Source organism: Hyperoodon ampullatus (genome assembly GCF_949752795.1).
Source record: "Hyperoodon ampullatus genome assembly, chromosome: 11".
NCBI lineage: Eukaryota > Metazoa > Chordata > Mammalia > Artiodactyla > Ziphiidae > Hyperoodon > Hyperoodon ampullatus.
This window is the reverse complement of record NC_136924.1, coordinates 76,709,718-76,998,075: the sequence shown is the minus strand read 5'-3', so window position 1 is coordinate 76,998,075 and position 288,358 is coordinate 76,709,718. Positions and strand designations below refer to the sequence as shown.

The 288,358-nt window shown below is 40.4% G+C and overlaps 1 protein-coding gene across 2 annotated transcripts; it reads right to left on the bottom strand.

Annotated features, from left to right (window-relative positions):
* Nucleotides 1-53,709: 53,709 nt before the first annotated feature.
* On the bottom strand, nucleotides 53,710-268,983 carry DENND5B (DENN domain containing 5B; the record flags this gene model as incomplete). Of its 2 annotated transcripts, XM_079716014.1 has the most annotated exons (22): nucleotides 53,710-53,893; nucleotides 55,395-55,569; nucleotides 56,316-56,442; nucleotides 56,657-56,739; nucleotides 60,810-60,997; nucleotides 61,840-61,958; nucleotides 63,807-63,952; nucleotides 66,670-66,791; nucleotides 68,577-68,705; nucleotides 82,600-82,681; nucleotides 89,947-90,025; nucleotides 90,898-91,050; nucleotides 92,329-92,460; nucleotides 97,203-97,296; nucleotides 105,477-105,627; nucleotides 110,002-110,233; nucleotides 112,906-113,442; nucleotides 118,650-118,837; nucleotides 161,186-161,852; nucleotides 169,643-169,752; nucleotides 172,628-172,693; nucleotides 268,857-268,983. In XM_079716014.1, the coding sequence occupies 22 exons, from the start codon at nucleotides 268,981-268,983 to the stop codon at nucleotides 53,710-53,712; spliced, it is 3,891 nt and encodes a 1,296-aa protein (XP_079572140.1). The 2 variants fall into 2 exon arrangements, with proteins under 2 accessions (XP_079572140.1, XP_079572141.1); XM_079716015.1 differs by lacking the exon at nucleotides 172,628-172,693.
* Nucleotides 268,984-288,358: the final 19,375 nt, after the last annotated feature.

Here is a 288,358-nt window from a genome sequence, read left to right as displayed (position 1 = left end):
CCCCGGGACTCCGGGGCTAGTCCCGCCGTCCTCCCCTAGCAGCAGGCCCATTTAATCGAAGTTTTGCAATGTCCTTGATAAGAAACGCCCGGATTCCCCGCCCCGCACCGGCCGAGAGTTGGCGACTTTCACTCTGCTTTTTAAACTGGCAAGACGCCATCATCAGCAAGTCACATTGTCCTGCCGACCGGCCCCGACAGCGCCCGCATCTCCCGGCTGACCGCGAGCCGGACGCTCAGCCGGACCCCCGACCAAACCCGGGTCGCAGCCCCAGCACGTGGTCTGTCACGCTCGGCACAAAAAGCAGTGCCCTCCGGAGTTCCCGCACTCCTCCGGCTCAGTCAACGCCGCTGCCTCCATCCCGGAGTCAACTCGGCTCCGACTGGCCATCTTAAGCCGCGCACGGTCGCCCTAGAGAGCGCCGCGGCGCCCACATCTACGCTACAGGTGAATAAATTGCGAACCAAAGTTGAGGCTCCACAGACACCCCGGACGCCCGCGCTGACTGGGCGCGGCCCGGGGAGAGGCGTCTGCTAGCCGGGGCCGCTTCCGAGCAGCCGCGTGTTGCTCATTGTCGCATCCGCATCCCTCCGGAGTTGGGCGGACAACGCCACCCGCGTGCACTCGGGCCACGCCGGCACCGACCCGAAAGGCCGATTTAAACGCCCTCCGCCCGCCAGCTCGCAAGTAGGCGGCAACTTAGTTTTCGAGCGAGGGGCGTTCATTGTCCGCCCTCATCACAACACGCGCGGGGGCCGCAAGAAACTAAAGCACGAGGTCCAACAACGGCGGCCGGCCACTCCCGGGCGCGCGCCCACGCGGGTGCACCGACCCGGGGCCCCTCCGCAATCGCCAGCAACTCCTTTTCGCTCGGGCCTTTCAGCCACCGAACTCCTTGTCGCCAGCGAACACTGCGGCTGAGAAAAGTCATTGTCACCTTCAACGTGGATCCCTCACCTCTGGCGATTCCTCACTCCTTTCCAGGCTCCACTCACTTCCCCCACCTCAAGACTTTCGGTTTGCCTCAGATACGCTCCTCAATTGAAAAGGACACACTAAACATGCAGATACAAAAGAATCTGAGGTCTGAAGATCACGAAAACAGCGCTCCCAGCAATGCCATCTCCAAGACAAAACTTCCTGTGTGTATATAAATGTGTGCGTGTGTGTCTGTGTAAGGAAGGGGGAGGTGGTGAGGTTCGGTGAAAAGAGAAAAAAAAAGCCACTCTCAAATCAATGCCTCGTGAGACAGTTTTCCACCACAGTAATGGTTCGAGTCACTCACCTGCCAAAAGCAGACGTTCCACGCGCAATAACGTTCCCGAGGTGCGGAGTGCACGCCAAGCCAAGCCCACCTCCCAATCGCTCCCTCCTCCTCAACTGCCTTGTCTAGAAAGATTGTCTCCTGCAGTTCTGCAGTTGCTACCGCTGGCGCGGAAGGTGTAGATTCCGCTTTCCCTCTGCGCACGCGCGGCTGCTGGTACAAAATTCTCCTGAATCGAACTTATTTGCATACGGGCGCGCGCGCGTCGATGGCTGGGAGGGGAGAAGGCCCGGCGGGCGCGCGCGCTCCCGAGGCCTCTATTGTCCTTTTAAGGGGAGAAGCGCCGCGGCGCGGGAAACGCGGCGGCCAGAGAGAAACGGGGGCGGGGACTGCTTACTACAGCTGACGTCACGTAAACAAACGCCCCCTGGCTGGAGGCGGCGGCCAAGGGGGAGTGGAGGGATGGGAAAGGCGGAAAGGTTAGCAACCCAGAGAGAACACTAGACTTCGTGAAGTGCTTTCCACTCTGAAGCTCTTCAGGCGCACCGTTTCGCGTTGAAAAATAGTTTTGAAAGCTGTTTTTGCAAAATGCTCACACCTGTGCCCGGTTTCTGGCCTGAAGTGACAGGAGAGGTGGTCTTGCAAGCATCCACACTGAGTTTATACCTTTCCCACATTTGCTAAATTTTGTTTGAAAATGGGTTTTTGAATCTTTTTTCTTTTTTAATTTTCTGGGGCCAGAAGAGGTTTGTCTTTAATGAGTCTTTTAGTAAAGTCCCATTTTGACACTCTTCATTCATTAACTCCTGTCTGCCCTCCTCAAACAGTAACCCAACCCATAACAATCCAATTTTCTTCTCCACTTCGGCCTTAAGATTTCAAGCCTGAGTTGAACGGTTGTTAATTTCCGTGGGAACAGTGTCGCTTTCCTAAAAGACTAGTTAGTGGAAAGCCAGTAGTCTAGGGACGTGCATACCATCTCCAGCTGCTGGTAATGTGTGTTCCACTCACCCAGAAATACTACTACCAACTGGTGGTCTTGGGAATTGAAAAAGTAGCCATGCTTCTTGCCTCAGGAGGGGAAAAAAACTGAAAACCTGAAATAAATCTTCTCAAATTGGTAAGTGAAAAATGAAAAATGACTGTGATACACCTTTATTCCCAGAACACATCTAACACCAACAGGCTGAGACCCTGACTTAATGTTAGAGGGACATGGGGAGAGAGGAAGGATGTTTTTCCCAGAAACTTGATATTGGTCCCAGGATACAAAAGTGTGGACATCAACCATAAAACTTAATCATCTGCTGACAAGTTTCACTGCTTTCACTGTAGTGTCAACAATATGGATTTAAATAGATACTTCTGAAATGCTAATTTAATAGGACAGCCAATTCCTAGTACATACAAGACAAATCCACTTCTGAATTCTTCAACTAATGCTTCTTTTTTTCTTTAAGCTCTGTAGCATACTATTTCTGTAACTGTATATGGAAACGATATATTAAATACCTGCAAAGGAGAAAAAAACTGACACCTCTCACTAAAATGTGAGCTCCCTAAGGGCAAGAATTTAATGTTGTATTCATTTTTGTACTCTAGTGCCTAAAACAGTGCACAGTACATAATAAACTCTGACTAATTGCTTGTAAGTAATAAATCAGTGGACATTTTCAAATTTATTATAGACTTATCTCACATAAAAACAGTTTTAGTTTAGAATTTTTGTGTTCAACTTAAAATGAGTTTGGAAGTTACAGTGATCACCTTGATTGATATAATGCCTGTCCTTATCATAAGTAAAGCAGAATAGGCTTAATAACCATTTCTGGGCCTTGGTGGCAAAATGGACTCTAAGCATAAACTTCTACCTTCTTTTTGAAGAGGATTTTTTAAGTTTGGCCCCAGTTGTCTCAAGTACTTATATGGTTTATGACAGATACTCCAAAAATAATTTCACATTAGTATATGCTTCTGAAAGTATGGAAATTGCAAATATAGTAATATTTTTCAAACTTCAATTATTGCTTATAGGATATATCTATATATTTAATATAAATATAAAATATATATTTATATAAAATATAAATACGCACCTTGAATGCCTTTTCTCTTGAAAGTTTATGTAAAGAATATATATTGTAAGCCATTGTTTTATAATAACTTTAAACAGAGTATAATATAAAAATATTGAATCACTATCTTATATACCTGACATTAATATATTGTAAATCAACTATATACCTCAATACAAAAAAAAAAGAATGTATATTGTAATCCAGGGATGAAATAGGTCCAAATGTGCAAAGAATGCAGGAATTACACTATTTTGGATATACTATGCTACTGAGCTAATACCATACAGTAAGACTTCCTCTACACTCAAAGTAGGGGTCAAGAAGCAATCTGGGTAATTTTTGTAGGAAAGGTAGCAACAAAATCCTTAAAGAGAAATTTGAGTTCCTTAGAATCTTAAAAAAAAAAAAAGCACCTGCTATTTTTGAACAACCAGGTGCATTCCACAGGTTCTTTTGTTCATTTCATTGCTTGAGCGTCTTGTTATATCTGGCTCTATCCAGGGCCAATAGCTTCATTTATGAGCTACTTTAAAATACTATTTCCTGAATAGCCTAAGTGACTTTTTCATAAGGAAGGAAGGAGGGAAATAGGAAGGAAGGGAGGGAGGGAGGAAGGAATTTATAATATGTAAATTTGGATTATAGGAGATGGAATTACACCATGTTAGGAAAATATTTGAGTATTTTTAATGACTATAGAGCTATTTTGAAGTCATACTGAGTTATCAAAAATATTGAAATTGAAAATGTAGTAAAAATTGAAATTGAAAATAAGTTACCAGATACTCTGGTTAAGCCAACTACCTTGCTTATAATTTGTTGTCCCCGCTGTAGAATTATGCCTATTGCTCAAATGTTTTTGTTCATTTAGCAGACATTTAATGATCATAACTGCCAGATAGTAAAACCATTTCAGAAGTAGGGAGGCTCAAGCCCCTCTTACCTCATCTAATTTATTTCTATATAATTCTATTTTACTTGCTACTTTTTCTTCTGTAGCTTTTGTTGTCTTCTTTTGAGGATTAACTACTGTCAGCAATTTTACAATTTATTATAATCTTGGAATGGAGGAAAAATTATATATAAAGGACTGAAAAGGACAATTCGTGCTTGGTAATGAAGGATAGTATCAGCAATTTAGTAAGGTTTGTAATGACAACTCAAACTAATGATTGTTTTTTAAATGAAGGCTGATACCCTCATCAGAGACTGGTACAAACCACATCAAAACATTTTTGTTGAGCCCAGGAAAGAGCTGATTATTATTAGTAAACATTGGGTTTGGTTCCTTAGCAGGTAATAGCTATAAGACTAAATGTTTTCCTCACGCCTAAACAAGCACAGTATTTTGTTACTTATTTGTTTAAATCCTTTTGAAATTCAACTAGCAAGTGGTCAGAGCAAGTCAGATAATTTTAAACTATAAGTATGGAATTGGTTATGTGATCTAAGCAATCCTCCAGCAACTGTTGACAGCTGCCAGAAAGAGGTATCTATTACTTAATCAAAATTAACTTTTCAAATTTCTGAAATTAAAGACTTAAAGAATTGTCACAAGTTTACTCTTAGAAAGAGCATCCTCTGAATTTATAGAAATTTTAAGTCTTATGACATTTGAATAGCATACTTTAAAAAATAAAATTACCGGTAACAAAAGTAATTTTATTTTAAGAAGGACATTGACAAACTAGAATGAGTTCACAGGAGAGGAAATCAGGATGATGAAAGAGTCTGGAAACCACAGCATAAATGCAATAATTGAAGGAAGGACTATGTTTTGATTGAGCAGGAGAGCAATCTTTGACTATCTGAAGGACCATCATTAGAAAAGCCAGGGACTTCCCTGGTGGCACAGTGATTGAGAATCCGCCTGCCAATGCAGGGGACACGGGTTCGAGCCCTGGTTAGGGAAGATCCCACATGCCGCAGAGCAAGTAGGCCTGTGCGGCACAACTACTGAGTCTGCGCTCTAGAGCCCGAGAGCCACAACTACGGAGACGGTGTGCCACAACTACTGAAGCCCGTGCGCCTAGAGCCAGTGCTCCTCAACAAGAGAAGCCACCGCAATGAGACGTATCGAAGAGTAGCCCCCACTCACCGAAATTAGAGAAAGCCCAAGAGCAACAACGAAGACCCAGCGCAGCCAAAGAAAAAGGAAAAGAAAAGCCAATGGGCTTATTTTTTTACACTTAGGAACCAAGTTAGTCTTGAAAATCACAAGAATGTCTTGCTAAATATCAGAAATATTTCTAAGCATATGAATAGTCCAAGGATGGTTCAGGATACTTCAGAAGGCAACTCCCCAGCATTAATGATGGTATTCACAAAAATAAAACCAAGACTTTTATTTCAATGAGTTACATTATTTACAATAGAAACCTTGCTATCTGTAAACTCCTATTGAATTCTGTGAATCTATCAGTATGATTCCATGGGATAAATGAGTGGTATCAACAGTAGGAGCCTTAAGGAAACTTCCCTGGTGGTCCAGTAGATAAGACTCCGAGCTCCCAATGCAGGGAGTCCAGGTTGAATCCCTGGGTGGGGAACTAGATCCCGCATGCATGCCGCAACTAAGAGTCCACATGTCGCGACTAAAGATCCTGCATGCTGCAACGAAGTTCCCACGTGCCACAACTAAGACCCGGCACAGCCAAAATAAATAAATAAATATTAAAAACAAAAAACAATAGGAGCCTTAAGTTCAGGAAAGGGATTTGTCTATCACTGTGGCTGGAGAGGTTAGGAATGTTGTTTTGGAGAGTATGAGATTTGAGTTTGGACATGAATTTATTCATTCATTCATTCAACAAATACTTATTGAGTATCTACTAATTGACAGGCTCTAACAATAAAATGAGGAGCAATGCAGAAACAGTTTTCTCATGGAATGCAGTAGGCAGGCATTCCAAATAACCAAACAAATATAATTACAAACTGTGAGAAATAAAAGGGGAAAAGTACTGTGAGCCTAACCATGTATAGCAAGGGGATCTGATGTAATCTGGAGGTAAGAGAAAGCATCTTTGAAGAGGTGACGTTGAATTATCAGCAGGATTAGATGAAGGATTGGAGGGTGAAAAGAATGTTGAACCAATGGCAACTTCAGGAACAAAGTTCTTAGAGACAGCCAGGTACTTGGGGTGGTGGGGAAAGACATGACTAGAAGCATCATGACTTTGAATAAAAGTCACACATGAATCTTGTTCGAGTGAAAAGATCATGTCAGGTATTGGAATCTAAGAGAAATCAGAATGTAATGTAAGCCCTCTGGATTTGGTACCTACACTGAGTTGGAAGTAGTTGCACCGCAAAAGTGCAGAGACTCTAGAGACAAACACCTGTGATTAGACTACAGTTGGTCTAATCAATATATATTTCTTCTGCAAAAGTTTATTTTTCTAAATGTCAATAAGAAATTGATCCGCCAGCCATAGAATCCACTTCCTGGAAGAACCCTTGTTCTAATTATTCAAATCATTACTGAAGGCAAGCATAGTACATCACCAACAGATAAACAAGTGAGGAAGCAGACACAATACAGAAAAGTAAAAGAAACATGCTGGGTTGCCATTTCTAAGAACTTTGGGAATAAAATATCTAGGAATCTAGAAAAATTTAATATTTTGCTCACAGTTAATTTTTTTAACTTTTTTAATATATATTTTGAAGAATTTGAATTTTTGTACTTGAATTTTAAAAACTAGAATGCAATCTTATAGCTTAGGTCAACAAATAAGAGACATTGGTTTCAAGGTTTCAGATGATATAAGCATTAATAGTTTATCTAGATATATTGTTAATTTGGCAGTGCTTTAGTGTTCCAGAAATGGAAATACAAGGCAGAGCAGTTGAAACAGAGGTACCATATTGCATCTGTGGCAATGGTTAGAGAAGATGGTATCAGAGGAGAATAAAACATTGCATACTGTTTTGCTAACAGGCAAGGTCTAGTGTATGAATATAATTTAAATTTCTTTACAGGAATAGAATTAAAACATCCTCAGGCTTGCTGAAAATAGGGAAGGGTGTTAGTACTCAGTTGTTGACAACTAAAACACTACTGTAATGCCAATAATGTAATCTAAACTTAGATTAATAATTTACAAAATAAGACTTTGTGGAAGGGAATCCCAGATCTTTGAAACTATTTCTGAAAAAATGCATTCTTTAAAATTTTACCTCTGACACTTCTTCAAAGCAGAACAGTTGCCAGTAGCACTAGAATAAATTTCGTATTTTTTAAATAAATTTATTTATTTTTATTTATTTATTTTTGGCTGCGTTGGGTCTTCGTTGCTGTGTGCAGGCTTTCTCTAGTTGCGGTGAGCGGGGGCTACTCTTCGTTGCATTGCAAGGGCTTCTCATTGCAGTTCTTGTTGAGGAGCACGGGCTCTAGGTGCGCGAGCTTCAGTAGTTGTGGCATGCCGGCTCAGTAGTTGTGGCTCGTGGGCACAGTAGTTGTGGCCCGTGGGCTCTAGAGTGCAGGCTCGGTAGTTGTGGTGCACAGGCTTAGTTGCTCCATGGCATGTGGGATCTTCCCGGATCAGGGCTCGAACCCGTGTCCCCTGCATTGGCAGGTGAATTCTTAACCACTGTGCCACCAGGGAAGCCTCCATATTTTAAATAATTAGGTATTTTTGTCCAAATTCTTGATTTGGAAAACTGAATATAAACAAAACATATTCCTGTTAACTTTTACTGTAATTGATGCAATATAATCAAAAGATAAAATTTATAAACTTTTCCCTATTTTTGTCATATCATGAATATTATTTTTTTTAATGTTGCAATTAAATGTTGGAATTTAAAACATATATCAAATAATTTTTTAATCCTGGAGTGAGGGAACTCAAAAGACTTGAAAGATTAATAAATTTAACTACATAAAAGTTAAACATTTGTACATGGGTAAAAATATGATAGTATCAATGAAAAAAAGTCAAACTGAAGAATTCTTGCAAAATAAAGATAATTTCTTAATAGAGTAAGAATATAAAAAAGTTAATTCACCCAAAAATATATAAATGGAAATAAACATGTGGAAAGATGCCGAACTTTAGTCATACTTATGACAAGATTTTTATTTATAAATTTTATAATTTTATTAATAATTTTAATGTAAGGAAAATCAACCACTTTTATCTAAATTTGATTATAAATAAATTTGTTTGATAATATCCAGGGTTGATGAACATGTAGGAAAACAGAAACTCTCATATTCTTTTATTGGGAGTATAAATTATTCATTCCATTAAGATACCAATTTAACATTATCTATTGAAATGTGAAAATTTTGTTTGGTTCCACTCTGGGAATTTCCCCTAAGATATATTTATACAGAGCACACAGGTCCATCCAAAGATACTCATTCCAGCATTATTCATAATGGAAATAATGCAAATGCTCATCAATAGGTAACTGATTGAAGAAATGATGAAACATACATAAAATGGAATCTTATGCTGCTATTTCAAAGAATGGGGTTGCTTTATATATACTGACATAGGAAGATATTAGCACTCTAAAGTGGATAAAAAGCAGTTTCCTGAACAGTAGGTAAATTATTATTTCATTTGAGGGGCCAAAAGGAATATATATATAATGTGGTTGTATGTACATAAAAAGTGATTTTAAGTAGACATACCACAGTCTTAATCACAGTTATCTCTGAGGAAGATAGAATTGAGAAAGTGGGAGGAGTAATTTTTATTTTATATAATTTTTTCCTCTTCGAGCTTTTATGAACATCAGTTACTTCTAAAATATTTTAAGGTAGAAAGACACCTATTAAAACGCATGTAGCCCATTAAGAATACAAGCAACATTAAAAAAGAAAAAGTGTCTGTATTAGTTTAATGAATGAATTACTAAGGTAACTGTTAGCTTCTTGAACCAAAGATCCATATCTGGTTTGGCTTCAAAGGTTCCAAAAATGTTTTGTATGGTACATGTATGTAAATAGCCATAAAACCATGCAGCCCATAAAAGCTCTTCTTTCTTTCTTCTACCTAGAATTACTTTCCCTCTCATCTCTGAATGTTTAAATCTTATCCATCCTTCAAGCCCTGACTCAAATGCCAGCTCAGGTTCAGACATAATTATCATTTATTGATTGTCAGCTCTAGATCTAGCATTACTCTCTGTGCTTCCACGTGTTTTTATCTCTCTTTATTGTTTAAAGTCTTCACAATAATTCTGCGACAGATGTGAATCTTTCTCACAGTTATGAGGCTTATTCAGTGCCTCATGTGTCATGGTAAGAGGTGGAGGTGAAAGAGGAAACCACGTCTCTTAGGTCCAAATTCTGTGTTCATTCCACTTTAGTCCTCCATGGACTTGGCCCTGATTCCTCAAACAGCAAGTACTATTTTCCTCCTCTGAACTCTTCTAGCACTTTGTCAGTATATCTTAAGGCACACATCAATTTCTGCTTTATATTTCAGTTACTCTGATGTCTCTATATGACAACGAGACTAAATCTAATAGTTTCAACCTGTGGAGGGCATGAAAATCACCAATGAACTTTTTTTTCAATTTTTTTTAATGTGCTAAAATACACATAACAAAATGTATTGTCTTAACCATTTAAAATATACAGTTCAGTGGTATTAAATACATTCATAATGTGCAACCATCATCACCATCCATCTCCGTAATTCTTTTCATCTTGTAAAACTGAAAGTATAGTAAAACTATACTCCTTAAACAGTAACTCTCCATTCTTCCTTCCCCACAGCTCCTGGCAACCACCATTCTATATACTTCCTGTGTATGATTTTGACTACTGTAAGTATCTCATATAAGTGGAATCATTCAGTATTTGTCTTTTTGTGACTGGCTTATTTCACTTAGCATAATGTGCTTAAGGTTCATTCACCTTGTAGCATGTGTCAGAATATTCTTCTTTCTAAGGCTGAATGATATTCCATTATACGTATATACCACATGTTGCTTATCCATTCATCCATCAGTGGACACTTGGGTTGCTTCCATGTTTTAGCAATTGTGAATCATGCTGCCATGAACATGTACATACAAATATCTCTTCAAGACCCTCTTTTCAATTCTTTTGGGTATATATCCAGAAGTAGAATTGTTGAATCATATGGTAATTCTATTTTTAATTTCTTTTAGAAAACACCACACTGTTTTCCACAGGAGTTACACCATTTTGCATCCCCACCAACAGTGCACAAGGGTTCTCCACATCCTCACCAATAATTGTTATTTTCTGCCTTTTTGATAGTAGCTATCCTAACATGTATGAGGTGGTATCTCATTGTAGTTTTTGTTTTTTTTGTTTGTTTGTTTTTGTTTTGCAGTGCGCGGGCCTCTCACTGTTGTGGCCTCTCCTGTTGCGGAGTACAGGCTCCGGATGTGCAGGCTCAGCGGCCATGGCTCACAGGCCTAGCTGCTCCGTGGCATGTGGGACCTTCCCAGACTGGGGCACGAACCCGTGTCCCCTGCATCGGGAGGCGGACCCTCAACCACTGCGCCAACAGGGAAGCCCTCATTGTAGTTTTGATTTGCATTTCCCTGAAGATTGGTGATGCTGAGCATCTTTTCATATGCTTATTGGCCATTTGTATATCTTTTTTTTTTAAATAAATTTATTTTATTTTTTTATTTTTGGCTGCGTTGGGTCTTCATTGCTGCACGCGGGCTTTCTCTAGTTGTGGCGAGCAGGGGCTTCTCTTGTTGCAGAGCAAGGGCTCTAGAAGTGTGGTCTTCAGTAGTTGTGGCACGTGGGCTCCAGTGTGCAGGCTCAGTAGTTGTGGCGCACGGGCTTACTTGCTCCGCAGCATGTGGGATCTTCCTGGACCACGGCTCCAGCCTGTGTCCCCTGCATTGGCAGGCGGATTCTTAACCACTGTGCCACCAGAGAAGCCCCATTTGTATATCTTCTTTGGAAAAATGACTATTTAAGTTCTTTGCCCATTTTTGAATCAGGTTGTTTTGTTGTTGTTGAGTTTTAGTAGTTCTCTTTATATACTGAATATTAATCCCTTATATATGGTATGCAAATATTTTCTCCCATTCTTTGGGTTGCCTTTTTACTTTGTTGATATTGTCTTTTGATGCAGAAAATGCTTTAATTTTTATGAAGTGCAATTTAGCTATTTTTTCTTTTGTTGCCTGTGCTTTTGGTGTCCTATCCAAGAATTCACTGCTAAATCCAGTGTCATGAAGCTTTTGCCCTATGTTTCATCTAAGAGGTTTTTTTGATGGCCATTTTTGTTTAGGGGGCTGCATGCAGCTTGCAGGGTCTTAGTTCCCCAGCCAGGTATTGAACCCAGGCCATGGCAGTGAAAGTGCCGAGTCCTAACCACTGGACCACCAGGGAATTCTCTCATCTAAGAGTTTTATAGTTTTAGGTATTATGTTTTAGATATTACAGTCTTTGATCCCTTTTGAGTTAATTTTTGTATGTGGTGTTAAGTAAGTTCCAACTTCATTCTTTTGCTTGTGGAAAACTGTGGGTGCAGTTTTCCCAGCACCATTTGTTGCAAAGATTGTCCTTTCCCTATTGAATGGTCTTGGCACTCTTGTCAAAAGTCATTTAACCATATATGCATGGGTTTATTTTTGGGCTCTCAGTTCTATTTCATTGGTCTATATGTCTCTCTTTATGCCAGTACCACACTGTTTTGACTACTGTAGTTTTGTAGTAAGTTCTGAAATCAGGAAGTATGAGTCCTCCAGCTTTGTTCTTTTTCAAGATTATTTGACTATTCAGGACCCTTTATGATTTCACATAAATTTGGGGATGGGTTTTTCTACTTCAGAAAAAAACATCATTGGGATTTTTATAAGGATTGCATTGAATTTGTAGATCACTTTGGGTAGAATTGACATCTTAACAATATTAAGTCTTCCAATCCATAAACATGGGATACATTTCAATTTATTTATATCTTCTTTAATTTCCTTCAACAACTTTTTGCAGTTTTCATTGTATAAGCTTTCCTTCACTGGTTAATTCCTAAGTATTTTATTCTTTTTGATGCTATTGTAAATTGAATCATTTTCATAATTTCCTTTTCAGATTGTTTATTGTTAGTGTATAGAAATGCAGCTGATTTTTGTGGGTTAATTTTGTATGCTGCTACTTTGCTGAACTCATTTATTAGTACTAACAGTTCTTTTTGTGAAATCTTTAGGGTTTTCTTCATATAAGATCATATCATCTGTGGTGATATTCAAGACATGCTACCCCATAATATGGCACCTTACTATGTTGGATATTTTAAGCTAAAGACGTTTGAGAAAAATGGCAGAAACAGGAAAATCATTTTGACCTTCCCCCCAACCCTTCTCCCCTGAAGCAAGTCCTGTTGTTTCATCAAGTTTCATCTCATGTGAGAGATGCCCTGCCTTTACCCAGAGAAAAGGAGCATCCTTATCTCCAACAATAAAGGGTCACCAAGGAAAGTCCAATCAAACAGGCCTTGATAAGTTTCCCTCAGTTTACTACCCTTCCCTCATATTCTGACCTATTGTTTTTTTTCACAACTGTCTACACTTTATCAAATCTGGCATAAAAATATTTAGGTTTTAACTGTTTTTTCAGGTCTTTATTTCCTTACGAAAGCTCTCATGTCATGTAAAACAAACAAATCTGTATGCTTTTCTCCTGTTAATCTGTCTTTGTCCATTTACTTTTCAGACGCAGCCAGGGATAAGAGTGTTCAGGAAAATCTTTTCCTTCCTTACATCTGCAAACAGAGATAATTTTACTTCTTCCTTTCCAATTTGGATGTCTTTTATTTGGTTTTCTTGCCTATTTGATCTGGATAGAACCTCCAGTGCTATGTTGAATGGAAGTGGCATAAGTGCGCATTTTTGTGTTGTTCCTAATCTTAGAGAGAAAGCTTTCAATCTTTCATCATTGAGTATGATGTTAACTGTGGGTTTTTTCACACATGGATTTTATTATGTTGAGGCAGTTTCCTCCTACTCCTAGTTTGTTGAGTGTTTTTAATCATACAAGAGTGTTGAATTTTACCAAATGCTTTTTCTGCATCAATTGAGATAATCATATAAGTGGTTTGGTTTTTTTTGTTTTTTGGGGTTTTTTTTGTTTTTTTGGTATGTTGAACCATTCTTGCATTCCAGGAATAAATCCCACTTGGTCATGGTATGTACTTTTAATATGCTACTGAATTTGTTTTGCTAGAATTTTGTTGGGAATTTTTGCATCAACATTCACAAGGAATGTTGGTCTGCAGTTTTCTTTTCTTTCAGTGTCTTTGTCTGATTTTGGTATCAACAGAAGTGTTAACTTTTAAAATGTATTAGGCCACAAACCAATGGAATCAGAATTTCTGCAGTTGATGCCTGCATTTTTTTTTTTTTTTTTTTTTTTGCGGTACGCGGGCCTCTCACTGTTGTGGCCTCTCCCGTTGCGGAGCACAGGCTCCGGACTTGCAGGCTCAGCGGCCATGGCTACGGGCCCAGCCGCTCCGCGGCATGTGGGATCTTCCCAGACTGGGGCACGAACCCGTGTCCCCTGCATCGGCAGGCGGACTCTCAACCACTGCACCACCAGGGAAGCCCTTGATGCCTGCATATTAAAAAAAAAAAAAAAAAAAAAAAAAAAAAAAAAAACCTGCATAGGTCATTCTGATGCATACCAAGGGTCAAGGACTGCTAAGATCATCCACACCTGATTTGTCTGTGAATTTCCTTAGTGCCTTGTGAAAAGCAGTTGCTTAAGAATATTTGTTAAGCTACTCATAATCATTAATAATTTTTGTAAATTCAAATGTAGAATCAGAGATACCTCTATAGGAAGAAAAGCCCAAGTGATTGGGTGATACAAACACTGTGAAGATCAAGTGGCGTAAGCTCTAGGGAAGTAGTGGACAATGAGGTTAAGAGGTAAAACAATTGGTGCTCAAACACACCTTAAGTATTAACAAGGAAATAGCCGTAAGGAGTAAGGAGAACAGGCTTCTTAGGTCATTCCCTCAGCCTACATGCTGCCCTTTTATAATGGCTATGTTCTTTGAAAGGTATCCTAATTTTATCCAGATCACACTTGCATAAAAATGTTTATGCTATATTGGAAGAATAAAGAGTTTGCCTTCGTTGCTCTCCTGGTCCCACGGATCTGTCTCTTGCTTCAACAGTATTTGGACAGAAGAGGCCCAGGGACGCCCTTTCTTCTAGCCTCCTATCACCCTCCACCCTCTTTTCCAGTCACAACCTTCAGAATCAACCACTCAGCCATGCTCAACCTCTGGGACCAGCCAACAGTATGGAGCTTAGCTCCTTACTGCTGATCAACCATGAACTCCCAGATTCATCAGAAGTGTGAGTATCTCTTGAGAATGCAAAACCTACACGGTGGCTGAGTCCTCTTCCAAGACAAGTAGAAGCACTCCCAAGATGAGTGGGGAAACCCAGGACGCTAGGAAAGCCACCATCTCATGAACCAGCCTTTTGGATCTGCATGCCCTGGGTTCTGCCCATGCAGACCCCCATCTCTGTGACTTCCTGGAGAGCCACTTCCTAGATGAAAAGGTGAAACTCATCAAGAAATGGCCACCACCTAACTAAGCTCCACAGGCTGCAGGCCCCCACGCTGGGCTGGGTGAGGATCTCTTCAAAAGGGCTTACCCTCAAGCACGTCTAGGAGCCTCCAGAACAGAGCCTGGTGGCCTGTGAGGAGCCCCTCTGGCATCTGCCTTGTGTCAGGCCTTTGGCCTGAAGACTCTCTCTGCAACCACTAGGCAACTCTTTAAAAAAATTAAAAAAAAAAAAAAATTTTTATTTTATTGAAGTACAGTAGATTTACAATGTGTTAATTTCTGATGTACAGCAAAGTGATTCAGTTATACATATATATACATTCTTTTTTTTTTCTTTGCGGTACGCGGGCCTCTCACTGTTGTGGCCTCTCCCGTTGCGGAGCACAGGCTCCGGACGCGCAGGCTCAGCGGCCATGGCTCACGGGCCCAGCTGCTCCGCGGCATGTAGGATCCTCCCAGACCGGGGCACGAACCCACGTCCCCTGCATCGGCAGGTGGACTCTCAACCACTGCGCCACCAGGGAAGCCCTATACATTCTTTTTCATATTCTTTTCCATTATGATTTATCACAGGATACTGAATATAGTTCCCTATGCCATACAAGTAGGACCTTATTGTTTACCCATTCTATAATAGTTTGCATCTGCTAACCCCAAACTTCTAATCCATCCCTCCCCCATCTCCCCTCCCCCTTGGCAACCACAAGTCTGTTCTCTATGTCTGTGAGTCTGTTTCTTTTTCACAGATAAGTTCATTTGTGTCATAGTTTAGATTTTACATATGTGATATCATATGGTATTTGTCTTTCTCTTTCTGACTTCACTTAGTATGATAATCTCTAGGTCCATCCGTGTTGCTGCAAATGGCATTATTTCATTCTTTTTAATGGCTGAGTCGTATTCCATTGTATATATGTACCACATCTTCTTTATCCATTTATCTGTTGATGGACATTTAGGTTCTCTCCATGTCTTGGCTATTATAAATAGTGCTGCTATGAATATTGGGGTGCATGTATCTCTTCGAGTTATAGTTTTGTCTGGATATATGCCCAGGGGTGGGATTGCTGGATCACCTGGCAACTCTATTTTTAATTTTTTGAGGAACCTCCATACTGTTTTCCATAGTGGCTGCACCAATTTACATTCCTACCAACAGTGTGGGAGAGTTCCTTTTTCTCCACACCCTCTCAGCATTTGTTATTTGTAGGTTTTTAAATGATAGCCACTCTGACCCGTGTGAGGTGGTACCTCACTGTAGTTTTGATTTGCATTTCTCTTATGATTAGCAATGTTGAGCATCTTTTCATATGCACTAGGCAGCTTTTTAACCACCCTGGAGCCCTCTCCCAAGCAGTGGGCCAAGTGGAAATAATAAATATTTTTACAGAAAAAAATGTTTGCCTTGACTCTCCCAAATTCCCTTGAAACTGTAAGAAAGGAAAAGAGGACTAGATCATTCTGACAGTGCTTTGAAAAAAGGTGAATTTATCTGGGGTGGGGAAGGAGACTTAAAGGTATCACAGCAAGAATGTGGTTGAACAGGACTGCCTACATATGCAGTGTAAAATATGGTGTTCCTTACCTAAGGAATTATCTATTAAGGCAGCCAAATTTTGTTGATATCTCTGTCTGTTAGCTGGATACTTTTACAATAACAAAAAAAAATTTGTGTGTATGTGTAATATTAACTGACACTTCACTCCTCTCAATGTTTTATATTAACTATCAGTATAAGAATTTAGAAAACTTGTTGGAATTTGTTGTAATTAGATTTTACCTGAAATGGACTTCTCTTATTATGTAGGAATGATAGAGCTAACCCACAAGTAGTAGAGTATAAACTTGAGTTGTTTTTCATAATATTCACAATAATAATCGTTAATTAATATCTTTATGAACATTTGCTATTTGGTAAGGATGCACAAGGTTATAAAATATACTTCCTATCCTTAATGGGCTTCCAGCCTCACAAGGGAGACATAACAGTTACATAAAAAGTAATTACCCAAATACTCAAAGTAATACAAGCTCTGTATTAAATCAAACATACTCCCCATTACTGCTGTATGAGTTCACATTGTCTGTGCCCTTAAGGAGCTTGTAAGGATCCCAGATAGGTAAATAGATAATTTCAGCATAACATGATAAAGCATGCATAAGGTACTAAGGAAACACAAAGTTAGAATATTTAGCACAGCCTGGTGTTCAGAGAAGCCTTGGAGAAAATGCTGCTTGAGTGGATCTGGAAGGATGAATGTGAGGTTGACAGGTGAACAAACATGGGTATGGCTTCCCAAGTTGCAGTAACAGCATAAACAAAAGCTCTTAAGTGGGAAAATGCATGCCATATTGAAGGAACATGCAGAATTATTACAGTGTCAAGTGCATGATTGGTATTAATGGGGGATAAGTTTGGTCAGGTCATGAAGGGCCTGTGAGCCATGTTAATAAAGAGCTTGGACTTAAGCTGTAAGAAATGGGAGCCATTAAAAGCACTTAAGCAGGGGAATGACATAATTAGATTCATGTTTTTTTTTAATTTAATTTAATTTTTTTAAATTTATTTACTTTATTTTTGGCTGCGTTGGGTCTTCAGTTGCTGCACGCGGGCTTTCCCTAGTTGCGGCGAGCGGGGGCTACTCTTCATTGCAGTGCACTGGCTTCTCACTGCGGTGGCTTCTCTTGTGGTGGAGCACAGGCTCTAGGCACGCGAGCTTCAGTAGTTGCGGTGCACAGGCTCAGTAGTTGTGGTGCGTGGGCTCTAGAGCACAGGCTCAGTAGTTGTGGCACACGGGCTTAGTTGCTCCACTGCATGTGGGATCTTCCTGGACCAGGGCTCGAACCCATGTCCCCTGCACTGGCAGGCGGATTCTTAACCACTGTGCCACGAGGGAAGTCCCAGATTCATGTTTTTAACTATCTAATTCTAGGTGCAGTGTGGACAGATTAAAAGGGAATCAGACTGGAGGCAGGCTGATCACTTAAGATTATAGTGCTATAGTTTAGGCAATATATCATTAAGGGTGGGGCTCCCCTGGTGGCGCAGTGGTTAAGAATCCGCCTGCCAATGCAGGGAACACAGGCCCAAGCCCTGGTCAGGGAAGATCCCACATGCCACGGGGCAACTAAGCCTGTGCACCACAACTACTGAGCCTGCGCTCTAGAGCCCGTGATCCACAGCTACTGAGCCTGTGTGCCAACACTACTGCAGCTCATGTGCCTAGAGCCTGTGCTCTGCAATAAAGAGAAGCCACCACAATGAGAAGCCCGCACACCACAACAGAGAGTAGCCCCTGCTCGCTGCAACTAGAGAAAGCCTGCGCACAGCAACAAAGACCCAACGCAGCCAAAAAAATTTTTTTAACTTAAAAAATATATATCATTAAGGTCCATAATTGGATATAAATGAACTAACTGAAGAGGACAGATTGGGAGATTTCAAGGAGGGAAATAAGGTGGACTTGGTTTTTACTAAATGTATATGAAGGAGAGGGTAGAGTCTAGAATAAGTGTTTTTTTTCTAATTTGGATAATGGTCACATGAAGTGAGATTGAGAAAACTGGGAAATCAACATGTTCAGAGGAATAGATGAACAGATCTGATTTGAGGAAGGGAAGGAGAGAGCAGAAGCTAGAGAGGAATGAAAGTTCAAGGGAGGTTTTCTGTTTATATGTTTTGTTATGTTTTAGTGTGTGAATAACTTGATCATGCTTGTAGGCTGAGACCCAGCATTGCATTTTATGCTGCATTGTAGGTACTCAATAAATATTTGTTGAAAGAAATGAAAAGAATGAGTTGAAAGGAAGACATTGGAGATAAAGAGAGAGTATGTCTGATAAAGCAAGGTCCTGGGAAAAGAATACAGAGAAGACTCAAGGACAGAAGTAGCTGAGTTGGTCTGGAGCAATAGAAGGATATCTCATCCTCTGAGACCCATGGGAAGGATGTAGCCATGGTGGAAAATGAAGCCACATTTCTAGGAGTGGGAGAAGCTCAGATATCTTTTGCTTGATGACCTTGATTTTGTCAGTGAAATGGAAGTAAGTTTAGTCAGTTTAAGACGGAAAGTCCCGTGCTTGAGTGGATTGAGAAGAATCCTGAGGGAACCGTTGCTAAGTGGAATGGGAGAGAGTGCTTTCAAAGGATAAATGAAAGTGTTGTCAAGGGATTTTAGGGGTTTAGCTGAGATTGGACATCATGAATTCGCAGTGGTGCTGATCTGTACTTGCCTAAGTCCTAGAAGGACTCAGGAGTTCTAGAGACAATGGCTTTCTGGATAGGTGGGAGAGAAGACATGAATACAAAGAAGTAGAGGGTGTTGGAGAGAGTGCTTTAAACAATTAACCGTGCTGGTTGGAGTTAAGGAAGTAAGAAAGATGGGGCAGTGTGGTAGGCTGAATAATGGACCCCATAGATATTCTAATCCACAGAACCTATGAATGTTACCTTGTATGGCAAAAGGGAGGTTGTAGATGAAATTAAATTAAGAATTTTGAGATGGGGAGATTATCCTGGATTATCTGGGTGGGGCCTAAATATCATCACTAGTGTCCTTATGAGAGGGAGGCAGAAGGAAATTTTACTATAAGAGAGAGAGAGAAAGCCATTTGACAACGACAGGTGTAGAGATTGAAGTGATGTACTTTGAATATGAAGGGACCATAAGCCAAGGAATACCGGTGCCTGCTAGAAACTGAAAAAGGCAAGTTAATAGATTCCCCCTCCAGAAGAAACCAGCTCTGCTGACATCTTGACCTTAGCCTAATGAAACTGATTGTTGACTTCTGACTTCCAGAACTATAAGAGAATAAATATGTGTTGTTTTCAGCTACTACGTTTGTGATAATTTGTTACAGTAGAAATAAGAAACTAATACAAGCAGCGAAAGACTTGTCAGAAAAGCTAGACCTTGGAGGAATGGTAGGACATGTATAAACAAAGACAAGGGAATGGAGAAATGGGTGATAAAAAATGCAGATAGCGAGATGCTGACAATGCCCACAGCATACTCAGGAACTGGAGACTAGAAGAAAAAGAGTGCTGGAAAATAAGGCTGAATCAGTGGAGTCTGCCAAGTGCTGAGGGCATAGACTGCCTCCTTAATGAGTTGAACTAGTTGAGCTAGTTGCTCCTGTAGGCTTGGGGGAGCAACCAAGGAAAAATAAACTTAAAGTTGATGTATAGGACTTCCCTGGTGGCACGGTGGTTAAGAATCCACCTGCCAAGGCAGGGGACATGGGTTTCATCCCTGGTCCGGGAAGATCCCACATGCCGCAGAGCAACTAAGCCCGTGTGCCACAACTACTGAGCCTGCGCTCTAGAGCCCGTGAGCCACAACTACTGAAGCCCACGTGCCTGGAGCCCGTGCTCCAGAACAAGAGAAGTCACCACAGTGAGAAGCCCACGCACCGCAACAAAGAGTAGCCCCCGCTCTCCGCAACTAAAGAAAGCCCACGAGCAGCAACAAAGACCCAATGCAGCCAAAAGAAAAAAAAAAAAGTTGATGTATAAGATTTTGGAGCAGAGAAACACTTCAAATAGGAAGACTAGTTAAGTTTCCAATAGAACGAATATTAGATAAGGTCCTTCATTAGGGATAGTGGCACTGTATATCTCTCAGAGTTCTCCAGAGAAACAGCCTATGTATTACATATGTATATATAAAGAGATTTATTTTAAGGAATTGGCTTAATCATTGTGGGGGCTGACAAGACTGAAACGTGTAGGGGAGACAGCGGGCTGGAGACTTAGAACTCAGGCAGAAGTTGAGACTGCAGTCTTGAGGCAAAATTACTTCCTCTCTGGGAAACTTCAATTTTTGCTCCTAAAGCCTTTTGTGGGAACCCACTCAGAATCCTATATTGGTATAAAGATTATTTTAAGGTGAAGATACTTGAAATTCAACAGATAGAGAAAAAAATCCTTCTCAGAGCTCCCCTTATCTGACTAAAAGCAGCAACTTCTGGGAAATTAGGCTGCCATAAATTCCTCTTCAAGGCAGATCTATTCCCAGAAAGGAAAATGTGAAAAAGAGCTACCCCTTCCACAGAGGAGGTTTTTTTTATGGCCCTGAAGGAGCCCGAAAGACTACTCATACCTGTACAGACAAACATTATCACCAACTTTCTTATCTGCTGTTTGTTCTCCTGAAAACCCATTTATCTTTACAAAGATAAATGTTTTCCCATAAGTGCCTTTCTCCATCTTCCGTTCACCTAGTATTAAGATGGTATATAAGCCCCAAATTCTAACCATTCCTTTGAGTTCTCACAGAGTTCTGCTGCTATATGCATATTGCATAAATAAACTCCATTTTCTCTTCCTGTTAATCGGTCTTTTGTCACTTTAATTTGCAGCTCCCATTTGCTCAACCTAAAAGAGTAGAGAAAAAGCTTGGTTGTATGAGGCCCACCCACATTAACAAGATAATCTCCTTTACTTAAAGTCAATTGACTGAAGATATTAACCACATCTATAAAATACCTTCAAAGTAACCCACACTTAGATTAGTGTTTGATTAAATAATTGGGTAGAATAGCCTAGCCAAGTTGACATATAAAACAAACCACCACACAAAGGAAAGAAAGGATGGATAATGTCCCCCCACCAAAAAAAAAAAAAAAAAAATTGAGAAAACACTAGGAGGATTTGGTGATTGGCTGGAATGTGGGGGTAAAGAGAAAGGAGGTCCAAGGTTTTAGCCCTGGACACAATGGTTTGCAACTATCCTTCTCACATCTGTCCTACCCTTAACTTCCATCTCACTCTTGTCCTACCCTGAACAATGGCATATACGTTTCTAACAACTGATTGGGGTTAGGGACACAGTGTGTGGCAATGTAACAGAGTTCTGTATAGGGATCATCCATGACCTTGGCCCTTTAGGGGTAATGCTTTAGGTAAAAGTAATCCCAATGGAAGTATTACCATGGCTGTTATAGAAAGAGCATTCTGTTACCTAAGAATTGAATAATCAGTCAGAGGAGAAGAAAAAAAGAGCAAGAAATTATGTGAGAAAATTTTCTGAAATAATTCTCTCGAATTGCCACTTTCCTCTGGGCAGTGACATACTAACTGGTTAATGTACCTGCTTTCATCGAAATTTAAGCAATCAGTGTAACCTTGAGCACGGTTTACAAGCTTTCTGCATTTGACATAAGATTCATTTATCTGGGTTGGTGTTTTCCTGAGTTTCATTTCTATTTTTAGGTCTGAGTTTCTTTCTATGTGACACACAGTTACTACTTGTAAATTATAAGCTTGGCGTTTTGGCAACTCTAATAATGAAAACCTGAAGCATGGAGATTAAAAGCCCTGCCTGGCCAGGTTTTAAATTGAGTCTGGATGCACTTCACTTACTCTGTTAGACTGGTAACTTGTTGCCAACAGAAACCTAAAGAAGCACATTCTGCAATTAATATGTTAACTATCATTAATGGCTTTGTTTTCTCCAGACAAGCCAACAACATAGGCATTAGTCTTTAGTCTTGATAAACTGGTTCTGAGAAATGAAAATCACATGAGTTCGGGAAAGAGAATACAACCAAGCAGTGAATCTGCAGCAAAATGCTTTTTACCCTCCAGGGTGAATTATAAAACCTCCAATTTAGAAGCCAATATGACAGACTTTATTTAATGTGTCAGAAATGACAAAGCTTTATAACATCCAGTCCAAATCTGACTAAGCCAGCAGACCACTTTCTACAGCCCCCAGGGCACCCAAACTCCTGCACACCCACCTCCCACTTCTCCAGACCGGCACTTCCTCCACTCTGGAGCAACTGTTCTCCAAACCTCACTTGATTCCTTATACTTTCCTCAGGGCGTCTACAAGCCCACCTTCCTACATTTCAGCTACAGACCAATGGCTAGAACACAAAGCACCAGGCACTTTACCGACATTATCTGGTTGGTCACTTTATCTCTTTACTTCACACTGCCGCTGTGAACTAAGCATTATTATTAGACCCATTTTATCGCTGAGCAAAATGAGCTTGAGAGAAATGAACATCTCACATCTTAGAAGTGATAGAAATGGGATTGTACCCTGGTTCTTCTGAATCCAAAGAGTGCACCTATCATTTTACCTTCTTAGTTTATATAGGATAATTTTCTGAAAAAGGGATGGCTTTTCTCAGTTTGTCTATCACTAAGTGTGTGGGGGGTGTCCTACAGCTTAACGACATGGTGAACATTTCCCAAAACCTTTGCTTACTTAGCATAAACACGAAAGAATCGATCTGGGCTTCTGAACTGTCCTTACAGCTTCTAAAGGACACTCCATCTTCCATTTTTAATCTCTTTGGTGTGATGGAAGAGCAATGGGCCATTCAATAAATGGAGCACTACAGTTGGGGGATGCAGGGGAGGTGCGGTAGCCTCCATCGCCTCCTGGTAGGAGGTAGGGTCATTGGCTCACAAGGCCCTGAGCTCTGGGATAATACCGTGAGCTGCCAATTCCCTTCCACCACCACCAATAATGCATCACACAGCAATGTGGCAGTACCTTTTTCAAGAGATTTCATATCCCTTATCTCATCCCAACTTCAAACACCATTCTCAGGAAATTAAGTTGTGGGAAAACTTTATTCTACCCTCCACTTTGTGTGCTGAAACAAGAGTAACAATATAAGCCTCCTCCAGGTTAATTGCAGTTAATACATGCATGGTTCCAGTCTGATTGTCCACAGGAACCAGATTACTTCTCAGTTTCATTTTAACTTGTGAGGACATGAGCTGAATTCTGTGGAATGACAGTTATCTGTGAAAGATACCCACATGATGGGTTCAGGGCAGTCACGAGGCATTTTCAGAGCTGAACGTCAAATCTGTGCTTTTCTGCTTCTACTCTGGCTCCCTGCCCCTTGTTCTTAGAGGCTGACAGCTGGGGAGCGTTGTCAGAATATCTGTGATTATTTCATCATCTATATCAACCTCAAGAGCAATGAAACTACATGTGCAAAGATCCAACTAGAGCTTTTCTTGAAATTTTGGGTTTAGACTACCCAGGATCTGCCATTTATTAGCTCTGTAACCTTGCAAATCTCTTAACTTCTCCTGGTCTCAGTTTCTTCTTTTCCAAGTGGAGATAATGAAAACTACCTCACAGAATTCTTTTAAAATAGATAACTAATAAGAACCTGCTATGTAGCACAGGGAACTCTACTCAGTACTCCGTAATGGCCTATGTGGGAAAAGAATCTAAAAAAAGAATGGATAGGGCTTCCCTGGTGGCGCAGTAGTTGAGAGTCCGCCTGCCGATGCAGGGGACACGGGTTCGTGCCCCGGTCCGGGAAGATCCCACATGCCGCGGAGCGGCTGGACCCGTGAGCCATGGCCGCTGAGCCTGCGTGTCCGGAGCCTGTGCTCCACAACGGGAGAGGCCACAACAGTGAGAGGCCCGCGTACCGCAAAAAAAAAAGAATGGATATATGTATATGTATAACTGATTCACTTTGCTATACACCTGAAACTAACACAACATTCTAAATTAACTATACTCTGATAAAAATTTAGGAAAAAAGAAGAAAGGAGGGAATTCCCTGGCAGTCCAGTGGTTAGGGCTCCGCACTCTCACTGCTGAGGGCCAGAGTTCAATCCCTGGTTGGGGAACTAAGATCCCACAAGCCGTGTGGTGCAGCCAAAAAAAAACCTCAAAAAACAAAACAAGACAAAAGACCAAGATGAAAGGAGGTAACATCTGTGAAATTAGGATGCTCATTAAAGGTAACTCCTATACTTAATTATTATTAGTTCTTACTAAAGGATACTTTGGGGCAAGGATAAATTTTACTAGGTGTTCCAATCACACCACCTAGGCTACGCTGGGACAGAAAATGTCTCATCAGTATAGTATCTAAGAAAGATGAAAATTCTTCCCAAAGAACTAAACTATAAAATCAAAACACAGCGGAATGAACACAAAGATGTACTGTCACCTTTAAAGACTCTGACTCACAGTTAAATGAAGAAAGTGAAAAATATTCATGAAAATGAAGCATTCTTAGGTCAACCAGAAGGAATGGGATGAGGAGGGAAGGTCATCAACAAAAGCAGAGCAAAGCTGGAGGCAGGTGTTACCCTGTCCGGAGGAGAGTGCATCCTCTCAAGCTACTTCCTGGTTTCCATCTAGTACCTCCTCTGTGTCTTTATCCTCCTGGTTGGTTGGAATGATTCCCATTTGCATTCCAATATGCTCTAGTATCTTTCATATTTAAATCCTACCCCTCTTGACCCCCCATTTCCTCTTTGGTCACTGTACCATTTCTCTGCTCCAATGGTTAGGACTCCGAGGTATTAGAGGATTTTGTCGTTGATATCGTTGTTATTTGGCCATGCAGCTTGTGGGATCTTAGTTCCCTGACCAGGGATTGAACCTGGTAGTGGAAACGCAGAGTCCTAACCACTGGACTGCCAGGGAATTCCCTAAATAGAGGTTTTGAAAGCACTGTCTACACTTCTCCCTGACTCCACTGCCCACCTCCCATTGACCCTTCCACCCGTTCCATCTAGCTTATGCCCCCACCACTCCATTGAGGAAGCTCTTGATGAGGCCACCGAATTCAGTAAACACCTTTCAGTCCTCATCCTACTGGACTTCTCAGCAGTTGATACATGTGACGAGTGGCTCCTCATAACACTCTCCATTTGGAATCTGTGACACTACCTTCTCTTGGTTCTTCTGCCACCTGCCTGGTTGTACCTTTTCAGTCCCCTTTGTTAACACATTGGCTTGTACCCAACAACTCAGTGCAAGGAGTTCCTGTCCGTCCCCAGGCTCTCCTCTTCTCTTGTTCTATACTCTGTTCTTAGGCAGTCTCAACTATTCTGATTGCTTTTTTACAGTGATTCACAGATTTCTACCACCAGCCCAGATCTTTCCTATATCATGAGACTCACATATCCAACTAGTATTTACTATCTCCACCTGGAAGTCCTCCAGGAATCTTAGACCGAACATGTTAAAACTGAAATCCCTCTTTGATCTTGCTTGCCTGTTTCCTTGCGACATCCTTCTTCATTATTTCTCAGTTCAGTTAATGGCACTACCAACCACCAAAAGTTCAAGCCAGTAACCTGAAAGTCATTCTCAGTGCCTCCCTCTTGTCACCTACCATATCCACACCAGGCCCACGCCATCAATTCTACCGTCAGCAAGTGTCTCCAATGCAGACGTCTCTGTCATCACCCAGCCCAAACCATCGTCTTCTCTCTTCTCAACTATTGCAAACAGCCTCCTAATTGGTCTCTCTTTTCTCTCTGTTCTTCTTCGATCATTTCTCTTTCTTAAAAGGTGCCTTGGAACATTAATTAAAATTCTTCAGTGGCTTTCCATTGCAGTTGGGATAGACTCTAGAATCCTTACATTGGGCCTTTGCCCATCTCTCTAGGCTCTTCTCAAGCCACTCTCTGCCCACCCTAGTTACTCTTCAGCCATGCCTCTCTTTCATTTCTCGTCAAGCTCTTTCTGGCCACAGGGCCTTTGCATACACTGTTTCCTTCACGTGGATTCTCCTGCCGTCTCCTGCCTTGCCTCACCACCCCCTCCCCCATACCGTTGCCTGGCTAACTTCTACTCACCTTCAAGTCTTAATAGTCTCTCTTCAGAGACGCCTTTCTTGACCTTCCGATCTAAAATAGGTTCCTCATAATTCTTATAACTTTTCCTTCACATTTACTACCATTTGTAATTATACATTTAGTAGTATATTTATTCATTAAATATCTTTTTTCTCCATAGACTGAAAGCTCCATGGGAGGGGAAATCACATGTCTTTTGTGTATCAGTATATACTCATTCTTACTGAAGTGCCTGGGACATCATAGGCTCTTAATAAATATTTGTTGAATAATGAATAAATTAATAGACTTCTGATAGGCATGTTCTATTGTAAAAACAGACATTGGAGCCTGATGCTAGTAAACAGTTAAGTCATACAGCTCGTGTCAATACCTCTTGCTAGGATTCTAGGCTTGCCAACCAATCTTTTGATAACTTGCCTTCTCATTTCTAATTTAAATATCTTCAGGTCCCTCCCACAGGGTCATAACTGAGTCCAGCTGAGCTTTAACACCAACATTTCTGATTTGGTGGCTCCCCTGTAGAGCCACATACCTCAGCCCCCAAAGTGTCCCCGAGTGTTTCTCAGGGTCCCCTTCTCTTCTCCAGCCAGCCCCTCTGCCCCTCTGGGGGGTGTTATCCTTCCCAAGGGGCTCTCCCCAGGGCTTCCCCAAATGGCACAGCCCTCAAAGATCCACTTAATGCTCTGTGTCTTTTGTCTTCTCTATGCTACATGTTTTTCCTGGGACTCTTTTCCTTCCAAGTGATAGATCCCAACTCAAACTAGTTTGAGCACAGAGAAGGCCTGATTCGTTCTCATGACCCTGGAAGGGCCAGGGCTGAGCCTGGAGAAAGCTGGGAACAGGAACCTCCAAGCTCTGGTTCTCTGCCCCTCTTCTCATCTTCTCTCCTCTGGTGGCTTCATTTGCTCATACTGCAGACAAATTCTCCCCACTTATTTGGGGACACAGCACAGCAGGTCTAGGGTTTCATGCCCAATTCCCACATCCCAGGGGGAAGAGCTTTCCCCCACCAACTCTACTTAGAGAAATCTGAGGGAAGGGTTTTAGTTGACTGGCCACATGCTCTGCTTGGGTGACATCTCAGTCCTGTGTGGCCAGGGGTGTGGAATCCCAGGTTTGGAGTGGTGGAAAAGTCTCCCTGGAGACAGGAGGAGGGAGGTGCCCTAGCAGGAGAAGGAATAAGAGTGTGGAAGGCAACATCAGAGTGTCCACTATGTTGTGTTTCAGGCAGAAATAGTGAGGCTGCCTGTTATAGGCTGAACTGTATTCTCCAAAAGACATGTTGAAGCCCTAAATCCCGGCCCCTCAGATGTGAGGTGGTCATTGCAGTTGTGATTACAGTTGACCCTTGAACAGAGGAGGTGGGGTGGGGTGGGGGTAGGAGCATTGACTTTCAGCTGAAAATCTGCGTATAACTTTTCAGTTTGCTTTCCGTATGCTCGGTTCCACATCTGTGGATTCAGTCAACTGCAGATCATATAGTATTGTGGTAGTGTAAGTGAACCCATGCAGTTCGAACCCGTGTTGTTTAAGGTGCAACTGTAGTTAAGATGGTATCACACTGGAGTAGTGTGAGTCATTAATCTAACTTGTGTCCTTATAAGAAAAGTTATTCACAACACATTAAAAAATGATGAGGGAGATTTTATTCAGGGTACCATCATGGTAGGTGTAGGGACCACTCCAATGGGGTTTTGCAGTGTGGAAGAGAGCTTGGGCTCGACTTTAAACACAACAAGGGGGCTTCCCTGGTGGCGCAGTGGTTGGGAGTCCGCCTGCCGATGCAGGGGACACGGGTTCGTGCCCCGGTCTGGGGGGATCCCGCATGCCGCGGAGCGGCTTGGCCCATGAGCCATGGCCATTGAGCCTGCGTGTCCGGAGCCTGTGCTCCGCAGCGGGAGAGGCCACAGCAGTGAGAGGCCCACATACCGCAAAAAAAAAAAAAAAAACACAACAAGGAAAAGTGAAAATTTATAGCCAGAGAGCAGGGTGGGGGTGGGGGGTCAGTGGATGGAAAATCACTAAGAGGAAACAGCAGGGCTAAGGGGGGATTTCTTGCTTAAGGAAACTAACAGGATTCTTGCTGAAGTCAGGCCAGGGTGATCAGACATTACCTGGGGGATGGAACAGGATGACAAACGAAACCACATATCAAGTGTGATCCGGTATCAACAGTGGGGCATTCTGGCTAAAACTGGGTGATACAAAGAATGTCACAGAACTCCAAAAGTCGAGGTCCCGTTGAGAAGAGGCTTCAGAGGAGCCTGACTAGAGTTGGGTCAAGGGGAGAATCTTTATCAAGGAGAACCCCTTGCGGAGATGGAGGCAGAGATTGGAGTGATGTGTCCACAAGCCAAGGAATGCCAAGGATTGCCAGCTGTCACCAGATGCTAGGAAAGAGGCAGGGAACAGATTCTCCCACAGTGCCTCAGAAGGAACCAACCCTGCTGATGCCTTGATTTCAAAATTTTAGCCTCCAGGGCTTCCCTGGTGGCGCAGTGGTTGAGAATCTGCCTGCTAATGCAGGGGACACAGGTTCGAGCCCTGGTCTGGGAGGATCCCACATGCCACGGAGCAACTAGGCCCGTGAGCCACAACTACTGAGCCTGCGCGTCTGGAGCCTGTGCTCTGCAACAAGAGAGGCCGCCATAGTGAGAGGCCCGCGCACCATGATGAAGAGTGGCCCCCGCTTGCCACAACTGGAGAAAGCCCTCGCACAGAAACGAAGACACAACACAGCAGAAATAAATAAATTAATTAATAAACTCCTACCCCCAACATCTTAAAAAAAAAAAAATTTTAGCCTCCAGAGTTGTGAGAGAATACATTCCTGTTGTTTTAAGTTTGTGGTACTTTGTTACAGAAGCCCTAGAAAACTGATATACAGCCCCTTTCCCAACTCTGAATGGTTTTTTGTCTACTGGGCTCAGAATCAAATACAGTTTCTCATGAAACCTCCCTATACCTTCTGACCAGCTTCTGACTATACCTCACTCCCTGTGGGTGTTCAAAACCTGGTGCACGAGTTTGGAAGGAGAAACTGATGCCATTCCCACTGTATCTGCTCCACTCTGCCCATTTCTCTCCATCCACCTTGCAACCATGGTCCCCCTATGCACTCACCCAGTGTGCCCTTTTTGGTTAACACAGGAACACACTGCTATGGGCCTCTCTTACTGACCAGGAGAGAGGTCTTTGATTAGGTTGACTCAGTAACTGTTAAGTTGAGCCATTGTATTTCTCATTGGAAATGAATAATTTGGCATTCTATTTTATACATTCCTGTCTTTGGGCTTTGTTAGTGAATTAGTTATCTGCATCCTTTTAACTTGGGGCTGCTAATTAAAGATTCCTAATTAGCAAAAGTGGAAGACAAACCTCTTGGGCCTGTCTGGAGGGGCTATCAGAAGGCCAGGTGATACCTGTCTCCATGACACTACCTTGTTCCTTTCCATTGAAATGTCCTCGTGGATAAAATGGACTCTGCTCCTAGCACTCTTTCCGGCCCATGGACACCGCCCTCAGTCCTAATTGAGGATTAGAACTAAATGTGGCTGTTTTTCCACTTTATCTCCAAAAGCTGCTCTGATTTTATCTCTAATTTATTCTTGTCCTATAAAAAGTAAAACGCTCCCAACTGATTAACTCTACTGTAATTTAGTGGTTGCATCAAATTCCCAAGAGTATTTGTCCTTGGGCATAATTTTTATACGACTAAGTAGTTATGAGTGTCTGTGTGCGTGCATGGTTGCTTGGCTTCCAATGAGATGCTTTTACAATGTGATAACCTTGTGCCATATGTTGGGCAAATATCTTGGCTGTAATTCACAGGCAACTGACACATTAATAGATCCTCTGCCATTCTTATTGTGGAGACTCTGTGCTAGTGGCCTTTGTCTACCATGGATATGACAGAGGGGCAGGATTAGCTCACTGATGCTCGGAACACAGTTGACAAGGGATTTCATGAAAACAAAGCCAAACAAACAAGGCAGCTTCCACAGGCACCTGGCTGAAAATATTAAAGTTGATTGAATCCTCTATTACAGTGGTAGAAAAGGAGGTAAAATATGCCTTTCCCAATGAGTTTCTTTACAATCATTAACTGTTTAAGACTTGCTCCTCCAGGAAAGCAGCAACTTTGCAAGACACCTTCTACTGGGTCTGGGCCCCAGAGGTATTGTTCACACTTCTGGCAAGCAGAGTCAGTGGACAACATTGCTTCCAAGCCAGTGCTGGCAAAGAACCCAACACTCTCTTCCCCTTGGCCTGCCCTGGCTACTGAGTGGCCACAGGGGGATGGACTCAGTGCGGGAGAAATTAAATGTGCCCAGAAAGAAAAAAACTGAATTAAAGTAACAGTCTAAAAAGGACCATGAAAATAGACAAAATAAGTACAGATTCTATGTGAAAGAAGAAAAAAAAAAATAGCACCAAGGTTTACTAATAAACTTGGCATAAATAAATACTGTACCATCGGATTTAACATTATTTAGGGATCTTTCATTTGCTATGAGTTGGCAATACCAGCAAGCATGAGGCGCTCAAATGCAAAAGTACACAGGAAAAGCCATTTTCACTTTGTAAAAATGAGCACATACAAGATTACACAAGTGCCCTGTGAAACGGTGAAAAGTCTGCATAGTGTGGTTTTAATGGTCACACCTGTCCAAACAGAAATCCCCATCAACCTGCCATTGTGCTCACCTCCACTGAGAATGTCCACCAACAGTGTCCCTCAACAAAGACAGCAATGTCAGTTCCAGACAAATAGGGTTAAAATACACTGGGATTTAAATATTACCTGGGGCTGAAAGGAGTAACTAAGGTTAGCTTTTCCCCATTAGTACACTGTGGTTGGCCAGAGAATTAGCTACTCCTCTTGGTAGTTATGGGATTGATGTTTGATTTCTGTGTGGTATCAGGGTGCCCACCCCAAACAGGAAGTGACCAAGGGTCAGAGAGAATAGCATAAACAAAGCATGTGAAATAGCAAAAGCGGTTCAGAGAGGCAGCGTGCATGGTAAGAATACTCACGCAACAAGCTCCAGAAAACTGTTATTACTGCCACTTCCTAAACTGTACAATTGTTCAGCAAACTACCTACATTTTGTGGGCCTCAGTTTCCTCATCTGTAAAACTGGGGTCATAATACCACTGTCATAGGACCGTTGTCAAAATTAAACTAGATATATGTGTAAACACAAACATATGAGACACAGTGTGGGGCTTCCCTGGTGGCGCAGTGGTTGAGAGTCCGCCTGCCGATACAGGGGACACGGGTTCGTGCCCCGGTCCGGGAAGATCCCACATGCCGCAGAGCGGCTGGGCCCGTGAGCCATGGCCACTGAGCCTGCGCGTCCAGAGCCTGTGCTCCGCAACGGGAGAGGCCACAACAGTGAGAGGCCCATGTACCGCCAAAAAAAAAAAAAAAAAAAAAGAGACACAGTGTGCCCTTGAAAATACAAACTTCCCAACTACTTCGCTACAGGATAAGCTGAAATGGTGAAGGGGGTCAGGGTAGGGCGACCAGTGGAGCATGCAAAGAGCTTCTGAAGCGCGGCCAAAGTCGGAGGCCACGGCTTGAACTGATTAATACTAGACTTCTTTGATGTAACTATTAGAATCAGTGCTAGACCTCAACAGCGGCTTTTGGCAAACTTTTTCTGTAAAGGGTCAGAGAGTAAATATTTTAAGCTTTGCAGCTCATGCTCTGTCTTAACTACTCATCCCAGCAGAGCAGAAAGGCATCCACAGACAATACAAAAAAGAATGAGTTTTACAGTGTTCCAATAAAACTTTATTTTTGGACACATATTTGAATTTCATGTAATTTTCACGTGTCATGAAATACTATTCTCCTTTTTTAAAAATAAATTTTATTTATTTATTTTTTGGCTGCGTTGGGTCTTCGTTGCCGCACGTGGGCTTTCTCTAGTTGCAGCGAGCAGGGGCTACTCTCCATTGCGGTGCGTGGGCTTCTCATTGTGGTGGCTTGTCTTGTTGCAGAGCACGGGCTCTAGGCGTGCAGGCTTCAGTAGTTGTGGCGCACGGGCTTAGTTGCTCCGCGGCATGTGGGATCCTCCCAGACCAGGGATCGAGCCTGTGTCCCTTGCATTGGCAGGCGGATTCTTAACCACTGCGCCACCCGGGAAGTCCCACTATTCTCCTTTCGATTTGATTTTTTCCAACTATTTAAAACTATGAAAACAATTCTTAGCTCATGGGTCATACAAATCCAGGTGACAGGGCTGGATTTGGCCTGTGGGCTGAAGTTTGCTAACCCCTGTTCTGGACACTGGATTATTTTCTTTGTATTCGTTATCTCCTTTAATTCAAATATCAATCTGATGAGCTAATGTTAGGGAGGGAACTTATTTTATGGAAAAGAAAATTGACCTCCGGATCAGCTGGGTGACCTTGGCAATTTTCTTAACGTTTCTCTACCTCAGCTTCCTCATCTACCTTGTAAGCTTGGTACAGAATTAAATGAGTTCTGACACATGATGCACTCAGAACGGTGCCTAACACATGGTAAGCACCTCATAAATATTAACTGTTACTTCCTCAAGCATTAAAAACTCTTCTCCAACATGATATTTAATGACGGCATAGCATTCCATGTAGATTTTCATGATTTACTTACCAAAGTCTCTCATGTTGGACTTTTAATTTGTCCTTTATTTTGTTTCCTCAAAATGAACTCATAATTACTTTGTAGAAAAAATTGAAGTGGAGATAAGGGGACTTCCCTGGCGGTCCAGTGGCTAAGACTCTGTGCTCCCAATGCAGGGTGCCTGGGTTCGATCCCTAGTTGGGGAACTAAGATCCCACAAACTGCAACTAAGCCTGCGCGCTGAAACTACTGAGCCCACATGTTCCAGAGTCCTCGCGCTGCAACTAGAGAAGCCGGCGTGCAGCAACAAAGACCCAACGCAGCCAAAATACATACATAAATAAAGTGGAGATAAGAAAAATAAAAATTGCTCGTATTCCATTATGCAGAGATTATAACTGTTATTATAATGTTATGATGTATGTTTTTCCAGGTTTATTTTTATCTTCAAACAAAGCTGGAGGAATTCCCTGGTGGTCCAGTGGTTAGGACTCCGTGCTTTCACTGCCAAGGGCCCGGGTTAGACCCCTGGTTGCGGAACTAAGATCCCACAAGCCTCGCAGCCAATGAACAAAGAAACAAACAGACAAACAAAGCTGGGGTTACACTGTACATACTGTTTTATAACATGAATTTTCACTTATCATGATAGTGAAGGGCTTCATGACCTCTAAGATCCTGATCTTGAACTCCTGGACTCTGATTTCTATTATCCTAGTTTAACATGTGCCTTCCCACTTCTCACACCTATTCCCGTAAGGGAGACTGGGCTGACCATCTGGTCTTCTTGGCATTATACTTCTTACTGTGAAACTACAAATTGGCAGCTGGTTTTACACATCAGTCTCTTAGGAGTTTAGTTACTGTTAGCTCCCACTGTGATCCTGAGTGATTACCTCCAAAATAGCAAAATAGGGAGTTTGGGGATCTTCAAAGCTGAGAACCTTGGGCATTTTGACCTAAATAAAGCCACGCAGTCCTGTCTGAGCAGCCAGTTGCCTCCTTCCCTGACATCTTTATTTTGCTTTCTTTAAGTGCCTTACCAGTGATTATACATGATGACTAGTATTTATCATTTTAAATGGCAAACAACTCTAAGTGGCTCTGGTGGAGAGCAAGTTCAGACATAGTTGCTAGAGACTAGCTGAAAGTAGATGCCCCTTTGGAGTATTATTTGAAATGCTCACTTTAAACAAAAATGCCAAATTACCTCTCCCACTGTTAAAATATCTTGTTATACGTCTCCTTCCTGTTTATGTTATCAAGGAAGTAAGTATGTAGACTTCAGAACTCAAATTTTGATCTGTTTTTGACTAAACCTAGGTTTACCACACTATGGTAATTTTTCACATTGTTGAGAGAAAGTTGAATTGTTACAGTGAATTTTCTGTGGGTATGGAAGCTTCTACAGTTGATTTAAATATCTAAAACTCTCAACACAATGTGTCTTCTGATCACGCATGAAGTCAGGCACTGGCACACACTAGACCATGAACTGGACTGATTTGAAAAGACTACTGACTTGCTATCTTACCCCCTGTGTCTACTCTGGGCAATGAAAAGAAAGTCGGATGCATTTAATTTTTGAAGTCAAGTGTTTATTGATCTGGCAAGTGAGTCTGTATACCTGCTGCTGATGGCACAGTGTAGGCAGCACGCGAGTCACTGTGTTTTGTGTGCTCTGAGTGATGTGGGCACTTCCCTTTCACCTGTGACAGGGCGAAAGCAGAGGCACAGAGGCCTGAATACAAACACGAGAAACACCTTACCACCTGGGAGGCGGCGGCAGGTTCAGGCACATCCTTTCTTCAGGCATTTGAGCAGCTGTTTCTACAGCATTGCCCCAAACGGCAGATGGAAGAGTCAGATTAAAAACCAGTGAAACAGTGGTCCCCTAACCTCTTAACCTTCTCCGACTCCATCTCCTGACAAAAAACCAAACAAAAAACCTAAAGAGGCACTTTGTCGGCTAGACATCAACCATCTTCTTTAGCTTTATATATTTCCAAGGAAAAATTACAAGGCTTGTTAAAGTCATTTTAAAACACACAAGAAGCAACTATTGAACACTTACTACTACAATGCCATGCATTGTCATATTCGTGTTTTTTTTTTTTTTTTCTTCGGTATGCGGGCCTCTCACTGTTGTGGTTTCTTCCGTTGCGGAGCACAGGCTCCGGACGCGCAGGCTCAGCGGCCACGGCTCACGGGCCCAGCCGCTCCGCGGCATGTGGGATCTTCCCGGGCCGGGGCACGAACCCGTATCCCCTGCATCGGCAGGCGGACTCTCAACCACTGCGCCACCAGGGAAGCCCCCGTGGTTTTTTCAAATTAATCTCAGAACAGGGGAAACAGCTTATTAGCAGACCCCGCCCCCCGCCAGAGGATGAGGCCTAGATAGCCGGTAACACGAGCAGGGTAAATATCATAAAGGGCAGAACTCAGATTTGAAAGCAGATCTGCGCCCTCAAACCCACGTCCTTCCCACGATCACACTACCACACATCTAGAGCAGAAACTTCTTAGCCACGGAGAGCAGCTAGCAGAAAGCCACTGCAGGAGGAAGGGCCCAGAGGAAAACTGCTGGGAGTGTCCAGTGGGGCGGGGGTCAGAAGCACACGCCATGCGTGCAGTGTTATTTCGAAGCTTGCTTTCTTAAGTAGACAGAGGTATGTTCATACCCGGGCATGTCTCTCAAACATTCATTCATCCGGCCTGGGCTCAGTTGGGATGCTGGCAGATTGGCAGCGGGGGTTCGTGGTACAGCCAGCACAGGGTAACAGGGGCTCCCCACCCCCGGGGAAGACAATCTAGCCAAGGGCGGGAGCCCAAAGGACAGTGTGATACCTGCGCCGAGGCGGGTGCTGGGCTCCAGGAACCGTACTGAGAGCTCAGGGTTAGGTCTGAGATAGTGAGTGAACTGTGGGTTGGATCACCAGAAAATGAAAGCAGCAGGAGTACTTTGGGCTAGTGAGTTTTTTGTTTCGTTTTGTTTTGTTTCGCTTTTTGCGGGGACTCCCCACGATGTGCTGGAACAAACAGTGTGACAGTTGGGTTGGCTGGAGGAACTGGGTGGCTCTCCCTCCCCACCTGCCATTCAGAAACCCCGCAAAAGTGTAGCCTGAGGGTGTGTGTGAAGAAGCAAGGAGTGACTCCACTCCCCCGCCCCCCCCAGGAGAGGGCAGTGCACCCACAGTGGCCGGGTGTGTGCGCCCCGGTCGGGGAGGGCGGCAGGCTTGGCTCTGGCTGCCTGAGCCTCTTCCTGGAGCTGCAGCTCTGCTTGGGGGCGATTGCTGTCATACTGTAGGTGTGCAAAGGTGTGGCCAGAGCAGGGCGGGATTCAGTCTTGAGAAGGTGAAAGGGACTTTTTCTTTCTTTCTTTCTTTTTATAAATTTATTTATTTTTGGCTGCGTTGGGTCTTCATTACTGCGCGCGGGCTTTCTCTAGTTGCGGTAAGCGGGGGCTACTCTTCGTTGCTGTGCGCGGGCTTCTCATTGCGGTAGCTTCTCTTGTTGCGGAGCATGGGCTCCAGACGCGCAGGCTCAGTAGTTGTGGCGCACGGGCTTAGTTGCTCCGTGGCATGTGAGATCTTCCCAGACCAGGGCTCGAACCCGGGTCCCCGGAGCTGGCAGGTGGATTCTTAACCACTGCGCCACCAGGGAAGTCCCTGGGCTTTTTTTTCTTTTCCCCAAAGAGCCTGCAGTCTGGGGGCAGAGATCTGGACAAATCCCCAATTCTACGACTAAGGGCTAAGCACTGAGCATGACTGGTGGAAATCGGAAGTCAGGAGGACCCTGAAGTCGGTGTGGAGGGGCAGGGGTCCAGAGGTGGTACTGGTTATCTATTTCTGCGTAACAAATCAACAAAAAGGTGGAGCTGCTTAAACCAACAGACGGTGATTATCTCACAGTTTCTTTGGGTCAGAAATCAAGGTGTGGCTTAGCTGGGCGCCTCCAGGCTGAAGGGCTTTCACGGGGTGGCAGTTTTGCCATTAGCCGAGGCTGCCCTCCCATCTGAACGCTCAACTCCGGTGGAGGGCCCGGTTCCGAGCTCGCTCCTGCGGTTGCTGACAGGAGTCGGTTCCTCACAGGCTGCTGGCTGCAGGCCTCCCCTCTGTTCCTGGTCACGTGGTCCCATCCCCGGGCGTTCACAACAGGGCAGCTGGCTTCCTGCGGAGCAGGTGAGTGGGGGAAGGGCCCCCAGAAAGGAGCCACAGTCTCTGCGGAGCGGATGGCACTCCTGCCATACATACTCTGTTCTCCAGAATCACATCAGGAAACACACTCAAGGGCATGAACACCAGGCGGCGGGGATCAGCGGGGCCATCTTAAAGGCTGCCTGTCAGAGTGTCCAAGCTGAGACCTGAGGAGTGAGAAGGAGTTGGCTGGGCACAAGGGGAGGGGGCGGGAGGGAGAGTCTGGCGGGTTGGGCTGCGGCTGTAACTCTGTGGCTGTGCAGAGAGCGGCTCCCGTGGGTGGAGAAGGTGGAGACGCACGCTAGAGAGACCAGCAGGGCCTAGAGGGCAGAGGGCAGACCTTTTAAACCCAGATTTGTGAAGGTGGACTTTACCCTGGAGGGATGGAGAGCTTCAAGCTGGAGGCTAAAATTTAAGATCTGACCTTAGAAAGATGACGGTGCTGTGGGGAGAACGGATTAGAGGGAGTAAGAGAGAAAGAGGAAGGCCACTGGGGGATTTTGAACTAAGGTAGTGACTGAAGGAGTCTAGAGGTACGAAGGAGTTGGACTGACAGTCACCACCTTCTAGAACACAAGTTCAGCAGAGTCTCTGGTATCCCCAACCTTCTGGCTTGAATAACTTGGGAGAACCTTTCTCTGAGATATGAAACACAGAGGACAAACATGGCTAGGAACTCAATATTCGAGAAATAGTGGGTCTGAGGTGCTTCGTGGGACATCCAAGAGTAGACGCTCTGTAGGCAGTTGAAATGAGGGCATCTGCAGAGCTTCCCACAGAAATAGTGAGAGATGCAGATTAGAGAACAGTAAACACCCAGGCGCCGATCGTGAGGGTGGATAATACGGCCACCAGAGCTTCCAGGACACCCTGAGCAGCAACAGTGCTTTGAAAGACAGTACAAGAAGAGAGGCCAATTGTCATGCACGAAAGAAAGCGCAAACTACGCTGCCAGGGAGGAAAACCAGGAGTCACGGGAACCAGAGAGAACACGGGTAGTAAGAGTGTCAAGTAAGGACTGCAGAGCCCAGTGAGCTGAAGCCTGGAGCACGTGGGGAGAGAGGTGAAAAGGAATGTTTTCCAGAAATGCAAAGTATTATTTAATATTTTAGAAGTTAAAGCTGCCACTTCCAAATTCCATGAAAAGACAAACAAAATCGATAAGCATTTAGACAGCAGTTCCCCAAAGTTGGTCTTTGTAGCGGCAACTTGAAAAAATCACCCAGGAGGCTTTTCAAAAATACTAGTTCCAGGGTATGTCCCAACCCTATAAAATTAGTCTCCCAAAAAGGAGGCAGGGGCAACTGAAAATTTTTTTAAAGCAGCCAAGTGATTTTTGAAGTGTGACAGGCTTTGAAATCACTTACTTAAACCTCTAAGAACTACTGGTTCATAGTTGGCTTAAGCCCTATTCAGAAGAATTAAAGTGACAGAAAAATTCATAGTTCGCTGAGCTGTGAGAGGCTGATTGTTAAATTTAAGGCTTTAATAGGAAATTTAAAGCAATCAGGAAAATAAACTCCCCCATGAAGTTAAAAAACAACAGCAACTAAAAAACACATCTTGTATGTTTATTATCAAGAAAATGCTAATGACAGCAATTAGGACTATAAATTTAGTTGAGAGTAAATGAGAGCTAGGTGAATAAATAAAACTGTCTGTAAACATTTCTAAAATAGTTATCCTCCTTGGTGTGCTTTGTAAAAGAACCCAGGGGATACCTGAAGAGCTGGGGACCAGTTCCTGGCTCTGATTGAGTGGGAAGTCCTCATTGTTTCATAAACCAAGAAAAGTCCCCCAGCTCACAGTTGCCTCTTCTCTGGGAAAAGCCCGAAGCTCTCTTCTCAGCACTCCTGGAGCAGCCTGGGCTGCACCCCGGCCTCCTTCCGCCTTCCTTTGCCCCTTGGCAGTTTACCTGGGAGCCTCAGAAGTCCATTAAAAGCCCTTTCCGGGTCCTCGGGGACCCCTGGCCTTGTAAACTCCACGACCAAACAGCAGCCTGTCACATACAAAGTCTCCAGAGTGCCCCCTCGGGCCCCTCCAGGCTGGCAGCAGACCCCCAGGGACTTACCTCCCTTCCTCTGGAAATATGTTTCAAAGGTCACCGCTCACCCCTCCCCTTTTCCAGGACTTTTAAGTTGAAATAGTTTTCCCATTTCTACTTTCTCTTGCTGTCCTTAATGAAAAACCTTATACTGGTTTTTCATTTGTTTTATACCATTAACTCCTCATCAGGAAATGAAAGTAACAAACAGAGGGAGGCTAGTAAATTGCAGCTCCCCCTCCCTGGTTCAGGGGAAGCCTCTCTAGAAAGGCTCAGATGTTTACATCTTCAGGACAAATTGCTCCAAACAATAGGTGCCCTTAGGTTTCCCCTCACTGGGCAGAATGTGCCTAATTTCACTGGTCTCCTAACCCCACACAGGATTTCTCTGGGCTCCTTAGAATGTTTCTTTAAAATTAGTTGAATCTCAAACTTATTAGTCCACAAAGAAATGCAAATAAAATATTATTTTTGTTCTATCAAGATGGCAACAAAAAAAATGAAGCTTGATAATACCCAGTTTGAGCCAGCGTGCTGGGAAGCTGACTCATTCTTGCACCGCTGGAGGGGTTCAGAATCGAGAGCCTTAAATGTGGGCGTACCCTTCACAGTAATCCCGCTTTTAGGAAAATATCCTAAGGAAATAATCAAGAGATGCAGTCAAGGATTTAGGAACAAAGAATATGCATGGCAAAGCCATCATTGAGAAAAACTGGAAAGGACTTACGTGCCTCCCAGGTGGGGCTATTTCCACAAATCCTCCTGCATCTCTATGGTGGATGGGGTGCATCCAGCCATGCGGTCGTCCAGGTGGCAAATGTTTATTAGGTACCTACTTTGCATTAGGCACTTGCCTGGGTAAACAAAACAGGAACGTTCCTAGCCGCCCCCGCCGGAAGATGGACTCACTAAAATGCATAATCTCGTACAACAAGTCTAAGATCGTTCACATTATGCTTTTTGAGAGGAAGCAGCTTACACTCTATCACCCCCCCACTCTCTCATCCCCTGCCATAAGCAGTTACCAAATCCGAATATTTTTTCCTTCAGTGGCTCTCCCTAGACGACCTCTTCATTTCTTTTCAAAAGCAGATCCTAAGGCTCGGAGGTAACCTGATAATCGCGGAAAGAACACCCACATGGAAGTCTTCCGATTGGTTTCGAATTCCAGGAAGTTGCCGACTTTGGGCAAATCACATCACCTCCGGACTGTTTCTAATCGGAATAAAGAAAGAAAGGGCTGGACCCATCTTTCAGGTTCTCTGAGTCCAATAATTTCTGACTCTGTGACAGAAACATCCGTAGATGAGGGAGTCTTACTCCGCGGCTAGAGGGAGGGGAAGGTGGTGACCCCCTTGAGGATCTGCGCCTCTCAGTCTGCAGGTTCCAGAACAGAGAAAAGGCAAGGGGCCGTGTAGCTAGAAGGAGGGCAACAGTACAGAAGCTGACGGGCCTGTGGCTGGTGGGGAGGCCGGGCAGTGGCACAGGCTCAGCCCCGGGCCAGCTCCCTACACGCGGCCCTCCTTCCCCCGGGCCGACTCCAGGCCCACCGCGTTGGTAAGCAGGCCACGTCCTTCTTTCGAGTTGCTACTTCATAGTAATAAATAACAGCTAATAATTATTGGGTGCTTCCAGGTGCAAGACAGTGTGTAGCCGATTTAGTTACCTCACAGCAAAAGTATGAGGTTCATTCTGCTGTTCCTGTTCTTCTTAGAGCAAAACACAGGCTTGGGAAGCTTACAGAACTTACAGGAAGTCGCTCGGCTGGTCGCCAGGTCCAGGGCTCTTCACCTGCATACTGGCCCGTCTTCCCCTTTTCCTGAAAACGCAGTGGGACAGTCTCCCATTGTACCCCCTCTTTCCTGCTGCAGAAGACAGGAACTCGGGTCATTATGGTGGTAGGGGTTTATTGATTGCCAGCTGGGAGACAAATAAACAAACGGGGTTGCCGAAGTTTACGGGTGGTCTTAGAATCTACTGGGGCCTCCTGTTTCCATTTAGAGGCCCCTTCCTCCAGCCCTCGTCCTCCACAGCTTCTTCCCTGTCAGGTTCAGGGTGAAGGGTCAGCTCTGAAGAGGCAGTCAGGAAGGAACAATCCTCGTCCTTTCCTCAAAGGGAGGGAAAAATTTGCAACTCAGAGGAGCTCAGATCTTGACACCCAGTTTGGACTTTGATCCCTGCAGCTAAGATCTGCTCTGAGAAATTTCCTGTGACCTGTTGAGGTTTGCTGCTACAAAGCAATAAGGTGTTTTGACATTAAGGTCTACTTCATTCAGGAATCTAAAAAGGAGGTTTAGGGTCAGGGTCCAATGAGCTCCTTGAAACTGTACAGGTGTGTATGTGCACAGGTGCATTTTTCTGGGGAGAGTGTACATAGCTCTCCTTGGATTCTCAGAGGGGCTTACAGCTGCCCATAGGTTAAGAATTCCAAGTGACAAGCGGGTGTTGCTAAGCGGGGGTGGGGGGGCAGTGGGCAAATCTGGTGGGAGTGGAAAAGGGAGCAGGGAAGGTGGGGGAGGGGTGTTCAGGTAAGACTTCACAAAGAGGCAGGATTCTGGGATTGGGGGTTGGGGGAGCTAACATTTCTTGTGCTCTTACTGTGTGCCAGGCATTGTTCTAGACTAAAATTTACAAGGATTAGTTCATTCTTATAACAACCTTATGAGGTAAATAAGATTATTGTTCTGGCTTTGTAAATTCATTCATTTAATAAATATTTACTGAGCACTATGTATCAGGCACTGTTCCCAGAGCTGGGGCTACAGCAGTTAACAAAACAGTCAAAAATGCCTCCTTTGCGGAGCTTACATTCCTGTGGGGAGACAGATGAGGAAACCAGGTTCCCAGACACTTAAGTGACAAAACAAGGGTCTTCAGATAGTTAAGCAGTAGAGATTTGAACCCAGGCAGTATGGCACCAGAAGCTGTTTTGTTTTGTTTTGTTTTGTTTAAGGAATGTATAATAACCTTAAACAATTGGAAAACTTAAATTTTCTGTGCAACAAAAAATACCAAAAATTAAAAGGAAAGTGAGAAAATATTGATATCGTATAGAGCAAAGAATAGCTCAAAAATTTTTTTTTTAGTTTCTGCTTTATAACAAAGTGAATCGGTTATACATATACATATGTTCCCATATCTCCTCCCTCTTGCGTCTCCCTCCCTCCCACCCATCCAGGTGGTCACAAAGCACCGAGCTAATCTCCCTGTGCTATGCGGGTGCTTCCCACGATCAAAAATGTTTTTAAACTATAAATCAAAGCCAAAACAGACATTAAAAATGAATGGGCAAAGATTACTAAAATAACTCAGAAGAGGAAGTATACACGATCAATAATGTTAAATACTGGCTTCCTGAATTAACATCGAAACATTCTGTTTATTGCTTGGGCAGTAAGGAAGAGCTTTACCTTGACAGAGTCTTAGTAACCTGTCAGAGGGTAAAGGGCGGAGTCTGGATATTTACTAAGGTTTTGGAGGCTGGTCTAAGGCAGACCTTTGCATGGGGAAAGGGGGCTTGGTTAGGTTTGGGTAGGACCATGATCTAATAGTTTGGGATTAACTGACACAGCCATGCAAGGGTTTTAAGGAAAGGAGTTTAAAGAATCACAATAGCATGCCAGGTAGAAACTTAGAAGCAAAAATGCAAGTTGGCTTTCTTTGAAGTAGTGTATAACTGTGACTGCAGTCGTGTGCCTGCAGTTCTTCATGCTACGCACTTGTTGGGTTTAATCTAGATTTACCGGACCTGCTTCCGATCTTTAGCATAGATGTCTTTAGTGCTTGTGGATAAACAGGTCATGGTACTAAGAAGCCCATAGAATGAGGTAGAAGGGAATGATTGGTAAATCCAGTTATTGGGTTTTCCCTTTTTTTTAAACCCATTTAAATTACAGTGTGTGTATTCTCAACTTTTCAGTTAGATTTTTAAAAATCCTTGAGGTGTTACTGACATTCAACAAATTTCACTTACTTAAACTATGCAGTTTTGTTAAGTTTTGACATGAGTATGTACTCGTGAAACTATCACCACAATTAAAATTATGAATATATCTGTTACTTCCAAAGTTTCCCTGGGCCTCTGTCAAACTCCCCTCAGCCCCCATTTCCAAGCAGCAACTGATTTGTCTTCTGTCACTATAGATTATTTGCATTTTTGGTTTGATTTTACACACATGGAACCCTGTAGTATGCATTCATTTTTTGCCTGGCTTTTTTTATTCAGAATAATTGTTTTTAGATGCATTTATGTTGCTTCATATATTAATAGCTTACTCCTTTTCATTGCTGAATAGTATTCCATTGTATGGATATATCACAAATTATTTATCCACTCATCTGTCGATGCCAATTGGTTGATTCCAGTTTTTGGCTATTACAAATAAAACTGTGATTAATGTTCATGTGTAAGTATTTGTGTAGACATATACATATGCTTTTATTTCCCTTCAGTATTTAATTACCTAAAGAATGGCTGGATCATGTGGTAGGTATATGTCAAAGTTATTATTATTATTATTTTTTGGCCACAGCTTGCAGGATCTTACTTCCCCAACCAGGGATCGAACCTGTGCCCCCTGCAGTGGAAGTGCGGACTCAACCACTGGACCGCCAGAGAAGTCCCACAAAGAGTGTACATTTGGGCAGAGACTACTTAGTCTGGGGCCTGGCAGATTTGTTCTCGTCTCCTTTCAGGCCAAAGGCCTTTGCCACAAATATGTTCCACTAGATCCTTGGTTAGGCCAAGAAGCATACAAGCTTGATTTCTTTCTTCGTATTTATTGGAGCCGGAGGTACTGGAGCAGCACTGTATGTCTTGTATCTGGCATTGCTCAGTCATTTGGAACAGAAAGAATAACCCAGAACCCAGAAGAAATTGAATCCCAGTGATCAATATATGTTCTACTCAGTAAATGTGGATTACAACAAACTGAAGAAAGAAGGTCCAGACTTCTAAATGAAATGTTTGACTATAAAGCTGCTTAGAATGAAGGTCTTCCAGAAGTTATCTGTAAAATTTTCTATTTAACCAGGAAATATTTCCCCTCTACATACATGAAATCACGTTGGTGTATTGTGTTGGAATTTACACTGATTAATAAACGTCAGAAACTTGAAAAAACAAAAGCATACATACATTCTTTTTTTTTTTTTTTTTTGGCGGTACGCAGGCCTCGCACTGTTGTGGCCTCTCCCGTTGCAGAGCACAGGCTCCGGACGCGCAGGCCCAGCGGCCATGGCTCACGGGCCTAGCTGCTCCACGGCACGTGGGATCCTCCCGGACCGGGGCACGAACCCGTGTCCCCTGCATCGGCAGGCGGACTCTCAACCACTGTGCCACCAGGGAAGCCCCTTAATTTTTGTTGTCTAATTTATCAATTTTTAAAATATTTATTTATTATTATTTTTTTAAAATTTTTGGCTGCATTGGGTCTTAGTTGCAGCACACGGGATCTTCATTGTAGCATGCAGGATCTTGCGCTGTGGTGCATGGGCTTCTCTCTAGTTGTGGTGCACAGACTTTTCTCTAGTTGTGGCCTATAGGTTTTCTCTCTCTAGTTGTGATGCGCGGGCTCCAGAGTGTGTGGGCTCTGTAGTTGTGGTACGTGACCTCCAGAGCGTGTAGGCTCTGTAGTTTGTGGCATGTGGGCTCTCTAGCTGAGGCGCATGGGCTCAGAAGTTGTGGCAGGTGGGCTTAGTTGCCCTGCGGCATGTGGGATCTTAGTTCCCCGACCAGGGATTGAACCGGCGTCCCCTGCATTGAAAGGCAGATTCTTTACCACTGGACCGCCAGGGAAGTCTCGATCAATGTTTTCTAAGGACTGTATCTTTTTTCATATCTAAGAAATCTTTGCCTAACCCAAGGTCATTTACCATGTGTTTTCTTTCAAAGTTTTTTAATTTTAGGATTTTCATTTACATCTATGATCCATTTTGAGTTGATTTTTGTATATGGTGGGAGGTGTGGATCAAACTTCATTTCTTTTACATGTAGCTGTTCAACTGTCCCAGGACCATTCACTGAAAAGACTATCCTCTTTGTCACTTAATAACCCTTGAACTTTGTTGAGTAATTGACCATATATGTTTGGGTCTATTACCAGGCTCTTTGTTCTGTTCAGTTGATCTATTTGTCTGACTTTACCTCAATTTCCCCACACTGTATTTATTAATCACTGTAGCTTTAGTGTAAGTATTGAAATCAGGTAATATAAGTCCTCCAAGTTTGTTTATCTTTTTCCAAGTTATTTAGGCTCTTCTAGGGCTTTTGCATTTCTACATTAATTTTAGGATCAGTTTGTTAAGTTCTACGAAAAAGACTGCTGGGAGTTTGAATGGGATTGCATTGACTCTATAGATCAATTTGGGGAGAACTGACATCTTAATAATATTGAATCTTCTGACCTAGGACCACACTATATTTCTCCATGGATTTAGGACTTCTTTAGTTTCCCTCAGTAGTTTTCAGTGAGCAAGTCTTACACATTTTTTGTCAAACTTATCCCCAAATATTTCAGATTTGCACTGTAATGCTACTGCATATAGAAATACAACTGATTTTTGTAGATTGACTCTATATCCTGCAACCTTGATAAGCTCACTTATTAGCATCAGTAACTTTTTAGTAAATTCCATAGGATTTTCTACACGGACCATCATGTCATCTGTGAATAAAGACAGTTTTACTTTCTTTTCAAACTTTATGCCTTTTTTTTCTTGTCTTGTTGCACTGACTAGAAACTATAGTACAATGTTGAATAGAAGTATTAAGAGTGGATATCCATGCCTTGTTCTTGATCTTATGGGGGAAGCACTCAGCATTTCCCCATAAAGGATGATGTTAGCTGTAGGTTTTTTGCAGATGACTTTCAGTATTTTCTGATCCATGAACACAGTATATCTGAAGTGAGGAAGTCCACTGAGTTTTGGGTTTTTTTTTTCTAAACCATGAATGAACATTAGAATTTGTCAAAAATTTTTTGTGTTTATTGGGATGAGCATATAAATTGCTTTTATTTTTTAATCTGTAACTGTGGTGAATTATATTGCTTGACTGAATGCTAAACCAACCTTGCTCTCCTTGATAGACCCCAATTAGTCATGACATACCATTTTTATCACTGGATTTGAATTACTAACACTTTGTTAAGAATTTTTACATCTACATTCATGAGAGTTCTTGGTCTGTATTTTTCTTTTCTTGTAATTTCTTTGTCTGCTATAGGTATCAGGGTAATGCTGGTTCATGGGATGAGTTGGGAAGTATTACCTTGTTGTGGGCTGAGTTGTGTCCTCTCAGAATTCATATGTTGAAGTCCTAACCCCCAATACCTCAGAATGTGACTGTATTTGGAGGTAGGGTATTTAAAGAGCTAAGTTAAAAAGAAGTCATTAGGGTTGACCCTCATCCAATATGACTGGTGTCCTTATAAGAAGAAGAAATTAGGACCCAGACATGCACTGAGAGAAGACCATATAAAGACAGAGGTAAGACGGCCATCTATAAGCCAAGGGAAAGGCCTCAGAAGAAACAAATCCTGCTGACACCTTCATCTCAGACTTCTAGCCTTCAGAATAGTGAGAGAATAGATTTCTGTGGTTTAAACCAACCAGTCTTTGTTACAGCAGCTCTAGCAAACTAACACATACTTCATCCATTTTCTGGAAGACTTTGATTAGAATTTTCATTATTTCTTCCTTAAATTTTTGATAGAATTCACCAGTGGACGGCTTCCCTGGCACCCTCTCCAGTGGTTTCCCAGCAAGTTCTGGGCTATGCCACCTCTCCATGGATGTTTCCCCGGTGCCTGACAGCAGATTCCAAACAAGTGGCACTGGTACAGCATCTCAGTAAACTTCTTTACCATCCAGTGGGCCATGGCTGTGCCCTCTTAATAAAGTCTGACTCTCAGCCTAAGGGGGAGGGGGCTTTTTTAGGTTTGCCTTGCCTCAGCCCTACGGTTGGTGACTGCTTTCTATATATGCTATTCTTGTATTCTTTAGAGTTCTTTTCATTGCTTAATAGCAAATAGTCCATAATTGCAATTTCTTATTACAGCAGTCTGTGATGGTTAATTTTATGTGTCAACTTGGCTGGGCCATGGAGCCCAGATATTTATCAAACATTATTCTGGATGTTTCTGTGAAGGTGTTTTTTGGATAAGACTAACATTTACATTGGTGGACTTTGAGTAAACCAGATTACCCTCCATAATGTATCCTATCAGTTAAAGACCTTAGTAGAGCAAGAAGGCATTCTGCCAGTCAACCCTCTTTGAACTTGAACTACAACTCTTTCCCTGGGTCTCCAGCCCACCAGCCTACCCTGCAGATTTTGGATTTACCAAGGCTCTACAATTGTGTGAGCCAATTCCTTAAAATAAATCTCTCTATATATACATATACATACACACACACATCCTGTCGGTTCTGTTTCTCTGGAGAATTCTAACATAGTTCTATACATTAAACTACCCCTCTTCAAATTGCTGTGTGATTTCTGTTTCTTGATTTGGACCCCGACAAACACACCATTACTTTCCCCTGAACTCCGAATCCGTATGTGCAACTGTCTATCAGCATCTTTACTTGGATGTCTATGAGGCATGCCAAACTTACTGCCAAAAGTAAGCTCTTGATGTTCCTCCTGTAAACGTGTTTCTCTTATGCTTTTTCCAATTTCTGCTAAAGACAACTCCATTTTCAGTGAGGCTTTCCCTGGCTAACCCATTTACAATTGCAGTCCATCTCTAAGCAGTCCCAACTATACTTTCAATCCTTCTTCTTTGCTTGTTGTTATTATCTAACTACTATATGTATTACCTAGTTGTCATGTTTATTGTGTAACTCCTCCATTGGAATATAAATTCCATGACAGCAGGAATTTGATGTATGTGTATGTTTAAACTGCTTTATGTCCTTAACCTAAAGTAATGCTTAACATATAGTGGGTAATCAATGAATCTCTGCCTTTCATTTTTGCTACGGACTAAAAAGCTAGTTATTTTTGAGTGTTTTGTTTAAATACTACCCTTTCCCAAGTTCATAAATACATTCTACATTTTCTTCAAAAATTTTTGTTTTGCCTTTTACATTTAGGTTGTTAAGCCAAGAATTAATTGATCTTTCTGTATGGTGTGAGGTAGCGTTCTTTTTTTTTTTTTTTTTTTAACCCCTTTAGATAACCAGTTGCCCAGCAGGCTATATTTCTACTACATAATGGTTTTATGTAGTTTTATCTCTCATAATGGTTTTATCTCTCTACTTTCTGGACTCACTTGCCCGTGAACTGCTCAGTATTAAGGTTCTATAAAAATGAAGCAAAACAAACTATCAACCCCACAGTTTTATTTGTAAAGAATGAAGCATGAAAAGTCATATTTAAATGTACTCCAAAACCTGAAAAACCCACATCAGTTTCTCTGATACATATGTTAAAGTGCTTGATATCACAATACTCTTTAAATTTTAAGTATGCTCAGATGAGAAAAAAAATCCAGTTCTGGTGCATTTTGTTAACAATACAAAGAAAACAATATAATTTAAATGCAGAAATGCTCATTTAAAAAAAAGATACACGGTACATTTATACATGGTTCAAGTGTAACATAGAGAATTCTTTTTATAAGTTTAACACCCTCATTTGATTGACAACAGGAACTCTTACCATATCTCTCTACTTTTAACAAGATCTATCTAGTGTTTGGAATAAAGGCTGGGCCACATGTAAATACATTTAGGTAATTGGGTCAAGCGTGATTCCCTCCCACATAACCCAAGGATACCCTGGATTCCTTCAAATGAGGAGAGTGTTTTTGACGATTTTTTTCCACTCTGGTATTAACTGCTCAATGCGATAACTTTCTGGAGCCAATCTTTATTTTGTCCTTGAGAGGACAATCAGGTCTAGTAAGATCTCAAAGGATGAGGTTCTCCTTGGATTACTCTGATCTCACTCCATCGGTACCCTCTTCAAAAAGCTTGGAAATCAGTTTGATTCAAGAGATTTATAAATGTATTTTAATAGGAATAAGGGACCTAGTAGCTTATTATTTGTTTCTGCCTCCTTTTACACTAAAAGGTAATGTAATAAATACTTATATAAGAAACATGGACTTCAAATGACACGGATGACTTGGAAATAGGATTGATTCACTTTACAAAAGTAGAGAAGATCTCAAGACTCCATTCTCAATCAGTGAAGGTGTGTTAATACTGAAATGTAAATAGCTACGGTTCAGACTGTCTTTTCGAATGGTGAAAAAGATAGACTAGTTTCTGTAAACCTTACAGAGAAAATACTCACAGTTCTCAAAATGAAAATCTACTGAAAAAATCATAATTCTTAGCAGAAAGAAGCTATTTCATCATTAAGAGTTACACTTCCAATGCTGTCAAATAAATATTTCCCTGGGGAATCTGAGGTCCTTGTCTGTTGCCTCAAGTTTCAAAATATCTCAGAGGTGTCAACATTTACTACACATTAACTGTTATGTATAGCCTCTATCCCTCTTTTACTTACATATACATACTACAGTGCTTTATTGCCAAAAAAAGGAAATATGAGCAATTCAGTATTTCCCCTGTATCATTCATATAGTGTGACAGAAGTTCATTAAAATGATTTCTTAAAAAGCCATGTTAAAGTAAATACCATAGTGTTACAAAAGGTACAAAATGTGTGAAATATTTAAAATAAATTTTAGAGGGAAATCATAAACTTTTGCAAGCTTTAGGTTCTTCTATCAAATTCTTGTCCCCAGTGGGAAAGAGGATGGAGAAGGTTGGGAGGCCTTCCTTTTGTTCTCAGTAGCCCGTTTTTCTCCACTGAGAACCCTACTTTATACTACTCCACACTGAGCCTCAGTCATTTTTAAGGCGCTGGTAAGCCCCCAGACAGGGTACAGCTTCAGGGTCTCACACATAATACCAATGTCGGTGTAATGCCACTATGTCACCAAGGTTGATGATATTAGGAGTTTTGAAAAACACTTGGAAGATAAATGTTTCAAGAGATAATATTTTTGGCAATTTAATTTTAAAACAATTTCTTCTTAACCTATTATTATGTGAAAATACTAATTATGATTCCAGGCATTACTTTTAATTTATTTTGAGGAAAAAAAAGTCAATTACAAAATAGATTTTTATGTACTTTAACTTTGAAGTGTGATGACAAAGCAATATACTAATTTAAAGTATTAACAGGAAAAAAAAATAAAGTGTTAACAGAGCAGAAAGTATACCTCTGAATGACCTTCAAAAGTCAGCTTAGAAGGCTATGTACACTTATTCTAAGGATTCTGCTACTGTCCCACTCAAAATATTTTGATATTGGCTCAGAGACAGTTATAAGCCATGTAAGAACTAAGTCTTATTTCTTTAGAATTGAGTTTCTTATGTGACCCCAAACTTTGCTTAAGTATCCTTTTCATTCATCAACTTGTAACCTAAGGACTTTTTGTTGTTTCAAATTTTAAATTTGTTTTGAAGGGCCACCATTTCCCATCACTGGCAGTATTCAAAAGAATGGACTGTAGGTCATTCAGGCAGCTCATAAGGAGGTCCCCCAGGTGTCTGGAGCACTGGCTTTATCATTGGCATACATATATGGACTCCCAAGGTGACCACTCTAAAGGGCCTAGCATTCTAGAGGATGTGTCAGTTCTGATGTGATTCCTTCTTTTGAAATTGGTCATCTCACTACTATAGTCAGACAATAGAAAGTGGGATGAAACTTTAGGTATAACTCTTTGGGGAAGATAAAGTAATGGTTTTATTCACAGGTCCGAAATCCAATTTTGCTCCTAGTTTTTTTTTTTTTTTTTTTGGTTGCGCCGTGAGGCTTGTGGGATCTTAGTTCCCTGACCAGGGATCAAACCCGGGCCCTTGGCGGCGAGAGCATGGAGTCCTAACCACTGGACCGCCAGAGAATTCCTGCTCCTACTTTTTTTTTTTTTTTTTTTTTTTGCGGTAGGCGGGCCTCTCACTGTTGTGGCCTCTCCCCTTGCGGAGCACAGGCTCCGGAGCACAGGCTCAGTGGCCATGGCTCACGGGCCCAGCCGCTCCGCGGCATGTGGGATCTTCCCAGACCGGGGCACGAACCCGTGTCCCCTGCATCGGCAGGCGGACTCCCAACCACTGCGCCACCAGGGAAGCCCCCTACTTTTTATAATAGGTGTAATTCTCTATAACTTAAGGACAATTTGTTAAAATGAATATTAATCCCTGTGCTACCTGTATAGGTAGATGAATAAACAACCAAGGGTAGAAAGACTATTAATATGAATGCCTCAGAGGCCAGTCTCGTGCAGCCCGGTGTAATAAAAAACATGAATTCTAGACTCTGTGTTGTCGCTGTCCAGGTGTGCGGGTAAGTCTTTAATCTCTCTGACCCTTAAGTGTTCCCATCTGGAAAATGAGAAGGCTAGACTAGACGACTCAGTTCTAGCCTGCTAACCTAAGCCATCTCTCTGTTTGCCCAGCATGTGTCAGAAGCACGGCCTGTGGAAAAGGTAACAAGGACAAAATCCGGGATCGGATCACGCTATGGTTTCTCGTCATTGGAACAGTAAGTGTCTAGTGTGAAACAGGTTCCGGATGTCTCCCATAACAGACTTTCCATGTCCCTGGAACAGCCACACCACTGTGGACAAACGTTAGCTGTAGGCAAACCAATTTCTGGTCTACCCAGGTCACCCAGAACCATCTTCTTAAACCCTTTCCATGGGTTTCTAAATGCTGCCTTCAACTCTCTCTACCCTCCTCAAGGACTCAGTCACGTAGTAAAAGGGCGTGTGCCTTGGCTGAATACAGTGTTTGATAAAGGGAGAGTGAGGCACTTGTTTCATTAGTTTCTTCTTCCAGGAAAAAAGGTAAACAACGCTCTTGGCTAAAAAGCCTGGACCCTCAGATTACACAAGGGTCCTGAGAGGCCATGGCTTTGCTTCTCAGCCACAACTGGGAATAAAATCTGGAGCTCTGCTGAGGCAATTTCCCTGCTAACAACATGCAAATGCCTAATTAGACTTAAAGGACTCACCATAAGATGAAGACTTAAGGTAACGAGCTAATACCAAATTTATTTAACTTCCTTAAAAAACACCAAACTGGAAAGTTACTCACAATGTTTGGTCTCCTAAAATTGTTGCCTCTTGTTTTGCCTTCCATTTTGTCAGTACTGGCCTCTACCTTCTCCGGGCCAGTTGTTTTACATTTTCACCCCTGCTTACAAAAGAACATAAAGCTTGCCCTGAAACACCCAGAAAGGGTTCATTCTGTCTCTCTTCTTCTGTTATTTGCATTATCATGGTCAACAAATACTTTCACAAAAACATTCCAAGCCACACAGGGCCCTCCTCCTCCTTAAACATTCTTCCCACTTCCTGAGGGGGGATGTGCACCCGGAGAGGGGAGGCGGGTGATTGGAACCAAACAAAGACCGTGTTTGTGGTTATCCTTAAGAGGTAAGGGACCACTGCAGGGCTGAGATGGCCAAATTAAAAGTACAGAATCCAACTGCTGTCTGCAGTTCTTAAGACCATGAGGCCAACACTCTGAAATTCACATCTCCCCAAAGTACCTCAAATCACAAGAATAAAAATGCCAAGAATGAAGTTAGTCTAGGCTAATCTTTCCAAAGTGTAAAGAAGTTATAATCCCACAAGTTAACACACTTCTCGGGGCTTTGTGTGTTCTCTTTCCAGTTTAGCCAAGCTCCTGGGGTACAGTATTTAAAATATTTGAATCATATCTTGTGCTGATGGAAAAAATTTTCCGAAGGACTGGAAAAGTGGCTCAATTCAAACGTATGAAACCATGTGAAACTTAACAGCTATAAGTGAGGGCTACTATCCCCTACAGTAGGTAAAGCTGTTTACATTCACAATACAAAGGATCAGACACCAGGATGGCTGGCTACGACACAGCAATGCATTCTGAGTTCCTTTGTGATGCCTGGAGGACAAAAGAAGCCCCACTGGGTTGCACTGCATTTACATGTTTACTGGCTTCTTCCTGACTGGCACCACTTCTCCTCCCCACCCCCCCAACTCCCAATACTTCTAAGCTACGTATTTTAAGTCACAGGAATATTCAATCTAAGAAAAGTTATCTTATTAGAGTAATATAATTTCTCAAAGAAGAGAGCATATTTACACACATCTAACACATGAAAATACTCTATTTTATACTAAATTCCAGGTTCAAATGAACTACAATACAGCACTTTACCTTGTCTGTAGTGTCAGGATTGTTCAAATTGGGGGATACGGTGTGTTGCCCCCTGCAGTGACTCACTACCTCGTCAGACAAGTCCAAATCGGTCCCCATCGTTGGGGAAGGTTCAGGAACAAGGGGTCTGGACTGAGAGTTTCTAGCTAATTGGGTTACACATCCACTCCTTTGATGAGTGAGCCTTCTAAGACTATGGTGAAGTCCTGGATGGTCTGCAGAATGCGGATGAGGGAGTTGACGGTCATGCGATCTCGCAGGAGGGCACTCTCCTCATACATTCGGGTGATGGCAGGACACTCAGCTAACAGCGGAATCCACTGTGGGAGCAGGCGATCCCTACAGACCCAAACAGAAACAAGTCCTGAGCACTGCTGCCCTCGCTGCAGAACAAGGCACACACTGGAGCTTTTGACAGGAAGGTGTGGGTGTGGGACTGGATGGGGGAAAAATCTAGCCAAGCTCTGAGGTCACCAAAGACAAAACCAAAGTCAAGTAGCTGGATAATGACTGGTTAAAAAGATAAGGTAATGAGACAGTGTAAGCTAACGAGGAAACCCATCAGATTCTAAAAGTGGGTCTGCACAAGTTGGCCATAAGGACTTAGATGTATTCAAGAAATTCTCTATTCTGATTCTACCACTTTAAAAAAAGGCAGAATGCCATTCTGTGTTCTTTTTTACAGGGATGTTAATCAGACATCTGTGGCAAGGCATGCCAAAGTATAGTGACCTTTTGGGAAGAAAGTCTCCATTTAATTGTAGGGACTAGCGCTTTTTAAAAAAATTTACACAACATTACAAGGTAAGGAACAAAATCAAAGCAGAAAAACATTAAGTAGATTTTATAAACCGAAAGAGGGGTTGCGCTGGTCTAATAAATCAGAACAGTAAAGAGATAAAAGGAGATAAGGATCATACTCAAAAGGAACGTTAAAAAACACAGCTGAAATTGGGCAGCTTTTATTAAGAAGAAATACAGAACTTAGCTCAGGAGGACAGGATCTCAATCTTCAGCGTTTCCTGATTAAGCTGACATTAGCTATCTGTCACTATCTGTCACTAAGTAGCTAAGACATCTTCACTGAGCACCTCTCACTACGCTTTCATGACCAGGCAGCTAGGCCATCCTGCACCTCTTGCTGGGGCTTCTAGGGGTTTAGAAGAAAACAAACATTGCACAGATAAAAAATCTTCTAAAGATCTATGTGGTTCATTTCTTACCATTCTGAGAGCCGTTTTAAAATTAACGGAGTGCACAGCTCCTATGTGTCATTTTAAAAAAAGAAAGGGGTAGGAAATTGTCTTAAAGAGAAGACTCTCCATAGTAAGAACCACTTAGGTAGTAAGAATTCCACAATGTATTAAAATTAAAGCAACATGGTAGCACATACACACTACACAAGCTCTAGACAGGAAATATATATGTGTGAACGTGCTGGTGTGTCTAATTATCTTCCAATCTACCTATTACTTATCCACCCACCTCTGGTGCAGTACTGTGTAACGGTTCAGAGCTTTGGGCTCTGGAGTGCGACTAGGTGTAAATCTTGGCTTTGCCTCTTTCTAGCTGTGTGAGCTTGGGAAAGTTTGTTAACTTATCCGTGCCTCTTCTGCTTTCTATTTTCTCATCTATACAGTGGGGATATCGCTTGCTACTTCATGCAGTGGAGCACACTGCCCAACACATAGCAAGCACCCAATAAACAGGAGTTTCATAAAATTTGGTACGAAAGAAACCCACGGGAGAGCTTTGGAAGGGGCATGATATGGTATAATCTTTTCTAAATTCTTGCTCAACATGTGACAAAGATAGGGAAAGTCAAGAACTGGCTTAATACCGTGTTCCAAGGCAAACTAAAATCTGGAATTTGCCGTCCTTCCCAATGTTCCTGGGTGCAGTATTAATAGCATTTACATAGTGGCAGAAGGTTTTGCAGGATGATTTCTGAATGAGGACATCATCTTCATTGTCTAGAATCTGGTCAGTTGTTTCAAAATAAGCAACTGCTCTCTCTGGAGAAGGAAGTCAGAGTCATATCACAATACACATACTTCAAATAAAAAAAGATGAATCACTTGGTTTATTCTGGAAATACTAACGACACTTTGCATTATAGCCAGTCCTAAAACCAAAACCATTACTTTATCACTGGTTTCACAATAAATTCTAGAGGCCCATGTTTCACGGTAGAACAATATGCTCCCAGGAGTTTATTTTCTAATCTAGACTGCATTCCAGAAGGTTGGAAAGTTTACTCTCTTTAGAATACCTTCAAGAAATGGCAACTGACAGCAAAGAAAAAAAAACCCATGAACTTGTCTGTTAAGACTGGAGCCTTCTAAGAGTAAGTAGCAAAGACATGGTAGCCATTGAGGTGGCGCCCTTTGTTCTAGTTATAGAATGGCTGGCTAACACTGTGCAACAAAATCCTTGAAATGGAACTGCTTCAGTAAATCTGAGGAAGAGGGACTTCCCTGGTGATGCAGTGGTTAAGAATCCGTCTGCCAATGCAGGGGACACAGGTTCAAGCCCTGGTCCGGGAAGATCCCACATGCCATGGAGCAACTAAGCCCATGCACCACAACTACTGAGCCTGCGCTCTAGAGCCCGTGAGCCACAACTACTGAACCCATGTGCTACAACTACTGAAGCCCGTGCGCCTAGAGCCCGTGCTCCGCAACAAAGAGAAGCCACGGCAATGAGTTTTCTAAGAAACACTTTGATGAACTTATAACAACACACACCAGCTTTAATTTACCTATGAAGTCCCAGATGAAGACGTTCTTGTGAAAGATGCGAGCAGATCTGAAGCCATGGTGGAAAACTTGCTCAAGCGCTGCGACTAAGCCACTCTCTCCACACAGCAACACAGTGAGGCTTCCTCTCTGTGGAGGGCAACACACAGTGCCGGAGAATAAGCTCCTGCTCGATGTTTAAGAAAAATACTAGAGGAACATGTGCTGAGAGTAGCTATGAAGCATTTTTTTGCAGCTATTAGAAAGCTTACAAATGAAAATTAAAGCACCTTTTATTGCCTTATGTATCATGTATAAAGCAGCTTTAAAATCCTACCATATTAAGTTTTATAGCCCATCATACCTCTTTTTCAGGTTTGTGAAAATGTTTCACAATATTGTTCACAGCTTCTCCAATTCCTTCTTGGATCTGTCCAGCATTGGGTTCTAAAAAATAATCAATAATGGCTGAATTCTCATGCAAGGGAAATAAACCAAAGTACTACAGGACATCAACTGTGCCTGCCTGTGGTGGAAACACTTCACCAGAGCAGGCTGGCTTGTCAGGGTCCCATGAAAACTGTCTTGGCCAGTTTGGCCAAGGGAGAGGCATATTGGCACAATGGAGTAGAAACCAAGAGACCCCCAAGACCCCCAAGCCTCAAATCCCACTTGCAAGCCATAACCTTGGTCAAATTGTCTAACTTCCTCTGAGTTTGAGTTTCTTCAATCTAAAACAGGGAAATACACACCTCTTGGGTCACAGGGAAAAGTGAATGAGATATTAGGTGTAAATCATCTGGCATGGTGCCTGTCACAAAGTGCTAGCTAGTCCTCAGATCTAAGGAGAGAGGTGGGAAAGACCCACAGCATCATTCCTCAGGTACCCCTTATCCCACCTACCTCCGAGTCCTTAGTAGGCACAGGCTAAGGCTTCTGGAGCTCTGAATGTCTAATTTGGATCTTGTGCTTTGCTGTTGTCTTAAAAGTAAAGGGTATATGTTTAAAGATGCCAGGTACATGGGGACACCCTGCCTTGAAGCCCAGAACTGTTTCTTTCTGGCCACTTAGTCCATCTGGGCACTGCTTCATTCTCTCAGCCAGTACTTGCGTACCTAGGCCCCCTTCCTGAGGGAGAGCTTGGTGGGTTGCTTGAATGGAATCTAAAGCACCTTTGCCTCCCAAACCCCAAGAATGATTAAAAAAAGAAAAAGGAAAAAAGGACGGAAAAGAAAAAAAGGTGGTAAACAGGTTTCATACATGGATAGAAGTAAGTAACAAGAGAAAAATTAAATAATTGGTCTCTTCTTGTAGTGATTAACTCTTAAATCAATCTCACATATCACACTATAAATGACATGCTATACAGTCTAGAATTTAAGAATCTTTAAATTCATACTGCTGGAGGATTTCCTGCATAAGACATTTTCCAGGTAAGACTCAAGTAAGTTTTTTCTATACCAACGCAAAAAAATTGTTAAAATGGAAACCTCTTATAACTGAAGGACTGATACTGTGTCATCTCCAGCTCCTAGTAATTCTTTTACTTGTACCTTTCTCTTTTAAACATGAAGATCTATGTTGAAAGCTTTTATTCATTTCGAATGAACCCTGTGCTGATCAGCATTACTTTGAAACCAATTTAAAACGTTTAGTTCTCTAAATATCACCTTGCACACACTGTGAAAAAAACACCACGGTACCCATCTCTGAGTTTCACGTTATTTAAATTTTTCTGCTTATTGAGAAAGAAAATATGACCAGAAGTGGGGGGATAAGGCCTCTGAAAACATTAATACCCCATAAAATTGGACTGATTCACAAATTGTAATAATTTGGAAGGACTGAACTGAAATCCACTTTTTAATTTTAAATCAGCATAGTTGAGGTATTACATACAATAAATTCACCAATTTTAAGTGTGTAATTTGATGAGTTTTGACACATGTATAGACATATAACCATCACCACAAACATAATATAGAAAATTTCCATCAACCCAAAAAGTTCCCCCATTCCCCTTTTCAGTCAATCCCCTTCCCCAGCTCATAACCCCTGTCAACTGCTGATCTGCTTTTCATTGTTATTATATTGCTGTTTCTAGAATTTAATACAAATGGAATCATATAGTGTCTGGTCCTTTGTGTCTTGTTTCTCTCACCTGGCATAATAGTTTTGATTCATCCGTGATGTTAGATATATCCACAGTATTTCTGAATAGTATCCCATTGACTAGATATACCACTCACTATCTGCTTCTCCATTCACCAGCTGGTGGACACTGGGGTTGTTTCCATTTTGGCTATTATGAATAAAGCTGCTAGCAGCATTTGAGTACAAGTCTTGGTGTAGATATATGTATTCATTTCTTTTGGGTATATATCTAGAGTGGGACTGCTGGGTCAAGTGTATGGTTAGTATATGTATATCTTTAAAAGAAATTGCCAGGGCTTCCCTGGTGGCGCAGTGGTTGAGAGTCTGCCTGCTGATGCAGGGGACGCGGGTTCGTGCCCCGGTCCGGGAAGATCCCACATGCCACGGAGTGGCTGGGCCTGTGAGCCATGGCCGCTGAGCCTGCACGTCTGGAGCCTGTGCTCCGTGGCGGGAGAGGTCACAACAGTGAGAGGCCCGCGTACCGCAAAAAAAAAAAAAAAAAAGAAATTGCCAAATGGTTTTTCCTTTTGCATTCCCACTGGTAATATATGAATAAGGGAGATTTTTAGACTGTATCATTCTAATAGTTAATATATTTCTATGTACTAAGAAATGGATATGGAATAATAATATCTAAGGAAGCTGCTTTGTTAGTTAACTAAGGACCTCTTAGGTACCTCTTATTCTACTCATGGTTATTGTCTATAAACTGAAATAAAACCACTTCACTGATAAACTTCTGTGATTTTTCACTAAATCATACTGCCTCTTCATTAGTTTTCTGTGGTTCTGGTACTAGGTTACCACAAATTTGGTAACGTAAAAAAGCAGAAATTTATTCTCCCACAATTCCAAAGGCAGAAGTCAGAGATCAGTATCACCAGGCAGAAATCAAGGTGTGGACAGGGCTGCACTTCCTCTGGAGGCTCAGTGGAAGAAGCTGCTCCTTGCCTCTTCAAGCTCTGGTGGCTCTGGCATTCCTTGGCTTGTGGCCGCATCACTTCAATTTCTGCCTCCATCTTTCTATTGTCTTCTCCTCTGTGTGCGTCTAATTTCCTTTTGCCTCCCTCTTACAAGAATACATGTGATTGCATTTAGGGCCTACCTGGATAATCCAGGATAACCTCCCCATCTCAAGTTCCTTAACTTAATTATATTTGCAAAGACCCTTTTTCTAAATAAAGTAACATTTACAGATCCCAGGGATTAAAATCTGATACCCCTGGGAGACATTATTCAGCCTATTAAAGACATTAGTATAAATTAGAAGTTTATTATACTATTCAAAATGGCATATGAACATAGTATCCTATCCACAGAATTCACTTTTTTATAGTATTTTGTTTTATCACTTCTACAGGAAGTTGGGGGTGGGGTAGGGAGAGGAATTTTTAGAATTCCTCTTAGAAAAAGGGGCTCTGGATAACTAGATGTGGGAGTACTGTAACATGTAACTGTCCTTATTCCTCCTTTAAGTTTCAGGCAAGATATTATTTATTCATACTTCCAAAGCTTAATTAAAACAGAAGCATGCAGTTTTTGTTGGATTTTAACATCTAAATTCTTCAGGCTTTTCAATTATTTGTTAATGTCCTGCTTTATTTATTTATTTATATATATTTTTGGCAGTACGCGGGCCTCTCACTGCTGTGGCCTCTCCCGTTGCGGAGCACAGGCTCCGGATGCGCAGGCTCAGCGGCCATGGCTCATGGGCCCAGCCGCTCCGCGGCACGTGGGATCTTCCCGGACCGGGGCACGAACCCGTGTCCCCTGCATCGGCAGGGGGACCCTCAACCACTGCGCCACCAGGGAAGCCCTCCTGCTTTATTTTTCCCCCTTTCTTCTCTCCCCATTCTTTTTTTTTTTTTTTTAAATTAATTTATTTTATTTTATTGGCCTCGTTGGGTCTTTGTTGCTGTGCATGGGCTTTCTCTAGTTGTGGTGAGCGGGGGCTACTCTTCATTGCGGTGCACAGGCTTCTCTTGTTGCAGAGCACGGGCTTCAGCAGTTGTGGTGTGTGGACTTCAGTAGTTGCGGCACGTGGGCTCAACAGTTGTGGCTCGCAGGCTCTAGAGCGTAGGCTAGGTAGCTGTGGCGCACGGTCTTAGTTGCTCTGTGGCTTGTGGGATCTTCCCTAGCCAGGGCTCAAACCCGTGTCCCCTGCATTGGCAGGTGGATTCTTAACCACTGCACCACCAGGGAAGCCCTCTCTCCCCACTCTTAAAGCCTTTCTCTCAAATTAATTTTCCTCAGCTTTTTTCTTTTCAATCTCCTTACTGTAATTCATTAATACAACAGTTTTCTATGAAATGGCTACATGATGCCTGCAACATGACACACTGGAAAATAAAAAATCTATTTACTGGTAGTTTTTCCTGTCAGTGAAGTGATGCTTAGTCTCCTGGCCATGGTGGGTGATTTCTGCTGGGGTGGAGTCCGACACTGCTTCACTAGATCCTCATCTGCTGCTGATGTCATCAATTCTCCAATGAGAATTCTCTCCAGGCTTCCATCATCAATGCCTTTCCCCAGCCACCGCCCGCATGGGAACCTGGTAGGACAGAAACAAACTTCAGAATCACCAATATCTTAGTAGCTTTAATTAGAATTTTTAAATGGCACCATGGGTGAGGCCCATCATTTTAGTGCCTGTGGGTTGCTTTTTTCATTATGAAAAGTTTCAAACACATAAAAAAGTAGAAAAGATAAGAGACACCCTGGGTGTCTTATGACTTAAACATAACATTTTGCCATATGCTTCATTTTTATTTTTTGTTAGAAGTATTTTAGAGTAAATTACAAACAACAGGACATTTTACTCCCAAGCACTTTAGTATGAGTCTCTGAAAACTAAAGATATTCTCTCTTATATAAAGAGAATAAATTGTTATCATCAAATTAAAATAATTCTTTAATATTTTCTCATACCTTGTCTGTATTAAAATTCTGGGGTTAGTTTCAACAACAATATCTTCAAACTAGATGTTAATGTGGGAGTTAAGTTACAGGAGAAAAGAGGAGAATGTTCTCAAAGAAGAGTGCTGGCTTTGCCCAGGAGCATCTGAACAAGCCTTTCCTCTTACTGACATTATTTTAAGCTTCTTTTTTCTTTCCTTTTTTAATCAGACTTCCACCAATCTTTTTCAACATTTGTGGACTAATAAGCATTAGCAGCAAACACAATCAGTTTCTTAAAAGTATCTTGGGGACAATTTTGTATTTGGAACAAAATAACACAATTTTGTTATGACATAAACAGAAACAAAACAACCCAAAAAACTAAACTAAAATTCAGAAGGCAGCAGAAAAGCTTTGGAATGAAAACAATTCTCAAACCTTTTCTTGTCTAAAGAGTCTTAAAGGAAGTCTGAGCTCCCAAGGACATTTACTTACCTGTACGTATGTCCTGTGATTTCGTTTCTGACCATGACACAATCCACTAGCCATTTGGCTAACAGTCCTGAGTTATCGTGACCAATCTGAACAGTAGTCAGCTTCCCCAGGTTCTGGCACTGCAGGGACAGGACCACAGGTTACTCAGTACCTGATCTCTTCCTGCTACCTCTCAGCTTTAGCAGCGGTGCCATGGTTCCATCCAATTTAATAACTGCAGAGGACCCACTCTGCGTAATGTGTTCTGCTGTGCACTAGAGAAAAATATTCACATCTAATAGATCCCTTCTAATGAGACAGGAGACATAGGAACATGAACTATCAAATGAGAGGGACTGCACAATGCCCTAGAGTAGAGATGTAAACAGGTACTTGAAGAACACTGGGGAAAGAACAATGATTTCTAAGTGGAGAACCCAGAAACATCACAGAGTCAGTGATTTGTGCCTATGAAGGATGAGAAGAATCTCAAGAAGTGGGAAAAGGATGCTGTTTAGATTTAGTTGCAGAGAGGTCAGAGAAACGATTATAGATACAAAAAACTACCAACATGACTATTTTTCTGCTTCTAATAAAATACTAAGGCAGAACTGACTTCAAACCTCACCTAGAAGTCTTTGAAGCTATTGTTAAAAAGCAAACAAAAAAAAGCATAGTTATCAGTGTCCTTCCTGACCCTTTGTGGACAAGTACAAAAGAAAGCAATGATAATAGGAATGGTGAAAATAAATGTCAACTAAATTCTGACTTTTAAATTCTGATAAAAGATCACAGACCCCAACTGACTATGTATGGTTGGGAACATCAGAGCTATGAGTTCTCAAAGCCCTTGACATCTTTGAATCACGGCGATCTAGGTGAGGGAGGATGGCATCTTGAAGTAGTTGTGGCAGCAGAGGTGGAAAGAAGTAGGCAGATGTGAGAGTCTAGAAACAGCAATGATGGGACTTATAATGCAGTTTATGTTCCGTACTTGGTAGTCAAGGAAAAGCCAAGGATTTTAATCTTTTTTTTTTTTTTTTTTTTGGATTTTAATCTTTTATATACAGATGGCTGTGACCCCACTAGATAGATAGTGTCAAAATAAGCTCTTGGGCAGCGTTATGGCTCTGAGTGGAAACTGCTATTCCTCGACTCCAAGGAACATGAGAACAGGACATTTTAGTTAGCACCACTTCCCTCCTGAACCAAGAACAGCTGTTTGTCTTCTTCCTGCGTGCCAGGATCAACCAGCATGTGGGCTCAAAAGTATGGGAATACTTCACCAGGTAAGACCTGAAAACTGACTACCATAGTGAAAGGTACAGTTTTGCAAAATCACTTTATAAATATCACCACGTGGTCTAAAAACCAAAAGCATGGAGAGCAGCTCCCCTGTCCCTCTGTCTAGGTTCAGGCAGGGTGAATTTACAGTTTGGAAGAGAACCACTGTGGGGAAAGCATGTACTTGTATGTTCTCTACTTGCCAGGTTCCGTGCTAGGCACTGGGAATTATGGAATAGGACCTGGCAAAGCCCCAAAGTGCACCATTATGAGTGGAAAAATAGAGCTTAACAATTAAAATAACAGTAAAAATACAAAAATTCACGTGTTCAAGACAACTTTAGGTATATAATCCCAAAAATGATCCTGCATGCTTAATTACTCCTTTATATTATTTGACTCAAGGAAAAATGAAAAAGTGAAACTGGCATCGTTGTATAGAACTATGTATGACACTTTGTGCTAAGAAAGGTATTAGCTGGGCTTCCCTGGTGGCGCAGTGGTTGAGAGTCCGCCTGCCGATGCAGGGGACACGGGTTCGTGCCCCGGTCCGGGAGGATCCCACATGCCACGGCGTGGCTGGGCTCGTGAGCCATGGCCGCTGGGCCTGCACATCCGGAGCCTGTGCTTCGCGACGGGAGAGGCCACAACAGTGAGAGGCCTGCATACCGCAAAAAAAAGAGAAAGGTATTAGCTGAACTTACTTCAAAAGTCATTTCGAGGAGATTTTTGGGAATCTGCATTACTCCCGTGTCTCCTAGTTCTCCTGATACACAGATCCAAGGGTTCGATGTGATGATCGCATTGCTCAGCTTTTTGATGGGAATGATCACTGACCTATATGGAATCACTGAAAGAAAAATGCTGAAATTAATACAAAATTACAATAAAATTCTCCTGATAACAAAACATTAAGAACTCGGCTGGGCTTTCACAGATAATTTGCTTTTTAATGATCTATCAAGATGTACTTAAACAAAAAGCTAGATCATAACCTCCCCCAGTCTAGAAAGATGAGGTTTGGTTTATAAGCCAAAAGTCCCAATATTTGTGGTTTCCACACATATACATCACCATGTGTACATGACATGCTTATCATTACCACTACATTTATAAACAATGTCAGGCATTAGCACCAGAATCTCTGAGGACATAAACAGTGACTGTGCTATATAGTATTTTCATTCTTTTAATGTTTTTATTAATTTTGTTCCAGAATCGAGTAAAAATGAGCACAGTTACTGGTATGGTTTCATATGAAAAAAGGTGGTACATGACTTCTTGGATAGTATCCTCTTGTTGCTGATTTTCTTGGCCAACCCTTAAAAGCACTGCACTTCAGAACTTTCCCATCCCAGTTTTACAGTCCAATATGCAAAGCCAAGAATAATAAACAACAGCACCTCCATTCTGGACATAATATGAAGTCTATAAACTACAACTTGGAAAGGTGACTCATGTGCAAGAGGTGCCCCAGGGAAAGAATCAGGATATGGAAAGGGATCTGTAAGAAATCTTTCCCCTCTGAAGGCTCTTCAAAAGGCACACCACTAGATGTCACTGTCCTATCACTGTCCTTTGCTCAAATGTGGAAATCACACGGGCATTACACATACCTCCATTTCCTTTAAAAAATGGGGATGGCTCAAACACATTAGCATATTTTTATCCCTCAGAGCCATATATATATATTTTTAAAGCAGGGTAGAATCAATATTTTGGTTGGTATTCTCAGGATTCCTGTTCATTCAGCCACAAGACAGCTAACAGAAAGCCCTCCTTGAAAGAACTACACGTAGAATTTAAAACATTTACTGGACAACAGGCTCAGATACAGCCTCACAATAGGAGCTCATGCTTCAATGTGCTCTTAGATGAGCAAAATGAATGGGATAAATGGTTCATTTCCCTAACTTTACATAGACGACTTTCTGTTGGGAGAATAACCTCCCTTTCTGTCCTTTTATTTTGGCTGAAGGAAAGGAAAATGTCAAAGGGAAGGCCATACTTTCATGGTTTAGTAATCATGAGACTCAAATGATTTTTGAAACTGAAAGCAGAAGAGGTTAGTGCAAGATGTTATTTTAGGGCCCAGAGGCTACTTTCATTTCTTTCACTGACAGGATTAGAAAAGCTACCAAAAAAAAAAAAAAAAAAGAAAAGCTACCGAAAAAGCCCTGTTTAAGGTCAGCAGTTCTGTGGCTGCAAAGGGCTCACAGATGCACAACAATGATTTCATAAAGTAGAAAAAGAGCAATATTATTAAACTCAGAATATTTATTTCATGAAGTATTTCGATTCCCCTAATTGAAAGAGTTCCTCAGATGAAGAGAAATCTGCATATATGGGGAGGAACTTAGGATCCTAACTCTCTCCGCTATTTCTTCTCTTTCAAAACTGTATATAACACCTTAGTTTCTAGTAAACTAATAGTAGCTTGAAAGATAATACAGGTTGGCCCAATAACCATTCCAACTCCATTTTCCCCTTGTCTGCCTCTACCAGAGACTTTGAAGGCCAAAACCTACACAATTGTGCCCAGTGAAATATTGGTGATATTTATTGAGATTTCTTAGAAAACTATGTTTTTCTGGCACAGATTCTAACCCCTCTTCCTTGGCACTCCTTCCCTCTTTGGGCTGGAGGGTAGACTGAGAAGAGTCATCGCTGGAGGCGATTAGCACGCACTGGTAACTGTCAAAGAGCCTGGGTCCGTGATAGCACTGTGGACTGCCTACCCCAAGACTTAGCACTGTGTAAGAAAATTAAAACAGCCGATTTCTTTAAACCACTATTTTCCAAGCTTCTGATACTTGCAGCTGAATAAAACTGCTGATACAAGTAAAAATTCTCCAAAGTAGGGAAGGGGATCCACTGCAACAGAATAAATGCTGTAATTCAATTTATAAAAAACACGTCTCCAATCATCATTTCCTCCCTCTATAGACCTACAACACCCAGCAAGATTCTGAAGTCTTTCTGAATCTTCAAAGTTTAATGATGTTCAGTTATATAAGTTTATTATCATATACTGATTCTTTGAATTTATGTGTTTCAGGTAAGATATTGGAATATTTGTTTAATAAAACATTTTTCTTTACATCCATCCCAATTCCTACTGCAGATTGGGTTTCCTGGGAAGTAGACTCTGAGTCAGAAATTAGGATGCAGAATGTGAGGAAGAAAGCAGGATGGGCTGAGAAAGAAACTGAGCTCTGATGCTGTGAGTGCTCAGCTGGTCCCACAGTGAGTTCTGGGACAGCCCATGGATCAGGCAGGGATGCTGGCCAGCTCTGGTAGGAGGGATAGCTTCAGGTAAGGTAGTTTTCTTTGGTGAGACACTCCCCACAGGAGCTGACAGCTGAGGGTGGTCTTCCAGCAGCATCTCCGGCTGCTGGGGCATAACCTTCGTTCATAAATGGAGATGGGGTAGGGCGGGGGGTGGGTGGGTGGATATCACAGTGTCTGACTCACTGTACTGTGATGTCTCGTTTTAAAAAATATAAACTCTTATTCCATTAGTCATCTGAGCAACTCTTCACTTAACAGTCAATTCTCCAGACTTACTGATAGTGGTGAACACACTGGTGAAGCAGAAATAGTCCACAGCATTGAGGGAAAGAAGATGGTAAAGAAACTGCTCTCTTTCTTCTTCACAACGTAGAAAAGCATAACGTTTATAAAGCTTCCTAGGAAAGGGTATAAGACAAGCACAAAATAACAGTATAGTATATTTTTCATTATGTCTTCCACTAAAAATAAACACCTCCACTTAGACAAACTATGGGTAGAAACTTTAAGCTAGAAAGAACAGACAATTCACAAAAATGAACACAAATACAGTTAATAATACATTTAAATCTATTTAGTAATTAAAGAAACAACCTGCCGTGAATCCATTGTCTCTCAAAGTAATAAAGATTGAAAAGTGATGACTACTGCTGATGGGGGGTGGGGGGTGGCAGTGAATAATAGAAAGTGGAACTGAAATTTTCAGAAAAGCAATTTGTTGGTAATAATTATTTTGAACCAATCATATTCTTTGACTCATTCGTTTTACTTTAAGGACTCAGTCCTAGGGATATAATATGAAATGTGGGCAAAGATTTTCTCACAAATGTCCACTTGAATATTATTTGTAAAAGTAAAAATATATCATTGTATACCCATTAAAAATAAAGTTTAGGAAGAGCTTTAACAAAAACAAAACTACTACTCCCCAAAATAATAAATAACTTTTTATTAAGCACTTACATTTAAGCATTTTCCAAGTATTTTTAAATTATTAATATATTTAATTCTCGTGACCACGAGAGGTAAGTCTATTAGCATTCTCTTTTTATAGATGAGGAAAACAGAGATACAGTGAAGTTAAGTATCTTGTCTAAGGCCATTCAAATAGTGAATAGTAAAGGTAGTATTTGAACACAGGCATTCAGATTTCAGAGGCTAAATCCTTATGATATAGAAAATGTTATGGTATAATATTAAGCCAAAAAAAGATGATGCTGAATTGCAAATATAGTATAATCTTAACTAAGAGAACATGTACATAAGTACAGTAGAAAACATGTGAAATACTTAGTAGTCACCTTTATGTAGTAAGATTTTAAATGATCGTCATTTTCTTCTTTGTACTTTGGCCACAAAGGGCAAGTGACTTATGGGTGGGGATAAGGTGTGGGGAGAGTAATCAGTTTTAACAGAACAAGGTCAGGTTCACAGACTGTACTTCACATCACGCACTCTTTATCAAACCTATTCTTTGGACATTAAGACTCATCCTAAAATGCTCCAGAGAGTAACTTAACCCAACAGTGATATGTACAAATGCAAAATCACAAAAAGAATTGGGTTTTGGTGGCATTCCAGCACTGTCACGTTTGAGGTCTCTGTTGAATTCTTTGCATACCTTTGGTCTAGAGAACTCAAAGTCCTCAACCTTCAAATTAGTTCTACTATACATATTAGCTGGATGATGCATTTCATCCAAGGTTTCATGATGGGGTAAAGGGAAACTATCAAAACAGTTAACAATTAACTAATATGCACTTGATTGGTTTCCTGGCTCTAAACTACTAAATGTAAGCATTAGCAAGACTCTCAGAGAAGCCTTTTCCTGTGGACCTTTTTAGTTTTTTACCACTCCTGGTTTTGTTGTGATCTTTACAATATGATATACGGTTTACATAAATTCAACCCATTTTTTTGGATGGTACTATCAGCTGTGGGACTATTAGCTTTTGTTCTGAACAGAGGAGCACAATCTGCCCCTTTGCTTTGAAATCTGTACCCTCCCAGATATAATCAAATAGGAGGTCAACAGTTTCTGAAGCATGTGCGTGTTAGAAAGGAATTCATGTGCAGAGGAGTCAGCAACTCAGCCTGAAGAAGCCAGCTTGTCAGCCTATGCAATTTATTTTGTAAGCACACAGGTCACAGAAACAGAAATGCCTCAAGAGGCCATCTCTTACTTTGTGAGCAGTTGGTTAGAGAGCAACTGCTTGAGATGCTGGGACAAGAGCTTCTTTTCTAGAGACAATCTTATCCATGCTCGAGCTCGTCCGACATCAGTCTTGATCTCACTCATGTTTTGAATATGCCTAAAGAATAGTAAAACAGCAAAGATGTAAATCCTAAGGCTAACCTTGAACTGGAAAAGAACTGAAGAGTTACAGCACCTTGCACAGAAAAGCTATTTTGTACTTAGAGGAAGCAACAGGCAACACGCAATTTATGTTGATTAAACTTCAAGGGTTCCACCTGAATCACGAAATTAGTCCAACATCAGAATTACCATTACAACACGAGCACACAGGCAATATCCTAAGATAAAGCATTTAACACTCATTCACTCTTTCAGGTTTTATTTATTCTTGTTTCAGGCTCATAGATACCTATAAACTGGCACTTGGTTATTCATGACACTCAGAAAAATAAAAGCAGTAAAACAGGCTGAATATTCAAGTTCTTATTCAAAATAATTGTTCTACAGTTGTAGTATCTGCTACAACTTTAATCCACTGAATCATTTTTCAAATTGCCCTGACAACATATGGAAAATATGAAATTGTATTTTCTATGGTATTAGAATACAAGCTGTACTATACTAATAAATTAAAAATTCTTAAAAATTTGAGACTTAGGAAATTGTGTGGCCAAAAACAAACTGTGTGATCAACCCCCAAATGAATGTTACATATATGTATATATTAGTATTCTGTGTAGAAGTTGATGCCATACCCAGCAGGACTGAATTTATCTTCCTAATGATTCTCCTCCTAAGGAGAAAGAAGGATTGAGCAGGAAGGATAAGCCTAAGGGACAGGATAATTATAGAACCAGTACAATGACTCACTGAAAAGTCTTTGTGATTGTGACCCACCATCCCTTCCTTTTTTTTTTTTTAAAGGAATTTTGCCATTCATTCATTCATTCATTCATTCATTTATTTATTTATTTATGGCTGGCTGGCTGGCTGGCTGGCTGTGTTGCGTCTTCGTTTCTGTGCGAGGGCTTTCTCTAGTCGCGGCAAGTGGGGGCCACTCCTCATCGCGGTGCACGGGCCTCTCACTATCGCGGCCTCTCTTGTTGCAGAGCACAGGCTCCAGACGCACAGGCTCAGTAATTGTGGCTCACGGGGCTAGTTGCTCCGTGGCATGTGGGATCTTCCCGGACCGGGGCACGAACCCGTGTCCCCTGCATTGGCAGGCAGATTCTCAACCACTGTGCCACCAGGGAAGCCCGATTTGATTTTTTTTTTTTCTTTAATGTACAGAATGACTCATCTCAGCTGTTATAAATATTGCAACAGGGCTTCCCTGGTGGCGCAGTGGTTGAGAGTCCACCTGCCGATGCAGGGGACACGGGTTTGTGCCCCGGTCTGGGAAGATCCCACATGCTATTTGATGAATAGCTCGCTCCACTTGCGTGTATTGGCCACTGTGAGGTGGGAGAGGGCGTAGCCCATGATGAAGGTATCTTCTGGCAGAAGGCCATCCCAGAACAGCCACCAGATGGTGGCGTAGATCTTCCTCTTGGCCAGGTTGCTGGATGCGCCCATGATGATGAAGATTATGTGTATCATACTGGTGGAAGGAATCACTTTGGTACAGCTCTTCCCGTAGTATCCCACACACCTGGGTCTGGTTCAGAGCCACCTGCTCTGCCATGATGCTCTCTGCGCCGGGCCGCGGGTCACCTGTGGTCCCCAGCGCTGCTGTTCCATGTCCTGGATGCCTCGTGAGTGCCCGTGTATCTCCATACTGTTCCCGCAGGTCCACATCCCCGACCCACCCCGCCCCTGCAACTTGGCTTTCTTGCCAGCCCTGGGCGGAAGGGCTCCACTTCTGCAGTGTGGTCACGCCCCTCGACCCCATTTGTAGGCGGGCCTTCTGCAGCCCCACCCCCTCACCTCCTCGCCCCTGGCCATTGGTCACCTGCTCAGGTCAAACCAGCCCCATTAGGCAGCCTCGTTGTGGCTCCTCCCCCAGCAGGGGCAGGGTGGCTCGGCTGGCTGCTCAGGCTTCCCGTCTGGGGCAGCCTCCCTTGCGTCTGATCAAACACTCTTGATAAAATGTAAAGCATTATCCCATCACACAAGTGAGGCTTAAAGAGATGGCTTAAAAACAAGTCAGAATGAGGAAATAAAAGAAAATTCTGTTGCCGTTTCGTTAACCAACCTAAGCTCTAAGAACTTTTTTCAGAAATTATGACAGACTTAATTTATCTTTAAAGGGCTAATATCATTACACACGGTCGTGAACGGAGAAAGATGGTGTCAGGCAAGTCCCGCTTAGACCCTGGTTCTGGTGGTGGCGGCAGTGGTAGGCGCTGGACGACCCACACGGGCACCTCCAAAATGAGCCTAGGAAACAGCACTGGCTGTTCCTCAACTACTGACATTGTCCAAATGATGACACAGTTGACTAAAAGCAATAAGGGGGAAATGCTCAGGTATTTACCACTTAAAGTTCCACAGTATGTACAAGGTCGCCCCCCCCCATGAGCACAGTGCCAGGTTAAAGCTCACATGATCCAGGAATACCAAGTTGATCAAAGTGTATCTACTAGAAATGAATCTATATGAGGTTTGGTAAGTACGTATGTTGTATAATCTTTCCCTAAGTATTCTTCCTACTCTAAAACAGTAAAGTCTACTGAAATTAGTTTCATGCTGGTCTTAAGTATCTGGAGACATGATAGGTGAAGAATGTCAAAATGGGAAATAATTATTTGAAAAACAATGTTATGTTAAAGGAAAATGGGAAGGATTGGAATACATAAAGTGAAACCTCTTTTATTTAGGTGGCTATCAGCACTCCCATCATAAAAATGTTTGCACTAATTTTTGTTTATTTGTTTGTTTTTTTGTATTCTTTTTAGCAGGAAGCATGGGAATCAGGAGATGAGGCCACCAGATTCTTCTCCTCAAGCCCCTTGTTCACTGGCACCAGGGAAATTACTCTGCCTAAAAGATTGCCTCCTAATATAATTCCTTTGTCCCAGAATATTCAAAAGCTCACGGGATATAGCCTGAACTGCTCAGGCTTGCATTCAAGGCCCATTATCACTTGGCCTCAACATATTTTCCTATTTAAAAAATTCTATTCCAAGCAATTAACTTATAAGACTCTGTATTTTATTACCTGAAGTACTTACTCTCTTCTAGCTTCCTTATTTGATTCTATTCATGTTTGAAATCCCAGCTTCTTCTAGAAAGCTTTCCTTGACCATGGCAGCCTTCAATGACCTCTCTAATTTATGGAATTCTATAGTCTGATTTGCATTTATTGTGCACTACTACTTTTATCATTTTCTCTTGGTATACATTTTTCTCAGCTTGACAAAAGCTCCCTGAGAATGAGGAACCCAATACTTCTTACTAGCTTTGGATCCTTCTTTGCTCCCTCTAGGGCCTAGTGTATATAAAAAGCTAAAAAAAATTCTGTTGCTTTGTAAATCTATATCTAATTTTATGCTTTAAAACAATTTATATGTGTTGTGTTATTAAACTTTAAATCTATTAAAATTTTTTGTGTAGTTATACCATTTGAATCTTTTTAATTGGAATAATTTATTATAGGTAATTACAGTGATACTCAGCATAATATTATACAAGTATTACTTCTAAAATAGATCCTGGGGACTTCCCTGGTGGCGCAGTGGTTGGGAGTCCACCTGCCGACGCAGGGGACACGGGTTTGATCCCTGGTCTGGGAGGGTCCCACATGCCGTGGAGCAACTGGGCCCGTGTGCCACAACTACTGAGCCTGTACTCTACAGCCCACAAGCCACAACTACTGAGCCTGCATGCCACAACTACTGAGGCCATGCGCCACAACTACTGAGGCTATGCGCCTCAACTATTGAGGTGCACGTGCTCTAGGGCCTGCATGCTGCAACTATTGAGCCCGCATGCTGCAACTACTGAAGCCTGTGTGCCTAGAGCCCATGCTCCGCAATAAGAGAAGCCACTGCAATGAGAAGCCCACGCACTGCAATGAAGAGTAGACCCCACTCGGTGCAACTAGAGAAAGCCCGTGCACAGCAACGAAGACCCAATGCAGCCAAAAATAAAAATTAAAATAAAATAGATCCTGGTAATTCACAGAAAAGCAAACATGGTGTGGTTTAAATAGCTTATTTATTTGATTTGTTTCCAACCCTGGTACAAAGCTTTCTAATTTTTATGTATTCTGTCTTATCTGATTGTCACAATAACTAGTGAGTGGGAGACCATCATTATTTCACTTCAAAAATGAGAAAACTGAGATTCATCAAGACTAAGTGACCCACCCAAGGTCACAGAAATAGTACATATTCTAGAGATGCCACCCATTTTTTACCAATCATTTCTTCCTGGTACTCACATTCTTGGAGAAGCTCTCCTTCTACAGACCCAGAAGAACCAGAAGCAACAACTTCAGGTACCACCATGACGGATGCTCCTTATCCTTCAGCTAGAACTGAATGGATAAGCAGCATCTGCCTGATCTAAGCTGAGCCAATCAGGTTTTCTCTCAGAAACTGGAAATTAGTACACTGAAAAACCAAGTTAGTTTTTGTTGAATGCTTAAATAAGGGATGTTAAGGCCAGGGCTTGGGAGAGCATGTTCACAGTAAAGCAGAAAAGGAGGGCAAGGGACACAGGGGAGGAGAAGCAGCAGAAGTGGAGGGAAAAGCAGGGACAATTTGCTTCTCCTGAGATGGAGAGTAGTAACCTTGGACAAAACTGTTTCCAATCCAGCCACAGTTCTTGTGCTTGGATTCTGGAAAATACCCTCATGTATCTCCCATAAAATTCTCCTTTCTGCTGAAGCTAGTTTGAACGGGCTTCTGTTCCCTAAAACGGAATGATTCCTAAGAGTGGCAGCAACTAAATTTGAAGCCACATTTCCTGAGTCCAAAACTGGTGCTTATTTCACTGTATCACCAATGAAACACAATAATATTTATTAGAGAGATTAAGGAATTAGCCAATTTGAGTGTGAGCCCACATTCTGTATAGTCATAAAAATTCCTCAAATATTCCTTCTGAGGGTAACAAAATCAATCGTGACTATTTAACTTTAGTGTAGAATAAAGCCAGATGCTCACAGCTCATATGTACACGTTATTTATAAAAAGATAAAGTGAGTAGCCAATTTACCCTCAAGTAATTTATTCCCATCGTAAACCAGATATTTCTAGGATTTACTCAGATATCCTGTTCATTTGTTTACGTATTCAGAATATCTATACTTGGATTATAGTACTCACAATCTCCTCAATCATGTAATGTTCTACTATGCCCCTCATTATTAATTGCATTTTGTCATTAAGAATAAAAGTTGGAAAAAAAAAAAAAAAGAATAAAAGTTGGGGGACTTCCCTGGTGGCGCAGTGGTTAGGAATCCGCCTGCCAATTCAGGGGACACGGGTTCGAGCCCTGGTCTGGGAAGATCCCACATGCCGCGGAGCAACTAAGCCTGTGTGCCACAACTACTGAGCCTGCACTCTGGAGCCCGAGAGCCACAACTACTGAGTCCGTGTGCCTAGAACCTGTGCTCCGCAACAAGAGAAGCCACTGCAATGAGAAGCCCGCGCACCACAATGAAGAGTAGCCCCTGCTCACGGCAACTAGAGAAAGCCCGTGCTAGTTTGAACGGCTAGATGATATATGCGCAGCTACTCTGGAAAGAAATTGGTAACAATGGTAACGGCATGGTAATACTCCTCTTTTATAAGTAGACAACAACTTGTACAATTATTAATATTTACTGTCCCAAGCCTTTCTCTTTGGAAGAAAAGAATCATTCTATAACTGACAGTATGGTGATACCTGGCATCTATGAAGGTCCTGGGGAGTTGTCAGAGATAACAGGGGATAGCCTGTAGACATGTCTGGACTCATGCCAGCTGCTAAGCAATCTGGTACCAAGACACTTGACAACTATGAGGACTCAAAGTCTCTACACTGCCAATGTCTTTGCTTCAAGAGAGAAATGTGGGAAACAGGAGGTACTGTCAGGGAATGTGCCCCACAGAAAGCGTGAACTCAGATATCTTTGCTACCTAATCTTTAAAAAAACAAGTGTTTAAGTGTCCAGAGTGAAAGAAACCAAAGTTTAGAATATTACTTGGGTGTTTCTCTTTAAGGAAAAGCATCTACATCAACTATCACGCTAGCAACTAGGGATTACAATGAAGTACTTGCCAAGAACTTGGAAACGGAAATAAGCCCGTGCACTGAGAGTTAAAGTAAACATATCAAGAATAAGAACAACAATATATATAACGTTATCTTAAAGAGGCAGAATGAAGCAGAGAAAAGGGAGAGAGAACCACGGGCAGTGTTTCTGCAGGGTCTTTCTGAGATGACATCAGTCCCCTTAGTATGAGGATCGGTGGCATGGAGCTGGGTGATCAGGCATCCATATCTCTGCTCCTGAGGACAGCAAGTAGACTTCAGATTTTGATCTAGCTTCCAGGCAGAGCCTATCCTTATCAATGAAAGAATATCAAGTCCTCTGGTTAAGGAAATAATAAATTGGTTTAACTGGCTTTCTGTGACCATGCCCTTACCTGGTCATAGATGACTGGACAAGAGTGGACAGATAGCCTATTATTTTTCCATCTCTCTTAGGTATCTGAGGTAAGTCTCTTGGTTAGTAGGAGTATCTTAGAGTCTGATTACATTTTGGGTTACTAATGATTTGGTTTCTGATCTCGTAAAGCTGAAGACTTTAGCACAAGGTCTATGAAGACCTTATGGCTACGCATGCCATAAGAAACTGGAAGGTCTCACATATTAGGATGGCTACTGTCAAAAAGAACAGAAAGTAAAAGATGTTGGTAAGGATGTGGAGAAATTGGAACAGTTGTGCAGTACTTGTGGGAATGTCAAATGGTGGCAGCCACTGTGGAAAACAGTATGTTGGTTTCTCAAAAAATTAAACATAAAATTACTGTATGATCAAGCGATTCCATTTTTGGGTACACACCCAAAAGAACTAAAAGCAGGAACTCAAACACATATTTGTACTCTCACATTCATAGCAGCACTACTCACAACAGCCAAAAGGTGGAAACAACCCAAATGCCCATCGATGAATGAGTGGACTAACAAAATGTGGTATATACATACACCGGAATACTATTCAGCCTTAAAAAGTAAGGAAGTTCTGATACATGCTGTAACATGGATGAACCACAAAACTACTATGCTAAGTGAAATGAACTAGACACAGAAAGCATGATTCCACTTATATGAGGTACCTAGAACAGTCAAATTCACAGTGACAGGAAATAGAACAGTGGTTACCAGGGGCTTGAGGAGCTATTGTTTAATGGGTACAGAGTTTCAGTTTACAATGACAATAAGTTCTGGAGAGGGACAGTGGTAACGGTTGTACTACTGCAAATGTACTTAATGCCACTGACTATACACATAAAAATGGTTAAAATGGTAAATTTTATAATATATATATTTTACCCCATTTTTTAAAAAAGCCATAGAAAAATGTTAGTGGTAGAATCTAGGTTGTGGGTATATGGATGCATTCACTATAAAGTCTTTTGACTTTGCTGTATGTTTAAAATTTTTAATAATAAAATCTTAGGGGAAAACCCTAGGAAGTCAGCTAGTCTTTTCTCGGCAATGCCTTTCTACCTTACTAGACACCTTTTGAAAGCAATCAACCAGTTAAGTTTTATTAAAAGTATCTATCATTTGGCTAAAACATCACTTTAGGGTACCCAGGGGTCTCTTTCAGGCAAAGTCTGAAAATTAAAAGCCAAAGTAACCCTTAAGTGAGAAGTCATAGGAAATCAACTTTTTGTTGAGTATCCTGAACAAATATAGACTATTCAAGGTTATGCTAAATTATATTTCGGGTGATGTGTACCCATACACTACTGCCAACTTGTTTGTGCCTAGTCACACCTGGCATTTTTTCTGATGACAAGGCAAAGGCCGAGAACTTGAATCTAGTTAGAAAGAGACATGAACTGTGTCAGGAAACCTTAGTTCTAGTTCCATTTCTGCTGTTAGTTGCCTATATATATGGTCTTAGACTTTATCTGCCTGTGCCTGAGTTTCCATATATATAAAAGGAAGAAGCTAAGCAATATGACTTCTCAAGTTTCTTCTATATTCTAAATTTTAAATTGATTAGTAAAAAGTACCTCAGCAATCACCACCTTTCTAAATCTTCAAAACTGTAACCAATGTAATTCAGTAACAGTTTGGCTATAAGGAGATATATATATATATATGTATATATATGCACACATATATATGTTAGATAAACACACACACACACACACACACACACCAACACACTGACACATTCTCTTACCCACACTCAAAGAGATTAAAATATGGCAAATCCTTCATTTAACAAATATTAATTGAGCACCAATTATGTGCCACTCTGTTAACACTAACTTGCAATTCAACAGTTTCACATGTCAGATAGATTCCCTTCTCTCATGAAGTTCATAAGTAGTATTAGAAAAACAAACAAGCAAATAAGTGCTATTATGCAAAGAATTAAAATAAGGGAATTTGAGAGCCTGCATGCCGCAACTAAGGAGACAGTGAGCCACAACTAAGGAGCCAGACTGCCACAACTAAGGAGCCCAGCTGCTGCAACTAAGACCCAGCGCAACCAAATAAAGAAATAAATATTTTTTTTAAAAATAGGGGAATTTGAAAGAGAGTGACTGGGTTGCTACTGTAGACCAGGTGGTCAGGGATGGCTAGTGGGAGGAAGTGACATTTGAACCAAGATGCAAATGACAAGAAGGAGCCTTAGCTGTGGAGATTCTATGGGGGTAGGACTCAGGGAAAAGCTATCAGGTGAAGGGAACGGGTAAAGAAGGCCCCAGGGCAGGAAACAAGTTTGGCATGCTGGAGGAAATAAAGAAGATAGAGTGATAGGAAATAATATTGCAGTCAGACAGGCGTCAGATCAAGTAGGGCCCTGCCAGTCAGGATAGGTGATTTGCACTTTATTCTAGGATCACCATATTAGCAGTGAGGAGGATGAATCATAGTAGGGTGAACACTGAAACATGCGGACCATGATGTAATCCAGGAGACAAATTTTAGGGGCTTAGACTAGAGAGGTCACAGCTCACTGATCTAACATTCGAGAGAAGAGGTGAGCAGCAGTTGTACCAAGAATTATACCCCTGGATAATAAGCTATCTACTCCTGGGACTTCCCTGGTGGTTCAGTGGCTAAGACTCTGTGCTCCCAGTGCAGGGGGGCCGGGTTCAATCCTTGGTCAGGGAACTAGATCCCATATGCCAGAACTAAGACTCTGCATGCCACAACTAAAAATCCCACGTGCCACAACTAAAGATCCCACATGACACAACGAAGATCACTGGTGCCTCAACTAAGACCTGACACAGTCAAATAAATTAAAAAAAAACAATAACAGGGACTTCCCTGGTGGCGCAGTGGTTAAGAATTCTCCTGCCAACGCAGGGGACATGGGTTTGAGCCCCGGTCCAGGAAGATCCCACATGCTGCGGAGCAACTAAGCCCGTGCGCCACAACTAATGAGCCTGCGCTCTAGACACTGCGAGCCACAACTACTGAAGTCCCCACGCCTAGAGCCCGTGCTCCACAACAAGAGAAGCCACCGCAATGAGAAGCCCATGCACCACAACGAAGAGGAGCTCCCGCTCGCCGCAACTAGAGAAAGCCCACGCGCAGCAACAAAGACCCAATGCAGCCAAAAACAAATTAATTAAAATAAATAAATTTTAAAAAGAACAAAAAAAACAACCCCCAGAAAACAGTATTAAAAAAAATAAGCTGTCTATTCCATAGCTATAATAACAGCCCTTAGACATTTACCTTGTACCAGGCCTGGTTTAAAAAAAAATACGTGGCTTCCCTGGTGGCGCAGTGGTTGAGAATCTGCCTGCCAATGCAGGGGACACGGGTTCGAGCCCTGGTTTGGGAAGATCCCACATACAGCGGAGCAACTAGGCCCGTGAGCCACAACTACTGAGCCTGCGCGTCTGGAGCCTGTGCTCTGCAACGAGAGGCCCGCGCACCGCGATGAAGAGTGGCCCCCGCTCGCTGCAACTAGTGAAAGCCCTCGTACAGAAACGAAGACCCAACACACCCAAAAGTAAATAAATAAATAAATAAATTTATTAAAAAAAAAAAAACAAACAACCCCCCCCCACATTTTTTGGAAATAATTTGATTTACAAAAATGTTCTAAAAGTAGTACACCATATGCTAACACATATATATGGAATCTTAGAAAAAAACAAAAAGGTCATAAAGAACCTAGGGGTAAGATGGGAATAAAGACACAGACCTACTGAGAGAATGGACTTGAGGATATGGGGAGGGGGAAGGGTAAGCTGTGACAAAGTGAGACAGTGGCATGGACATATATACACTACCAAATGTAAAACAGATAGCTAGTGGGAAGCAGCCGCATAGCACAGGGAGATCAGCTCGGTGCTCTGTGACCACCTAGACGGGTGGGATAGGGAGGGTGGGAGGGAGGGAGACGCAAGAGGGAAGAGATATGGGAACATGTGTATGTATAACTGATTCACTTTGTTATAAAGCAGAAACTAACACACCACTGTAAAGCAATTATACTCCAATAAAGATGTTAAAAATAATAATAATAATAAATTAAAATAAAAGTAGTACAGAGTTCCTGTATACCCAGCTTCCCTTAATGTTAACATCTTACATAACCAAACTAAGACATTCACATTGGTACAACACTATTAATTGAACTACAGACTGATTTCACCAGTTTTTCCACTTATGTTCTTTTCCTGTTCTAGGATCTAATCCAGCAACCCTGTTGCACTTGGTTGTCACCTCCTTAATCTCCTCCAGTCCATGATATTTCCTCAGCCTTTTCATGTCTTTATGACTTTTGATACTTTTGAAAAGTACTAGCCAACTATTTTGTAGAACAACCCCCAATTTGGATTTTTCTCATGTTTTCTCATAGTTATATTGAGCTTATGCATTTATGGTAGGAATACTGCAGAAGTGATGTTCTCTTCTTGGTGTATCATATTGGGGGTACATTACTAGTTTTGTCTTATTACTGGTGATGTTAACCTTGATCACTTGCTTAAAGAGATGTCTGCTGGGTTTCTCCACTGTAAACTTACTATTTTTTCCTCTGTAATTAATAAATTCTTGGGGGAGGATACTTTGAGACTATGCAGATATGCTGGTTTCACCTTAGACCCTTCAACCACTAATTTTTCTACTTCATTCTTCTACGTTTATTAATTGGAATGCTTCTGTAAAAAAGAGCTGTCCCATTGCTTTCATCTATTTATTTAACTAGAACAGGCTCTTGGATATTTATTTTATGGGTTATGCTCTATTACTACTGTTATCTATTTTGTTGCTCAAATTGTTTCAGCTTTGGCCATTTGGAGCTCTTTCAGGCTGGCTCCTATGTTTTTATTTATTTATTTATTTATTTCTATTTTTTGGCCATGCCATGTGGCATGTGGGATCTTAGTTTCCCAACCAGGCATCGAACCTACTCCCCCTGCAATGGAAGCTCAGTGTCTTAACCACTAGACCGCCAGGGATGTCCCTCCTATGTCTTTATTGCCTGATCCTATACTTTCTGAGCACTTCCTTACTTTCTGGCCTTACCAAAGATGCACTAAGTTCATCCTATATTTTCCCTTCCTTAGTCCTGGAATCAATCACTTCTCTAGAGAGCCATGGTTCCTTTCATTGGAGAATGGTACTGGGAAACCAGTATGTGGGCACTAGTTGTGCTCTTTGTTACTGGGGCATTACTACTTCGAGGCCCTCTCAGTGGAATGAGCTTGGAATTATACCAGTTGATTGCCAACAGTAGGAAACTGGGAGAGATGCTGATGCGAAACGAGTGATGGAACTGTTCTGTATCATGATCGTGTGTTTATGAAAACACATAGAACTACACACCAAGAGAGGATGAATTCTACTGTATATAAATTTAACCAAAACCCAAAACAAAAACCACTAGGATGTGGAGGGAACCCCAAACGGAATACAAGCTAACAAATAACCCTAACACTATTACAAATGAATAATACAACCACACTGAAGGGACTGGAGAAAAAAGAACTAAACTAAGTTTTGGAAAACAGTATTTTGACTGGATACTGAAAGGCTAATGACAAAGAAAACTGGAGCTGTGCACAGCACTGAGCTTAGCTAGTAACCTTGCTCCTTACAGGGGCTGGGGTAGCAATTCCGAAAATACAGGTTGCACAAATAAGTGAATATGTTGCAGATAACGAGAGCCAGGTGTCTCATAGTTGGAGAAAAAAATTACGAATAAGGGAGAAGGCTAGAATGGTCCCTGTGGTACTGAACTGGAATCAGAGATATCATTATGAATTTATGGTCTTAAAAAAATTAACTGTGTGTATGTGTGTGTAAAAATACATATACACACATATAAATAAATATAGAAACAGAAATAAATATAGATGTATGTGTATGCGTGAGTTCATAAACACAGATTTATTTCCAGGCCTATTTTGAGTGCTTTACATTTATTAACTCACTGAATATTTACACCAAAATTTTAAGAGAAACACTGTTATTTTACAGGTGAGATAACTGGGAATATAAGGAACTACCCTTGGCTACACAGCCTAGTGAGTGGCAGAGCTAAAACAGCAACCTTTACAGGCTGGTTCCATAGCCTGAGGTCTTAACCAGCACGCTAGACTGCCTCTTATAAAGTGAAGGGAGTTTATTGAAGCCGGACATCCCTCCCCACAAAAAACCAACAACATGAAGCAGATAAAAGTAAATAAGCAGGAAACTGGAAGGAGCGGGGCGGCCTTATGTGACGTCACCATCTCCTAATTAGGTTTCAGAAGTTTGGCCCTGAGGTCACCACTGCAAAGCTTTTGACAATCATCCCCTTAAAGTGATGGCTACTGTGAAATCACTGCAGAACAGATGTGGTTTTATGCTTCCATTAAGAGAGCTGGAGTGCATTTTCCCCTCAAAGTTCCAACTATTCATCTCATGCTGGCCATCAAGAGGAATCATAAGCCACATGAGGACAACTACATTTCATCTATCAAGGAATAAGGGCATTTAAGATACAAACATAGGAATTGACTCAGATAACAAAATCCAACATTTACTGAACTCTCAGGATGACCCGAGTACTTCTTGAAACTTTTTAGTATAATGGACTAACTTAGTTTAATTCTTATGAGCTAGATAACTGTTTTCATCTCTATTTGAGAGAAGGAAAAACTGAGGCAAAGAGAAGTTACAAAAAGTGCCTAGGATCACACAGCTAGTGTGAAGCCAGGATGTGTCACCACTGTACTATGATGCCACTCATAAAAGTTAGGCTTTTCACGTGTAAGCCTCTGACAAATCAAATAAACATCAATAGTTAATATTAAAGCACACCACAAAAGAAAAATTTCAAGCGTTATAACATTCACTTTAGACCCACATATTTTAAAAGCTGACTAAAATGTACCCAAAATGTTTAAAAGAAAAAAGCCTCTGCCTTCCTCATTCAATAAATCTATTTTAGGTATGTTGATGCCTTCTAATGATTTCTAAAGCCAGTAACTGCGTGTGATAATTCTCACATTTGCATTTGCTTCAAAGAAAATCTACCTGTCAGTGATTTTTCTGCTAAGTAACCTGTCATTATTTGCAGATTTTTTGGTTTATATTTGGGGGCAGAAGGAATTTAAGGAGATTAAAAAAAGAAAAGAACAAAAGAAATTGTAAAATAATTTAGGGCTATTTTAAAATTCTTCTCAGTTGCATTTTGCCTTTGGATTTAATGTCAGGAAAACACATAATAGTATAAAAGTAAAATAAATAAGATTATAAAAAATGTTTTCTTCAGAATACATAAGCAAAAAAATACCATAGCCACAGTTATTTGAGCAATTTAAATGAAAGCCATAAATATTTCAAAGTTATCACCATATGCTAGCACATATATCAAATACCTCATGTCTTGGATAAGAGAGACCCTGAGTGTTGGCAACATAACTCCTGAGTCAGATTTTCTTCTTTCTGGTCCAAGGGCAACTATGTAGAAAAATATCAGCAAAGTATTAGAAAAATAACAGTAAAGACTTAAAAAAACTACATGGTTCACATTCCATAAATAAATACTTTGAAATTATTTTGATGTGAACAAATTTTAAAGACAACAGAAAAGTTCAAATTTGTTTACCTGAATGTTCCTACTTTATTAATACAGTAAACTAGTTATTTTCTTTCTAGTTAATATGGGGCTGTATTTGAAAATTTTAAATGAAGCATAAAAGCCCACTTAGCAAATAGACAATGTGTGCACATTTTGGCCAGAAGGGCCAGTCACTTTCTAAAGTTATCATTCTAATAGCTCCAAATAATTACAGGAAAGTATTGTCTGTAAATTAACCTACTAAGTACGTGAACTATCTCTGGGCTTGTGAACTACAATCATACAAGTCCCCTTTTTTTTTTTTCTTTTGCTGTACGTGGGCCTCTCACTGTTGTGGCCTCTCCCGTTGCGGAGCACAGGCTCTGGATGTGCAGGCTCAGCTGCCATGGCTCACAGGCCCAGCCACTCCGCGGCATGTGGGATCCCCCCGGACCGGGGCACGAACCCGTGTCCCCTCCATCGGCAGGCAGACTCCCAACCACTGCGCCACCAGGGAAGCCCCACAAGTCCCCTTTTGAAAGAGTGTTTAAAAAGAAAAACCTAAGAGTTTGGATTCTTTAGTCTGATATAAATTTCTATTTCAAAGTTCAGAATCCAAACTACAGTATGTTTATCATGCAAAGTGAGTAATCTTAATGGAGAGTTAGAAGTATAATGTCTATGAGCCATTCTCCTATGAAGTCTGAAGAGCTAACGTTTATAAAAGGAAAGATTATTCTCTTATATAGCAATGGCTAAACAATCAATTATTGGTTAATATGTTGTAGTTGGAGTGCTCAATCTCACTTTAAGTGAGATGCTGTGGCGTTTTGTCCCCTTTCTTTATTTCCATTTTCCCACCTGTAAATGAAAAGTAAATTGCAACATCACACTTGGCAAACACATTGATAAAATCAGAATTTAGGATGTGGGTTTTCGTTGTAGATTAAACTTACATTTTCTCAGTTTTTAGATCCATTCTATTTTGGGGGGCTAGAATACAATATCAGAACACATAAATATACATGAAGCTGGCACTGAAGGAAGATAGGGAACATTTTGGTGGATTAGGATCTGCAAGTTTTTGGCACTTGGTGAAAGAAGCTGGGCTGATACTTGGCAGGTATAAATGAGCACTGATGGGGTTGCCAAGACAAAGAGAATGTGGCCAGACCAACCCAAAGGCAGTCCTTTTGAGGGCCTTCCCTACCAAGCAGGTAACAAATAGGGCATTTGTCTTGGCAGTTTAGGGAGGGAGTTTTCAATGGGTCACTGAAAACACTGGCTCATCTTGATACCCAAGAGGTAACAGACACCGAAGACACTGTTCCAGAGACTTGCAGGGAATGTGCTGGTTGTCTTCCTGTCTGAGACTATCATCACTTAAGTGTGGTAATTAATGAAAGCACATCCCTCTTTTGGGGGAGAAAGTGAAATACCTCAGAGAATGCCTCTACACCCCAGATGATTAGACAGCATGAAAGATGGCCACACAACTAGTAAGAAATGGGTTGAGGGACTTCCCTGGTGGGGCAGTGGTTAAGAATCCACCTGCCAATGCAGGGGACATGGGTATGATCCCTGGTCCGGGAAGATCTCACATGCTGCAGAGCAAACAAGCCCGTGTGCCACAACTACTGAGCCTGCGCTCTAGGGCCCGTGAGCCACAATTACTGAGCCCATGCGCCCACAACGACTGAAGCCCGCACACCTAGAGCCTGTGCTCCGCAACAAGAGAAGCCACAGCAATGAGAAGCACACACACAGCAATGAAGAGTAGAGAAAGCCCGTGCATAGCAACGATGACCCAACAGACCAAAAACAGATAAATAAATGAATTAATTTTAAAAAAATGAAATGGGTTGAGAAGAGAAAAAGAAAAGATCATGAGGTAGGAGAAAGGAGCTGAGACCATAATCTGGCAACTTGGCCAGAGGAAGACATGACAATACAAGGAATCATGCCTCAGGGAGCAGAGAACAGGTGAGAGACTTAATAAAAGAGGAGTCTGACATTTACAGAAGCAGTAGCAACCACAATAAGAGCATTCACAGGCCTAACCATGTTCTGGGAATCCTGTTTTGGAATCCTGTATTCTAGCCACCCTTCACTGATCAATATTCCTTAAACATGTGATATACTTTTTCATGTCTCCATGCAATTCGTTAAAGTCTCTGGTTCATCCTTTAGTGATTCTGTATCTTTCTCCTTGTTTATAGCTTATTTATCACTTCAGATTGAGAGCAGTATAGCTTAATGGTTAAGAACATGGCTTTCTCAAGCTCTACAGAGAATTTAATAGCTCGCTGACCTTGGGTTGGTCGTTTAACCCCTCTATGGTCTGTTTCCTCATTGGCAAACTGGGGACAGTCACAATACCTACCATATTCAAATAGATGTAAAGCACTTATAATAGTGCCTGGCATAAAGTAAGTTCTCAAAAAAAAAAAAAAAAAGAAATTTTGCTTTAATTTTGCCTCTGTGTGAAATCTTTCCTGAATATTCTCTTTCCCCTAGGAACACTGTTGGATAAGTCATTCCCTCTCTCTCATGGGACTTGTAAAACTGAACCTCTATCACAAACTTACCACAAGTTAACATGTCCGTTACTCCTATTAAATTATACGCCTCTTGAGGCTTGGTCATATCCTATTCTGAGACTATCCAGAGGGCCCCTCAAAATGCTCAGCAAATACTCACTGAGGAAGATGAGATTATTTAGGGCCAGATGGCAGAACCTTAAATGACAAGTTAGACATTTACAGAAATCCTAGGGAGGGGAAAGAAATTTTGAAAAGAAATGATATGCTTCTCAGTGCTTTTTGGTTAGTTAACTAGAGTGATAGTGTGATGGTATAATGGCTATAAGGGAGATGAGCTAGAAGTTGTTCCAAAGGCCAGCCTGTGGATGAACTAAGACAGTGTCAGCCAATGAGAACAAAGAGGAGAAATATGCAGTGGACTTAAATGACTGGATTTAGGGTAAGCAAGACTCAAGAGTCACAAACAATATTAAGTATGAATATAAACTGTATTAATATATACTATCCCATAGTTAAAACTTTCCTTAAAATTTTTTAACCTTAATTTTGCAAATGAAGAAACGGAGGCTCAAAGAGGTTAAGAAACCTGCCCAATCATATCCATTAATTAAAAGGGGCAGAGTGTTCTGATGTCATGTCCAGTGGGCTGTTACATTAAGGATGACTTTCTGGCTTATAGTTTGACTGAGAAGAGGGTGCTGATGTCATTAAGCGAAATGGAGAGAAGGGAGAAAGCCTGACTGGGACAGGAGGGAGAGGTGCTAAGATAATGAGTTTGCTTCAGGATGTGTTGAGTTTGAGGTCCTAGTGGGCTATGGACGTCTAGAAACTAGGGATGGAGATAGAGATTTATGAAAAATCTGCTGATGGGATAGTTGGATGATAACATCGGATTAACTGTCAACCAAAAAATGCTGAAGTCCTAATGCCCAGTACCTCTACCATAAATGCCTGTTGTTTAAGCCACCCAGTTTATGGTCCTGTATAATGGTAGCCCCAGGAAATTAATACAGTACTTTATTAGTAACTTTGGAGGAAAGTTTAGAAGCCTGTGAACAAAAATGCAGATTAGGAATAAAGGAGTAAGGCCATACTTTTCATCTAGAAATCTAAAATCTAAGAAGTTTCCATGAAGTCTACTCTAGCCAGAAGAGAAATTTATGAACTATTTAAAAATGTGTATTTCTATTAGTGTATATATATATATATATATATATATATATATATATATATATATATATATATTTTTTTTTTTTTTGGCCACACTGCATGGCTTGCAGGATCTCAGTTCCCCAACCAGGGATTGAACCTGGGCCACAGCAGGGAAAGCCCTGAATCCTAACCACTAGGCCACCAGGGAACTCTCTCTATTAGTATTTCTTAATTCACTATACTCAAATGCAATAGGTTACTTTCTCCTTCAATATAAACACTCATGGATTTAATACTTAGCCACAGGAATTCCTTTGTATTCTGCCTGAATCCATGTTACTGCATAGACAGCAAGTTTGTAGAGTGCAGATTGCATATATTATTTTTATAGAGCCATTTATAGTCTACAGGCAGGTAAGTAACTAAAGGAAACTTTTGATGAAGATAAGACGTTTAAAGAGTGACTCCAAATTCTTGGCTAGATCCAGAATAACTGTTTAAGATGGTATTTCCACTCCCTTCTGCATCTTACCCCACCCTCTATGTCTAAGCTGGTTAACATTCTTAAAGGTAGAAACTTTGGGGTGATATGTCAAGAACAGTCCTCTCTCTAGAATCAATTGCATTCTGAGATCTTTTCTCTAAAATAGGACTTTTAACTACTAGGTACAGTGACTTGGTCAAAATTTGACTAGGTCAAAATTAAGACAGTTTTAAAAGACGTGGAGGAAACTTAAATGCATATTACTAAGTGAAAGAAGCCAATCTGAAAATGCCTCATCCTATATGACTTCAACTATATGACATTCTGGATAAGGCAAGACTATGGAGACAGTTAAAAAGGTCAGTGGATGACAGGGGTTAGAGGAGAGGGAGGGATAAATAGGAGGAACACACCAGTATTAGGACAGTGAAGGTACTCTATATGATACCACAGTGGTAGGTCCATGTCATTAACATGTATGTGTCTAAACCCACAGTCGGCATAGCACACCAAGAGTGAATCCTAATGTAAATAGACTATGGGCTTAGGGTGACTATATGTCAATGTATGTTCATCAACTGTAAGCAACGTACTACTCTGGTGGAGGATGAGGGAGGCTCTGCATGTGTAGGGGCAGAGGCTACAGGGGAAATCTCTGAACCATGTCTTGAATATTGCCATGAATCTAAAACTGCTATAAAAATAAAATATATTAAAAAAATTTCAAGACAGTCTACCCTGCTATGGTCCTCTTACTAAGACAGATCTTTTCCATTCTTCTGCAACGCTTAAAATGTCTGATTCCTGTTTAGTGCTGCTTCTGAAAGAACAGTAATGATCTATCACCTAATCTCATCCTGGCTTGATGCTAATAAGAGCTGTCTTCAAACCCACTGTGAATCTCTAAAGACTTGGAGGATCTTTCCTTAATATGAAGATGCAGACTGTTTACTGCCATTAATTAGGAAGCTAAGTAGTTGGCAAACAAAAAGTATTTTTTGGGGAAAAAAACAAACACCCAGATTTAAAATCATTAAAGTCAGTAACTGCTAATTTCTAAATAATTAGAACACACTGTTTCTCAACAATAAACGATTTTACTTTTAAACTGATTTTTTCAAATACATTTCACACTGTCATCTTTTTAAGTCCTAACTTCGTGGGCTGACTTATCAGAAGTGTTAGAGCAATATTTATCAAATCCACCCCTTCAAACAGACAATAAATTTGATTTCAAAAGCTACACAGCTTACATTAATCTTACTTAGGATCAGTACAATGTTTAGCTTATGTTCGTTCTTAGATCTCCAGCCCTTCATTGACACCTGGCAGTGCAGCACAGGGACTGCATGAGGCTTTGACACATTCCATATTTCTGAGCCTTGACTTCAGAGTTTTACTGGTGTCATTATTGACTGACTGAAAGGCCCTGCAAACAGCTGAGTCTCTGGTCTCTAGCTCAACCACCCACAATTTGACCATTCAAAGCCATGAACTTGCTGATGTTGCCTGGTAGCTGCTCACTTTAACAGCTGGACATTCTCACATGCCTGCTCAGCACAAGAGTCAAATGCTTCCACCTCCCTGCTTAACTGAGCTTGGCTTTGTAACATTTCATCCTACAAATGGTTATTTCTTCCTAGGAATTTATTTATCCTAATTAGGGTAAACTACCTCGGTTATGGCCTTACGTCTGAACAGCTAAATCTTCTATGAACGTGGGTAAACGTTAGAGATAGTTTCAGGGAATATGCCAATGCATTTTTACTTTTTCAATAGAAAAATGGACAACAGAGATAGATGGACACTAGAGAATGCTTTTAAGCTCGATCTAAATCTTTATAAATATAGTTACATCCCGGGACATCAGAACCTTGACATTCTGTTTAGAGGGGCTCCAGGGCAATGTAGTATCAAATTCATATTCCTAGCTGTTTTATTGGATACATTGAAAAACTAGGTTTCCAACAATAAACACCACATTTAGGGTAGTATTGCCCTCTAGGGGCAGTGAGGGGAATGGAAATAGGGTGGTTCAAATCATATTTGCAATGATTTCTTTTTTTTTTTTTTGTGTGTGTGTGTGGTACGCGGGCCTCTCACTGTTGTGGCCTCTCCCGCTGCGGAGCACAGGCTCCGGACGCGCGGGCTCAGCGGCCATGGCTCACGGGCCCAGCCGCTCCACGGCACGTGGGATCTTCGCAGACCGAGGCACGAACCCGTGTCTCCTGCATCGGCAGGCGGACTCTCAACCACTGCGCCACCAAGGAAGCCCAATGCTTTATTTCTTACGCTGGTGGTTGGCTTATGAGTTTTTAAAAAAATAAAACTTTTTTTTTTTTTTTACATTTTTCAATGTCTAAAGTAATAATTTTAGAAAATGTTCCCAAATAGCTGACTCACTATAAAACATTTTACCTCTACTGGTTTTCCACTGTTACTTCTACTTTTTGTGAAATAGATGGTTATTTTACCGTTATTAGCTAATGACTCATGATACTGTAACATGAGATGTCTTGTTATAAATGGAAGAAATCTGATTTCTGAATACTTTTGAAACATATATACATGTTTTCTTCCCTGAAAGATTATTAACGATGTGAATAAACTTTTATTTAAGAAAAAAAACAGTATACACCACACCCTAATACTGGTGAGAGTAAGGAATACTACTTGTATGATCTATGATTACAACTCATTAGAAGTTTTCAAATGTTTTCTGATTTGATCAACACTACAGCCTTGGCATGGCTAATATTATTTTCCCTATCTTGTAGATGAGGAAGCTGAAGATCAGAAAGGTCAAGGGACTTTTCCCAGGTCTCACAGCTAGTACGTAATATTGCTCCTTCTACTTTACCCCACTTTGGGCAAGATGGGATGAGCGTCAGCTTGAGAGAGGTGGAGACAAAGCCATAGGTACTGATTTTTCACATGGTTCACTGCTGCCAGTGCTGTAGAAACAATCAAGCCAATGAGTTCTCACCTGGTGAATCTGCAAGGTGCTCTTGTTTCTCTTCTCTGTCCTGAAACTGAATTAAATGTGACCACAAAGCTGACTTCCCCTGAAAGTACAAGGCATATACAATTTTTCATTTTATAAGAAATGATTCATCAAAAAATAACTTATCAAAACTATTCACATTGAAATGCCTATTTTTTGAAGCTGGGAGACCCAAGATCATCCATTCCTAGCTGGGTGACATTCTGAGCATCCCACTCCCTGTGTAGTGAGGGTCATCCTTTGCCTCACTGACAAGACTGGCAACAGCCTGGGGAAGGGCAGCTCAGCAAAGGGCGGAAGTGCAGGCAAGGAAATTCCCGACTTCAGCTCAGCTGTTACTTAGTTGTATGTAACTAGGGCTGTCTACACTGGCCACACAAGCAAGCATGGAATTAAAGGCTCCAGCAGCACAGAATGTACTTCTGTATGCAAAATATGTTTGGATGTATGCAGTAGCAATGAGGGAAGAAAACTGGGGCAAGAGGAGAAAGAGAAAAGGGGACAAAGAGAGGAAGATGAACAGACAAAAAAAAAAAAACAGAAAGGGAAATGAGGGACAAAAGCAAAGAAATCATCTGTGTTTCTGCCTTGAATAACCGGATAACTTAAAATGGCAAAGAACTGTTAATTCTGGCTAATAGACTTTTTTCTTGGACAGTGATGAAAGCAGATACTTAATGGAACCTACAGGGGATACAGCCTCCGCAGTGAATGTGTTGTTTTATCTTTTCCTGTTTACCGGAAAAGAGCCCCAAACTGCCTGCTAATCATGGGTTATATTTTCTTTTTCTGGAATTAAAATGCCTGTGGCGTATTTCTAGTCATCCTGTGACAAAGGGACATAACCTTTAATTTTTATAGTATCTTTTTCTGTTACTTTTCTTAACAGAGCTCCTAACTCGCCCTGTCACCAGGGCCTCTTGAGACTGTTACCTGCTTGACCTGCAAGCCATGGCTCCATATCCTTTCCAGCAGGTCACAGAGGCTGGCGATCAGGGTGTTCTCCTCCAAGCCGGTTATGTTTGCTTCCCCGTGGCCCAGTTCCACTGCTTCGTGTCCCATCTTTTCCACCAACATGCGTTTTGTCTGAAAATATCACATGTGGTCACAAGTGTTAACCCCAGCAGTGAGCCCAAAAGCCATCAAGTCAATTCCTGGATCAGGAGATCTGGGTTCCCCTTCATTATACTTCTAACTGCAGACTTTGAATCACCTTGGGAAAAGTGTCAATCTCTGTGCTCAACTAACAAGTAATATTATGTATACTTTTACTATTTTGTCAGAGAAATAGTCACTAAAGAGAGACTCTGATGCTATTTTAAAGTATCCTCATGTAAATGCTTATGTACAATAATTTTCAGATTACTTACTTGAATAACATTGGGGGATTACACCAGGCCTAGAAAATATTCTATAGAATCTGAAAACCCCATTCTGCCACAACTCACACTTCATCTTAGCATACTAAAGATATTCACACTTAGTTTTGATTGCACTTAGGCAAAAACCACAATACAAACAGGCAGCTCTAAATTTTTTCAGAACTGTCTAATTTGTGAGTGAAGCAGACCTCTTTTTTTCCTTCCTCTTTTTCTCTTTCATGTCTTCTCTGCTATGAGTATGTACCAGAAAATGGAAAGGAAATGGAAGTCAGTTTCAAGAAAGTTAAGTTACAGCAGACTTAGCTGCCCTCATAAAATGTAAAGTGAGAGAGAATCTAGTTCCTCTAGGCAAGGACCTTGTCTGTGTGATTCAGCATTGTAAGCTGATGCTAAAATAGTGCATTTACTGAATACAGAGAAGGTACTCAAGAAATGACTGTCAAATAAATGAATGAAGTTATTGGCTAAAATGATGTTCTGAGTTTTGTCAATTTGTATTGCTACCTCTGATAAACACAGATGTCTGAGAGGAGACTCATGTGTAATATATACAAACCTACAACACAGCTAAGGTCTTCTTCTTTATGGCTATACGCACACACATGAGCACAGATAAGGTTCTACACAGGTGCACATAGAGACACATATAAACACATACAAAAAAATGTGTTGCCTTTCACATAAGATGACAACATCCCTGACACAACTTCTGACTGGCTTAATATCTGTCATGTTGGAGAGGAAGATAGCAATGACTGAAAGGTGAGAAAAACCATGCAGGGCTCCCATGTCACTGATTCTGTGGGTAACAGAACCCATGGAGGTTCATGCCCTCAGTAAAGAGCACATGAGGTTTATGCCGCAGTAAAAGTGTCCTTCTAGGGAAGCTACAGGCTCAAGTGGGGGTTGGCTCAGCTCATCTTAGCTTCATACATGGACTGAACATGAATGTACACTGTCCTGCACAGTGAGTAATACATACCTTCATTCTACATTCTTTTAATAAGCCTTCTACAAATTTCCAGTTGGTTTGTGCAATCACTGCAGGAGAGAGGTCTGACAATTTGGGTTGCCTCAGGTTTTTTCCTAAACTTCGTGCCTCTTGCATGTATTTCTAAAAATTAAAGAGTATTTTTAATGCATAAACATCAGATATTCTTCTGACCTACTTAACCTTACAAACAAGTGCGGGAACAAAAAGATGCAAAGAAAGGCCATAAGTGTATATGTGCAATAGCCGTTCAAGGTTTAGCACACTGAAAGGCAGAGGGTATTCATACCCCCTCTACTGTTAGCCCTGTGAAAAGGAGAGTGACAGAAGCCACACCAAGTAAAAACTCATTCAAAATGAGATGGTGTTTCATCTAGTTCAGTCTTTTTACTGGGAATACCCAGGGGTGTGATTAGTCAGGGTCATGGCTGGGATGGAAAAATTTGCATGTCTGAATAACAAATCCAAGGTTCTCCAGGAACCCAGTGATTCTCAGATCACTGGTTTCCTCCACCCATCTCCCCACAAAACAAGAGCCTTGACATGCTTCTAACCTCTTGGGCAGTGCTGTCCAACCCAACCCTTTGCTCTAATCAAGTCACAACAGTAAAATCAGGAGCTCTGGAAAATGGTTGCAACAAATTTTACAACCTCAGGCATATCTGCTTATTCATAAAATGGGCATAAAACAAGCCCACCTGCCTCACAGAAAGCTATGAGATCACTCTGAAAAGTATCATGTGCTCCAAATGCAGGAGGAGGCCTCTTGTTTCCAAGACGTTTTGCTACATCCCTCCTTTACCTTGTTCCACAGTCAAAAGAAAGCAGAAATATCATTTTAGGAGACATCAATGGCTCAGAGAGGACCACAGAAACTCAGACCACTGCTCTTGAGCTTTGATTAGTGAACTTCCAGGAAAAAAAAAAAATCACTACACGTAATTAGCACAGGACAGCTGTTGCCTTTCTCCTTTCTGTGGTAACTGCAAAAGCTCATCCAGATACCTTATGTTTGTATCAGGACCACAGGGCAGAATCTCCAAAAAGTCTAAGTGTTTTAGGTCCATATTTAGAGAATAATTGCTCTAAATTATATAGTAAAAGCAGCAGTTTATTGGAGACAGAGAGATTGCAAGCCAGCACATCCTCCCACAGATACATATGTGAAGTCTATCTTTTCTATCTTAAGGGGAAATTTGATATTATAAGAAAAAGATGTGTAAAATCCTTTGCATTCTTTAAATAAAAGAGAGTTTGCACATTTAATACATTCCCCCTTGGAAGAAAAATAACCTGCTAAATCTAGTACAATTTGTTAAAAATCTCACCAATTAGGGATTCAACGAATCCATTTACCTTCTACTTCCACCAGCTCTCCTGACGAAAGGCAGCATTAACAAAATAATCTCTTTTCCAGTGTAATTATTTTAAGAACAGATTAAAAAATGAAATGAACTCTGCAAGGATTTAGTTGCTATAACAGTTGTATATACTTCTTTCTGCTTCAAAACTTTTTGAGGGTCAAAGAAAGAGGAAAAATTGACAGTGAGAGTCAATTATCACCACTAGGGAAATTAAGTGTAACGAGGTCTAGCAAAACATCCTGAAGGTTAATGTTCAAATAAATAAAAGCAGGAAATGAAAAGTTTCAGAAAAACAAACCTGAGATATAAGACAGGGATCATATATGAGATTATAATACCTGCACGTCCTATCATTTCAGGTTGTACTAATGTTATCTGGAATATTACAAATTAGAGATAAATGGTTGGTAAAAACAAATGTTAATTGTTAAATGTTAAAAGGGTTCTGTTTCTCCCCCAGCCTCAATTCCTCCATCTTTAGGACTTGTGCAAATGCAGAGAGACCCAGTACAACACTCAATTCTCAAGAAGAGTTAAGTATTAAACTTGGCTTAGGAAGAAATACACTGGCTACAAGAAGTGAAGTACATGGTCAGGCAAGAGGCTAGGAAGAAGCCACAGGCATTTTTCTTTTCTCTGAAATATATGCATAATTAGATTTTTAAAAGTCAATAATTGGATTAAAAATTAAGCACTGTTTAAAGTTTATGTTTTATTTTATAAATGACAGAAAGCTAGAATGGGGCTGTCCTTTGAGTGGCCATATCCACCAATCACCCTGCACATACAGGGCAGATGTAGTATTAGGAACAGTGAATTCCACAGGGCCACGTGCAAACTCTCCTTCTGAGCATCTTTGCTGAAGCCACAAAATAAGCAACATTCCACAGACATGCACAGAATGGATACAGGGGTGGCTCAAGACCCTTCCTCACAGCAAGAAGTGAGGCTGCCCCTGTATACTACAAAAATAGAGCAGTGCCTTTACAGTAAACAAGTGACGATAAGAATGTGATTTTCTTTGGGGTTGCTGGAAGAAAAGGTGTATCTTAAGATAAAAAACTGAGAAGAAAGAGAAATCTTTCACAAGGAGTGGTTTTATAATAAGTTGATTTCCCTACAGAGGGAAGTCACCCCACGTTTCTTTTGAGATTTCTATTATGCTCTTCATCGTTTTTGCCTAAGCCAAAAGCAAATCAGTAGGAGCTACCTATGAAAATATATCCTATTATTCAGTAAACACTGAAATAACTGCTCTTTAGTACAGGCTTTCCCTGAATTTTCTAATAAACACACTGTCCCTCTAACCAGCATGGAGCCTGTGAAGAGCAGACCACTGTAAAGTTAAGTAAATTTATATTAATATGTCATAATGGGAAAGAATACAACCAGGAGTCCTAAGTAACTCTGGCCCTCAGGTGAGTAGCTCTTCAGTGCAACTCAGTGTGTAGGGTTACTGGGAAGAGCACTGGCTTGGAGTAAGGAGGCCTGGCCTGTGGGCCTAGCCCTGACTTTGCGTGTCCATTTGACTTTAGGCAAGCCTCTTGGACTTCAGTTAAATCATGTCAAGTTGGACAAAGTTACCTCAAATGTTCCTCTTAGCACTAAGATTCTATATTGATGATCTGATTTTCTGACCATATAAAATACAGACCAGGAATAAGGAAGGGTAAATTAAAACACTGTGGAGATAAAACTCGGCAAAAGAAAAGCTGTTTGAAAATGAATCACTTCTGCACTTTTGCAAAATGCTTAAATAAGAATATTTGAATAGTTAACGTATTTCCCCTTTGGAAGAAAAACAATTGTGCTAAATCTAGTCCCCCTTTTCCCCCTCAAAAACACCACTGGGGCTTCCCTGGTGGCACAGTGGTTGGGAGTCCGCCTGCCGATGCAGGGGACGCGGGTTCACGCCCCGGTCTGGGAGGATCCCACATGCCGCAGAGCGGCTGGGCTTGTGAGCCATAGGTCGCTGAGCCTGCGTGTCCGGAGCCTGTGCTCCGCAACAGGAGAGGCCACAACAGTGAGAGGTCCGCATACGGCAAAACAAAACAAAACAAAACAAAAACAAAAAACAAAACAAAACAAAAAACCCCGCCACTGATAGGGAATTCAAATAATCAGTTTTGTCTGCCCATGGTATAGAATTACTCTTGTTAGTGCACACCACCATGAAAAGGTACCAATCACAAAAGGAATTGGAGAGCTAACAGTTCACGTCACAAGGTGATGTGAGGCATTCTAGAGGCTAGGTGCCCTCACACACGTGGATGATTCGAGGAACACCAAAGACAAGGTTCAGGAACATCTGCAAAGCACTTTCAGGCAAAGAACACACCAGGCAGCACTCAGAGAAGGATTTTTTAGGAAGCCGTGCAGGAGGAGGTGGACCCTGATCCCACTCCCAGAATGCCATGGACTTCTGGCAGACCACAAGTTCCCCGGAAGGCTAAGAGGATGGAGAAGTGCCAATGACAGAAAAGCAAAAAAAAAAAAAACAAAGGACAGGGAGAAAGAAACAGCAAAACAAGCATGCATATGATAAAGTCACAGCAGAAGGGAAGGGAGAGAAGAAATACAGCAGCACAAAAGAAAAGCAGTAGACAGGCTATGCTTCAGTTCTTAAGAAATGTTTAAAATCATATATATATACATGGACACATCAACAAAGAGCAATATATATATTTGGAATGCTGTTTTCTGCTTTATTTCTACCCATCTGAGTTTAGAAAATAGTTAACGGATCTTCTGACTGCATTTTCTTTTTCTTTTTTTTTTTTGCGGTACGCGGGCCTCTCACTGTTGTGGCCTCTCCCACTGCGGAGCACAGGCTCTGGACGCGCAGGCTCAGAGGCCATGGCTCACGGGCCCTGCCGCTCCGTGGCATGTGGGATCCTCCCGGACCGGGGCACGAACCTGTGTCCCCTGCATCGGCAGGCGGACTCTCAACCAGTGCGCCACCAGGGAAGCCCTGCATTTTCTTTTGATCACAAGAAAAAAAAAACTTACTTATCATTATTCAAATGTGTAATTACCGTTTTATTTTCAAGTAGTACAAATAAAGCATAAGGGTCTCAATTTAAAATAATTTTAAAACACTCCTAAAAATGGTGTCAGCAAGCCAAGGACAAAGCACAGGCAAAGATATCTTTACTTACTAAGTTTAAATTATGCTTGAAACTTAGAAAGTCTATGCTTCTTATAGCTTTTGTTCCCTGTGGGAGAAATACTGACCAAAATTTATCCTAAGCTTAGCCTTTACTTGATGTGGTACACAGGGAGACTTGTTTTACAGCCTTATTTTAGATGCATTAAAATTACAAAAAATGGAAAAAAAGGTGCTTTCAGCTATGTCAGTATAAAAGGATTACTATTTTAAAACATAATTGAACGATTCTTTTAGAAGAACACAAAAGAACCCACACAATGACACCTGCTGGGTTAAGTAAGCCTAGATCACAGCTCTTGCATCAAGGCATCCCGGGATGGTAGCCCACATACCTCCCTCAAGTCGTTGTCCAGCCCAACATGCTCGGAATGTTGGCGAAGGCGGTCTTTCCGGCGCTGTGCAGTGGCACTCCGACTTACCCAGCGACTGAAAGAACAGAAGGGGTAGGTTAACAGAAACAACCAAACAGAAATAAAATGCGATCACTTGTCTTTAAAACAGAAAGAATGTACTGTTGAAAACCAAAGACCAACAATACTTATTTTTCAATCAATTCTTTTAAAAAATATATAGCAGCTTTATTGAGATGTAATTTAGAGACATACAATTCACCCATTTAAAGTATCCAATTCAATGGTTTTTAGTATATTCATAGAGGTATGCAGTCATCACCACAATCAATGCTTTGTTGGAACCGAGGTTAAAAAATGCACAGTAGCTGTAATGATCCTCTTTTCCACCTTACCTGCCCAACAGAACCCCAAACCTGGATAGAGACTACCCTCTCACTTCCTTTTAAAATATCCATGCAAATTAGTTACTGATCTCCCTCATGACTACCATGGATCACTTTACCTGCCCTTTATCAACTTTCCCCCGCTCCCCATTCCCAAACCTCTCACTTTATCCTCAAGTGCCTACACTCAACAGATGACCCAGCCTTGCCTCCCTCTTCCTACCCTCTACTTCAATGATGCACACACGCAAACCCGTCATCTTTCTTCTAATCCCAAAGTATAATGTATATTGGCCACAACTATTGCTTCCACCAGGATCCCTGACCAGTTCTCTCTTGCCTTCTCCAATCTGCTCCATTAGAAACCGCCTATGCCATAGCTCCAATTTTTCTCTCTTAACTGAGGATTGCCCTTCAGCTTACAAGTATGCTGGTCTCTCTCGACATTCGATAGTTAAATTTAAATCTGTTTTTTTTCACTCTTCTCATGTAAACATTCTTAAGAAAAGTTCAGATGTAAGGCCTCTACTTATTTATCTTTGGATATTTTGTTCATCTCAGATCAGCTTCTTCTCCCTGAAAATGCTCCTGAAGCCATTTATAGCCCTCACTGCCAATCCAATGGCTATTTTTCAATTCTTAGCTTACTTAAACTCTCTGCTGATCATCCTTTCTACCTTAAAACTCCAGTTGTCTTCAACTACCTCAGTGCTTCCAATGGGATAAGCTCTCTCACCTTTGAGCTTTTGAAGATGAAGTTTTCTCCCAACTTCTATTCATCTCTCAGACAGCTTTAGATGCTACACAGGAAGTCTTCTATGGTTCTTCCAAATCTAAATTAGCTACCCCTCTTATACTCTCCAATTGTATTATTTATTACAGTGTGTTATAATTACTTATCTCTATTTTCTATACAATCCTCTCTACTATAAATGCTTGAAGGGTTGGTATCATGTCTTTCAGCCATTTTATTTGCAGAGTCAACTACATCACCTGCCCCTTCTATAAATATACCCTAAATAAATGTAATCAGAGACACAGTCTAATATTTAGGTTTATAGACACTCATCACAGCATATATGCAATAACCAATTCTGTGTTTCCATTATTCTAAGACTCATATTTTGGCTTTTAAATGTTCCTGAAACTAGGATGAATCTTCTACTTCGTATACATGTTTAAAGTATAATTTTTCCAAAAAGCTTTTGAATTAATAGCAGATCTTACAACCAACAGTTACTTAGAATCAAGTAAATGTGCTCAAAGCAACCCAAATGTTCAACAGTAGGAGGTGCTATATAATGAAACATCATATAGTCATTTAAAAAAATTAAGTTACTAGGAATATCAATAATATGGCAGAGTACTTATGATACAATAATGAATGAAAAAGCAGGATACAACATTGTGTAAGCATTTTCTACTTTTGTAAAAAAACAAAACAAAATAAGTATGGACATGCACACATATCAGGATCCACGCAATGGAAGGTCATAAAACCAAATGTTAACATCTCATGGTGATGGCATTATAGGTGGTTTTATTTTTATTTACAATTAATTTTTTATTGAGGTATAGTTGATATACAATATTATACAAGTTTCAGGTATACAACAAGTGATTCACAATTTTTCACAAGTAATTCACAATTTTTATTATTTTTTTTAGTTAAAATATTTTATTTATTTAGTTTTGTTTGCATCGAGTCTTAGCTGTGGCATGCGGGACCTTTCATTGTGGCATGCAGGCTTAGTTGCCCTGCAGCATGTAGGATCTTAGTTCCCCGACCAGGGATCGAACCAGTGTCCCCTGCATTGGAAGGCAGATTCTTAGCCACTGGACCACCAGGGAAGTCCCAAAATGAGTCACAATTTTTAAAGGTTATATTCCATTTACAGTTATTATAAAATATTGGCTACATTTCCTGTGTTGTACAGTATTATCCTTGTAGCATATTTATTTTGTGCATAGTAGTTTGTACTTCTTAATTCCCTCCTCCTATCTTGTCCCTCCCCGCTTCACTATCCCCACTGGTAACCACTAGTTTGTTCTCTGTATCTGTGAATCTGTTTCTGTTCTGTTATGTTCACTAATTTGTTTTAGTTTTTAGATTCCACATATAAGTGATAGCATAATACCCTCCATGTCCATCCATGTTGTTGCAAATTCCAAGTTTTCATTCCTTTTTATGGCTGAGTAATATTCCATTGTGTGTATATATGTATGTGTGTGTGTGTATATATACACACACACACACACACACACACACATCACATCTTCTGTATCCATTCATCTGTTGATGGACACTTAAGTTGCTTTCATATCTTGGCAATTTATAAATAATGCTGCTATGAACATTTATTTATTTTTATAGTGGTGCGCCACAACTAGAGAGAAGCACGCACGCCACAAGGAAAGGTGCCGCATGCCACAACTAAGACCCAATGCAAACAAAAATAAATAAACTGGGGTGCATGTATCTTTTCGAATTAGTGTTTTCTGTTTTTTTCAGGTAAATACCCAGAAGTGGAAATGCTATAAAATATAGCAATAGAACTATAAAATAGTTCTATTTTTAGTTTTTTAAGAAACCTCCATACTGTTTTCCTTAGTGACCTCACTGATTACGTTCCCACCAATAGTATTCGAGGGTTCCATTTTCTCCACATCCTCACCAACATTTGTTATTTGTGGTCCTCTTGATAACAGCCATTTTGACAGGTGTGAACTGATACTTCTCTGGTTTTAATTTGCACTTCTTTGATGATTAATGATGTTGAGCATCTTTCTTGTGCCTGTTGGCCATCTGTGTATGTCTTCTTTGGAAAAATGTCTATTCAGGTCTTCTGCCCATTTTTTTTTTTTTTTTTTTTTTGCATTACACGGGCCTCTCACTGTTGTGGCTTCTCCCGTTGCGGAGCACAGGCTCCGGACGTGCAGGCTCAGCAGCCATGCCTCACGGGCCCAGCCGCTCCGCGGCATGTGGGATCTTCCCGGACCGGGGCACGAAACTGTGTCCCCTGCATCGGCAGGCAGACTTTCAACCACTGTGCCACCAGGGAAGCCCCCATTTTTTAATTGGGTTGTTTGTTTTTTTGATGTTGAGTTGTATGAGCTGTTTATTTGTGTTGGATATTAATTCCTTATTGGTCATATCATTTGCAAATATTTTCTCCCATTCAGTAGGTTGTCTTTTGGTTTTGTTGATGGTTTTCTTTGCCATGCAAAAGTTTTTAAGTTTAATTAGGTCTTATTTGTTTATTTTTGCTTTTATTTCCTTTGCTTTAGGAGACAGATCCAAAAAATTTTGCTACTATTTATGTCAAAGAGTGTTCTGCCTATGTTTTCTTCATATATCAAACTATTTAAAAAGATTTCTCAGGTCTTGACTTATCATCCCCATGACTGTATTCATTGTACTATTCTAGAAATATTTACTCTTGAGTATATCCCTGACAGCACAGAGCTATACACAAGTTAAGAAATGAATTTATATTTTTGCCATTCAGGGGAAGTCATATTGCATTACTGACAATTCACAACTTAAAATTTTCTTATTAATGAAGTATCCAATTTACAAAAAGCTTAAAATGAGAATGCTGCTTCTTTTGTTGCTTTTTAAATAACTTATGCATGGCTTTGGTTTCAAACTGACGAATCATCTCGTTTCAGTCTGCTATTTAGGGGAACACTGAATAATTATTATAAAAATGGTAGCAAAGGAAGGTAACCCCTCTTAAAATGTTTTTTGTTGTTGTGTTGTTTTTTTGTGTTGTTTTGTTGTAGTTTTTTTTTTTAAAGAATAGGTTTATAGCGGTAAAAAAAAAGGTACTAAGATCTAGTGACAGATCTTTGAAATAGAATCCTTGGAAGTGTCCCTAAAGCAAAAGATCAATAAAAGACTGTAAAAAGGATACAAAGAGAATTGGGTGACTGAAAAGGAAGATCCAGAAAAAAAGCATATCAAGACACTGACAAAGATTCTCTGCTTCACCAAACTTTAGACTCCTAACCTTTCCTAAGCCCATTTGTGCATTTCTTTGTAAAATTCAGTTTTAGCAAGAACCTAGCTAAGTCAGTTTAGCAGAAACCATCTCCCCTCTCATTACATGATCATTCTGGATATCTGATCAGGTTCTGAATTCTCCACCATCCCCCAGGTGATGTTTAATCACCTAAGCCTGCCTTCCACAAGAATCCTGTTAGGTCAGTTTAGTCAGAATCCCCCATACCCATGATGTTTCCTCTTACTAATTTCTTATCCGCTGACCTCCACTCTGCTCCTTGGTGATAAATTCCCACTTGTCCATGCAGTATTTAGAGAAGCCTCTAATCTCCCTCTCCACTGCAAGACCCCATTGTGGTGGTCCCTACACCTTGAATAAAGGTGCCCCTCCACCTTGAATAAAGTCTGTCTTCCCATCTTCAAGAAGTGTCATGAATATTTTTTTAACAGCTCTGAAGCAAAATATAAATACCAGCTGATGAACTTATATAATAAATAAAGAGGAAGAGTAAAATATAAGTAATACAATGTACAAAGACCTGGAGGCCTTGGAAACAGCCTTGTAGCAAAAAACAGTCAGTGTAAGATAGTAAAATTTGTTCAGGGATTTAAAAAATTAGGGTTACTGGGCAAGGTGGTTCAAATAAATAGTAAAAATATGAAATAGATTATAAACACCAGCTAATAAACTTATATAATGAATAAAGGAAGCAGAATACACATGGATGAACATTTCTCCTGGCAGGCAAGGTGGAAAAGCACAGAAGGTAAGGATAAATATTAATTTACAGGATATAACTAGCATCTCACTCTGTGAGACAAAATGCCCAGTTTAATTTTATTTTCAAAACAGGGAAATGAGCATCTACTTAAGAAAATTACTATGAAGTCCACAATTCCTGGTCTTGTTAAGTAATTAATTTATTCTTTGCATTATTAAACCTCATTTCTAAGCATAATTTTACCAAAGATGACCACATTTGCTGAAATACTGAAGACTGTTTATTTGCTTTTGCTTTGTAAGTAGTGTATGAAATTCTTACAGCTGATCAACCATTTGTACAGGCACGGTTATAAATCCCTTTACCCTGTAATTAGTTCTGACATCTATTCTCTTTCAGACTACAATCTAGCTGAAAATGTAATGCTTGGGGCTCTGTGTGGAAATGGGGAGATTATATATAAGATTAAAAGCAATAAAATATGGCATTTGAAAATTGAAATCTTCCCTTCTAAGCACTCCTTACTTCCTTTCCCTGCCTTTATTTTTCTTCACAAACCTTATCGCTTTCTGACAGGTTACTTATTTTACATATTAAATTTTTTTGTTTGCGCCCTCATGTTGAAAGCAGGGATTTTTGTTATTTTGTTCATTGCTGAACTCCCAATGAACAGGACAGTGTCTCACATATAGTAGGGGGTTCCATAAATATTTGCCAAATGAATGAATGAGCACTCTAATGCTATCAAAAGGAAATAAAAATCATTTAAATTAATAGTCTACTCATATCAAATTGATTCAAAAAATTAGGATAATTTATAAACATAAGAAAAAAATGAATAAACTGATGACTAGTCATTCACTTCTGAAAAACAGAACATTGTATCTAGTACAATCATCTGTAAAGTCTGAATCCTCATAATGGTCAACATCTCTTAGCACATTTTAAGTTCAGTGTTTATAAAAGCAGGGATAGGGGCTCCCCTGGTGGCACAGTGGTTGGGAGTCTGCCTGCCGATGCAGGGGACGCGGGTTCGTGCCCCGGTACGGGAAGATCCCACATGCTGCAGAGCGGCTAGACCCGTGAGCCATGGCCGCTGAGCCTGCGCGTCCGGAGCCTGTGCTCTGCAACGGGAGAGGCCACAACAGTGAGAGGCCCGTGTCCCGCAAAAAAAAAAAAAAAAAAAAAAAAAAGCAGGGATAGCTCTTCACTAGAAGGTGAAACCCTGTAAATTAACTAAGGTAAGTAAGGTAAAATTTTCAGTCATTAGCTATTTACTTCCATCTTGTAAGCAGCATATTAAATTCTCTCTACAGCCTTCCTACCCAAGACTTTATCATAAACGCTGCGTTTCTACAGGAGGGGCCACCTTTCTAGTGAATCATCCTCCTTTACTGTCTTCATTAAAGTTCAAACAACCTATTTAAGTAAAAGAGTTCAATCAAATAAAGTTTTTTAAAAATCCACAATTCTTGGGCTTCCCTGGTGGCGCAGTGGTTGAGAGTCCGCCTGCCGATGCAGGGGACACGGGTTCATGCCCCGGTCTGGGAAGATCCCACATGCCGCGGAGCGGTTGGGCCCGTGAGCCATGGCCGTTGAGCCTGGCGTCCGGAGCCTGTGCTCCGCAATGGGAGAGGCCACAACAGTGAGAGGCCCACGTACAGCAAAAAAAAAAAAAAAAAAAAGAAAAATCCACAATTCTTTCACTTTACTGCATAGTGATCCTTTTCCAAATATGTAGAAGAATGCTGGTACTGAAGATTTTCCAGAACTTTCCACAGTTCTTATGAATGAGACACCATGAACATGGAATAAGGAGACCTGGGTTCTAATCCTAACCCTGCCATTAACCCAAAAATGTACTCTTACCAACATATAACGATGACACTACTTCGGGGTTAGGCTATTTGATCTCAATCTTTTCTTCATGAGGCAAGATGGCGCCTGAGAATGTATCTTGCTTCCCAAATTATTATCCTATCTTCTTTTGGGTCCACCCCTCTTAACAGAGCCCAGTGTGAGGTAGAAGTGAGGCATCTGAGGGCTCTTTCATTCTGAAAGACCATTAGGCTGGTATGACAGGCTGTTGCTAAACTCCCTTACGTTCAATATTTTAGGCTATTCAAAATTTCTTGGGGGCTACCAAAGCAAAACATCCAACTCCAGAAGTAACAAAAGGCACACGTCACCTTTATATTAGAGTAACAGAGCCAGGCAGTATATCTAATACAATGGTTAAGTGCTTGGGCCCCTGAATCAGCAGACCTAGGTTTGAATCCTAGTTTCACCACTTCCTACTATGTGATCTTGAAGCAAGTTGTTGACTGTCTCTGAGCCTCAATCATAAAATGGGTAAAGCAATATAGGCTTTATATGTAGGGATATGCTTGTAATAAGGATCAATGAGCTAATGTACTTAGTGCAGTCAGAAGAGAAGTCTTAATCCCAACACCTGTGGATGTCACCTTATTTGGAAAGAGGATCTTTGCACATGTAATCAAGTTAAGATGAGGGCATTTAGGGTGGGCCCTAATCCAACATAACTGGTGTCCTTACAAGAGGAGAGCAGACACAGAGGGATGGTAGCCATGGGAAGAGGAGGCAGAGACTGAGTTATGCTCCTGTAAGCCAAACAATGCCTGGGGCTACCAGAAGTGGGAAGGGGCAAGGAAGGGTCCTTTCCTACAGGCCTTGGAGGCAGCATGGTGCTGCCAATACCTTGATTTTGGACTTCTAGCTTCCAGAACTATGAAAGAATAAATTTCTCTCGTTTTAAGCCACCAAGTTTGTAGTACTTTGTTACAGCAGTCCTTGGAAACTAATACAGACAGTGAAGGCATAACTTTTCTAATTCCCTTAGACAGTATTAGCATTATATTTAAAACACAGTCATTTAAAATGAAATTATTCTCAAGTGCACATTACTTCAACAAGAGAAAAATATCTAGTCTTTGGATTTTCTTACATGATGGAATTAAAAGTCAAATACTCATTGAGTGTCAATTCATATTTCAAACAGATTAATTTGGTCTTTGAAAAAGTAATGATTGATAAAATGTTTAATAGTTAAGCATTCCCCATTAGAGCATTGTGCCCTTCATTCACTCCTTCAACCAACTACTCAAGTGAAGAACATGCTTACTTGTTATTAGCTGGTCCTGTTGCCAAGACATCAGACTGTAACTTTGGAAAGAACCCTTGCTCATATTTGCCTTGACCAATTTTCATATCAAGTAGATGTGGGTGGATTGCAGTGTGATCCATTTTCATCAGTCGCTGCTCAATTGACTGGGCTATAAATTAAATTCATAACATATTAGAGACATTTCATTGGCTAAACCTTAAAAAATAATGCTTCCTCCATTCATGCAGTGACAAGAAACTCAACCTTTCTGATAGTCTGAAATAGATTTTTACAAAAGCTCTTCAGAAATCAGTATAATGTTAAGTATAAAAAGGTTAGTTTTAAGTAAATACTAGATAATTAATTTTCATACTGTTTTCTGCATTTGTCAAAAGCAGGGCAGCGGGGTTAAAAAAATCTATAATTTAGTATTGAAACAGTTTCCCTTAAGTAGGAAATTCAATATTATTAATGAAAATATGGTTCTAAGTACAACATTAAAGAAAATGATGGCAAATAAAATATTTTCCTTGAGCTGAAAGACAAGTAAAGGGAAGAAAAAAGCAAGCATTGTAGCCTTATGTTACTTTATTTCTTTGTGCAAAGAGCCATTAAATATTCATGCTTCTCCATTTGTAAAAACAAGGAACTGTGTAAAGTTTATCACCTCACTTTTAGAAACACATTCTCATTAGTAGGAGTCATTTAGGAGTGTTTATTAGATCAAAAGGCATAATGCAGAGAAAAATAAAATAAGCAGGCATTTAGAAAATGTCCAGGGGATAAGAAACTGCCTTTTGAAGAATAAAATAGGCCAGAGTTAAAAAATAGGAATTACTCAACATTTCTATTTTAAAACCACATAAAGTTGAGAGATGTTTCAAAGGCCCAGGAAACAGTGAACTATTTCTCTGGTAAAAAATCTGATCTTAAATGCCTTTATCAACTGAATTTTCAGAAAAAATATCATACTTGTGAAGCAAGATTAGGTCTTCCATCCCTTGCCTAGAGATTACTGCAAGGAGAACAAGCAGTAAGTGTGGTTGTGTGATAAACAGCACACACCATGGGAACTAACAATCTTGGGGTTTGAGAGAAGTAAACAGGTATTTTTAAAAATATTTCATAGAATCAGTTTATTTTGCCCCATTCAATACCAGCAGATTAAGTATTGCTGGTTCTTACCCATATATACTCTAGAAAAATTTCTGTTTTGAATGGGGAGGGGTCTGTCCATGACACATTCCACTCTTGTCAAATGGACCTGCTTAAGACCATCTTATGTGAGATTGATGCCTCCCAGCCAGTTGTTTGCATTCGCAGCATTAAGGCATGTGTGCAGAAGGCATTATTACCCTAAACTTCAAAATGTTAGGTATCTGTTTTAAGCTTCCCTAATTCTTCTTTATAACTCAGATGAATTTATCCACAACTTTTTGAATTTCATTTTATTTTTAATGTGTAACTTGTAACTTCTCGTGAAACATAGTCCATATGTTCTAGGCTGGGCAAAAGGATGTCATGTTTCAATGTGAAATGATATTTTATTTTCAATGATGCCCCCTGACTCTCCACAACCGTATCTATACTCTTAATGCTTCCTAATATTTATAAAACACAATTAACAGATGGTTAGAGAAACAATGCTTAGATTCATGGCATGGAATTCTCTGAAGTCCCTGACAATTTTATGTTCCATGAAGTACTACAGAATTCCATCTCTGCCAAAAAGTGCTTCTGTTCTCACAAAAGGAAAAAAGGAAAAGTAGCTTCAGTTTTTCCATTGGATTTAAAATGACAGAAAAAAATCCATCTGATATTGAGTTATTCTCCTTTAGTTAGGAAGCTCTGTAAAAACAAAAATCATGATTCACAATGAATTACTCTAGGGTTTATAAGATTGCCATAGGGAGCATAACGCAATGCTACTCTTCAGTGATTGTATCATCAGTGAATACTGAACATTCAGAAATTATTAAATGCCTGCTTTGAGAGATCATGGGGCTGTTGTTAGACTTTCAAGGGTTTGTGCCAAAACTCATTTTCTGTGATCAGTAAGGAATAAGAAAACTCTGCGTTACTAGCAACTTGGTGTCTTTCTGCACAGAAATCATGAGGTTCTGGTGCCACAATATCAGCAGCAGATAGCCTCTGCCTAAAGAGTTCACCTGCAAATCAAAATTCTTTTTAGTTAGAGGCAAAACAGAAGCAAAAGCAAAACAACAAAGGCCAAAAAAAAAAAAAAAAACAGGATACACAATAAAATCCAATGTCAACAAAAAAATCCTAGTCTCTAGTTTCTGTTGTGGGTGAGGGTGGGGAGGAGACAATTTTACCTGATAAAAGAAATAACTGCACCATTTGTGAGACAGACATAGTTACAGCTGACTGCCTCCTTTTACTTTTTTTAAAAATAAATTTATTTATTCATTTTTATTTTTATCTTTGGCTGCATTGGGTCTTCGTTGCTGCGCCCGGGCTTTCTCTAGTTGCAGCGAGTGGGGGCTACTCTTCGTTGTGGTGCGCGGGCTTCTCATTGCGGTGGCTTCTCTTGTTGTGGAGCACGGGCTCTAGGCACGCGGGCTTCAGTAGTTGTGGCTCTCAGGCTCTAGAGCGCAGGCTCAGTAGTTGTGGCACACAGGCTTAGTTGCTCCGCGACATGTGGGATCTTCCCGGACCAGGGTTCAAACCCGTGTCCCCTGCATTGGCAGGTGGATTCTTAACCACTGCGCCACAAGGGAAGCCCTCCTTTTACTTTTTAAGAAAGTCTTTGATAAATTAAGCTCCTGGGAGACTATTCCTAATTTAGCCTAATCTCTTTTTCATATATATTAAATCTGTAATGGTACATTTTTGTTGTTGTTGTTCTTAAAACTCTTTTAATATAAAAGCAGTAAAGAAGTGTTTTGGGTACATATTGTCTGTTTGTCAATGCTTTTTTAATAGCATCATAAAATAAAAGGACTTCATATATAAGCTATAATGGTACATTTTCAACAGTTTATATAATTTCTGCAATGATAGGAGTATAAAACTCTGAGAGGCTGATAGAAAATCTATTTTAATTGAAAAGATTCTCTAGAAGCACACAAATACAGCAATCAGCACTTAACTTCATTTAAAAAATTCTGTCAGGAAGGGAGGAATAAAATTTGCTCAACAAGGCATTATACTATTTATATGGCTATTAAAGCACTGAAAGTCATACTATTCTCTGAATAGGCACAGACAATTTCATTCACTCCACTCCCTCAGCTTCTAGAGACACAGAAACAATTGTCACTTCCTAAAGGGGCTCCAAGGATCTATCCTCGTAAGTGGGATACAACAGAATGGTGTTTCAGCGAGTCATCAGAAACCTCTAAGGCTACACAAGAGACATCATTTATATACTTCTTTCCTTAAAACAGGTTACAACTACAGCATCACCACTCCTGTAACTTTGATCTATTTAAAATAAAGTGAGAAAGGCAAGCGACAGAGGCAGAGCAAAGAAAATCCCCATTTGCTGACCCTTTTGGCTCCAGAAAAAAAAAATTTGCTCTCAAATAACTTCTACACGAAGGGGAAGAAATAAAAGGAAGGGGCACTCAAGTGACAGATATCAGCTTATTTGGCAAAGAAAGAGTTAGGAACCAGGTATAAATGTATAAGATTGTGTGGACTGGTACATTTTACATGCTTATTTATTGAATGAACAGCTAATGTGGTAGTGAGACTCCAGGGGCTAGAATCAGTCAAACTCTGGTTCAAATCAGGGCTCTACCAACCACAAGCTATGCAATCACAGCAAGTTACTTAACCTCTCAGTTTTCTCAACTGTAAGATGGAGACAGCAATAAAACAGACAATAAAGTGTGTCTATACCCTCTCATTATTAAGATCAAATGTCAAAATGCACGTAAAACAGCTGGTATTATGTCCCTCACATAGTATGTACTCAGTAAACACTGACTATTAATATGATTATTTATTTAATGGACTATATCACACTGCCAGACAAGATTGGCCAAGACTCATAATTCTCTGAGAGAAAAAAACTAATGTCAGGGTTGAGAACCTCTAATTTGAATACAAGAATCCAGAGATTTAATTTCAATAAATGAAGCTATTTTAATTAATGGCACCACTAAAGTAAATATACTGTTTTAGTTATGTAAATTAGGCAGCAACTCAAATTTACTATTTTAAATTAATACTTATCTTTCCTTGGATGAAGAGAGAATAGGTAAGAAGCAAAAAGGCAAAAATAAGCAGCAAGACAGAAATTAACAGTTTCACAGCAAACTTACAGTCATGTTCCATTCAATTTGTTATTGTTTTTCATCTTCTGAGGGAAGAGGAATGTCAAGCAGGAACAGGACAGACATTAGCTCACAAAACAGAAGGAAACAAAACGATAGAAAGCATCTCTTGATACAGTACAAGGGTTAACCAAGAAGTCTAAAATTGAAAATTAATCCTGTGGTTTATAAGGCCAAAGATGTGTAAAAAGATATGATCATGGATTTTAAGTTAATTTTAAAAGGCATAACAAATGTACCTGCTTCTTTTAAAGTGCTGCATTTCTGATATATAGATGTCCTCAAGGTGGGTGCCCTTACATTATACAGTCTTATCTTCTCAATCCGAGAGTCAAAGACTCGAAGCAAAGGATCTTTCTCTTCCCACTGAGACATAATTTTATTATCAATAAAGGTGGCAAACATCTGTGTTTCAATGAAGCGTGAAAGAAATGGCAGGTAAGGTTCAGGCTGGTCAGACAGAAAGGAAGCCTGTAATGAGATAATCAGGCAATTGTTAGTGCAAAGAGACCATCTCAATACTACATGATAAATCCAAAAATTATCTGTTGCTAAGATCATTCCTTTTCACAATCTTATAATACACAAAACTGATGCTTGAAATTTAAAAATCCTTAAAACTCCACTTTTTCTTCCAATCTTCTAAAGTCATAGAATTTAGGTCACTTAGTTCTTTAGCACTGATCCCACCTTTCAAAATTGATTTATGTTCTGGTCCTCATGACCATTATGCAGAAAAAAGGGCATCATTAATGAAAGATGGTGGATCAGTTGCTACATGATCGTCAGTCATTCTCTTCACTTACCATTAAATTTGACCCCTTTCCCCAGTGAGCTGTAATTTCTTCTGCTCTCTATTCCTAGCCTGTGCCAAATACCTCCAAGTCATAAGGCATCGAGGTGACTAACTGATACAATAATAAGATATACATAAGCAATAACCTTAAAAAACCCAACAACGTGGAATTTGTGCTTACGGGTAAAATCTTTGGTTCAGGGGGATGTTTTCCTAGGCCCCCACAGTTAAAAACTGATGGATGAGTATTAGTTAAAGATCAAACTCCATCCAGACCTGTGCTGAAAGAATAGTTTGGGCCTTAACAACTAAAAAAAGCACTGCCTGAAAAACCATCCAAAGCAAGCCAAGCCTTTGGAAAACATGTACAACCAGCTACATGTTCCTGTTACCAGCTTGTCTGCTTGCATGGAATGGTTCAGTAAATTGTAATCAGTTTCTAATTCAAAGGGTTCAATTTTTTCCTTTGGCCCTTCAGGTCCATGTGTGTAGAGGAATTCTAGCCACAATTTGACACTAGGTAAAATTTGGAAGTGGATTACTATTTCAGCTGTGGGGTTGCTTTTGCTTTTCATTCTTTTGATTAGGTGCAATGTGGCAAAAGCCAGAAGGGGAAAGGTGGAAAGATAAGTTCTGACCTAAGGTTACTCTCCTTAATACTCACTAGCTTCCTCCTAGCATATTTATTTAGGAAATAAATTCTGAAATTCAGGATGCCTTTGAAAAACTTCCTTACAGAAATCCACTTATTCAATTTAAGTGCCTCCATAGTTCAGATGTAGTTACACAAATCCAAATAACCAAAGAAAGGTTCACAGTCATCTCCAGAAATAGTTCACCTCTTCAAAAGATATTTTACAGATAAATATCAATTTTATATTCATAGAGCAAACAGCCTTCTTTCCTAAATGGACCAAATGTCTGGCTTTTGATATTCAGATCCTTGCGGGCTACATCACTTAAGTCAGCAAAGACTTGGCTTGCAGGACTACTATGTGATAGTCCTGTAAATTTTCCTAGTGAAAATGAGATGATTACAAGCCTTCTGGAATCCAACATGAAACTTTCATTTCTCTAGGGGTTATATAAAAAGAATTCCATTTATAGTCTGAAGCTACATAAAGATTAAGAAGGAAGAAAGTACCAGTGCTCGATTTAGATAAGAATTTGAATTGCTCCAAGGATAAATCATGAGTATACACAGATTAGTTCCAAGCTGGCTAGGAAAAAATGTGGAAAAATGGTTAAGCTTAATGAGAATGGAAACTAAGAGCAAGAATACATTTGGAGAGGTGAAAGCTTCTTAATTTATTAAAGAAGTTTTCTCAAACATAAAGTGCATCAGAAATTAACTGTTAAATGTGGTTTATATAACTCATCTAAAAAAATCTGATGAAATCAGAAAATAATCTTTTATACCACCCGTTACAAAAATTTTTTATTAATTCTTATCTGTCAGATGCTCCAAGATTGTAGATTAGCCTCTTAGAACATATTAGCCCCTTTGAGCGGTCTTTCATGATACAAAGATACTATTTAGCAAAAAGCCATAATTCATTCTAATAGCAATATCATGCCTTGGCAATCACAGAGGCAAGGGACTGAACTATATACCCTAGTGACCTGAAAGAGTTAATGCACACCCCCAAGTGCTTTTGTCTGGAAGAAAAAAAAATTTGGTGGATATGTCCAGAAGAACCAGCAGAAGAATACTCTGTAGTAAACCTTAGAAAGGAGCTTCAATTTCAGCAGGACAATCAAAAGTTAGTGTTGTTTTCTGTCTTCCCTTTCTAAAATCTTAGGAACAGAGGGTTAAAGTCATAAAAACTCATTTTTCTCATAAAACCTCACTTTTTCTCTCTTTTGATCCTAAGATGAGATAAAAATTTACCTTCTCAAAGTAAACTGTTACCTTTACATGGGCAAGTTGTGACTTCATTGCAGGATGAAGACAAAATATAAGAATGAGGATTTATTAGAAAAGGAATAGGCCTCATTTAACTAGACTTGATCCTAAAATATGAGTAAATAAAATGCATACAAGGTGAGATAGTATTAACAGATTTGAAAAACATGGAATTTAAGTTTCATTTCAAACATCTTCGAAGTATAGAAAAGTTAAAAATAAGGTGAAAGGCAATTAAATACATAATTCAATGAGCAGCTTAATGAGCTAGTTGATTTATACTTCCCAGTGAAATTACTTTATATAGTATAAAATACTGGTAAAAAAGAGTTCTTAAAGGGAAAGGAGAGGCGGAAAAATCTGTATTTTAAAAAAGTTAACAAAATCAGTAATGTATAGCCCACTAAGAACCATAAAAAGGGAAACTCTGCTTCTTTTTACTTTGTCAAAGTTCTGCATCTGTTCCCGGTTGGTCAGCCAAGATTCCATGTCCTGGGCAGTCTGAATCACAAACGCTTCGTAATCTGCAAACATCTGTGTAAAGCGGTTAGCAAAGACCTCTCGGAGCTGTACGTTGAGCTGGTAGTCCCTCAGCTCTGCCTCTTCACACTGCAGTTTTACATCTTTTTCTTTTTCACTCAAAGAGGCAGAGAGGTCCATTTTTTCCACGGTCACACCAGTCCGCTTGGCTAGAGCCTGGAGGCGGGCTATGGTTTCGTTGCCCTTCAGTAACTCATACATGCTAATGTTATTAGCAGAGACGTTGCCATTCTTCTTGTCATTGACCAAGTCTTTCAGAACCAGATTCTTTAGCTTGGTGGCACTCTCACTACAATGTAGGCTGCCCTCAGGAGGGATCCCAAATTGAAGAAGAATTCCAGAGATCTCCTGGATAAAATCTACTTTATTGGGGAACTGTGGAAATTCTTCAGGCAATTCAATAAAATGGTTGTCAATATCCACAAAACACAAATTAGCCTGAAAGAGGAAAAAGAAATACAAAGGTTTTTTAAATTGGGAGATTGGGATTGACATATACACACTATTATATATAAAAGATAACTAATAAGAAGCTGCTGTATAGCACAGGGAACTCTATTCGGTGCTCTGTAATGACCTATATGGAAATGGAGTCTAGAAGAGAGTGGATATATGTATATGTATGGCTGATTCACTTTGCTGTACAGCAGAAACTAACACAACATTGTAAATCAACTATACTTCAATTAAAAAATTAATTTAAAAAACGTTTACTTAATAAAATGCTAAAAGTATCAATTAAAAATACAAAGGTATTATAGTAATTTTATGTTCTAAAATATTGTCAACTATTATAAACAAAATCAGCTATTATAAAGAAAAGGTTGCACTGCCTTTTATGTTAACCTTCTCAGAGTTAAGAATATTTTATTCTTTAAAAATAAATCTCTGTTGTCAGCATTTTTCCCGATGTCAGGTAATGTATAAGTATATATTTAATACATATGAATCATTTCCCCTGGGTCTCATCAGTTTATTATAATCTGGATATAACTCTGTAATACATGGCATCGAATAGGCTTTCCTTAGACAGGTAAAAGCACACAGACTCATAGTACCTTACAAATTAGGCACTGGGTAAAATAAAATGCTTACTGAGCTTGAACTTTCTATGCCATTCCACTGCTCTAACACCATTTATAATGTAGAATTAACAATAACTGCTAAAATTTAGCAGCTGTAGTACCCCAAAATGGAATGAAACTGGCAAAGAGCAATCCAGTCCACAGAAAATCCACAAATTTTCACTTTATTTAAAATTAGCTTCAACCTCTTACATGGTAATACCATTTCAGAAGCCACTGGACAAAGAGCAGGAGGCAAAGAGCGGTGGAGGCCAAGTGCCTAGAGAAAGATAAGTGACTGATCCTTGGGTAACTCAGACTTGACTTGAACATTTTTGAGTTGAGGAAAAGAGGAGACAGAAATAAGAGGAAATGGGTTTTTTTTGTTTTTTTTTGTGCGGTACGCGGGTCTCTCACTGTTGTGGCCTCTCCCGTTGCGGGGCACAGCCTCCGGACGTGCAGGCTCAGCGGCCAAGGCTCACAGGCCCAGCCGCACTGCGGCATGTGGGATCTTCCTGGACTAGGGCTTGAACCTGTGTCCCCTGCAATGGCAGGCAGATTCCTAACCACTGCGCCACCAGGTAAGTCCCTCTTATTTTTGTTTGATTCCTGTTCTTCATGTTAGATACTGATGAGCAAGAAGTATAGCAAAATTCCAAATTAAGATTGATAAAAACTCAAGATTTTCCACCATCCCAAACAGAATCAACAGTGATCCTTCAAGCCTAAAATAACCTTTGAATCCAACCCTTTAATTCTGCAGATGAAGAAACTGAGGCCCAAGAAGGTAGGTGACTTCCTGACACCTGTTCCAGGTACGCACCCTCAAACAGCCTGGTAGCTTAAGGGATTTTTTTTTTCTCCATTATGCCTCATCTCCAATGTCAATAATTTTCTCTAAATAAAGTAAGAGCTGAAGTCACATCTTAGTGAAGACAGTAGTGCTATTACAGCTTTATTTAAATCCACATCTTTATATATGTTTTTACAGTCTCTAGAAAGTAGGATATATTGTAAGGCTTAAAGGGAGAAACTAGGTCATCATAATTCAAATGGATGATTCAATATCTTTCAAAATGGAAGACAAAATTCACTAACTTGCTAATCTAAATGTTAACCAGCAACCTCTCACCACTTACATTTTGTACTGTATCCTTCATTAATGCCTTCCTGCTATCCTTTTCTATACCTCTCCTTCCCCTGTGAAAAGAGAAAAATGATACATTTGGGGAAATTTTAAAGCTTGTTATGCTCATGTAATCACTGCTGAGCCAAAAATGTGCGGCAAGGTGGATGTTCCAGCACCACAGCTACGGGCCTGTCTTCATGTTCCTGCGAGTCTCTCTCACCCTCCTATGCTGACTTACAGGGGCCTGAACTGGGGCTTTGATTATTACAAAGTAGAAACAGGGAATGTAAACTTGTGTTATAAAAATTTATTGAAGAAAAACCAAAAAGCTTTTTTTCTAAAACAGATAAGAACTCCATACAGTAGAGTATTCTAAGTCAGTTTCTCACTTTTAATACCATTAAATTAAAAAAAAATTTTAAGAACTCAAGAATGAAAAATATACTCAACATCTCAATCTTATGATATTTTAGAACTAAATATTTCTTTTTTAAAAAATACTTAATTATTTATTTGGCTGCACCGGGTCTTAGTTGTGGCCCGCGGAATCCTCGTTGCCTCGTGCGGGAACTTCCTTGTGGCATGCAGGCGCTTTTAGTTGTGGCATGCATGTGGGATCTAGTTCCCCCACCAGGGATTGAACCCAGGCTCCCTGAATTGGGAGTGCGGAGTCTTAACCACTGGACCAAGAGGGAAGTCCCTAGAAATAAATATTTCTATATTTTTACTGATTAACACTGCCCAGAAGCCTTCATATGTAATTACTTCCAATTAAAAACAACAAACATTCCCTCAAAAGTAGGGGACAAAGACTTGAAGCTTAATGATCTCTTCTGCCATGAAGGCTTCCCATGTTCCTATCCTAAAGGCATCTTGATTTCCTCTGTATATATTCTTAGTTCTTTCATTCCTCTTATTCGTTTTTTTTTAGCCTGTGTTATTGATATTTGTAAATGTCTTATTTTCGAAATCAGAAACCACCTCTTAAAGGTGACATTTTTCTCCAGATGTCTCCCAGTATATTGTACACTAGTAGTGTATGATACAACTGTTTGATGAATGAATGAATAAGGCTTAAGGACATTGTTATTTTGTGTAACCTTAAGAATATAGGCAAGAGGAAGAAGTATCCAGGAATGTGAGTCCAGGGCAGCCCTCTTCATGCTTGGTAAGAGTCCTGGTTTCTCAACAGCTAAAGTTAAGCTGGTATAAGGGTAAGCCAGAGGGGCACATTTAACATTTCCATAAAATTTTAGGGCAAGATATGACAAAAAGAAAGTAGCAAAGCAATGCTGTTTCAGTTTTTCCCTAGATTTTTTTGTCTACCGTTCACTGTAAAGATGAGCAAGAATGGTAGAAACTGAGGTACAGTCTATGCAACTAATCCCCAGTGCCACATCCTTCCACCATCACTCTCCCCTCGTCCCCCGACCAAAACAATATAACAAATGGCTACCTGTGCCTATCATTTTGGAATCATGGGGCAAGTGAGTGGGTAGTTAATTATAAGTCTATGTAGTTACATTAGTTAGCTAACAACTAAAATCATGTCTTCTTAAAATAATCATTTCGTAAACTTATTTTCACAACTATTCTAAGAAGCCCTCTCACTATTTTTAGCTATTAGTTTATTTTACAGTTTTCAAGGCAAGGGAGGGTATTACCAGTCACTTTTTTTTTTTTTTATACCAGTCACTTTTTTAAAATGACTATTTTTATACCCACTTCCTCCTCCAAATTCTGTGGAGTAGATTATTTCATCTCATTGTAAAATGAAACCAGAGCAAAGTGATATGCTATTAGCTTTTTCTTATAAAACAGTAATGCACTAATGAATACTTTCTATACAGAAGCAGTGCTATTTTCACAGCTGATTCAGGTTATTTCTTATTATTCTACTCTATGAATACATGAGTATATATATTTATTAAATAGTGCTGGTTTAGTGAATGAAAAATTAGAAAATCACAGACATTACTGTAAGAGTTTTCAGAATTTTTAAGTTTGTTGATTTTTAGAGTCAGAGGATACACACAGGCATAGGGACAGAAAGATTTCCTGACAACAAATATATCATCAAGGTGGCATTTAAAATTTCTGAACAATTATTACTCATGCAAAAATGGAGAGATAATATTTATGTGTCTAAAAATATATCATTTAATTAACATGCAAAGAGACCAGATACTCAACAAGAAGCTAAAACATGTCACTGTTTAAGTCTTTAAAACAAAATGCATTTGGCTAGTCTATTTCTTTTTCCTTAAAAATTTAAAGGACTTACTTCTTTGAACCAACAAGATACTTAGATTAATTTAATAAAAGAGAAAATGAGAGTTCAGGTATTAGAAAAAAGAGGTATAAGAGAGAGGGAGAAGCAGAGAATGTGCACAAGCTCAAAAAGAGCAAAACAGTTTGCATGTGTATTTTATATGATCTGAATCAAGCTATTTTCCCCTGAACAAAAATGTTAATTTTGGTAGGGAAATATTCATTAGAATAAAGTAAGCAGTGGATGATTACAGGAATCATTACTGGGTATAACATCCGTGGCTTAGTGTGTTATTTTAAATTCATTTATTAAAATTAGAATCTCTATGGGTAATAAGAACAAATAAGAGTGAAGCACAGAATGAAAGATTTTATTAAGAAAGGTGCTAATTAAATAGCGAATAATATAATGTAATTAACCATTTTATGTTTTTTAATAGGCCATGGCACTCTCATCAATATTTCAATTCAAAGCCTTTACATTTCAATTCTGAGTACCATTAACAACAGCTAAAAATTAGATTCAAAATGCTTTCAAGAATTCCTGTTTATTTTCTTCTGAAACAACATTTGAAAATATAACACACAGAAAGCATAGTTATCTTAAGGTAGACTAAAAGCTAAGGGTTAGAATTTTTATCTCAACCAGCGAGCTAAGCTAACATTTAGAAAAAGCTGATAACTGGCCTTACGTCTGAAACAGACTACTAAAGTATTTAATATTTCCATGATCCCTAGCTTGCTGAAAGATGTTACTTTTCATTTTATAGAGGTCAAGAATCAAATTCACCTCAATTAATACAATAATTTAAAGGATGTTAAAATTGGGCTGTACCACTTAAAAACAAAATTTACAACAGGAATAGGGAAAAAGAAATAAAATGTTATTAAAATAATAAAGCTCCTAGATAATCCTACCACTGCTCCATCTTCACAAATTTACAGCTGTGAAAATTTGCCACTGTCCTGTTTTGATCCCTGTTTAATTAATGACTATGGCATATAATAACCATCAGGAATCAGGATCTGCATTCTATGGCTGAGCCTCTGCCCTAGACCTACTTGGAAGATGCAGAATAGCCAGAGACTCTGCTCAGACAAAGACAATGTTATCTAACAAAAGTGGGCTTGACCTAAATCAACAAACAGCAAGTGCTTCATCGTTGACTGTAAGTTTTTACCTCTTGAGGAAGTTCTAGCTTAGAACGGTCAGTTCCTTCTTTTGACTGAAGGCCCATCAGATAAGGGACAGGAGCATCAAGAAAATGTAGCAGAGAAGCAGGGAGGATGGGCACATAAACATGCTGCCACTGAAATGGGAACAGAAGTGTAGTGATGCCTTCCGCCACGGTCATCAGGCGTTGATAATCTGTACAGAACAGCAACAACAAAAATGGAGGGCAAGATTACAAGTCAAAACATAATCACTGCATTAAGCTTGAAAATATCAGTTTCCAGAAAAAATTCGTGTGCTAATAAATAAGTAAAATGTTTCTTCATGACCATGCAGAAAAGAGGTCAGCTCTATTCCACCGTAATTAAAGAGTTAAATGATTTCACTGAATGGTTTTAAGGGGGTATGAGTAGGTGGGAAACATCATTAAGCTCTTTGCTTCTGAAAACACTGGTATGTGAATTGACATTCCCTCAAAATGCAAAGCAAATAAGAACTAATAAAATTGCTCTTGGCACTTCTCCCATTGAAAATGTGTAAGAATATTGCTACTGATCACTTTTTATATACATGTATATCTATGTAATCCTCAATTCAGAGGCTCTGTTTTTCTTGTATAAATGATCATGGCTATAGCCTATAGTTATCCTTATTATATTTATTTTAGCCTTCATTTTGTGGGTACAAGAAATCAACAGATATATGCATTCATAGTCACACTTCCTACATTAACCTCCAACTCAAATCTAGGGACAAAGTGAAAGCTACCAGAAAATTAGAGGTTGGTTTTTTTGTTGTTTTGTTTACATGAACTAGTTATCAAAACTAAAAACTGTCCACAGTATTAAAGTGCCTTCTCACCCCACCCCCAGTTTTACTGAAATATAATTGACATATAACATTTGGTGTACAACATGATGATTTGATATATATATAAACAGCAAAATAAATTACCACAATAAGTTTAGTTAACATTCATCAACTCACATAGCTACAAATAAAGTGCCCTCTAAAACCACTCTGCCATTGATGCTATACATACATATGTCTATATCCCTATTTAAACCTTCAGAGGCAGACGTGTTTCAGAATTCAGATTTTTTCTTTTTTAATTTAGAAAGGTAATATTGTGCATACCACACATACTTGAAATATCCAGGGCAGCGCCCTATAATCAAATACATTAATGTTTCTGCAGCAAACTATATGAGTCTCCCAGTATACTCAAAGAACTTAAATAGGGTCACTTTGGTTCAGATCTGATTTTGCCGATAAATGAGTTACCAAAAAAAGTTTGGTTTTCAGAATGGATACTGTGGAATTGTAATAATTCTCTCACAGAATTTATTGTGCACAAATACAGTAAAATCTGGGGGAGTAAGACTCTGGGGAAGTCTTTTTAAAAAGGTTAAGGGAAATGATCCGATGCTACTTGGTTCATATCAAACTCAAAGAACACCCAACCACGCAAAAGCAGGAGGTTTTCCATTAAAATTTTTTCTTGTGTTGTTTTATAATCTGTAAATGACTACCTTTAATAGTCTACAATGGGATTTTGGTCATGAATCATCAGCTACCCATAGCCTACATGTATTTAAAATTTTCCTTATTTGATTCATTATAAAATTTTAGGTGAAAACCTGTTTACAGGAATACTTCTAAAAAACAAATACCAGGCAGCTTGAGGGAAGAGGGTGTTTGGTATTTTGTGGGTTGCACAGTGACCCTGCTTGGAGTGGATGGTCCCGTGAGACCGTTTATGCTCTACAGAACAACGTGGCTCAGCTATGAGCATCCAATCAGTCTACAGTGACAGGGAGGCTGAGCTGAGAGCTAGATCAGTTCCTGGGTGTCAGGGGCTTTTTAATTTCTTTCTCAATTAAAAGCCAGACACAGGTGAAAGGTTCAGGGTTTTAAGCAGTCAGATCCTGTGCCAGTTATCTATTGATCTATTTACTGAGCTCAAAATCACTCCTTAGGTGGTCTGTGAAAATGGACTGGACTGTAAGCATGTTCTCATATAGTGAACACACCGGAAAACTTTGCCAGTAGAGGACAGCGGAGAGACACTGCAGGAGGAAGCGCTTCTCTTCCCTGGTTTTGGAGTGTAGTGGGCAAGGTGCAGTGTTTTGTGTGTTCTTGCTCCTTCTGCATGGCTGATCACTGGTGTGGATATGTGAGGACATCTGGTGGCCCACTTCCCCGGCCACACGCCCAGAGTGGGCAGCCTCAGTGACTGGACCCTCCTAATGCGGATACGGCACACTCATATCTCCCAGCCACCTGGCGCCCTGACAACTTGTGTGCCTGCTCACCAGCCACAGCTCACTTGCACCTGGGAGGTTTGTCTTCTGCTTGCCTGGTGACTGAGGATCAGCCCTGGCCCAGGCAATGCACTGACCTCCACCATCCAGTGAGCTGCCACCACACTTTCTTCATTGAGATATGAACCTCAGCCTTGGGAAGTGGGTCCCCTTCCAAGTTTGTCCTTCCTAGGGTACCCTTTAGAGTTTTCTTCATGTCTTTATAGTTTCCTATTATAGTTTAATAATTCTTCTTATTACATTCCTCTATTTAAATTACTGTGTGGTTTAATCTGTCTCCTGATTGGACCTATCCTGAAAGGCAGAGGGTTTTAAGCCGTCATATCAAATCCCTAGCAGCTTGGCTACTTTATTTGCTGTTGATGGAAAATGTTCAATCTCAAAGAAAACACAAATTCTTTAAGGAATGGAAACCAGCATCTTGGGCTATTTTCTTGCTTTGATTATGGTAAACTTTCACTTGGGAAGTGAAAATAAATTACATGTTTTCCCCTCTTCTAGTAGACATGAAAGACCGATACACATAGTTTATTTTTCCTTCACCACAATTCCACCAACTTGTGGGTGTTCTATGTCTATTCTTTTTTCCAGTTCTGCTTTCTCAAGATTGGTTTAAATGCCATACACATTTTAATAATGCAGTTACTTAACAGAAACAAGACAATTCTTTTTAACTGAGTCAAGAAATAAAACGTAGTTTTCTTCTTTAAGCATGTTTTTAAAACTTTAAATAATTTGGAAAATTATTTTTCCTTTGATACTCAAAGTGATGAGTGTGTGATACGTTTCCACATTTAAGACATGCCTCAGCATGGCATATGGGGCTCTTCATCATTTGGCCCTTTCCTGCCTCATTTCTTACCACCACATATACAGTCAAATCATCTGCTTAAAATTCATTTACTGAACATGAAATATTTTCACAGGTCCCTGTGCCTCTGCACACCCCTTCCCTCTGCCCAGAATGTCTCTTCCCCTTGCAGTACCTGGCTAAGTTCCACTTTTTCCTTAGGCAATGGTTCCTTTGGAAAGCATTCCCTGAATACTTCTTATCGTCACTAGAGTCCCTTTCAAATGCTTCCACAGTACCCCACCTCTATTTCCATCACACTAATTATTCCTCTCACTAAAACTATTGCAATTCAATTATAATTATCTATTCATGTATCTCTCTGCTCTTCCCTGCTAACCATCACCTGCTGGAGAGCGATGACTATATTTTTAATCTCAGAATTTCTAGCACTTGGTACGGGACCTACGACATAGTGAGTGATCAATAAATGTGTACTAAGAAATTAATATGTTAACATCTAAGACATGTAAAATGAAATAAAACTATTGGACATTATACTTGCCTATGTTATACAATAAGACATACTGCCAAAAATTTGCCTAGCGGTGGCACAGGCACAGACTCTGAGATGGCCTGGCCTCCGCTGTCTCATCCCCCGGTCTCGGCCCCTGTCCACCAGCATCACTGTGGAGAATAAGGTCAGCCCCGTGGGGACAGTCCAGCAGTCTGGGGCTGGAGCTGAGGTTGGGGGCACAGGACCCATGTTGCAGGCTGAGGAGATGGCTGAGTGACACAGAGCAGGTCCAGCGCTGGCTGGTGGTGCAATGCCCCATGAAAAGGCAATGATTATTGGGGTTTACATATTGCGAAGCACTGCCAGTGGAGGTGTGAGGATGGTGGTGTACAGCACACCTCTGGTGAACATCCTGATGCAGCTGAAAGATTATACATTTACTAACCCAAGGCAGTGACTGGTTACTAACTGAGCCAGGCTGGCTTTGAGGGCTTGGACCTATGCATAATTCAGCTTATCTTCCTAGTTCACAAAGATATCACAAAAGGCAGAATACAGATTCAAATGAACATAAAAAAAATCACCCTCGATGGTGGCTGAAAAGTGAGCTACATTTTGCTTTAATCAGATTGACAAAGATTAAAAAGAAAATCACAGCAAAGCTGTGGAGAAAAGGGTATTCTCATACATTGCCTTATAAAGGCAGCATAAATTGCTAGAGCTTTGTACCTGGCAAATCTATCAAAAGCTTTAAAAATATACAGATCACCTGACCCAGCAACTCTAGTAATTTATCACATAAATATACAAAAACATATGTACATGGACGCTTATGTATAAAGTGTCATTTATAACAATAAACTATAATACCCTAAGTAACTAACAAAAGGGTTAGATTTATGGCCAGTTATATAATGAAATATACTGAAGCTATTAAAAGTATATCTATATTATCAACACGGAAAACCAAAGTGTGTTTGGCAGCAGCAGGAAGCAGCTAAGTACTAAAAACCTGCTGAAACTCCACTGCTGGGTATATGCCCAAAAGAACTGAAAGCAGAGTGCTGAAGATATATTTGTACATCTATGTTTATAGTACCATTATTCGCAGTAGGCAAAAGGTGGAAACTATCCAGGCATCCATCAATGGATGAATGGATAAACAAAATGTGGTATATACGTACAATGGAAAGTTATTCAGCCTTAAAAAAAAGGGAGGAAATCCTGACATATGCTACAACGTGGATGAACCTTAAGAACATTATGCTAAGTGAAATAAGCCAGTCAAAGAAAAACAAATATTGTATAATTCCACTTACATGAGGTATCTAAAGTAGTCAATTCATAGAAACAAATGAAGAATGGTGGTTGTCAGGAAGGGGCTAAGAGGAGTGCAAAATGCAGAGTTATTGTTTAATGGGTATAGAGTTTCAGCTTTGCAAGATGAAAAAAGCTCTGGAGATTGGTTGTACAACAATGTGAATATACTTAATGCTACTGAACTTTTCACTAAGCAATAGTTAAGATGGTAAATTTATGGGGTTTTTTTCTTACCACAATTTTTAAAACTTGCTGAATATAATCTACATGGAAATAATCTGTGGGAAGTGGAATCCCCCCAAAATGGATCTATGAGAATAAATAATCTGAATCTGACTTGAAAAGGATTTATTTGATATGAGATGACTTTTTAAGAAAGTATACATATGTTTCAAAGTCAAATAGGCTTGCAAAATAGGCAATGAACTATATATTCATTGAGAATTGTTTTCTAAATTAAAAGGTCTTGTTTAATTCATAATTTTAAATAAAATATAGCTTCCTATAAATATATATATCTATACATTCATAAAAATATAATTTTCTAACACTCATGAGGATATGTGAAAAGTAGTATCTTATTGTTTCAATGAAGGTTAAAACAAAAACAAAGTATTTATGCACATACAATGTACTTAAATTATTTAATGTAGGTTAAATATAATTGGTAATTGATGGTAAAAGAGAAAAAAGATATGGATTATTTTCCTATTTTACATTACTAATAGTTACATTAATATGCCTAGCAGTTGTTACATTCTGTAATAACTGTCACAATCAATCTGTTCATTTTAATTTTAGTTCAGTGATCTTTTTTAAACATTTCTATTTACGGCAGTGTTGTAGACTAGGACTCCAAAACTAATCTACAAATGGTAAATAAAATAGTCATATAACATCCAATACATGACTATGAATTTGCCAAAAAAAAATAAGGGAAGTTGGGGCTTCCCTGGTGGCACAGTGGTTAAGAATCTGCCTGCCAATGCAGGGGACACAGGTTCGAGCCCTGGTCTGGGAAGATCCCACATGTTGTGTAGCAACTAAGCCTGTGCGCCACAACTACTGAGCCTGCGTTCTAGAGCCCGTGAGCCACAACTACTGAATCCCGTGTGCCTAGAGCCTGTGCTCCGCAACAAGAGAAGCCACCACAATGAGAAGCCCATGCACCGCAACGAAGAGTAGCCCCCGCTCGCCGCAACTACAGAAAGCCCGTGCGTAGCAATGAAGACCCAATGCAGTTAAAAATAAATAAATAAAATAAATAAATTTTAAAAAATAAAAATAGGAGAATTCCGGGTAAGTAAGACGCGGAGATCATCTTCCTCCCCACGGATACACCAGAAATACAGCTACACGTGGAACAACTCCTACAGAACACCTACTGAACGCTGGCAGAAGACCTCAGACCTCCCAAAAGGCAAGAAACTCCCCACATACCTGGGTAGGGCAAAGCGGAGAGATTCCCGCACAGAGGATCGGTGCCGAGCGGCACTCACCAGCCCGAGAGGCTTGTCTGCTCGCCCGCCGGGGCGGGCGGCGCTGGAAGCTGAGGCTCGGGCTTCGGTCAGAGCGCAGGGAGAGGACTGGGGCTGGCGGCGAGAACTCAGCCTGAAGGGGGCTAATGTGCCACAGCTAGCCGGGAGGGAGTCCGGGAAAACGCTGGAGCTGCCGAAGAGGCAAGAGACATTTTCTTCCCTCTTGGTTTCCTGGTGCGCGAGGAGAGGGGATTAAGAGCGCTGCTTAAAGGGGCTCCACAGACGGGCGCGAGTCGCGGCTGAAAGCACGGAGCCCAGAGACGGGCGTGGGACGCTGGGGCTGCTGCTGCCGCCACCAAGAAGCCTGTGTGCGAGCGCAGGTCACTGTCCACACCGCCCTTCCGGGAGCCTGTGCGGCCCGCCACTGCCGGGGTCCCGGGATCCAGGGACGGCTTCCCTGGGAGAACGCACGGCGCGCCTCGGGCTGGTGCAACGTCACGCTGACCTCTGCCGCTGCAGGCTCGCCCCGCACTCCGTGCCCCTCCCTCCCGCCCGGCCTGAGTGAGCCAGAGTCCCCGAAGAGGCAGATCCTTTAACCCTGTCCTGTCTGAGCGAAGAACAGATGCCCTCCGGCGACCTACACGCAGAGGCGGGGCCAAATCCAAACCTGAGACCCAGGAGCTGTGAGAACAAAGAAGAGAAAGGGAAACCTCTCCCAGCAGCCTCAGAAGCAGCGGATTAAAGCTCCACAATCAACTTGATGTACCCTGCATCTGTGGAATACATGAATAGACAACAAATCATCCCAAATTGAGGAGCCAGGAGTCAGTGCTGTGCCTCTGAGGTGGGAGAGCCAACTTCAGGACACTGGTCCACAAGAGACCTCCCAGCTCCACATAATATCAAACGGCGAAAATCTTCCAGAGATCTCCATCTCAACACCAGCACCCAGCTTCACTCAACGACCAGCAAGCTACAGTGCTGGACACCCTATGCCAAACAACTAGCAAGACAGGAACACAACGCCACCCATTAGCAGAGAGGCGGCCTAAAATCATAAAAAGTCCGCAGACACCCCAAAACACACCACCAGACGTGGACCTGCCCACCAGAAAGACAAGATCCAGCCTCATCCACCAGAACACAGGCACTAATCCCCTCCACCAGGAAGCCTACACAACCCACTAAACCAACCTTAGCCACTGGGGACAGACACCAAAAACAACGGGAACTACGAACCTGCAGCCTGCAAAAAGGAGACCCCAAACACAGTAACATAAGCAAAATGAGAAGACAGAAAAACACACAGCAGGAGAAGGAGCAAGATAAAAACCCACCAGACCTAACAAATGAAGAGGTAATAGGCAGTCTACCTGAAAAAGAATTCAGAATAATGATGGTAAAGATGATCCAAGATTCTATTTCGAAGATCCAAAATCTTGGAAATAGAATAGACAAAATGCAAGAAACAGTTAACAAGGACCTAGAAGAACTAAAGATGAATCAAGCATCGATTAAAAACACAATAAATGAAATGAAAAATACTCTAGATGGGATCAATAGCAGAATAACTGAGGCAGAAGAACGGATAAGTGAGGTGGAAGATAAAATAGTGGAAATAACTGATGCAGAGCAAAATAAAGAAAAAAGAATGAAAAGAACAGAGGACAGTCTCAGAGACCTCTGGGACAACATTAAACGCACCAACATTCGAATTATAGGGGTTCCAGAAGAAGAAGAGAAAAAGAAAGGGACTGAGAAAATATTTGAAGAGATTATAGTTGAAAACTTCCCTAATATGGGAAAGGAAATAGTTAATCAAGTCCAGGAGGCACAGAGAGTCCCATATAGAATAAATCCAAGTAGAAATACGCCAAGACACATATTAATCAAACTGTCAAAAATTAAACACAAAGAAATCATATTAAAAGCAGCAAGGCAAAAACAACAAATAACACACAAGGGAATCCCCATCAGGATAACAGCTGATCTCTCAGCAGAAACTCTACAAGCCAGAAGGGAGTGGCAGGACATAATTAAAGTGATGAAGGAGAAAAACCTGCAACCAAGATTACTCTACCCAGCAAGGATCTCATTCAGATTTGATGGAGAAATTAAAACGTTTACAGACAAGCAAAAGCTGAGAGAGTTCAGCACCACCAAACCAGCTTTACAACAAATGCTAAAGGAACTTCTCTAGGCAAGAAACACAACAGAAGGAAAAGACCTACAATAACGAACCCAAAACAATTAAGAAAATGGGAATAGGAACATACATATCAATAATTACCTTAAATGTAAATGGACTAAATGCTCCCACCAAAAGACACAGATTGGCTGAATGGATACAAAAACAAGACCCATATATATGCTGTCTACAAGAGACCCACTTCAGACCTAGAGACACATACAGACTGAAAGTAAGGGGATGGAAAAAGATATTCCATGCAAATGGAAACCAAAAGAAAGCTGGAGTAGCAATTCTCATATCAGACAAAATAGAGTTTAAAATAAAGACTACTAGAAGAGGGAGCCGGAGGAAGATGGCGGAAGAGTAAGACGCGGAGATCACCTTCCTCCCCACAGATACATCAGAAATTCATCTACACGTGGAACAACTCCAACAGAATACCTACTGAACGCTGACAGAAGACCTCAGACCCCCCAAAAGGCAAGAAACTCCCCACATACCTGGGTAGGTCAAAAGAAAAAAAGAATAAACAGAGACAATAGGATATGGACGGGACCTGCACCAGTGGGAGGGAGCCGTGAAGGAGGGAAGGTTTCTACACACTACAAGCCCCTTCGAGGGCGGAGACTGCAGGTGGCGGAGGGGGAAAGCTTCGGAGTAGCGGAGGAGAGCACAGCAACAGGGGTGTGGAGGGCAAAGCAGAGAGATTTTGGCACAGAGGATCGGTGCCCTCAGGCACACACCAGCCCGAGAGACTTGTCTGCTCGGCCGCCAGAGCGGGCGGGGCTGGGAGCTGAGGCTCGGGTATCGGCTTTCAGTCGGAGCGCAGGGAGAGGACTGGGGCTGGCGGCAGGAAGAGACCCTGAAGGGGTTAGTGCTAGCCCGGAGGGAGTCCGGGGAAAGGGTCTGGAGCTACCGGAGAGGCAAGAGACTTTTTTCCCTTTTGTTGCCTGGTGCGCGAGGAGAGGGCATTCCCCTCCCTCCCCTCTGCCTGAGTGAGCCAGAGCCCCCGAATCAGCGGCTCCTTTAAACCCGTCCTGTCTGAGCGAAGAACGGACGTCCTCCGGCGACCTACGCGCAGAGGCGGGGCCAGGTCCAAGGCTGAGACCCAGGAGCTGTGAGAGCAGAGACAGGGAAATCTCTCTGTGCAGCCTCCGAGGCAGCGGATTAAAGCTCCACGGTCCATTTGATGTGCCCTGCGTCTGTGGAGTGCATGAATGGACAGCGAATCATCCCAAATTGAGGAAGTGGACCTTGAGGACAAGATTTAAGACTTTCCCCCCCTTTTTTTTCCTCTTTTTACAACGAATTATCTCAAATTAAGGAGGTGGACTTAGCAAGATTTCAGACTTTTCGCCCTTTTCCTCTTTTTACAACGAATTATCCCAAATCGAGGAGGTGGACTTGGAGAGCAAGATTTTTTATTTTTCCCCCTGCTCTCTTTTTGTGAATGTGTATGTGTAATCTTCTGTGTAAGATTCTCTCTGTATAGCTTTGCTTCCACCATATGTCCCAGGGTTCTTTCGGTCCGTGTTTTTTTTCAATAATTACTTTTTAATTTTAATAACGCTACTATATTTCATACTTTATTCTATTTTACTTTACCTGCTCTTTCTTTTTTTCCTCTCTTCCCTTCCTCCCTCCCTCCCTCCGCTCCTCCTTTCCTTCTTTCTTTTTCTTTCCTCCATCCCTCCCTCCCTCCCACCCTTCTTCTTTCCACTTTCTTTTTCTTTCCTTCCTCCCTCCCTCCTGTCTTTCTTTCTTTCTTTCCTTCCTCCCTCCCTCCTTCTCTTCTTCCATTCACTCTTCCTTTTGCTTTCATTCCACCCTCCCTCCCTCCTTTCTTTCCTTTCTTTCCATCCTTCCTCCCTCCCTCCTTTCTTTCTTTCTTCCTTCCTTCCTTCCTTACTTCCCTTCTTCCTTTCTTTCAATCTCTCTTTCTTTCTTCTACTAATTAGTTCTTTCTACTTTTTCTCACTGTTATTCTGAGCCGGGTGGATGAAAGGCTCTTGGTGCTGCAGCCAGGAGTTAGTGCTGTGCCTCTGAAGTGGGAGAGCCAACTTCAGGACACGGGTCCACAAGAGACCTCCCAGCTCCACATAATATCAAGCAGCGAAAATCTCCCAGGGATCTCCATCTCAACACCAGCACCCAGATTCAGTCAACGACCAGCAAGCTACAGTGCTGGTCACCCTATGCCAAGCAACTAGCAAGGCAGGAACACAACCCCACCCATTAGCAGAGAGGATACCTAAAAACATAATAAGGCCACAGGCACCCCAAAACACACCACCAGACGTGGACCTGTCCACCAGAAAGACAAGATCGAGCTTCAACCACCAGAACACAGGCATTAGTCCCCCCCACCAGGAAGCCTACACAACCTACTGAAACAACCTTAGCCACGGGGGACAGACACCAAAAACAACGGGAACTACGAATCTGCAGCCTGCAAAAAGGAGACCCCAAACACAGTAACATAAGCAAAATGAGAAAGCAGAAAAACACACAGCAGGTGAAGGAGCAAGATAAAAACCTACCAGACCTAACAAATGAAGAGGTAATAGGCAGTCTACCTGAAAAAGAATTCAGAATAATGATAGTAAAGCTGATCCAAGATTCAATTTCCCAGATCCAAAATCTTGGAAATAGAATAGACAATATGCAAGAAACAGTTAACAAGGACCTAGAAGAACTAAAGATGAATCAAGCATCGATTAAAAACACAATAAATGAAATGAAAAATACTGTAGATGGGATCAATAGCAGAATAACTGAGGCAGAAGAGCGGATAAGTGAGGTGGAAGATAAAATAGTGGAAATAACTGATGCAGAGAAAAATAAAGAAAAAAGAATGAAAAGAACAGAGGACAGTCTCAGAGACCTCTGGGACAACATTAAACGCACCAACATTCGAATTATAGGGGTTCCAGAAGAAGAAGAGAAAAAGAAAGGGACTGAGAAAATATTTGAAGAGATTATAGTTGAAAACTTCCCTAATATGGGAAAGGAAATAGTTAATCAAGTCCAGGAGGCACAGAGAGTCCCATACAGAATAAATCCAAGAAGAAATACGCCAAGACACATATTAATCAAACTGTCAAAAATTAAACACAAAGAAATCATATTAAAAGCAGCAAGGGAAAAACAACAAATAACACACAAGGGAATCCCCATCAGGTTAACAGCTGATCTCTCAGCAGAAACTCTACAAGCCAGAAGGGAGTGGCAGGACATAATTAAAGTGATGAAGGAGAGGAACCTGCAACCAAGATTACTCTACCCAGCAAGGATCTCATTCAGATTTGATGGAGAAATTAAAACGTTTACAGACAAGCAAAAGCTGAGAGAGTTCAGCACCACCAAACCAGCTTTACAACAAATGCTAAAGGAACTTCTCTAGGCAAGAAACACAACAGAAGGACTATACCTACAATAACGAACCCAAAGCCATTAAGGAAATGGGAATAGGAACATACATATCAATAATTACCTTAAATGTAAATGGACTAAATGCTCCCACCAAAAGACACAGAGTGGCTGAATGGATACAAAAACAAGACCCATATATATGCTGTCTACAAGAGACCCACTTCAGACCTAGAGACACATACAGATTGAAAGTAAGGGGATGGAAAAAGATATTCCATGCAAATGGAAATCAAAAGAAAGCTGGAGTAGCAATTCTTATATCAGACAAAATAGACTTTAAAATAAAGACTATTAGAAGAGACAAAGAAGGACACTACATAACGATAAAGGGATCGATCCAAGAAGAAGATATAACAATTGTAAATATTTATGCACCAAACATAGGAGCACCTCAATACATAAGGCAAATACTAACAGCCATAAAAGGGGAAATCGACAGTAACACAATCATAGTAGGGGACTTTAACACCCCACTTTCACCAATGGACAGATCATCCAAAATGAAAATAAATAAGGAAACACAAGCTTTAAATGATACATTAAACAAGATGGACTTAATTGATATTTATAGGACATTCCACCCAAAAACAACAGAATACACATTTTTCTCAAGTGCTCATGGAACATTCTCCAGGATAGATCATATCTTGGGTCACAAATCAAGCCTTGGTAAATTTAAGAAAATTGAAATTGTATCAAGTATCTTTTCCGACCACAATGCTATGAGACTAGACATCAATTTCAGGAAAAGATCTGTAAAAAATACAAACACATGGAGGCTAAACAATACACTACTCAATAATGAAGTGATCACTGAAGAAATCAAAGAGGAAATTAAGAAATACTTAGAAACAAATGACAATGGAGACACGACGACCCAAAACCTATGGGACGCAGCAAAAGTAGTTCTAAGGGGGAAGTTTATAGCAATACAATCCCACCTTAAGAAACAGGAAACATTTCGAGTAAACAACCTGACCCTGCACCTAAAGCAATTAGAGAAAGAAGAACAAAAAACCCCCAAAGTTAGCAGAAGGAAAGAAATCATAAAGATCAGATCAGAAATAAATGAAAAAGAAATGAAGGAAACGATAGCAAAGATCAACCAAACTAAAAGCTGGTTCTTTGAGAAGATAAACAAAATTGACAAACCATTAGCCAGACTCATCAAGAAAAGAAGGGAGAAGACTCAAATCAGTAGAATTAGAAATGAAAAAGGAGAAGTAACAACTGACACTGCAGAAATACAAAAGATCATGAGAGATTAGTATAAGCAACTCTATGCCAATAAAATGGACAACCTGGAAGAAATGGACAAATTCTTAGAAATGCACAACCTACCAAGACTGAGTCAGGAAGAAATAGAAAATATGAATAGACCAATCACAAGCACTGAAATTGAAACTGTGATTAAAAATCTTCCATCAAACAAAAGCCCAGGACCAGATGGCTTCACAGGCGAATTCTATCAAACATTTAGAGAAGAGCTAACACCCATCCTTCTCAAACTCTTCCAAACAATATCAGAGGAAGGAACACTCCCAAACTCATTCTACGAGGCCACCATCACCTTTGTACCAAAACCAGGCAAGGATGTCACAAAGAAAGAAAACTACAGGCCAATATCACTGATGAACATAGATGCAAAAATCCTCAACAAAATACTAGCAAACAGAATCCAACAGCACATTAAAAGGATCATACACCATGATCAAGTGGGGTTTATTCCAGGAATGCAAGGATTCTTCAATATACGCAAATCAATCAATGTGATACACCATATTAACAAGTTGAAGGAGAAAAACCATATGATCATCTCAATAGATGCAGAGAAAGCTTTCGACAAAATTCAACACCCATTTATGATAAAAACCCTGCAGAAAGTAGGCATAGAGGGAACTTTCCTCAACATAATAAAGGCCATATATGACAAACCCACAGCCAACATTGTCCTCAATGGTGAAAAACTGAAACCATTTCCACTAAGATCAGGAACAAGACAAGGCTGCCCACTCTCACCACTCTTATTCAACATAGTTTGGAAGTTTTAGCCACAGCAATCAGAGAAGAAAAGGAAATAAAAGGAATCCAAATTGGAAAAGAAGAAGTAAAGCTGTCACTGTTTGCAGATGACATGATACTATACATAGAGAATCCTAAAGATGCTACCGAAAAACTACTAGAGCTAATCAATGAATCTGGTAAAGTAGCAGGATACAAAATTAATGCACAGAAATCTCTGGCATTCCTGTACACTAATGATGAAAAATCTGAAAATGAAATCAAGAAAACACTCCCATTTACCATTGCAACAAAAAGAATAAAATATCTAGGAATAAACCTACCTAAGGAGACAAAAGACCTGTATGCAGAAAATTATAAGACCCTGATGAAAGAAATTAAAGATGATATAAATAGATGGAGAGATATACCATGCTCCTGGATTGGAAGAATCAATATTGTGAAAATGACTCTACTACCCAAAGCAATCTACAGATTCAATGCAATCCCTATCAAACTACCACTGGCATTTTTCACAGAAGTAGAACAAAAAATTTCAAAATTTGTTTGGAAAAACAAAAGACCCCGAATAGCCAAAGCAATCTTGAGAACGAAAAACGGAGCTGGAGGAATCAGGCTGCCTGACTTCAGACTATACTACAAAGCTACAGTAATTAAGACAGTGTGGTACTGGCATAAAAACAGAAAGATAGATCAGTGGATCAGGATAGAAAGCCCAGAGATAAACCCACGCACATATGGCCAACTTATCTTTGATAAAGGAGGCAGGAATGTACAGTGGAGAAAGGACAGCCTCTTCAATAAGTGGTGCTGGGAAAACTGGACAGGGACATGTAAAAGTATGAGATTAGATCATTCCCTAACACCATACACAAAAATAAGCTCAAAATGGATTAAAGACCTAAATGTAAGGCCAGAAACTATCAAACTCTTAGAGGAAAACATAGGTAGAACACTCTATGACATAAATCACAGCAAGATCCTTTTGGACCCACCTCCTAGAGAAATGGAACTAAAAACAAAGATAAACAAATGGGACCTAATGAAACTTCAAAGCTTTTGCACAGCAAAGGAAACCATAAACAAGACCAAAAGACAACCCTCAGAATGGGAGAAAATATTTGCAAATGAAGCAACTGACAAAGGATTAATCTCCAAAATTTATAAACAGCTCATGCAGCTCAATAGCAAAAAAACAAACAACCCAATCCAAAAATGGGCAGAAGACTTAAATAGGCATTTCTCCAAAGAAGATATACAGACTGCCAACAAACACATGAAAGAATGCTCAACATCATTAATCATTAGAGAAATGCAAATCAAAACTACAATGAGATATCATCTCACACCAGTCAGAATGGCCATCATCAAGAAATCTAGAAACAATAAATGCTGGAGAGGGTGTGGAGAAAAGGGAACGCTCTTGCACTGCTGGTGGGAATGTGAATTGGTACAGCCACTATGGAGAACAGTATGGAGGTTCCTTAAAAAACTAAAAATAGAACTACCATATGACCCAGCAATCCCACTACTAGGCATATACCCTGAGAAAACCATAATTCAAAAAGAGACATGTACCAAAATGTTCATTGCAGCTCTATTCACAATAGCCCGGAGCTGGAAACAACCTAAGTGTCCATCATTGGATGAATGGATAAAGAAGATGTGGCACATATATACAATGGAATATTACTCAGCCATAAAAAGAAACGAAACTGAGCTATTTGTAATGAGGTGGATAGACCTAGAGTCTGTCATACAGAGTGAAGTAAGTCAGAAAGACAAAGACAAATACCGTATGCTAACACATATATATGGAATTAAAAAAAAAAAAATGTCATGAAGAACCTAGGGGTAAAACGGGAATAAAGACACAGACCTACTTGAGAATGGACTTGAGGATATGGGGAAGGGGAAGGGTAAGCTGTGACAAAGGGAAAGAGAGGCATGGACATATATACACTACCAAACGTAAGGTAGATAGAGAGTGGGAAGCAGCCGCATAGCACAGGGAGATCAGCTCGGTACTTTGTGACCGCCTGGAGGGGTGGGATAGGGAGGGTGGGAGGGAGACGCAAAAGGGAGGGGATATGGGAACATATGTATATGTATGACTGATTCACTTTGTTATAAAGCAGAAACTAAAAAAAAAAAAAAAAAAAAAAGACTACTAGAAGAGACAAAAAAGGACACTACATAATGATCAAGGGATCGATCCAAGAAGAAGATATAACAATTGTAAATATTTATGCACCAAACATAGGAGCACCTCAATACATAAGGCAAATCCTAACAGCCATAAAAGGAGAAATCGACAGTAACACAATCATAGTAGGGGACTTTAACACCCCACTTTCACCAATGGACAGATCATCCAAAATGAAAATAAATAAGGAAACACAAGCTTTAAGTGATACATTAAACAAGATGGACTTAATTGATATTTATAGGACATTCCATCCAAAAACAACAGAATACACATTTTTCTCAAGTGCTCATGGAACATTCTCCAGGATAGATCATATCTTGGGTCACAAATCAAGGCTTGGTAAATTTAAGAAAATTGAAATTGTATCAAGTATCTTTTCCGACCACAATGCTATGAGACTAGATATCAATTACAGGAAAAGAGCTGTAAAAAATACAAACACATGGAGGCTAAACAATACACTACTTAATAACGAAGTGATCACTGAAGAAATCAAAGAGGAAATTAAAAAATACCTAGAAACAAATGACAATGGAGACACAACGACCCAAAACCTATGGGATGCAGCAAAAGCAGTTCTAAGAGGGAAGTTTATAGCAATACAATCCTACCTTAAGAAACAGGAAACATCTCGAATAAACAACCTAACCTTGCACCTAAAGCAATTAGAGAAAGAAGAACAAAAACATCCCAAAGTTAGCAGAAGGAAAAAAATCATAAAAATCAGATCAGAAATAAATGAAAAAGAAATGAAGGAAACGATAGCAAAGATCAACCAAACTAAAAGCTGGTTCTTTGAGAAGATAAACAAAATTGATAAACCATTAGCCAGACTCATCAAGAAAAAAAGGGAGAAGACTCAAATCAATAGAATTAGAAATGAAAAAGGAGAAGTAACAACTGACACTGCAGAAATACAAAAGATCATGAGAGATTACTACAAGCAACTCTGCCAATAAAATGGACAACCTGGAAGAAATGGACAAATTCTTAGAAATGCACAACCTACCAAGACTGAATCAGGAAGAAATAGAAAATATGAATAGACCAATCACAAGCACTGAAATTGAAACTGTGGTTAAAAATCTTCCAACAAACAAAAGCCCAGGACCAGATGGCTTCACAGGCGAATTCTATCAAATATTTAGAGAAGAGCTAACACCTATCCTTCTCAAACTCTTCCAAAATATAGCAGAGGGAGGAACACTCCCAAACTCATTCTACGAGGCCACCATCACCTTGATACCAAAACCAGACAAGGATGTCACAAAGAAAGAAAACTACAGGCCAATATCACTGATGAACATAGATGCAAAAATCCTCAACAAAATACTAGCAAACAGAATCCAACAGCACATTAAAAGGATCATACACCATGATCAAGTGGGGTTTATTCCAGGAATGCAAGGATTCTTCAGTATACGCAAATCAATCAACGTGATACACCATATTAACAAATTGAAGGAGAAAAACCATATGATCATCTCAATAGATGCAGAGAAAGCTTTCGACAAAATTCAACACCCATTTATGATTAAAAACCCTGCAGAAAGTAGGCATAGAGGGAACTTTCCTCAACATAATAAAGGCCATATATGACAAACCCACAGCCAGCATCGTCCTCAATGGTGAAAAACTGAAACCATTTCCACTAAGATCAGGAACAAGACAAGGTTGCCCACTCTCATCACTCTTATTCAACATAGTTTTGGAAGTTTTAGCCACAGTAATCAGAGAAGAAAAGGAAATAAAAGGAATCCAAATTGGAAAAGAAGAAGTAAAGCTGTCACTGTTTGCAGATGACATGATACTATACATAGAGAATCCTAAAGATGCTACCAGAAAACTACTAGAGATAATCAATGAATTTGGTAAAGTAGCAGGATACAAAATTAATGCACAGAAATCTCTGGCATTCCTATATACTAATGATGAAAAATCTGAAAGTGAAATCAAGGAAACACTCCCATTTACCACTGCAACAAAAAGAATAAAATATCTAGGAATAAACCTACCTAAGGAGACAAAAGACCTGTATGCAGAAAATTATAAGACACTGATGAAAGAAATTAAAGATGATACAAATAGATGGAGAGATGTACTATGTTCTTGGATTGGAAGAATCAACATTGTGAAAATGACTCTACTACCCAAAGCAATCTACAAATTCAATGCAATCCCTATCAAACTACCAATGGCATTTTTCACAGAACTAGAACAAAAAATTTCACAATTTGTATGGAAACACAAAAGACTCCGAATAGCCAAAGCAATCTTGAGAACGAAAAATGGAGCTGGAGGAATCATGCTCCCTGACTTCAGACTATACTACAAAGCTACAGTAATCAAGACAGTATGGTACTGGCACAAAAACAGAAAGATAGATCAATGGAACAGGATAGAAAGCCCAGAGATAAACCCACGGATATATGGTCACCTTATCTTTGATAAAGGAGGCAGGAATGTACAGTGGAGAAAGGACAGTCTCTTCAATAAGTGGTGCTGGGAAAACTGGACAGGGACATGTAAAAGTATGAGATTAGATCACTCCCTAACACCATACACAAAAATAAGCTCAAAATGGATTAAAGACCTAAATGTAAGGCCAGACACTATCAAACTCTTAGAGGAAAACATAGGCAGAACACTCTATGACATAAATCACAGCAAGATCCTTTTTGACCCACCTCCTAGAGAAATGGAAATAAAGACAAAAATAAACACATGGGACTTAATGAAACTTAAAAGCTTTTGCACAGCAAAGGAAACCATAAACAAGACCAAAAGACAACCCTCAGAATGGGAGAAAATATTTGCAAATGAAGCAACTGACAAAGGATTAATCTCCAAAATTTATAAGCAGCTCATGCAGCTCAATAACAAAAAAACAAACAACCCAATCCAAAAATGGGCAGAAGACCTAAATAGACATTTCTCCACAGAAGATATACAGACTGCCAACAAACACATGAAAGGATGCTCAACATCTTTACTCATTAGAGAAATGCAAATCAAAACTACAATGAGATATCATCTCACACCAGTCAGAATGGCCATCATCAAAAAATCTAGAAACAATAAATGCTGGAGAGGGTGTGGAAAAAAGGGAACACTCTTGCACTGCTGGTGGGAATGTGAATTGGTACAGCCACTATGGAGAACGGTATGGAGGTTCCTTAAAAAAACTACAAATAGAACTACCATATGACCCAGCAATCCCACTACTAGGCATATACCCTGAGAAAACCATAATTCAAAAAGAGACATGTACCAAAATGTTCATAGCAGCCCTATTTACAATAGCCCGGAGATGGAAACAACCTAAGTGTCCATCATCGGATGAATGGGTAAAGAAGATGTGGCACATATATACAATGGAATATTACTCAGCCGTAAAAAGAAATGAAATTGAGCTATTTGTAATGAGGTGGATGGACCTAGAGTCTGTCATACAGAGTGAAGTAAGTCAGAAAGAGAAAGACAAATACTGTATGCTGACACATATATATGGAATTTAAGAAAAAAAAATGTCATGAAGAACATAGGGGTAAGACAGGAATAAAGACACAGACCTACTAGAAAAAAAAAAATAAATAAAAATAAAAATAAGGGAAGTCATTGGAGGCTGGGAACAAAACGTGAGCAAGAGCCCAGTGTGGTAAAACTCAAACGTCTGGCTGTCTTTGGAGTGTTTACTGATCTAAGGTGGCCTACAGCTTTGGTTTTACTTCTGTGCATGTTGAGGGACAAAGTCCAAGAAGGGCTGGAATTAAGATGGTAGATCCTCTTGCAAAAAGCTAGACCTAAAAGGGCAAAAACCTGTAGAAAGGAAGAAACAAAACCAAAATCTGTATTGCCAAGGAAAGTAGTCTGTCCTGGCCCTGGCCGTGCCCCAGGGAGGAAGGGGAAAAAAGCCTCCCTGTGAATTTCTACCTACTGGCTAGTTTTCAAGGATGTTTGGGGCTCTCATGCTATCTGTACGGCCCAAAGAAAGACTAAGAGTGAGAATTTTAACTTAAAGTAAACCTATGTTGCCAGTGAATTCAGGTGCCTGGTGAAAGAAAATACAAACCCTTCCTGGAGGAATAAACCCTCAATCCTCAACTCATGAGATACTGAATTTATCTGAGAAGGAATATAAAATATGTATGTTTAAGAAAGTTAAAGGAAGAATTAGGAGTAAGACTACTTATAGGACTACTGAAATTAAAATGTCAAAGGAAAGGTTAACTATGGGTTAAATACAGATAAAAAGAGAATTTATAAGGTGGGAGATAAATCAACCAGAATACAGCACAGAGACAAAGAGATAGAAAAAGAGGTTGAGAGATATGTAAGACTGAGCAAGACAGAGTAACACGTTTAATTAAAGTTCAGGAAGATAAAAAAGAAAAAAGACAGATGCAAGTAAAATTTAGAAAGATGGTTAAGAATTTTCCAACACTGGTGAAAAATATTAACCCTAGAATTCAGGAAACACAATGAATCACAAGCAGGACAAATAAAGAAACCCTCATTTAGATAAATCACAGTCAAAATACAGGACACCAAAGACAAACAGAAAATCATATATATAGCCAGAATGAAAATAGATTTCTGACCAAGGAATGACAATTAGAGTGACTGTGATAAATGACTTCTCAATGGCTACAATGGAAACCAGAAGACAGTAGAATATAATGTGCTAAGAGAGAGAGGAAAAAACACCTTTCAACATAGAATTTAATATCCAATGAAACCATCTTTCAAAAACAAGGACAAATTTAAAACACTGTCAGATGAACGAAATCTAATAGAGAATGCCACCTCATTTAAGGAACTTGTAAGGATACACTTTAGGAATAAGGAGATTAATCCCAGAAGAAATACCTAAGATACAAAATCGAATGTGACTCTTTTTAAAATGGCAATTATGAGTAATTTTAAGCAAAATCAAGTACATAAAATATACCTAATTTGAGGGATTATCAAAATTTTGAACAACTATAACAAGTAAGCCATGATGGGGGTGACTGGAGTCAAAGCATTTTTAGAGTATCTGTATTTTAAAGATTCCGATTAACATAACACCGAGTGTTCATGTTAAAATCTCAAAGTTTGCCATTAATAAAGAGAAACAGAGCATATAACACCTACAATAATTAAATTTAAAAAAAACTGCAATGAGAAAAAACGTTTCAATTATTTCAAAAGAAGGCAAAAAAGAAAAAAAAAGAGGGAGAAAGGCAAATGGTCAAAATAAATGAAAAATTAAAAATTTTTAGAATTCAATAATGAAAATACCAGATACTAAGACTTGCAGGATGCAACTAACATAACACTCAAATACTTAAGATGCTAATACTGGGGGTGGGATGGGTCCAAAGGAAGTAAAAAACAAAACCAGAAATTAATAAAACAGAAAACAAAGATAAAAAAGAGAGTACAAACAAAGGTAAAAGTTAGTTCTTTAAAAAGAGTAACATAGGGCTTCCCTGGTGGCGCAGTGGTTGAGAGTCCGCCTGCCGATGCAGGAGACACAGGTTCGTGCCCCGGTCTGGGAAGATCCCACATGCTGCAGAGCGGCTAGGCCCGTAAGCCATGGCCACTGAGCCTGCGCGTCCGGAGCCTGTGCTCCACAACGGGAGAGGCCACAACAGTGAGAAGCCCGCGTACCGCAAAAAAAAAAAAAAAAAAAGTAACATAGTGGGGGACCTTCAAGATGGAAGAGAAGTAAGATGTGGAGGTCCCCTTCTTCCCCACAAATACATCAGAAATACACCTACTTGTGGAACAATTCCTACAGAACACCTACTGAACGCTGGCAGAAGACCTCAGACCTTCCAAAAGGCAAGAAACTCCCCACATACTTGGGTAGGGCAAAAGAAAAAAGAAAAAACAGAGACAAAAGAATAGGGACGAGACCTGCACCAGTGGGAGGGAGCTGTGAAGGAGGAGAGGTTTCCACACACTAGAAGCCCCTTCGCGGGCAGAGATGGGAGTGGGGTGGGAAGTTGGGGGGAAGCTTCGGAACCATGGAGGAGAGCACAGCAACAGGGTGCAGAGGGCAAAGCGGAGAGATTGTCGCACAGAGGATCGGTGCCAAGCAGCACTCATCAGCCTGAGACACTTGTCTGCTCACCCACCAGGACAGGTGGGCGTTGGGGGCTGAGGCTCAGGCTTTGGCGGTCGGATCGCAGGGAGAGGACTGGGGTTGGCTGCATGAACACAGCCTGAAGGGGGCTAGTGCACCACAGCTAGCCGGGAGGGAATCCGGGAAAAAGTCTGAACCTGCCGAAGAGGCAAGAGACCATTGTTTCGGGATGCACTAGGAGACGGGATTCCTTTCCTGTGTGCCCACAGAAGGCAGAGAACTGCCTAAGCAAGCTCAGGAGAAGGGCGCAAGCTGCAGCTATCAGTTCAGACCCAGAGACGGGCTTGAAACACTAATGCTGCTGCTGCTGCCACCAAGAATCCTGTGTGCAAGCACAGGTCACTACCCACACCCCCTCCCAACCCCCGGTGAGCCTGTGCAGCACACCACTGTCAGGGTCCCGAGATCTAGGAACAACTTGCCCAGGAGAACACACAGCGTGCCTCAGGCTGTTGCAATGTCATGTCGGCCTCTGCCACCACAGGCCACCCCGCATTCCAATTATGACTACTGTACCCCTCCCTCTCCCCAGCCTGAGATGGCAAGAGAGCCCTAATCAGCCTCTGCTTTAACCCCCTCCAGTCTGGGTGGGGAACAGACGCCTGAGGGCGACCTACGTGCAGAGGCGGGGCCAAAACCAAAGCTGAACCTCAGGAGCCATGCAAATAAAGAAGAGAAAGGGAAATTTCTCCGTGCAGCCTCAGAAGCAGCGGATTAAATCCCCACAATCAACTTAATGAACCCTGCATCTGTGGAATACCTGAATAGACAACAAATGTTCCCAAAATTGAGGTGGTAGATTTTGGGAGCAACTGTGGACATGGGATTTGCTGTCTGTGACTGATATGTTTCTGATTTTTATGTTTATCTTAGTTTAGTTTTTAGTGCTTGTTAACATTGGTGGATTTCTTTTTTTTTTTTTTTTTTTTTGTGGTACGCGGGCCTCTCACTGTTGTGGCCTCTCCCGTTGCGGAGCACAGGCTCCGGACATGCAGGCTCAGCCGGGCCCAGCTGCTCCGTGGCATGTGGGATCTTCCCAGACCGGGGCATGAACCCGTGTCCCCTGCATCGGCAGGCGGACTCTCAACCACTGTGCCACCAGGGAAGCCCTGGTGGATTTCTTTATTGGTTTGGTTGCTCTCTTCTTCTTTACTTATTAAAACAATTTTTTTTATTTTATTATTTTTTCTTCTTTTAATTTTTCTTTTTATTTAAAAAAATTTTTTTCTTCTTTTCTTCCTTTTCTTCTGAGCCGTACGCTGACAGGGTCTTGGTGCTCCGGTTGGGTGTCGGACATGAGCCTCCGAGGTGGGAGAGCCAAGTTCAGGACATTGGACCACCACAGACCTCGTGGCCACATGTATTATCAATCGGTGAGAGCTCTCCCAGAGATCTTTGGCTCAACACTAAGACCCAGCTCAACCCAATGACCAGTGCTGGACACCCCATGCCAAACAACTAGCAAGACAGGAACACAACCCCACCCATTAGCAGAGAGTCTGCCTAAAATCATACTAAGTTCACAGACACCACAAAACATACCACTGGACGCAGCCCTGCCCATCAGAAAGATAAGATCCAGTCCCACCCACCAGAACACAGGCACCAGTCTCCTCCACCAGGAAGCCTACACAAGCCACTGAACCAACCTCACACACTGGGGGCAGACATCAAAAACAACGGGAAGTATGAACACGCAGCCTGCAAAAAGGAGACCCCAAACACAGTAAGTTAAACAAAATGAGAAGACAGAGAAATATGCAGAGATGAAGGAGAAAGGAAAAAACCCACCAGACCAAACAAATGAAGAGGAAATAGGCAGTCTACCTGAAAAAGAATTCAGAGTAATGACAGTAAAGATGATCCAAAATCTTGGAAATAGAATGGAGAAAATACAAAAAACATTTAACAAGGACCTAGAAGAACTAAAGAGCAAACAAACAATGATGAACAACACAATAAATGAAATTAAAAGTTATCTAGAAGGAATCAGTAGCAGAATAACTGAGGCAGAAGAACAGGTAAGTGACCTGGAAGATAAAATAGTGGAAATAACTGTCACAGAGCAGAATAAAGAAAAGAGAATGAAAAGGCTTGAGGACAGTCTCAGAGACTTCTGGAACAACATTAAACGCACCAACATTCAAATTATAGGGGTCCCAGAAGAAGAAGAGAAAAAGAAAGGGTCTGAGAAAATATTTGAAGAGACTATAGTTGAAAACTTGCCTAACATGGGAAGGAAACAGTAAGTCAAATCCAGGAAGTGCAGAGAGCCGCATACAGGATAAATCCAAGGAGAAACACATCAAGACACATATTAATGAAACTATCAAAAATTAAATACAAAGGAAAAATATTAAAAGCAGCAAGGGAAAAGCAACAAATAACATACAGGGGAACCCCCATAAGATTAAAAGCTGATCTTTCAGCAGAAACTCTGCAAGCCAGAAGGCAGTGGTAAGATACATTTAAAGTGATGAAAGGGAAAAACCTACAACCAAGATTACTCTATCCAGCAAGGATTTCATTCAGATTCAACAGAGAAATTAAAACCTTTACAGACAAGCAAGAGTTAAGAGAATTCAGCACCACCAAAGTAGCTTTACAACAAATTCTAAAGGAACTTTTCTAGGCAGGAAACACAAGAGAAGGAAAAGACCTACAAAAACAAACCCAAAACAATTAAGAAAATGGTAATAGGAACATACATATCGACAATTACCTTAAATGTAAATGGATTAAATGCTCCAACCAAAAGACATAGACTGGCTGAACGGATACAAAAACAAGACCCATATATGCTGTCTATAAGAGACCCACTTCAGACCTAGAGACACATACAGACTAAAAGTGAGGGGATGGAAAAAGATATTCCATGCAAATGGAAATCAAAAGAAAGCTGGAGTAGCAATTCTCATATCAGACAAAATAGACTTTATTTTCTTATTTTTAAAATTTATTTATAATTTATTTACTTTTGGCGGCATTGGATCTTTGTTGCTGCTGTACATGGGTTTTCTCTAGTTGCTGTGAGTGGGGGCTACTCATTGTTGAGGCAGACGTGCTTCTCTTTGTGGTGGCCTCTACTGTTGCGGAGCATGGGCTCTAGGCGTGTGGGCTTCAGTAGTTGTGGCACACAGGCTCAGTAGTTGTGGCTCACGGGCTCTAGAGCACCGGCTCAGTAGTTGTAGGTGCACTGGCTTAGTTGCTCTGCGGCATGTGGGATCTTCCCGGACCAGGGCTCAAACCCGTGTCCCCTGCACTGGCAGGAGGATTCTTAACCACTGCGTGACCAGGGAAGTCCCAAACTAGACTTTAAAATAAAGACTATTACGAGAGACAGAGAAGGACACCACTTAATGATCAAGGGATCAATCCAAGAAGATGATATAGCAATTGTAAATACTTATGCCCCCAACATAGGAGCACCTCAACACATAAGGCTAACAGCCATAAAAGGGGAAACTGACAGTAACACAATCAGAGTAGGGGACTTTAACACCCACTTTCCCCAATGGACAGATCATCCAAAAGGAAAATAAATGAGGAAACACAAGCTTTAAATGACACATTAGGGCTTCCCTGGTGGCGCAGTGGTTGAGAGTCCGCCTGCCGATGCAGGGGACACGGGTTCGTGCCCCGATCCGGGAAGATCCCACATGCCGCGGAGAGGCTAGGCCCGTGAGCCATGGCCACTGAGCCTGCGCGTCCGGAGCCTGTGCTCCGCAATGGGAGAGGCCACAACAGTGAGAGGCCCGCATACCGCAAAATAAATAAATAAATAAATAAATAAATAAAATGACACATTAAACAAGATGGACATACATGATATTTATAGGACACTCCATCCAAAAACAACAGAATAAACTTTCTTCTCAACTGCTCATGGAACATTCTCCAGGATAGATCATATCTTGGGTCACAAATCAAGCCTCGGTAAATTTAAGAAAATTGAAATCATATTAAGTATCTTTTCTGACCAAAATGCTATGAGACTAGATATCAATTACAGGAAAAAGACTGTAAAAAATACAAACACATGGAGGCTAAACAGTACACTACTAAAAAACCAAGAGATCACTGAAGAAATCAAAGAGGAAATCAAAAAGTACCTAGAAACAAATGACAATGAAAACGTGACGACCCAAAACCTATGGGATGCAGCAAAAGCAGTTCTAAGAGGGAAGTTTATGCAATACAATCCTATCTCAAGAAACTAGAAACATCTCAAATAAACAACCTAACCTTACACCTAAAGTAATTAGAGAAAGAACAAAAAACTCCCAAAATTAGAAGGAGGAAAGAAATCATAAAGAACAGATCCGAAATAAATGAAAAAGAAATGAAGGAAACAATAGCAAAGGTCACTTAAACCAAAAGCTGGTTCTTTGAGAAGATAAACAAAACTGATAAACCATTAGCCAGACTCATCAAGAAAAAAAGGGAGAAGACTTAAATCAATAGAATTAGAAATGAAAAAGGAGAAGTAACAACTGACACTGCAGAAGTACAAAGGATCATGAGAGATTACTACAAGCAACTATATGCCAATAAAATGGACAACCTGGAAGAAATGGACAAATTCTGAGAAAAGCACAACCTTCCAAGACTGAACCAGGAAGAAATAGAAAATATGAACAGACCAATCATAAGCAATGAAATTGAAACTGTGATTAAAAATTTCCCAACAAACAAAAGCCCAGGACCAGATGGCTTCACAGGTGAATTCTATCAAACATTCAGAGAAGAGCTAACACCTATCCTTCTCAAACCCTTCCAAAATATAGCAGAGGGAGGAACACTCCCAAACTCATTCTACGAGGCCACCATCACCATGATCCCAAAATGACACAAAGATGTCACAAAAAAAGAAAACTACATGACAGTATCACTGATGACCATAGATGCAAAAATCCTCAACAAAATACTAGCAAACAGAATCCAACAGCATATTAAAAGGATCATGCACCATGAACAAGTGGGGTTTATCCCAGGAATGCAAGGATACTTCAACATATGCAAATCAATCAATGTGATACACCATATTAACAGACTGATGGATAAAACCATATGATCATCTCAATAGATGCAGAAAAAGCTTTCGACAAAATTCAACACCGATTTATGATAAAAACTCTCCAGAAAGTAGGTATAGAGGGAACCTACCTCAACATAATAAAGGCCATATATGACAAACCCACAGCCAGCATCATTCTCAATGGTGAAAAACTGAAACCATTTCCTCTAAGATAAGGAACAACACAAGGTTGCCCACTCTCATCACTATTATTCAACAGAGTTTTGAAAGTTTTAGCCATGGCAATCAGAAGAAAAAGAAATAAAAGGAATCCAAATCAGAAAAGAAGAAGTAAAACTCTCACTGTTTACATATGACATGATACTATACATAGAGAATCCTAAAGATGCCACCAGAAAACTACTAGAGCTAATCAATGAATTTGGTAAAGTAGCAGGATACAAAATTAATGCACAGAAATCTCATGCATTCCTATACACTAAAGATGAAAAATCTCTAAGAGAAATTAAGGAAACACTCGCATTTAGCATTGCAACAAAAAGAATAAAATACCTAGGAATAAACCTACCTAAGGAGACAAAAGACCTGTATGCAGAAAACTATAAGACACTGATGAAGAAATTAAAGACAATACAAACAGATGGAGTGATATACCATGTTCTTGGACTGGAAGAATTAACATTGTGAAAATGACTACACTACCCAAAGCAATCCACAGATTCAATGCAATCCCTATCAAGCTAGCAATGATATTTTTCACAGAACTATAACAAAAAATTTCACAGTGTGTTTGGGAACACAAATGACCCTGAATAGCCAAAAAAATCTTGAGAAAGAAAAACGTAGCCAGAGGAATCTGGCTCCCTGACTTCAGACTATACTACAAAGCTACAGTAATCAAGAGAGTATGGTACTGCAACAAAAACAGAAATATAGATCAATGGAACAGGATAGAAAGCCCAGAGATAAACCCACGCACATATGGTCACCTTATCTCTGATAAAGGAGGCAAGAATATTCAATGGAGAAAAGACAACCTCTTCAATAAGTGGTGCTGGGAACACTGAACAGCTACATGTAAAAGAATGAAATTAGAGCACTTCATAAAACCATACACAAAAATAAACACAAAATGGATTAAAGACCTAAATGTAAGTCCAGACACTTAGAGGAAACTCTAAGAGGAAAACTCTTAGAGGAAAACATAGGCAGAACACTCTATGACATAAATCACAGCAAGATCCTTTTTGACCTACCTCCTAGAGAAATGGAAATAAACAAATGGGAACTAATGAAACCTAAAAGCTTTTGTACAGCAAAGAAAACCATAAACAAGATGAAAAGACCCTCAGAAAGGAGAAAAAATTTGCAAACGAAGCAACTGACAAAGGACTAATCTCCAAAATATACAAGTAGCTCATGCATCTCAATATCAAAAAAACAAACAATCCAATCCAAAAATGGGCAGAAGACCTAAATAGACATTTCTCCAAAGAAGATATATAGACCGCCAACAAACACATGAAAGGATGCTCAACATCACTAATCATTAGAGAAATGCAAATCAAAACCACAGTGTATCACCTCACACCAGTCAGAATGGCCATCATCAAAAAATCTACAAACAGTAAATGCTGGAGAGGGTGTGGAGAAAAGGGAACGCTCTTGCACTGTTGGTGGAAATGTAAATCGATACAGCCACTATGGAGAACAGTATGGAGGTTCCTTAAAAAACTAAAAATAGAACTACCATATGACCCAGCAATCCCACTACTGGGCATATACCCTAAGAAAACCATAATTCAAAAAGAGTCATATACCATATTGTTCACTGCAGCACTATTTACAACAGCCCGGACATGGAAGCAACTTAAGTGTCCATCGACAGATGAATGGAGAAAGAAGACGTGGCACATATATATAATGGAATATTACTCAGCCATAAAAAGAAACGAAATTGAGTTATTTGTAGTGAGGTGGATGGACCTAGAGTCTGTCATACAGAGTGAAGTGAATCAGAAAGAGAAAAACAAATACCGTATGCTAACCCATATATATGGAATCTAAAAAAAAAAAAAGGCTCTGATGAACCTGGGGCAGGACAGGAATAAAGACACAGACGTAGAAATGGACTTGAGGATGTGGGGAGGGGGAAGGGTAAGCTGGGATGAAGTGAGAGTGTAGCACTGACATATATACACTACCAAATGTAAAATAGATAGCTAGTGGGAAGCAGCTGCATAGCACAGGGAGATCAGCTCGGTGCTTTGTGACCACCTAGAGGGGTAGGATAGGTAGGGTGGGAAGTAGACGCAAGAGGGAGGGGATATGGGGATATATGTATATGTATAGCTGATTCGCTTTGTTATACAGCAGAAACACAACATTGTAAAGCAGTTATACTCCAATAAAGATGTTAAAAAAAAAAGAGTAACATAATTGACACACTTTATGGAAAAACAACCAAGGGAAAAAGAGAGAAGGCATAAATAAATAGTATTAGGGATGCAAAGGGGGACAAAACTACAGACACAGCAGATATTAAGAAGATAAAGAAATATTAAGACTTTATGTCAATAAACTGAAAGCTAAGAAAATTATTCCTAGAGAAAATAGAAATGAACAAAAATTGATTCAAGAAGAAATAGAGGCGCTTCTAGGTTGGTGAACACACTGAGGCGCCGGGAGGATGATGTGCCTGGAGGGGCATGGAAGCTCTGTGTCCTTCCCCCACCATACCTTCTCCTATACATGTCTTCCATTTGGGTGTTCCTGAGTTGTATCCTTTATAGTAAACGGTGACAGTAAGTAAAGTGCTTTCCTGAGTTCTGTGAGTCGTTCTAGTGGGTTCGTGGGAAAATCCACCCCCCACCCCGAAAGTGGGGTCGTGGGAAATCCTGAATTCGTAGTTGGCTGGGCACCCTATTTGTGGCTGGTACCTGAAGTGAGGGTACTCTTGCAGGATCAAACCCTTAAACCTGTGGAATCTGATGTTAACTCCAGGTAGTTCGTGTCAGAAGTGAACTAAATTGCTGGTATCAGATCTGATGGGTGTCAGGGAGGAAAGAAGCTCTCATTTAGTGTCATAAAATGTGGAATTCAGTAGAATGACACAGGCTCACAGAAGCATGTGGTTTAGGAAGAGAAAGGATGAGGAACAGGGCAGGGTATGAGGAACCTTTGACTCCTGGGTGGCCACATGATCAATCATGGTGTAGGGCAGCAGCTATGCTGAGATAAATGACTGAAGGTAAAAGTTATCGATGGAATTTATTGATGGATCTAACTCCTGGGGAATTGTTTCAATGGATGCATAAAGAAATACAAACCAATAAGAAAAACGTGAAATATACAATCCCTTGATTATTGTTTGATTATTGTTAGCTATAATAGCTAAAATGAAATTAAAAGAGAGTGCTGGGTCAGATTTTGATGCTGGGTCAGATTTTGATGCTGGGCCAACTAGCTTCAAAGCTGCCCGCAAAAAGCGAAAAATTATTCAGGGACAACAAAGAGCACCTCAAGACTGCTGGTAACCAAAGTTCATGTGTGGGATTGGGAAGGGCAAAACCAAGAAACTACTGAGACCATGGGGCTCAGTGTGAAGGAGCTGTCTCACTTTGTAGGTTGGCATCACCAGCTTCCTGAAGAAGCTTTACTAAAAAGGACCAAGAGAGAAATTTAGGAGCAGTATATTCATTTTTATTTTTATTTTATTTTATTTTTTTTAAGATTTATTATTTTATTTATTTTAATTTTGGCTGCGTTGGGTCTTAGTTGTGGCAGGCAGGATCTTCCTTGAGGCATGTGGGATCTTTTGTTGCGGCGCACGGGCTCTTCGTTGTGGCATACGGGCTTCTCTCTAGTTGTGGCGTGCGGGTTTTCTCTTCTCTAGTTGTGGTGAGCAGGCTCCAGGGAGCGTGGGCTCTGTAGTTTGCAGCGCGCGGGCTCTCTAGTTGAGGCGCGCAAGCTCAGTAGTTGTGGCACGCGGGCTTAGCTGCCCCACGGCATGTGGGATCTTAGTTCCCTGACCAGGGATTGAACCTGTGTCCCCTGGATTATAAGGCAGATTCTTTACCACTGGACCACCAGAGAAGTCCCTAGAGCAGTATATTCATTTTTAAATGCTGCAGAGTGGAAGGGTTGGTGCAGGACCCACAGCTAACTATGGGACAATTACAGATGGCTATCCATGATACAGACACAGAGCAGGTTACTCCTGAGGGAGCAGCCATCCTGGTGCACTGGATAAAAACTGCTGTAAAGTGTTTACTCAAAGAAGGGGGACTACCTGACTCCCCCTAAAAATGTCAAGTGGAACACCCCAGATGAATTCACCCCTTATTATTCATATGTAAGCCATGTGGGATTGGTGTTATGATAACTAGTATATTCACAACTGAAAATGCCCATTACTCAGGTCATGGTAAATACTGTGGGCCCCTTCTGCATTAGCAACCCATGTAACCTCACAGTCAGAGAAGCCTGTCTCAGCTTCCCCTCATGAATCTTAGCAGATGCTAATAAAAACATTATATTAATTTAAAAGAAAACGTGGAGAGGCAGAGGAAAGAGTCAAGGGACTCGTCCCAGCATGGTGGAAATTTTTAAACAATTATTAAGAAACTGAGTGAATAAAGCAAATGTTGATAGAAGTGGGAAAGACGAAAAAGAAAGAAGGGTGTCAAGAGACGCATCCCAGCAGGATGGAAATCTGTGGATGGTTATTAAGAAATGGGATGAATGCAGGGGACACAGGTTCAAGCCCTGGTCCGGGAAGATCTCACATGCCACGGAGCAACTAAGCCTGTGCGCCACAACTAGTGAGCCTGAGCTCTAGAGCCTGCGAGCCACAACTACTGAGCCTGCGTGCCACAACTACTGAAGCCCGCGTGCCTAGAGCCCGTGCTCCGCAACAAGAGAAGCCACTGCAATGAGAAGCCCATGCACCGCAACAAAGAGTAGCCCCCACTCACCGCAACTAGAGAAAGCGCGCATACAGCAACGAAGACCCAACGCGGTCAAAAATGAAGGAAGGGAGGGAGGGAGGGAGGGATGGGAGGGAGGAAGGGAGGAAGGAAGAAATACATAAATAATTTTTTTAAATCTTAAAAATAAAAAGATTAAAAAAAAGAAATGGGATGAATAAAATGGACATTGACATTGATGGGGTTGAAACAAAGGTCTTAATACAGTACTATCTGAGACTGGGTGGATCAAAGGGACCCCTGCTGGACCCCCTACATTAAAGGGCTCTAAGCAAGTTGAGTTTGTTTACTGCAGTTTGGAGAAATGTAAGACACGGGGAAAGCAATGATTATCATGAGAAACCAGACCTGACATCACCTGGGGCAGGTCAGGCAGATTAATCTTGGCTCAAACTGCCTGCTGGCTAAAATGGTCAGGGAGTGGAGAAGTTTCTGGGAGTCCTTTACTTGGATGGGACCTCATGCACTGTGATACCAAAACCCTTTGGTGAAGTCTTAACGCAGGCTACAATTAGATTGAGAGAATATGAAAAGAGTTAAGGTTGACTGATTAAGGTGGAAGTTTGGGTGAAAACTGGAATGTTTAAACAGGCTTACCTGAATGGTTTATGGGAATGGATACTATGTCTAAATGGGGAACACCTCCCCCCAAAGTAAAAGGGATGGCATGTCAATCGCTCTCCAATCCAAGCAATATTAATTAGACATCATGCTAAATGGGAATAAGACTGCCGGAGCCCACACAGTGTTATAAACAAGAAGCTGGAGCCTGGCAGACAAACTCTGTACAGGAGCCCTACATAGAGCACAGACTGGGGCTTACGGCAAAAGCCTGTGAGCACCTCCCAGTGACAACTACTGGGATGACGGACTGGAGCATTTCCATTTGAGGGGCAATTACTAGCCTGCTACTGAACGTTAGTCTAAACTGCCCCTATGACTGAAAGACAAAATAATCTTGAAACCCAAAATACCCATGATGTCTTGGGTAATGTTGGAAAAACACTCTAATGAGGAAGGCAGTGCACAGAAGAGTTCCATAATTAAATGGAGATTGTCTACAGAGGATCTTGTTATGAGGAGAAGGCAAGGAGGAGATACAATGAGAAGCCTCTTTTCCCAGAGGACTGACTCTGGAACTGAGTGAGGAGGTGCCAGATTCTGTTGTCACTTGGACAGTATAAATACCTCTCAACTGACCAACAAAGAGCTGCTTGGTTTATGTATGACAGTTCCAAGGTGAATGGCCACCACTCTGATCACAGAAAGTAAACACAGATGGGCTCAGTGGGCTGACTTGCACGCTGTTTTCCTAGCAGTGATGGAAGAACTGAACAATGGTAAAGCCCATATGCTTGGGTTTTTACTGACTCATGGGTAACGGAAAACTGGGCTATTAAAAGGATGCCTGTTTAAGGTGCAGCCATATGGAAATCCCTCTGGGAATTTATGGGCCACTTTAAAGTAGGACATGTTAATGCCCATCAGAAGAACCCACTTTCAGGTTTGGGAGGTGATGTAACCACCAAGTAGACCTTTTGGTACACTCCCTTCAAGTGGCCACCTGGGGGACTGCAGCAGTGCAGAGATGGGCTGAATCTAGACATAATCCTCTTATACCCTCTGAGGCACAAATTGCCAACAATAACTGTTTTGTCTGCCAACAGGAGAGACAGAGGATGCAGATGGCTGTGGGGAAGACTCCCCGGGGGGGAAGGCCCTACTACACATAGCCAGCAAGTAGACTACACTGGATTAATGCCAGCAGCCCTGGTGGGGGTGGGGCTATAAATGGGTCCTACCAGGAATAGACATTTCAGACTGGGCTTTGCATATGAGGCAGTAGATGCAAATGCTTAAAATACTATTAGAGGATTGGAACAGAAGATACTCTACCAATGTGGGCCGCCAAGTTACACATCTTCCGGCTATGGGACACAACACGCTTCATCACAGCACACAGTGTCCAACAGTGGGTGAAGAGATACCACATCAAATGGATATATGATGTTGCTTATCACCCTCACAGTAATGGTTTAATTGAGAATTAGAACAGGCAGTTGAAACATCTGCTGTCTAAAATGTGTGAGATAAAAGCATAAAGGGCTGGGCTTCCCTGGTGGCGCAGTGGTTGAGAGTCCGCCTGCCGATGCAGGGGACACGGGTTCGTGCCCCGGTCCAGGAAGATCCCACATGCCGCAGAGCGGCTGGGCCCATGAGCCATGGCCGTTGAGCCTGCGCGTCTGGAGCCTGTGCTCCACAACGGGAGAGGCCACAACAGTGAGAGGCCCGCGTACCACAAAAAAAAAAGCATAAAGGGCTGACTTTCATGCCTTCACAAGTGTGTGCTCACACTCAACATAAGGGGGCCTAAGGGAGAGTCTCCACTAGATAGATACCTCTGTTCTTCTGGTGGATCTGGGGAAAAGGGGATAGAGATGGATGCTGGTATGACTACAATTCTTCCTAAGGGGTAAGGATGCTGGTATGACAATATACTTTTTATTTTCTTCCCCACATCACCTCAGCTTTCTTTTTCCTACCTGATGCAGGACCAGGACTACAGCTACAAGTGCCAGAAGCAGGGATGAAACTCTATTTTTAAACCTTTATGTCAGAACTCCTAAGAGCCTGCTGGGGTGGGCTGTGCCTTCACCCCATCTGGCAAAAGGGGGGTTAACAGTGAATGCAGCTGTAATGCCTGGAGGTGAAAACAGCCCCCTAGTTCTGTACCTATGTAGCCTTACCCTAATATGAATGGTAGTGAACTGAGGCGGAGGTACTTGCTAGACTACTATTGCTGCCTGCAATCTAAACCAGCACTGTGGCCGAACCTAATGTCCCTTCCAAAGGTGGAAAAGTTTGGGTATAAATGGAAAGAAGGAGGAATAGCAGTTAAGGGTAAAGGAGTAAATAAATGAGTTATGGTAATAAGAGAAATCCAATATTACATTAACACCCTGAAAGAGGCTCGGGGCAAGAGATGACATTGTCTCTTAGCTCAATTATACTGGATGCCTTGAAAGGGGGAAGCCATATATTGCTGCAGTTGGAACCTGAGAAGATGTATTGTACTGGAACCCTGCAAACCTCAGTGGCCTTGCTCTGGGAGACATTTTCATGCAGTAGGATGACAGACTGAACTAAGCAGTAATGCCAAAGGGACAGGTACTATGCCAGCATCTTTTAACTATTAGGATTCTTTTGCTCTAAGGGATCGTGGTCAAAGACCAGGGGGTAGTCTGTGGTATAATAAAAGTATCTGACCTTTGTCCCCAGTTGATGATGATGATGATAATGATGATGATGATGATGATAATGATGACAGAGGACGAGTGGGAGGGAAAAGGGGGAGGAGAAATAGAAAACCAAAATAAACCATTAAAGACACTGGACTGGTACTTAACATCTTCCCAACAAGACCAAACAGTTTACAGACAGCTTCCCTCAAATAGTCATGGATCAAATAATTACAACCTTAAATGAAGGGGCTTCCTTGGGGGCGCAGTGGTTAAGAATCCGCCTGCCAGTGCAGGGGACAGGGGTTCGAGCCCTGGTCCGGGAAGATCTCACATGCTGCGGAGCAACTAAGCCTGTGCGCCACAACTACTGAGCCTGAGATCTAGAGCCAAAGAGCCACAACTACTGAGCTCACGTGCCACAACTGCTGAAGCCTGCAAGCCTAGAGCCTGTGTTCCACAGCAAGAGAAGCCACCACAATGAGAAGCCCGCGTACCGCAATGAAGAGTAGCCCCCGCTCGCCGCAACTAGAGAAAGCCCGCGCGCAGCAACGAAGACCCAACGCAGCCAAAAATAAATAAATAAAATAAAATTTAAAAAAAGAACCTTAAATTAATTTTTCTCCATTTTATCTTCCTGACAAAAATGGAATACTTTCCAACTCATTCTATGAAGTTAGAATAATCTTAATACCAAAAACCAGATAAGATAGTGTAAGGAATAAAAATGATAAGCCAAATCAATAAAAAACACAGATGTAAAACTTCTAATCAAAATATTAGCAGACTAAATCAAGCCATATCTGAAAACCATGACCAAATCAGGTTTGTCTCAGGAATGTAAGGGTGGAATATACATTTTTCACCTTAATAAATGGTTAAAAAAAGAAAAACACGATCATCTTACTTGATGCAGAAAGAACATTCAATAAAATATGACATGCATTCATAATTTTTAAAAAATTTGAACACGCTAGGAATAAAAGGAAACTTCTTTAACCTGGTACAAGGTACAAGGTATTTACCAAAAACACTACAGCAAATGTTATGCTTAACAGTGAAGCATTAGAAGCATTCTTTTTAACATCAGGAAAAAGACAAGGATGCCTGTTATTATCAATTCCATTCTATACAGTACTGGAAAGCCTAGTTAGTACTACAAGGCAAGCAAAAGAAATAAAGGTGACAAAGATTGGAAAAGAAGAAATAAAACCATCATTATTTGCACATTATCACCTATTTACTATTATAAAACTACCCAGAGACATTAAAGAAAGCCCTTATAAATGGAGAGATACATCATTTTCATGGAGGGGAGACTCAACATTCTAAATACGTTAATTGTCTCAAAACTACATTCAATGAAATTTCAGTAAAAAGAAGGTGGTGAAGAGAACTTTCCTATAAGATACCAAGACTTACTTTAAAGCTATAGTAATTACAACAGCGTGATTTACTACAGGGACAGAAAAATTGGCAGAATAAACTGAATTCCCAGAAATATATAGAGGAACTTCACATACAGGAACTTATACATGAATGAAGTGGCACTGCAGATCAGAGGGAGGAAGAATGGTCTATCTAATAACTAGTATAGAATAACTAGTTACAGATATTTCTAAAATATTAAGTTTGATCTCTTCCTCACAACATAAGCAAAAATCAATTTCTTAGAGAGGCTAAATATAACTTAAAAACATTTAGGAAAAAAATGTAGACTATTTTTTAGAAACTCAGAATAGAGAAGGATTTCTTAAATAGAACAGAAAGTTAAGTCATAAGAAAGTTCTGTAAATGAGAATTTATGACTGAGTATCTTAATTCATCAAAAGATCCCTAAAAGAAAATTAACAGCCACAAACTGGAAGGAGACATGTGCTTCTCATATAACTGACCAAGGATTAGTTTCTTGAATATATAATGAAAATTTATTAAGAAAAATGTCTTAATATTAAGTTTTTGTTTATCACAAAGTAAAACTAGTATTATAAAAATATTGGCCAAAGCTGTTAAAATTCTAATGCTTTTTGGATACAGGTCATGGGAACCCACTTTCTGCCATCAAAATATCAAGTTTGATTTTATGATTTATCAACTCCATAACTAATAAGCTATAATGTTTAGTTGAGCATGACTAGAAATTTGTGTTTACAAGGCTCCCAACTTCTTCAAGAAAACTTCAAGCAGCTTCTACTTGCTGACAAGGTTAATTCATGTACAACTTACAAAGGGAGGGGAAGGGAGAGGAGTACTGTGAAGGCTCACAGGCAGGCAGTGCAGCGTGGGCTGTGGGTAACTGCTTATTTCCATTGTGAAGAGTCAAAGAAGGTAATAAGCAAGATTCAAAAATGTTCCTGAGACCTTAATTATTGGTATCAAAAGTTAGACCCTGGTGTTTAAATTCCCCTTTTATTCCTCCACTATTCCTTTGAAAAGATGATCAGACTCCAATCTTCCCACTGTCTTGCTCCAAGTATTTCTAGGCTGCAGAAGAAAAGTACTCTTTTCTGATCTGGGGTCCTAGAAAAGAGCCTTTACCTCTTGGGTTCATTCCCTGCTTAAAATTTCTAGCCAGTTACCACTGCAAAGTGACTGTGATGTACACACTCTCTAAATAACAGACTGGATAGATTTTTTTTTTTTAGTTAATTTATTTTTATTTATTTATCTTTGGCTGCATTGGGTCTTCATTGCTGTGCGTGGACTTTCTCTAGTTGTGGCGAGTGAGGGCTACTCTTCATTGTGGTGTGCGGGCTTCTCATTGCAGTGGCCTCTCTTGTTGCGGAGCACAGGCTGTAAGCACGCAGCCTTCAGTAGTTGTGGTGCACGGGCTTAGCTGCTCCGCGGCATGTGGGATTTTCCCGGACCAGGGCTCCAACGCGTGTCCCCTGCATTGGCAGGTAGATTCTTAACCACTGCGCCACCAGAGAAGTCCCCAGACTGTATAGATTTAAATGGGCTGTGGGGGACTTCCCCGGTGGTCCAGTGGTAAAGAATCCGCTTTCCAATGCAGGGGGACTCAGGTTCGATCCATGCCGCAGGGCAACTGAGCCCGCACACCACAACTACTGAGCCCGGGTGCCTCAACTAGAGAGCCGCGCGCTGCAAACTACAGAGCCCATGCGCCACAACTACAGAGCCTACGCACCCTGGAGCCCACACGCCACAACCAGAGAGAGAAAACCCGCATGCCACAACTAGAGAGAAGCCTATGTGCTGCAACTAGAGAGGAGCCCATGTGCCGCAACGAAGATCTCACGTGCCGCAACTAAGACCAATGCAGCCAACAAACAAACAGGGCCCAGGAATGTGTGTGGCAGCATTTTTTAAAAAATAAAGAAAAGAAAAGGGCTGTGGAAAAGAATTTCAAATCAGTCTAGAAGGACATTTTCATCACTGAAATCCATCTATTTTTATTCTTTTTGGGTTTTCATGGTAATTGTTCAAGACTTGTAATGTTTTTAAATTTTATGGCATCAGTGAACAAGAAATGAAGTATCAGATGTTATTAAAACCCCTTAACACAGTCAGGAGAAATGAAGAATGGCATCAGAGTACAAATCAACATAACAACTCTTAATTCATTCCCTTCTTTCTCTAATGGGAGAGACACTTGTCATTGTTAAAATTTGCATTACACAGATATGCTACAATTATTTAACATGGTACCTTTACAAAAGACCCTCAGAGGTGAGTTTATAATTTAAAAATAAATACTGAGACAGATAAGAAAAGGTTAAGTGCAGTGTCCAATACAGCTAACATGTGGGTAAGTGTTCTGGATAAAGACCAATCCAAGCCCATTCTCAGCTCCACCATGTTACCTAATAGCTGTGTGATCTTGGCTAAGTTACTAAGCTTCCCTGAGCGTCAATTTCCTCCTTCCTAAAACTCATTGTTGAGAGAGGATTAAATGCAGGGGGCAAAAAGACCAAAATGTACAAGGCACTTTAATAGTACAATTCCTAATATAGAGTGATTTCTGTGAATGATTAGAAAATTACTTTATGAGCCTTCTTTTTGTATGACACTTTAAAAATATATGTATGATGAGAGTTCTACAATCTCAAGATTCACTCTTGTGTTTAGCATAAAAAACCAAGTTACCAAAAAATACTCATTTGAGTATAAAAACATGCTCATAAATATTCAGTCTTCTTAATTTGAAACTGAAATTAATACATAGATATGAATTAACTATAACTTTTCAACAGACTCCATAAACTAAATGGGACAAGCTAATCAAGCTGAGCAGAAAGATGAGAGCTCAAGACAGACCACAAGCACAGAGACATAAAGTGCTATTTAAAACAGGAAGTGTGATAACTAAGGGTTTTTTTCTTTAAAAAGCATGACATTCAGTATAAGAGAACATTTATTAAGTTCTCAACCCTGAAACAAATGCCTTGACTCTTTAATTTAACAAAGTTATACTTTGAATGCAATAAAATGTCAGATCCTCACAACTTAGATGTGCATAATTTTATAGAGGATTATGTAGGACTAATAAAACTGATAATAATTACAACAACATTGGCCATCATTTAGTTAGCACAGTTTTCTTACTTTCTCACAATAAATCAGTGAGAGAAGAAGGAAAAAACCTGTTATCCCCATAAAGATGAACTGATTGACACTCAGGAAGATTATGTAACTTGTCCAAGGTTACAGATAGTAAGTGACAGATCAGAGATTTGAACCCATGATTGTTATCACTTCAAAAACCAATATTCTTGGGCTTCCCTGGTGGCGCAGTGCTTGAGAGTCCGCCTGCCGATGCAGAGGACACGGGTTTGTGCCCCGGTCCGGGAAGATCCCACATGCCGCGGAGCGGCTGAGCCCATGAGCCATGGCCGCTGGGCCTGCGCGTCCGGAGCCTGTGCTCCGCAGCGGGAGAGGCCACAACAGTGAGAGGCCCGTGTACCGCAAAAAAACCCAAAAAACAAAAAATAATATTCTTTCTGCCCCAAATTGCTTCTCTAGGCAGAACATTAGGAAAAGGAACTAAATGACTGGGAAGATCTCTTGAAAATCTAGGATTTAAATTCTTTTTACTAATAAGCTAATATACCTGAGGGTATTAAGCTTCAAGCCCCTGCCCCAACAAGCAAATCTCCAACCCCTATCCCCTTCAGGGAAAAAAGCAAGACAGGAAGACATAGAAATGAAGGAAGAATTACTTAACATTAAATCTTTCAGATACAAAAGGGTGATCTGCCGGTAATGACCAGCCCTAAGAAAGTGAGAGCACGAGGACAGGAAAGAATTCAGATTAGTCATTAGAGGAGAACTTCCTGACAACAAAAATTGAGACACTGGAACACATTATCAGAGAACATTACGTAGGATAAACTGAAGAAAATACAACCTCATGAAGGGCTGTCAACACACAAACAGTATCAACATACACACAAGATGGGGAAGTACAAATATAGCCTACTTGGCTCAGCCTCATTTATAATTTAAAATAGAAAAGAAAAAAAGGAAACTGGTAAAATAAGCTTGACAGCAACAGTCAGGAGACTGCACTACAATTCTGTCAGCCTAAGTACAAGTTAGCAAAATGCTAACCCAATATTTGTGCCACATTTTTCAAAAGACCCATCAAGGCACAGGTACCATTTTATTGTTTGTTTGTTTGTTTTGTGGTACGCAGGCCTCTCACTGTTGTGGCCTCTCCCGTTGCGGAGCACAGGCTCCGGACACACAGGCTCAGCGGCCACGGCTAACGGGCCCAGTTGCTCCGCAGCATGTGGGATCTTCCCAGACTGGGGCACGAACCCGTGTCCCCTGCATCGGCAGGCAGACTCTCAACCACTGCGCCACCAGGGAAGACCCACAGGTACCATTTTATATTTTCCTTCAATTCACTATCCATTAAAACACAGCATCTTGGGCTTCTCCAGTGGCGCAGTAGTTGAGAGTCCGCCTGCCGATGCAGGGGACACGGGTTTGTGCCCCAGTCCGGGAAGATCCCACATGCCATGGAGCGGCTGGGCCCGTGAGCCGTGGCCGCTGAGCCTGCGCGTCCGGAGCCTGTGCTCCGCAACGGGAGAGGCCACAACAGTGAGAGACCTGTGTACCGCAAAAAAAAAACAAAAAAACACAGCATCTCTATTTCCTCTGCAAATTCATGTTCAGACTAGAACTAGTGCTCTAGTCTAGGTTCAAAGTTAGTCATCACAGATGCACTGGTAAAATAAAACCCAAATTCTGCTAGTTTCTTAAGTATGTTTTGGGAGAATTTTGAATGAAAAATATCACAAAGATAACTTCCTTTGGGATTAAAAACAAAACAAAAACCCCCCACATAACTTTGGTGGAATTATTAGACTTAGGAGAATCGTGTCTGTTCCACACGCCTGTACCCCTTTCTCTCACTACATGAAATCAACCCATCCAAAGTTGATCGCCTTAGGAAACTGCAGAGTCAACGATTTCATTTATCCCTTTCCAAAGTCAGCTGAGTCTTGATGTGAACCTTTACTAACCTGTAAAAAAATGAGAAGTCTACATGTTCCTGGTAGTAAGAGGATTCTCTCACTTTCATTATAAAAAGAAATATGTTTCTTTTATGATGATTATGTTATTATCAGGGAAAAAAAGGGCTACTTCCATTAAAAAACAAATACACTCAAGTCAGCCAAGTTAATGCTTTTATATTCCTTCCCTTTTTTCTCTACAGCCACTGCCATCCAAAAGAGAAGTAACCTCTCAGCCTCTGGTCCTACCTAAAACCCTCTCCTTTACACAAGACAGAAGAGACTTCGGACCATTAATTATTTGGTTCTAATAATATACCCCAGTAGTTGAGAGCGTAAGTACTTGCTTTTGGGAGACCTAAAATCTAGGGCAGACCTACCTTGTGAGTAGAGAAGGATCTGCATCTCTAAAAGAACACAGGTAAACACCTGTACCAAGTTCTCCAGGCCCAGGAGCTCGAAGACCTCTCGCAGCGGGTAATCGGAGAGAGGAAGTTCACTGGGGCCCGGCCTCTGACAGATGACGGGTTCATAAACACCATAAAATTTCAGTGATCTTCCTGGAGGAGGAAGAGGCACCTCATAGAGAATATTATGGATGTAGCTCTCAAGCGGCAAGGGTGGTGGCTGCTGTGAGGTAACTGCCTTGTAAAGCTGGATAAGGAATTTCTTGCAGGCCTGCATGAAAGGCAGTGGTGTGATCAAACATATACTTTTTGAAACATACAGGGTGTCTCTGCTGATGTCATAAGAGTTGTATCGCTGGAGTTTCAAAAGGGAAGTTGTATCTCCCTCGTCAATACTGCTTGCCAGTGAGTCCATGCTGCAGGAGGATGAAGCGTACAAGCTGCTGTAATGCTCTGCGTTGTGCATCTGGTAGAGCGTCTGCATTGCTGTGCAGATTTGCTTACTTGTAACTTCTTCGTAAAAAGTGAGAACAAAACCGTAGGTACGAGAACCATCTTCCCGGGTAATTATAAATGAGTGGAACTGAGGGTCTTTATTGTCAGTTTGTGTTCTGAAAGATAGCCCTTTAGGCATGCACAACTGTGGAGGAAGGAGAAGAAAAGCATCAGAAGGCAGTACACAAACAACTTCAAACCAGAAAAAATGTTTGTGAAGCTCCATCTGAGCTTGTGACCTTCATTAAGTCATGTAAATTCTCTGAGCCTCAGTTTCTTTATCTACAACATTTGCTGCATCAGTGACTTGAAGACAAAATATGCAAGGGCACTTTACAAATATTTAGTATTTAAGGACTATTTTTAGAGTAATGTTGATACTGTTTCAGAGGAATACACAGACAGGTGAAGGCTCATTTGATAAATGGAAAAAAAGTTAAACACAGAATAATAAAAACAACAGTATCATTTTTGCTATTTTGAACAGTATTATCCTTAGGAAAATAAACTTTGAAAATTAAATGATTTTTTATTTACTGAAGCAGAAGGGTAGAAACAAGACATTTTAGATTATTTCCAGCAGAGATCATGCCCCAGGTCTTGGGAACTACCCAGGATTGAGTCAAACTTGGGAACAAAATTACGTGAGCAGTTAAAGATGCTATATTTAAGATACTTACAAAGCACGAGAAATTAAAATCGAGTCTTTAAAACATTTTAAAACAAATTACAGAAAATTTGAAATACACTAAGGAAAACAGAACTTGTAATTCAACTATCCTAAAATAACGATCATTATTAACTTTTCTATTATTCCTTTCTATTTTTGTATTACAATATACTTTCTGTATAGAAATAATTTTACCATACATTATGACATTTTTTTTCAGATTTAATAATCGATCTGGTGTAAAATTTAGAAGTTCTCCCAAATCCCCACATTACCAAAAAAATGTAATTCACTTAAGAGTTACATGTCCTTCATCTAAACTGTGAACAAACACTTATTAAGTGCCTTTCTGAGCTAGGCCCTGTGATGGTGATACAATGGTGAGAAAGACACAGTTCCTGCTCCTCTGAAGCTTCCAGTCCAGTAAGGATGACAGATGATTAAAAAATTTAAAAAAATTATAAAGTATTGGAAGTGCTATGATAGAGTAAATATAGGCTGCTAGGAAAAAACACAGCAGGAGGACATAAATGAGAAAAGAGGGAGCCACCAGGGGAAAAAATGAAGGAAGCCCAAGCGGAGACCTGAGGATAAGTATAGGTGTGTATAGGTGTTAGTGAGATAAAGAGAAGGCAGAGAGGGCACGTGCAAAAGCCCAGAAGACAGAATGTGAGGTTTTGGGGAACTGAAACCTGCTCTTTAGCTCACCTACTCTGCTGGGGGCCTTCAGACAATCCCAGTCCTCGGCCTGGAACCACCCTAACTCACATCCAGTAGAGCAAAGGGGCTACCCTGCCAAACCCTACTCAAACTGCAGATCTGTAAGCAAAACAATGATTTTGTTGTTTTAAATCAAGAGACTACAGCCCTGAGGTCAAATCCAATCTGCCACTTGTTTTTGAAAATAAAATTCTATTGGAACACAATCACGCTCCTCCATTTAAGCTGTGTAGACACACAGCTGCTTTTGCACTACAACAGCAGAGCTGAATAACTGCAACAGAGACTGCATGGCCCACAACACTCAACTATTTACTATCTGGTCCTTTGTGGAAAAAAAAAAAAACCCTGCCAGCCTATGTTTTAAGCCACTTAAGTAACATTGGGATGGTTTGTTATAGAGCTATATATATCCAAAACACTCCCTTACTTCCTGTAAGTCTCCATATAAATACTACCTTAAAGAGGTCTTCCTTTATCTTTCCATAAAAAATAGTGTTTTCATCCTATAAATGCCGTTAAAATGTCACTTCTCCTCTAAAAAGTCTTTGTTGAATGAAGCAGTTAAAATCTTGCACCATAGTATACATACGTACATCGTATACTGACACACAGTAGTTTCTCAAATTTTGTTTCATCTCTAGATTGAAAACTACTCAAGGACTGGGTAATAGCCTTAACGATTCAAGAGTACCACACATAGAACAATACACTATTTGGGGCCGTAATAAATGGTGACTGATAAAGATAAAAAGCAAAAATTGTGAAGCTCAGCACAAGTATCCCAGTGAAAATGTCTTTATATTTCATATCACTGAATATAAGAATTGGAAAGAGCTATGGTAGCTTTACTTAATTATTATTATATATGTATGTTGACAAAAATTAAATTACTGTATACATTTGGGCAAAATAAGATATAGATTTAGGTAAAACACATGAATACCTAGATTTGTTAGGGGGAAATTTTGTTTGTTCCTAATCTTGGGAATAAAAGGCCATGGCAGAATATTTTCATAATGAGTCCTTCATAATTAAAGCTGCTTTCACCATAACAAGTCAATGAGATCTTCTATTGATTATGAATGAAAACTCATCTGACGCATTTACTATAGTCAATAAAGATCGTAGGAAGGATGATCTGATGAATCAGTCTTGCTCCAGGCTAAGCTCAAACCTGCATAGCATAGTGCATGGCACACAGAAGTATTTGTTGAATGAATGAATGAATAAATGAATGAACAAGAAAACAATCAAGAACAACAGCTCAGGGTACAGGATCAGATTTAGTTCATCTCTTCATTCAATCTGTAGTTCTCTTTTTACATCAAATAGGCAACACAGAAACACAGTGACCTCCAAAGTCAACATAAAGACTTAATTTAATTGACAGGGTTTCCTGACATCATAAACCACAAAATTCCAGCTCAAACTGTTTTTGAACAGCTGCCAAATATTCCCTTAAGGATCTGTAGTTTTCGTCAGCATGCATTCAAACATCTACAGGAAAAGCTTGCCAAAAGTTGTGCTCAAAATGAAGAATGACTTTCTATGCTACAGATAACAGATGTAAGAATTATTAAATTCTCTTCCTACACATCAACAAAACTAAGAATTATATTTCTAATCTGGGAAACATAAATTGGAAAATGCTATTGCTTTTTCATTTTTAAAAGTGAGAATCATATGATTTGTCAAGTTTATTTTTCATAATCCTAAACTGTAAGTCAAGATTTGCTCACCATGGCATTCAACAACATCTTTTAGCCCCTGATATTGCTGTTTACCAACAATATCCCCTCCCCACCCCACTCTCCCACAACAACTAAAAATTTAGAGTTGTCACTGCTGACCAGATTGTCGCTGGCAATCAGATTACTCTAGCCAAATTGGGCTCACAACGCTGTGTACCTCTCCTGGTTTGAGTGACCAAATGTCCTCATTATCTCTCTGGACTCTTTTAGGCAGTGTGGCTAGAATCTTAACAATTCTTTTTTCTATCTTCTATAGTTCTATTTAATCCCACTCCTTCTCTCTTACTATACAAATAAAACTCTCAATGAGTCAGCTTGCCCTTCCTTTCTTCCTTCCTTCTTTCCCTCTCTCTTTCCTTTCTTCATTTAATAAACATTTATTTTATGTCATATATTGCATTAGATCTTGATAACTCAAAAGACAAATATGAAAATCATCCCTTACTTCTGGGAGCTTCTAGCCTAATAGGAAAGAAAGACATATAAACCAGCAGTTACAAAATAATGTAACCAATACTGCTACAGAGTGTGTTCAAAGTATTATAGGAATAGAGAAGACGGAGCACCTAACCATTCCTGCTTAAGAGATGGTTTTGCAGTGGAGGTGACACCTGAACAAAGACAGGGGATGGAAGTACTGTAAGCAAGCATATAGACCTTCATTTATTCAATGATTAGAACCTCTACTATGCGCAAAGCTAGGGATATAGCAATGAATAAAAGAGAGTGTTCCTGTCCTAATGGTACTTACTTTATAGCAGGAGACAGGGAGTAGACAACCAGCTACATAATTAATTAATTGCAACTGTAACAGTGCTACAAAAAGGTACAAGGTGCCAAGAGAACCTAAGGGGACCTGGCTGAATGCTGGAAGGGTGATGGAAGGTGGTGGTTAGAGATGGCTTCTCTGAGGAAATCATGTTTACAATGAAATCTGAAGGGTCAATACGAAGAATTCACTAGGGGAGGAGCCTTCCAAAGAGAGGTGAAAGCAGAAGCAGAAGCTGTAGTGTGAAGAACAGAAAGGACAGGGGCAGGAGGCCAGTTAGACAGCTATTGCAGGAATCCAGGTAAGAGGGCTTGCTGGTTTGGACTGAGGCGGGTATGTAGAAGCAGAGAGAAGTAGATGATAACTGATTGCATATGGGAGAGGGTGAGAAAGTGGGAACTTTCAAGCATGATGCTAGATTTTTGGCTTAGGTACCTAGGTAGATGGTTGTACCATTCACTGACCAAGATTGGCGGGAAGACTGTGAATTCAGTTTGGGGCATGCTGAGTTTGAGATGCCGGTGAAATATTCTAGCTGCGATGTTAAGAAAACAAGTGGGCTCCCCCAGTAATGGCTGGATTAAAGCCCCCATTCCTATGATTTTATTGGGAGACATGAACTTAAAGCTGGGTCAAAATGAGGGCTTACTTTCATTCCAATGTCAGATCTATTAATGTAACTAAGGGTTATCCATTTCAAATTCAAGTACTTCCTGAGTCTGTCAAAAGTATATAGTGCTCTTTTTCCTTGCATTTTGCAAGATGGATGTCTAAATAGGTACTTTCCAGCCAACCCTTTACCCTTTACTCTTCACTCCTCATTCCACTCCACCCTTCTTTGTGATCAAAGTAAATAGTAAATTGTAAACTTAGAGCTTTACAGATTATAAAGAGCTATATAATAGTCATTACTCTTTAGTTACCTGAAATATATATCAGATGTTTCATTTAGGACATATATACAAAAAAGAATCTTTATATTTCACAAAACTTGCTTAAAAAAGTATTAACCATATTTTCTTCCTAACAATTCCTAGGTTCTCTACATTCTTAAGGATAAGCTCCATCTATTAGAACATTACATAGACAGTCATGGATGCCAATATGCTGATTTCCTTAAAGAGATCTGAGATGGGGGTGGTGGGGTGTGGGGAGAAGACAGGGGAACTTCAGCTCCATTTGCAATGTTTTGTTTCATTTAAGAGGAAAGGTATGACTCTGAAGCAAATCTGTCAAATGTTGACATGTTAGTTCTGGGTGATGGGTATATGACTTGCTTTGTTCTCTCTGTTTTATGATACTTCCATTTTTTTCCCCACAAAAACCTGTGAATCCACAACCAAAAGAGACATAAAAGCAATTAATTCAGAAGCAATTTCAAATGTCACATATCTATTTTCTGTTATATATGCACTGCACTCATATACATGGAATTGTTTTTTTTATTTAACAAGTTTCATTGCTTTTGGGTACTTAATTTGTATGAAATTAATGACCCTTATCCAAAGCTCCACTTTGTTAGCAGAATGAGTGATATTACAGAAGGCGATAATTTACTGGAGTGGGGTCTTGCTAAAGGCAAGAACAAAGCTTTATACCTTTAGGTGGGAATAAATTATAGCTTCATACAAATGTACTTACTAATAAATCAAAGAGGAAATTAAGGGAAGTAAATCTATGACCCAAATGCAGACTAGTTTAATGGGATGCTTTTCAGAGATTTTCAAGGAGTACCAGCAAATCCCTTTAAATTTGCAGCAATAAACAAAATGTTGTATGGTGCTTAAGCGTCGAAACACAAGCCTACGTGTCTGTTCTTCAGAGGGAAATGTTTTCTGCTTGTGTAAAATAACTCAGAGAGAAGGGGTAAAGAAAATATCAAAGACAGATCAAGGAAGCTGATAATTGCTTTAGAGATGAATGTTATGCAGATAGAGGTAAAGGCTAACACAGATATCTTACTATTAATCCATCCAAATGATTAAAAGTAATAAAACACATCAAGTGTGGCATTTTGTTCCAAATGACTGTGGATTCATATTGTAGTAAGAAACTAGTTTTGGACACCATTCTGATTTCTCACAGAATAATTTATACTTTGAAATATATTACTAATTTAAGAAGATTAAGTGTTGTAATCTATTTACATTCTAATCCATTTTTCCACTGCTTCATGTAGGCACTCTTTTCTTTAATATCTTTCCATTAAGTTGCTGGCATAAGCAGCTGATAAATTATTTTCTGTCACTGCTGTTTGCTCACTATTTTAATCAGAAGCTTGTCTGTGCTCCTCCAAGTCTCATAAATATAACTAACAGTTGTGTTCCTCTTAATACCTAGAGCACTGTCTTCACCAAAGATGAGGCTAGGCCCCACAGTATGAACTTCCAGCAAAATGGCAACTCTCATGATTTTGGTATAGGGTAACAGTTAAGAGAAATAAGTACACTGTGCTCTGTAAAGAATCAAAGTCGAACTGCCAAGTGCCTTAGGCATCTGTCCTTAGAAAAAGTACCATGCTATTCCATCCTTGGAGTAAGTCCAGACTGGAATGGGTTTACTGTGATAGAGAAATACTGCAAAGGATCCAATGTGACCCATATCATTTTGGGGCATGTCAAAACCAAGTTACATAGCTTTTCTTTGGGGGAGGCAGCATGCAGCTGGGAAAAAAGTGAGCTAGAGAGTAAAAATGATCTGGATTTAACCTCTGAGACTCCCTGTATAACTCTGGGCAAGTAAACTTAACCTCTGTAAAATATGAATAAGAATCCTCACTGGGGGCTTCCCTGGTGGTGCAGTGGTTGAGAGTCTGCCTGCTGATGCAGGGGACACGGGTTCGTGCCCTGGTCTGGGAGGATCCCACGTGCCGCGGAGCAGCTGGGCCTGTGAGCCATGGCCGCTGAGACTGTGTGTCCAGAGCCTGTGCTCTGCAATGGGAGAGGCCACAACAGTGAGAGGCCCGTGTACCACAAAAAAACACAAAAAAACAAAAAAAACAAAAACACACAAAAAAAAGAATCCTCACTGGGTACATGTAAGCATGTATGTGAAAGTAACATTCATGAGGTATCTAGCAGGCATCTACTACTAAATATTCATTTTCTTCCCTTACAGTATCACATCATAATGCGGTCTTTTGGCTCCACCTTTAAAATACTCAAAAAGAACCACAACTATGTGTCTCACTCCACCTTTCTTTTTTTCTTTTCTGGCCGTGCCGCATGGCATGCGGGATCTTAGTTCCCCGACCGGGGATGGAACTCACGCCCCCTGCAGTGTAAGTGTGGAGTCTTAACCACTGGACCGCCAGGGAAGTCCCTGTCCACCTTTAATCACTTCTGTGCCTATCGTGCCAGATCTCTGATTTACTCACTTTGGGGGCCCCTTATTTTTATAATCACAGAGATCATGGAGGAACAAAATATTATCCAGGCTTCTAAGAAGGACCCTTCCTAAATGACCTGAAAATTATGACCTACTGTATTTTTAAGAACCTCTAAAGGGACTTACAATCACCACTGGTAACTCATGACATTAATTTAAATTTCTTATAAACAAATTCCTACTAATGTCTAAATGATGCATTGAAGTTCCTTTCCTACCTTACTTTGTGAATATGATAAATTACAGACCCATCATACAACATTCCTTGAAATATGAAAACTGTAATCATGCTCCTTGCATCAGGCTCCACTTCAGGCCAAGAAAATGATATCACTGTTACCAAAGTGTCTATGTATTAAGTAATACAAATTCACCACACAGCTTAATAGCCGGAAAAGAAAATGGGCTTTGAGGGTCTGTTATATACACTTATTAGCTATGGGGGCTTTAGGCAACTTACTTAACTTCTCTGAGCTTCATTTTCTACATCTGTAAAATGAAGATAATATATCTTAAAGAATTTTTTATTTAAAGGGTTAAATTAAATGAAATAATGTAGACATTCAAAATATAGTCACTATTGTCATCTTAAAATAAAAAGAAGGCTGAAGAGGAAAAAAAAAACAAACACATACCATGTTTACTGCATCTTGATCGAAAGGGTTCCATTCTATATTCTGAGGATAGTGGGCCAGAACTTTGGATTTGAATGTTCTTCTCAAAGGACTCTGGTCAAAATTTTCACCTACAACAGATAATTAGTAATTAGTTAATATCTAGAATTTTTTCAAAAGCATGTCATAGTTTTATTTTTATTTTGTATATATACTGACTGATAATGTTGAAATCTGATTCAATTTCTACCTCTAATAGTCTCAGTTGTAAATTTTTCAATGGACAACTGAAAAGGAACTGTTAATAAGAGATCTGCATTTAAAAGTTCAGAATCTGAATTTTAAAATCCTGGCTACACAACTCATACTAAAAATCAAGACATGCTAAAATAATCCTTGCTGTAACCTAATTACTGTCCTCATTTCAACATGTGGTGACCAAAAAAAAAAAAAATCTATTTGGAAACATTTAACTCACTAAAGAAACATCTCAAATTAAGCTAATTATACTTCTTAAGATCCTGAAATTTTGTACATGGATAGACTTAATGCTGCAGTGCCCAAAGGAGGCAACTTTGCTTGAGTTCCCACAAAAATCTCTGGTAAATTTGACTGCATCTCCATGCTTTTACAAGTAACATTATTAACAGAATCAGAAACATCACTACTGAGTTGTATGGTTTAGCAGACAGAACACATTAAGCACACTAACCTCTGAAAAGAAACAAGCTATTCTAAGCCAATTTCATCACCTGTTAAAATTCTGGAAAGGTAAAAGACTATCCTTTGATTATTATATATAAGAAAATTCAGTAATAATTGTTAGCTCAGTTCTTTATGCCCTTGACCAAATTAACTCCCATTCGACCTGTTACCTCCAAATGCCTTACTTTCACAAAATATTTTAATATGGATGGATCTTAAATTCTCAGTGTCAAAAAGTTGAGATTAAGGAATTAGAACACCTTGGGAGCAATACCATTCTGTCTCCTGTGTTCTTTCTACTTGTTAAGTTCTAAGTAAGTACAAAACACAAGCTGATGTATCAAAAGATAAATGCCACCTACCAGTATCTGTACAAATAAAAATATCATAAAGCAATTCATGAGTCATATTTGGACACCTAGTTAGACTCAGTTTCCATCTCTGGTAAAAAATATAAAAGACATATACTAAAACACCTTTCAGTGCAAAACTTATCAGATCACAGAAGGAGGGAAAAGCCACACTGTAAAATCTTGCTGGAGACTGCAATACAAAATACACAGGAGCGTTTTTGACTAAAGGCACATAATTTAAATAGATTTACTGCAGCAACTAACCTTTTACTTCTAATTTAAGCCCTTGGCTAATGATCATTTTCCTTTGGCTTCCTCTTACTTATTTAGGCAAGCACTTCATCTCTTTGTCTTTCTACCTCATATTTCCATCTTCTAAGAGATAGAGAGCTTTCACTTCTAGAAGAGAAACTGTCAAAGGCATCCCTAAGGAAAGTTTATCAATTTCTGCACCATGCCTCTAGGGTGCATACAGGAAAGTCAATAGAAAATGTGAAACCATCCATGGGTCACTACGTCTGAAGAAAGGAGTCAGGGCTCACTGTTGATTTCAGAAAGGGTAAATGGTACCTTTAAGCTGGTACTAGATTCTCATTCAAACACTAAGAATTTTTAGATTATTTACTTCTTCATTAAAAAAAGAAAGGTTACTTTTCACTTAAAGTCAGAGAAAAAGAAAAACAAGAATTCTCTACTGGTTTTCTAAAGTTTATGCTGCTGACTGTGCTAGTGACACAGCAACGGGATATCCTCAGATAATACCCAGACATCAGGAAACCCTCTCCTTCGCCCACCCTCAAGTACCAAAAATGCTTATTTTATCATTCACAAATGTAAATAAAATATGAAATACTGCAGGAGCAGAAGAAACAACATATAATGCAGGATATAACTCCTTGCAACACTTACCTTTTAATGAATTCCTGCCTCAGTTTGGTTAAAATAGTAACATTATCTTCATTCATATATCAAGTTACTAATGAGTCAGGAAATAAATCAGAAGAGTCATGATACTGCCATTTTCAATATAATTGTCCTGTTAAGGAAGGAACACCACACCCTCTTGAGGCACAATGAATCAACCAGAAGAGAGGGAAGGAAAACCACCTCCAGGGAAAAAGAATTTCACAAAAACAAAAACCCACGAACCAGAAATACAAATCCAACAAAAGAAAAACAGAACCACCACCACCACCACCATCACTTCTTATGAGACTGCTTTAGAAGGGGGGAAGATCATTGCTATATACACAGCTGTCTTGGCAAATATTATTTTGAAGAAAATTTGGAGAAAATCTGAGTGATAATTCTGATAACACTGTTAAGGATTCAGAAGTGAGTAAATGCAGCTACTCCTACTAGTACCAGTCAAAGAAGAGAATCTTGGAGATGCCTTTTGGAGGTGTGAGACAGAGCAACAACCTAACCTTTGCACTTTGAACCCATGAACCTCTAACATAGAATTTATTGCTAGGACTTAGCAGGAAAAATGAATCGGTCTAAGAATTTGGATTCCCAGGAAATGGAAATTACATAAGTATGCTTTACTTAACTTAAAATCCACCTTTTAAACACTCTCCTGAAATAAACAAGGATTATAAATTTGTGCAAATATTAATATCCCCCACGACAACTACAAGTGGACTTAATTTCAAGTAATGTTGCCAAGTAACCTCCTACTGACCTTAAGCTACAATTAAGACTTTCCTCCTAAGAAAATAGGACATATCTGCCAAGAGAGCTTAAACACTGATGAATAAATAATTTCTTCAAGGCTTGAAGCAAATGAGGTCTTTACAAAAATTAAGATGCAAATGAGAGAACAGAAATACAAAATAATACTTTTTTTTTTTTGCCTAAGCAAAACTGAATAAAGAAGCAATTTGATGGTCTTGGGATGAATTAAAATAATAACTTCTAACACCTCAACTTTTATTTTTATTTTTACCTGAAGTCGTATTTGCAGCATCTTGGCTCTTGCCATGACGATCTGCTTCTAGCCATTGGTACAAAACTACATAATGTAACAGAAACAAAAAAGCTTTATGAACAAAGAAACACAAACAAACAAAAAAGCAAAAATGACTGTGAAGAATGGAAAATGAGAATTAAAAAATTAAACAAAAGCAATTAAACATGAGACATTAACATCAACGGAACATAGCTTAACACTAATAGTACGTAGCTTATAAGCTATTAGTAATAAGAAAGGAAGGAGAATAGGTAATTGTATTTTAATGTAATAAGCGAAATGCTATTGAAACATCTGTAACAGTTATTCATATGGGAAAAAGTACACACTTTTCTTAATGCTAATTTAAAGAGAAATATCAGGAGAGAGCTAATGTTTCTATAGTCAGATATAATAAAATATGGCAGTAAGACTAAATGACCAACTATGGAAATTGCATCCCAATTTCTGCAAACCTATCAGAATGGCTGAAGTCCAAAAAACTGACTATACCAAATGCTGACAAGTATGCAAAGAGACAGAACTCTCGTAAATTGGTGGTGGTAATGCAAAAAGGTACAGCCACTTAGGAAAGACAGTTTGCAGTTTCTTACAAGGCTAAACATAGTCCTACTATATGATCCTATAACCCCAGTCTAATCAGTAGAGAAACATAATACAAATTTCAAGAGGAGCAACCTACAATATACCTGATGAATACTTGTCAAAACTGTCAAGGTCATCAAAAACAAGTAAGGTCTGAGAAACTGTCATAGCCGAGAGGAGCCTAAGGAGACAAGACAACTGAACGTAATGTGGTATATTGGATGGGTTCCTCCAACAGAAAAAGGACATTAAGTAAACAAAAGGAAATCTGAATGGAGTATAGACTTTAGTTAACAATAATGTATCATATTGATTCATTAATTGCAACACAAGCATCATACTACCCTAGGATGTTAATGACAGGGAAAACTGTGCATGGAGGGAGGTGTGGTGGGGTGTATATGGGAACTCTCTTATTATCTTCTCAATTTTCTGTAAATCTAAAACTGTCCTAAAAATCAAGTCTGCTTTTAAAAATTACATTCCAATATTTAATGTAAGGACAAAAACATATATTATATCCAATCTTATAAGTAGTCTACCTTTTGTAAAGGCTAACACAGATATCTTACTGTTAATCCATCCAAATGATTAAAAGTAATAAAACACATCAAGTGTGGCATTTTGTTCCAAATGACTGTGGATTCATATTGTAGTAAGAAACTAGTTTTGGACACCATTCTGATTTCTCACAGAATAATTTATACTTTGAAATATATTACTAATTTAAGAAGATTAAGTGTTGTAATCTATTTACATTCTTATCCATTTTTCCACTGCTTCATGTAGGCACTCTTTTCTTTTTTCCATTAATTTGCTGGCATAAGCAGCTGATAAATTATTTTCTGTCACTGCTGTTTGCTCACTATTTTAATCAGAAGCTTGTCTGTGCTCCTCCAAGTCTCATAAATATAACTAACAGTTGTGTTCCTCTTAATACCTAGAGCACTGTCTTCACCAAAGATGAGGCTAGGCCCCACAGTATGAACTTCCAGCAAAATGGCAACTCTCATGATTCTGGTATAGGGTAACAGTTAAGAGAAATAAGCTATGCAAACACAAGCTCAAGTTTGCTCGGTACAGAGATTCCATGAGTCAACTATCCTCTTATGTACCATTAACTAAGAAGTATCAACTCTTGGGGAAAAGTTTACTACAATGAGGACACAGGCTATTAAAAAAATTCACACTAGAGCTCTGTAACTTAGAAGCTTTGAAGGGTGTGTAAACTTCTGTATGTCTTAGAGGTGTCAGAGTCTTTGCTTTAAAGAGCCAAATAATGATCACTGTAGGGTCCGAATAGCCGGGGAACCTTCCTATCCACATCTCAAAGGTCTGAATGATCCCAAGAAAGTAGCACAGACTAAGTTTCTACTTTGGGATGCTATTTATCTATCCACAGATATCATCAGAGTTCTAGATCCCAAACAAGGTTTGCAGAAATTTTCTATGCTCTCCCTCCACAAAACAACAAACACAGGGCTGGGAAAGCTACCTATGGAACTCCTGAACTGAAGGAATAAAGGAACTGATTCATTATAAATGGCTAAGGGCACCCTGAAATCACGACGGAAGTTATTTGGATCTTTAGGGACAGCCAGAACTGTGAACTGACATCCATCTATCATCAGGGATAGATGACCCAAAATAAACCTCTGAACAGCCCCCAAAAATACACCCAGTGTGCAAAGCCCTTGGTTGAGGGTGCCCCAGTGGGCACACAAGTCAGTGCGCTCCTCCACACCCCCAGGTTACTGCATACTCCTGGGAGGCAATATTGTTACAACTGGGACTAACATGAAAGAAGTGGAGAAGCAGACCTCATTCATTGAATATATACTACAGGCGTTTCCTCTTTCTGCGTCACGGGAATAACAACTACTAATTAGAGTAGTAGCAGAGTAGGGTAATATTAGATTACTTACCCCAAGTGACACAAATATCTCCCCATTTAGAAAAGCAAGCATGAATTTTACAAATGACGCTGAATATCCCTCTTACAGAAATGAGACACAAAGTAGGGAAACTAATCCATTCAATGGTCTGATAATTCTGCCTAGCTCTTATCTATAGCCTATCCTGCCCTGTTTAAGGTGTAAACTCTTGGCTGTGTTCAGAGTATCACTGCCATTATATTTACCAATTACTTCATATAGCCTTTGTTTCTGGTTTTACTGGACAAAAAGAAAAAATATGAAAGCTATTCCAGATCATTTTACTCTGGCCAGTTATATGCAGAATGGTACATAAGCAAAAATAATTTTAACAGATTTGAGATTCAATTATTTTATTACTGCCTCCAGATTACCAAAATCCAATTAACTATGGCCTAAATAATTCAGAGAATTTCCAGTGAAATAAGTGCATCTGCTTCATGCAAAGCTATAATGTGAATCACCATTAGACCAAATTTGGATTTCAAGGTCTACTTTACAGCACATATATTTAAAAAGATAATGTATAACTATAAAAGAAATGTAACTAGGGAATTCCCTGGCGGTCCAGTGGTTGGTGCTCCAGGCTGTCACTGCCGAGGGCCTGGGTTGGATCCCTGGTCAGGGAACTAAGATCCCACAAGCCGCATCATGTGGCCAAAAAAAAAAAAAAAAAGAAATGTAACTAATATTTTTACTTAACATACTAGAATGTATACGGCAGGTCTAGAAGGACTGAGCTCTAAAAATTTCTTAACTCTCATAAAGTTTCTGAAATATGTCATATTACAAAGAATCTAATCCTCTTCTTACTTTGTAGATGATGTTAGAATACCAAAAATACACCTCTTCTCCCTGTGGCTGGGAACACGAGATCTGGCCTTTTGGTAGCTCCATGCTTCCTCTCAATTGGCACTGGGAGTAAGGGACCCTGCCCCCAGCTCCAAGTCACTGGTGAGGATTTCTATAGTCTGTGCATGAGGTTGCAAGTAGAGGGAGATCTGTGAACCTTGGAGCTGTTTCTCAGGCTGAGAGACCCTGTTACATATTTCTTCATTCATCCCCTCTCTGAACCTTCCCACTCCTAGGGCCCCAGTGAGTTCCCTCCCTTGTTGTCCATTTCCACCACAGTCTATTTCTGAACAGGGTATTTCTCCACAAAACAAGGCCAAGTCTCCCAATACTTCCCTATGCTCCTGTCCCTGAGGGATATCACTGAAGTCTAGATGCTTTAAAGAAAGTTTGCTGATAGGAATAATGAAAACAGAAGGGAAGTTGAAACAGGTAATCTCTTCTGCCCTGTCCCTTTTTCATTGTGTTCCTTTTCTCTCTAAAGGTAAAGTTAAAACACACACACACACACACACACACACACACACACACACACACACACACGGACAGAATACTCACAATCAGTAATTTTTCCTCAGTATTTTGATAAAGGTGAGAGGAGGAAATGGAGATACTATGGATGCTGCCTAAGAAGTCCATGCTGAGGCAAAGAAAAAGGGATGACATGGTGGTGAGGTAACTCTTCTCCTTCCCATGTCTAACCCTACAGGTCTCCAAATGTCTATTTCCAAAGACCCAGCCTGAATTAGTATGAGCGGGAGTTGGGAGAGGCAATACTAGGCAGCAGTGGGTCCTAAAGAGACTGACCAGGGAAAGAGAAATGGGGGTGGGTGAGGAGGGATGGGCACCTTCACGGTGGGAACTAAAATAAAGGGGCACTCCTGTGACATTCACAGAAAGACATTTCCTGCACATGTGCTGTCTCTACACCACAGTAAGCTGTCCCCTTCGAAGCACATCCCCCAGGAGGCTGCATATTCGCTATTCATTCTGATAATTCTCCAGCTATTTAGACATCTCTGAGCAGGCGACGTATAAGCAGAGACCTGATGACGTAGTAGCCGTCACATGGTTAACACACAGAGCTCACTATAGGCAGGCGTTATTCTAAGTGCTCTACGTGTATTAACCCATTTCAGCAGCATAATTACTCTGTGAAGTAGGTCCCATTATTGTTCTCACTTTACAGATGTAGAAACTGAGGCACAAAAGGGTTAAATAACTTGCTCAGGTCAGATAACATTCAAACCTAAGCAGTCTGACTCCAGAGTCTGTGCTCTTAATTCTATGTACGAGGTCATCTGAGGAAAGAGTATTTCAGGCAAGGGAAATAGCAAGTGGACAGTCCCTGTGGTACAAGTGAGCTTGTCCCAGCTGAGATGCAGCAAGACCAGGACACCGATGCACCTGAGTGAGGTGGTGAAAAATGAAGTCAGAGAGATAGCCAGGAGCCAGATAAAACAGGACCTTGTAGGCTGTGGTGTGGACTTTTGATTTTATACTAAGTATCATGGGAAATAACTGGAGTGTCTTAAACAGAGAAGTGACTTTGTTTTAAAAAGATCACCCTGGCAGCTGAGAGAACAGACTGTAGTGGTCAAGGGTAGATGCAAAGAGATCAGTTAGGAGCTTCTGCAACAGTCCAGGCAAGAGATGATGGCAGTACGGATTAGAGAGAGAGTGCTAGGGTGGTGAGAAGTGATAAGATTCTAAATACATTCTGAAGGCATAAAATATTATATATGATTTGCTGACGGATTAGATGTGAGAGAAACAAATAGTCAAGAAGGATATTGTGATACCATGGATTTTGGTCTAAGCACCCGGATGAATAGGGTAGTTATTTACTGAAACAAGGAACAATGGAGAAGATGGGGATTTTACTGCGGGGAGGAGGGCTGTCAGGGAGCTGGAATGAAGAATTCAGTTTTGGATATGTTAACTCTGAGATGTCTATTAGATATCCAAGAGAAGTTTTTGAATAAGCCTTTAGATATAGGAATATTTTTTAAAATTTTTATTTGTTTGTTTGTTTATTTATTTATTTTTGGCTGTGTTGGGTCCTCGTTGCTGCGCATGGCCTTTTTTTAGTTGCGATGAGTGGGGGCTACTCTTCATTGCAGTGCGCGGGCTTCTCATTGCGGTGGCTTCTCTTGTTGCGGACAGGCTCTAGTTGCGTGGGCTTCAGTAGTTGTGGCTCGTGGGGTCTAGAGCACAGGCTCATTAGACATGGCACACAGGCTTAGTTGCTCTGCGGCATGTGGGATCTTCCCAGACCAGGGCTCGAACCTGTGTCCCCTGCATTGGCAGACAGATTCTTAACCACTGCGCCACCAGGGAAGCCCCTAGATGTAAGAATTTAAATTCAGGGGAAAAGTTAGAAACATAAAAAGGACGGTATTTAACATCACAGGGCTGGGTAAGATCACTTAGGAAATGACTGTAGATGAAGAGAGGAAGCCTGGGGTCAGACCTAGGGGACTCAAGCAACACTGAGAGGCTGGGAAGAGGATGAGGAACTGGCAAAAAGGTAAATGAGAAAAAGCAGTCAGTGAGGTAAGAGAAAACCAGAAGCATCATGGAAGCCAAGTTAAAGAAAATGTTTTAACAAGGACGGTGCTAACAACAGGAAGTCACTGTGACCTTGACAAAGAGATTTCTGCGTGGTGTGCGGGAGAAAACCTGTCTGGCATTGTTCCAAGAAAGACTGCAAAGAGAGGAAGTCGAGGCAGAGAGCATAATCAACTCTTCTGAGGAGTTCTGCTGGAAAGATGATAAAGGGATAATATTGGAGGAGAATGTGGGGTTGAGGGAAGGGTTTCAGGTTTTGTTTTGTTAAAGACAGGAGGATGTTAACTCATTCAAGAAACATTTCCAGTGTGCCTATGCCGGGCACAGTGACTGATGCTCTAGGTCTGATGAGGACAGTCCAGTCCTCTGAGGATCTTTCACTCTCCTACCTTGCCTTCCTAATTCTACACAGAGAGCTGGTTTGCCCATTCCATACTACATTATGGCTGATACAGAGTGTACTCCCCAGGCAACCACACTTCCTATCCCCAGCATACAGCTTACCTACTTTACCCTTGTAAGCCTTTATGAAACAGAACAGGACCCTCTGAAGCCCTCCCAGGTACAAATCCTTTCCATGTCACTCATTTCTTGTTTGCAGGAAATAGGCTTCATTCAGCCTCCTTGACCTTCCCTGAGTCCCAAAGGGCAGATTCAAACAGTTGCTTATCAGGGAAGGGAGGGAATGCAGAAACAAAGGAGGAGCAGTCAAGAAAGAGTAGTGTAGCCACAGGGCAGAGTCCTGGTTCCATCACAAGGAATATACTTCTCAAAATACCTTTGAGTTCTTCTGCAGCAACTAAGGCCCCCACCCAGATGGAGGATGGTAACTTCAGGCTGAGCACAAGAGTCCTGGAACACTGCCCTGTTACCTTACCACCAACCAATCAGAAGAAAGTCTGCACACAGTGGAAGAGAACAAAGACTCTGACGCCCTCCTCAAATAATTCTCCCTTTAAAAATTTCATGGTAGAGCAGAGTTTTCGGAGTTGGTTTTCAGACATGAGTCCGCTTTCTCCCCAGGTTGCTGGCCTCCTGAGTAAAGCAATCTTTCCATTCCTACCAGCACTTGTCTCTCAAGTATTGGCTTTCAAGCATCAAGCAGCCAAACCTGAGTTTGATAACATTTATACAGGACACTGAATCCAGGAGGGACTGCTTTCTCTCCACTTTATCTTTTCTCCCTCTGGCACTCCTTGAAATAGTCCCAAACCATTCTCACTTGAATAAGCCATGCCAATTATCTTAGCACCAGTGAACAGCTATTACTGATACTGGATTTATGACAGACAGCAGGTGCTCACCAACATCCATGTTCTCCTCTCCTTCCCAATATCCTTGCATCTGGGTGGGGGCCAAAAGACTATTTCTTACCAATGAAATGGGAGCAGAAGTGATGGGTGTCACCTCCAGCTTGAGGCACACAACCTGTCTTTTTTCTGCTGCTCATCAGCTAAATGCAAATGGAAATGGGGCCTTAAAGATGGGAAGGCCACACATGGAAGAAACCTGGCTCACTGAATGCCTCTGCAAAACAGAGCCCCTTCCCACCTTGGCCTACATTAGACTAAACAATGAATGAGAAATAAGCTTCTATTGTTTTGAGCCACTGATAGACTAGGGTTGTTATTACAACAGTTAGCTATTTTTATATTTCTGGATTAGCCTGAATTTTAATTTGTGTTAGTTTTGACCTTCTGACTATAATGCCAATCCCTGACTATACTGCATCTTCTCTTCCTTGGTAATGCTCTACACTGCCTGCTACTGTGCTCAAATGCATGATGAGTATAGTTCTTCAAATATGGGATAGAATTTCCCCATTTTCTATGGATGCTCTCTACCTTTCATAGAAGAAGCCATATACCCACCACTAAGCTACTAATCAAGACCACAGGTTTTAACTCACAATGGGCTTATTAGCCTTTCTAAATCTACAACCTCTAAATCCAGCTGGCAATCTTGCAGATGTAGGCTGCTCGTCACAAAGGGAATCAAGCAAAAGAAGCTGGAGGGATCTCTGAAAATTCATAGACACTACTGAAAAATGTTCATCGATAAAGAAACCTGAATTCTGGTAATCCTAAAAGTTTATTTTGATTAAGATCTTAATAAAAGTACATCAACATCCATCCAGTAAGTTGTGAATTTCTAAGAGACTCATAATATATTTCCTTCTTTTTTTTTTTTTTTTTTTTTTTGCGGTACGCGGGCCTCTCACTGTTGTGGCCTCTCCCGTTGCGGAGCGCAGGCTCGGGACGCGCAGGCTCAGCGGCCATGGCTCACGGGCCCAGCCGCTCCGCGGCATGTGGGATCTTCCCGGACCGGGGCACGAACCCGTGTCCCCTGCATCGGCAGGCGGATTTTCAACCACTGCGCCACCAGGGAAGCCCTATATTTCCTTCTTGATTACATCAAATTTAAAGAGCCATACTTTATTTAGTTAACATTAAATATAAATACAGTTCAATTACTGAAGTTTATTCACTGGGAACCAAAGGAGTATACAATACAGATATTCTGTTTCAGACTCAGCTGGAGGTACCCGAATTTAATTATGTCCCTAACCACCTGGAGTTAGTGCAGGCATTATCCATTAGAGGGCATGGTTCCCAGTAAGACTGCCCCAATTTCAGAGATTCCGCAGGCCACCTGCACTTCTCACAGACCGGCAATACATTTGGAAGTTCCCACAAACCCCTCTAGTTTGACAATTTATAACTCACAGAACTCAGGAAAATGCTATACTTATGATTATAGTTTTATTACAAGGGATACAAATCAGAAGGACCAGACAAACGAAGATACACACAGGCTGAGGTCTGGGAAGGACTGCAGAACTTTCATGCTCTCTCCTTGTGGAATCAGGGTGTGTTACACACCACCTCACCCCCTCAACAATGTGTTCATCAACCAGGAAGCTCCACTGAGCTTTGGTGTCTAAAGTTTGGGGCTTGACTGGGAGCCTGAACCAAGATGGCAGAGTAGAAGGACGTGCTCTCACTCCCTCTTGCGAGAACACCAGAATCACAACTAGCTGCTGGACAATCATCGATAGGAAGACACTGGAACTCACCAAAAAAGATACCCCACATCCAAAGACAAAGGAGAAGCCACAATGAGACGGTAGAAGGGGCGCAATCACAGCAAATTCAAATCCCATAACTTCTGGGTGGGTGACTCACAGACTGGAGAAAAATTATACCACAGAAGTCCACCCACTAGAGTGAAGGTTCTGAGCCCCACATCAGGCTTCCCAACCTGGGGGTCTGGCAATGGGAGGAGGAATTCCTAGAGAATCAGACTTTGAAGGCTAGTGGGATTTGATTGCAGGACTTTGACAGGACTGGGGGAAACAGAGACTCCACTCTTGGAGGGCATGCACAAAGTAGTGTACGCATCAGTACCCAGGGGAAGGAGCAGTGAACCCAGGGGAGACTGAACCAGACCTACCTGCTAGTGTTGGAGGGTCTCCTGCAGAGGCAGGGGGTGTGGCTCACCATGGGGACAGGGACACTGGCAGCAGAAGTTCTGGTAAGTACTCCTTGGCGTGAGCCCACCCAGAGTCTGCCATTAGCCCCACCAAAGAGCCCAGGTAGCCTCCACTGTTGGGTTGCCTCAGGCCAAACAACCAACAGGGAGGGAACCCAGCCCCACCTATCAGCAGTCAAGCGGATTAAAGTTTTACTGAGCACTGCCTACCAGAGCAACGCCAGCTCTACCCACCACCAGTCCCTCCCATCAGGAAAACTGCACAAGCCGCTTAGATAGCCTAATCCACCAGAGGACAAACAGCAGAAGCAAGAAGAACTACAATCCTGCAGCCTGTGGAACAAAAATCACATTCACAGAAAGATAGACAAGATAAAAAGGCAGAGGGCTATGTAACAGATGAAGAAACAGGATGAAACCCCAGAAAAGCTACTAAATGAAGTGGAGATAGGAAACCTTCCAGAAAAAGAATTCAGAATAATGATAGTGAAGATGATCCAGGACCTCAGAAAAACAATGGAGGCAAAGATCGAGAAGATGCAAGAAATGTTTAACAAAGATCTAGAAAAATTAAAGAACAAACAAACAGAGATGAACAACACAATAACTGAAATGAAAAATACACTAGAAGGAATCAATAGCAGAATAACTGAGGCAGAAGAACAGATAAGTGACCTGGAAGACAGAATGGTGGAATTCACTGCTGCGTAACAGAATAAAGAAAAAAGAATGAAAAGAAATGAAGACAGCCTAAGAGACCTCTGAGACAACATTAAATGCAACAACATTCGCATTTTAAGGGTCCCAGAAGGAGAGGAGAGAGAGAAAAGACCCAAGAAAATATTTGAAGAGATTATAGTCGAAAACTTCCCTAACATGAGAAAGGAAAGAGCCACCCAAGTCCAGGAAGTGCAGCGAGTCCCATACAGGATAAACCCAAGGAGAAACACACCGAGACACATAGTAATCAAATTGGCAAAAATTAGGGACAAAGAAAAACGACTGAAAGCAGCAAGGGAGAAAACGACAAATAACATACAAGAGAACTCCCATAAGGTTAATGGCTGATTTCTCAGCAGAAACTCTACAAGCCAGAAGGGAGTGGCATGATATACTTAAAGTGATGAAAGGGAAGAACCTACAGCCAAGATTACTCTACGCAGCAAGGATCTCATTCAGATTCAATGGAGAAATCAAAAGCTTTACAGACAAGCAAAAGCTAAGAGAATTCAGCACCACCAAACCAGCTCTACAACAAATGCTAAAGGAACTTCTCTAAGTGGGAAACACAAGAGAAGAAAAGGACCTACAAAAACAAACCCAAAACAATTAAGAAAATGGTCATAGGAACATACATACCGATAATTACCTTAAACGTGAATGTATTAAATGCTCCAAGCAAAAGACAAAGGCTTGCTGAATGGATACAAAAACAAGACCCATATATATGCTGCCTACAAGAGACCCACTTTAGACCTAGGGACACATACAGACTGAAAGTGAGGGGATGGAAAAAGATATTCCATGCAAATGGAAATCGAAAGCTGGAGTAGCAATACTCATATCAGATAAAATAGACTTTAAAATAAAGAATGTTATAAGAGTCAAGGAAACACACTACATAATGATCAAGGGATCAATCTAAGAAGAAGATATAACAATTATAAATATATATGCACCCAACATAGGAGCACCTCAATACATAAGGCTAACAGCTGTAAAAGAGGAAATCGACAGTAACACAGTAATAGTGGGGGACTTTAACACCTCACTTACACCAATGGACAGATCATCCAAAATGAAAATAGATAAGGAAACAGAAGCTTTAAATGACACAATAGACCAGATAGATTTAATTGATATTTATAGGACATTCCATCCAAAAACAGCACATTACACTTTCTTCTCAAGTGTGCCCAGAATATTCTCCAGGATAGATCACACCTTGGGTCACAAATTAAGCCTCAGTAAATTTAAGAAAATTGAAATCAGATCAAGCATCTTTTCTGACCACAACGCTATGACATTAAAATGAATTACAGGGGAAAAAATGTAAAAAACACAAACACATGGAGGTTAAACAATACGTTACTAAATAACCAAGAGATCACTGAAGAAATCAAAGAGGAAATCTAAAAACACCTAGAGACAAATGACAATGAAAACACGATGATCCAAAACCTATGGAATGCAGCAAAAGCAGTTCTAAGAGGGAAGTTTATAGCTATACAAGTCTACCTCAAGAAACAAGAAAAATCTCAAATAAATAATCTAAACTTACACCTAAAGGAACTACAGAAAGAAGAACAAACTAAACCCGATATTAGCAGAAGGAAAGAAATCATAAAGATCAGAGCAGAAATAAATGAAATAGAAACAAAGAAAACAATAGCAAAGATCAATAAAACTAAAAGCTGGTTCTTTGAGAAGATAAACAAAACTGATAAACCATTAGCCAGATTCATCAAGAAAAAGATGGAGAGGACTCAAATCAATAAAATTAGAAAAGAAAAAGAAGTTACAACAGACACTGCAGAAATACAAAGCATCCTAAGAGACTACTACCAGCAACTCTATGCCAATAAAATGGACAACCTGGAAGAAATGGACAAATACTTAGAAAGGTATAACCTTCCAAGACTGAACCAGGAAGAAATAGAAAATATGAACAGACCAATCACAAGTAATGAAATTGAAACTGTGATTAAAAATCTTGCAACAAACAAAAGTCCAGGACCAGATGGCATCACAGGTGAATTCTATCAAACATTTAGAGAAGAGCTAACACCCATCGTTCTCAAACTCTTCCAAAATATTGCGGAGGAAGGAACACTCCCAAATTCATTCTATGAGGCCACCATCACCCTGATAGCCAAACCAGACAAAGATACTACAAAAAAAGAAAATTACAGACCAATATCACTGATGAATATAGATGCAAAAATCCTCAACAAAATACTAGCAAACAGAATCCAACAACATATTAAAAGGATCACACACCATGATCAAGTGGGATTTATCCCAGGGATGCAAGGATTCTTCAATATATGCAAATCAATCAATGTGATACACCATATTAACAAATTGAAGAATAAAAACCATATCATCATGTCAATAGATGCAGAAAAAGCTTCCAACAAAATTCAACACAAATTTATGATAAAAACTCTCCAGGGGCTTCCCTGGTGGCACAGTGGTTGAGTGTCTGCCTGCTGATGCAGGGGACAGGGGTTCGTCCCTCGGTCCGGGAGGATCCCACATGCCGCGGAGCGGCTGGGCCCGTGAGCCATGGTCACTGAGCCTGTGTGTCTGGAGCCTGTGCTCCGCAACGGGAGAGGCCACAACAGTGAGAGGCCCGCGTACCGCAAAAAAACCTCTCCAGAAAGTGGGCATAGAGGGAACCTATCTCAACATAATAAAGGCCATATGTGACAAACCCACAGCAAACATCATTCTCAATGGTGAAAAACTGAAAGCATTTCCTCTAAGATCAGGAACAAGACAAGGATGTCCAGTCTCACCACTATTTTTTATTTATTTATTTTTTTTGCAGTACGCGGGCCTCTCACTGTTGTGGCCTCTCCCGTTGCGGAGCACAGGCTTCGGACGCGCAGACTCAGTGGCCATGGCTCACGGGCCCAGTCCCTCCATAGCATGTGGGATCCTCCCGGACTGGGGCACGAACCCGTGTCCCCTGCATCAGCAGGCAGACTCTCAACCACTGCGCCACCAGGGAAGCCCCTCACCACTATTATTCAACATAGTTTTGGAAGTCCTAGCCTCGGCAATCAGAGAAGAAAAAGAAATAAAAGTAATACAAATTGGAAAAGAAGTAAAACTGTCACTGTTTACAGATGACATGATACTATACATAGAGAATCCTAAAGATGCTACCAGAAAACTACTAGAGCTAATCAATGAATTTGGTAAAGTTGCTGGATACAAAATCAATGCACAGAAATCTCATGCATTCCTATACACTAACGATGAAAAACCTCTAAGAGAAATAAAGGAAACACTCGCATTTACCATTGCAACACAAAGAATAAAATACCTAGGAATTAACCTACCTAAGGAGACAAAAGACCTGTATGCAGAAAAGTATAAGACACTGATGAAGAAATTAAAGACAATAGAAACAGATGGAGCAATATACCATGTTACTGGATTGGAAGAATCAATATTGTGAAAATGACTACACTACCCAACACAATCTACAGATTCAATGCAATCCCCATCAAACTACCAATGACATTTTTCACAGAACTATAACAAAAAATTTCACAGTGTGTTTGGAAACACAAATGACCCCGAATAGCCAAAAAGATCTTGAGAAAGTAAAACGCAGCTGGAGGAATCTGGCTCCTTGACTTCAGACTATACTACAAAGCTACAGTAATCAAGACAATATGGTACTGGCACAAAAACAGAAACATAGATCAATGGAACAAGATAGAAAGCACAGAGATAAACCCACGCACCTATGGTCAACTAATCTATGACAAAGGAGGCAAGGATATACAATGGAGAAAAGACAGTCTCTTCAATAAGTGGTGCTGGGAAAACTGGACAGCTACATGTGAAAGAATGAAATTAGAACACTCCCTAACACCATACACAAAAATAAACTCAAAATGGATTAGAGACCTAAATGTAAGACCAGACACTATAAAACTCTTAGAGGAAATCATAGGAAGAACACTCTTTGACATAAATCACAGCAAGATCTTTTTTGATCCACCTCCTAAAGTAATGGAAATAAAAACAAAAGAAACAAATGGCACCTAATGAAACTTAAAAGCTTTTGCATAGCAAAGGAAACCATAAACAAGATGAAAAGACAACTCTCAGAATGGGAGAAAATATTTGCAAACGAATCGACAAAGGATTAATCTCCAAAATATATAAACAGCTCATGCAGCTCCATATTAAAAAAAAACAACCCAATCCAAAAATGGGCAGAAGACCTAAATAGACATTTCTCTAAAGAAGACATACAGATGGCCAAGAAGCACATGAAAAGCTGCTCAACATCACTAATTATTAGTAAAATGCAAATCAAAACTACAATGAGGTATCACCTCACACCAGTTAGAATGGGCTTCATCAGAAAATCTACAAACAACAAACGCTGGAGAGGGTGTGGAGAAAAGGGAACCCTCTTGCACTGTTGGTGGGAATGTAACTGATACAGCCACTATGGAGAACAGTATGGAGGTTCCTTAAAAAATGAAAAATAGAATTACCATATGACCCAGCAATCCCACTACTGGGCATATACCCAGAGAAAACCACAATTCAAAAAGACACATGCACCCCAATGTTCATTGCGGCACTATTTACAAGAGCCAGGTCATGGAAGCAACCTAAATGCCCATCAACAGACGAATGGATAAAAGAAGATGTGGTACATATATACAATGGAATATTACTCAGCCATAATAAGGAACGAAATTGGGTCATTTGTTGAGACATGGATGGATCTATAGACTGTCATACAAAGTGAAGTAAGTCAGAAAGAGAAAAACAAATATCGCATATTAACGCATATATGTGGAACCTAGAAAAATGGTACAGATGAACCAGTTTTCAGGGCAGAAACTGAGACAGAGATGTAGAGAACAAACGTATGGACACCAAGGGGGGAAAGCCGCGGTGGGGTGGGGGTGGTGGTGTGATGAATTGCTCGATTGGCATTGACATGTATACACTGATGTATATAAAACTGATGACTAATAAGAGCCTGCTGTATATTAAAAAAAAAAACCTGAGCCTAGGGGATTAGGGGAGGGATGTAGTGGGAATTTGGGGTTAGCAGATGTAAGCTATTATATATGGAATGGATAAACCACAAGGTCCTACTGTATAGCACAGAGAACTATATTCAGTATCCTATGATAAGCCATAATGGTAAAGAACATTAAAAGAAGAATGTATATATATATATATATGTGTATAACGGAATCACTTTGTTATACAGCAGAAATTAACACAACATTGTATATCAACTATACTTCAATAAAAAAAATAAATTAGTGGGCTTCCCTGGTGGCGCAGTGGTTGAGAGTCCGCCTGCCGATGCAGGGGACACGGGTTCGTGCCCCGGTCCGGGAGGATCCCACATGCCGCGGAGCGGCTGGGCCCGTGAGCCATGGCCGCTGAGCCTGCGCGTCCGGAGCCTGTGCTCCGCAACGGGAGAGGCCACAGCAGTGAGAGGCCCGCGTATTGCAAAAAAATAAATAAATAAATAAAAAATAAATTAGTATTAAAAAAAATAAAGTTTGGGGCTCCATTACATACACGCGACTGATTAAATCACTAGCCATGTTATTGAAACACAATCTCCAATCTCCTCCCCTCTCCTAGGTTGGTTCAATGTCCTTCTGTGACCAACCCCTACCTGAAGCTATCTAGGAGTCCCATCATTAGTTGCCCCATTAGGATAATATTTCTATTACCAGGAAATCCCCAGGGTTCTAGAAGTTCAGTGCCAGGAACTCAGGACAAAGACCACATAAATTCTTACTAGGCACTGTGCATCCTACCACCGAGCATAGAACACAACAGTACATTATTTACTTGCAAAAATAACCTTAACAATAAGCCAGGATCTATAGTCCTCTGCTAATGATGAATAAACAACCCGTTTGGCTCCTAATCCATGCTTGTCATACTATCCCTTTTGTAATAAAATATGAAACAAGAAAGAAACTTTAAAAAGCCATTGAAGTAGTATAACTGACATCATGAAACTCTCTAAGAGGAAAGGGTTTATTATTATAATTATTATAAATAATACAAAAGGGTTTATTTATTATTTAATTATTATAAATAATAATTATAGCCAAGAAAACAAGGTTCTAGGGACTTCCCTGGTGGCGCAGTGGTTAGGAACCCGCCTGCCAATTCAGGGGACACAGGTTCGATCCCTGGTCCAGGAAGATCCCACATGCCATGGAGCAATTAAGCCCATGTGCCACAAATACTGAGCCTGTGCTCCAGAGCCTGTGAGCCACAACTACTGAGCCTGCGTGTTACAGCTACTGAAGCCTGTGCGCCTACAGCCCATGCTCCACAACAAGAGAAGCCACCGCAATGAGAAGCCCGTGCACCACAATGAAGAGTAGCCCCCACTCGCTGCAACTAGAGAAAGCCCACGTGCAGCAACGAAGACCCAACAGCCAAAAATCAATAAAAAAAGAAAAAAAAAAAGAAAACAAGGTTCTAGTTCTAGTTGAATATCCTGGAGTCTAGTAGCCTAGGGCAAATCACAATTTCTTTGAGCAAAAATTTCCTCATACATAATATACAGATTATTTTATTACTATAATAACACATTATTAGTATGCAGTATTATTAGATATCTACCTTCTGTGAGAATCATTTATCCAACGTATTTCTGGGAAAGCATGTTAATGTTATTCTTCATGTTGCATTTTATCATACAAAATAAAACAAATCTTCTCCTATTGCTAAAGAACTTATTCTCTGCTAAAGAGCCTCCAAGAGAGCTACCCTTTGCCTTTAGTAACAAAAGAAAGTCACCTACCATTAAAATATTATAGCTGACAAGTAATACTACAGAGCTAGAGTTCTGAGCTGTTCAAACGGAAGCTTTTCTGCTGCTTGACTCAAAGAAGCAGCTATTTGCACAGAGCTAATATAGACCTTTCCCTCCACTTCGATTCGTCACTTTTTGCTGCCAATACTCTCACCAAAAAAAAAAAAAAAATTATAAGGTGTTCAGACACACGTGTAACCCAGTTTAGTTTGACAGGAATACCAATTAACTTACATAGGAATACCATTTTATTCCCCCTACTCTCTTCAAAAAAAAAAAATTCCTGCATAAGAATTCAACCATGTTTTCTGAAGAAAAGAAATTATTTCTTTTGTTTCATTAGTAAAACATTTGTTTTACTAATGCTACTGCCCCATGGTGTATGAAATTATTCTAACATGAGCAAAATCAGGCAAAATAAATATTAGTAACAGGATTCACTGGGAAAGAGAATCTTCCTGTAAGAATCAAAAAGAAGCAGTATTATTCCAAGAATTACCTGAAGTTGCTGGTAGCTAGAATGGTCCATTGATGTGACAGCCTCTGAGTCTCTGTGCATCAGTGTGCACTTTCACCAAAGGCCTTCCAGGCCCTCCTCTAATATGCTGGATGTGAGATAGAACACTCAGGCTTTAAAATGAACTAACGAGACTCTAGGTTTTAAAATGGTACTGAGGTTGAGCACAGACCCAGGACATCACAGTCCACATACATGGGGAAGTGGGGGGAGGCATGGTGGGCATGGGGGCAACATGACCTGTAAGATGACCAAGACCTTCCCATTTCTACAAGAGACTGTGATTCCTAAAGTTACTGTCTAGCATATTAAGAAAGAAGAAGGTCACCTTTGGTGGGGGAAAAACCACTTTCTTAAGGTTTCGAAATTAACATGAAACAAAACCCACCAAGCAGGATAAAAATGGGAGGGCGAGTAGAATTTTCCTCTTCTCTATGGGAAAAACAAACTCCTCCTTCCCCTCTCCACCAGAAAAACACAGAAGAAAACCCTCAAGGTGATCTTTAGCCCTGAGTTTCAATTCACAATTCCTCCTTCTCATCGAGAATCTCCACTCAGCTTAGCAGTACCAGCAGCCTCAACTTCAACACTTTCAAAGCTAACTCCTCTTCTGCCCCAAAGATCTTCCTCGGTTAGCAGTGCCATAATCCATGTAGTTATCAAATATTACTATCTACTATTCATCTCTGAAGAGAGTTAATTTAACACTCAAAATAACTATCAAAAAGGTATCACGGGCTTCCCTGGTGGCACAGTGGTTAAGAATCCGCCTGCCGATGCAGGGAACATGGGTTCAAGCCCTGATCCGGGAAGATCCCACATGCCGCGGAGCAGCTAAGCCCGTGCGCCTCAACGACCGAGCCTGCACTCTAGAGCCCGCAAGCCACAACTGCTGAGCCCACGTGCGACAACTACTGAAGCCCGTGCACCTAGAGCCCGTGCTCTGCAACAAGAGAAGCCACCGCAATAAGAAGCCCGTACACCGCAAGGAAGAGTAGCCCCCGCTTGCCGCAACTTGAGAAAGCCCGCGCACAGCAACGAAGACCCAATGCAGCCAAATATAAAATAAATAAAATTTTAAAAATGGTTAAAAAAAAAAAAGAAGGTATCACATCCACTACTTGTATTCTAGCACTCAGAGCACTACCTGGTATGTAGCTGGGATATGTGACTGACTGACTGGGAGCCATTCTGGATTTAGAGTCTAGATTTCTCCCCCTTCCCTCACCTGGACCCTGCTCCTTTCCTTCCATATTCAAATAGCCATTAAAATTTATAATTTATGCCTCTTTAATATCCCTCCCAATCAGCCTTTCCTTTCTATTTTCACTGCCACTTTGTTAATTCTGAATCTCAAGCCAGCCTCAGAATACTTACAGCTTCCTAACTTACAGTCTCCCTGCCATACATTGTACATTGTACTCCCCTTCTAATCATCTCTCTCCTCTTGTCCTCTCTCTCTCTCACTTACTCACTCACTCAACAAATATTTATGGAGCTCTATGAGCCAAGGCACTATTCTAGCTTTGGGGATGTAACAGCACAGCAGACTGGTTTTTCCAAAGATGTCCACAACAATATCTCCTGTTCTACATGCTCTTCTGAAACTCCATCAGAAGGTGGAATCCAGGTCCCCTGCCTTTAAAGCTAGAAGGGCCTTATGACTGCCTCAAACGTAAGAGTACCAGAGAAATGAGGCTATGGCTTCTAAGACTAAGTCATAAAAAAATGCCATGCATTTCCACCCCGTTCTCTTGGGACACATGCCCTTAAAACACAGTCACATGCTGTGAGAAGGAGAGAAACTGAGGGCCCAGCCAACAGTGAGCAACAGTCCGCCAGCCCTGAAGTGAGCCAACTGCAAGTGTGTCCTCTGGCCTGAGTCAGGCCACTCAGCTGATGCAGCATGGAGCACAGACAAGTGGGCCTCATGGTGGGCTGCCCAAATTGCAGATCTGTGAGCAAAATTAATGACTGTCATTTTAAGCAGATAGTTTTCAGGTGGTTTGTTATGCAACAATAAATAACTGGAACAAACAGTGAACAAAAAGGCAAAAACATCCTTGTCCTCATGGAGTTTGTATTTTAGGAGGAGATAAAAATAATAAATATAAATTATACAGTATGTTGAAAGACAAAAAAGTGCAATGGAAAGTTAAAGAAACATAAGAGTAGGGTGAGGAGAGCAGTACACAGCACCAGTTGCAATATTAAATAGGGAGGTCAGGTCTCATTAAGTTGATGATGTCTGAGCAGAGACTTAAAGAAGTGAATAAACCTTATCTCAGGAAAATCAAAGTGAACTAAGACACCAATCTCATAAGTTCAGATCCCTGTCACCCACAGTCCAGATTCCTCAGATGGCACTTGAGGACCACCGTGATCTAGACCTAGCCTACATGTCCAGCTCCGGCTTCTGAACTCCCCACTCCCAATACACCTGCACTTGAGCTCAATGACTTGCAGTTCCCTGTAAGTACCGTGGTCTTGTGTCTGGAATGTCTTCCCTCATATTAGTTTTCTATTGCCTCCTTAATAAATTATGACAAACTTGGCAACTTAAAACAATACCCACACTTATTATCAGTTTCTGTGGATCAGAAGTCTGGGCATAGTGTGGCCCAAAGGGTTCCTTTGCTCTGGGTCTCACAATACTGGAGTCGTCCTGTTGTCAGGGCTGCATTCCTTTCTGAGCTCTGGGGAAGAATCATTTCCAAGCTCACCCCAGTTGTTGGCAGAGTTCAGTTCCACTCGGTTATAGGGCGAAGGTTCCTTACTGCCTGTCAGCTGGGCTGCCCTTAGCACCTAAGGCCTCACTCTGGTCCTTGCATTTGGCCTCTGCTGGGCTCCTACAGGTCTTTAAGCACAAAAAAAGTAAAGAGTTTCTTCCATAACACAGTATAAAACTACAAATTAGAACAGATCATTTTTATGGTCCAACATCTTTTAAATTCCATGAGCTTAATTTTTAAATGAATCACTACTGTACAAACATTGTACTAAATACCTATTAGTTGATGTGTTAAAATAAAAACTCACTGATATTAAGGTTCAGAACACAGCATTTCTCTTCTTTTCTTGGTTGGCACATAACACATAAATATAATGCCCCCCTTTTGTTTTTTTAAAGGAAATAGAACCGTTTAGTTTTTGGAACTCCATTCCTGTAACTACTCTGCATATTGCTATCCACTTAACATACTGTATTAAAACTGTTCAATTCTATCTCCTCCTTTCGACTTTAATCTCTTCAACACATTATTCATCCGTACTTCCTCAACACCTACTTAATACTGTGCCTGGTACATATGTTCTTTAATGTTTGTTGCATAAATGGATAAATGAATGAAAATTGTTCTCACATCTGAATCATATACTCTAGAATTTGTAAGACTTATTTAAAGAATTGGTAGCTGTGAAAATGAGTCATTTCAAAACTTTGACTATATAAACTGAAATGTAATTTAAGTAAAGGAATAAAATTAGCCCATTTTCTTTAGAACATTTTCTTTTCCAATTTGTGCTGACTTGTACATTAAAATTTGACACCTACCTTATTTCAAACATAAGAACATAAGGATATTATTACTGTATCATATGTCCATGGTGGTATCACATGACCAGAATTTTATTATTCTTTGCTTTGAATCCAGGACTACATGGCTAACTTTTTTTTTTCAAAGTAAACTTTAGTTTTTGGAATGGTTTTAGATTTACAGAAAAATTGGGAAGATAGTACAGAGTTCCAATATACCCTCCAAATAGTTTCCCCTTATCTGTAAATATTACATTACCACTAATGAAGCAATATTGATACATTATTATTAATTAAAGTCTATACTTTATTCATTTCCAGAGTTTTTATCTAAGGTCCTTTTTTTGTTCCAGAATCCCATACACACATTACATTTAGTCATGTCTCCCTAAGCTCTTCTTGGCTGTGATAATTTCTCAGACTTTCCTTGTTTTAGATGACACTGACACTTTTGAAGAGTCCTTGTCAGGTATTTTGTAGAAAGTCCCTCAAATGGGATTTGTCTGATGTTTTCCTAATAATCAGACTGAGGTTAAGGGTTTTGGGAAGAAGATCATGGAGGTAAAGTGCCGTTTTCATCACATCATATCAGGAATATACACCAACAGGACTTATCACTGTTGATGATCACCTTGATCACCTGACTGAGACAATGTTTCTCCATTGTAAAATTCCTCTATTTTCTCCATTTTCCAACTATAATCTTTAGAAGGAAATCACTATAACCAGTCCACACTTAGAGTAGAGAGTTGTGCTCCATGTCCTTGAGGGAAGAGTAGCTACATAAATTATTTGGAATTCTAATGCAAGGGAGATGTGTCTCTCCCTCCTTAATTTATTTGATCATTTATTTACATTTGTATGAACTCATGGATATTTTATATTTTGGGTCATAATCCAATGTACTTTTATTTTGTTGTTCACATGGCCACTGGGAACTCTTTCATTTGTCTCTTGGGGCCCACTGACATACTCTGATCTATGTGTTGTGTTTTGGTTTTGGTTTTGGCACTTCCTTAATTTCTGGCACTATAAGATGCTCCAGGCTCATCTTGAATACTTCCTGCTCCATTTCCAGAGTTAGTCATTTCTTCAAGGATCCCTCAATCCTTTAACTGGAGAATGGTATTACAAACAAGATCTGGGCACTAGGTGTGCTCATTTCTACTGGGGTATCACTGCTTCTAGGCCCTTCAGAAGTTAACCTGTTTTTAACTACTACTTAAGTAGGAGAAGTTTTACAATACTAGTTTATAAATACATTTTAAAACTTCTTTATAACAATATCTTATGAAGTATTTGTTCATTGTAATATTTTCAGCAGTTGCCTAATATTTTCATATTAGGATTGCATCTTTCCCCTCCACTCTACCAGCCTACCTTTACATAGTCATCAATTCTCAACCTGGAGGGGCAATGGGAGATACAGTTTTTAGCATCTTTGTTGAGATCTTTGGAGAAAAGATGCCAAGAATATTTTTATAAACTTATTAACTGCTGATTTTATACAAATGTACAAATAGTTTTGTACAAATGTAGCTGCAAAATAGGTCAACTTCTTAATGCAAATAACTTTATCCTACCCTTTCCACATCTGAAAAGATTTTAGGAATCTCATCCATCCCAGATGGAGACAAGAACTGAGTATATTCAAGACAAGAACTGAGTATACTCAAGAACTAAGTATATTCATATTTCTGTGGAATTCTTGTATTTCTCAGAATTTTTTATTTTGGATGGTCTTAAATCTTTCAAATACTAAACAATTTATGTAGTATTATATAGGAGGGCATTTTAAAGAAAAATATATATTTCCTATTCTCTAGGAGTCTCTTTTCACTATGCCCTTTCAGCAACACGTAAGGTAAATTACTTTTACAGCTTATTCATTTTATCCCATTTTCTTGCCTATACTGTACCTTCATTATTAAATTTCTCATAAACTCTATGATTCAAGTTGTCCAAACCAAAGAGCTTTATAGGACTTAACTAAGCCTGCGTGCCACAACTACTGAAGCCCATGTGCCTAGAGCCCATGCTCCGCAACAAGAGAAGCCACCACAATGAGAAGCCCGTGCACTGCAACTAAGAGTAGCCCGCAGCTCTCCACAACTATAGAAAGCCCGCGTGCAGCAATGAAGACCCAATGCAGCCAAAAAAAAAAAAAAAAGCTTTACAGAGGCCTTCGATTAGTTTCTACTCTAATATCTTATTTATTTCTTAAAAAGTTTTCCCATTACATTTCAAATATCTTTACAAAGAGATTTATCAATTTGACAAATGCAATGTCACCTTACTTTTTATTTTTGGCTTAATTCATAACTGTCACAAAGCTCTACGTAATCCTTTTCACAGTTAGTAACTTTATGCATTTGTTTTTTTTTTTTTTTTTTTTTTTGTGGTACGCGGGCCTCTCACTGTTGTGGCCTCTCCCGTTGCGGAGCACAGGCTCCGGATGCGCAGGCTCAGCAGCCATGGCTCACGGGCCCAGCCGCTCCGCGGCATATGGGATCCTCCCAGACCGGGGCACGAACCCGTATCCCCTGCATCGTCAGGCGGACTCTCAACCACTGCGCCACCAGGGAGGCCCTATGCATTTGTTTTACATTGCCACTTTGTGAACGTAAAATGGATCATGTAACTTCGTTTATTCACAGAATTGTCATGTTTGGTCATTTAGATGTAAACTATAAATTTTTGAAGCAAGTGGGAATTTGAATATTAACTAGATAATATTGTTTTAAATGATATTATTTTAAAATTTTAGGTTTGATAATTGTACTGGAGTAATGTAATGCAAAAACAAAGAGGCCTTGTTACCTGAAAATTGGGTTTGCCTCTTGGTGGGTGTCAAGCCAAAAGACATAATCAGGCCAAAGATCGAGGAAAGGAAGGATTTCTTACAGCAAGTAAGGAGAACACCAGGGATCTTTCCCAAAGTGCTGTCTCCTGAACAGCAAAATTGGGGAAGTTTTAAGCTAAAGATACATGCATATTCACGAAGGGGATTGGGCAGTTTACAGGTCTACAGAGTCCAAGCTTTAGTTGACTGAAGTCAGGAGGGTCAGAAAAGTTCAACATCATCATCCTTTGGGTTCCATCTGATCTGGTGATTAAGCACTTCAGGCTAACCTATACCACTGACACAGAACTGTGAGTCTTTACAACGGATCTTTGCAACAACAGCAAAGTTACTTCTTTTGCCAGATATAACAGTTTGTTTCTGCATTTTTTTGTTCCCTTAAGATCATTTCTGGGACTTCCCTGGTGGTCCAGTGGGTAAGACTCCGTGCTCCCAATGCAGGGGGCCCAGGTTCGATCCCTAGTAGGGGAACTAGATCCTGCACGCGTGCCACAACTAAGAGTTCGCATGCCACAACTAAGAAGCCCACATGCTGCAACGAAGATCACGCACGCCACAACTAAGACCTGGTGCAGCCTAAAGAAATAGATTAAAAAAAATTTTTTTTTTAAAGATCAGAATATACAATGGAGAAAAGACAGCCTCTTCAATAAGTGGTGCTGGGAAAACTAGACAGCTACATGTAAAAGAATGAAATTAGAACACTCCCTAACACCATACAAAAAAATAAACTCAAAATGGATTAAAGACCGAAATGTAAGGCCAGACACTATAAAACTCTTAGAGGAAAACATAGGAAGAACACTCTATGACATAAATCACAGCAAGATCCTTTTGGACCCACCTCCTAGAGAAATGGAAATAAAAACAAAAATAAACAAATGGGACCCAGTGAAACTTAAAAGCTTTTGCACAGCAAAGGAAACCATAAACAAGACAAAAAGACAACCCTCAGAATGGGAGAAAATATTTGCAAATGAAGCAACTGACAAAGGATTAATCTCCAAAATTTATAAGCAGCTCATGCAGCTCACTATCAGAAAACAAACAACCCAATCCAAAAATGGGCAGAAGACTATAGACATTTCTCCAAAGATAAAAAGACTGCCAACAAACACATGACAGGATGCTCAACATCACTAATCGTTAGAGAAATGCAAATCAAACTACAGTGAGGCAACACCTCACACCAGTCAGAATGGCCATCATCAAAAAATCTACAAACAATAAATGCTGGAGAGGGAGAATGGCCATCATCAAAAAATCTACAAACAGGGCTTCCCTGGTGGCGCAGTGGTTGAGAGTCTGCCTGCCGTTGCAGGGGACACAGGTTCAAGCCCTGGTCTGGGAGGATCCCACATGCCGCGGGGCAACTAGGCCCGTGAGCCACAACTACTGAGCCTGCGTGTCTGGAGCCTGTGCTCCGCACCAAGAGAGGCCGCAATAGTGAGAGGCCCATGCACTGTGATGAGGAGTGGCCCCTGCTTACCGCAACTGGAGAAAGCCCTGGCACAGAAACGAAGACCCAACACAGCCGAAAAGAAAGAGGAAAGAAAGAAAGAGAGAGAGAGAGAGAGAGAGAGAGAGAGAGAGAGAGAGAGAGAAAGAAAGAGAGTTCCTTTAAAAAATAAATAAAAACAAATAAAAATAAAAACGCCCCCTTTAAAAAAAATCTACAAACAATAAATGCTGGAGAAAAGGGAACCCTCTTGCACTGTTGGTGGGAATGTAAATTGATACAGCCACTATGGAGAACAGTATGGAGGTTCCTTAAAAAACTAAAACTAGAACTACCATACGACCCAGCAATCCCACTACTGGGCATATACCTTGAAAAACCATAATTCAAAGAGTCATGTACCACAATGTTCATTGCAGCACTATTTACAATAGCCAGGACATGGAAGCAACCTAAGTGTCCACTGACAGATGAATGGATAAAGAAGATGTGGCACATATATACAATGGAATATTACTCAGCCATAGAAAGAAACAAAACTGAGTTATTTGTAGTGAGGTGGATGGACCTAGAGTCTGTCTTACAGAGTGAAGTCAGTCAGAAAGAGAAAAACAAATATCGTATGCTAACACATATATATGGAATCTGAAAAAAAAAAAAAGGTTCTGAAGAACCTAGGGGCAGGACAGGAATAAAGACACAGACGTAGAGAATGGAGTTGAGGACATGGGGAAGGGGAAGGGGAAGCTGGGACGAAGTGCGAGAGTGGCATTTGACATATGTACACTACCAAATGTAAAACAGATAGCTAGTGGGAAGCAGCCGCATAGCACAGAGAGATCAGCTCGGTGGTTTGTGACCACCTAGAGGGATGGGATAGGGAGGGTGGGAGGAAGGTGCAAGAGGGAGGGGATATGGAGATATATGTATACATATGGTTGATTCACTGTGCTATACACCAAACTAACACACCATTGTAAAGCAACTGTACTCCAATAAAGATGTTAAAAAAGAAAGAAAAAAGAGTAAAACTGCTAGAAACATCCAGTGTAAGGGTTTTCGTGTGGATATAAGCCTTCAACTCCTTTGGATAAATAACAAGGAGTGTGACTAATGAATCATACAGTAAGGTATGTTTAGTTTTGTAAGAAACTGTCACAATGACTTCTAAAGTAGCTATACCATTTTGCATTCCCACTGGTAATGAAGGAGAATTGTCAAGTGTTTACTTTTAACATTTATTAATTTATTTAGATATATTTATGTTGTCATCCTTGTGAACAGTGGCTCTGTTATCATTACAGTTACTTTTTTTTTTTTTTTTTTGCGGTACACGGGCCTCTCACTGCTGTGGCCTCTCCCGTTGAGGAGCACAGGCTCCGGACGCGCAGGCCCAGCAGCCATGGCTCACGGGCCCAGCCGCTCTGCGGCATGTGGGACCCTCCCAGACTGGGGCACGAACCCGTGTCCCCTGCATCGGCAGGTGGACTCTCAACCATTGCGCCACCAGGGAAGCCCTTACAGTTACTTTCTGAGTTATCTGACACATGGCTACATTGACTATAAAGGGTTATGTATAACTTCGTTACATATGTAACTAGACAAAATTATACACTGCCTACAGAAAACAATATTCTCTCTACTTTAATAAATAAACCAATGAGCTCTAACAATGAACCTCACATATTATTTTGAACTCTGAGAGTAACTAGGGATATGGACATCTCAGGAATGACTTTTACATAAGTGGCAGTAAAAATGATCTAATCTGTAGATTAGATAATGAGCTTTCTTAGAAGTGTCAAGAATCAGAAATTCTTACACTCACAATAGGAAGAGTTCTTAGAGATCAAACAGGAAATCACTTCCAAAGCCCTGACTGGTAATTTCTCCAGCTCAAGGTGTAGTACAACCATTCACCCAGTGGTTCAAGCTGTATAGCTGGAATTATCCTTGACTCCTCTTTCCCTCATTCCCCACATCTAATCCATTGCTTCATCCTACTGATTTAACCTCCTATTTTTCTTAAATCTATCCAACTCTCTCCATCCCCACTGCCACTTCTCTAGTCCAATCCACTTCTCTAGTCCACCCGAATTATTACAAACGTCATCACTGTCCTGCTGCCAGGCTTACCACCCACCTCCCCCACTCCATAACGCAGCCCAAGAAATCTTTCTAAATACAGATGCAAGGTTACTCCCCTTCAGAACCCTTCAATAGTGCTTCATTATCCTAACATTAAATCTCAAATTGCCTAACACTGCTTCAAATTTTTTCATAATCTGACTGCTTATATCTTAACCCTTTCTGCAAGATTTTCCATATCCTTTGTATTCTATACTCCAGCCGTGAGGAAGTTACTAGCTGCTCACCATATGTACCTCGCTCTCTCAAATTAGCCAACTTTTACACATGCTGTATGTCTGCCACAAATACTTCTTCCAGTAGTGCCCCCACTCCCCATCCCACCTGTAAATTCTTGGCCGCCCTTCAGATCTGAGCTTATAGTCATTTCTTCTGGAAAAGATTGAAGCTCTGTGAGGGTAAGAGCTGTTCTCTACTGAATCTCCAGAGCCTACACAGTGCCTAGTATAACATGAATTCAGGACCATTCACTAAGTAAATGAATAATTATGAACACAGGCTAGCGGAAAGAACATGGGTTGTTACTGACATTATGTAAAGATTTTTATCTTGCTTGTACAAATTTTAGAATAATAGTTTTGTACTAGTATGAAGGTCATTTAGTAAGAATTTAAGACTTGCAATTATAATTATACCTAAATTATAAATTAAAATTATCGTTACTATCATTGTAAAAGTATTTGTTTCTTTCACAATATTATGTAGAAATAGCTGAGAAATAACTAGGGAAGCTGCATTATGGATTTTGTGCTCCTGCATGACCATTCCAGATACTTATAATTTTGTAGATATACTTGTATAGTGGATAAATTTAATTGTCATAAGTGTTTGTTAAATTTGACTTCTGTGAGAGAATATAATAAGTCAAATTCTTTTAGGATGAATTTTTTCCTTCAACTTTTTTATTGTAGTAAGATACACATAACATAAAATTTACCATCTTAACCATTCTTAAGTATACAATTCCGTGGTATTAAATACATTTATAATATGCAACCATCACCACCATTCATCTCTTTATATAATTCTTCTCATCTAGTAAATTGAAACTCTATGCCCATTAAACAATAACTCCTCATTCCCTCCACCTCCTCAGGCCCTGGCAACCACCATTCTACTATCTCTATGATTTTGATTACTCTAAGCACCTCATATGAATAGAATCATAGAGTGTCTTCTCATGCCTGGCTTATTTCACTTAGTATAATGTTCTCAAAGTGTATTCATGTTGCAGCATACTGAAGAGTTTCCTTCCTTTTGAAAGCTGAGTTATATTCCACTGTACATATAAGCCAAATTTTGCTTACCCGTTTATCCACTGATGGACACCTGGGTCGCTTCCTTGTTATAGCCATTGTGAATAATGCTGTTACAAACCTGATACATATATCTCTCTGAGACTCTGGCTTTCAATTCTTCTGGGTATATACCCCACAGAGGTGGAATTACTGGATTATATGATGATTCTATTTTTAATTTTTTGAGGAACCACCATACTGTTTTCCATAGCAAGTGTACCATTCTACATTCTAACCAACAGTGCAAAGGGGTCCAATTTCTCTACATGCTCACCAACATTTGTTGTTTTCTGGTTTTTTGATAGCAGCCATCCTCATGGGTGAGGGGTACTTTTAGGATAAGTTTTAAAGGCCTTTCCATTTTGCATGAATCAATGAACAAAAATCCAACAAACTCAAACTTCATTCAATTACATATAAATAATCAGTAGTTTGTCATTTAGAAAAACTGTGTTACATGGACATACTTTTTTCAGTAAGATTAAACTTATTTTTTCACTAGGAACACAGTATTACTGGTAGTTAATAGACTGTTCACAATTCTATATCACCAACCAACAAATATATCCAGTTCTTTCTATGAGCTTAACCAAGCTTACTAGGAATACAGAAAAATTATTAGTAATGGTTCTTCCCTCAGTGCTTATAGAAGAAATTCCTGGGAAGGCAATAATTCAAGCTGGTGAAGAGAGACAATTGTGACACAAAAGAGAGGCTATACAGTATATTTTTACATAATTTAAATATATGGTCTTTTTTTTTTTTTTTTTTTGGTCACACCGTGTGGCTTGTGGGATCTTACTTCCCCAAACAGGGATCGAACCCATGCCCCCTGCAATGGAAGTGCAGAGTCCTAACCAATGGACCACCGGGGAATTCCCTAAATATATGTATTAAAGCCACTCTCTAAGAAAAATAATTCTTATGCTTATGCTTACGATTATTTTTCACGGATATATATGTGAAAACTAGGTGTACAGGTTATACTTACTTCCTTTGTTCCTGAGCTTGCTCCTTTTGATGATAGTGACTAAAATATATCATTTATTTATATTCACTTCCTCCAGTGATGTACAACATATTTTCTGTGTTAGCATATCTCACCACATCCTACTCAACCTAAAGGAGGTTAAGTCCAAACCATGGAGAAGCTTTGGCCTGTTATTTATTTTTTCCATTTCTTCATTAATTTGATCTTTCATGATGGGTGATTTTAATCACTTTTCAGTTCTTTGGTTGCAGAAAAATACATTATTTGTATGTTCCTTCAAGACCCTTGATAAAATGACTACCATTACCCATCTGCCTACTCAAGAGCTGGCTACTAATTGTATGTTATTTAAGTTCTTTCATTTGTCTCTTGTACTGCCCAGCTTTAAGGCTATTTTTTTTCCTTTTTTTTTTTAAGTACTTATTTATTTATTTGGCTGAGCCGCGTCTCAGTTGTGGCATGTGGGATCTAGTTCCCCAACCAGGGGTCGAACCGGGCCCCCTGCATTGGGATCGCAGAGTCCTAGCCACTGGACCACCAAGGAAGTCCCTCTTTTCCTTTTTGTAATTAAAAAATATTTCAAACATAGAGAAAAGTAGAACAGAAATAATGAACACCTGGTGGGTATATGCCACCTGAATTCAACAAATGTTAACACGTTGCGGTATGTGCTTCACAATTTTTTAAAACAGAAATAAAACTTCAGAGATAGAATAAAAGTCCCCTTTGTGCCGCTCCCTGGCCCCTTCAGGCCTGGAGCTTAGAACACCAGCCTGTCCTCACTTGGCCCATCCTCTTTCAGGATGCAGCTTAAATTATAAACTACCCTACTATAGCCCACAGTGATTCCTGTTTTCCCTAAACCGAACCCACTTTATTTCCAACATAGGCGGATCTTTATTTTTTCTGTGAGTTCCCTCCAGCCTGAACTTACAATGGCCTGTGAGTAGGTAACGCCCTGACTACGCTGCTCTGTGTCTTAATTTAGTACTCCTGTTGCTTCCTTGATCTTGAGACATAAGGTAAATTATCTCAGTGGAGGTGAAGGACAGTGAAATGTACAGTCTAGTGCTGAGTGAGAAGTGCACAGCTGGTTAAAGGAAGGATCTCTCTCTAACCACACAAGCTGCAGTTTAATAGTCTATTTCATTAATGGTTATATTCAGGGGTTGGTCTATGGGAGAATTCATTTCCCTTAGGAACAGTGTTATAAGGTGGTTAAGTCTCCCTATCTCCCCAGCCCTAAACTAGCAGGGGTAAAACACCTCACGACCCAGGACAGGAAAGGTCAGAGCGAAGAGAAGATCAGGAGCTCTCACACCCACAGCGGATGAAGGACTAGCGGCGTGAAGCATAGAGGCCCGGGAGTCAGATGAGACACTGTGTCTTTCGTCTCATACTCTCTGTATTTGCTTTCCCGTCCGATACTTCTCCTGCTCCTCAGCTAATTACTCCCCCTCTTCCCCTCAACTCGGCCCTGAATGCTAGGGTGAGAAGCCTGGGTTCCCAAGAGAGGATCTGTGGGCAGGCTCTGCACAAAAGGAAGAAGCCAGGAGCCCGGGGCACCGAAGACTGGGAAGTCAGAGACCTCTTGGGTTCGGGGTTCTCTCCTTACATAGTTCACCCTTGCTTTCTCATCTAGTCTGCAAGTCCGTCAACCAGAGACTGCTCTATAAACACATAAAATCTGATTCAAATATTTAGAAAATAACTGCAAAAATGAGTAATTCATACCATGCTAGACCTGAATAATCTTTACAAGATTATACAGTCCACCTACGCCCCTGTCCCATTTGGAAGCAAGCAAATCTTTCAAGCTACTTTTAATCAGCTTTTAGTACTGTATACTACCTTACCTTTTCAAACTGATTTAAAATCACCTGAATTCCATACTCACCGCATCCTACTCAACTAGCATAGATGGTTTGCAATTTTTTTCTTTTTCTTTTTGCGGTACACGGGCCTCTCACTGTTGCGGCCTCTCCCGTTGCGGAGCACAGGCTCCGGACGTGCAGGCTCAGCGGCCATGGCTCACGGGCCCAGCCGCTCCGCGGCATGTGGGATCCTCCTGGACCGGGGCACAAACCCGTGTCCCCTGCATCGGCAGGCAGACTCTCAATCGCTGCGCCACCAGGGAAGCCCCGATTTTTTTCTTTTTTTTTATCCATTTTGCTTCATGCTGTGCTAATTTAACCTCATCTTGGTAAACAAGAAAATGGTCCACATTTGACAGACTCTACTTGCAGCAACTGCAGCTGGCCTGTGTGCAAACCAATTTTGTTCATTCTTTATCCTGGCAGGGAGCTCTGCCCTAGAATTGTTTTGGGACTAATCAGCATTAAACCTGTGTCAGAAAGGTTGCTGAAAGCAGCCCTAGAGCAAGGCCACAGTAACAAGGCTGAGCAGGAAAGGGATTAGGACAAATGCAGCAGCTGTGTAAAAAATGTGTGAAGAGTTCTGCTTTTAACAGAAAAAACTGGGGCTCAGCTTTTCTCCTGTGCCTTGGCACTTCTGTGGAAATGACTTGGAAAGAGGTTATGGAGAGAAAAGAGATGCACCAAATCCACTCTATTTCTTCCTTTCTGGGATGATAGGTGCTTGGTGATGAGCCACAAAATCTTACTTCAGATGGTAGCATACAGGAAAGAAATAGTAAATGCATCCTCTGCTAGTCTCTGTAGCTGAAAACACTGCATGGCTGTTCTCTGGGTATCTAGTGAGTTAGATGGCATGGTTTTCTACAGGATGAACTGAGATACAAGAAACAGGAGACATGCCTAACAAGATCCAAGGTAGATATAAACCAACTCTAACTTGGCCACAAACTGTAAGAATAAATTCCTCAACATCAAATGATCAAATATTGGAGTATTATTTTTTCTACTAACCTGCTGGATTCAGTCTACACCTTTCAGTGTATCACATTCATTTTGTACCAGAATATGAATGAGAATCTAGTGTACTCAGTCAATCTCTCAATCCCTTAAGCTAGATAAACACTGCTTAATAACTTCACAAATACCCACCAAAGAAGGCCACTAGGCTTCCCATCTACCACCAGATCTGTGAGGCTGGTACAGAAGCCAAAAAAGAACAGACCATTTTTGTGTGATCACAGGAATTTTTGTATATATGGTTGCTTTTTGCGTGTCTGCTCACATAATTCTCATTAAATAACTAGGAAATCAGTAACTGCAACAGATGTGCATGTAAAGATTGAGGTTTTTTTTATAATAGCTTTACTGAGATATGTTCATAACCCTAATATTCACCCTTTTAAAGTATACAACTAAGTGGTTTGGGGTATATTCACAGAGTTGTACAACCATCACCATTATCTAATTTTAGAACATTTCATCACTCCAAAAAAACTCTGTACCCATTAGTAGACAGAGTTTTTGATACAATAGCCATCCCTGTTAGCTATGAATGTTTGTTACCTATGAGGGCATTTCTTGGCCTTTGTCAATTGGAACATGGCAAAAAACAAAAAACAAAAAAAAAAACTCCAGAGTGTTTAGATAACACTTAAAAAGTTTCAAAAAGTGTTTTTCAAATAACCTTTTTCTCTAGTCCAGTCTTATCCATGCACCAGCTTTGGAACATTTGTTGCAGAAATAATTTATTTGCAGAAGAGTGAATAAACATTATCTAACAATGGATTTAAAAATGCACTGTGCACTGTGACCTCACTGCAAAAGCCAGTTTCCTGCAGATACTCCGTGTTGACACTCTTATTAATAAAATTAATTAATTAATAAAAATACGGTCTTACAGAGCTTTTCAACCTTGTTTCCCAAATATATGAAAACCATTTTGCATTTCTGCAGTTTCCAGACCTATTATGAGTTAAAATGAAACACTTTCTAATCAAACAGCTAGCATAAATTAGGCAAGTAACTGAACTGAAATAAATTTAGTCAGCAATGAAAAAAATAAAAATATAATGTGAGCCATACATATAATTTAAAATTTTCTAGTAGCTAGGTTCTTAAAATAGTAAAAAGAAATAGGAAAAATTAATTGTAATGATATATTTTACTTAACCCAATATATTCAAAATATTGCTTTAACTTGTAATCAATATACAAAAACGTTTTACTGAGATACCAAGGCTTTGAAATCTGGTGAGTATTTTACACCTACAGCACATCTCATTTTGCAACAGTCAAGTTTCAAGTGCTCAACAGCCATGTGTGGCTAAGTGGCTCCCACACTCAGCAGCACAGCCTTAGATTACTGAAGTTAGCTTCTCTTTCAATTCATCATAAAGGAGTGCCTTAGTTGAGGTGCTCATCATCTCTGGCCCAGAGTATTCCAGTGGACTCCTAACTGGCCTCCTTGTCAATCTGGCCTCTATATTGCTGCCCAAATGATCTTCTTAATATGCTATTATGCTAGTCTGATCATTACAATCCTCTGCATAAAATCCTTCAGTGGCCCTTTAATGCTGAATAAAAATCCAAAATTTTTTTGCCTTTACAAGTATTTTTACTCAGTTTAATACATTCTCCCCTCAATCCCTGCCAATATAGCAAACATCTGCTCCTAGTTCAGTGACACAATCTTAGGGAAACGTTCCCCATTTCCTGCCAGGGAACATCAGGTGCACTCCTCTAAACCCCCTTTTTCAGCATCTATCACATTGTGCAGTGGAGTCAAATTTTACAAGGGTTTGGCTCTAATGTGATCATGTAAGGCTAAAATCAGAGTCAAATTACCTCTGGAAACTTCTTAGGATACCATGGCCTTATTGGGAATTGAAATTTGCTGTACTCTGCAGTCCTAAATGCACCTTCCTCTAGGAGTAAGGCAGATCTCCATTTCACAGATGAGGGAAATATCAAATAAGTTATGACTGGTATTAAATTTTAATTAGTAAGGTTGCTAACATTATTCTTGATGTATCCCATAATCATCAGCACTACTTTTCCAACATTTTGTTAAGAAAAAAAAATCACTGGGCTTCTACTATCCAAGGAGGTTATTTTCTCTTTAATCTTCTTGCTTCTATTCTATTCTATCCCATTCTAATCATTAAGATGGATATTGGAAGGACTGATTCTTCTGGGCAGAGTATTTCTTTTTCCTCACAGATGTCTCCTCCTTCTCCCATCCCTCCACCCCTTTTTAGGTCAAGGGAGGTGGTAGCTAAGTCTTGAGACTATTGTAGGTGTGTGAGGGAGAGTACAGCAAAAGTTTAAAAACATCCTTAAATCTCTAATGACTTACTACATCTGTTCAGTGCTTACCTGACCCCACTAAAACAATGACAAAAGTATCTAAATATCTTTCCATTTTTAGGAGAAGAGGGAGCAGGGGCTGCAAGTAGCCTGCAGCTTCAAGTTTACTGCAGGGAGCCTTGGCCCTCAGGACAACCTGTGGGTCAATCATTCTGAGGCACAGGAAAGGACGGGAAGAGGCTAATGAATGCCCACAATCCCTGCTCCCCGGAAAAGCACTGTTCTCAGATCTAGAATGGGTCTGTGAAACTCCCAAGCCTTGGGATAGAGGGGACCAAGGTGGTAGATTCCCTGAGACTGCTTACCATCCTCAGAAGAGGGAAGGTAAGATAAAATTGAACTAACCTTGCAGTTTTGGAGGACTTAGGAGGCTGGCAGGAGGCAAGAAGGAGATTGCTTAGGCCATGCTGCTGCTGACCAGACACTGGCACTTCAGTGGGAAGGCAGGGGTCCCAGCATATCTCTTAAACCATTCCACCAAAGCAGTGTTTGTTTGTTTTTTTTGCGGTACGCGGGCCTCTCACTGTTGTGGCCTCTCCCACTGCGGAGCACAGGCTCCGGACGCGCAGGCTCAGTGGCCACGGCTCACGGGCCCAGCCACTCCGCGGCCTGTGTGTGGGATCTTCCCAGACCGGGGCACGAACCCACGTCCCCTGCATCGGCAGGTGGACACTCAACCACTGCGCCACCAGGGAAGCCCAGAAGTGTTCTTTTTGAGTTAATGTTTGGACATCTTATTAGTCTTTTTTGCCATAATTTTATTGTTCTTCATTTCCCTGACATAAACTCTTCCTTTAAAAAGTATACGAGGAGGGCTTCCCTGGTGGCGCAGTGGTTGAGAGTCCGCCTGCCGATGCAGGGGACACGGGTTCGTGCCCCGGTCCGGGAAGATCCCACATGCCGTGGAGCGGCTGGGCCCATGAGCCATGGCCGCTGAGCCTGTGCGTCCAGAGCCTGTGCTCCACAACAGGAGAGGCCACAACAGTGAGAGGCCCGCGTACCTCAAAAAAAAAAAAAAAAAAAGTATATAAGGAGACGTACAACACTGTGAATGTACTAAATGCCACTAAATTGTACACTTTTAAATGGTCAGTGGTTAACTTTATGTTATGGGAATTTTACCTCTATTTTTGAAAATGAAAATCAAGTATATGATAAGAAAAATACTGCAGGATTACCAAGGCCATCCTACTTTCCTTCACTGTGTGTATATGACACACTTGGCCCTATAATGTTGCCCAGGATTAGATCTTGAATCCTAAGACTGCTGTGATGCGCTCAGAGAGAAGAGATTATAATGTCAGAATACTTAGTGCCCAGGATGTGATTAAGCTCATTTTGTTCATCAGTAAAGTGGCATCATAACGTTCTTCCTAGCATATTAAAGGAAATGAATCCTAATTAACATCTTTAATAGCTCAGTAAGCCTCCTTGTTATATACCACTGAGCCTTTTTTTATCATCTCCAATTTTGAATCATATCTTAGAAATGTTGGTAGCAGAATATATGCAGTAAGGGATAAACAAATGCATGAAATAAAAAAAAAGAACTGGAAAGATACTTAGAAGTAAATATAGGAATAACTTACAAATTATATTTTTAATGAAATCATCTTTTATTAGGAAATTCTAAACATCTACTCCACTGTAATAAAATATCACAAAAAATGGCCACCAAAAATTCTTCCCTGCCCTGTATGTGTGCATGCTGCCTCTTCCATCAAAAGAAGGGTTCTATTTTCCTCCCCTTGAATCTGGGCTGGTTCTGTGACTTGCTTTAACCAGTAGAATGTGACAGAAGTGTCGCTGTGCCAGTTCCAGGCCCAGCACTTAAGAGTCCTGACAGCTCCTGTTTTTTCTCTCTTAGAATCAAGCCACCACATAAAGAGACATGGGCTAAACTACTAAATAATAATGAGAGATGACATGGAGAAGCAGGAGAGGCCCACCTGGCCACTAGCCATTTCAGCCACCCAAGTCAAGTGAGAGAAGCCATCCTGGACATCTAGCCAAATTAGCGACCCAAGTAGGCACTGGGTGAAAAACAAGACCTGCCTAGCTGACCCAGAGAATTGTGAGAAATAGTAAATAACTGCTGATTTAAGCGACTATGGAATACAGCATACGTCGTTACACAGCAATAGATAACCGAAAAATCCACATACCCCCTAACCAATTTTCTTCTACAACCCTAGATTTATAATTGGAATTGAATTTCTGCCGATAATAAACTGACCTATTAGATGCCCAAAGAATCTTGAAACCTCTAGATTGAATATTTTACTAATTTTCAAAACCAAAAGTCCTTATATCTGACAAAGGATTCATCACCAGAATATTTAAAGAATTCCTATAATCAATAATTTTTTTTAAAAAGACAACCCATTTTTTAAAAATGGACAAAAGATCTGAACAAGAGAATAAATTTAATATATACAAAAAACCAATGAGCAAATGAAAAGGTACTCAACATCATTAGTTGTCAGGTAAAATACAAATTAAAACCACAATTAGACACCACCTCAAACCTACTAGAATGATCAAAATTTAAAAGACTTACAATACCAAGTATTGGTGAGGATCTTGACCACTTGGAACTCATACATTGTTGGTGGGACTATAAAATGGCAAAGCCACTTTAAAAAACTGTTGGTGAGTTTTATACCTAACCCATACACCTACAATTCTACTCCTAAGAAGCATATATCCACAAAATTATTTGTACAAGACTGTCAGCTTTACTCATAATAGCAAAAGACCTGGAAATAACTCAAATGTCCACCAACAAGCAGAAGGATATACAAATTGTAGTATATTCATTCAATGGAACACAACTCAGTAGTAAAAAGCAATAAACTTCTGATGTACACAACAACATGGATGAATCTCAGTGACAGTTTGTTAAGCAAAAGAAGCCCAACAAAAGATTCCAGATGATGTTTAAGAACTAACCTATGGTTCTGTCAGCGGGAACCACCATCTTCCAGTAATTCGTAAAAAATGACCAACACAAAGGGAAATGAGAGGTACCTGCTACATGTTCTCTAGGCCTTTTAGAAAACATGGAGTTGTTCCTTTGGCCACACACATGTGAATCTGTAAGAAAAGTGATACTCTAGACATGGGGTACAGTTCAAAAAGGAATACCCCACTACTGTTAATATGGCAAAACTGGAATAAGTCCATCTAAAGAAAGCAGAGGAAGTAAACAGCAAGTAAGTTTTTTGGAAGTTAGACAAAGAGGAAAATTATTTTTATAGCTATGTATCTAAGTTTGGAATAAATAAATGGAGCATCATTAATTAAGCCCTGTTGACATAAGAATAAATTAACAATATAATTTAATAACCTTGACATTTGGACCAAAGTACTTTTGGCTTATAAACTTTCTGTAAAACAAGAAATAATTCCTCAAATGGGTGATTGGTTTTTTAAGGACTCAAGAGATTTTCCAGCCTTTTAATAAATATTTATTGAATAGCTTATATGAATAAGATACTCTGCAAAGTGCTATGAAAGCAGCAAAGATAAAAAAAAAACAGACTTCTGCAGTCCTATTTCGTAGTAATATCTCATAGAACTTATTCATTATAATATGAAGATTCATTATATATCATATGGAGGGGTGTAATGACTATTGCACCCATCAGATTCAACAAACGTTATGGTACTATCAGCAATCTGATGCCAGATTAATTGGCACACCATCCGTAACGCTAATAAATGAAGCAGACAATTGGGTGGGGCTATTCAAAATCTATCAAGATTTCCGGATCCATCAAGATTTCTGGATTATAAGCATACCATTAAAAAAAAATTTTATTGTAATAAGATACAGTATCTGCTCTCCACCAAACTTAAAAATTAAACAGGGAGATAAAAAGTCATTTATTTCTCCTTAGACCATGAGACCTATAATAGCTTATAAGACAATAACTGATAAAGAATATTAATGTTATGGAAGACTGAAACAAGAGATTACAGGGCTTAAATTAGGATGAATTTAGTTTGTACAGATAAACCAACTGCACATTTCATACAAAAATTTATTTTTTTACACCCCTCAAATAAACATTAAACTTCTTTTCCAGTGACCTCATGAAATAATACATTCTATTTTTTTAAAGTCTTAATAATTAGAAAATAGTTTAACATACAATCTGCTTTCCTATAATTTATACTCTCTAGTCTCGGTTCAGTTCTCTAGAGCTACTGAGGTCCACATTCTCTTCTGTATGACTAGGCCTCAAATTTTCAAATTTGGTTGATATATTCACTAATCTCCTCTTCTAAGGAAGCACACCCTATTCATTTTATCATTCCTCAAGAAATAAAAAAGAAACATCACCATCCTATTCTCTATTCCCTGGATTCAGTAATTAAAAAAATTAAAAAACCTGAGCACCTTTGGTCTGCCAGGCATTAATACTCTATATTGTATGTACTGGAGATATAGCAGTGAATAACAGACATAGTCTCAGTCTCACTGAATTAACTCTTTAGGGGGTGTGCTCAAGTTAGGCAATATGTATCTTAAAATCTATCACCCTAGTTCAAGACAACATAAATACAGTGGAACTATTCCGAACATTACATACAACTAGTGCAACCTAGGAATCACACTGAACTGGTCATATTATTGAGTTACAGTGAGCTTGTAGTCAATTTTTTTTTAATTAATGTATTTATTTGGCCATGCTGGGTCTTTAGTTGCAGCACAAGGGATCTTTGTTGCGGTGTGCAGGATCTTTAGTTGCGGCATGCGGAATCTTAGTTGTGGCATGTGGGATCTAGTTCCTGGACCAGGGATTGAAACCAGGTCCCCTGCATTGGGAGCATGGAGTCTTAACCGCTGGACCACCAGGAAAGTCCCAGTCAATTCTTTTTTAAAAGTGAATAAATGATTACATGCCAAGAATATACTAGGAACTATGAATGTAACAACAAGAGAGTATACCTCTGCCCTCAAAGACTATGAAATCCCATAAGGAAGACAAACAAGTAGACGATTATAAGCAGTGAATTAAGTTATAAAAGAGGTCTATATAGAGTGCTAAGAGAAGACAGTGGAAGAGTACTTAACTTGGAATATACAGAAGCAGCTGTCCTAACCAATTTCTCCTTAACCAATAGCTTGGATTGAACTAACACTGTTTCTCCTGTAAAACATAATGGCTGATGTCCACAGTAGGCCAAAAGTGCTCGTAGTCAGTAGCACTTCTACATCCTGTACTTGAATCTGTTTGCCACAGCCATTCCCAACATGTTTATCCAGTTTCACATGATACTGAATTCATAATTTAATTATTAAGTAAATTATGAAATATGATTGTGAAAAGACTCGTAATTCCTATGAAAGTGAAGCTGAATATGTACATAGGCAAGCTGATTAAAAAATAATAAGCTCTCTAATTAGATACAGAAATACTAAAGACTGGAATGGAAAATCAAAAAAATCTAGAAGGATTTTGCACTCAGATTTCTTTGAAATGGCTTTAAATTCTCACTCTACTGTAAAGAAACAGAAACTAAAAATCAGATGATTCATTATATAGAGGCTTTATAATAAGAGACATCATAGAAAATTATAGTCAGCAGATCTTTATTCAAAGGAAAAGCCTTGGTTCTAAAACAAACATTTATGAAATACACATAGTATGTTTTAAGAGAAAATGTTTAAAATATTCATGTAACTTTTCTTTACAGTTCATCAGTCTTTTTGATTAACTGGTACAAACGACAGTGGGAAAAACTTCAAGTGTAACAGTCCCAAAAAGAGAAACAAGGATGTCAAGAGGGATTTTAGGATGCTGCTGTGTAAAGGATGATTAAAGATTAAACTTTAGGTCTGAAAAGGTGAAAGCTGAAGGGGGCTATGACCCAAGCCAACAAAATCAGCAACAGCATGAACAAAGTAAACCTGGATTTCTTTACCGAGCCCAGAAATGCTGGATAAAGGCAGCCTCTAACAGGCAGTTTTTTATTGGTAAAAAAATCACCCCCACTAGAAAATAAGCTCCATGAAAAGCAAGGACCTTGCCTGTTTTTGCTCACTGATCTACCTCTCTTACTAACTGAGGACTGGAACGCCTGGAATGAAGTAAGCCCTCAATAATTCTTTATTTAAGGTTGGATGAATCAATCAAATGTGCTAGCCACAACACACTGACATTTACAAAAGAAGGAATATCCTTGAAATTCGAACAATGTTAAGCTTAAGAGAAGCAGAGGACAGTGTGACTTGACTCATTAAAAAATAAACTTAAGGGCTTCCCTGGTGGCGCAGTGGTTGAGAGTCCGCCTGCCGATGCAGGGGACACAGGTTCGTGCCCCGGTCCGGGAAGACCCCACATGCCGCGGAGCGGCTGGGCCCGTGAGCCATGGCCGCTGAGCCTGCGGGTCCGGAGCCTGTGCTCCGCAACGGGAGAGGCCAAAACAGTGAGAGGCCCGCGTACCGCAAAAAAAAAAAAAAAAAAGTAAACTTAAGAGACCCAAGCATCTCTAAATTTTCCAGTGTCCTCTCTCACTCCCTTCTTCTGGAGACCCTACTCTATAGTTTTACTGATTCTTCACCATTTCTCAGGCCTTTGACCCTGTTCTGTTAGGCTGAAGTGCTCACTTCCCTTTTCCTTTATCTATTAAAATTCTATGCCTCAAAAGAAGATCTACAAATGGCTGATAAGCACATGAACACATGCTCAACATCATCAGTCATTTGGGAAATGCAAATCAAAACCACAATGAGATGTCACTTCACATTCACTAGGATTAGGCTAAAATTCAAAAAAAAAGAAAAAAAAAAAACCCTAGGGAATTCCCTGGAGGCCCAGTGGTTAGGACTCCACACTCCGCACTCTCACTGCTGAAGACCCCGGTCAGTCCCTAGTCAGGGAACTAAAGTCCCACAAGCCGCGTGGGGCAGCCAAAAAAACCCAAATAACAAAAAACAAAAAACAGGAACACGTGTTGGCTAGGATGTGGGGAAATTGGAATCCTCGTATACTGCTGGTAGGAATGTAAAACGGTACCTTAGAAAATATTCTGACAGCTCCTCAACCCAGCAATTCCACTCCCAATTTCAATACCCAAGACTACTGAAAATATATGTCCCCCCAAAACCCTGTACGTGGATATTCACAGCAGCATTATTCGTAGTAGTCAAAAAGTAGAAACGCTCAGATACCCATTGACTGATGAATGGAAAAATAAAATATAATACTTCCAGTACAATGGAATAATATTTGGCAATACAAAGGAATGAAGTACTAATATGTACCACCACATGGATGAACTTTGAAAATATTATGCTGAGGTAAGTCAGACACATATTGTACGATTTCATTTATATGGATTGTGCAGAATAGGCAAATCTACAGAGACAGAAAGTAGATTTGTAGTTGCCAGGAGCTGAAAGGAAGGAGGAACAGGGAGTCCACACGGATACGGGGTTTCCTTTTAGGAAAATGAAGATGTTCTAAAGTTGATGTGTGCTTATGGTTTCATAACCCTGTGAATATACTAAAAGCCATTGAATTGTTTGCTTTAAATGGTATGTTTGGTATGTGTAGGGTATGTGAATTACATCTCAATTAAACTGTATTAAAAGCTCTATGAGTACTTTAAGGGCAAGTTCAAATATGATCCTCCCCCATGTCTTACCTTACCTAGCAAAAATTAATAATTTCCTCAACACTGTCAAACCAGTTGTTATTATAGTTTGTTAGTTATATGTTACCTATATTAGAGCACAAGCTTCTGAACGGTAAAAAACTTCTTACTCTTCTTTGCATCCACTTTCCCAAGGTCTAAGGCAGTGCATTACATACAGCAGATACTCAATGTATCTTTAGTGTACTACAGAATTAATTACCCTCGAAGAGTAACATAGGCAAATAATGGGTGAAGTTAAACATACTGAGTCAAATTTACCTGTTAAAAAGTCAAAAATGGTTAAGTGTTATTCTAGGATTCATCTCTTCAAGTGATAGCATGGATGGGGTGGGAAGTTCTGATGGCAGAAGAAAATGGACTAGATAGGTATACTCTGCACCTAAACCACAAAAGACTGTCAAATCCTACGATCTTCTTGTCTGAAGTTTACCAATGCCCCATGGCTACATATTCTGGTGCTCCTGAGTTTTACCATCTTTCTTTCCCTTGAAATAGCCACTTGTTCAAATAATGCACGAGTTGCAGTGTTTTACAATAATTTACACAAGGTAGTATTCCTGGGAAAGATTCACAGTCTTTTTGAATCAGTCTCTCCACAGATTAGAGCACACTAAAGAGACACAACCAAATGCAATGTGCGGTATCCTGGATTGGGCAGAGGAACAGAAAGAGAAGAGCAGTGGAAAAATTAGTGAAATCCAAATAGAGTCTGTAGTTTAGTTAGCAGTATTATGCCACTGTTAATTTCTTAGTTTTGATAAATGTACCATGATTATGTGGAATGTTAACATCTGGAGAGGTGGATAAAAGGTATACAGGAACTCTGTAGTGTCTCAGAAACTCTTCTGCAAATCTAAAGTTATGTCAGGGACTTCCCTGGTGGCTCAGTGGTTAAGAATCCACCTGCCAATGCAAGGGACACGGGTTCAAGCCCTGGTCCGGGAAGATCCCACATGCCGCGGAGCAACTAAGCCCATGCGCCACAACTACTGAGCCTGCGCTCTAGAGCCCGTGAGCCACAACTACTGAAGCCCAGGCACCTAGAGCCTGTGTTCCACAACAAGAGAAGCCACCACAATGAGAAGCCCACGCACAGCAATGAAGACCCAACACAGTCAAAAATAAATAAATTTATTAAGTAAATAAATAAAGTTATTTCAAAGTAAAGTGTTTTGCTTATTCTTTTTTAAAGCAGATTCTCTACTGTGGAGTAACGTAAAATTAGATATACTCATCTAAAGTTCGTTCACGTTTATTCAACAAATGTTGTGTACCTGCTATGAACATAAGATCATGGGATGAATCTGTGAACAAAAAACAAAGATTTCTGCCTTGTGGTGCTTGTATTTCAAGTAGGAGCAGACAATAAATAATAACTTTAATAAGTAAGTTATGTGGTGTGTGAGAAGGTAATAAATGCTATGGAAAAACACAACAGTAAAGCAGTGTTGGGAGACTGGAAGTGGGGGAGGGGAGGAAAGATGGATTTTTAAAAATAGTGGTGTGGAAAGGCCTCACTGAAAAGGGCCATCTGAGCAAGACATGACGGGGAGCAGGCCAAAGGATACCTGGAGGAAGAGCATTCCAGGCGACGGGGCAGCTAGAGCAAAGGTTCCAAGACTGGAGCGCGCCCAGCTTGTTCAGGAAGCAGCACCACAATCAGTGAGAAGGCAGCACAGAGTGAGGGGTGAGTGGGAGGGGACAAGGTGAGGCAGGTTTCAGGAACCAGACCACAGGAGAGCTTTGGCTTTTCCTCTGAACAGAATGGGGGCCGCTGGAGACTGCACAGAGTACTGTGCCCCAACTTAATGTTTTAAAAGAATCACTCTGGCAGTTGTATTAAAAATACTCTTTACTCAACATCACCTATGTGGTATTCTCGCCAAAAAATGTTTAGCCTGAACCTAACCATGAGAAAACAATAAGGTAATTCCAGAATATGGGACATTCTACAAAGCAACAGGCCGAACTCTTTAAAACAGTCAGTGTCGTGAAAAACAAAAAAAAGCGTGAGGGGAACTATTTTAAATTAAAAGAGCCGTAACGACCAAGCAAAATGAACAACCTCGACTGAAATGCTTAAAAGGGGTGTAATTAGTTTTCTATGGCTGCTATAACAATATAACAAACTGTGTGACATAAAACAGAAATGTAATGCCTCACAGCTCTGAAGGCCAGATATCAGAAATCAGTACCACTGGCTGAAAGCTAGGTGTTGGCAGGGCTGTACTTCTTCTGGAGGCTCTAGAGGAAAATCTGCTCCTGGCTTCTGGTGGCTGCTGGCATTCCTTGGTTTGTTGGCTGCTGGCATTCCTTGGTTTGTTGGCTGTATCACTACAATATTTACCTCTGTCTTTACATCACTTCCTCCTGTGTATGCGTGTGTGTGTGTGTGTGTGTGTGTGTGTGTGTGAAATCTCTCTCTGCCTCCCTCTTATAGGGACACATGTGAAAAGCATTTAGAGTCCACCAGGATAATCCAGGATAGGATAATCTCTCCATCTCAAAATCGTGAATTTAATCACATCTGCAAAAATACTTTTTCCAAGTAAGGTAACATTTAGGTTCCAGCAATTAGGATCTGATATTTTAGAGGGCTATTATTCAGCCTACTACAGAAGGGAAAGGTATAAAAAATGTTTCTCAGACATTAGATGATACTGAATTAACATTAATTTTCTTAGATGTGATCATAGGATTGCAGTTACAGGATAATATCCTTGTTCTTAGGGGTTATATATTGAAAGAATCAGAGATGAACTTTCATAAAACGTGTAACTTTCTTTCAAATTGTATAGCAAAAACAAATACACATATATATAGAGAGAACACTCACTAGATAACTTACAAATGTAGCAAAATATTAACAACAGGTGAATCTAGCAGGAAGGGTTTATGGGTTTTTATTATACTATTCTTTCAACTCTTCTATAGATTTGATATTTTTCAAAATAAGAATCTGCAGGAAAAAAGATTTTAAGTATACACTAGAGGGGGCAAAGGAAGAAGCAGAAGACTGTAGAAGCTGTAATCCAGGCAAAAGATGATCGTAACTCTAACCAGGGTGGTAGCAGTGGAGTTTTTGAGATGTGGCTGGCGTCTGGATATATTTTGAAGGTTGAGGCAGTAATTACTGATAGACTAAACAGAGTGTGAAGTGTGAGAGAAAGAGGGGAACCAGGAGTGATTCCAAGGCTTTGAGACTGACCTACCATTAACTGAGAAGGGGAAGAATACTTTTTATAGGAAATAATAGAATTCCAGTTTTGGACATACTAATTTTGAGATACTAATTCAAAACGGAGATGTTAAGAAGGCAGTTAGATAAAAGTCTGGATTTCAGGAGAAAACTCTAAGCTAGAGATATAAATTTAACATTTAATCAGCAGAGTGCTAATATAAGATTATACTGAAGTCATGATATTGGACTAGATCACCAAAGGAGACAGTTACAGCAACCTATAAAATCACAAAGTGGTACACATCAGGGCAGAAAAGAACCAAAGAAAATTTTATAACCTCAGTCACCCTAAGATTGGATGGAGCTATCAGCATTTCTTCAAGGAAACTGGATCCACTGAAGGAAGCCCAGACTACTTAAATGTCTTGAAAGATTTTCTGGTTCCCCCAAATTTTACAATATATACCGCTATATAGCATTCCAAGTCCTACAAAAAGAATTAAACATCCATCACTCAAGAGAATACCTTTTAAAAAAATGCCCAACACAACATGATGACAATTTTTATTAAGAATCTCTTATATTACATTTTTAAAAGACAAAGTATATACAACTATATAAAGTATATAAAACAGGGATAGCTATATTTGCCTTATCAGTAGTCATTGCTTTGAATTCTGCACCCTCCAAAAAACCCATTTAGCACAACTGCCCCTCCTCTATTTTCTTTAAAAATATTTATTTATATATTAGGTTGCACTGGGTCTTAGGTACAGCAGGTATACTCCTTAATTGTGGCACATGGGCTTCTTAGTTGTGGCATGCCAACTCTTAGTTGCAGCATGCATGTGGGATCTAGTTCCCTGACCAGGGATTGAACCTGGGCCCCTGCATTGAGAGCACGGAGTCTTTTATCCACTGCGCCACCAGGGAAGTCCCGCGCCTCCTCTATTTTATTATTGCTTCCAAAGAGACAATCTAGAACTTTTGTGTTATGCAAACTAAACACTATAGCACTGTAGTCCAATTTTAATGAAATTTAATACAATGAGACATTAACTAAATGGAAACAGACTAGTAACATATCTAAGGAGGAGCAACAGTTTTGGTTTTTTTTCCCCCGGTAGAAGGAACCTTGTTTTTTAATTTAATTTAATTTTATTTTATTTTGTTTTGTTTTTTAGCTTAGGAGGTGCAACAGTTTAAAAACAATATATGGATTTTTGTTTCAGGATATTTGTGAAAAATCTCACACTGTATACAACATTTTGAATGTACATACATTTTTCTAGAAAGAAGGTTCAAACATTTTATTACATTTTCAATGGGATCCACGATCTCAACATAGTTTAAACTTTCAGGCTTGAAAATTAACATTGCTAGAGATCTGAAAATCGAAGCACAAACTGAGTGTGTCAAAATTAAAAATTTATTGGATTTTAAAAATAGAATAGACACTTTCACATCTTTAAAAGCAAGTACACTGATGATAAGGGAAATCTGTCAAGTTCAAGGCATGTTCAGACACCATGAAAATTTTCTTATAAAAACATGTTCCAAAGAAATTCCTTAACAGAACAAGTACATTTACTTCTGAAAACTTTAAACCTTAAAGGAACAGAAGCCTAAGACCTTACATTTCAATTCCTGTTCTCAATTACCAGTGAGATTATTAGCTAATTCCCCCTGCTTCTAATAATCAGCCAAGATTTATCTCCCATTTTACTTCAGGCATCTAAAAAAGGCTTTTAAATTAGAGAAATAGGTAAAACCGAGGAAGGTCCTCAGTAAAATGGGTAAAACATGAAAGAGAAGAAGAGGCAGAAACAGGCTTAATCATTATTTTCAACTTGGTTCAGTTATTCAGTATTCAAAGAAATTCACACTTGCTTGTTAAAAAGTGTGTAACTACTTTTAACATTAAACGTAAAAGCTGACTTAAAGTCTCCTCAATTCTTTACACAATACCTAACATTTATATTCTAAGTGGTAAGAATTGTTCTTAGCACTTTATTTGTATTAGCTCACTTAATCCATGTATGTGTATACATATCTTTTGTTTTGTCCTTTGCTGAGGCTTGAACTCCCTGGGCTGATAAAAAATACCTGTATTGCATCCTAATTATCCCCAAAGGTTCACTTTGGGGTTTGATTCAGAAGTGTGACTTCCCCAAGAAGAGCCTTCCAAGTCCTGAATCTTGGCATCAGAGCTGTCACTGGTCTGGACTAAAGGTCTAGTGTGGCTCTATTCAACCTGGGATTACATTCTTTCCAGGATGAATATAAGAATCTCTTTTGGTTCAAAACTCAAATACCGAATGGACCCCGCAACTGCCTTGATCTCTCCAACAAAAAATGACTTCCTATGCCCATTTCCCTCATCATAATAAACAACCTAGACCTAGCCTAAAAATAAATCAAAGTAGAAAGATACTTCTAAGCTACCCATTTGGGGGCCATGAAGGTCTTCATTCTGACCTGAAAGAGAATTACTTTACTCAGGTTATATTTATAAAAGACTGAATAATAATGAAAAGTGTATATTTTACAATATTCAGTGAAAGAACAGGATAAAAGGATATATAAGGTAGGAGAAAAACTATATAAAATCACATTAAAAACAGAAAGGAAATACAATAAAATATTAACAATCGTTGTGGCTGGGGTTTACACTTCTAAAATATTTTATTTTTTTATTTTCTACTTTTTGTTATTAACTTAGCATTAATTTGTGCTTTTAAAATTTATTCTCAAATTATAAACTATATATATGACCTATAAAATAACTAATCTAGATAGTTAGCTTTATATTAGAGTATACTTGTTTATCCCATATCAGAATGTTATTTCCTAAACAGGGTGTCATCCTATAACTATTTTCTGATCATTTTCCCAAAACCTTACCAAAACAAAGCTCTCTTATATTCTTTCTCCATTTTGTTTTCAACTCCTCCCTGAAAAATACATATTTAGTGGGAATCAAGATTTTCTGCTCAGAGTGTAAAATTACCCTAGATTTAAAAGCAACATTGGGTTTCCATGGTGGTGCAGTGGTTAAGAATCCACCTGCCAATGCAGGGGACACGGGTGTGAGCCCTGGTCCGGGAAGATCCCACATGCCACGGAGCAACAAAGCCTGCGAGCCACAACTACTGAGCCCACGTGCCACATATACTGAAGCCTGTGCACCTAGAGCCTGTGCTCCGCAATGAGAAGTCACCGCAATGAGAAGCCCACGCACCGCAGAGAAGAGTAGCCCCCGCTAGCCACAACTAGAGAAAGCCCACACACAGCAATGAAGACCCAATGCAGCCAAAAATAAATAAATAAATTTATTTAAAAAAAATTTTTAAACCTTGTTTATACAAAATAAATAAATAAAAATAATAAAAGCAACATTATAACCCCACATCTAAGAGCCCCTGGAATAGCAGAAAACACGGTTGAATGTGTATTTCCTGTACACTAATTTAAGTATCTTTGTCCTATTAAAAAAATGGCGATATTTGATTGATACATTCAACAACAGCAACCAAAATCTATGTTGAGTTCACAGTTTGCAAAGTGAATTTCCAAAAATATCACATTAACACATTCAAGTTTAGTTGGCAGAGACACATCTGCAATGTTTAACAGAAACAAACAGCATAAGATTGGCACATGGAGAATGGCAGCTCTGAGTTTATCTCCTTCCAGCAAATGTGCTTCATTAGCCATTGTGCTTTTTTCCTTCAAAGACTCTCTCAGGTCACTGCCACATTGCTTCCTATTAGGCAAGTTAGTACTGAGAAATAGTGCCTAAAGCTAGATAGATATAGATATATATATATATCATCAGTCTGTGATCCTGGCAAATTCACATTTAGTTTTGTTTGTGTTTTACTTTTCTATCTTTGTTTAAAATACATTTTCAAACTTTCACCTAAGGACGGAGAATAAGGGAAAAGTATAATTAACCTCTATGTACCTGTCATCCAGCTTCAACAATTACCAATATTTTGTTATTCTTGTTTTATCTATTCCCCCCCAACTTTTTGAAGGGAGGGAGTGGAATACTTTAAAACAAATCTTGGACATGATCAGAAGAAAGTCTCTTGCTAGCAAACTTAAAAGTTGTAAAGACACTTGTCTTCTTTCACTTAAACCTAATAGTATTAAAAATATTTAAAATGGAAACTTCCCTGGCAGTCCAGGGGTTAAGACTCCATGCTTCCACTGCAGGGGGCACAGGTCGGATCCCTGGTCGGGGAATTAAGATCCCGCATACCGCAAGGTGCAGCCAAAAAAATATTTATTAAAAATGTTAAGATATTAAACAATGTCTACTACAGCTTAGGTTAGAATCAGTCTTTTGGAGCTAGAAGAAAACACAGATATCATCTATTTCCTTGCTATTCAAATTGTGATATTTGGGCCAGCAGCATTGCTATTACCCAGGAGCTTGTTCAAAATGCAGAACCTCAGGCCCAGCCCAGACCTACTGAACCAGACTCTGCCCCCCAGTGACTGACATGCTCATTCAGCTCCGCGAAGCGCGGCTGAACCAACTCTGCTCAGATGAGAAAGCTAAGGCCTAGAGAGGTCAAGTGAGTCTCCCAACAGGAGTAAAACCCAGAATATCTGACTCTGAGACCAGGTTTCTTCCTTACATGACATGCTGTCTCTCAACAAACCTGCCTCCCATCACAAGACCTGAGGCTTTCACATCCTTCTGGAAACTAATTCAATAAACAGGTAAGTGAATTTCCCATAGGATAATTTTTTTAAATTCATGAGAGCCTGATATTTTCCCAAATAATATATAATATGCTGGAGCAGAATCTGTAAATTAATCAAACCTTTTCCTTCTTTGGGTAGAAGGATGGACCTTTTCAGCAAGAGTGCCCTCAAGGGGACCAATTTAATTAATTTATGGCTAGGTATTTTTTCAATGGTGAGTACTATAGTTTCCTTACACAGAGAACATATTACTGCGTGCAAATGAAAACGTGGGCCTTTCAGCATAGGATCAATAAGCACAGTACTGAAAGCCAAGCTCATTTTCTAATTATGGCTTCAGTAAGAAAGTTCAGAAATGAGTTAAAATGTACCATGTACTCACATCAGCAGTGATAACCAAGTCTCCTTGTTACACTAAAAAGGCACTGTCTTTTTTCTTAATTCTAAGAAAAGAAATTATAATTTCTAAAGTTGTGAATAAAACCTAAGATTTTAAAAATTATTTTAAAAGGCAAATGTTACTTTAATTATGGTACCTATGTATTTTTTTTAATTTATTTTCATTTTGGCTGCGTTGGGTCTTTGTTGCTGCGCGCGGGCTTTCTCTAGTTGTGGCGAGCGGGGGCTACTCTTCATTGCGGTGCGTGGGCTTCTCATTGTGGTGGCTTCTCTTGTTGCAGAGCACGGGCTCTAGGCACACAGGCTTCAGTAGTTGTGGCATGTGGGCTCAGTAGTTGTGGCTCACGGGCTCTAGAGCACAGGCTCAGTAGTTGTGGCGCACAGAGTTAGTTGCTCCACGGCATGTTGGATCTTCCCGGACCAGGGCCCAAACCTGTGTCTCCTGCATCTTCAGGTGGATTCTTAACCACTGTGCCACAAGGGAAGTCCCTATGTATTTTTTTAGAAAAAGAAATTTTTGTCACATGGGTTTCTGGAAGAGGACACTCAATTTTCAAAAGAGAACTTTACAACACCTGGAAATTCCAGAGGCTTTTGCAGGACACTAGTAAGAAAGCTATTTTCTATAGAATAAAGAGATTCTGAAATTTTCACTGGAGTGTCTTTTCTTAACAAAATAAATAATGGAGGATTAAAAAAAATGTCAAAACCAGTAATATTTCTTCAAGAATACTGGTAGAGTAAACCGGTACAGCCCTTATGGAGGGCAGTTTGGCAATATGCATTCAAAAATAAAATATAGGGCTTCCCTGGTGGCTGAGTGGTTGGGAGTCCGCCTGTCAGTGCAAGGGACACGGGTTCCTGCCCCGGTCCGGGAGGATCCCACATGCCGTGGAGCGGCTGGGCCCGTGAGCCATGGCCGCTGAGCCTGCGCGTCCAGAGCCTGTGCTCCGCAACGGGAGAGGCCACAACAGTGAGAGGCCTGCGTAACGCAAAAAATAAATAAATAAATAAATAAATAAATAAATAAATAATAAAATATATATGCCACTGGATCCAGTAGCTTCCCCCTTAGGAATATGACCTAAAGAAATAATTTAAAATGTGTGCAAAGATTTTCCTACTAGGAAGTTTTGTGCAATACTGTTTATAAATAAAAAAATTCAAAACAACCTAAGAACCTATTGGAAGATAATATGTAAATAAATAAGTGCGTCATAAAGTACATGATATTCTATTCTTAAAAGGATAATGCAGCTCTAAAATGAAATCACCTCCAAAACATATTATTCAGTTTGAAAAGATTAAGATAGTGTTTTATACAATGAAATCATATTATGATTATGAAAATATATTAAATAAAACATTTAAGTCATATATATTAAAGTTACTATTAAATAAACAAGTAAATTACTTGTTATCTTCACCTATAGAGGTGAAGGTTGTATCTTCACCTATAGAGAGTAGAAATATGATGTCCAATAAAATGTATCAGTAGTTACCTCTCAACAGTTGGGCTGCTGTTCATTTTTACTTCCTTTATATTTCCCTGTATTGCTTGAATTTTCTATAAAATCATGTATAATATATTTACAATCAGTTTAAAAATACAATTATATTCATTTTTTTTTAAAAGGCAAAAAGTAGAAGTACAAATTCAAGGCTTAGAGTGAATAAGGAAGCTTAACAATGGGAAAAAAAAAAAAAGCAAAAAGCCCTCCCCACCTGCCTACTACACTTCAGGTCTTTTGGAGAGCAGGGAAGACGAGAAATGAGTAAAAGAGCTGAAGGGTGGCAACAGTGAGCAAAACCTGTTACACCACAGAGAAGCTCACCACTTTAACCACAGCAGAAGCATAGCACGGGAAGGTGCTCTTAAGTCTACCACACCCCCCACCCCGAAACAAAACCAACCACACAGACTAGTCTCAGCAGCTCACTATCATGATAATCTGGCTTTGGCCATCCTCAGACACTGAGCCCATTCTAAAGTTACATGGAAGTATATCACAAAGTTTTACTGTTATTTTCAGTAATTCCTCATAGAGGGCAGTTGTAGATTTCTTCATATATGATGTATCAATATGTGTCAAAACTTCCCTGTCCTTCCTATTTTTTCTTTTTCCTGGGCTTGGAACAAAAAGCAACTGCAATGATATCACTTCACAAAGATTACTGCAGTGAGGGGACTTCCCTGGTGGGCCAGTGGTTAAGACTCTGTGCTCCCAATGCAGGGGGCCCAGGTTCGATCCCCGGTCAGGGAACTAGATCCCACATGCATGCCACAATTAAGAGTCCACATGCCACAACTAAAAGATCCTGCATGCCGCAACGAAGATCCCACATGCCACAACTGAGACCCAGTGCAGCCAAATAAATAATTGAATAAAAATATTACAAAAAAGATTACCGCAGTGAAACTGAAGGAACAGCAAAATAAGAAAACCAAACCCCAGCTCTTTGATCTATGGAGACTTACAGATGTCCAAGGTCAAACAGAAACTATTCTCTAGAACTTCTAAATTTTAGATGCAAGAACCAAATAACTCTGTTCCCTAGTCTTTTAGTTTGTACCCAAGTATCACAAGCTTTTATTTTCAAGGTTTATTCTGACTTTGGAAATAAAATTGGGCATTTTACTAAAACTTCTTTGAACTCATTACTCCATGAATAAAACAAGAAAAATACCCATACTGATGGAGAAAAACGCATTTTGCACAGTGCTCTAAATCAACTCCCCTTTGTTTCCCTCCCCTAAAGGACTGGCTTAATTACAGTAGTAAAGCCCAAAAAACCAATCAATTTAAAGACTAAGAACTGACTACGCATCCATTTGGCAATTGAAGGTTTATTTCAGTATTTGAAACTCTGTGGTTGTTCAAACTAGAAACCTCATGAATATAGTTCGATATTGATTTCTATTAACAAATGCAACTGACACAATTTCATCCCTCATTAGGAGTGATTTAAGACTCTTAACTGCCAACTTAATCAGCATTGTTGAAGCATTATCTGTGTGGAGAAAAAAAAGTATACTTGTCCTTCCAAATATCAGTCATTCAATCACCATATACACCTTCATTCAGTGGTAAATATGTTATTTAGGACAGAAGTTTTAATAACAGGTGAAAAATGAAAAGCAAACTTTCTACCATCCTAGTACTGACAGATAATCCTTATTACTGAAGGTAGGGAAAATAATCAGTCTCCAACCTATTTTAGTTGAACCCTTCCATTAGTAGAGGAAATGAACTGATGGCACATCAAGCTACTCTCCATAAGTTACTTTACCTCAACAAATTCAGAGACAAGCTCAAGAACTGGGACACAGAGTGGAAGAGAGAAGAAAGAAGGACATGGTCTCCTAAGCCACATTATAGTTCAGAATCAGCTCCATTCAACTAATTGAAACTATCAGTAAGAATTTTCCATCAGCTAGATCAGCTACTTTCTATCATTCATTATGATACACTGTTTAAGCACACAAAGTTGCTAAATCACAAATATTTTGGCATTATCTCAAGCAAGGAATAAAAACACAAGAAAAAAATTTAAACCCTACTATGTCCAACAGCTAGTCATTTTCAAAATTTATAATATTAATATATCAATTACACCAGTGAAGATATTCTGCCTATATTTTGTTTCATTGTTCAGCTTAATGAAAGTGTGATGGAAAAGTAAGCATCTGACAGCATTTATTAATATCTGTTTAGAAACTATATACTTGAAGTTCAATCAAAGATTTTAGAACATCAGTGAAACAGTTAAAGGAACACAATCAAAAGATGTTAATCCACCAGGAAAAGGGTGAGCTGTATGTTCACTCTGACCTTGAGCTTACTACCAAAGGAAAATTTTTAAGAATTTTCTAAGAGAAGGAAAAAGAGGGAAAAGAAAAGAGATACTCTAAGTGCAGCCACCATCCTTTACTATTCTATCCTTTAAAAAAAATACTCATGGGACTTCCCTGGTGGCACAGTGGTTAAGAATCTGCCTGCCAATGCAGGGGACATGGGTTCAAGCCCTGGTCCAGGAAGATCCCACATGCCACGGAGCAACTAAGCCCGTGAGTCACAACTACTGAGCCTGCGCTCTAGAGCCCACGAGCTGCAACTACTGAGCCTGCGTGCCACAACTACTGAAGCCCGCACACCTAAAGCCCATGCTCCACAACTACTGAAGCCTGCATGCCTAGTGCCTGTGCTCCGGAACAAGAGAAGCCACCTCAATGAGAAGCCCGCGCACCACGACGAAGAGTAGCCCCCGCTCGTCGCAACTAGAGAAAGCCCGCACACAGCAACGAGGACCTAACACAGCCAAAAATAAATAAATTTATAAATAAATAAAAAATTTTAAATATATATATATTAAAAAATACTCATAATTTTTCCCTAAAAATGTTTTTAATGTGCTTATTAGATACAGTACTAATGCTAGAGTGTCCATGAGCTACCGTTGGCCCTTTTCCTCTTCTCTCTCTACAGTTCTCTCCTTGGGTAACGTTATCCAGTCTCAAGGATTTAAATACATGCATAATTTATAATTCCAGCTCAGTCTTTTCTAAGTTGAAACTTATACACTTAACCACATACTTGACCAAGATATCTAATAAGCATTTCAAACTCAGCATGTCCAAAACTAAATTTCCGATCTGCACTGCCACCCCTCCAACCAATGCAACCCACAGTCTTCCCCATTTAAGCTGACATCAACTCCATTTTTCAAGTTGCTCAAGTCAAAACCTTTGGAACTGTTCTTGATTCCTATCCTTCTCTCACATCCCATGATTTGGTGATGAAATCCTATTGCTTCAATCTTCCAAATATATCTAGAAACTAACCGTATCTCACCATGTGTTCTGAGCTGCCACCATCTCTTGCCTAGATTACTGCAGGCTTCCTCACAGATCTTCCTGCTTCTGCCCTAATACCCCTACAGTTTCGTCTTTACACAGCTGCCAGAATGATCCTTTTAAAACTAAGCAAGAGGTCTCTCCTCTATTCAAACCCTGCCATGGCTCCCCATCTCTCTTAGAGTTAAAAGCAAAGCCCTTTCAATGATACAAGGCCCTTCATGATCTGACATCATGTGTGACCCTGCTGCCCTCCCCTCCTGTTATTCTTCCCACTGTTCATTCCTCCAGGCCCCTTAAGGTTCCTTGCAGTCACAAGACAACCACCAAAACCCCACTGAGGGCCTCTGCTTTTCCTGTTCTCTTAGCCTGGAAGGCATTTATCCCAAACATTCACTTGGTTAACTCCCTTACTTCCTTCAAGTCTTTGTTCAAACATCATTCTCAGTGAGGCCTACCCTGTCCACTCTACTTAACATAGCAGAAGGAAGGAAAGAAGGGAAGCGGGGAGGAAGAAATTCACCCTCAGTGAACTCATCTCACCTTGCAGAGACTATGGAAGAAAGAATTAGTACTAGAGGGAGTATATTCTCATGAGAAAATGGAATAGGAGACTAGCTGGAACCCTTCATCAAGACCCTAGTCATGTTTAGAGACCTAAAGAACTCTATGTGCAAAGGACAAAGAAAACAGGAGTTCTGCTACCAAAAAGGATCTATACACAGAGGCCCTATCTGAGTCACAAATATATATCTGGTATACACTAATATAAGAGGCTCATCGGAAAAAAAAAAAAAAACCCTACAATTTAAAGCATAGCAAACCAATTCCTTACCTACACATGGCAAAAGAGAAACAGCAAGGAAATATATCTCAATGCCAGGTACATGGAAATAAATTAAATAATTTCTGCTCCGTATACCTGCAACAGTTTGTCTGTTACGTGAGATGCTCAGCTTCAGAAACAAAAAACAAAAAACAAAACTCATCATCATTTTGAAATCTGACTAGCCAACATCTAACTTCCTGAATTCATAGTTTCAGTTTTCAAAAAGGACACCTAAAGCTCCAATCGGTTTAGCATAACATAAAGTGCCAAACAGAAAAACTTGTCATTTCAAGGACAAGTGAAAAATCAACAATTTATTCAAACATGTTTTGAGTACCTAATATTTGTCAGCCCTGTGATAGGAGCTGATATGGCCTTAAGTGTAGTGACTATAGTCAAAAATGAGGTACAAGTATCAAACACATGAGTATTTGCTTTTATTTTAAGCATATTTATCAATTATATTGATAATGAGTATACCTTCTGGCACTGTACTAGATGCTCAGGGGTTATAAAGGTGAATAATAGATTATATTTATTGTTTCCTATGTATGCCAGACACTGCATATTATATCATTTATTAATCCAACAATTTTATGAGTTAAACATCCTTGTTTTAGAGATGATAAACTAAAGCTTAGAAAATTTAAGAGGCAAAACTAGCAAGTCTCAGAGCTGGGGTTTAATCTCAGGCACTTTAAACTCCAGGACTCATGTACTTAACTGTTATGCTAAATTGCTTCCCTCAAGTAGCTTCAAGTCTGGAGGGCAGAAAGATAAGCTTAGAAATAATGTTAATACATGTGGCCAGCTCCATCTCATTAGTGCCCAAAAGTCTACCTGGCAAATAAAAATGGCAAATTAAGTACCTACAGTAAAGAATTTACACATTTTATACTACAGGATTACTCTCTAAAGGACAAATTTAATTTTTTTAATTTATTTATTTTTATTTATTTTTGGCTGTGTTGGGTCTTCGATATTGTACGCGGGCTTTCTCTAGTTGCAATGAGCGGAGGCTACTCTTCATTGAGGTGCGCGGGCTTCTCATTGAGGTGGCTTCTATTGTTGTGGAGCATAGGCTCTAGGTGTGTGGGCTTCAGTAGTTGTGGTTCATGGAGTTAGTTGCTCCGTGGCATGTGGGATCTTCCCAGACCAAGTCTTGAACCCGTGGTCCCCTGCACTGGCAGGTGGATTCTTAACTGCTGCGCCACCAGGGAAGCCCAACAAATTTAATTTTAAAGAAATAAATGGCTTATAGTTGTATATGATTTACATAATGATAGCAATTTTACAAGTGAAATAAAATGAATGAAAATAATAGATAAAAGCAACTAAGTCCTTTCTACTCTAAAAAGGCCGATCTGCAATAACTTCAACTTAATTACTTCAGTGACAAGACCTCCAATTCTGTCCAACTCATCTCTTCCTAACACACGGGAACAAAATCAGGTGACTTTAATATAGCACAAAACTGAAAGCCACTTTCAGTATTTACCTAGAAACTTTTTTTCACAAATTCTAAATACTTACGTAGAAAAGGTTTCCTTCTGCCTCTAAGTAAAACTTCTTTTTACACGTTAGCTACACAAAGCTTCCTAAGACAGATGGGCAGCCTGCAAGGCCTTCAAATCCTTTGTTTAAAAGGTGGCAAATGGGTCCTACTGACCAATAAAGCCAGCCAGGTTTCTGAGAAGCACTGACCCCAATAAAGCCATTATGTTTCTTCATCTTGCAAGACCAGAGCAGACAAAGAAGCCAAAGCTAAAAGAAGAAAAACCAAAGGAAGATCAAACATTAAAATCTGTATCATACAAATTTGTGACACAAACAGCCCCTACTTTAACACTGCTTTCACAATGTTAACCTACAAAAATGAAAAGACTGACCCCACTGTTTTTAAAATCTTAATCTATCACTCAACTAGGTAAAATCTCAGCAGTTGGTATGAATAAAAACTGCTAACCTCTTTAAAAATATATACAAGGGTTTTCTTCCCATGTAAAACAGGGAGCTAACAGAAGAAAGTCATATGTGACCACTGAAGACATTCCTAAATAGTGGAAAAGTTTCTTCTTAAAAAAAGAAGTATGTATAGAAAACCCTGAAGAAGCTATCAAAATTCTGTTAGAACTAATAAACAAATTCAGTAAAGTTGTAGGATATGAAATCAATCAACACAAAAATCTGTTGCAATTCTGTACACTAATAACAAACTATCAGAGAGAGAAATAAAGAAAACAATACCGTTTACAACTGCATCAAAAAGAATAAATAGGGCTTCCCTGGTGGCGCAGTGGTTGAGAGTCCGCCTGCCGATGCAGGGGACACGGGTTCGTGCCCCGGTCCGGGAAGATCCCACATGCCACGGAGAGGCTGGGCCCGTGAGCCATGGCCGCTGAGCCTGCGCGTCCGGAGCCTGTGCTCCGCAACGGGAGAGGCCACAACAGTGAGAGGCCCGCATACCGCAAAAAAAAAAAAAAAAAAAGAATAAATATTTAGGAATAAATTTAATCAAGGAAGAGAAAGACTTGGATATCAAAAACTTCAAGACATTAATGAAAAAAATTGATGACACAAATAAATGGAAAAATATTCCATGCTCATGGACTGGAAGAATCAAGATTGTTAAAATGTGATTACGACCCAATGCAATCTACAAATTCAGTGCAATCTCTATCAAAACTCCAATGACATTTTTCAAAGAAACAACAAATAATCCCAAAACTTGTAAGGAACCACAAAAAAACCTGAATAGCAAAAGCAATCTTGAGAAAGAAGAACAAAGCTGGAGCCATCACACTCCCTGATTTCAAACTATATTACAAAGCTATAGTAATTAAAATAGTATGTGACTGGCACAAAAACAGACACATAGATCAATGAAACAGAGTAGAGCATGCAGAAACAAACCCACACATAAATGGTCAATTAATTTACAACAAATGGGCCAAGAACATACAATGGGGAAAGGACAGTCTCTTCAACAAATTGTGATGGGAAAACTGGACAGCCACATGGAAAAGAATGAAATTCAACCACTATCTTACACCATACACAAAAATTAACTCAAATGGATTAAACATTTGAACGTTAGATCTGAAACCATAAAACTCCCAAAAGAAAATATAGGCAGTAAGCTCCTTGATATAGGTCTTGGCGATGATTTTTTGAATCTTACACCAAAAGAAAAAGCAACAAAAATAAATAAGTGGGACTATATCATACTAAAAAGCTTCTGCACAGGAAAGGAAACCACCAACAAAATGAAAAGGCAAGCTACTGAATAGGAGAAAATATCTGCAAATCATGTATCTGGTAAGGGGTTAATAGCCAAAATATATAAAGATCTCTTACAGTAGCCAAAAGAAAAAAAAAAAAAAACCCCAAACAATCCAATTTAAAAATGGGGAGAAGATCTGAATTGACATTTTCCCAAAGACACACAGATGGCCAGCAGGTACATGAAAAGATGCTCAACATCATTAATCATCAGGGAAACACAAACGAAAACCACAATGAGATATCACCTCACACCTGTCAGAATGGTTATCATCAAAAAGAACATAAATAACAAGTACTGGCAAGGATGTGAAGAAAAGGGAACCCCTGGGGATTCCCTGGTGGTCCAGTGGTAAGGACTGTGCACTCTCACTGCCAAGGGTCTGGGTTCGATTGCTTGTTGGGGAACTAAAATCCCATAAGCCACACGGCGGTACCAAAAAAAAAAAAGGGAACCCACGTGCACTGCTGGTAGGAATTTAAATTGGTACAGGTACCATGGAAAACAGTATGGAGGCTCCTCAAAAAAGTAAAAATAGAACTACAATATGATACAGCAATTCCACTTCTGGGTATTTATCTGAAGAAACTGAAAACACTAACTTGAAAAGATATATGCACCCCAATATTAATTGCGGCATTGTTTACAATAGCCAACATATGGAAACAACCAAAGTGTCCATCAATGGATAAATGGATAAAGAAATTGTGAGATATATATATACATAATGGGATATTATTCAGCCATAAGAAAAGAATGAATTCTTGCCATTTATGACAACATGGATGGACCTCGAGGGCATTATGCTAAGTGAAATACGTCAGACAGAGAAAGGCAAATACCATATGATCTCTTTTATATGCAGAATCTAAACACTATACATATATATATATATATAGTTTTATATATATATAAAACCAAGTTCATAGAAACAGAGAACAGATTGGTGGTTGCCAGAGGTGGGAGGTGGAGTTAGAGAAATTGATGAAGGGAGTCCAAAGGTAAAAAGAAAAAATAAAATTGAAAATAACAACAAAAAAATTTTTTAAAAAAAGAAGCACTGGGTAAGGGGGCTCTTTAAGCTTCTCACAAGGCATCCCTCTTAAGACAACAGCATCACTTCCAAAGCGCCAGGATGTCCCTCCATTAAAGCCCACATCAAGGGAGTTTGAGATCAAACAAACAAACAAACAACAGCAACCAAAAAAAAGAAAAAAAAAAGAAGTAGGAATAACTAGATGAGTGAAAAAAGCATTTTCATGAGCTTAGAGAGTAATTTATAAGACCAATTTTCAGAACTTTTTTTTGGAATGTTAAATAATAATTCTAGTATCAATGATCTGGGGTAAAAGAAGTTAAACAACCTACTGAATGGGAGAAAATATTTGCAAATGATACGACTGATAAGGGGTTAATATCCAAAATATATAAACAGCTCATACTACCCAATATCAAAAAGACCCAAAGAACCCAGTTAAAAAATGGGCAGAAGCTCTGAATTGACATTTTTCCAAAGAAGATATGTTGATAGCCAAAAGGCACAGGAAAAGATGCTTAACATCACTAGTCATCAGGGAAATGCAAATCAAAACCACAATGAGATATCACCTCACACCTGTCAGACAGGCTATCATCAAAAAGACAATAAATAACAAGGATGTAGAGAAAAGGGGAATCCTTGTGCACTGTTGGTGGGAATGTAAACTGATGCAGCCACTGTGGAAAACAGTATGGAGGTTCCTCAAAAAATTAAAAATAGGACTACCATATGATCCAGCAATTCCACTTCTGAGTATATAGTTGAAAAAAATGAAAACACTAATTCAGAAAGATACATGGACTCCAATGTTCATAGCAGCATTGTTTACAATAGGCAAGATATGGAAGCAACCTAAGTGTCCATCAACAGATGAATGGATAAAGAAGATGTCACACACACACACACACACACACACACACTCTATGGAATACTACTCAGCCATAAGAAAGAATGAAATCCTGCCGTTTGCAACAACAATATAGATGGACCTAGAGAGTGTTATGTTTAGTGAAACAAGTCAGAGAAAGACAATCTACGTTATCTCATACGTGGAAATCTAAAAACTAAAACAAATATATATAGCAAAACAGAAAGAGACAGACACAGAGAACTAACTAGCAGTTACCAGTGGGGAGAGGGGAAGGGGAGGGACAAGTTAGGGGTCTGGGATTAGGAGATACAAGCTACTATGTATAAAATAGATAAACAACAAAGATGTGGTGCACAGCACAGGGAAACACGGCCATTGTTTAAATGGAGTATAAGCTATAAAAATATTGAATCACTATGTTGTATACCTGAAATTAATATTATAAATCAACTATAATTCAATAAAGAAAGCTAATCTTAAAATAGAAAAGGATTCCTTACGCTCTCTCTTGATCTACATTCTAAATGATTTCAAGAGAACTCTAAGAAATAAGAAACATGCAAATGTCTTTGACAAACAAATTTTTTTAAGTTTACTAATCATATGCTCTTTAAATCAAAAATAAAATTTCTTTTATGAAAATGAAGAGTACTCTTTAAAGATCAAAAGAGATTCATAATTCAGGCATGCTTAGAGTATCATACGTACTTTTAAGCATAATGAACTGTAGTGGTTACTTTATTCAAATCTGACATTATTTAATTTGTTTCACAGTTTATTTTTCAAGAGAATTTGAGTATACACAAACTTTTCCTTGAGTGTCTATTCTTTATTGATTACATCCACAACAACAATGAAAGAAAACAAGGGCAACCCACTGCAACCCCAGATTGGCTACCAAAACTGAGAGTATGTGAGACTCTAATGGAAACAAGGCAGGGACTGTTGGAACCCATGAATATTTCAGAAGAATAATGAAAAAGGGTGCCAGATGGGTTCGCTTGCAGCTGGCGAACTACTAAATTTCTGACCAAAGCCAAATGCTTCCTTACATAATCTATCAAGCACTTTTCAGTTCCCTTCTACTACCACCCTTTCCATTCTTTCTTTTTTTCATTTTCCTTTTTCTTTTCTTTTTTAAAGAGCAATACCACCAACATTTCTCTTTCAAAGTGGGACTGTTTTTTGTTTTTAATTTTTAAAGAAAAGAAAAGAACACCTGTGTGCCCTGTACTGCTGAGGCCGAAGCATGAGTCTAGCTAGGTGTTACTGCTGAAGCAAAAATGGACAAAGGAAGTGCTACAAAAGCCTAACCACTCTTTCGGAAACAAAGTAGCTTAAAATACACACTAATTGCCAAGGGTTACCAAACATAAGTACAAATCAACTCTGCTTAGCTGACAGAGGGGAAGGCTCACCCTTCCCAGAGCACACTGGTCCCCGCCTACCCCTCCAGACTCATCTCCCAACACTGTACCCTATATTCCAGAGACAAAAGCAGCCGAGTTCACTCAAGTTCTTTAACAATAAAAATTAAAATTACAAATAACATGTAAGCGCCTACTATGCGCCAGGCACTGTTCTAAGCATTTGATCAGCAAATCCCAAGAGGAGCTAGAGTACTATTATCATTAGGTGAAGGGAATTTAAATAACTTGCCCAAAGCAGTCTGCTTCAGAGCCTACACTCAAACTCTGCTACTGCCTCTCTAAAAGAGCAGATCGGTATTATTTCTTTCAAATACAGATTGCTTCAAATCCTGCCCACTAGTACAGCTTTGACATACTCTATTTAAAATCACTGCGGAAGGTTTTAAGTCCTAAATCAGAGATTTAAAAGCTTTAATATTGCCAAAATCATCGTGGTAGCCAGCCCGCAAGATGGCTCAATGACCCCTCCCTCCTGACATCCACAGCCCTGAGGAACTCCCTCCCACATTGAAATAGGGTTGGACTGTGGGTCGAACAGCATAAGGCAGAAACGATGGTATGCCACTTCTGAGATAAGGTTATAAAAAAACCACAGATTCCATCATGGGCCCCTCTCTCCATCTGTTTGTCTGTGTCTGTCTGTCTCTCTCATCATTTGCTCTGAAGGAAGCCAGCAGCCACGTAATTAGGACAAAGAGGCAGCCTACAGAGAGGCCCAAGTGGTGAGAAACAGAGGCCTGCTAACAGCCACACAAATGAGTGTAGAAGCAGATTCTTCAGCCACAGCTGGGCAGGGCCCTGGGGTGACTGCAGTCCCTGCCAACAGCTTGACTGCAACCTTATAAGAGAGAGACTCTGAGCCAGAAGCACCCAGCTAAGCTGCTCCTGGATTCCTGACCCTCAGAAAGTATGCAAGATAATACACACTTCTGTTCAGCACTAAACTTTAAGATAATTTGTTCCTTAGCAATAGTTAACTAATACAAGCAAGTGGCCCTATTGGCAGCTTACTTATAACAAGATGTTAAAAGAAAGAGCCTCTTATTTTACAGCTCAGGGAATATAGACAATATTTCATAATAACTGTAAGTGAAGCATAATCTTTAAAAATTGTGATTCACTATGTTGTACACCTGAAAATTATACAATATTGTAACTCAACTATATCTCAATAAAAAAAGTAGAAAAAGACCAGCAAAAGAAAAAAATCTAAATTTCTAAACTAGAATAACATTGATGCTTTTAATAATTAGTTACATCTTGGGAATTCCCTGGTGGCCCAGTGGTTAGGACTCTGCACTTCCACTGCAGGGGGCACAGGTTCAATCCCTGGTCGGGAAACTAAGATCCCCCATGCCACGTGGCATGGCCCCCCCAAAAAAAAAATTAGTCACATCTTTAAAATCTATGTCAATTTAACTTTCAAAATGTTAAAAGCACACACAAGATTTACTTCTTGAATTAATTATTGCATTTGGTTAATGAAACATTTCATATTGTTTATTCATTACATAAATTGTTTGTAGCTGGGACCTGAAGATTAAATAGAAAACCAAAACTCATTTCGTTAAAGTGTACATAAAAGAGTACTTATCTTTAGAGAAACATTCTAAAAGATTATGGTTGAAATGACAAAATCTGGCATTTGTTTCAAAATAATTCCATAGTAGTAGGTAGGAGTAAGGAGGGAGGAGGGTGATGATAAAATAATATGGCAGTAAGCTGATAATTAGTTAATGGGCACACGTGGATCCATTATACTATTCTCTTTCATGTATGTTTCAAACTTTCCATACTAATGAGGGTTTTTTTTGTTGTTTTTTGGGGGTTTTTTCTAAGCAGACAAAACAAAACATACTCTACACTGGCTAATTTCCTACTTTTTTTTTTAAACAAATTAATTTATTTACTTTTGGTTGTGTTGGGTCTTCGTTGCTGCACACAGGCTTCCTCTAGTTGTGGCGAGTGGGGGCTACTCTTGGTTGTGGTGCGTGGGCTTCTCATTGCGGTGGCTTCTCTTGTTGTGAGCATGGGCTCTGGGCATGCAGGCTTCAGTAGTTGTGGTACGTGGGCTCAGTAGTTGTGGCTCGTGGGCTCTAGAGCACAGGCTCAGTGGTTGTGGCACATGGGCTTAGTTGCTCTGCGGCATGTGGGATCCTCCTGGACCAGGGCTCGAACCCATGTCCCCTTCATTGTCAGGTGGATTCTTAACCACTGCGCCACCAGGGAAGTCGCTAATTTCCTACTTAACTACCATAATCCATCAAAACTTCCACTTAACATACCAAGACTCCATGAAATCCAGGTGATGTCACATAATTTATAGAAATGTATCTTACCAAAGAAAAAGGTTAATTAAACCAAAACATGTGTTCCGTACTTCTTTAGATAATAAAATTTGTTTGTTTGTTTGTTTTGGCCATGTGGCACCGTTTATGGGATCTTAGTTCCCCAACCAGGGATTGAACCCAGGCCCTTGGCAGTGAAAGCACCAAGTCCTAGCCACTGGACAGCCAGGGAATTCCTGATAATAAAGTTTTTTTAAATTTTTTAAAATTTATTTTATTTATTTGTTTATTTATTTTGGCTGCATCAGGTCTTAGCTGTGGCACGTGGGCTCTTCGCTGTGGCACATGGGCTTCTTGCTAGTTGTGGCACTGGGCTCCAGAGCACAAGGGCTCTTTGTTGTGGCACTCAGGCTCTCTAGCTGTGGCACACGGGCTCCAGAGTGCCTGGGCTCTGTAGTTGTGCTTCGCAGGCTCCAGAGCACTCAGGCTCAGTAGTTGCGGCGCACAGGCTTAGTTGCCCTGCAGCATGTGGGATCTTAGTTCCCTGACCAGGGACTGAACCCAGGCCCCCTGCGTTAGAAAGCAGATTCTTAACCACTGGACCACCAGGGAAGTCCCAATAAAGGTTTTTTTTTAAGTAAAATTTTCATTAACCCAGCATGTGCAGTTACACTTGTGGATGATTTTCACCTATCTATTAAAAGAAAAGGTTATCTCTATTGAGTCCTTTTACATTTATGCTGTTGAGCCCTTTTGACTGACATATATATGTCTTGCTTATGTGGGTGTCTTTGGTCAATTAGAGGCATACCTCAGAGATACTGTGGGTTCGGCTGCAGACCACCGGCAATGAAGCTAATACTGCAATAAAGTGAGTCATGTGAATTTTTTGGTTTTACAGCATACATAAAAGTTATACCTACACTATACTGTAGTCTATTAAGTATGCAATAGCACTAAGCCTAAAAAAAATACAATGTATGTACGTTAATTTAAAATACCTTATTGCTAAAAAAATGCTTACCCATCATCTGAGCCTTCAGTGAGTTGTTTACTGGTGGGGGTTCTTGCCTCAAGGTTGATGGCTGCTGATTGACTGATCAGGTGGTGGATGGTGACGGGTGGGGCGGCTGTGGCAGTTTCTTTTTTGTGCGGGCTTGTGGGATCTTAGTTCCCTGACCAGGGATCGAGCCCGCGCCCTAGGCAATGAAAGCGCAGAGTCTTCACCACTGGACTGCCAGGGAATCCCCTGTGGCAATTTCTTAAAATAAGACAACAATGAAGTTTGCCACATCAATTGACTCTTCCTTTCATGAACAACTTCTCTGTAGCATGCAATGCTGTTGGATAGCATTTTACCCACGGTGGGAATACTTTCAAAACTGGAGTCAATTCTCTCAAACGCTGCTGCTTTATCAACTCAGTTTATGTAATATTCTAACTCTTTGCTGTCATTTCAACAGTCTTCACAGCATCTTCACCAGGAGTAGATTCCATCTCCAGAAAGCACTTTCTTTGCTCATCCATAAGAAGGAACTCCTCATCCATTCAAGTTTAATCGTGAGATTGCAGAAATTCAGTCACATCTTCAATCCTCTGCATTTACAACTTGGCTGACTGGTGTAAAAGGCCTAGCTTTCTGCCTGTCTCGGTTTTCGACATGCCGTAATAACTAAGCTTAATCATTTCTAGCTTTTGATTTAAAGCAAGAGACATGCAACTCTTCCTTTCACTTGAACACTTAGAGGCCACTGTAGGGTTATTAATTGACCTAATTTCAATATTGCTGTGTCTCAGGAAACAGGAAGGCCCGAGGAGAGGGAGACGGGGGAACAGTAGATGAGTAGAGCAGTCAGAATACCCACATAGGAGGCGGAGTCAAGATGGCGGTGTGGGAAGGCGCGGAGTTACTGTCTCCCCACAACTAGGGCGCCAGCTGGCTGGTGGTGACAAACTCTTAACACCCAAGGAGACGGGAGGAACCCCAAAGTGAACTGGTAGGACGTAGGGGGACTGAGAGGGGAGGAGAAGTGGAGGCCAGACAGGATTGGCGCCCCTGAGGCCGGGGAGATCAAGAGAGGCAGGCGGGAGGGGCCCCACCAGACCGGAAGAGAAGAGGAAAGGAGGGCATGTGCCCTGCCCACTCGAGCCCAAGAAGCCTGCTGGGCTCCCAGGTGTGGGCCCCTGCCCTCTGAGACCAGGGGTGGGGGGCACGCCTGGGCCCCTCCTGTTCCTTGAGCCTAAGCCCCACCCTCCACGGTCCCCAGGGCCTTTTCCTGCCCTGTGGGTCCTAAGCACAGGCTCTGCCCACCGCCCAAACCTCGCCCTTGCTTAGGCCCCACCCTCTACAGCCAAGGCCTTTTCCCCATCTTTTTTTTGTTTCTTTCCTTTTCCCTCCTCCTCTTTTTTACTATTGTGTTACTAGTATACCTTCCGATTTTGATACATCTATATTTTTATACTCTTTCTAACATATCTGTTACTTTCCTAGTCTAATTTTATTTTTTACTTTGTTACTGTGCGTTTTTTTTTTTTTTCCCGCCCCACACAGCTTACAGGATCTTGGTTCACGAGCCAGGGGTTGGGCTAAAGCTCCTGCGGTGGGAGCTCCAAAGCACTGGACTAACAGAGAACCTCAGGGAATATTCAACAGAGTGAGGTCTCAGGGAGTTCCTCATTTCAGCACCAGAACCCACGTCTACCCAATAGCCTACAAACTCCAGTGTTGGAAGCCTCAGGCCAAACAGCCAGTAAGACAGGAACAAAATCCCACTCATGAAAAAAAAAAAAAAAAGAGATAGCAAAAAAATATGTCACAGATGAAGGAGCAAGGTAAAAAACTACAAGACCAAATAAATGAAGAGGAAATAGGCAATCTACCTGAAAAAGAATTCAGAGTAATGATAGTAAAGATGATCCAGAATCTCAGACATAGAATGGAGGCACGGATTGAGAAAATACAAGAAATGTTTAACAAAGATCTAAAAGAACAAAAGAACAAACAAACAGAGATGAACAACACAATAACTGAAATGAAAAATACACTAGAAGGCATCAATTAACAGAATAACTGAGGCAGAAGAATGAATAAGTGAGCTGGAAAACAAAATGGTGGAAATAACTGCTGAGGAGCAAAATAAAGAAAAAAGAATGAAAAGAATTGAAGACAATCTCAGAGACCTCTGGGACAACACTAAATGCATCAACATTCGAATTACAGGGGTCCCAGAAGAAGAGAGAAAGAAAGGGTCTGAGAAAATATTTTCAGAGATTATAGTCAAAAACTTCCCTACCATGGGAAAGGAAATAGGCAATCAAGTCCAGGAAGCACAGAGAGTCCCATACAGGATAAACCCTAGGAAAAACACACCAAGACACATACTAATCAAACTAACAAAAATTAAATTCAAAGAAAAAGTATTAAAAGCAGTAAGGGAAAAACAAAAAATAACATAGAAAGGAATCCCCACAAGGTTATCAGCTGATTTTTCAGAGGAAACGCTGCAGCCCAGAAGGGAGTGGCAGGATATACTTAAAGGGATGAAAGAGTAAAACCTACAACCAAGATTACTCTACCCAGCAAGGATCTCATTCAGATTCGATGGAGAAATCAAAAGCTTTACAGACAAGCAAAAGCTAAGAGAACTCAGCACCACCAAGCCAGCTTTACAACAAATGCTAAAGAAACTTCTCTAGGTAGGAAACACAAGAGAAGAAAAAGACCCACAAAAACAAACCCAAAATAATTAAGAAAATGGCAGTAGGAACATACATATCGATAATAACCTTGAATGTAAACGGATTAAATGCCCCAACCAAAAGACACAGACTGGCTGAATGGATACAAAAATAAGACCCATATATATGCTGTCTACAAGAGACCCACTTCAGACCTAGGGACACATACAGACTGAAAGTGAAGGGATGGAAAAAGATATTCCATGCAAATGAAAATCAAAAGAAAGCTGGAGGGGCTTCTCTGGTGGTGCAGTGGTTGAGAGTCCTGCTGCCAATGCAGGAGACACGGGTTCATGCCCCAGTCCGGGAAGATCCCATATGCAGCAGAGCGGCTGGGCCTGTGAGCCATGGCCACTGAGCCTGCGCGTCTGGAGCCTGTGCTCCACAACAGGAGAGGCCACAACAGTGAGAGGCCCGTGTACTGCAAAAAAAAAAAAAAAAAAAAAGAAAGCTGGGGTAGCAATACTCGTATCAGATAAAATAGACTTTAAAATAAAGGCTGTTAAAAGAGATAAGGAGGGACACTACATAATGATCAAAGGATCAATCCAAGAAGATATAGCAATTATAAATGATTACGCACCCAACACAGGAGCACAATACATAAGGCAAATGCTAACAACCATGAAAGGAGAGATCAACAACCATGAAAGGAGAGATCAACATTAACACAATAACAATAGAGGACTTTAACACGCCATTTACACCAATGTACAGATCATTGAAACAGAAAATAAATATGGAAACACAACCTTTAAATGACACAATAGATCAGATAGATTTAATTGATATTTATAGAACATTCCACCCCAAAGTGGCAGAATACACCTTCTTCTCAAGTGCACACAGAACATTATCCAGGACAGATCACATCTTGGGTCACAAATCAAGCCTTGGAAAACTGAAATTGTATCAAGCATCTTTTCTGACAACGCTATGAGATTGGAAATCAATTATAGGGAAAAAAAAGTGTAAAAAAACCACAAATACATGCAGGCTAAACAGTGTGCTACTAAATAAACAAGAGATCACTGAAGAAATCAAAGAAGAAATAAAAAAATACATAGAAACAAATGATAATGAAAACACAACGACCCAAAACCTATGGGACACAGCAAAAGCAGTTCTAAGAGGGAAGTTTACAGCAAGTCAATCTCACCTCAAGAAACAAGAAAAATCTCAAATAAACTATCTAATCCTACACTTAAAACAACTAGAGAAAGAAGGACAAGAAAACACAAAGTCAGTAGAAGGAAACAAATCATAAAGATCAGAGCAGAAATAAATGAAACAGAAACGAAGAAAACAATAGCAAAGATCAATAAAAGCTGGTTCTTTGAGAAGATAAAACTGATAAACCCTTAGCCAGACTCATCAAGAAAAAAGGGAGAGGATGCAAATCAATAAAATTAGAAATGAAAAAGGAGAAATCGCAACTGCAGAAATACAAAGGATTATAAGAGACTACTACAAACAACTATATGCCAATGAAATGGACAACCACGAAGAAATGGACAAATTCTTGGAAAGGTGCAGTTTTCCAAGATTGAACCAGGAAGAATTAGAAAATATAAACAGACCTATAACAAGTAATGAAATTGAAACCGTAATTAAAAATCTTCCAACAAACAAAAGTCCAGGACCAGATGGCTTCACATGCGAATTCTATCAAACACTATCTAACACCAGCCCTTCTCAAACCTTTCCAAAAAATCGCAGAGGGAGAAACACTCCCAAATTGATACTACGAAGCCACTATCACCCTGATACCAAATCCAGACAAAGATATCACAAAAAAAGAAAATTAAAGACCAATATCACTGATGAACATAGATGCAAAAATCCTGAACAAAATACTAGCAAACAGAATCCAACAGCACATTAAAAGAAACATACACCATGATCAAGTGGGATTTATCCCAGGGATGCAAGGATTCTTCAATGTATGCAAATCAATGTGATATACCATCTTAATAAATTAAGGGGAAAAAAACATATGATCATCTCAATAGATGAAGAAAAAGCTTTTGACAAAATTCAACACCCATTTATGATAAAAACTCTCCAGAAAATGGGCACAGAGGGAACCTATTTCAATGTAATAAAAGCCATATATAACAAACTCACAGCAAGCATCATACTAAATGGTGAAAAACTGAAAGCTTTTCCACTAAGATCAGGAACAGGACAAGGATGTCCACTCTCGCCACTCTTATTCAACATAGTTTAGGAAGTCCCAGCCACAGCCATCAGAAAAGAAAAAGAAATAAAATACAACTTGGAAAAGAAGTAAAACTGTCACTGCTTGCCATGACATGACACTATACATAGAAAATCCTAAAGATGCCACCAGAAAACTACTAGAACTAATCAGTGAATTTGATAAGGTTGCAGGATACAAAATTAATGCACAGAAATCTCTGGCATTCCTGTACACAAACAATGAAAAATCAGAAAGAGAAATTAAGGAAACACTCCTATTTACCACTGCAACAAAAAGAATAAAATACCTAGGAATAAACCTGCCTAAGGAGGCGAAAGACTTGTACTCAGAAAACTATAAAACCCTGATGAAAGAAATCAAAGATGACATAAACAGATGGCGAAATATACAATGTTCTTGGACTGGAAGAATCAACATTGTGATACTACCCAAAGCAATCTACAGATTCAATGCAATCCCTATCAAACTACCACTGGCATTCTTCACAGAATTAGGACAAAAAATTTTACAGTTCGTATGGAAACAGAAAAGACCCCAAATAGCCAAAGCAATCTTGAGAAAGAAAAACAGAATTGGAGGAATCAGGCTCCCTGACTTCAAACTACACCACAAAGCTACAGTAATCAAGACAGTATGGTACTGGCACAAAAACAGAAATATAGATCAATGGTACAGGATAGAATGCCCAGAGATAAACCCACACACATATGGGCACCTAATTTATGGCAAAGGAGGCAAGAATATACAGTGGAGAAAAGATAGCCTCTTCAATAAGTGGTGCTGGGAAAACTGGACAGCTATATGTAAATGAATGAAATTAGAACACTACCTAACACCATACACAAAAATAAACTCCAAATGGATTAAAGACTTAAATTTAAGACCAGACACTATAAAACTGTTAGAGGAAAACATAGGAAAAACACTCTTTGACATAAACCACAGCAACATCCTTTTTGACCCACCTCCTAGAGTAACAGAAACAAAAACAAAAATAAACAAATGGGACTTAATAAAACTTAAAAGTTTTTGCACAGCAAAGGAAACCATAAAAAAGACAACCCTCAGAATAGGAGAAAATATTTGCAAATGAAACAACAAAGGATTAATCTCCAAAATATACAAACAGCTCATGAAACTCAATATCAAAAAAACACACAATCCAGTTTAAAAATGGGCAGAAGACCTACGTAGACATTTCACCAAAGAAGACATACAGATGGCCAAGAGGCACATGAAAAGATGCTCAACATCACTATTAGAGAAATGCAAATCAAAACTACAATGAGGTGTCACCTCACACCGGTCAGAATGGCCATTATCAAAAAATCTAGAAACAATAAATGCTGGAATGGGTGTGGTGAAAAGGGAACCCTCCTGCAGTGTTGGTGGGAATGTAAATTAATACAGCCACTATGGAGAACAGTATGGCGGTTCCTTAAAAAACTAAAAATAGAGCTACCATATGACCCAGTAATCCCACTACTGGGCATATACCCTGGAAAACCATAATTCAAAAAGAGACATGTACCACAATGCTCATTGCAGCACTATTTATAATAGCCAGGACATGGAACCAACCTATATGTCCATCAAAAGATGACTGGATAAAGAAGATGTGGCACATACATACAATGGAATATTACTCAGCCATAGAAAGAAACAAAACTCAGTTATTTGTAGTGAGGTGGATGGACCTAGAGTCTGTCATACAGAGTGAAGTAAGTCAGAAAGAGAAAAACAAATACTGTATGCTAACGCCTATATATGGAATCTAAAAAAAAAAATGGTACTGATGAGCCGAGTTGCAGGGCAGGAATAAAGAGGGAGACATAGAGAATGGACTTGAGGACTTGGGGTGGGAGGGGGAAGCTGGGGCCAAGTAAGAGTAGCATCGGCATATATGCACTACTGAATAGTTGGCTGGTGGGAAGCAGCAGCTTGGTGTTTTGCGATGAACTAGAGGGGTGGGACAGGGAGGGTGGGAGGGAGGCTCAAGAGGGAGGGGATATGGGGACATGTGTATGTATATGGCTGATTCGCTTTGTTGTGCAACTGAAACTAACACAGTATTGAGAAGCAATTATACTCCAATAAAGATCTATTAAAAATAAAAAACAAATACACGCATATATTAAGTTCTATCTTATACGGGCTTGGTTCGTGGTGCCCCAAAACAATTACAATAGTAACATCAAAGATCACTTAACACAGATCACCATAACAAATATTACAGTAATAATGAAAAAGTCTGAAATATTTCGAGAATTACCAAATGTGACAAAGAGACACAAAGTGAGCAAATGCTATTGTAAAAATGGCACCGAGAGACTTGTTGGACACAAGGTAAAAACGCAATAAAGTGAAGAGCAATAAAGCAAAGCTCAATAAAACAAGGTTATGTCCGTATGTGTAGATAATCTATTCCTAAAATAGAAGGGCAACCAACAAAATCTGTAATTCTCATGCGTACAACAGCCCAAAGTTGGTCTTGCTTTCATTCAGAATGCGATTTAAGTTTAATGAGTTTATTATCGTTCTTTTTAAGTATAAGCACTCTGCTTTCCAATAGATTAAAGGGGTGGGCTCTTTTACCCATGAGAATAGTTAAGTTCTTCTGTAGGGAAGGGGGCCTGAATTTGGAGAAGAACCTTCCTCTGGTTCTAATTCTACAAAAGCAATGCAAACTTTGGCAAGTCATTTAACATCTCTGAACACGACTGCCAACTGCAAACTAGGGTTTGTACCTGACCTGCTATAAGCAATAAAAAATATAATTTGAGCAATACCTTTATCATTAACATTACTAAATAAAGTGAGGTAAAAGGGCAACAACATGGGTAAGAGAAATACATCAAAGTTCAAAAGTAAGACTATACTCTGGAATTAATAAGAAACATGTCATGGAACACAGTATATCTCTAGAAGTATTCACAAGAAAGTGATAACTATATGGTTGTGTCTGGGGAAAGGAACTGGACAGCTGAGGAAAGGGGACATATTGTTTAACATAATCTTTTTGTATCTTCTGAAAATGATTCCACGTAAATGTATTACGTATTTAAAAATAATGGATAAGATTGGCTGTCATGGGCCTCCCTGGTGGCGCAGTGGTTGAGAGTCCGCCTGCCGATGCAGGGGATACGGGTTCGTGCCCCGGTCTGGGAGGATCCCATATGCCGCGGAGCGGCTGGGCCCGTGAGCCATGGCTGCTGAGCCTGCGCATCCGGAGCCTGTGCTCCGCAACGGGAGAGGCCACAACAGTGAGAGGCCCGCATACCACAAAAAAAAAAAAAAAAAAAAAAAAAAAAAAAAAAGATTGGCTGTCATTTTAAAAAAATGCAATCCTAGGAATTATCTTTTAATGTCTAAAGGAGAATTCCGGCAACATCTTAAATCTCACCAGTGTCTAAGGTTTAATCCAACCAATTATGTTAAAGAGGGTAGTAGCTGATGTTTCTTGAGCAATTATATCTCACCAGCCTCTACAGTACCCACTATACAAGCATTTTCAGACAATTGGTATGCATAGTTCTATAGGAGTACCAGAGGACCTGAACGTTCTAGGTGGGAATGCCTAGAACCCAGTACAAGCACTTGCAGACATTCAGTACTGGTCGGGTAGTTGTTTGCTGTACAAACTCCAAAGAGTTTTATGCAGCATATGGTTCACTGCCTCATAGCTGAAGAATACAGATGCATTCTAAATGCTCTACTAAAGCCTACCACAAAAACTGTGCATTTTAACTACAAACTGAAGCACTGCAGGAGAAAGGTAAATTACTTACTAATTAATGCCCAACAAATTACCCTAACTCAAAAAATAAGTCTCTCAGCTTGTGTCCTGGGCAGTTTCTATATTTTTCTTAATTACGGTATTTTTATACTTCATGTTTAAAAACACAGTTTTAAATTAACATACACACATTATTGCCTCCCTTAGAAGAAAAAGAAAGAAAAGGAGGGAGGGAGGGAGAGAAAAGGAGGAGAAAAGCATGCATGAGTTATATCTATAAATAGAAGTAAGTGTGACATAATATAAAGATCATGGAATTCTGGGTCTGAAGGCTTGAATTCAAGTTCTAGCTCCACTACCTGCTCACACACACATCCTTCAACATAGTTAATCACTACTATTATAATAAGGTGTGGAGAAAGTGGTTTTGGTCCGCCCTGCTATAAAGGAAAATAATGCCATACCAGCACCATCACTACCACAAATTCAAAACTAAACTTACCTACATCCTCTGAAATTTTATTTCCTCCTGTGTTCCTTCTATGAATGACATTCTTATATCCTTGTTGCCCGGGCCCAAAGTCGAGTCACGTGCATCTCACCTCCCCTTTAACCTCACATACACTAAGGCTGCCAAGTTCAATTCAACCTATGTCTACCCTATCTCCTACATCCATCCTCGCTTCTTTGCTCCCACTGCCACTATCCTAGTTCAGGCCTTTCCCCTCTAGTTTGTTTTGGAGAACAATCTCCTAATTGGCTCCCCACTTCTAGTCTCTTCCTAGTTTAATTCTATTCTACACCCCTCATCCTGGAGCATGCCATTCCCTTGTTAAAAACCTTTGAGGGGCTCTTTTCTGTCTTCACACTCTAGCATTCAGCAAGGATGCTTTCCAGCAGCCACCCCCCCCACTCTTCCATTGTGAAGCAGCCCTGTAGTTTTCATCCCAAACTGGTCTCTAAACAGTCAGTTTAACCCCATTTTCCTAGGCCACACTAATAGTTCAAGGATGGCCTTAGGGAAGTGTGACCTAAAGTGGACTGGTCATAGCAAAGACCCAGAATGGGGAGTGGAGGAGGAAAAGTTAAATCCCCTCTAGTGAAGATGTGATATGCAAATGTGAAGCCAAATGGGGACAGACGGAGCATAAAGAACTGCAGTGAGCCGGGGCGAGAGCTCTGTTTAAACTATACCTGATCACCTCCACCCAAAAAAACTGTTATGTGAGCCAGCCAAATTCCTTCACTTCTTAGGTTCTGTTTGACCTATAGTCACAAGCATTCTGATAGAAATGTCTTCTAAAAGCTAGATGCAACTCATTTCCACTCCATGAAATGCTTAAAGGAGGCTAGTCTGTATACCTCTTTTAAGTGTGTAAGCTATACATTCAGTTCTAGAAACAAACAGTGGGAGCAGAGATCCGGGCATAAATAAACACCCTCTTCCCCATGTTTTGCCCCTCTACTTTCTTTTGTCAATGTGCTAATATTCTCAAAAAATTTTTTTAAAGAACCACTGCTAGTCTCAGAGTTTGGAGCAACTAAAATTCACCTCAATTCAGCCCTCCTAAAAAAACAACTAAACAGAAACAAAAATGCAAATAATACTCTCCAGATAAGAACTAACAGTCCTCTCTCCCTCCTCCCCTCCCTCTCCCTCCCTCTCCCTCTGTCCTTAAAAAAATTTCTTTTGGAGGAAGCATTTTGCCTCATTTACTCAAAATTTTTAGAATGCATGGTCATTACTAACAAAATTCATATTCATGGTAGGAAATTGACAGGTTTAAAGAAAATGAGAGAAGCACATCTGTCCTTGTAAAGTTTTTCCAATTACAATGACAAACATGCCTTCTTTGGTATCTTAAGGTCTCTGGTTGGTTGGTTAAACACATTAAATATATGACTAAGTGTCTTTTAGGAGGAAAGTAATTTACAGAAAGGATCTAAAAGAACCAACAGCCAAAACATTGTAAGACAATCAAAAAGTTGTCCCTGTTCTTATTATTCTGCTACATGAAAAGGGAAACTGCAGGCCCTGCTCTCTGAATTCTCTGAGGCCAGTGCCAGCACTGCTCCTGAAAGGTTTACACAGCCCCCACGTGGGAGACAGGAAGGGAGCTGTGAGGGACAAGTGTCAGGTCTGCTGCTGCTTCTGGACTCAGCAACCTGAGGGGAGACAACCAGATTTTCCATCAGAGGTTTCTAATGCCATCTAAACGTATTTCCATTCTGCTATGTGACTATGAATAAATTGGATTCCCAGTAAGACAGAGATCAAGAGTTTATCTCATTTGTCACTGAACTGCCTCTTTTGCTTACCAGCTTCTCTTTCCTCTGTCTTCCTATCTCATTTGTCCACCAGTGCTTTCCTCTTTCTTTTCCATAATCAAAAACATTTTTAATATATTATTTTAGTGTTAAACTCCTGAGATTCAAAGCTACTCTTTCTTTTTCCATTTCATTTTAATTACTGATCTTACAGAGGATTTTGGTTTTTAAAAAATTCTGTTCTAAGTACTAAGGATTTAATTTTATCTCTCAAAGTAAACACCTGAGGTCGACAACGCCATATTATTTATTCATTCACTCCTTCAACCAACAATTCTTCAGAGATCATCACAACTGTCTTACTAAATCAATGGCAATGACTTGGAAAAAAGAAAATCTTATTGTGTTCCTCAGATTATTGCTCAGCTCATTTAACCACAACACCTCAGTAAAATGGTCACTCTGGCTTCTAACTAGTGACCAGAAATCAGAACTTCTTTTTTTTTTTTTTTTTGCAGTACGCGGGCCTCTCACTGCTGTGGCCTCTCCCGTTGCGGAGCACAGGCTCCGGACGCACAGGCTCAGCGGCCATGGCTCACGGGCCCAGCCGCTCCGCGGCATGTGGGATCTTCCCAGACCGGGGCACGAACCCGTGTCCCCTGCATCAGCAGGCGGACTCTCAACCACTGTGCCACCAGGGAAGCCCCAGAACTTCTTTTCTTAATTTAAATTCCACCCCTTTGGGATAACAGATACTTGTGTTTTCTTAATACAATCCTCTATTCTTCAGCTTTTGAATTGAGGACATATTATTTTTATAATTTAAAAGCCACATACTTTTTTTAAAAGCACTTATTGTCTTTTATTATTTCAAGCCAATTATTCTACCTATCCTCACTTCTGGTAGGACATTCCGTAGCAGCAAAGTGCCATGTAAACAAAAGTCCAAAAGCTTCATTATTATAAAGGCTTCGGACAGTGTGTAAAACACACATTCCTCAGAAAGTCCTACTAAAATGTCCAAAACAGAGCAAATGCGTAGTTTTCTGGATAAACTTGAAGATAGTATGCAAAACAATAATAAAATACATAGACAATCCACAAACCTTTATTTGTGACACTAATTTTAGCCTCTTTCCAAAAACAAAACAAAAACATTAACTACAAACAAGTAGCAAAACTAAATGCGTTCATCTCCTTTTGTCTGTCCCTAATTTTCTTCCTACTCACTTTTTGTCTAAAAAGTGCTTATTGTAAGATAAGCAGGTTAAAGTATTGATCCTCTCTGAAAATATTCGATTTGTGGCTCTTGCATAACACCCTATGAATACAGATTTTTAACTTCTCATACCTAAACACACAACAATGGGGAGCAAACAGTTGGGTTTCTCTTGGGTTCCCTTATCCTGGAAAGCTCGAATTTTAAGTCTCTCCCTAAATAAACACCTACACTTTGTGACACTTTTCTCCAAAGAAAACAACATATGTAGTCATACACACAAGTCACAAAACTTTAGAGTTCCTATTAGAAAATATATAGATATTTTGGACAGAAAAAAAAAACAGACTTTTTAAAGAAAAAATATTTACAAAAGTCACGCCCACAATTAAATCTGAATGTTCTCCTCAATTCTAAGAACACCTTTTAAGGAAGCTTAAAGCTTTATGTTTCTGTGTAAGGAAACCTGGGTCGACTGGTGAAAAGCTCAAAGGCCCATAATCTCACACAAAGCAGCAGGGTCAAAAGGCAGAGAGGTCAGGGAACAAGGGAACAGGGTGCAAAATAGTTCCCACACTTGAGAGGAGGCTGTATCTCATTATCTCATGATAAAGACATTCAAAAACTGTTCAGTCATGTTCGCTAAAATAATACAACCATTTCCTTTAAGTCCCAAAGCAAATCTGAATTTTATGAAAGAATTCCTTATTTTTAAGAGCAAGGAACTTAAGACGTTACTTCTTTCCCCTATACTGAAAAAAACACCAATCTCTCACACACATACACCCATGCTTCAGCTGCCCCTCAAAGACTGACTTTCAGATAAAAGCTGTCACCTGATCTATTCAACAGGGTTCACTGGGGCACGGAAATAACTACTAAATATGCATACATGTCAACAGACATTTCACAGCAAGGCCTCTGCCCTCTAATGATTCAAGAAATATGTCTACTTCTTGGCCTTATGGCCACATTCAGAAAAAGCTACATTTTTACTCCTAGTTAGAGAAGATTTCATCCCAGGGAAGAGTGAACACGATTCTATTAAACTTTTAGCAGGTGTGACATTTGTACAGAAGACCCTGTAATGACTCCTCTAGCACAATTACGTGGGCACTCCAGAATCTAGGGCATTTGTCTGGATTATCTCTGTACCATTTCTCGCACGCTAACCACAAAATCTGTGCTCCATGTAGAAGAGACGGTAAGAGATAGATCAATGAGATCAGGAAAAGAGGATTTTGGAATAACAGGTGTGGTTTTAAGTTTTTGTCTTCCATCCTCTATACACGCACACTTTAACTCTCTCTCCACCGGCCCCTTCCACCAGGGACAAGATGGTTTACAAGTGCTTCACAGTAAATGAGGCCTGTCAGTCCTTCACTGTGAGGAATACATAAGATTTTACATTCGAGCCCACAAGGCTTTCATGTATTTATTTAAAATAAAATTGTCTCTCTTCTCTCTCTCTCTCTTACTCCTCTTCCTCCTCCTCTTTCTCTTTCTCTGCTATGTGAGGACACAACAAGAAAGCAACCATCTGCAAGCCAAGAAGAGAGCTCTCACCAGAGCCCAACCATGCTGACACCTTGACCCCAGACTTCCAGCCCCTAGAACTTACGCGGGCCTCTCACTGTCGTGGCCTCTCCCGCTGCGGAGCACAGGCTCCGGACACACAGGCTCAGCGGCCATGGCTCACGGGCCCAGCCGCTCCGCGGCAGGTGGGACCCTCCCGGACCGGGGCACGAACCCACATCCCCTGCATCGGCAGGCGGACTATCAACCACTGCGCCACCAGGGAAGCCCTGAATGTGGATCTTATGTTTGAATATGTTTTAACCTTGCACGATGTCTATACTAACAATGTATGGGTTGTTTGATAAATAAATATTTTTTTAAAAATTATAAAATAAAATTGTAACTAGGGCTGCCAATGGAAAAATAAGCACTGCCAGACAGGAGTGAGAACAACTAAACAAAATAACCTATTTTAGCATAAACACCTCAATGGTACCAATGCTTATGGTTTAATAAACTGAAATCACAGTCATTGTTCTCATGAACAATGGCACAAAGCAAAAGCTCATTTTCCTGGAGCTGAGCCAGAATATTTTGAAATTTGGACAAAAGTTCATTAAGAAAAAGAACACACTTGAGATTGGAGACGGGGAAACATTTTTAAACAATTTGTTATCTTGTTACCCCAGCCACTTAAGTTTCCTTAAAAGTTAGGGTTAAACTTAAAGTGAAGAAAACTAACCTGGAAAGTAAAACAAAACACTGTGGTCCTAGAAGTGAATCATCCATAAGCTTTAAACCTATTAAGCAGTCCTAAATTCCTACTGCCCAAACTATTCTTATTAAAGTCTCATTCTCATGGAATTCCAGTTGATATGCTGGTACTGATTCTTATGACAGGGAGGACTTCCATGTCAGGGAATTGTATGAGAGTACGGGATGCTCACTTCCCCCAAAACAATTCACATTTCATCTGCCTACAGGGAAACAATCTCTCCTTGTTATTTTAGTCCTAGGAGGAAACAAAACGATATAAATTTAATATATAGAAAGAATATTGTTGATCTAGCAGATTGTCCCTGTTTTCCCAAAGGACTATGAGGGAAGGAAAAGGAAGGAAAATGAAGGGATACTAGAAACAGAAAGTATGGAACCTGAATAGCTGTGGGAAATAAGAAAATCCTCCCTGGACTTCCCTGGTGGCACAGTGGTTAAGAATCCACCTTCCAACGCAGGGGACACGGGTTCAATCCCTGGCCTGGGAAGATCCCACATGCTGCGGAGCAACTAAGCCCGTGTGCCACAACTACTGAGCCCGTGGGCCTAGAGCCCGTGCTCCAACAAGAGAAGCCACCGCAATGAGAAGCCTGCATACCACAACAAAGAGTAGCCCCTGCCTGCCACAACTAGAGAAAGCCCACGTGCAGCAACGAGGACCCAACATAGCCATAAATTCATTCATTCATGCATGCATTCATTCATTCATGTATTCATTAAAAAAAATTAAATTAGAAACTCCTCCCTGGGAAATCCCTGGTGATCCAGTGGTTAGGACCTGGGGCTTTCACTGCTGGGGCCCAGGTTCAATCTCTGGTCAGGGAACAAAGACCCCACGAGCCACAGCGTGGCCCAAAAAACAAACAAACCTCCTCCCTGTTTGTGCTGGGGATGAAGGTAACTGGAGGATTCATGAGACCTCAATTTCTTCACTATGAGATGTTAATGACAGTGAAAATTTCTGCCAAAAAATTATTTTCCCTTCTCCACGATGTTATAGAAAAAAGAACCAAAAGAGCAGGTTGTGGTTTTAAGAGGACTAAGATGAAAATAAGGGTGATCTTTGAAGAAGGGATTAGGGGGAAAAAAAAAAGTACAAAAGCCTGGTCTATGAGCAAACTTGTGCCATGCTGACTACTGGAAACTTAATTTAGATATCACTTCTACATGAATGTTTCCTCAAACTATAGAATAATTTTCTGTGTTAAATAACAGTGGGAGTGTGTTGTACTAGAAAAGAGGGAGATGGAAGGCAAGAAAACACGATCTTCAAAGCAGAAACCTGGATTCTCTAGGCGAGGGCAGGAGACAATTATGCAAAACAGGTGGATTTACATCACAAGGCCTCTGGGATATAGAAAACAAACTATTTGAAATATCTTTAAACGTGGTTTCACAGTTTAAAACCTAGAGGTCTACAAGCTGTATCTAAGGATTCAGACTACTAGTCCACAGCAGGGTTGAACTTTAAAAATTCTACAACTCTAAAATTATAATTCTACCTCATATTTTTATTGTATTCTATAGTTTAAAAGCTCTTTGCAAATCACCGTCATATTTTATAATTGAGAAAAGTATCTAGAAACAATCTAGATCAGTGTTAAGGGTTGAAAAACATACTCCCATGTGTGTCCTTGGACGATGAACAAATTTTTTAAAAAATATACAGGGAAGAGAAGCAAATAGACTACTTTTGCAGTGGTATTCCTAAGAGAACATAAATATATGAAAACTATTCACAGCTCATCAATAACTAGCTTGGCAGTAGCATTAACAAGATAGATCTCCCATCATGTATGGGGCTATTCACAATTGCCGGTATGGTGCACGTAATGCCACCTCTTTCTCGTCCACTCAATAAAAGCACATAGGAATGTAAGTGAGAGTGACATCCTTAGAGGGAAGACCTTGAATTCATCCCACTTATTTAAAAATACATACCATTTACAACCTCAGTGTTTCAACTATTATTAATAATTACTTGTGACCCAACTCACTACTGCCAGGCACGGTACTATGTCACCACCCAGCAGCTGAGGACAGCTGGTCTGGAGGACTTGGAGGGGCAGCAGGGCACAGTGGAAGAGGGTCACCGGGATGCAATTCCAGCTTTGGCCTTTATTGTCTCTGTGACTTTGGGCAACAACTCACCAAACCTCAGCCTCCTCACCTGTAAAGTGATGATAGTAATACCTTCGAGTTACTGTGAGGATTAAAGACAATGTTTATAAACCAACCACAGTTCATGGCCCAACAAATGTTAACTATTTTCACAGCTTCATCATATAAAGGTGATTTCCTGGGACTACTTCTGACTTAATAGTGCTAGCACGTATCTTTGAAAGTCATTTAAAGAAAGCGTTATTTCAAAATTAACTTTCTGTACCAGTGATGTATACAAGTTTTATACATTTTATATATATGAAATATATATTTTATTTATATACATTATATATGTATAACTTGTATACATTTTATACAAGTTAAAAGGCATTAACTTAAGAAATCCATTAATTAAAATAGTCACAATATTTAATTTAGAATAAAGTTAGTAAAAATCATGGATTCTTGGGAAAGGTGCAGGAATGAAGGGGAAAGCAACTGTTTCATGCTCTTCTAGGCTCATGAAGTGCTGTCTCAGCAGTGCATAAAATAATTCCATTTTTATTCCCAGAATTCTCAGTTCTTACCCTCCTCACACTAAGACAGATATCCTTGCATTCTGTTTGAAAAGTAATGTAGAAGACAGCCTCATACTGAAAATTTTTGGAATCTCTAGCTAAGAGGTTGTTAAATGGTGCCATCTTAAAAAGTCAAGCCTTAGGCAGAACAGAACATTATACAAGGTACGATAAAGACAGAGTATAAATGGAAAAAAAATACAAAGGATTAAACTTTATAGAAGAGAACTGTCCTGGCTGACCAGGCCCAAAACTGATGTGGATGCCTACGAAGAAGGAAACTGAATGCAATTTCCTAAGGTATTCCTCTAAAGACACAACTGAAGCTACCAGTGCTCGTTTGTACAGACACTTTCTGAAATTTCATAAACACTACCCACCATTTATGTGCTCATCACTTGGCACTAGTTCATAAATAAGTAAGACATGTTGTTTGCTTAAAAAAAAAATCAAAGCATTGCTGGTATCTGCATGCTTGCTTGCATAAAACTAGTGTTTAAAAAAAAAGTTTATTACTTTTATTTATCTATTTATCATAGCTTATTTCAATAGGGAAGGATTAGGCTAAATATTATAGACATAAGAAATTTTAGTAGCTTTCCACAAAGCTGACATACAGCTTTTAAAAAATTAATCATTCATCCACTCTCTTGTTTTTTTAAATCAATTTCAAGCTTCCCATTTAAAAAAAAAAACTCTAGTCCATTTTAGAGGTTAAAAAACCCACAAATAAACCAAATATACTAACATTTATTGTTGGAAACAAAAGGAAAAGTTCTATATTTGTCCATCTCAAGTTATCTCATTCATTTATTCAAACAATCTGAGTCCTTATAATGGGCCAGGCACTATTTTAGTCAAAGGGTATACAATACTAAACAAGAGGGACAAGGTCCTGTCCTCTAGGAGCCGACAATCTAATGGGCAAGATTGACATTAAAAAGTAAAAGCAGGGCTTCCCTGGTGGCACAGTGGTTGAGAGTCCGCCTGCCGATGCAGGGGGCACAGGTTCGTGCCCCGGTCCAGGAAGATCCCACATGCCACGGAGTGGCTAGGCCCGTGAGCCATGGCCTCTGAGCCTGCGCATCCAGAGCCTGTGGTCCGCAACGGGAGAGGCCACAACAGTGAGAGGCCCGCGTACAGCAAAAAAAAAAAAAAAAAAAAAAAAAAGTAAAAGCAGGGCTTCCCTGGTGGCGCAGTGGTTGAGAATCCACCTGCCAATGCAGGGGACATGGGTTCGAGCCCTGGTCTGGGAAGATCCCACATGCCGAGGAGCAACTAAGCCCATGCGCCACAACTACTGAAGCCCATGCGCCTAGAGCCCATGCTCCACAACAACAAGAGACGCCACTGCAATGCGAAGCCCATGCACTGCAATGAAGAGTAGCCCCCGCTCGCCACAACTAGAGAAAGCCCACATGCAGCAACAAAGACCCAATGCAGCCAAAAACAAACAAACAAACAAACAAATAAATAAATAAAAAGTAAAAGTAAAAGCAAGCAAATGCATTCACAATGTATTTTCCGGTACTAATAAGTGCTGTGGTAGTAAGTGTGAGGGAAATACAGCAGAGCGACTGCAGGGTGGGGCAGGCAGGGAGAGGAAGGATACTATTTTATACAGGATGGTCTTGGAAGGCCGCTCTGAGGAGGTAACACGTGTGCAAAGACCTGAACGAGGAGAAGAAGCCACTCTTGCAAAGATGTAGGGCTGTACTGCCCAAAGGCTGGCCACCGCCCACATGTGGCTACTAAACACTTGAAATGTGGCTAGTCCAAATTGAGATGTGCTGAAAGCATAAAATACACACTGCATTTTGAAGATTTAGTAAGAAAAAAGAATGTAAAATATCTCATGAATAATTTTCATATTGATTATATGTTGAAATAATCTCCTAGACATATAAATAAAATTAATATCACCTGTCTCTTTTTACCTTTCTAAATGTGGCTACTAGAAAATTTAAAACCTCAAACGTGTCTCACATTATATTTACAATGGACGATGCTGGTCTAGGGGAAGAGGATCTAGTGAAAGAACAGAATATGAACAGGCCATGAGATAAGAAGCTTGCTGGGACTTCCCTGGTGGTGCAGTGGTTAAGAATCTGCCTGTCAATGCAGGCGACATGGGTTCAAGCCCTGGTCCGGGAAGATCCCACATGCCGCGGAGCAACTAAGCCCGTGCGTCACAACTACTGAGCCTGCGCTCTAGAGCCCACGAGGCACAACTACTGAGCCTGTACTCTAGAGCCCGTGCTCCGCAACAAGAGAAGCCAACACAGTGAGAAGCCCACGCACCACAACCAAAAGTAGCTCCTGCTTGCCTCAACTAGAGAAAGCCTACATGCAGCAATGAAGACCCAACACAGACAAAAATAAATAAATAAAATACATAAATTAAAATTAAAAAAAAAGAAGAAGCTTGCTGTGTTTAAGAACCTGCAAGAAAACCAATGTAGCAGGAAAGAGCAATCCAAGCTGAGAAGGCTGGAAAGGCAGGCAGAAAGCAGATCATGAACAGCTTTGCCAACCAGGGTGAACAGACTGAATACTTGTGTCCCCCCCCACAATTCCTGTGTTGAAATTTAACCCCCAATGTGATGAATACCATTGGAGGTAGGGCCTTTGGGATGTGCTTAGGTCATAAGGGTAGAACCTTCATGAATGGGATTCATACATATGCTTGTAAGTGATATATCAGACAGCAACCTCACCCCTTTCATATGAGACAGCCATCTATGAACCAGGAAGTGGGCTCTCACTAGACACCCGATCTGCCGGCACCTTCATCTCAGACTTCCCAACCTCCAGAACTGTGAGAAATAAATTCCTGTTGTTTATAAGCCACCCAGTATATGGTATTCTGTTATAGCAGCTTAAACAAACTAAGATACCATTAAAGAATTTGAATACAAAGGAATCTATTGAAGAATTTTAAGTGGAAAAACTTATTCTAAGATCCCACTGGCTATTTTGTGGAGAACTGGCAGTATCATCCATAATGCTAAAATACAGACTTCTAGAGATTATATAATACGGTCATTTAAAACAGGGGTCTCTGGGTTTCTAAGAGTCCATGCAGATAACAACTGAGAGCCCATGAACTGATACTAATATTTCAAAAAGCTTATTAAAAATTGCACCTTTCCTGTAAAGGGCACTACATAGACTAACTTATTTTTTTCCATTCCTTGTGGATAAAATTATAATTACTCCATCAGTCCTCATGTGAAATATGGGGTATATTCAGTCTTCATGTTCTATGTCATTTAGGATTAATCTTTTAAAAAACCGATATACTTAGTTTTTCATTCAAAAATAATTTCAGGCCCATAGAAGACAGGAGTGGTAAGTTCAGAAATCAATCATCTCACTTAACCCCTTCGAGACAGATAAAAACACTTGAGACCAGTCCCACCCATCAGGAAACTTGCACAAGCCTCTTAGATAGCCTCATCCACCAGAGGGCAGACAGCAGAAGCAAGAAGATCTACAATCCTTCAGCCTGTGGAACAAAAACCACATTCACAGAAAGATAGACAAGATGAAAAGGCAGAGGGCTATGAACCAGATGAAGGAACAAGATAAAACCCCAGAAAAACAACTAAATGAAGTGGAGATAGGCAACCTTCCAGAAAAAGAATTCAGAATAATGATAGTGAAGATGATCCAGGACCTCTGCAAAAGAATGGAGGCAAAGATCGAGAAGATGCAAGAAATGTTTAACAAAGATCTAGAAGAATTAAAGAACAAACAAACAGAGATGAACAATACAATAACTGAAATGAAAACTACACTAGAAGGAATCAATAGCAGAATAACTGAGGCAGAAGAACGGATAAGTGACCTAGAAGACAGAATGGTGGAATTCACTGCTGCGGAACAGAATAAAGAAAAAAGAATGAAAACAAATGAAGACAGCCTAAGAGACCTCTGGGACAACATTAAACGCAACAACATTCGCATTATAGGGGTCCCAGAAGGAGAAGAGAGAGAGAAAGGACCCAAGAAAATATTTAAAGAGATTATAGTTGAAAACGTCCCTAACATGGGAAAGGAAAGAGCCACCCAAGTCCAGGAATCACAGCAAGTCCCATACAGGATAAACCCAAGGAGAAACACGCCGAGACACATAGTAATCAAATTGGCAAAAATTAAAGACTGGGATTGACATGTATACACTGATGTGTATAGAATGGATGACTAATAAGAACCTGCTGTATAAAAAAATAAATTAAATTAAATTAAAAAAAAACAAAAAAACACTTGAGGCCCACAGCTGTCCTATGTAACAGGCCCACGATGGGACTCTCAGCTTCTGACTGTGCATCCAGCTTTAACAAGCCATGCAAGCCATGGTTTCACAAGCAACCAACATTCTTCTTAAAAACTATAAACTTACCTAAGGACAAGTAAGTTATGCTAAGAAAAGATAGGTAAAAAACCCAGTAAGAAGAATGAAAAGGTTTAAAATTTTTTTGAAAGTGGTATTTTTATTTATGCAGTAAATGCCTTATACTTATATAATATCTTATCTATATAAATATTCATTAATAAAAACAAAAGTAGTGCTCACTTAGGCAGCACATATACTAAACTTGGAACAATACAGAGAAGGTTAGCATGGCCCCTGAGCAAGGAGGACACACAAAGTCGTGAAGCGTTCCATATTTTTGTACAGCAGAAACTAACATAACATTGTAAAGCAATTATACTCCAATAACGATATTTTAAAAATTTAATACCACCAAAAAAGAACAAAAGTAAATCAAATATATATTCTTTTCTTTTTTTTTTTTAAATAAATGAATGATAGAATGCATGCAGTGCCACCTTTAAGAAGAGACAAGCCAAGTCAGGTCTTAAAGGTCATAAAGACCAGTCTTCTCCCTCTTAATATCTTTCCTCTACAGAGGAGTTAAAAGATAATCTCCTTTGATTATAAGGTTATCCATGAAGAGTACTGGTAGATTTTATAATCTGTGTGATACAGTATATGTTACTAAGGAGGCAGCAAATGTAGTGGTTATGAGCATGGATGGATCATGTCAGATTTTAATCCAGGTTTCTCACTTCTTATATGAAGTTAGGTAAAGTACTTAAATTCTCTAGCCTCAGTTTCCTCATCTGGAAAATAGAGAAAACAGTGCCACTTCCTAAGGTTGTTGTCAGGATTAAATGAGGTAATAATCATGAAGTATTATGCCAGTGCTTGGCATGTGGAAAGTACTAAATAAATATTAGTTATTTTATTATTGCTATTTCATTGTAGATTCTTTCAGAACAGTGACTGTCACCTATATACTCCTCAACCTGGCACACTGTAAGCATTTAACACTGAAATAATTAGGGGCTTCCCAGGTGGCACAGTGGTTGAGAACCTGCCTGCCAATGCAGAGGACACAGGTTCAATCCCTGGTCCGGGAAGATCCCACATGCCATGGAGCAACTAAGCCCGTGCGCCACAACTACTGAGCCTGTGCTCTAGGGCCCGTGAGCCACAACTACTGAGCCTGTGTGCCGCAACTACTGAAGCCCACACACCTAGAGTCCGTGCTCCACAAAGAGAGAAGCCACCGCAATGAGAAGCCCGTGCACCACAACGAAGAGTAGCCCCCGCTCACCACAACTAGAGAAAGCCCACGCGCAGGAACGAAGGCCCAATGCAGCCGAAAATAAATAAAATAAATTTATTTTAAAAAATTGAATAATTAATCCAAAGCATAATAGTAGTTATGGCTTTACCAAAAACAAAATTTAGGTCATTCTTAATCAAAACTGTTAAGGATCTGGACATATAGTATTTGTTTCCTAAAAGTACTATTTTTTTAAATTGAAGTATAGTTGACTAAAGTACCTTATGTAGGAACTACCTCTACCCTCTAACAAATTATAGAAGAAGAAAATGTTTCCTTCCAGATGGAGTTCCATGGAAATTATGACTAACTTCTATTACTCCAAGAGTGTCTGTGACCAGACGTGGAAATGCAAAAAGGATATGCTCAGGAATTTCAGAACAGTCTGTCTCAACTCCTTAGCAGTGGATATTACGTACTTGCCCTCCGCCAGCCTTCTTTTTCTCTTCCCGTCCCCTTTCCTTCCCTTTCTCTTACTATTTTCTCCTCCTCCAAAGACACTTATGCCCCTCCCTCCTCCCCTCTCCCTATCCATCTCGTCTTCTCTGGTCTTCCGAGCTCCCTATGCTGGAAGGTCCTGCATTAACCAACGCCAACGCAGCAGGTGCCTGAGCCCTAGGGTTACCGGACTTAGCTGCTCTCAGGGCCAATTTCACCATGAAGAGTTTTATTTCCAGTGGATTTTTTTAACTTTTTTTTTTTTAATATTTATTTATTTGGCTGCGCCGGGTCTTAGTTGCAGCACGCAGGACCTTTTAGTTGCAGCATGTGGGCTCTTAGTTGTGGCACGTGGGATCTGGTTCCCTGACCAGGGATAGAACCCGGGCCCCCTGCATTGGGAGTGCATAGTCTTAACCACTGGACCACGAGGGAAGTCCCTCCCAGTGGATTTTTTTTTTTTTTTTCGGTACGCGGGCCTCTCACTGTTGTGGCCTCTCCTGTTGCGGAGCACAGGCTCCGGAGGCGCAGGCCCAGCGGCCACGGCCCACGGGCCCAGCCGCTCCGCGGCATGTGGGATCTTCCTGGACCGGGGCACGAACCCGTGTCCCCTGCATCGGCAGGCGGACTCCCAACCACTGCGCCACCAGGGAAGCCCCTTCCCAGTGGATTTTTAAAATCAAGTTATCACTATGCCACAGCAACCAGATCTTGAATCTTCTTTGGCCCCATTAGAATGGAACTTGATCCTTGTATTATTCCTTCCCCAGCCTCCCAGTTACCAGGTCAGACCTTCCAAACTCCCAAACATAATCTATTGCGGGCCAGGGATGTCAACAAGGCTAACAATTGAGGCACCACCAATGTAGTCAGATGAAGGAAGCTCCTACCCCACCCACGCCCGTCCACCCAGCGGCAGTTTTTAAAAGACTTTAGCACAGTCTTGACTATTGACATTTAGTCTGGATTAAGAGCAATCCTGAAATGCTTGCTGAACTTGAGTCAACCTCATCTTTTTTCTGAGCTTAAATAACTATGGAGCTTTGAGTATTAGAACAAACAGGCTTGGGAATTCCGTGGCAGTCCAGTGGTTAGGACTCACTCAGTGCTCTCACTGCCGAGACCCCAGATTGCATCCCTGGTCAGGGAATTAAGATCCCACAAGCCGTGAGACAAGGCAAAAAAAACCCCAAAAAACCAGGCTTTAGTCTGGTGCCTGCGCTGGTCAAATGTGATCTCTAATACCTTAAACTCTCAGCCTTTGTTTCTTCACTCTAAATGATGTTTAAGGTCCTTTCCAGCACTACTGTGCCATGATACTGTCAGTCTCAACTAAGTTTTGTATTTGAATTTAGACCATGGTCTCCACTGCCTCTAAGCTCTTCTGGAAACCAGAGCCAAGACACCAAGGCTAAAAATAAACAGCTGGAGGCACCAAGGAAGATCTCTAAACAAAGGTCTGTGGCAGTGCTTACCCATCAGACTTCCATATCTATCAGCAGTACTGAATCCAAACTACCATGGGAAAGCTTTAAGAATATTCTGGTCACCACACAATTTGTAGACTCATGTGTAAGTCTTATTAAACACTATGTACTATGTATAAGGTACTATGAAAGAGAGAGGCAAAGGCCTTTCCTTCTTGGGGGTTCGCATATTTATGTTACTTAAATAAAGGTCTAATTACATCCTTCATTTTTCTTTTTTTTGTTTGTTTCTTGTTTTTAAATTTATTTATTTATTTGTTTATTTTTGGCTGCGTTGGGTCTTTGTTGCTGCGCACGGGCTTTCTCTAGCTGTGGCGAGCAGGGGCTACTCCTCGTTGCAGCGCGCAGGCTTCTCATTACGGTGGCTTCTCTTTTTGCCGAGCAGGGCTCTAGGCACACAGGCTTCAGTAGTTGTGGCTCGTGGGCTCTAGAGCACAGGCTCAGTAGTTGTGGCGCACGGGCTTAGTTGCTCCGCAGCATGTGGGATCTTCCCGGACCAGGGCTCAAACCCGTGTCCCCTGCACTGGCACGCGGATTCTTAACCACTGCACCACCAGGGAAGCCCCACCTCCTTCATTTTTCCATTGCCTGAAAGATCTGTGCTGTAAATCAAGCCACATAAACTCCTACAGCTAGGTCTTAGAGGAAATGAGACACATAAGAGAAAATTCCAAAACGACACCTGCTCCCCTTCACATCAACTAATTCCAGTGTCTTCTATTTACAGCCCCTTTATTCTTTATGCAATAAAGAATCGGTGTGAAACTTTTTCTTTTCTTTAACATTAAGGGAAATTTAAACATTTCTGCTTTAACATTTAAGGGACAATTTTGTTTACGGATAAAGTACATCTTGAAAACATACAGTGAGTAGGAGAAGCACAACAGCTAAGACGTGGTAGAGAAAGGACAATAGGCAATACTGCTGTATCAGTATACATAGAGAGAAAGACATCTCTGTAAAATTTCTAGGTCTTCCATTTTAAAATATTTTAAATTTATATATATTTAAATTATCTTCTGCTATTAAAAGACCTATTTGAGATGAAAGAAGTCTTTTCCATTGTTGGTAAAGCAGCGCCTAACTGGAGGAGTGTCTAGGTCTCATTTCTCATAAAGTCTCAGTCTATTTAATTGTTACTTCATCATATGGTTTGTGTCCTTCATTTGATAACAATGTCCCACCACCTGCACAGTGTGAGTTCTAGAAATATGCATATGTTAAGAAAAAGTCTATAAAGCAATTGGTAGAATTTACGTTTAACACAAGTCAATTAAGATCTTCTACAGGCAGGGTGACAACTTGCTGAGAAACAGTGTGATAAAAATGGATCAGTTCCAGAAAAGTAAAATAGAAACTTAACTATCATTAACTTTGAAATTAATGCAGCAAAACAGAAACAACCTTCTGACTAATTTGCCTAACTCACTGGCCTTGTTTCCTGATCCTTAAATGTAACTCTGTGGAAACAGTTAAGAAGACTGTTAGCTGGAACATGATACTACATTCTCTTGTTTCCTCTCGTCTCACTGGTCACATTTCTTTTTTCTTTTTTTTTTTTCTTCCGGGACCGGGGCATGAACTTGTGTCCCCTGCATCGACAGGCGGACTCTCAACCACTGCGCCACCAGGGAAGCCCCTCACTGGTCACATTTCTTAAGCTCCTTGGTTGTTTTCCCCTCATCCTTCTCACCTCTGAATGTTGGAATGTCTCCAGGACTCAATCCTCTTTTCTATCTACACCCCCTCCCTGGGTGATGTCACCCAATTTCATGGCTTTCGATTCGTATCTAAAAATAAATTCAGACCCCTGAAAGATGTCTTGCCTACTTGGTATCTCCATTTGAATGTCTAACGGGCACCTCAAACTTAACATGTCCAAAGCTAAACTAATCTTCTCCAGCCAGCTTCTCCATCAGTCTTCCAATTTTAGTAAGTAAAGGTGCTTATAATTGTTTAGGCAGAAAATCCTGGAGTCATCTCTGATCACTTTCTTTGAATATGAATACCATACTCAATTCATCAGCAAGTCCTGCTGACTCTCCCTTCAAAATATATCCAGCTTCGGGCTTCCCTGGTGGCGCAGTGGTTGAGAGTCCGCCTGCCGATGCAGGGGAAATGGGTTCGTGCCCCGGTCTGGGAAGATCCCACATGCCGCGGAGCGGCTGGGCCCGTGAGCCATGGCCGCTGGGCCTGTGTGTCCGGAGCCTGTGCTCTGCAACGGGAGAGGCCACAACAGTGAGAGGCCCACATACCGCAAAAAAAAAAAAAAAATCCAGCTTCTAACCACTTCATGGCTACTGCCCTGGTCCAAGCCACCAACAACTCTCACCTCAAACAGTGAAAAAGAGCCTCCTAACTGGTCCATCTCTGATATACTCTAGTCAACATGGCAGCCACAGCCATCTTTTCAGAAGGTACATCAGATCTCATTACACTGCTCAAAACCTAGTGAGATGGTTTTCCATCTCAGAGTAGAAGTCCTGTCTATGAGGCCCTACAGAATCTCCCCTACCCCTTCTCAATGACCGTATCTACTATTCTCCCTCTCACTCAGTATCAACCACATTGGCCTCCTTGCTGTTACCTACAAAACTAGGCACTCTTCCACCTCAGGTCTTTGCACATGCTGTTTCCTCTGCCTACAATGCTGTTCCCTGAGACAATCCACATGGCTTGCTTCCTCACCTCCTTTAGGGTTCTGTTCAAATATCACCTTATCAGTGAGGCCTTCCCTAACCATCTTATTTAAAATCATTACGACCCCACAAGTCTCACCATTCTGCTGGCACTGCCCTACCATCATTTCCCTGCTTTATTTTCCCTCATAGCACTTATTAACCTCTGACAAACTATATATTTTTATTATTTCGTCATGCTAGAATGTCAGTTCTATCATGGCAGGAATTTTTTGACTGCTTTGATTACAGCTGAGTCCAGGGCCTAGAACACAATCTACACCTAAAGGCTTTCAAAACTATTTGCTGAATGAACAAATGAAAATATTATCAGACAAAATTGTAACCTCAAAACACCAAGTATTATGAGGGGCAGAAATTCCAAACAACACCCACACTCACCCATAGTATTGCAAAAGGAGAAGCCAGTTTGTGCCTTAAAAAAAAGCATTAAAAGTTTTTTTACTGTTTAATTTTGTTAAAGCCATTTGCACTTATGCCTAAAGAGTCCCAGGCCACACTTACAGGTGTTGTTTTAGCTTTACTAGGCATACAGACTTGATGAAGAAAATAATACAGGCTTTTCCCAGTCATCAGTTGCCACTGACAGAAGGTCTCCAAGTGCCTCAGTGCCACAAATGCTTAGGGAGATGTTTAGGGGAAAAGGGATTCTAGAAACATAAAATATTCCCTCACCAATCCCAAAAGAGGAATCTCTCCAAATCCCTCTGCAAACATTTTTTTCTAACTCCATAACCCTTAACAAAGCCATTCTTAATATGTACATGAAATCTTAATTGAAGAAACAACATGAATATATAATTACACATAGAGAAAACCTGGTACTCCTCTCTTTTCAAAAAATAAAATTAAGTAAAACTAGACATAGTTTTTGTTGAAAATGTTTTGCTGTGAAACTGACTTAAGATATTCACTTAGGTAAGAGGTCACTTGGGTATTGTATCTTAAGGCTAAACAGTTTTGTTTACTATTGTTTATTATTTAATACATTCTTCCCAGTCCGCCCCTCCAAAAAGGAAAAGAAAAGAAAAATACACACTGGTGCAATCAAGAATGCTATGTCCAAAAGAAGCTGTTCTGAAAGGCTATGACCTAAGTGTTTAACACTGACACAGATAAAGTTCAAGCGGTAGATGTCACTTATCTCACCCATTAAAAAAAAAAAAAATCCAGATTCAGATCCCAAGAAGGCAAGCAGAAAGAAACAGGCATGAAAAATGAAATCAGCCTTTTCTCCCCGGCCTCCTCCCGACACTGTGCACTCACCCCCGGCCCCTCCACCACCATCCTTTAACAGCTCCCCTTCCCAGCGTCGGTTCCCCAGCTCAGCCCTGCACTGCGCCACCAAATGAGTCAAGAGGACGGGCCAATGCCCCTCCAGGAAAAACCCAGGCGGCAACACTCGGTGCACCCAACTGAGGGGAAATATCCAACTACTTAAACTCGGAACAGTATAAGTGGTGTCAACAAAGCGTCGTGCCGGGACCCGAGCGTTCAAAGATTGTCGTCAGCTCCGGTGACACTGCCAAACCGACAGGATTCCAAAAGGTGACTCGACGGTCATCGCAGAACCCGAGGCGTGAGGCGGCGCAGACCGGGAACAGTCAGGGATGAAGTACAACCAGCCTCCCGCCCGGTGCTCGCCCCACGGGCCACCGCCGCCTGGGTGGGCGCGAACCCTGCGGCCTCCAACTCCCCTCCCGGAGGGGGCCGGGGCGCCGCGTCACGTGCCGAGGCTGAAACTTCGCAGCCGGGGCCGAGGGTGGAGGGTAGGGGGCGGGAGCCGCAGGAGCTCAGCGAGGCCTGGAGTTAATGCGCCCGGTGACTCACCGGCTGCCTCCGCGGGCAGCTGCGCGCCAGGGGGCCGGCGCGCCGGGCTGGGGCCGTGCCCTCGGGGCCGACCCCTACACTGCCCCCGCACCCGTTATTCCTAACCCCGCGCCCGCCAGGCAAAAGCCCCCGGCGGGCGCCCGCGGGCTCAGCAGCGCACCCTGCACGCGGAATAAATAACAATGTCATTAATCGCCGCCCGAGAGCCTGGCCGGCCAGAGAGCGGGCGCCGCCGGGAGCTGACTTTGTCTGGAGCCCGCACGCCGCCTCCCGAGCGTCCCCGCAGCACCCCCCGCGTCCCTGAGGGGACCCCCGCGCCACCGCAGCCCGGCCTTACCCGCCAGCTCGTCGGGCTCCAGGCCGCTGTCCGCGTCGATCCCGCACAGCACGAAGTAGTGCGCGAAACGGCAGGCGGCCGGGGAGGAGCCCGAGCCCGGGCCGGGCGCCGCGCCGCTCCCGCTCATCCCGGCTGCGCTGCTCCTGCCGCTGCCGCCGCCGCCGCCGCCGCCGCCCGAGAGGGCTCGCTGCCGAGACTGCCTCTCGGGCTTTGGTCTCCGCGCGCCCGCCCTAGGGCGACCCGGGCGCGCCCATGGCCGCGCAGCCGCCGCTCGTCACCGCAGCTTCGCTCCTCGCTCAGCTCCGGGGAAGGGGCCGCGAGCTCGCGCGCAGTCGGTCCGGATCCCTGTGCGGGGTGGGGGAGGGGCGCGCGGCGGGGGGAGTGTCGCCGTGAGAGGCCCGCGCCGCCGCAGCTGCACTCGCGAGCTGGGAGCCACGGCGTCTGGCGCCCGCGGGTCAGCTGAGCCGGCGCTCGGGCTGTGGGAGCGCGGGGGCGCGGAGGACCGGCGCGTGGGGCGGGGGCGCGGAGAGGAGGGCGCGCTCGCGAGGGGCGGGAGCGCGCGTTTCGGCCGTGTGTGTGCGCGCGCGTCCAGCGGGCTCGGAGGGAGAGCCCAGGGCTGGCGGGATTCGTGCCCGCCCGCCAACCGGGGCTGCGGCGCGGGGGCGACCCCACACACGCGGCTCCTGGCCTCCTCCTGCCCGCAAGAGGCAAAGCCGCAGAGCAGGATTATGCCTTCTAAACGGGATGCTACCTATCCAGATTTTTTTAAAAAAGAAATGCAGCTTTGGGAAAGGTTAACGGCGCTCTGAAATCATTTCCCACAACGATCTGGACCATCAACATGTTTTAAACTGTGACAAGTGCAGATGCCAATCTCATTTTAAGGTCCTAGTCTTTGAATCCTTCTCCCAGCCCTAAGCCCCATTCACAAGCCATCCTTCCTCACTGAATTGGTGCCAGCTCAATGGTGAAGGGGGCGGGGGGGAACAATACTCAATATCCACAAAGCTTTGAGACTTCTAAAAGGACTTCAATTACCAACTTCCCCTCCTCGACCCATTCCGTAATTTATCCTGACATTTTCCAGGTCAGTGTAAAGTAGCCAAGGCGCTCCAGTTCCCCAGCTCTGTACTCATTTGATATTATCAGCTCTCCCAGCAGGTACAATCGGCGGCTGATAAAGCAACAGGAATTAGACCCTGAACTCTGCTCTTCGCAAGACTATGGCTCTCTTACCCTGCCCTTTCCTCTGACTTCACATTATTCAGAACGAGCTCACCAATCAGTTCTTACTCTCTTGAAAGGTGAAAAACTGAATCCATCCCACTCCACATTGTCATCCCTTCCACACCACTCCGTACTCTCTTCCTTCGGGATTTGGGTATAAGGGGGTGGGGCGGGGCGGGGCGTGTGGGTGTGCATCGTGAACACCGCTGCTAGACACACAAGCAAACATTCCAGGGAGGTGGACTGAGAGAACGAACCTCAATTATTTGACTGAATAATGTTCATCCTGGAAGATATGTACGCATGCACACCCTCAATTACGGTAGCTTGTACCCTCACTTTCTCTCCAAGTTTGAAGGGTAAGAAGAATCAAAAAATCAGAATGAGCCACAGCCTGGGAAACGCACCATTAGCTCCTGTTGCACCCTGCACTTTTCCTTCAAAACGCTTATAATGACTTTGTCTGTGTCTGTCTGCTCAGCTGGATTGTAAGCTCCACAGAGCAGGAGTCACCATCCTGCTATTCCTATTTCTAGTATCTAGCAGAACCCTGGTCCACCTAATCCTTCAATTTATGTTTATTGAATGAATGAGAGAAGGGTGGTTATCTAGGTAGTAACAAGTTGTTGATGCTACTAGGAAAATACAGAAACTGTAAGATCTGTGACATATTTATGAACATGTGCTAATTTGCTATTATACAATGATTGCTGTTTCTCATATACAGAGTACTGAAATATGTAAAACAATTTCACTAATGGTGAGGGGAGGGAATGACAGTTTGTGTATGTGATTCTCCTATCTTTGCTGGTAGATCCTTACAGATTGTTTGTTAGATTCTAGACTAATAAAACAAAGCACAGTAGAAAACTAATTTACTGTTTGCACTAGCCAAGGGATATGTCACTTTTTGTTCATTTGAAAAGTAACTGACTTATGAGTTTGTAAGCCCTGCATTAATGTTTTCAAGATGAAAAAATAGAAAGAAGCCCAAACAGAATGCATTCAATTATGATATATAAATTTCATCAAAATAGACAAAATCTCTAAAATCGCCCCTAAGGCTTTCAAGAGAATTGTCACACATTACAAGATTAAACTCTAATTTGAAGATACCTGGGTATGTTCTAATTATCACTTCAGAATGACAATGTGTAGGTATATTCTGCATTAAGCTGCAATAAAACAAAGCTGAAAGGATAACCAATAATTAACTATATATCATTGCATGCATGTTTTCCTCCAAAATAATGACATAGAAATAAATTAGCTAAGTGAACAAAAATGACTTAAATCTTACAAAATATTTAAGTTGTGTTGGGGAGAGGAGAGATCATATCCCTATTCCCATGCTAAGACAACCTCTGTCGGTACCATCCTTCATTTCCACCACGTCATCCACACATACTCACAACCAAGAGAGATGGGATTGCTAAAGTAACTATTCAGAGTCCCAGGTGTTCATTGGACCACATTTTACTAGTAGTCAGAGTCACCACATGATATGCCACCAGGTTAGCCGTGCTCAGTCAATTCCTCATTCCTGTGCTTCCTGCAGGCAGCAGACCCTGGCATGGCTGAGCCTCTCCAAGCATAAGTGATGCCCTCCATTGGAGTTTTTACCAGAGAGTCCTTCAGAGACAGCAGATCATTGATCAAATACTTAGAGCATGGCCTTCCATTCTGCCTTGTACATATGCTGCCTGACTGGGAACCTGCAATGGAGAAAACAATCCCAACTTTAACATCTACATAGCACAAAACATGCCAAATAATCACAATTCCAACAAAAGATTTTCTTTTGTGAGTGATGTTTTCTTGAGTGACATTGTCTTCTGCCAGGGTTTTAGCTTTCTGGGAAAATCTTATCACAATGAAAAGTTATTTGGAAAATCAATAACCATATTCCCTCATCATTAGTTTCAGAAAAAGTGTTAGTTTATGCCAATAAGAGTTTGGTAGCAAAACAGCCAACTCACGATTTTGTATAAATCTGTTTCTACCGTATACAATGGGTCCAAGTTTATAAAAAAATCTCTTTTATGTAAGTCATTATGCTAATGCTTTGAGAATATGAAACTAAATAAGACACAATCCCTCTTCAGGAGTCTAGAGTCTAGCAGGAAGGAAAATATTTTTCAAAAATAATTAAAATACTGGGCTTCCCTGGTGGCGCAATGGTTGAGAGTCCACCTGCCAATGCAGGGGACACGGGTTCGTGCCCTGGTCCGAAAAGATCCCACATGCCGCGGAGCGGCTAGGCCCGTGAGCCATGGCCGCTGAGCCTGCGCGTCCAGAGCCTATGCTCCGCAACGGGAGAGGCCGCAACAGTCAGAGGCCCACGTACCGCAAAAAAATAATAATAATAATAATTAAAATAACAAAAAGAGATAATAAAAAGTAAAATGTCGTATATTCCACAGGACAAGTTCAAAAAGTGATGTAGGATTTAGTGAGCAGAGGTCAAATCTTATTAAGGAATCCACTAGGACATCAAGAAAGTGGTAATATTTGAGATGGCCTTATAAGAGGAATAGGAGTTCATCAGGTAGAGATGGGAAGGAAGACGTTCCAGGCACAGAAGAAATGACTGGGGTATAAAGATGCATAGAGGACAATAGTACAGTTGGAGCCAGAGCATGAAGAGCCTTCAATGCCAGGCAAGTGGAGGTGACTCACTTTCTTAAAGTCTTGCTGATACCTGAGAGCTAGTCTTAGCTAATTGTTTCTTTTAATAAATTTATTTATTTATTTATTTTTGGCTGTGTTAGGTCTTCATTGCTGTGCGTGGGCTTTCTCTCTAGTTGCAGTAAACAGGGCCTACTCTTCATTGCGGTGCGCAGGCTTCTCTTGTTGCGGAACTCAGGATCTAGGGGCTTCAGTAGTTGTGGCTCTCGGGCTTAGTTGCTCTGCCACATGTGGGATCTTCCCGGACCAGGGCTCGAAGCCATGTCCCCTGCATTGGCAGGTGGATTTTTAACCACTGTGCCACCAGGGAAGTCCCTAGTCTTAGCTAGTTTTGAGTGAGTTTAACACAGAATATTTGAAATCAGCTAAGCCAGCCCCCTCACTTTACAAATAAAAATGTCTAAGTTCCACAGAATTTTCGTGACTTACCCAAATACACATTGTTAGTGGAGGACAGGAACAAAGCCTAAAAGACTGGATTGTAGGATATCTTAAGGCCCTTTCAGCTCTGATGTTTATAAGTCTATGAAATCTCTTTACTTGAGTTGACTAATCTTTCCCCTCTATGCTGCTTATGACTTCTTTTCAGAGATCCACTTTGGAATTTGATTATTTTTTTCTTTTGAAATGAACATTTTTCAAACATACAGAAAGACTGGGATAATGAGCAAATATATACCCGTCACCTAGTTTTAATATTAACATTTTGCCATTTTGTTTCATCTGTTTTTTACTGAAGTATTTGAAAGTAATAAGGCATAACATTTGTCAACATTTTGAGTATGTCTGTACTATCTAAAGTTTCACGTGGGGACTTCCCTGGTGGCACAGTGCTTAAGAATCCGCCTGCGAATGCAGGGGACATGGGTTCGATCCCTGGTCCGGGAAGATCCCACATGCCGCGGAGCAATTAAACCGGAGCACCACAACTACTGAGCCTGCACTCTAGAGCCCGCGAGCCACAACTACTGAAGATCACACGTCTAGAGCCCGTGATCCGCAACAAAAGAAGCCACCACAATGAGAAGCCCATGCACCACAACAAAGAGTAGACCCCGCTCGCTACAACTAGAGAAAGCCCACGCACAGCAATGAAGACCAACGCAGCCAAAAATAAAATTTTTTTTTAAAAATCCTAATTAAAAAAAAATAGGGAGACGCAAGAGGGAGGAGATATGGGGATATATGTATATGTATAGCTGATTCACTTTGTTATAAAGCACAAACTAACACACCATTGTAAAGAAATTATACTCCAGGGCTTCCCTGGTGGCGCAGTGGTTGAGAGTCCGCCTGCCGAGGCAGGGGACACGGGTTCGTGCCCCGGTCCGGGAAGATCCCACATACCGCAGAGCGGCTGGGCCGGTGAGCCATGGCCGCTGGGCCTGTGTGTCTGGAGCCTGTGCTCCACAGCGGGAGAGGCCACAACAGTGAGAGGCCCGCGTACCGCAAAAAAAAAAAAAAAAGAAAAAAAAAAAAAAGAAATTATACTCCAATAAAGATGTTAAAAAAAATAGTTTCACATGAATGTTTCCTTACTTTCTCAATAAAATCTCTAGACCTTCTTTTCTCCCTTTACCTCACTTAAAATACCAAACATTAGTTCCTATTCATCATCTAGTCCTATTCTTTCTCTTTTTTCCAATAATACTATAGTAGATTTATGTGTAATTATTTTCTCAAGACCGCCTCCTTCTTCTGAGAACCCTGTTCCTTTCATTCCAACCAAATTGCTCTCTGAGGAGCTATTGATACAATGATATGATACAACATCTCACAGACACACACACACACACACACACACACACACACACATCTCTCCCTCCTCTCAAAACAATTGATTGGTCCAGAAGAAGGCTTGTGGCCCAAGCTGGGCCAATAAGCAATTTCTCATTGGTCTTGGACTTGGGACCCAGAGAGTTGAGGTGGTCTCTCTGCAAGTGGCCAGCGTTGTAAGCTGAAAAACTCAGGAGATACCAGTGGTCATGTTTCTGTTATGTGAAGAAATATAACCTGCAGCTAGAGAGAAGAATGAGGCTGACACTCAGGACAGAGGAGACAAATGGAACAAGCATCCTCTAATGTTATCATGAATTTGACTTTTTTTTGCCTAAGGTAATTTAAATTGGGATTCTGCCCCTTGCAGCCAAAAGAGCATATATGTAAGTGTGATTTGGCCTGGAGAATATTGATAGGAAGAATTAGGAAAAACCTTCAGGCTACACCAGGCTAAAAGGTATAAAAACCTCTCTACACATCCACCCAACCCCAATTCAAAAGACGTGAAGAGAAGCTGTAACTCTGTATATGTTTTCAATATCTCTATATAATTATAAATACATAAACCTATAAAAACTAATTGTACCTTATTTACTTCTTGAAACAATAGCAGACTATATTTAAAATATCATAAACTTATTTTTTCAATTGTTGATAGATTGCATTTTGTGTTCAGAAATCTTCCCCCAGGCCAGACCCTGGCACAGCACACAGAAGGGAACATTTGAGACTGCAGAACATCTACATTTACCCTAGTATTGCTGCCCCACATAAGCTCCAGGTGGAAAGAAAATAGCTGAATCTTCAATGCTTACAACCTTTAATTAGATTAGCTCCATCCAGCAGAGAAATGAGGACCATGAATGTCAGACTTTGCTATCCATCATTCAAGAGAATAGTAAGCAAGGCGCAAAGGAGGGGCCATGAGTGTTACAGTAGTAGAAGTCCCTCCTTATGGAAAAGAGGCAAGAGGAAAGGAAATTCCTCCCTAAGGAGTGTTTGTTTAATCAGAATCCATTCCCCTCCCTTCATTGTTTAGCCTTGATGCTGTTTGGGTGGGATTGGCCTTACTGCTAGCTCTAGGGTGAGGCTTTGTGAACCTATATCCCTTTAAGGGTTAATGATTTGGAGATAGACAATTGTCCTAAGCTGGTCTACTTAGTGTGAGGTTCAGAACTTTCATTTGATAACTGGAGGAAGGAACACCCTCTTCTCGTCTTGGATGTAAATGAGGAAGTATAGAGAATTGCTGGTAGCCCTACAAGGAAAGCCAGGCCAAGGATGAAGCCAACATACAGAACAGGGCAGAGACTAGAGGAACTCTGAAAAGCAGATTATACCATGAACTCCGGATCAAATCGCCCAAGAAGCCAGGTCAATATCTGGAATTTGTCAGTTAATGTGAGCCAATATATTCCTTTAATTGTTTCAGCCGGTTTGAGTTATTTTCTTTTACTAGCAACTAAAAGTATGCCCCCCAAATAAGGGGATTGATCTGTAAGTTCCCTCCCAGTTAAAAATAAAATTATACATATTCTAAATCTAAAAGGAAAGAATATATAATTCCATATTCTGGAAAAAGCCCCAGTGCTATCTCTTCTCAAGGAGGTAACAACAATATGCCACTAGAATCTCAGGCAGCTAGGGCAGGCTCCCCCTGAGAATCAGGGACCATAGGATGAGGAAGAATTCTTAAGAGTCTTCTGTAGAGGATAGTTTCCTTGGTTGGATGTGTTCCTTCTCTAAACCAAGATTGAGAATATAAGAGTAGCGATTAAAATACAGATTTTCCATCAAAATTTAGAACACTCTTAACTTTTGTTTCATCAATTCTGCTTCTCAGAATCTCTCCTACAAAAATACACAAGCAAAGGATATGTGTGCAGTGATATGACCTGAAACATTGTTCATGGTATTAAAAACAACGGAGACAATCTTATTTCTACCAAGAGGAAATGGTTATATAAATTATGGTATATCTATGTGGTGTAATGCTAAGAAAGAAGTTGCACGGATGGAAAAATAATTATCTACTATATGGTTGAATATATAAAATATATCAAATCAAGAAAGAAAAATATATAGTATGATAAACTAAAATAAACTCTATACATATGTTTGTGCTTAGGAAATATGAAAAGCTTCCACTTTTTATTTTTCATATCTCAAATATGAAATTTATAAATTGTTAAAAAATTTTACAACAGGCGTCTGTTGCATTTTTGTAATTCCAAACCTTTCCTTTTTAAGTGTGTATGTGTATTTTTCTGTAAGAAAAGATTGTCAACATTGTGAATCATGATTATTTTCATAAATAACTCAAACTTGTAACTATTTTATTGACTTATTCTTAAGATTAATTTGAATGACTATAGATATATTCATATATGCATATATACACATGTATGCATAAAGGAGTATGAATGTTGACAATTCATTCATTATTCAACAATTCTTATTGAGTGCCTACTGTACACCAGGCAGTGTTCTAGTGATATGTCAATGAGTCCTATAGATTTATAGTGTTGCACATAATGAGATCCAAAATAGTCTCAAGAATAAAAGTAACTATAAATGTCGAAATGTAGCAAAGTATAATGTTTATGTATGTATAATTTTCAATCATCAAAACCATTTAATTTGGCTATTCAGTGATGAACTCGATTTTGTGTTATAAATGTGTAATCTTCTTTAGTTTCAACTATAAACCTCATAGTTGAAAGCACTGAATTGAAGAGCCAGCTAAATAAAACTACCGATCTTGATTTGGGTGTGTTTTGGATCCAACATCTTTAGACCCTTACCACATGCCAGAACTTAAACCTGAGTTCTCAGTTCCAGACTTCGTATACAATTTCTAATACTTCCTTTAAATCACAGAAATCTCACTCATCAATTCTCTCCCACTCTGAATTCAGAGGCACTTGTAAGTAGTCCCACACAGGGGACACATAGCTTTTATGAGGCACAAGCCCAGTGTGTCCCACTTTGCCTGGCAAAGCAATAAAGCTATCCTTTCCTACTTCCCCCAAAACTCTGTCCCCGGCATTGGATTTGGCACCAGTGTCCAGAGAGGCCGAGCTTTCAGTAGCAACTTCTGCCCCCTAACCAACACTGGAGCTCCCTCCCAGGGTCCTGCGTGGTGAGCTGTGCCTCCCGTTTCTAGAACTGAGAGTAACAAAGTTTTCTTTCAATGGCATTGACCTGTGTAGTCGCTCAGTCACCTTTGTAAATTAACACCCAGGTACAAATCAGTTTCTAACTCAGTAAATGCTGGTTTCTGATGGGGGAGAGAAGCAGTGATCATATCTTAGATTTATTTTCTTCCATTGCCAACAATCTCTCTTCCCCACAGATATAAGCACTGTGTTGAACTCATTATCACAAAAGTGGAACTTAACTAGTGATAACTGAACTGAAAAGACAATCGTGTCTTCTGGTAAGATATTGCTTGATGTCAAGGCCCAAGGCTAGAAGCACAGGTGCAAATGAGGGTGGCAGATTAGGTTCCAAAAAACCCAAGAAACTATGGTTTTGGAGATGATAACTAAATCAAAAGCCTACATTTCCCCTTTAGGTGGTTAATGTACCTTTTGAGGTATTCTGTATTCGTGAGTCATCCATTGAATTCTTCTGGGCAAAAGAGGTTCTCTCATTGGTTGAATTCATATCAGAAGATGACAAGAGAGGGAAAAACAAAAAACAAAAACACAGAAGTAGTCCCACACAATTTAGTCTTGCAATATTAATTAATTCAGATATATAAATCTTTTCTTTCCAACTTGTGCAGCTGAGAGCTTATGGAGGTCAAGAACTGTTTTCTCTTTCCTCACATCTACACATCACAGTTTATTCTTTCAGAAAACTGTGTAAATGCATCCCTCAGCTTCCTCAACAAAGAGTGTACATTTAAACTAAAAATAGAACACAGGTCCTCTGTGTTTTTCAGTCATAATCAATATGACTATTCGTGAGGCAATTATTTTAAGCTTAGCAATTTAGACATAATCCCATCACTGAGTTAGGCTTGAAATCTTAGAAGGAAATTGCAGCATGTTTATTCATCTTAGTTGCTTCTAAGCAACTGTTATCCTCCAAGCTTAGAACCCCCTCCATGATTTCTAGGGAGCAATTTTAGATTACGTAATAGTTTTTGGAATACATTCTGGAAAGTACCTATTCTGTTTTAGGAAAACTATAGACTCTCTCTCTCTCTCTCTCTCTCTCTCTCTCTCTCTCTCTCTTTTTAAAAGAATTCTTCTCCTATGACTATTTCCTTGAACTTCAGACTCCAATGATAAGTAAAGGTAAAAAGAAAGATGCTGGGAGAAAAGCCAATTTAATTGTGCTATCCCGAATAATTGTTTCTGACTTCCAGCTTGCCCATTGTGATTTTTTTGGCAGGAAAGAAATTAATATCAGACTCCAACAACCTTCAAACAAGCAAAAATTATAATCTGGTGGGTGCCTATTTAAAGTAACAGAATCCAAGGCAACACAAGAGGCTTAATTTTAGATATGCATGTTATTAACTAAGAGTGGGAAAGAGCATTATCTAGTAGTGAAGAACCAAGAGCATGAAAGAACCATTTTAAATTTATACTCCCATTTCTTCAAGGTTTGAGATGGATAACATAACTTCAACTTTCTGTATTTAGCTGTCCTGTCCTTAAATTTAGTTAAAAGTTAAGTTTGCTTAACTTTTTATCACTTTACAAAATTGCTATCTAGTCTTATAAAACACCAAACTCCTTGCCTTAGTCCAGGCTGCAATTATCATAGACTGAGAGGTTTAAATAATAAAAATTTATTTTTCACAGTCTGAAGGCTGAGAAATCCAAGATCAAAGTGCCAGCAGATTGGGTGTCTGGGGAGAGCCCTCTTCCTGGTTTGCAGATGGCCATCTTCAAGTTGTGTCTTCACATGTGGCAAGGGGGTGGTGGTGGCAGGAGTATCTTATTTAGGGTGTAAAAATAATTTATAGCTAGAAATGTTAAAATATTGTGGAACCACCTTTTCAACATCGTTGGGTAAAAAGTGAGTTCTGGAGATGCCTCTAAGGCAAAATACGCCCAGATTACAATTAAGAACTAAGTTAAAACAGAATTTTAAAATTTTCACCTAAAAAAAGTAAATTACTGAAAAATGAAAAACTTGCTAGGTTAACATCTGAATTTAGACACTAAAATGTGCGTCTTGTCTAGTGATGTATTACTAGGCAGTAGCTACACAAAGGTAGCAATTAATGTGACAACAGTTGAACATTAAGACCAAATTAGGGGGAATTATTTACTCTCATTGCTATAATTGGAAGTTACAGGAGGCACCCAGAAGCTGCGATAAAGGAGGTTATGGATAAATACACACTACTTTTTATATTTGTCTTGAAATGTACAATTTTACAGAATCCTTTCAAGAAAAAAGACCCTAAAGCAAGTGAAATATAGAAAACAATTTACAGTCTTATATCCTGTGTCTTTTTTTTGAACAGCAACACTCTCTAAACATTGGATAAATATTGAACTCTTTTCTTAAACTTTTGTTCTGGAAATTTCCAAACATACACAAAGTAGAAAGAAAGAATGGAATAATGAGTCCCCATGTATTGATTACCTGGATTCAACATTTATCGATATGTGGTCTATCTTGTTTCATTTATAACCCCACTGTCTCCTCACCCCCACTGCACTAGATTATTGGAAATCAACTGTCAGATATAATATCATCTCACCAGAAAATACTGTAGTATGTATAGCTAAGAGATTGACTCTTTTTTTAAAAGCACAATCATAATGCCATTTTCAAACATAAAAAAATGAACACCTTAATACCAAATAATATACAGTAAGTAATATTAAAAGTCTTACTGATAGTCACCTAGTTTAGATAATAGTAGTAATACAAAAATTTTTTTCAGATTGAAGTTGCAGGAATTTGAAATTTGAGTTTAAGTATTTCCGTGTATTGTTTTATTGTGTTGAAATTATGTTAAAATGAATATCTCTTATAAGTCACATTCCCATATTTGATAGGTTGGTTGGGTGGGTGGTTGATTTTATCTGAGGACTAGAAATGGAGCAAGTTGATTATTTACAGGACAAGAAACAGAGCAAAACTGAAACCCAACGTCTCTGCTCTTTTTTTCTTTTTTTTTTTTTTGCGGTACGCGGGCCTCTCACTGCTGTGGCCTCTCCCGTTGAGGAGCACAGGCTCCGGATGCGCAGGCTCAGCGGCCATGGCTCACGGGCCCAGCCGCTCTGCAGCACGTGGGATCTTGCCCGCACCCTAGTGGACTTGCTTGATGCCCACCTGGTCCCCATCACCCTGTGCAACCCCACAGAAAACCTGCCGTTGCTACTCCTGGGAACTGCAGCCTCCACAGGGTACCACGCTGGTTGTTTCGTATTTTAAATGTCATTTTTTACCTAAACCCCTTTATTATTTCCTCCTGTTTGGGAGTCCAGGTGAATTTAGTTTAGGGCGACTGAGATAAGCCAGGATTTCAGAGTCAGACCTGGTTCAGATCAAGATCTATCTCCTGCGTTCTAGGCAAACTCTGAATTATAATGTCTTCACCTGTAAAATGGAGACTGTAATATCTAACTCATTGGATTGGAGGGAGTATTAAATGAGATCATCTTTCAATGTCCAAACGTCTAAATTTCTGACATAGAACTTGATTTTCTCTACCAAACCTCCTCCTCGCACAGTTCTCCCCATTTCAGCTCATGGCATCACCATCCACATTTGCTTAGGCCCCAAACTAGAAGCCATTCTTGACTCTTTTCTTCCTCTTACTACTAACATCTAAACCCCCAGCAATGGAGTCTACCCTCAAACCACTTTGTACTACCTCCATTTCTATTATTCTAGTTCAGCAGTCCTCAACCTTTTTGGTCTCAGGGTCCCTTCACACTCTTGGAAACTAGTATTGTGGACTCCCAAGACCTTTGTTTATGTGAGTTATATTAATACTTATCATTGGTATTAGAAATCTGAGCTGAAACAATTTAAAATATTTATTTACCCATTAAAAAATAAGTCCATATCATGTTAATATAAATAATATATTTTTCTAAGTAGACATATGTCCTCACAAAATTTAGAGAGAATAGTGGCATTGCTTCACTATTTTGCCAATCTCTTTAATGTCTGACTTAAAAAAAAAAAGGTTGCATTTACACATCTACTTCTGCATTCAATCTGCTGCAATATCACATGTCACATACCCTCTGGAAAATTCTTTTATTTATTTATTTATTTTTGGCAGCATTGGGTCTTTGTTGCTGCATGCAGGCTTTCTCTGGTTGCGGTGCGCGGGCTTCTTGTTGCGGTGGCTTCTCTTGTTGCGGAGCACGGGCTCTAGGCGCACCGGCTTCAGTAGTTGTGGTGTGTGGGCTCAGTAGTTGTGGCTCAAGGGCTCTAGAATGCAGCCTCAGTAGTTGTGGCGCATGGGCTTAGTTGCTCTGTGGCATGTGGGATCTTCCCGGACCAGGGATTGAACCCGTGTCCCCTTCATTAGGGACTGTGCCACCAGGGAAATCCATAGTCTGGAAAATTCTACTGTATACTCATGAAAGAAGGAGAATAAGAAAGGCAAGTAATGTCTTAGTGTTATTATGAAAATACTTTTGACCCTGCAGACCCACTAGAATGTCTCAGAGGGATCTCCAGGGCTCCCCAGACAACACTTTTTAACATTTAAAAATATGGAGCTATACTTACCATAAACTTCACTTACCATACTTCTTCAGATCAACAGGGGATTCCCTGATGGTCCAGTGGTTGGGAATCTTGCTTCCAATGCTGGGAGCCTGGGTTCGATCCCCAGTCGGGGAGCTAAGATCCTATAAGCTGTGTGGCACAGCCAAAAAGAAAAAATGAAAAGATCGACAGTTCAATAGTTTTCAGCATGTTTACAAAGCTGTGCAATAATCACCATTATCTAATTCCAGACATCTTTACCACTCCATTAGCAGTCTTTACCCATTGCCCCTCATACCAGCCCCTGATAACCACTAATCTACTTTCTTTTTCTATGGATTTGCCAATTCTGGGTACTTCATAAAAGTTAAATTGAACTTTAGTTGGTCTTTTCTGTCTGGCTTCTTTTACTTAGCATAATATTTTCAAAGTTCATATGTAGAATGTATCAGTACTTCATTTGTTCATATAGCTTAAAAATATTCCATTACATGGATATACTACATTTTATTTATTCATCAATTGGGTTGTTTCCACTTTGTGGCCATTATCAATAATGTTGCTATGAACATTAATGTGCAAGCTCTTGTGTGGACATGTTTTTCAGTTCTCTTGGGTATATACCAGGGAGTAGAACTGCCAGGTCATAGAGCAACTCTATGTTTAACTTTTTGAGGAAACACTAAGCTGACAAGACCACACTTTGAGAATCGCTTCCCTAGTCTGAGCTATCCTCACCTACTGCCTGGACCATTGCCTCATTTCCCTGCTCCTGCCTGGTGCCCCTACAGTTTTTGTTCCACACAGATGCCAGAGCCATCTTTTTCAGAGACCACATTAGAGAATCTCACTCCATTTTGTAAAACTCTCCAATAGTTCCCCATTCTACATAGAAAAAATCCAAACTCCTCTAAGGCCCAGACATGATCTAGTCCCGGCCTCCCTCTCTGACTGCATCTCCTCACCATCTCCAGAACATGCTTCCTGCTAATCATCCAGATCTCTACTGGAAAGCAACTTCCTTAGAAGGTGTTTACTTATTTGTTTAATTGTTCATTTTCACCACTATATCCAGTTCCTAGAACTGTCACATGGTAGAGAGTCAATACATATTTTGGAATGAGCACATTCATAAAAGGCAAAGGCATCTGGTGTTCCAGTTATCTATTGCTGCATAACAAACTATCCCCAAACTTAGTGATTTAAAACAACGGTTCAATTTGGCTAGGCTCAGCTACGTGATTTTTCTATTGATCTTGCCAGTGGTCACTTGTGTATCTGCAATCAGCTGGCATATTGACTGGGGGCTGGGCTCAGCTGGGCCTCCTCCTCCCTGGCCACATGACCTCTTCATTTGTCTCTACAACAAGGTAATTGGATTTCTTCCACGGCAGCCCAGGGCTCCCAACAGCAAAAAGTGGAAGCTACAGCCCTTTCAAGACGTAATCTTGGACCTAGCACAGCATCACTTCTGCCATATTCTATTGGTTAGTAGTGTCAACAAGGCTAGCCCAGATTCAAGGACTACATAGGGTCTTCAATACCAGGAGGAGTGTTTCATGGGGGTGGGCGGGTGAACCAGTGAGATTGACAAGCACACCATGCAAAGGCACAGTACATTTAACCTTTTATTATTATGACCATCTGGTAGCTGGAGAGGAAGTAAATCCTCTTAAAGGGTCTGGATGTATTGCAAATTACAGTATCTTTCCTAATGTAGAGTTGTATGAATAAGAATAAGAGAAAGCTTACGAATTATTTTGAGTACAGGAGTCTTTGCTGCAATTTGATTGAAAAGAATACACCTAGATATGGAAATATTTTATTAGATTCTTTGTAGCTTTATTTGTTAACATGGAATTCTAATGGAATCCTTACCCAGGCTGCACAGTACAGTAGTACAGGACTCTGGAGTCTGGCTACATGGGTCTGAGTCCTGGTCGGATGCTTATTGCTGGTGATCTTGCACAGGTTTCTTAACCTTTTACAGCTTCAGTCTCCTCATCTGTAAAACAATAGCTGCATTATGGGTTTTTGAGAATTAAGTTAGTTATTACCTGTAAAGTACAGGATAATGCCAAATAATGCCTGGTAGATAAGCATTTGTTAAATAAAACACCAATTTCAGGAAAAAAGAATACTGAAATGATAATTCTAAGAATACCAGCAGTTACATTAATCAACCAGTAGATAAGTTTTTTTTTTTTTAACTCACCAAAAGGCAATCACCCTAAATCAAAGTAATCTAAACACTTCCCTCCTCCAGGTTTTCTCCAGTCATTAACTATTCAAACACAACTAGTGGTCATGACAACTAATCAGATAGTTCTTTTTTAAAATTTGTTTTTGCAATTATTTAATCAGACTTTTTTAAGACTTTGACCTTTATTGCACTTTCTTTCACCTTCCTTAATAAGTTTTAAAAGGCCTTCAAAAAAAAAGACACAGTAATGACTAGCAAGTTAAACATTGGAGAGCAATGCCCATTCAAAGGTTGGATTCTGCTGTGAAGGGCTGGAGGTCGCCTCCAGCTATGACTGTCATAGTCCCAGGCGGGCTGGTCCCTGGTCTCCCAGACCCAGGTTAAATTCGGGGTCACGACAGAAACTTTACATGCAGTTTGATTAGCATAGACTATTCCAGACTCCACAGCCTCTTTCTTCATAGACTATTCCAGACTCCACAGCCTCTTTCTTCACATACAAAACATGGAGTCCCCAGGCAAACAGTGGCCGTGAGACTGGAGGTAAAGTAGGTTCTCACTAGAGCATTCTAGGGTACATTCCCATGCCAAATTGCCACTGACAATCTTAGAAACCCTGGATAAGATGAAGTCATTATGAAAAAGATTAAATAAAATTTCATCTTATATTTACATGTCATAGTAGCTTTTTAAAGCGTTTTCAGTCTCATATCATGAACAGCCTTAGGAAAATAGCAAGGTTAATATAATAATTATTGTTTCCGTGACAATCAGCATACCGAAGATGAGAGGTCATAACAGAAAGTTAATTATAAATAAGTATATCTGTGGATCCTCTGACCTGGCAGCTTATCTGAATGAGTGAATTACAGGAAGAACTGTGTTCTCCCTATATCTTTGCTGCACTTCTTCAGTACACGTACCTGCCAAGTAGTGAGCACTGACAATTAAAGCTTTAATTCTCTTCTTTTCTTCTTATTTTCATTTTTCATGAAGCTGTAACAATAAAGAGGAAAATGGAAGTCATGCAGAATCTTACCACCTCAAGGCAATTATTTTCATTTCTACATATTTCCTTCCAGACTTTGTCCAGATGTGTGCAGGATTTTACATAATTATCATCATAGTGCATGTGCTTTTTAAAAAAAATTAATTTATTTTATTTTTGGCTGAATTGGGTCTTCGTTGCTGCACACAGGTTTTTCTCTAGTTGTGACGAGCAGGGTCTACTCTTCTTTGCAGTGTGCGGCCTTCTCACTGTGGTGGCTTCTCTTGTTGTGGAGCACAGGCTCTAGGCACACGGGTTTCAATAGTTGTGGCGCATGGGTTCAGTAGTTGTGGCTCACGGGCTCAGTAGTTGTGGTACACGGGCATAGTTGTGGTGCACGGGCGTAGTTGTGGCACATGGGCTTAGTTGCTCCGCGACATGTGGGATCTTCCTGGACCAGGCCTCGAACCTGTGTCCCCTGCATTAGCAGGTGGATTCTTAACCACTGCGCCACCAGGGAAGCCCCTGAATGTGCTTTTGAATTTTATGTTTTCTCTTTTTATAGCAACACTTGTTCATGTTGTTTCATAATCTTCTCAATTATTATGGCGTTTTATTCCTGTTAGTTGGTGTGTGACAGTTGACTTAGTCATTTAGCTATTGGTAGACATGTAGATTGTTTCCACTGTTTTGGGGTTTTTTTCTACAAAAGTCATAATGAACTTCTCTGTTTTTATACCATCTTTCTCATTATTTCCATGTGATACATTCCTTAGAAGATTATGGGTTGTGGCAGACTCTATGTTCTAAAGATGGCCACAAAATATCTCCCAACCCCATTGATCTTCTGCAACTAGAACTTGACACTGTCCTTGGACCCAGACAGGCTCTGTGACTGCTTTGACCAATAGAATATGGCAATAGTGACACTGCACCTGTTTCGGGTATAGCCCTTCATTGGCCTAGTAACTTCTATTTCCTGCTTCTATTAAGTGCAACTTTCTTGAGATCACTATGCTATGAGAAGCCCAAGCCACATAAAGAAGTCCTGGGGTCTGAAGCCCCAGGTGGACAACAAGAAAAGCCCAGGAGCATCAAGACATCAGACACATGAGCAAACACGCCACCTCAGAAGCGTAGGGGCAGACCTGATGGCCCCATGTGAAACCAGGCGGAAAGACTGCCCAGGGGAGTCCTCCTCAAATTCCTTACCTGTAAAACTGCATGCAAATAAATGGTTGTATTAAGCCCTACATTTTGTGATAGTTAGCTAGTAATACGTATTTGAAACATAGGTCAAAGATAAAAAAAAGTTTTCCTAAATGCTGGCAAAAGCATTTCTAACAGGATCGAAACAGTTTATACCAGAGGTCCCCAACCTTTTCGGCACCAGGGACCAGCTTCACGGAAGACAGTCTTTCCACAGACTGGGGGTGGGGGGTGGGGGAACGGGGATGGTTCAGGCGGCAATCCTCCTCTGAGGCTAAGAGAGCCTCACATCTTATTCCCCCCACTTTAAGCTCTGCTCATCTTCAAGCAAAACTAATACTTACCATTCACCTACTTTGAATTTAAACACATGAAGCTCTTTGAACTCATGTGAAGAAAGGAACCAGAGAGGATGGGGTGTGTGGGGACACCTGCCAGGTCCATTAAAGATAAACACATGCTTGAATCATACATTCATTCCAAAACCTATTATGTGTTCGGCATATTGATTCTGCCGGTTAGGACTGAGTATACAGTGATAGAAACTAACTCAGACTGGGCTCAGATGAATGGGAATTTATCAGCACACAGAATTGAGGACTGGTTTCAGGAAAGGCCTAACTCAGGGCTCAAACGGTGTGAAGAAGAAACAGATTTCTCTGTTGGCTGACTCTTCTCTCCTCTGTGTGCTGGTTCTGTTCTCAGGCTCTGAGTCGCTGGTTGAAGCAGTAGGTCCAGCCTCACAGCCTCTCAGGTTCAAGTGCAACGAAAGGGAGAGAGATTCTTCCAGAGAGCTGCAGCACACGTCCTGGGATTCAACGGCTGCACCATTTGGGGTCTTGTGCCCATTTCTGAACCAGTTGTGGTGGCCTGGGGACGAGGATGTATTGACTGGCTTAAGCTGGGCCCCAAGTTCTATGCCTGGTGCTGAGTCAGCATCACTGGGAGCACAGGGACTAGAAGTGGGGGAGGGGGAAGAGGGGTACTCTGCCCAAGATGTGCTACGAACGACACATCCTCCCCCCTTGCAGGAATTCTCTGCAGACAGTAGGGCATCACTGAGCGCAGTATTGGTTCACAACCTCATCCGACTAAATACTCCGCTCACCCCCACCCCTCTATTTAATCAATGCCTCCCTCTAAAAGTGCTATCTCTACACCCGCGGTCCACACTGCTTCAGCCTTCTTTTATTATTATTATTATTTTTTTTGCGGTACGCGGGCCTCTCACTGTTGTGGCCTCTCCCGTTGCGGAGCACAGGCTCCAGACGCGCAGGCTCAGCGACCATGGCTCACGGGCCCAGCCGCTCCGCGGCATGTGGGATCTTCCCAGACCAGGGCACGAACCCGCATCCCCTGCATCGGCAGGCGGACTCTCAACCACTGCGCCACCAGGGAAGCCCCAGCCTTCTTTTAATGCGCTGGATGCGAGGATATTTCTAAATGTTTGGTCACGTCTCCTTTGAGATGCCACAAACTACCCTTCTCTATAGGAAGAAGCAGCCTCTAGGGGAAGGAAGGAGGCCAACAGATGAAAGGTTACTTCTCTCCTTCCACCCCTAGGAAGATTCATAATTAGAACCTTCCTAGATGTAAAGGAAAAGGGCCAGAGCCAGCTTTCCAAAAGTGGAGGGACAGGTATTTTCCCAAAGGACGGAGGTGGATCAGACAAGTCAGTAAAGTTCCCTCCAGTTACAGGATCCT